Source organism: Phocoena sinus, chromosome 10 (genome assembly GCF_008692025.1).
Source record: "Phocoena sinus isolate mPhoSin1 chromosome 10, mPhoSin1.pri, whole genome shotgun sequence".
Classification (NCBI taxonomy): Eukaryota; Metazoa; Chordata; class Mammalia; order Artiodactyla; family Phocoenidae; genus Phocoena; species Phocoena sinus.
This window is the reverse complement of record NC_045772.1, coordinates 102138607-102347225: the sequence shown is the minus strand read 5'-3', so window position 1 is coordinate 102347225 and position 208619 is coordinate 102138607. Positions and strand designations below refer to the sequence as shown.

The following is a 208619-nucleotide window of genomic DNA, read 5'->3' as shown; positions in this document are numbered from 1 at the left end:
TTCAGTTTTAGGGTTTGCTTTTTCCCCCTTTTTTAATTTTTTGAATAAATACCACAAGGATAGCATATGGGCCAATGGAACAGAATAGAAAGTTCAGAATGGTCCACTGATTTTCAACAGAGACAATTCAATGAGGAAAGAGATAGTCTCTTCAGCAAATGGTGTAAAATATATAATGCTTTTACAAAACTTAATCACAAGCAGTTGGTGGGTTTTGGGTTTTTTTTTTTTTCTGACGGATCTTATGAGTGACACAGAGACCTAGACTGCAGCCTAATGTGATAATAAAATCTAAACTCTAGATTCCACTCATTCTCATTCATCAGTTATTGAATGCCTACTATGTATGTACCGGGCAGTATGCTGGATGCCGGCAAAAACCATGACGTCCCTGTTGTGAAGCTGACATTTTCGTTGGAAAACCAGATAAGAACATAGAAATGAAACGAAAAAAAACAAAGTAGTTTAAAATTGTGGCATGTCCTGAAGTAAACAAACAAGGGACAAGAGTAGACGATTAAGGTGACAGGGTGTTGATGCAAACCTCTCTCCAAGGAGGGGATATTTTGAGACCTAAAGACTGAAGAACAACCCAAGGGGCAAGTGCAGGAAAAGATCTCAGGCAAAAAGCTCGAGAACAAACCAGTAAAGCTTGGAGCTGGTGAGAAAGGGAGGAGTGATGAGGTCAGTGGGCAGGGCCAGCTCCTCCAGAGCACACAGGAGCCACCAGGGGTTACAAATTAGGGAGTGATTAGAGACCAGCTAGGTCTTAAATTACTTTCTGCTGTGCGGAAAACTGGTTGGAAAAGGCTAAAAAGTGCAAAGCACGTAAGTTAGACTTCCACTGCTTTCTGCCACCATTTGTCTTTTCTTTTAAAAATTAATTCCTCAACACTCAAAGACATGATTTTCATCTACGTCCAGTTTCTGCACTCCCCAGCAGACAAACTGAAGCCTTATCTATTCTAGTGACTCAGTTTCCAAATAAACCACAGACTGGGGCCTTAGCTTGGGAGCAGGTAAATCAAGGAGCACGCAAACCTTCTCTTAAGTGACTAACCTGAAAGGAATTTAGGTCGGCAGTTTTGGTGAAGCCATAGTCAATAGGCTTATCTGGGAGTGGGATTTTTGGAATTTGTCTGAAAAGCTGTTTTAGTAAAACTTCTTCATAAGACCTAAGCTAGTATAGGAGGAAATTGGATTTGGAAAACTACTAACTAGTTAATCTTTGCATGGACTCATTATAACTTTTGCAGTTGTGCTTCACTCTGAAGCTTACCACGTTCTTACCAGACAGCACCTGGCCTGTTCCTCGGTGAGTCAGCAGAATACTGCAGAAAGTAAGAGCGCTGGCATGCGGGGAGGGAAGCAGCACAAAAGGCGATGTTAAGTGTGTCTGTAACACTCTTATTTTAAAAATGAAGTCCTAAGGCAGATGTGACAAATGTTCATTGTCAACTCTGGGTGGTGGTACATGGTACATAGACCTTTGAATTCTTTGTACTTTGCTGTATTTTTTAATGTCTGAAAATAATGATAAATCAAAAATCAGCACTGTTTTCCAAAGAAGCAAAAGCACATTGATCTGGATAGTATCACATCTCTTCCAGACATTGTTTTCATAAGTGATTAGACATGTATTAGATTGAGGCTCCCAGTCTTCAGCCTCAGATATTTGCAGAACATTGTAAAAATAAACAGGAGGAGGACTTCCCTGGCAGTCCAGTGGTTAAGAGTCCACGCTTCCACTGCAGGGGGCATGGGTCTGATCCCTGGTCGGGGAAATTCTGCATGCTGTACGGTGCAGGCAAAAATAAATAAATAAACGGGAGGAAGGATCGTAATCCAAACGAGTGAATACCACCTCATCCTGACCTAGCTTGCTAGAGGCATGCATATGCCTGTCTTCTGGGATGATGAAGAATGAAATTAGTGGAAAAACTAGTTAGATGAGAGACACAAGCCTACCATCTGGTTCAGGTGATTAGACTACCAATCAAATTGCGATCAAATGCATGGATTTCTGTCGCCCTGTTAGGTTTACTGTTTTGTGGCTGAACCCTTCCCTTATCCAACACCACCACTTTCCTCAAATACGTGTACCAACTTGTCATACGCTACAGCGTCCACTAGCACAGCTGGACAATAATTTGGCATTTGTATTAAGAGCCTTAAAAATGGGTGTGCCATTCCCATTAAAAGGACATGCAGTGCACTGAGGACACGATGTCACACATGTACTTCTGTAATGCAGCACCTGAATGTAATTATGAGGAAACGATCAGATGAAACCCAATTGAGGGACTTTCTACAACTGGCCATTTCAAATAACTAGTACTCTTTAGAAACGTCGGTATCGGGAAAGACAAAGTCTGAGGAACTATTCCGTATTGAAGGAGACTAAAAAGACAAAGTAATTAATACAATAGGTGACGTTGGATTGGATCCTGGATCAGAAAAAAAAATATTGCTACAAGGAATACTAATGGAACATATGGCAAAATTTGAATATGGACTTACTAAATTTCCTGAATTTGACTGATATACACCCTTAGTCTTATGAAACACACACTGAACTATTTATTGACTCATGCAATTTTATATATATATACACATATATGCATATATACATATGAAAGAAAGCAGATATAGCAAAATATTAATGGTGAATCTAGGTGATGGGAGTTTATCGCACTATTCTTACAACTTATATTTGAAATTTCTTCAAAATAAAAAGCTAGTAATAAAAATGTGTGTACCCTTTGGCCCATAATTCTATTATTAGGAATCTATCCTAAAAATAAGTTTTCAAAGTATTTTGTCTTTATAAAACGTGGGCTCGAATTTCTCCCTTAATTTTCTGAATAATTTTCTGTAAGTGGATCCTGGTAATGATGTTGAAAAATTCACATGCTCATTCAGACTTACAAATAAATTCTGTAGGTAGTCCACCCTAAAGAACGTGGAGCGTAACTCCTCACTCCTTAAGTGCGGGCTGCACATAGTACACCTTTCCAAAGAGTAAAGTATGGAAAGGGGAAGAAAAGAGTAACTTTACAGTGGAGAAACCTGACAAGCACTGCTTCAGCCAAGTGATCACGGTCAACAGCAACAGTCAAAAACCAGGCTGACAGCATGAACCCGTGATGTGATGTGATGAAAATGGCACTTTCTCTCTGTGCTCTTCCTCCCCAAAACCCACAACCCCTGACCAATTATGTGAAGAGCCCCAGAGGTGCATCTGTAATATACCTAACAGTATCCCTCAAACTGTCAAGGTCAACAAAGAGGGAAGTTTGAGCAACCGTCACCCCCAAGAAGAACTTACGAGACACGTCAACTAAATGAAAGGTGGTAACCGGGATGGGGTCCTGGAACAGGAAAAGGGCATCAGGGGTGTCACCGAGCAGGACCCTGTGAGGCCTTCCCAGAATAGACCCTCACCCATATCTTCCGCCTGCCCTTTGTCTGCAGAAAAACTTCAGTCAAGGAGTACATTTAATCAGACAAGTGGGAAAATGCAGAAAGGCAAACAGTCAAGCAAGACAAAATAATAATACGTTAGCCATTACAGTCAAGGACTTTTAGCTCTCCCTCAGGGCTATACAGTTAATGTTCTCAGCCGGGTCCTTCCAGCTGTTCTGCAGACACTGAAGCCCCCACCAGGTGGGAGAGGTTAGCTGCTCGCTGCCCACAGCACACAGGCCTCAGACCGGTTGGAACTAGAAGGTTGATGATGCTGATTCCCGATGACCTCACCAGCAACCAATCAGAAGAAGCTCCACGAGCTAATCATGCCCTGTTCCTGGAACACTGTAAGACTCCTCACCACCCCCTCCAGGTGGGACACACTGTTTTGAGGGCATTACCCTGCCGTGGCCCCCTGTGCCTGGCAAAGCAATAAAACTATTGTTTTCTACTTCACCCAAAACTCCGTCTCCAAGATATAATCCGGCACTGGTGTACAGAGGCCGAATTTCCGCAACAGAGGGAAACTAAGGAAACTGGTTAAACTGTGGGCTTTTGTCAACACATTAGCCTCGGTTAATGAAATATAACAAATGTACCCCAGAAAGGGAGGAGGCTAACAATATGGGAACCTGAGCTCAATTCTCCGTAAATGTAAAGCTGCTCTAAAAATAAAACCTGTTAATAAGTAAAATATTGACGCATTTGCTTCCATTAGGGCCAGGAAAGTAAGACAAATTCTGGTTGGCAAAAGTAAACTTTTTTAAAAAACGCAAGGGCTACAAATCTCAGTTAAAGTCAGGGGCACGACAACAGACGTCCCTCGCGCCTCGGAGCGGGCTGCTGGGGAAAAGACCGGGAGAGGTCACGAGACGTCACGAGTGAGCGACAGGAGGCGAGGCGGGGCGTGTGGAGGGGCGTGACTTCCGGGCCGCTCTCTCCCCACTGGCTGGGCTGCCCGGCGACCTGCGCAGGAACCGGAAGCTGCGCTCACAAAACAGAAGAGGTCGGAAGCGCGTCTGGCTTTCGTCTCCCGTTCGCCCGCTGCCGGCGTCGGTTCTGAGCTTCGGCCGGTCACCCGCTGCCTCCCGTCGCTTGCACCATGGCCCTCAGCGATGCCGACGTGCAGAAGCAGGTGAGCGCCGGGCTGGACCCCGAGAGGTGGGCGGATGCCGCCCCGGGCCTGGGGGAGCTCCGCGGCGGCCTCGTTGGCCAGATCTCCCCGTCCCCGGGACCCCGCCTCGGGACTGTGCGGTTCGAGGCCGCGTCGGGCTTGGCGGGCGAGCGGCCGGCCTGGGGTCGCGGCGTTGCTCGGCGCTTTGGAGTTCGCGGGCGGCGGGCGTTGACCGCCCAGGCCCGGACTTCGAGGAAGGGCACTCAGGCCGCAGTTTAGAGAACTTGTCTCTTTCTGGCAGAAGTTCTCGGAAAACCCTGACTAACGCTCACTCAGTGCCTTGTGAGCCTTCTTAGATGAGCAGTACGGTGTTTTTTCCTTGGATGTTTCCAGTTCCTTTAAAACGATTCTGCACTTTATTCGTTAGGTGATATGCTCTCGGAAGCGTGGTGGTTCTTCCTTTTAGGGGATCTTAGGCTGATCACGGAGGGTAACAAAAATAGCGTCTGTGCGGCACTGTAGGAAATCTTACCGTATGCTTACAGAACAGCGCGGGTTTTGAACATTAATCAGCGCTGCGTCTGAGTTTTACTGTAGGAAAAAGGACGCAGTGCGCTCCACGTAGTCCAGCTCTCGTCCTCCTCTTCTCCTTCGTTTTCCGCCTTGTTGTGATGTATTGAAAACTAGGGCTTCCCCAGTTAGAATACACGGCAAAGGTAAAGCAGTGAAACTAGGCCAGAACCACGTTTTCTTTCTGTAAAATAGTAAGAACGAGGAAATGTATCGTCTGTACTCCACACTACGCGCGGTCCCCATCAGGGCGGTGCCTGTTTTCCCCGTATTCCCGGCAGTGACCAGGCCTGAGTATCGAGCACCGAGTAGACGTCTAGAAATCTGGGTTTCCTTCAACTTCCTGCTCTTTTGGAGTTAGTAAAATCTTAATATAGTTATTTCCTGCTTTTCATCACAGTTGATTTCTGGAAACTACATTGCAAAGCCGAATGGTGAAACTGTCTTTAGTCCTCATGCAATTTGGGTCAAGTCAAATCTTGTTACTCTCTTTGCTGTCAAGATGTCTGCTTCAGTAAAGCAAAGTGCTGATTTCTGTAAACATCACTGCTTTTAGAGCTGGGAGAATCTGCAGACTTTCATGGATTCTGAGACGAGGGGGAAACATAGATGTTTTTCAGGCACCATTAGGTGTGGGTCAGTGAAACCCTAGGATGCTCTGTGAGATTGCACTGGAGCTGCCAACACTGCTAAGCCAAACAGTGTCCTGTAGGAGATATATTGTGTACATACATCAAAAATGGAGTGCTGCTTCTTGTTGGTTTTTCCGTCACAAGTAGGTAATGTATTTAAAAAGAGCCCCCTAGAATCTACTAAATCTTCTTAAGGATGAACTTGAGTGCTGGAAATAAAATACTAATACTTAAATGTAAAAAGAAAAAGAAATCCTGGGCTTCCTGATTTCTTCCCCACTGTATTAAAGTATTTGTGTATGTGGCTTTTTTTGTCTGAGGAGTATGGTTATTTATTTCATCAAACTTTCAAAAGAATCTTGACTCCAGAAGTGTAGAACCCAGTAGCTTTAGCAGGAAGAAGAAAAGTATATTTTAAGGGCAGATTTTTCTGCCTTAAGGGTGGAGTTAAATGTCCTGAAGGGGTTGACTTTTCTCTCATTGGAACTCCTAAAGGCAGAGTGTGTTCTTGTTGACTGTAAACGGGTTTCTGTGACCTGGGCTCCAATGAGCGTGTTTTGCTCTAGGCTGTGCTGATCTCGTCAGATCTGGTTGCAGAGGGTCCGGCCCGAGAGATAGAGGCAGGTAATGCAGGTTTGAATGAGGGTTCCCCTCTAGAGGCCAGTGTCTTGTAGCGTTTGTAAGCACCTGAGTTGATTACTGTCTTTAAACTCCTTTTAAAGTTCCAGACAGTGCAGTGTGAGTTTGATCTGAGCTTGTGACGACTCCATTCCACAGCACAAACAGAAACACACACACAGGCACAGATGTGTGGAGGTTGATCCATTTAGCAAGTTCACTGTGGTTTTTCTTAACAGTGTAGATTTGGGTTAGGCACCCCAATTTTTCAAGGCTTGAGATTTTATAAGTATTGTATTACCTATAAAACGGGCTCTGATTGTCGTCATTATTTTGGCTCCTCACTGGTAGAGAGCTCCTAAGAATTTTGACAAAAAATAAGTCTTCCCTTCTAAAACCGTGCTGTGTATTTTCCTCAAGACTTTGATGCCATGAGGTTGTATTCTTTTTTTTTCTTTTAAAGCACCTGCTCTGTATTTTCCCTTTTTTAAAAAAAATATATTTATGTTTTGGCTGCGTTGGGTCTTCATTGCTGCACGTGGGCTTTTTTCTAGTTGCGGTGAGCGGAGGCTACTCTTCGTTGCAGTGCGTGGGCTTCTCATTGCAGCGGCTTCTCGTTGCAGAGCACGGGCTCTAGGCACACAGGCTTCAGTGGTGTGGCTCGCGGGCTCCAGAGCACAGGCTCAGTGGTTGTGGTGCACAGGCTTAGTTGCTCCGCGGCACGTGGGATCATGGGCTCGAAGCCATGTCCCCTGCGTCGGCAGGCAAGCAGATTCTTAACCACTGCGCCACCAGGGAAGTCCCTAGGTTGTATTCTTAACTCACTTTTTTTAATTGTGTAAAACACATTACGTGAAGTTTCCCTTTTTGACCATTTTTTGGAGTATAGTTGCCCTACAACGTTGTGTTAGTTTCTGCTGCACAACGAAGTGGATCAGCTACACGTATGCCCGGATCCCCTCCCTCTTGGACCTCCCTGCCACCCACCCCCATCTAGGTCACCACAGAGCACCAAGCTGAGCTCCCTGCGCTGTATAGCAGGTCCCCACTAGCTATGTCTTACACGTGGTGGTGTATGTATGTCAAACCTAATCTCCCAATTCATCCCACCCCCCCTTCCCTCGCTGTGTTCACATGTCCATTCTCTACATCTCCGTTTCTATTCCCGCCCTGCAAATGGGTTCATCTGTACTGTCTTTCTAGATTCCACACATACGCGTTAATACGCGATATTTGTTTTTCTCTTTCTGACTTACTTCACTCTGTATGACAGACTCTAGGTCCATCCATGTCTCTACAGAGGACCCAATCTTGTTCCTTTTTATTCCATTGTATTTTTATCCATTCATCTGTCGATGGACATTTAGGTTGTTTCCACATCCTGGCTATTGTAAACAGTGCTGCAATAAACATTGGGGTACATGTGTCTTTTTGAATTATGGTTTTCTCAGGGCCTTTTTAACCATTTTTAAGTGAATGATTTAGTAGTGTTAAGTATATTCACATTCTTGTGAAACAAATCTTAACTCACTTTTGTACGGACTCTAAAAAGTAGTTGGGGTACCTCAGAAGGCTTGAAACTCCCAACAGATTCTCACTCACTCACAAATGTTTATTGAGCACCTACTGTGGGGGAAGTAAACCCTTAACCCCGTGTCCTGGGTTTACGGTGGTGTTTACCTTTATGTGGGACAATTAATACGTGAAATGAGTTAATAACCTAGAGGCTCTACATTAAATTTTTTTAAGCTGCTTTTTTTCCTTTTTAATTCACTATTCCTTTCAGGTAGAGCCCCTATGAAGTGAAACTACCAGTGAGTTTGATTAGCTCTGTTGCTTGTATATTCATTTGGGTATATTTTACATCTGCCACTAGAGACAGTACTCTGTTTATGAGTATAAATTAGATCAGTCACCCCAAGCCCCATTCAGAAGACTTTGGGGACTTCATTCTCCAATTGTAGCCAGAGATCTAAAACCCTTTAGCAAGTTCCTAGCCTTATAGTTTAGTTGAGGAGAGGCACAGGCAAGCAGGCAATTAGGACTATGTGTTTAGGCGGAGAAGTGCAGAGTGTCCTGGGTGCAGATAAGTGAGAGGTTCAGGAGATTTTCCAAAGGAGGTGACAGTTAAGCGAGCTGAGGCTCGAGAAGATAGCTGGGCTGGGGGTGGGGGAGTGTTCCAAGTGGAAGGAACAGCATGTTTGAAATCTCCAAAGTGGAAAGAATGGCGAGCTCAAGGAACTGAAAACCTGAAATGAGAGTAGCATGGGGACCTCCCTGGTGGCACAATGGTTAAGAATCCGCCTGCCAGTGCAGGGGACACGGGTTTGAGCCCTGGTCCGGGAAGATCCCACATGCCGCAGAGCAACTAAGCCCGTGCGCCACAACTACTGAGCCTGCGCTCTGGAGCCTGTGAGCCACAACTACTGAGCCCGCATGCCACAACTACTGAGCCCGCATGCCACAACTACTGAAGCCTGCACGCCTAGAGCCCGTGCTCCACAGCAAGAGGAGCCACCGCAATGAGAAGCCCGTACACCGCAACGAAGAGTAGCCCCTGCTCGCCACAACTAGAGAAAGCCTGCACACAGCAACGAAGACCCAACGCAGCCAAAAATAAAATTAATTAACTTTAAAAAATGTAGGATGACAGGAACTAGGAGTCTGAGGAGTGGCCAGTGGTGGAGGTTACATTTCATGTGATGCTGGAGAGATGAGCAGTGACCACATGGCAGACCTTCTAAAATCTCTGCACTTTATCCTAAGGGGGGGTGTGGTACGTGATGAGAGGGACGTTTGTAAAGGATCTTCCTGGTTGCCAGGTAGAGCTGGTTAGCAAGGGAACAAGACTGAGGGCCCGGAGAAGATATGGACACTGTTGCAGTAATTCTGCCAGGAGATGATGATAGCAAAGATGAGACTGTGCCTGTGAAGGTGGAGAGAGATGGACAGATTAAACAGGTGTTAGAAGAGAGAGCTCGTAGGACATGGTGATTGGACCTGGGGCCTGAGATACGGGAGGGGACTACTTGGTGTTGGTGCTGGTCATCAAGGCAGAGGTCAAGGGGGACGTGGGAGCAGAGCCGTCAGTGTTCTTTACGGAGCATGTGGGATTTCAGTTGCCGTGGGTAGGGTCTCCTGAAGGAGCTGTCTGGGAGGCGGAGGAAGAAGTGTATGGCCTCAGAGGAGGCTGAGGAGGAGAGCAAGGAAGTGGCGGGAGTAAAGGGAAGCACATGCTCAAGAAGGGTGGTGGTCAGTGTACCTGGAGACGCTGCAGATGCAGTAAGATAAGCGCGAGGAGATGGCCGTCATCTTACAAGTGATTTCACTGGGTTGCGGGGAGGGGAGTCAGGCTGGAGTGCCTTGAGAGTAGGAGGCTGTCTGGTACACTCCAGTAGAAATGGAGAAGGGGGAAGGACGGTCTGGCTGAAGGAGGCCGAAGTAGAGGAGGACGTGTATTCAGTCCTTCCTCCCCATAGCCTCCAAGTTCCTTGAGAGTAGGATAATGGCCTATTTACCTGTGTTGTTAAATATTGCATCGGGTCCATTTGCTGGAGTAAATTCCAGATTGTAAGTTACCTGAGAACAGAAAGGCATTCCATAAATGACTGTTGGAAGAATCAGAAAACGTAGATATTTTTTCTTGTCATATTCTAAAGGAACCTTTTCCTTCTCCTTATAGATTAAGCACATGATGGCTTTTATTGAACAAGAAGCCAATGAGAAAGCAGAAGAAATAGATGCAAAGGTGAGATTCCACTTCCTAGGTGTAAGAAGTTATCAAAGTTTCGTGCTGTCTTGCTTTGCTAATTAGTACTTGGTAAAATTGATTAACAGAGCGTTCATTGCATAGGACCAGTAAGAATTTCTTTAACGTTAAAAGTAAATTTTCCTTTCTAAACATTCTTTAATTTTTTGGCCTGCGCCACGTGGCACGCGGGATCTTAGTTCCCTGGCCAGGGATCGAGCCTGTCCCCCTGCAGTGGAAGCATGGAATCCTAACCACTGGACCGCCAGTGAAGTCCCAAAATTCTGATTGTCGATAAGTGTCCTGAAATTTTATGGTAGGGAGTAGAAAAGTAAGGGATGGATTAATTTTCTCATGGAATCCAAACTCAGACATTGAGCAACCGCGGCTAATTGATAGCTGGTCAGGGGAGGATGTAGTATTTTCTCATTGTTATGTTGCTTTTTTATTTGTGCTTGCTGCAAAAAAGGTAAATACACAGTTTGGCGTATGTAAGGCATAAAATGAAAGCCCCTGTCCATCACGAAGGCGGCAGTCAGCATCTAGAAATTTTACAGATATTTCGAGTTGCAGTGTTTCTGTACAGTATATAAAATTGTTCTTTTCTCTAGGTATAATCATGGTAGGTCAGAATATATCACCTAATACTGTATTTTCACTGTCCTTTTACTTTATTCTACAGTGGTTACATTTGTTACTTAACGGTAAAGCCTTAAAATTGTGTGTGCCTGGTATCCTAGGGCCAAAACTAAACTTTTGAACTGTTTGAGTAATTTATCATCTAAGAAAGAAAAGACTTATTTTGCCTGTCACTGAAGTGAAACAGTTGAGAGGGTATTGTTTTATATATTTTTTATTGAAGTATAGTTGGTTAACAATATTACATTAATTTCAGGTGTACAGCATAGTGAGTCAGTATTTTTATAGATTATACTCTATTTAAAGTTATTACAGAATAATGGCTGTATCTCTCTGCTGTACAGTATGTCCTTGTTGCTTGTTTAACATTGTTTTGATGGCCTTAGGAGCACTGCAGTTTCTCGTATGACTAGTTTCCTTATTTCTCTCTGGGACAAATACAGAACTTCTATTTCAGTTGGTAAATGCATTTCTATTTAAACTAGTCTTATCTCATGTGATAGGTATAGAAACAAGCTGTTAGGCATTTATTTTAGAATTTGAAAGTTCCAGTGTCTGTGCCAAGCATTCAACATCTGAATCAGTAACTTTAGCTAGCTTCCAAAGTCATAATTTCTTACTGCCTGAAAATCACAGACGGCTGATATACTAAGATACCCTTTGTAAAAAGTGACCGCTCAATAATTAACACTAATAAAACTAATAACTCAAATTTATGTAGTTTATAATTTTAAAAGGACTGTTAGATTTTGACCTACAAAGGAAAGAATACTATTTTTATTTTCTTATTTTATAAGGGAGGACACTTAGATTACTTGACCAAATTTTTTAGACAGTAACTCATATCTTCTGACTCCAAATTCTGTGTCCTTTTCATTAGCCCTCTATTCAACAGATGGATCAAATTTAAAATACATAATTTTTTTCATACACAGAATCTTCTGATTCTGTTCATTGAAACTTTGTTGGTGGATACTAGACATAGAATAAGGTGAATATAAGCAACCACCCTGGTCATCAGCTGCTTAAAATAAAACTGTCAAAATCTGTATAATGAAGTAATAATAATAAATTCCTTGGTAGGCAGAAGAAGAGTTCAACATTGAGAAAGGTCGTCTTGTGCAGACCCAAAGACTGAAGATTATGGAATACTACGAGAAGAAAGAAAAGCAGATTGAGCAGCAGAAGAAAATGTGAGCTTTGAAAATCACCGGGACGAGCGGGTAAAGCAGGTGCTTTGGAGCCAGGCAGTTACGGGTTCCGGTCTGAAACGGACCATTCACTGATTAACTAACCTTGGTCAAGTTACTTAACTTCTCTTTCCTCATTTGGGAAAACGGAAGGCTCACAGGATTATTGAAAGATATAGTTGAAATAACTGATAAGAAAGTCTTGCCACTTCATAAGCATTCAATAAATATTTCCTTATCTTTGAAAAGAAGTGGATAAAAACCGCTACATGTATTTCAGGGAGTTCTCTTTGGGATCTGTACGAAGAGAAGTGTTTGCACATATGTAGGAGGTTGTACCTTTCTTTCTCTACGTTGGTTGTTTTTTATGCTGTAATGATACTACTTTTCTGTGCCTTTTGCAGTCAGATGTCTAATTTGATGAATCAGGCGAGGCTCAAAGTCCTCAGAGCGAGAGATGACCTTATCACAGTGAGTAATTAGCCCCTTTAGCTATAGAATTATAAAATGTTTATTCATGTGTCTGTTATAGAGAATTCACTAGTTAATGTTAGATTAAGGAGCTGATGAATGATTTTGAGAGAGAAAACATTTGGTCGGCAGATCATTACACTAGGTATTGTAATAAATACAGAAATGAATAAGATGTGTGTCCAGTCTTCAAGGACCTGCTGCTCTAACAGAGCATGTAGCTCCTGGGTATATAGCACGTGATGGGGGGACCATACAGTATCTGAGGGCGATGGGGACTAATAAGGCCAGAAAGGTAGGATGGAGTTACTGTGGGGCCATGAGTGCACGTGAAGAGCTTTGCTTGCTTTCAGTAGAAAGCTGTTGAAGGTTTCATTTTATTTTATGAGGCCTGTCATAAATAGGGTTCATGATATGAGGACGTAGACTAAATTTAACAGAGAAGAGGTTAGACAGAAAACCATGTGGGGAGTATTGTCACCCAAAGGAGAGGGCAGAAACATACGTTCGATCCCTGGTCGGGGAACTGAGATCCTACAAGCTGTGTGGTGCGGCCAAAAAAAAAAATTGAGAAACCAAGCGGAGGCCTCTGTTTCCACTGTTACTCATTGTTATTGTGGAGGCCCTAGATTTCTTACAAAACGGAGAGACAAGTTATATAAATATTGGGAAGGAAGAAACAGTTATTTTTTTGAAGATACGACTGTATATTTAAAAAAATACAACATCTGAAAATAACTAAGAACTAGTAATTAGTTCAAAAAGGTGACTGGCTACCAAGAGAATATACAGAAATTGATAGTTTTACTGCATGCCAACAGTAAGCAATTAGGAGTAAATGTTGGTGAACAGGAACTATATGGAAAAGCTATGAAACTGAAAATATAATACTTGACTAAGCAGAAGACATACCATCTTCTTAGATGACTAGAGAAACAAACTAATATTGTAAGATATTGGTTCTTGTCAGGTGAGCCTGGCATGGTGGCAGCAAGGACTGAGTTGGGTGTCAGTGGTGACATGTTTTATAGGAGAAAGCCCCGGACGTTGGCTACCGACTCCTCCACCTCCTCTTCTTTTTTTAAAAAAAATTAATTTCTTTTTGGCTGTGTTGGGACTTCGTTGCTACGCGCGGGCTTTCTCTAGTTGTGGCGAGCGGGGACTTCTCTTGTTGTGGAGCACTGGCTCTAGGCGCGTGGGCTTCAGCAGTTGTGGCGCGCGGGCTCAGTAGTTGTGGCTCGTGGGCTCTAGAGCGCAGGCTCAGTTGTTGTGGTGCACGGGCCCAGCCGCTCCACGGCATGTGGGATCTTCCTGGACCAGGGCTCGAACCCGTCCCCTGCATCGACAGGTGGATTCTCAAGCACTGCGCCACCAGGGAAGCCCCTCACCTCCTCTTCTAAGGCTGACGCCAAACCCTGAGTTTCAGGCCTGGCTGCCTAGGAGGGTGGTGGCTCCATTAACATGATACGAAGTCAGGAGGGCGGGCTCTTTTGAGAATAACCACCAGATCACGTTGGACATTCTTTGAGGGGACAGGAAGCCTTCAGATGGAAGTGTCTTCCAGGAGGTTGAGTGTGAGGACACACAGGTGACTCACTAACATAACTCCCATAACACTTAATAGAGCCCAGAGTAGCCAGAGTTGATCTGCTTCTAAAATTGTCGCAACTAAATGTCTCTGCTTTCGATACTAACTTGATCTTTTAGTTTTCACTCTCATATTTTCATTTCATAACTAGCTGGGTTCCTTTGGCAGTCAGCCGTTTGGACTGCAGGGTTTGCCTGTACTGGTCCTGCACTGGTGCTCAGTGCTGTAGGAGTCTGCTGTCTAACTGGGACTAGACCAGAGACTGTATCTATACGGCAGCCTTTTGAGTGTGACTGTAAAGAATGTCATTACCTTGGAGACGGGACGGAGAGAGCAGCCTGAAACAAAAACAGAGGCCTGGAATTGACAACACGGGCAGGAAGTGGAATTGTCCAGGAGAGCGGGGAGTGTAGGAACTGAGGCTGGAGAGAGACACTAGGGTTCAGTTGGAAGAGCCTTGAACGCCTGCTGAAGAGTGTGGGACAAATCCTTTGACCAGCTCTCTTAACTCTAATAGGCACAGAGATCACCTGGAGGGCCTTGTTAAAACTCAGACTCCTGGCCCCATTGCCAGAGATTTTCTGTATTCTCATCAGGAATAAACAGCCCAGAGTAATCTTGTTGCAGGAGGTCTGAGAACCACACTGAGAAATACTGCTTTAGCCTTAGATTTGTTTTGGAGAAAGAGAACTGGTGACTTGGGGAGGGGAAATGAGGTTATGGCTTAACTTTGACTTGCAGGTCAAGACCACATGGCAGCAGAGGACATGAAGCGACGGCATCCACAGATGCTGAAAGGTGTGGTCTGTGGGACTCGGTGACTGCAGGTTGTGCGGCGTCCAGAAAGACCTAAGCTTTCTCACCAGGTCGCTAGGCACTTGGATAGGTGATGAGGGTTCGAAATACAGGGGGAGGAGCAGGTGGGGAATGGTGATGAATCTTGGCATTTGAATCACCTTTGGAGTCCAGGCGAACTTAGGAGAGGCTGGGGCTTCCACTCAGAGAGCACACAGGTCCCATGTGGAGCTGCGTGGCATGGGTGAGATCGCAAGCTTGTGGATGTAGAACTACAGGGCCAGGGGAGCAAACCGAGAAGCCTTCAGCTTACGGCAGGAAAAAGAGACTGCTAAGGAACATGGGGGGAAGCAGTCGTGTTAGAGAAGTTGTGAAGGAGAAGCCAAAGGGACAGAAGACTTGAAGAACAAAATGGTAATCGAATACAGCGTCTCATGCTATGGCGAGTCCAAGGGGGAAGAGCGCAGTGGTCTTTGGAGTTGGGGATCGAGGTTTCACTTCTGACTCATACTAGAGCAGCGTCGTTGGGCTGGTAGAGACAAAGCCTGGCGGTGAAAGCTGGACAGGCGAGCACGCGGTGAGGGGCTGAAGGCAGCGGGCGTGTGAACTGTCGGGGTTTCTTGTTTTTCTTTTATTTTTTCTCATTTTGTTGTTGGTAGATGGCAATGCCAGTTATTCTGTAGCGTGCAACTCGGTTTCAGAGCACAGCCTGAGCTTTCGTTTTGCTAATGTATAATGAGAATTTTGTTAAAATAAACATTTCTATAATTTCAGTTGTTCTAAAGCGCTTCTTTCCTTAGTCCTTTGCAGCCTAACATCTTGCCATCAGGTGATTTGCTGTTTAGTGAACCCCAGTAATGAAGCGGCACGGAGGGTGAGGAAACCGGCTGTGAGATGATGGGGGACAGGGCTACATGTGCATGTTTCTGTGGATTTGGCTCTTTTAAAACGTTTAATTCTCCAGCTTTATCTGTAGTATAAGAAACTATGAAAGGAAGGGGATTTGTCAAGCAGTTGGCTAGAAAAGGATGTTGACAGAAGATAGAAGGAAGGAGGAAATACAGAACCAGGATGAAAATGAAAAGCAAACAGGCAAGCTATTCTGCTACCAGAAGTGCACGGTTGCCTATAGTCCTTTAGTTACTTTTCTCTGCTGTCTACCCTTTTCCCCTGCCTGCCCTGAGGCTCTCCAGGTGTAAGAGCCCATGCTTTGGAATCCCTGTGAGGTGTGTTTCTATTTCACCACTATCTGCTGTTTGGTGGGCGAATTTTTTTTTTCCTAGTATTTCTTCATTTATTTATTTGGCTGCATTGGATCTTTTTTTTTTTTTTTTTTTTGCGGTACGCGGGTCTCTCACTGCTGTGGCCTCTCCCGCTGCGGAGCACAGGCTCCGGATGCGCAGGCTCAGCGGCCATGGCTCACAGGCCCAGCCGCTCCGCAGCATGTGGGATCCTCCCGGACCGGGGAGCACATGGGCTCTCTAGTTGCAGCGTGTGGGCGCTCCAGTTGTGGTGCATGCGCTCTAGAGAGCGTGGGCTTAGTTGCCCTGCGGCATGTGGGATCTCATTTCCCAGACCAGGGATCGAACCGTGTCCCCTGCATTGGAAGGCTGATTCTTTATCACTGGACCACCAGGGAAGTTCCGGTGGGTGAATTTTTTAACCCTTTTGAACCTTCCTTTTGTAAAATGGAGAAAGCATATACGTGAAGCTTCTTTAGAATTAAGTTGGTCCACATAGGAAAAGTGACGGTGCGGTGCCTCACACAGGACAGGCCTGGGGTAAGTAACAGCTCTTTACCATCACTTCCTAAACCTCACACTGTGTAAGGTGGTGGTGTTGTCGTTGAAGGGAGATAAAGAACAGACCGACCTTTAGAAATTCCGATTTGCTGGTCGTGAAGTAGAGGTTTCTGGTGCTGCGGTTTAAGAGACGAAACAGAAATGTCTCTGCGGGAGGCGCCCTGACTCTTCACACCGGGCAGGAGCAAGGAGACATGATTTTGATGTTGTCGTCATAATCGGGTTTTAGTTTCTTGCTTTCCAGGAGCAGAATCTAATATTTTCCGGATCCTAGAGGCAGTTAGGTTCAGGTGGACAGATAATGAAAATGCCCTTCTAGACTCTCAAAATACTGATCTGTAGGCTGACACGTGAACGGCAGTAACCTACACCCCTCCCCATGGGGAGTCAGACTACAGCCAGAAAGCTGAGTTTCGAATCAAAGAGTGTCACTGGGGTATTACTTAAGTTACCTTCCTGACCTGTGGGGCATGTCTCTTAGGTGGACAGGAGTGATTTAGACAAGAGACAATGCAGTTTATGTCGATTAGGTTCCAGCTCTCTTGGCTGGAGTTCAGTTTATTCCAAGTTCCTACTCCCTTGATTGGAGTTCTGGGTGGTGTTGAGAGTCCTCATTTGTCCATTTCCAGATTTCTCAGCGGGTTATTTTCACAAGTGGCTGGCATCACTCGTTACAGCTTCACTTGATGCGCACTCTTTAGAGTAAACCTGTCTCCGTACTGTTCGTGTCCACCCCTACCGGCATGACCAGTGTGGACAGTCAATTCCCGCACAAAGAGGACTGTGCTTGAGGGGTCTCTTGGTGAGGAGGGGCTGAGGTTTCTTTCAGCCAGATGTCTTATATCATAAATGCTTCAAATCTTTGTGCCGTAGTGTTCTAGATTCTAAAGGCTTCAACTGCTCGGGAGTGGTTCCGGGCTGGGTGCGGGTCCAAGGGAGACTCTCAGAACCAAATACAGGGCCACCTCCTTCTCTCCACCCTCACTCCTCAAATTCTGATTGGTTTCTGAGCGAGCATGTGTGTTCTCCCTCTTTAAATCCCCCAAATCATTCCAGAGATCATATTCAATAAGGGAGACATGTATGTGGAAGATTTACTAGGACGAACTGTTCTCAGCGGCATTGGGTGGCCAGCAGTGGGATTGAGAGGCGCTCTCTCTGCCATTTAAACGACCTCGGTCCTCTTTTACCAGTAAGCCTGTGCGTGCTTACCACGTACGAGCAGATGCCAGCGCGCTCTTCTCAACCACGTGAGATTTGTCTCCGGAGTCCCTTTCAATGTCTGCTTTCGTTATAGAAGCCAGCGTTTACTATAGACCATTGGAAAATACAAACTAACATAAAGAAAATGGAAATCATTGATAGTCCAGCCTCCCGCAGGTAAACACTGATGACACTTTGTTCTCTGTGCAGAGGCTGCTTTTTCTAATAAAAAATGGAAGCATCTTGCCCAGCTGCCTCAGTAGCTTGCTCTCCACGGCTGTGTCACGTGGCTCTTTCTGTGTTGGTCAGTCGTGATCGGTAACCTGGGCGCTTCTGCCTGAGCGCGAGTCCCCTGGGAGCCGCGGTAGCGCTCTCGCTCACATCTGTGTCCTTCGGGCAGCATCTGCCTTTATCGTACCCCTCAGAGAGCGCGTGTGGAGAGAAAACACGGCCGTAAAGTGAGAAGTGATTGGACACGGGCTGGGCCAGCCCCACGTGGGTTCCAAGCTGACTACCCAGGTGTGTAGATAACTTTTTCTTTTTGCACTCTTTGTAGGACCTACTAAATGAAGCCAAACAGAGGCTCAGCAAAGTGGTAAAAGATACGACCAGGTACCAAGTGCTGCTGGATGGACTGGTCCTCCAGGTAAGTTTGTAGGTCGGATGCACCACTGAGAGCCACGTCCCTGCAGAGTCGACAAATGGGATAGAAGCCAGCTGTTTCTCCTGTGTTCTCATTTTAGCTCTTCTCCTTGTCTGGTCGGGAGATGCGTGGGAGGACGGTGGTGTCTGGCTGGTGGGGGAGACTGATGTTGTCTCACTTGTCCTTTGTAACCTCCAGCTGTAAACTTTCCCGATTTAACTTTACCACTAAAATGCTTGCTTTAGATATTGAGGTTCAGATCACAGGCTGTATACATTTTAATTGTTTGCTGTTCAGCTGTTAAGTACAATACTTGTCCTCAACCTAGTTGATGTAAGACTCCCGTATGAATTTCGTTCCCATCACCAGAGCATTGGGTATATTTATCTGGTTTGTGATATGAAGATCTTGCCATGTTCTCATACTATGTAGGCCATCTTTGGGGGAACTTAATTAAACAAGAGGACTGCTTTCCCAAACTAGATGAAAGAATTATGAAGACATTTTATTTACTGCTGTTTTATTTTATAGTTTGCAGTTTTTACTAATTGTATCTGATTGTGCGTTAACAGGGTTTGTACCAGTTGTTGGAGCCCCGAATGATCGTTCGTTGCAGGAAACAGGATTTCCCTCTGGTGAAGGTAGAGCTTGAAGAAATCCTTTTTTTTTTTTTTTTTTGAGGTACGCGGGCCTCTCACTGTGTGGCCTCTCGCGTTGCGGAGCACAGGCTCCGGACGCGCAGGCTCAGCGGCCATGGCTCACGGGCCCAGCCGCTCCGTGGCATGTGGGATCTTCCCGGACCGGGGCACGAACCCGTGTCCCCTGCATCGGCAGGCGGACTCTCAACCACTGCGCCACCAGGGAAGCCCCCTTTTTCTTTTTAAAGATCAAAATGTTAGGGATGAAATGCACGCTGTAATAAATGACAGCTCAACTATGGAGACTAGAAGAGTCTTAACATGTTATAGATACTAACTTAAGTGTACCTGAGCCTCTTACTTATTTTCTTAAACAAATCAAGTTGCCATCTGAGTTAGTACCCTCCTCCCTTTCTGGAGAAAACAGTACCTACTAGATTGGAGCAGAGGATAGGCAATACCATCTAAATAAAAGAGAGAGAGGCGGGGGGAGGGGCAGGTGGAGACGGTGTTTAATGGAGACAGTTTCAGCTTGAGAAGGTGGAACGTTCTGGAGAGGGATGGTGGGGACAGTTGCACAACAATGAACGTACTTAAAGCCACAGGACTGTACACTTAAAACTGATCACGATGGTGAATTTCACGTGCATTTTACCGCAGTTTTAAAAATCAGTGAGCTGGGAGAAGTGGAGGTGTAGGACAGATGGAAGAGGGTTCCTCACGCTGCACTGCACTGAATGTGGCGTGGAAGTCCCATCTTCGGACAGCACTGTAGGCTCCAGGAGACACGTGAGAATGTTTTCTTGAAGGAACTTTAGTCTTTTTCTGACACGATTACTAGTTGAACAGATTGACACATACACTGGGGCTCAGACAGTATCTGTGCTTGTGTGACGGGCTTATTTCACTTGGCAGTAATGTCTTCAGGGTTCATTCACGTTGTAGTGTGTGTCAGGATTTCTTTCTTTAAGGCTGAATCCTATCTATAGACCACATTTTATTTGTTCATTTATGTGTTAATAGACACCTGGGTCGTCTCTACCTTTTGAGTATTGTGAGCAGTGCTGCTGTGAACACGGGTGTACAAGTATCTGTTGGGTCTGTGCTTGTACTTCACTTGGATAAGTATCCAGAGGTAGACTTGCTGGATCCTGAGGTGATTCTGTGTTTGATTTTCGAGGGACTACGATACCATCTGCCACAGCGGCTGTACCGTTTTACATTCCCACCAGCAACATGTCTGTTCTTTTACTTGAAAAATACGTAGGAATATCTTTGTTTGTACAGACTGTTGGTTTTATGGATACCTGCTCCACAGTTTCTGATAAAACCTCTCTTTTTTGTGTTTTTCCAGGCTGCGGTGCAAAAAGCAATGCCCGTGTACAAAATCGCCACCAAAAGAGACGCTGATGTCCACATTGATCAGGAGGCCTTCCTGCCTGAGGAAATGTAAGGAGCATTTCTGCTTTTAACGCCTGAGCTGCTCTGGGCGCCCCGGGCAGTACAGCGGTGTGGCCATCCACGCGTGCCTCGTGCTGGCGCCTGTTGGTCTCCCCCTTGTTAACCAGCTTCTTACGGCTCAGCTTGCCTAGAAGCAGCATGGATTCTGTACCCAGAACTGGAACGTGGGTCCACGTGTGTCCTAGGTAGTGAGAAAGGTGATCACTCCCTCTGACAAGGAAGTAGCCATGTCTGGCTGGCAGATCCCTTGGTGTGGAACGCCAGCAACCATGGTGCTTCTGCTGAGTGCCGGGAGACTTGGCGTGGTCAGGAGGGGTGGTAGGAGCTCCTGGCCGGGGAGAGCCCGGGGCATTTTCCCTGTGCGCCTGCCCGCTGGTCCACCCCATGGGCCAGCATTGCGGAGGCCTTGGGACACATGAATTTCAGATTGCAAGACCTAGTTCTGAGTCCCGATTGGCCTGTTGCTCGCTGCAGGACCTCGAGCCCACATCCCATCATCTGTCAAAGGGATCAGTCTTGCTTGCTTCATAAACTGAGGATCAGAGGTAGATAGGGTATGTGTGTGACGGTGCTTCCAAGCTGAGGGCCTGTGGGAGCCTGAGCATTATTGAGCGTTACTGTCAGAGCGAGGTCTGCTTCTCCACTCTGCCAGGTGTTGGCCAGGTAGGGTTGGACTAGTTACTTAGTCTTCCTCATCTCTGACCTGGGATAACAGCACCCGCCTCACTGAGCTCTTGGGAGCTGAAGTGGGCTCATGTCTGTGCAGCACTGACATCAGAGCTCAGGATCCACAGTGACTCTGCTGGCGGGTAGTCCGCGTGTGGAGACCATGCAGGACTCGGCAGTTCCAGTCAGGACCACTGTGCCTGGTGCTTTGAGTTCGGGTGCTTAGAGAAGCAATCCCGTACATGCCCTACGTGTTTGAATGGAAGCAGGAGCGCTCACACCCGAGGGGGAGTTACGCAGGGACACCAGCCGTTTGCTGACAGGTGACTGGAGCCCAGTTCAGGCTCTGGAGCCACTTGAATTAGGTGGTTCTGTTTTCAGAGCCTTTGAGATTCAGAATTGCAGGTGAAGGACTCTGCAGATTTAAACTGGAGTTTTATTCAGTAAATTGGTCCTTTTATCCACCTCTTAAGCCTGTTTCCTGGTTTATAGGTCCCTGGGGAATAGGAGACACGGAAGGGCCTGGACTTGGCGTTCAGGAGTGCCTGGTGCACAGCAGACACCCCCCTTCCCCTGCTACCCGCGTGGGGACAGGGGCTGTTCAGAGAAACAAAGAGGAAATGGGGGAGGAGGATGGAGTAAGAAAATAATATTCACGTCAGAGCCCTTTGAAATTTTCTAGAGAAAATTTGCAAAATTTTTCCCAGCCTTTGCCTCAGAGCCTGCTTATTTCAAGAAATATTTTGTAAAAAATTGAATTGTAATGTAGCAAAAGAATTTCATACCTGAGGCTCCTTGTAGTAGGATGTGACCTATCGGCCTTGCACCACTGAGGACTGGGTTTGGCACCTGCTGGGATGGAGTCTTTTATCTGAGACACAGGCACTGAGGAGGATTGCCTGTCAGCACCCCTGGTCCCTGCAGCACTGGCCTTTAAGAAGCATTCAGATGAGGACTGTATGTATTGATTTGCAAACTGGGACGCAGTCTTCCCCCTTTTCGTCCAGTTGGGGAGGGCTGGTTGTTAGAGTAACGTAAAATCAGATTGGCACATAGTCACTTGGTAATGAGTTATTATCAGCCTCTTTACCTTGAAGCTTCAGAAGCTTCTGAATTAGTTTCAAACTTATTGCATATGTTTATTGCTGCTAAGAGTGTTGAGACCATCCACACACCAAGACAGCTATTCTCCAAGGGAAGAAGGTAATTGTACAACGTGTGTCTGTTTCCCTCAAATCTATGAACGTTGTTTCCGGTGTTCTTTGTAGAGCTGGCGGGGTTGAGATCTACAACGGGGATCGCAAAATCAAGGTCTCCAATACCCTCGAAAGCCGGCTGGACCTCATAGCCCAGCAGGTGAGTGTGGGGACACGTCTCATCAGTTAGTTGGCCTGTCGTTACCTTGAGGAGGTGCTGCGGAGAACATGTCAATTGGCCATATTTGGACTTGGTTGATTCTTTCTATGTTTTTTGACATTTTCTTAAAAGGAGTGGGGATTCGGGCATTTAGTGCCATTTGCTGGGAGGATATGTTTACATGAGGGTGGCCTTGGGGTCACAACGAGGGCTTTGTGTGTCTAGGATTTTTTTTTTTTTTTTGCGGTACGCGGGCCTCACTGCCGTGGCCTCTCCCATTGCAGAGCACAGGCTCTGGACACGCGGGCTCAGCGGCCATGGCGCATGGGCCCAGCCGCTCCGCGGCACGTGGGATCTTCCCAGACCGGGGCACGAACCCGCGTCCCCTGCATCGGCAGGCAGGCTCTCCACCACTGTGCCACCAAGGAAGCCCTGTGTCTAGGATTTTAATGTACCTATTTTACTGCATGTGGAGATGCTGACCCAAAGCCCCAGAACCCCAGACCGCAGCAGGAATGATGGAAAGTCAAGCAACTGCTCTTAAAGGAATTGCCACAGGGCGCCAGGCTCTTCAGGTGTTTCCGGGTTTGCAGGAAAGCAGCCAGAAAACTTGAGTTGTCCCGAGTGCAGGGCCTCTTCCAGGGGTGTGGTCTGCTGCCCCGACCTTCACCATCGTCTTCTGGTTACTTACACCTCAGAGCCATGCTACCCACCAGCCACGCGTGGCTAATTTAACTAAAGCTAGGTAAGGGGCGCAGTTCGCCGCCTCGGTTGCACTGGCCGCACATGGCTGGCGGCTGCGTCCTGAGGTTGAGTGCTTGGGCTTCTCCAGTTGCTGCGGCGCCCCTCAGCACAGACCTGCGCTGTCAGCTTTCCACCCGGCGTGCGCTCAGCACCCGTTGAAAGAACGAGTGTAGGTGCTCCAGAACGTCGACTCTTCTCCCCATACCGGAGTGGGACGGAAGCCTTAGACGGCCATGGTGCCCGTCATTTGTTCTCTTTCCCCTTAAGCAGTGGCCTTAAGCCCACGTTTGCGATCGCTGAGTCTCTTGGTCGGACTCGGGCGGTGCTTGGCCAATTACTGGGCTTCGTGACTTCGGGGCGGGGTTGAGGCGCGGGGGACGGCGCCGCCTCACGCAGGAGCTTCTTTCTTCACAGATGATGCCCGAAGTGCGGGGAGCCTTGTTTGGGGCAAATGCCAACAGGAAGTTTTTGGACTAAGCCTGAGGGAGGTGGCGTCCACCCACTGCGTGACGTGGACGTTTCTGACAGTTGAAGAGACAAGATGGCCTGCGTAGCTTCTTTGCTGTCCTCCTGTCCTGTCCTGCATCTGTCAGTGGAAGCCCTGCTGTAGCTAACACCCCGGCTGGTGGGGACCAACGGGCGAGAGTCTCACTTAGTGCGATCAGGAAACCTTCCTCTGGCGTGTCTCAAAGTAACACAACTTCCCGCTGTTCTGCAGCACAGAGGCGAGGGGTCAGGTGGTGGGTGCATGAGTGTCCCCAGGCCTCCTGCTCTCCTGGGGTCCAGCCTCGGGGGGGCGGAGTGGTGGGCTCTGGGGTCAGGTCTCCACTCTTTGGGCTTCAAGTGCATGTGGGGCCTCATTTCTTCCAGCAGCAGCAGCTTCACTGTTAACCTGTTTGGGCCTAGAAATGTCTGTAAATGTGATTTAAGATCGAAGCCGTGAATATGCTTTATTTATTAAAACATAACACGTACGTGGATGTCACTGATTTATTACACAAGGCGCTCCCTGCAGGTTGTGGTTTGGTTTGAGAGGGTGAAGTTCCCAGGCATCTGGAAAGAGGAAGCGTTTTCCAAACCCCTGGAGCATTTGCGGGCTGACAGCCGTCAGCAGTTGAAACCACGAACCCTCTGTGTCCCTCAGGCGCATCTGCTCCTTTCTACCAAAGCCTCACCTGGGGCGCCCTCCCAGCCCCTTAAGACTGTCCGCACACAGGTGTTCCCTTCCTCCCGGGCCCCAGAGCACCTGACAGTCATGTGGGCCCGGTCCCCGCAGAAGGGCCTAGACCAGTCTCCCAGGCCCGACCCTGCAGCCCTGCCCGGTTCTGCCGTCCTGAGTTTGAACATCCTAGAAGAGCACAGAGGCCCCGTGGGGAGCCGTCCCTCTGGCCTTGGGTTCCTCTCCCTGTTCCCTGGGGCCCTTCTGTGTCCAGCTTGGGGAGAGGCCTCACCTGAGAAGGGCGGCTCCCAGCCCCCAGGAGAGCCCCACCAGGCCCTGGGTGCGGAGCAGCTCCCTGGCGATGAGGGCCGCGGCCGGGTGCCTGCGGGGGGAAAGGGGGCCCCGCGGGGCAGGGCTGGCAGCGGAACCCTGGCAGCGGGCTGTGGGGAGGGAAGGCAGCCCCTCGGGCCCTGCCCTTCCTAGAGCTGAGGGTTGTCCTAAGGTGAGGACATCAGTTCTTGGCTCCAGGGAGCTCTCTCGGGCCTGTATTATCTAGTAGGATATCCCTCCTGCTTAGGCTGCTTCCCAAGGCCACGGCCACTGCCTGCCCGGCTTGCTTTATAGGAAACTGCGGTAGGACCCCCTCCTCCGCCACTTCCTTATCCTCCTGTTAAAACTGTGTTTGATCTTTCTTCCATTCCTCAACCATCTCTAAGCTTATCTGCATAGTTTCACGCGACTTGTACTTTGGGACACAGGAATCCCCGTATATCTTCTGCGTGATTTGTAGACCAGCAGATTATCTTTGTTCAAAAACTGCCCTTCAGACTTAAGGGGTGCCTCCTTTCTGTAGAATTCCAAGACTAGGGGAACATGTCCCATTTCATGGAATGAGATTCTTCAGACGTCAACCCTTTTTAGTGGAGTAATTCAGAGCACGTGATCTGATGAGTCAAAGTTTTCCCCCTGAAACTTGGTTATTGATGCAAGCGTTTTGAATGTGGGTGAGTCTCATTAATGACCACAGCATTCGATGCACTGAAGTTGTGTGAATATTAGTTTTTTAGATTCTCAGTGTTGGAGACACTTGGCCTAGATTTTAAGCCCTAAAAGGAAACTACTTCTTTTGCCTCAATTTTGACTGGTATCCAGCAGAGCAACAATGCATACTAAGAAGGTACTTGCTGCCCCTTTTACCATATTTCATGGGGTAGAAATCTAGGCACAGGTCTCAAACGAGTAGCTTTAAGAAGGTGGTCAATCAGTAAACAGTATTTTGCACATTGTCTGCCTTAGATGTACATAATTTACCCATCCATCCGTATCCTGAGTTTTACTTCTTTTTGAGTGTTGGAGAAGTACTAAGACTTCTCGTCCAGGATGTAAAACGAAACGTGACAGAACCTTACCCTTTGCAGATCGAAACACAGCAGGGCTTCCAGTTGTCTGGACTTCACTCTTTCTGCAGTTGTTTGCCTCAGGCTGGCCTGATCCAGCCTGGAAACCTGGCTAAATTCCAGCTCAGCATGTGTGGCCAGCTGGTGGGAGGGGAGACGCACACCCAAGGCCTCACAGGTGCTGTGTCAGTCCCGTGGCCAACACGCCTCGCCCTGGGGAGACACCCTCCGTGCCCCCCGCTGGCCTCCTTTCATGGGACACACCCCTGTCTTCGATAGATGCTTTGATACCTGACCACTGTGTCTTTGAGAGGACCCGGATTTAGGAAAGGGCCAAACTCCTTTTCCAGAGAAAAGCAAAAGAATAGGAATGGCCCTCTTCTCCCTTACTGCCTTCCCGCGGAAGGCCAGCTTCCATAGCAACACTGAAGTGTGTGTGAGCAGGCCACTGACGTTGCTTAAAATCTTTAGGAAATCGGGCCTAAATGTTAAGGCAGCAGGACAGAGCTAACAGGGAAACATTCTCTCCCCCTCCCGAACTGAGTCTCATCCCTGCTGTTTGTCCTACAGCTGGAGGTGTTGAAATCCACAAAATAAAGACTTCTGCTGACCTGGAGCGCTGACTGGGTCACAGTCTGGCGGATGAGTGCGAACGTGGGGAAATCTGTTCTGACAGCCCCTTATCGATACTGCGCGAAGGTGGGAGAGGCCTCACCCAGGCGCCCAGCATGCTGCAGCAGAATCTTGAGCATTTCCAGGGGACAGGTGACCATTGCCTGGCACAGCCCAGCTCCACACCCGGCGAGCATCTCCAGCCTCAGATTCCGCTGCGCCCCGTGGGCCGGCGTCAGGCCAGCCCTGCTGCCCCACCCAGGCCCGTCTACCCTCCCTAGGTATTTAGTCCCCCTGGGCTGGCTGCCACTCACCCCACTGGGTCAGTAGTCAAGCTCAGTCTCCTTAATGACAAGAGACTAAATTTAAAACAGGCTGCCAGGGAGGCTGAGACCAGGACCATGAAACAACCCACTGCAGGACTGCTTCCTTCCTGATCCCCCAACAACTGTCACTGGGGCAACGGGAAGCACAGAGAGAACTACAAAGTGTCTGCAGTTGATTTGTTTCAATTCATCAGCATAAAAACAGACAAAGAAAGATGGACCAGAACCCAGAGCCCAGAAATGAACTCCTGCATAGACGGTCACCTAATGGTTGCCAGGAAAGCCAGGGATACTCGATGGAGAAGTGGCAGCCTCTTCAAGGAACGGTGCTGGGAAAACCGGATATTCACATGGAAAAGAACGGAACTAGACCTCTATCTTATACCACTCACAAAACTATCAAAGTGGATTAAGGACTTACATGTGAGACCTGAGATCATAAAACTCCCAACAGCGGGAGAAGTTCCTTGACATCGGTCACCTAAAGCACAAGCAAGAAAAGCAAAAATAAACTAAAAAGCGCAAGAGGGAAGACATATGGGAACATATGCATATGTATAGCTGATTCACTTTGTTATAAAGCAGAAACTAACACACCATTGTAAAGCAATTATACCCCAATAAAGATGTTTAAAAAAATAAAAAATAAAAAAAAAGTAAACTAAAAAGCTCCTTCACAGCAAAGGAAACCATCAACAAAATGAAAAGGTAGCCTACTGAATGGGGGGGGACATAATTGCAGAAATATACCTGATAAGGGGCTAATATCCAAAACATACAAAGAACTCATACAACTCAATAGCAAAAAAAATCCCAAATAATCCAATTTAAAAATGGGCAAAGGACCTGAATGGATATTTTCTGAAGAAGATATTCAAATGGCCAACAGATACGTGAAAAAATGCTCAGTGTAATTAATCACCAGGGAAATGCAAATCAAAACCTCTAAGCTATATCACCTCACACCAATTAGACTGGCCATCACCAAAGACAACAAATACCAAAAGTTGGTGAGGACATGGAGAAGAGGGAGCCCTCATGCACTGCTGGTGGGAGTTTAAGTTGGGTATTTTCCCAAAGAAAACAAAAACAGTAATTCAAAAAGACTTACGCGCCCCTGCGTTCACAGCAGCATTTTTTACAGTAGCCAAGACGTGGCAACAACCAAAGTGTCCATGGATGTACGAATGAATGAAGCAGACGTGGTGTGTGTCTGTTTATTTATTACATACAATGGAATACTACTCAGCCATTTAAAAAAAGGAAGGAATTCTTGTCACGTGCGACAACTTGGATGGACCCTGAGGGCATTACACTAAGTGAGGTAAATCACACAGAAAGAGACAAATACTATATGATCTCACTCATGCGTGGAATCTATAAAAATGCAAACTCATGGAATAAGAGTTTGGATTTGCGGTTCCCAGAGGCAGAAGATGGGGACTGAGTGAACTGGGTGAAACGGTGCAGAGCTGCAGTTACAAGGTCATTGCGTCCCGGGGACATGATGCACAGCATGGTGACTGGAGTTAACGACACGGCTGTGTATGTGAGGGTTTGCTAAGAGAGCAGATCCCAGGAGTTCTCATCACAAGAAACACATCTTTGTAAAAAACAAAAGGGGACTTCCCTGGCGGTCCAGTGGTTAAGACTCTGCGCTGCCAATGCAGGGGGCCCAGGTTTGAGCCCTGCTCAGGGAACTAGAGCCCACATGCAAGCTACAACTAAGGAGCCGGCGTGCCACAACTAAGACCCAGCGCAAATAAATAAATATTTTAGAAAATAAAAGAACTCTTAAAAAAACCATTTTTGTTAAGTCCGTGAGCGGATGGGTGTTAACTACATCCTTTTGCAGTATGTGGATGTCAGGTCGCCAGGCTGAACACCTTAAAGGTACCCAGCGCTGAACATCAGTTGCCCTCAATAAAGCTGAAAAAAGAATTCGTCTGCAAAGCCACCGCAATGAGAAGCCCGTGCACCGCGACGAAGAGCAGCCCCTGCTCACCGCAACTAGAGAAAGCCCATGTGCAACAACAAAGACCCAGCGCAGCCAAAAGTAAATAATTTATTTAAAAAAAAATTCGTCTGCTGGTTGATGACGGAACATATAGATCCTATACGGCCTGTCTTTCCAGGTTAGAAATCACTTTCCATCTGCCAAACCACACCAGCGCTCAGCCACCTACGCACATTTACACACCTGCTGACAGGTGAGCCAACGCGTGGTTGCCACCCGCTCCCGTCGCCTTCCAGAAAAGAGCGCGATGCACCCGTCCTCCGGGAGCTGCTGCCGGAAGTCACTGGCTGCCACCTTGATGGCCTTCTCTGGGGTGACCGCAGTCAGGTTCACCGCAGCTCCTGGAAGGAAACCACGAGGGTGGGGCGTCTACAGCCATAGGGACCCAGCCAGTGAGCTTCCGGGATGAGTGAGGCCCCTGGGAGTCGGGGGGCTCCTCTGCCTATTTCCCAGAAACGCCCTTTCTTTTCTGCCGCCCCGCTAGGACTGCGTGTGCCCAACGGCTCCTTCGTGCACTTCCCACACGTCACCTGCGTCTTGTTCGTGCCACCCACCCCCCGACAAGTGACCAGTTCCCCAAATTCAGCCTGATCGCGAGGTCCTGCGGGGCAGGGCTGGCAGCCGTGTGTGTCCCAGGGCTTTGCCTTTACGCTCGGGGCCACTGGCGCACCAGCCCCTCTCAATCCAGCCTCGTGTCCATCTTGCAAGGCTCGACAGCCACGGTGTGCGGCCCTGGCTGGGGACACTGCGGGGGCGGGACCAGCAGGGGCTGGTGCCGGGGAGGAGCCCCTCCCTCTGCAGCTGTCCCGGCTCTGGGGCGGGGGGAGCAGAGAAGATGAGGCTCACTGGCCTCCACCGCCACACACAGTGGTACCGGGACGGGGCCCCCGCGCCTCACCACATGCAAATGTGTTCCCGCTCCCCTCGCAGAAGCAAGGTCAAGCCCCCCAAGTTTGTGCCAACCCGGGTCCTGAGGAGCCCGCTTTGGTTCGCGCCCAGGAAGCCCTCCCGCCGAGCTGTCTTCCCCGGTAGCCCACTGCTGTGGACGCGGAGGCCAGCAAGGTCAGGGTGAGCAGGCAGCCGCCCCGCCCTGCGCAGGCCTGCTGGGCCACGCACCCCTGGCCCCCAACATACATTCCTTTGTAGATTTCCTGTCCACGCTGGTTCTGTAGCCGAGCCTCGGCCAAGTCGATGGGAAACACACGGGTCACCCCCAGGAGCCCTGGCACGCCTCCGTTGATGAGCGTTGCTGTGACACTAGGCCCGGGGTCGGGGGTGGGCATAGTGGGGGAGGCTGGCCGTACAGCCAGGATGGGATCAGGGGACCGAGGGCAGGACGGAGTCGGGAACAGGCATGAGAGGCTCCTCGGCCCCTGCCCCACAGGTGTTCAGAGGCCCCTCTCCTCAGCCCGACCAACCCTGCAGGGCGAAAGCACCTCCCCCAGCCCCACGGGGAGCCAGGAGGCCGGGCGGGGGCTTCTGGGAGGGAGGCCAGCTCCGCACCCAGGGGGTTCAGCTCCTTCAGGGCTGCCTCCGGGCTCTCTGGCCGGTCCCCACCCTGGAACCACGTGTAGAAGTTTCAAATGATTTTTCAAGCAGTTTTATTTCCAGCTTAAGGTCAGGACTGAGTGTGAATCCTGGCCGTGCTGTTTGCTTCAAGCAGTCACCTGCCTCTGATCTCTCACCCCCAGTCCCCCAGGTGAGGCTGGCCTCACTCCAGGGTTTGTGAGGATAAAGAGGTTATGTGTTTGGTAAATGAGAGCCACAATCAACAATAAGAACACACGCTTCTGATAAAGGAAGAGAACCAGGGTTAGAGCTTGAGATGATCTGATTGTGGCCAAAAGGAAAGGAAGTCACACTATATACATGGTGAGGTCCCTCGTCCTTGAGTTTGGGGCCTGAAAGTGGAAAACGGCTCCTCAGAACCTAGCACAGAGTCCCTCTGTCTCGGGCAGAGGGAGATCCTTGGAGGTAGATGACCTGAGAGAGGATAACAGGACGTTTTCCTCAGGAGCGGACCTTGATACACAAGCCAGAAACTGAGGCAACAGACAGACTGTGACTTAAGTTTTGCAGCCTGAGAAGATGCAGGGCCAACAATTACCAGTTCCGTGGCGTCCAGGGCACCGGGGGACAGATGCTCTCCCTTGGGACCGGGAAGGGAAGCCGTTCACCTCAAATCCTGGTCGGGGATCGTCGGGAAGCTCCCAGGGCCGCGGCTCCAGTGCAGGGGGAGGTCGGTCGCCTGGGAACCCGTGCCAGCTGCCCACGTGCTCGGTCCGCTCTCTTCCTGGACCTCTTGGGCCTTGGGATCAAAAGGTCAGAAGAAAGGGGGTGAGGATGCTGGCGCTGGGAGGGGAGTCCCGGTGTCTGGAAGGCCCGTCCTCGTTCCCGGGCAGCCGACACGGCTCAAGCGTCTCCAGCGATTTTGTTTTGGGGAAGAAAAGAGATCGGCATCTCTCTTGGTGTATATTGTCCCTTTCGGGAAAAATGGACTGAGTGCCAGGCGCTGGGTGCCCCAGGTCCGGGCGAGAACGCTGGTTATCAGCAGCCACACGTGAAGGAGGAGACAGGCGGTAGCCAAAGCAAATCCTGGGGGACAGCCAGTGACCTGCCTCTGCCCAGAAAGACGCAGCAGGGAAGGCGGAGACTCCGGGACGGGGGAAAAGGCGACCTGAGGCCCCAGAGGGCGTGAGGGCGAGGGCTGCGGGTGTCCGGGAAGAGCATCCGGTGGGGCAGGCGCCGTCCCTGCGAGCAGGGACACCGAGTCACGGAGGTGGCGGGGCCGAGGCCTGACCTCCTGAGGCCTCTTGCCTTTGGCTTTTCTTCTGAAAGAGTCCACTGAAGAGTGCTGAGTCTCAAGGTGACGGGACCACCAGCCGCTGCGTGGAGAGCAGATGGCGAAGGTCAGAGGTGAGGGCGGACAGAGAGGATCCAGGCCGCACGGGAAGGTGGGCGGGGTGCGTGGGTCGGAGCTGGGACAGGGAGGTTGCAGGCACCGGGTCTGAGCGCTGGCAACATGGGAAACTGGGTCTGTGGGAGGAACAGGGCTGGAGGAGACTGGTGGGGGGGATGCTCGATCCCTGCCCTCAGGATCCCTCAGTAAACGGGGTTATTAGCACTGGTTTGCAGTGCTCCGGCCCAAGAGCCTTAATCATCCCCGACATCAACAAAGGGACCGAGCACCTGCCAACCGCAGACCCGGGCCTGGAGTTGGGGAGAGGAGGTGGCCGGCGCCAGGACTGGAGACTTAGGAGCCCTAAGGCCAGGAGATTAGTGTCCTGGCTGTCCTTCCAGACACTTGCTAGGCTGTGGAGAGGACGTGTTTAATTCCAGCTGCAGGAAACAACGGGCCGCACGGAAAACCCTTTCTGTCGGAATCCAGACATTCAAATAATTGAGAATCTTGCAGCCGTATCCCCTGCTGTTTGTGGAACTAAATTACTCGTTTATAAATTGTGGTTCACTGCCCACTGGAACAGAGGTACCTAGAAGAAGCCAGAAAACCCAAGGGCACCCGGATCCCAGGGCCAGTGGAGCCACAGGTGCCCCTCCACCAGACGACGGGCCCATGTCCCCAGCCACATGCAAGGCGCTATGGCCTGGCATCGCCCTCGAGCCGTGAAGGCAAGGTTTGTGGGTGGTGAGTGGATTGTCAACAGTCAGCAGAAAGAAAACCGGCAGCCAGGGCTGCCCTGGAGTCACGTCCCACAGATGCTCAGCCCAGGGCGACCGAGGCCCGAGTGCCTGCCGCTCTGCCAGAGCTTGTTGGGTGCCTGCCGTGTGCACAGGGGACTCAGCTGAGAACAAAAGCAGCCCCCCCCCCCGGCCCCAGGCAAGGGCAATTCTTCCAGAAAGCAGGCCTGAGGCACCCAGGGGCTCAGTGTGCACTGCAGGGACAAGGCCGCCGGGGTGCGGGCGCCTCCCTCACGAGAACCTTTCACCCCTTTGACTTGCAAGTCCCCCCAGCCTCCTGGGACCTGTGTCGCTGGATCCCAGTGCCCTAGGACACCCCTCCCTCCGCACACCGCCTGTCTGAGCTGCCCAGCTCCCCCGTCAGCATCCTCCCCGCCTTCTGGTCATTCCCTGCCACTCAACACCCAACTCCCAAGCCCCCGGTGGCCTCTCCCTCCCGTCCCCAAAGCCAAGCAGTCTATGCCTTCACGCTTCCTCCGGAAAAACAGGGCCACGCACATGCTGGGCGGGGACTCAAACAGAAACTGGGTCAGTGTTGAGAAACCTTTATGGCACCTTAAGTAATTTCATGTTTTAGAATCTAACAATAAAGATGTGCGCTTTTGTTTTTTTAATTCTATTTTTCTAGTAATCCATTTTTGCTGTATCTCACAAAATTACTGGTCCACAGTAGGCTGGGGGGAAACAAGCCGCTCTTCATGGGTAGAAATGCTGCCCAGAGGCAGCTCCCGGCCTCCGCCCGGCACCCAACCTGCTGCTCACAGGACCCTGCCCCTGCCTGGGGTCCGCCTTACGGCACCCCCGCACCGTGCCACCCCTGAGCCCCCCACTCTGTCCCCCCGATGGGACGGAGGTCCTTTGGGCCTCTGCTCCCCGCATCGGCCCTTTCAGCCGCTCCAACCTTGGCCTCTGTGGGCCCACCTGACGCCCAGGTACAGGCCCAGCCCAGGGCTCCAGCCACAGTCCGCGGCTGGCATCCCATCCAGATGCTCGGTCTTGGGGAGTGCCCCGAGCCCCATGCTGTGCCCCCTCCCACGGCCCCTGGCTCCCCAAGCATGCGAGGCCCTGACCACCTGCTGGAGGCCCCCAGGGCGCTGCACTTCCACGTGCTACGGTGCCCGTGCAGCAAGGGAGACGAGGCCGTGCCACCGCCTCCTGCCCGCCAGAAGCAGCTCCTCTCCTCCTCACTCTAAGCTCGACATGGACAGTCACCCACCTTCAGTCAGAGCTTCTGCCTCTCTACGCCCTCGACAGAGGCCAGATCCCCGCCCGCTGTGGGACGACTGCTTTGCGAGACCCCCACTTGCCTACAGCAGCCCCTTCACCCCGAGCCATCTCCTCTCCTGTTTCTCCAACAGGCGGGCTTGAACGAAGCCCCAGAGGCTATTACTCGGGGGCGGGGGGGGGGGGGGGGGGGGCGGGCAGCCCCACCTCCCCAGAGGCCTGGAGTTCAGGGAGGAGGACGAACAGCACCGGCCTGCAGGCCTGTTCCGGTGCTCTCTCCGCACAGATACCTTCTGTCCATTTAGGGGGACAGGGCACTGCAGGCTGGTTTGCAAGGTCCCTGCACTTTCATGAACATCACAGCTGAGCTGGGAACCCAGTGCTGCCCTAAGGATTCTTCCAACTCAGGGGCTGGAAAGCTTTAGAGAGGAATGTGATGGTCTTAAAGACCAGCTTCCCAAGCGGTCAGGCTGTGGCTCCGGACGCAGGGGACTTGTTGCTCAAGTCAGCACCCCCCGCTTTAGCCAAGTGATCTCACTCAGTGCGTTCCGTCTCCACGTCACAGCCCTGCTGAGGACCACGCAGGGCAGCGCGGCAGAGTAGGCTTTGCAGTCAGGCTGCTTACGAGCTGCATGATCTCATTTACCACTCACTAGCTGTGTGACCTTAAGCAAGTTACTTAACTTCTCTGTGCCTGTTTCCTCAACTATGAGACATACTCCGACGTAGAGAACCTGGCACAGCACCTGGCACATACGAGGCGTCCACTTAATGATACTGTCCCTCCCCTTCCTGGTGGCAGTGGATGCTGACACAGGGTGTGAAGTTGGGTCCAGAGGGCACAGGCCAAGGACATTACGATAATCCAGGAAGAGGCAGGAGAACCTGCAGTGGGAGGGAAGGGATGCGAATGCTTTCTGTGAAGCGGCAGCATGGCCAGATGCCATGTGTGAACCCCCAACCAGCAGGAGGGGCATCAGGAGGGCTGCGGCGGTGAGGACACGGGGCAGAGAGAAAAGCCTGGCTGTTGGCATGAACTTAAAGCATCGCCACAGAAGAGACACCATCGCACACGAGCTAGGGTGCTACAGACAGAGCTGGAGCTGCTGGCTGGGCCTGGCGCCCTGTGGGTGGGAACGTGAAGTGGTGCCGCATCCGTGGGAAACAGGATGGCGGCCCCACACGAAGTTAAAACCTGAGTTACCTTATGACCCAGCAATTTCACCCCTGGGTGTGCACCCAGATTTGAAAGCAGCATCTCGGACACGTAACTGTACACCACGTTCACTGCAGCCAGAAAGGGGAGCAACCCAAACACCCATCGACGGGTGGCGCCTAAACACAATGTCGTCCATCCACACAGTGCAGTGTCTGTCGCTCGGCCTCAAAAGGACAGAGCTTCTCACACCTGCTATGACACAGACGCACTGTGAGGGCACTGCGCTCGGTGAAATAAGCCAGTCACAGAAGGGCAGATACTGCATGAGCCCACTTATCCGAGGAAACTGGATCAGTCAAAATCACAGACACGGAGTGGTAAAGTGGTTCCCAAGGGCGGGGGGTTAGTGTTCAATGGGGACAGAGCTTCAGTGTGGGATAAACTTCTGGGGCTGGATGGCGCAGAGGCGGCATGATGCTGCGAGCATGCCCAGTGCGGCCACAGCACACACTTAGCAACGGTGAAAATGGAAGATTTGGGTGTATTTTACAGTAAGAAGCAAAACACAGAGGTGAGTAGAGAAGGTCTTAAATTACATTTAAACATGAATGGGGGGCACTGGGGAGCGGAGGAAGGTGTCCACATTAACGTGAATTACGGTAAAATGGTTAAGAAAGGGTTTTATAAACAATATACAAGGTGTAGGAAATAAAGTCTGGAAATAAAATTGCAAATTGTTTACTAACTGAAGAATTTAAAACACTGGCAAATGAAAAATTACCAAACAGCAGCAGGACACATGGGTGTCAAAGTCCAACAGGAATTTGGAAAGGGGATCAGCGTCTCAGAATTGATGGAAGCACCAGTCGGCTGCAGTGACAACTGAGGTTACAGGTAAAAAAGTCTGGTCATCTGGAGGAGGCGTCCAGAGGAGAAGGGGTGGGAGTGGGGTGAGATGGGGCAGTGGGACAGGCCTGGGCCGTTCCGGGAGGGGCTGGTGCACTGCCAGGGGCCACGGAGGAGCGGAAGGCTGTGAAGTGGGTGTGGCCAAGGCAGCAGCTCAGTCCCCACCTCCAGGAAGGGAAGGAGGAGCCAGATGCCAGGAGAAAAATGCCAGGTGAAGAGCTGGGATGAGTTGGGATGAAGGTAAAGACAGGAGACTGGGGCAACGTTTATGGGGAGGGGACCCAGGGGAGGAGATGGGTGCGGCCAGAGGACTTGCGGGGGGTGGGGGGGGTGGAGCGAGGACAGTCCGGCCCCATGGACCTCGGGACGCTGCAACCCAGGGCCCAGGGTCTGATCTTAATGAGCCCTCACGGGATGCCTGTGCGCACCGAAGCTGCAAGTTGTGGGGAGTGGTTTGCAATGCTGACGGTACAAAGGTCACCAAGAGAGCTCTGAAAAACCCCGATGCCAAGGCTGCGCCCCAGACCAGGGAAAAACTCTGTGGGGAGGGCCCAGGCATCTGCTTTTTTTAAAGTCCAGGTTTTTAAACCCCTAATGGGTGGCCTAGATCGGCAACCACTGGTCTAGGGCATTGCGAAGCCGAACATAAGGTCACTAAAATTTGCTGGATCAATCACAACAGCAGCGGCGGGAGACGCCACGGGGAGTAAACGGATGGACGGCAGAAAGGACTGGACAGCAGGTCTGCTGGGTTTAGACCCCAAAGCACCCACCAGTCCAAGGGTGGGACTCGAAGCAGAGACAGGAGAACGGGGGGGGGGGGGGGGGGGGGGGGGGGGGCGGGTGTCAGGAGGGCGGGGCCGGGGATGCAGGGGCGGCAAAGGGCTCATCAGCCCTGAAGCCACGCGTACTCTGCACCCTGCCTCAGGCCCACAGGCGCTGGCTGAGGCCCAGCTCGCTGTGATTTCTCAAGTCTGGGACAGGAAGCCGGAAGCTGCACTTCTAACGAAGCCCCAGGCAGTGCTGTAGCCCAGAGCCACACTGGAGCCCCCTGCCTGGGCCAAGGGACACACAGGACTCCTCCCAAGACCAGCTCCACCCCTGCGCCTTGGGGATCACTTCCAGAGGCTGTTTTCTGTACTGTGTCACCTTCACTGCAGTTCAGCCTGGCTGGGAGCAGAGCCGGGGTGAAAGGGGAGAGAGGGACTCAAGCCAGAACAGGGCTCAGAGGAGACAGAACGGAACAGGCCTGAGAGGGCCTGAGGCCCTGCCCCTCAGGGTCTGGCCCTGCGCCGGCGTCTCTCCCGACCCACCATGGCAGCTCAGCACTGCGTTCTGCTCATATGTTGCTCTCGTCCAGCCTTTCTGCCCTGCTTTTCTCCCTTTACTGTGAAGTCTGCAGACAAAGCCGTATTTTTCCTTCTGTCCTGTAAGTACGCGAGCGTCAGGCGCACAGAAGGGATTTAATAAATACTTACTGAGAAGGTGACTGCGAGTTAGCCTGTTTTCATCTTAGTTCCTGGGGCTGGGCCACGTCCTTGCCTTCCTCCTGCCGACTCAATTCCTCCCCAAAGCAAAAGCTGTGGACACGCTCCAAGGAACCAACTTCAAGGCTCTAAAAAATAACACCCAGCCTTAACTGGCCAGAACAGCTCCGCCATCCTGCCACTTGCTGTCCGGAATGAGGTTCAGACCCAAGCAGCTGGGAGCGGGCAGTGCTTTTCCAAGTCGGAAGACATCTCAAAGGCACCTGAACTGGTACCCACGTCAGGGATGCAGAGGGAGTGGGGCTTCAGAACACAGCCAAATCGGGAGACTTTCCAGCTGCCTCCTTGGCTAGTATATCACCGTCCATCTTTCACTCAAGATTTTTGCTAGAATTGCCTAAGGAAACTAAAGGAGTGAACCCTGGTAGCAGAAAGGGAACAAGAACAGGAGCACATATGTTCCCCTTTTAAAAACCCAAAGGGAAACCATGAGGCCAGGAGACGGCTCTCCAGGATGCAGTTGAGGGGGAGGGGACAGGGTGGGCTGCGGCAGCCTGGACACTCAGCCCGGACACGGCCCAGAGGCATTTCTCCCAAAGTCCTCTCCACAAAGTTTCAGGGTGAAGGTCGCCTCCAAGGGCCCGACCCTGGGTTAATCTCACCCTGGAGGTGCCACTTGTTTATACAATTAAGACGTCTTCCCTCCCAATGACAGGAATAGGTTTAGAGACAAAAGCCATTACTGTCTAACAAGACCTCTGGATGTTTCCAAATGTCAAAATGGAAAGTTCTGGGCTTCCCTGGTGGCGCAGTGGTTGAGAGTCCGCCTGCCAGTGCAGGGGACGCGGGTTCGTGCCCCGGTCCGGGAGGATCCCACATGCCGCGGAGCAGCTGGGCCCCGTGAGCCGTGGCCGCTGAGCCTGCGCGTCCAGAGCCTGTGCTCCGCAGCGGGAGAGGCTGCAGCGGTGAGAGGCCCGCGTACCACCAAAAAAAAGGAAAGTTCTGTCAGTATTTTGAGACTAACCCGCATTTATCACTCATGGCTGGCTTCCTTCCTTTTCCCTAAATCTTCCCCACCAGCTTTCTTTTCACACTCCCATCTATCTAAAGTAAGCACGGGTATGGTACCCATGGGGCTTAACAAGTGTAAATGTCAAACAATGATTCTGTAAACAGGGATAGATTAACACCATCTGATGGATCAGGTTTTGAAACAGAGTTGACCAGTGGAAGACACTTTGTTTTGGTCCCAAGGAGATAAATCTGGGAAACACCCTAAAGGCATTCAGCTAAGAGCTAAGTTCCTACTAAAAAGTCAATCTCTGGCTAAAACTGTCTGAGCATTCTGGCCTTCATTTGGTGAGGAATTCATGTCATAGTAGGAGGGGTTCCAGTTGGGAATCCAAAAGTTAGAAATCAAACTTTACACACACGTATTCATACGAGCACACACAGGTCCACACATCAGGATGCAAAGGGGGCCAAGGCCAGGGTCCTGGCCACCTGCCCCCGGGCCCGCCCAGGCTGAGGGGACTGAGAGTCAAGCAAGACAAACACTCCGACTGGCATCACATCAAATTCGAGGTTTACTAACAACTTCCACTTTAAAGTTCATTTTTGGGGGGTTTCAAAAAACACATGGAAATGCAACTACTCAACTAGAAAATGTGATTGACATAGTGTTTTATAGGAAAAGTGTTTTGTATGGGGGACTGACTGCACTGTGAACACAGTTCTTAAAAAGGACAAGGGCTGAAGTCTCAAAAATATATACCAATATATCAATGGGGATAATGTTACAACAAACAACTGAAGGTCATGAAGGTCACGGCCCAGAAAGTGATAAACCAGAGGGGGAACAGATCTGGAAACTGGGACTATCTGTGGTAGCATTTCTACTGAAAGGTATTACTTACAAGGATAAAACAGGCCAGGAATGTTTGTGACCTAAGACTCCAGCTAACTGATAATAGGCGGCTCCTCTTCATCTCTCCTCCCCCTCCCCCAACAACAAACACCCTCCCAGGAACTGGGAAGGAAAACTAAATTGGGAGGGAGGAGAGCACCGCCTAGTGTCCAAGCCTCCAGCCCGGCGCAGGCGCACACTTCACTTACGGGCCGGGTGGTCTGGGTTTGGGTGAGGCGCTGTTTGTGCAAGTGCCTGGGCTGGTGAGGGTGGCCCCGGGCTGGGCCCAGAAGGTGGGGCCCACAGGCCTGGTGGGAAAGAGTGCGTGATCCCCAGACGCCGCCTGGACCCACCAGCCAGCTTCGTCACTGCTCAGCTTCTCTGCAGAGCCCCGTCCCCGGCGCGGGGCCCACCCCGTCCCCACGTCCCCACCCCGTCCCCGCCCCGTGCGTGGCCCGCGGGGACCATGTGGGCTGAGATGCGGCTGCCTTTTTAGGTGACGGCCCTGGGGCCTAATTCAAACCTGTCCTGATGGGAGTTTGCCCCGATGATGAAAGTGACACAGGACACACACAACTCACACATATCACCTTGCTATTTTAAGAATGTACTTTATACAAAATAACCAGTTCATATGGAAATAAATCTACAGACCTCCAAGGATCAAAAAGCTTTTGAAAAAGTTCTTTTAAAAAATTATCCAACACACAGTATAGAACTAACTATTGAGGTAAGTGTGGCTCTCAGTGAAACAGGGAATCAGCAGACCAGACAAAATATACACAATATAAAAATAAATAGCATTCCCCTTTCCAGTACTGGCCAGGAAAGCCCACGGGCTTCTGCAGCAGGGGAGCCGGGCAAGAGCGCCAGCTGGGGAGAGGGGCAGCGTTCAGTAACTCACTCCCGAACCCACCTAACCTTTTCAAAACCACAGGTCAGCTAGCCGGTTTGAGGCGTTTCTACATCAGCCCCCAGGGCAGAACGAAGGAGAGACCAGTAGGCAGGCAGCCCGCAGACGGACTGCTCGGCAAGGGCCTGCAAAGCAGTGGGGATGAAGAGCGGCCAGCCTCAAGCGAGAGGATGCAGGGCAGGGGAGGCCCGTGTCCCAGCAGAGTCCAGTCACGGGCTCAGCCCCTGGCTGGGGACCCCGCACCCCAGCAGCCGCGGCCCGACGCCCCAACTCCCACACGACCCGATTTCTGAGGTGGGCATCCCAGTCCTTCCGCTGGACTCTGAACACCCTGGATGCCGCCGTTCTGTGACGGTCCCTGCCTCGGGGCGACTGGGTTAGGGTTTCACGGGAAATTTCAAACCAGGACTTGAGAGCAGTGTGTAGCTGTAGATAGGAACTTCCTTTAAAAAGTGAGAAAAAAGCTCAGCCCAGGTGACGCTGGCTGTCCTGGACAGCACGCAGCCCACTCCCGGACCCGGCAGGAACTAAGACAAGTGATGACCCAGCAGATAACCCGCACGACAGAGACCTGTACGCCCAGTCACGAGAACGCTGCCAGGCTCTGTGGGCCAGGCTGGCTGAGGGCCGAAGGCTTTCAAGCAACATGTAAGTTTTCCTGTTCAGAGGCACCCGGGGCCCCAGGTAGGGCGTCCTGCTGACAACAGGCCAGTGTGTCCCCCACCCCTACTCCCCTGCAAGGGAGAGGGTGCAGCAGCTTTAGTTTCACTTTTAAAAGGTGGGATGAGAAAAGTGTTACGAACAGGATCCTGTGTGTCTGTCCTTACTTAGTCTTCTTATGTTTTTACTGTAATAAATTTTAGCCAAGAGCTAATTTTAAATGGACAGACTGAGGGGAAAAAACCCCAGGCCAGACACCTTCCAAAAGGCTCTACTTTTCTCTCTGGATCTTTTATTTCCCTGGGTCCTGGGAAGACAGTTTCTAACCAAGGTCAGCGGTGGACACGAAGTCCTCCTGGCCCCTGACAGGCGGCAGTAGCCCCAGGGGAAGGTCCCTCTGGGACCTCCTCCCAAGCCACGTTCCAGCTGGGAGGAGCGCAAGGGCCCGGCCGGGGACGGCCCTACCGGCCAAGGGACGCAGCCGGCTCACCACAGTAACCACGTGGGGTTCCACTCCCTCCGCACCTCCTCAGTGTCCACTCACCCAGAAGGGAGGCTCCTGTCCTGTCCACAGCTCCTGGGGCAGCGGGTGATGGGGGAGGGGCTGCGGCGGGGGGGGGGGGGGGGGGGGGGAGCAGAGCGACCCGAGGCTCCGAGGCCCCCAGGCGGAAGGAGAGGGCGGAATCGCTGTGGTCCCTCCTGGCCCTGCCCTGGGCTGGTTCGGCTCAAGGCAGGGGTGCCCACAGCCTCGCATCCAAAGCAGCTTCAAGGCCGGCGGGGAGAAGGCTCTGGGCCCAGACCAGCTACACAAAGCTGCGGTCTCCCCTCCCAGCTGGCGCACAGACACGCGGGGAAGCACAGTGTCCTGGGCACGGTCCTTCACAGCTCGGGGGCCAACCTGGACCTGCCCGCAACCCTACCCCATCCTTCCCAAGGGACGACGCTGACCTCCCCACCCCGAACCACATCACGCCCGTGACAGGGTTCTAACAAGAACCAGGATCCAATGAGAACACAGCCCCCAAACTCACTCCATCTAAAAGCACGCCACATTTTAGTCTGGTAAGGAAAAATTCGTGTTTCTGTGCAGCGTGTCTGGGAGGCGTCCACGTTCCCAGCGCTCAACCTGCCCAAGCCTCGTGTGCCCCGCAGGTCAGCATCCACGCGTTTGGAGCTGGTGCCTGGGTTCCACGTGGACAACAGGGATGTTTCCAACTTGTTTCTTTTCCTGCTGAAAGCGCAGGTTTATTCCAGCTTCATCAAGGACGCCAGGACTGGAGGCAAGGTTTTCCCGGCCTCTCACACAGCTGAATTTATAAGAAACAAGTGCAAATCAACCAACCAATGTTTTATGGAAGCTTTTCTACTAACCCAAAGGCATGCTTGAAAAATACACTATTCTTTACAGAAACCTGTTAACTTGAGGGCATCTTCCTTAGTTGTTTTTTTTTTCTTTTTTCCTTTGTGGGATATTCAAAAGTTTAAAACATATGAGTCCTAACTTTGGTGGCATCTCAGCTAAAATCAAAGAATGCTAAACAGGGAGAATCCAGTGTCGTTGGCTTCTAAAACTGTAATAAAGTAACTTAATACTGTAAAACTGTTTTCTATCACAGACAAACAAGTGATTTCAAGAACTTGCTCTTGATAGCTATTTTAAATCACCATGACTTATTTTACTATGATTCACATAAAATGAATAAAAACTATATATACTGAAATATTCCTAAATTCAAGCTGTAAATCTATAGAATACATTTTCCTATTAAAAACTGTGCAGCTTCTTTATTGATACTAAACATATACAAACCTGAGTAGTCACTGCCACAAACTGGGATTCGTGCCAGGAAGCTTGTGGCGTCTTCTAGACCACAGTCCCGGCAGGCCTGCGATGGGGACAGGTCACCTCACCTTCTAACGAGCAAATGCTCCTGATACTGGTTCACAACTACCTGGCGGGGCAGCTGGCCAACCAGGAGGGGCGCCACTGTGCTGATCAGGACCTGGGCGCCAAGCCAGGGCGCTGCCCCTCAGGCTGCCAGGAAGAGCCCGTCAGAGGAAACACGGCAGCCTTGCCTGCCCTCTCCTCCAGCTCCCAAATGTGAGTGGGTCAGGGCTGTAAACAGAGGAGGGTCAGCAGGGCTGCAGGCCCACCAGCCAGACTCCATCCCCACCACCCGCCCTGCAGGCTTTATGTACAATACATTCACCACCAACGACAGAAATCATCTTAAAGGCAACATGAAAACTCTGTAAACTGGACCCAGCTCCAAACACATCCAACACGAGTAGTCCCTTCCCCAAACGTATACCTGAGTGCAGCTGCCATGACAGCCCACCAGCACCGCCCCCCCAGGTCAGGATGATCTTCCCTGAACAAGAGTCTTAGGGTCTGGAAAAGCCACCAGAGTCCAGCCCATCTGGTCTCCACTCTCGCCCAGGACCTCGCGAGCAGGTGCGTCGGTGAGGAGGGGCGTCCAGGCTCTGGGACGCACGAAGTGATGCCAATGACGGGAGAGGTGGGTGGGGCTGCGCCCCCCTCCTCCCCATTCTCCACCCTCGTCAAATGCAGCTTTCTGTTTCCCTGGGGCTTGTTTCCTCCTTGGACTTGTTTCCTCCTTGGACTAGCTCTGAGGGAAGCAAAATAAAGACAATTTAAACAAAATTAACATGTGTTAACTGTTAAAAACAATTAAGCTCGAGCACTCCTCTCCATCTGGGGAAACAGCCTGATCTGGCTTGTCAGCCAGTTCTGCTGGAGTGAGGGCTCTGAATCCTGGACCGCCCGACTCACAGCTCAGCCCTGTAGCGGCCAAGGACTCCTGCCTCCAGGGAGGCCGGGTCGGGGCAGGGGAGAGCGAGCCGGCACGGGCAGCTCAAGGCATGGCGCCCAGCACCGTGGACCAGCCTCTCCCAGATGAAGTAGGTGGGGAGGGTAAAACAGACAAGGGATTGTATCCAAGAAATGCTGGCAGCCAGTCTGGGAAAAGGGAGTTTAAATAATCCCCAAACAGCTGGTGCCGTAAGAACAGGAATAATGGACTCGCCAGTACGGGAGGGAAGCTGCTTCCGAGGCCCCGTCAGCTGGAGTGCTTGGGCCGGGCCCTCCCCGGCTGCCCACAGGACACAAAGCCCTTTCTGGGGACAGTCCCTGCATCGATAGCAACAAACTCAAGTCCTTACTTCCTGCCACCTGGAAGAATGAGAAGACCTCTGATATTTCAGCATTCTGACCTGATCGAGAGGAAGTGTTGGGGGCTTATGTGGTGGCAGCCCCTCCTGTGGCGCTGCTGGTGCCGGCGTCTTTGGGAACGAGGGCCGGGACTGGGCCGGGTGCATCTGCAGTCTAGAGACGTAAGTAAGGAACGGTTAAGAATGAGCGAAGACAGACTCAGTGCAAAGGAAAAAACCCTGCATTGTGAAAAGTCTCACACAGACCCTGCCTTGACTACCCAGGAGATCAACACTGCACACTGACACAGGTGCTTCCAAGTGTGGTGGGTGAGAGATGCCTGACACCACCTGTGCAGGACTCCTGACAAAGGTGTGCAATGTGACTCTGAACGTGAGCAAACAACGAGAAGAATCCAGGGTCTGGGGCACTCTGACAGCAGAAGTGGCCTCCGGACTTTGAAAAACAAAGAAAGCAAAGCCAACGTTGTAAATTAAGAGACTACACAGGCACAGCAACCGAACGTAGATCCATGAACCTCGAATGAATCCTGAATGGGGAAAAAAATCAAAAAGAAGCAGAGCTACAAGGACACTCTGCGGACAACTGAAGAAATCCAATAAGGCCTCCATCAGACCGGCTGACGCTACTTCCTTTGCTGGGGTAATGGCCTGGGGCTGTGCTCCAGGAGGACAGAGACAAAGATAAGACAAGAAACATAACAGGTATTCAGAGAGGCATAAAGCAAACGCAGAAAGGTCTTCTGAGGCTGGCCCTGGGAGGGACACTCGGGTTCTTAAGGTGGATGGTGCTGGTTTTATGGTGAGGCTTTTTCAAGACATTTGACTTGAAAACTTCCTAGATGACAGATTACCCGGGTGGGTCTATCAGAATTCTCATGGGGACAGTAATGTAACTTGCCCTAGTTCTGGATAAACCTAGTTTTTTCATTCAGTGTTAAAGGAAGAAATGAGAGGCAAGGAGTAAGCCTGGGACACCACCTGTGACCGCCCACCCCAGGTCTGAGACCCCTTCACCCAGGTGAGAGCCTCTGCCTACAGCTCCCAAACGCTGGCCATCAGGTGTCCAAAATCTAACTGAACGGTCACTTAAATGCCAATTCACTTTCACGAGGGAAAAAACCACCACAGACAAAACTGGACTCCAAAGCTAGCACCTTCCCAGTAAGTCCCCAGCACCCACAACCCACACGCTCTTCCCGCGCCCACACCACGCACACCACCTTCATTACCAAGGCCGTTTTTCTTTGTTAAAACTACCATCTACTTTTTTTCCCGAGAAAACAGCCCTCTGTGCAGCCTTACCCGGACGGTCTGTACATCTCCTGGAAAGGCACCCTCACCCCACTTCCAGGGCCCATCTGTTCCATCATCACAGCCTGGAAGTGGCCCAGGCCCTCTTCTGGATAGCGGTAGAGGGGGCACTCGGGGGACAGGCCATTGGGCTGGGCCACCACTGGGCGGTGAGGTGGGTGAGCAGCCGTGGGGGAGGAGTAAGCCCTGGGCTGGAAATGCCCGGCCGGCCGCTGCGGCGGGTAAGGAGGCCCCGCGTGCAGCATCACCCCGTGCGGGGGGCAAGCAGACGAACCGAAGCCCACCCCCGAGCTCAGCGGTGCGGGGGGCGTTCCGTAGAGATACTCGCTGGCTGACAGTGAACTCTGCCGCTTGGTAGCTGCATTGTGGTTGTCCAGATCTAAAAATTCTTTGGGACTCTCTGGCCTCTCCAGAGACTCATCCTGCTTCTCCTCCGGGCCGGGATTCTGCCCATCAGCTGTCTTGGCGACCACGGCGTCCACCCGCGCGGGGGAACTTAAGGCAGTGCTCAGTGCCTCGCAGCCCTGCAGCCCGGCCCCAACGCTCTTATCGAGGAAGAGGGGCCTGGCAGGGGCAGGCTGAGCCGGCGGGGGCCCGCTCGGGCTTCCCGGGGCAGGGAGGTGTCTCTGCCAGTCTGATAAGCCCTGTGGACACGAGTAATAAGGAGTCCGCGGGTAGTGATGGTAGGAAGGCTGAGGTGGCGGCTGGTAGGGGTACCTCATTCCCTGGTGGGGGCGGTACCGGGGGAAGACTCCAGAATGAGGGTCGTGGGATGGAAACGCCCGAGGGGGAAAAGGCTGAGGGTGCGGGGCTGAGGGCTTGCCCCCCATCACGGGGCCCACGGCCTGCAGGCCTGGGCTGACATGGTACCGTGCGGTGGAGCTGGGGTACTCCAGGCCAGGCGCGTACAGGGGGGCGCACGTGGGCTCGGCGGGTGGCATGGCCTCTGGTGGCGCTCTGCCCTTGCCCTCGGACCCGCACGGGGAGGCTTCCACCCTCAGTCCGTTTTCAGGCAGTGCCCCCGGGTCAGCTAGGGCGCACCCCTGGGCGGCCGGGCCTGCGAAGCCGCTCCCCGAGAGCCAGGCGCCCCTGCCCGCGCTCACTGGGCAGCTGTCTCCAGGCTCCGAGGACTCGTGCCTGAGCTCTGGGCCATCCGAATCCCTTCCCTGGGGCGAGCTCCGCCTGGCACAGTCGGCCTGCAGTGGGGGCGTGGGGTGAGGTAGCTGCTTGAGGAACGCCCCCTCCAAAGCACCAACACTGGCTGGTTTCTCCTCGAGCCCGGGCAAGGGATCTGCTGCAAGAAAAACGGAGACAAAGTTGCACCTTCGGGAGCTGAAGCCTCAGCACACGGTGGGCAGTGAGACAATGTGGGCGTGGGGCCCCGGGGGCTGAAGCCTCAGCACACGGTGGGCAGTGAGACAATGTGGGCGTGGGGCCCCGGGGGCTGAAGCCTCAGCATATACGATGGGCAGTGAGACAATGTGGGCGTGGGGCCCCGGGGGCTGAAGCCTCAGCACACGGTGGGCAGTGAGACAATGTGGGCGTGGGGCCCCGGGGGCTGAAGCCTCAGCATATACGATGGGCAGTGAGACAATGTGGGCGTGGGGCCCCGGGGGCTGAAGCCTCAGCATATACGATGGGCAGTGAGACAATGTGGGCGTGGGGCCCCGGGGGCTGAAGCCTCAGCACACGGTGGGCAGTGAGACAATGTGGGCGTGGAGCCCCGGGGGCTGAAGCCTCAGCACACGGTGGGCAGTGAGACAATGCGGGCGTGGGGCCCCGGGGGCTGAAGCCTCAGCACACGGTGGGCAGTGAGACAATGTGGGCGTGGGGCCCCGGGGCGACACCGATTCCCCCAGCCCAGACCAGGGCTAAGGCTCTGCAGCTCCGGCAACATCTGCCAGAGGCCTCGCAATCCCTTCCGCACTAGCAAGGGGGTGCAGTCCGTGAGCCCGACTCCAAGGACATGTGAAACACGGAAGGAGGGTGCACTGGCGCTGGAACTGCAGGCCTGGTTGGGAGGCTGTGGCCTGACAGTGAGAAAGAGGGACCCGGCATGAGGACACCAGGAATGCCGGAACCCGACCTCTGCCGTCAGGACACCTGCCCCAAGGGAGTAGGGACTAGGTTCTGTTCCCCACCACACACTCGGCCATTCACACAAAACGGGGCTCAATCAGTATTTGCTGAATGGATGAAAATACACGTCTTGTCTGGACATCTTGAGAACAGGACGCCGACAGTGTTAACACTCAAAAGGCATCTTCAGCATGTTACAGAAATTTAATAAACAACCAAACTAAATTACTAGACTCAAATGCTTAATTACAAACTCAGAATTCTTTTCCTTGCTATTGTGTTTAGCCATAAACACGTCTTATTATTATGATCTCTGAGGTAGGGCAGAGTTGTTGCCCAGAAGTGGTCACAATACGATTCTGGTGAGACCTTAAGGACAAGATCAAGAATTCATGACTTAAGATCAACTAGGATCACAGGCTCCTGATAAACTAATGCTGGCTTTAAAGATCAAAGGTACAAGCTATACAACGATAATGAAAATGTGCACTTTTCATCATTCAGTCAACATAAAACATGGCAACACCTCACACCACACACAAAAATAAACAATAAACAAGTAGGACCTAATGAAACTTACAAACTTTTGTACAGCAAAGGAAACCATAAACAAAACGGAAAGACAACCTATGGATTGGGAGAAAATATTTGCAAATTATGCGACCAACAAGGGCTCAATTTCCAAATATACAAACAGCTCATACAACTCAACATAAAAATAAACCAATCAAAAAATGGGTACAAGACATAAATAGACATTTCTCCAAAGAAGACATACAGATGGTCAAGAGGCACCTGAAAAGATGCTCAACATCACTAGTTATTAGAGAAATGCAAATCCAAACTACAAAGAGGTATCACCTCACACTGGTCCGAATGGCCATCATTGAAGAGGTCTACCAATAATAAATGTTGGACAGGATGTGGGGAAAAGAGAACCCTCCTACACTGATGGTGGGAATGTGAATTGATGCAGCCACTATGGAGAACGGTATGAAGGTTCCTTAAAAAACTGAAAATAAAGTTAACGTATGATCCTGCAATCCCACTCCTGGGCATATATCTGGAGACAACCATAATTCGAAAAGACACATGCACTCCAATGTTCGCTGCAGCACTATTTACAATAGCCAAGACACAGAAGCAACCTAAATGTCCATCAACAGAGGAATGACTAAAGAAGATGTGGTGCATGTTCACAATGGAATACTACTCAGCCGTAAAAAAGAATGAAATAATGCCATTTGCAGCAACATGGATGGACCTAGAGATTGTCACACTAAGTGAAGTCAGAGAAAGACAAATACCATATGATATCACTTATATGTGGAACCTATAATAGGACACAAATAACCTTATCTATGAAACAGAGCCACAGACATAGAGAACAGGTATGGCTGCCAAGCGCGAGGGGAAGTGGGGGATAGGTGGATTGGGAGTTTGGGATTAGCAGATGCAAATTATTACATACAGATGACCAACAAGGTCCTACTGTACAGCACAGAGAACCATATTCTATATCCTGTGATAAACCATCATGGGAAAGAATGTATTTATTTGTGTAACTGAATCACTGCTGTATAGCAGAAATTAATACAACATTGTAAATCAACTACACTTCATTATGATAATAAACTGCAAACAAAACAAACAAAAATCCATGGCAACTAACAGACAGACTGCTCCAAGGTTTGGTCCTGGGACTTTTCCTCCAAAACTGTGAATTCCAGACATGTCTGAAATCATTACTGGAAAATTTTGCTAAAGCTGGTATTCACGGAACGGGGCTTTCCTCCAAAGAAACACTAAACGGAAGTTTGAGTTCTAGGTCCACCCCCAACTTTACAAGGAATTGTCACCATATTTTGCACAAGTCCAGGTGTCCCCCACTCTCTCACATGCAACACAGGCTAGATGTCTATCCCAGAAACAAGCATTAAGCACACAGAGCAGTCCTGTCACCTTTCTCCTGCAGTTTTACGTTTACTCGCTTAAATGGCATTTCTGAGAAACCCCTTCAAGACTGGCTGCTCTCACTAACTACTCTTCATTCCCAGCAGCACAGACACGCACCCGAGGAGAGCAGAATGGAGAGGACTGGACGTGAAGTAAAACACTGGAAATGTATTTCCCATGGGTAACTTTCAGGACAGCAATTTTTAAGTGGGGCTGGATAATGCAGGGGTTGAGGACACAAACGCTGTACCCGGTGCGTCTGGTTCAAACCCCAGGACCCACCCAACCACCCCTGTCCCCAGAACTAGATGAAGGCAAATAACCATCTTTGTGCCTTGGAATTTCTATCTATAAAAACGACGATGATAATAAAAGCTCCCTCAAAGGCTTGCTCTGAGCATTCACAGGGTCAGTATGGGTAAAAGTCTCAAAAAGAGCCTGGTACAGTAAGCAGTGCCCCTGTGCAGCGATGGTCACTACAGAAATCCTTCTGACCAAGCCTCGCTCAACCCAGCGTAACTTAGGACAAAGAGGCTGGAGGCCAGTCTACATCTTGTACAACAGTCTGTGTTAAAAGGTGAGCCATCTTGAGTTGAGTGTCCTGTGCGGAGCTTCGGCGCACGTCCTGAGCTGAAGTGTCGGCTCAGCCATTTCACGAGGAACTCTGGTCTGAAGGGCCAGTGGCAAGGCCTCTGCATGGGGCCCGCTATGAGCAAGCGAATCAGACTCATAAGCACAAAGGGAGAAAGGTGATGGGCCAGGCGTGAAGTGAGACGGCCAGATTCACGTCCTTTCCAGAGGAAATGGGATCCTCTCTAGCAACAGGAGGTGTGGAGAGAGAGGACCTTCAAGATGGCAGGGGAGTAAGACACGGAGCTCACCTTCCTCTCCACAAATATATCAAAAAATACATCTACATGTGGAACAACTTGTGCAAAATAACTACTGAATGCTGGCAGAAGACGTCAGACTTCCCAAAAGCCATGTGGCCAACAGGGTCTTCGTGCTCTGGCCAGCTGTCAGGACTGAGCCTCTGAGGTGGGAGAGCCAGGTTCCGGACACTGGACCACCAGACCTCCAGGCCCCAAGTAGTATCCACCGGCGAGAGCTCTCCCAGAGATCTCCATCTCAACACTAAGACCCAGCTCCACTCAACTAACAGATAGCTCCAGTGCTGGACACACTATGCCAAACAACTAGCAAGACAGGAACACAACCCCACCCATTAGCAGAGAGGTTGCCTAAAATCATAATAAGGTCACAGACACCCCAAAACACACCACCGGATGCAGTCCTGCCCACCAGAAAACAAGATCCACCCTCAACCACCAGAACACAGGCACCAGTCCCCTCCACGAGGAAGCCTACACAACCCACCGAACCAACCCACTGGGAGCAGACACCAAAAACAACAGGAACTACGAACCTTCAGCCTGTGAAAAGGAGACCCAAAACACAGTAAGTTAAGCAAAATGAGAAGACAGAGAAACACACAGCAGATGAAGAAGCAAGGTAAAAACCCACCAGACCAAACAAATGAAGAGGAAATAGGCAGTCTACCTGAAAAAGAATTCAGAGTAATGATAGTAAAGATGATCCCAAATCTTGGAACTAGAATGGAGAAAATACAAGAAACGTTTAACAAGGACCTAGAAGAACTAAAGAGCAAACAAATGATGAACAACACAATAAATGAAATTAAAAATTCTCTAGAAGGAATCAATAGCAGAATAACTGAGGCAGAAGAATGCATAAGTGACCTGGAAGATAAAATAGTGGAAATAACTACCGAAGAGCAGAATAAAGAAAAAAGAATGAAACGAATTGAGGACAGTCTCAGAGACCTCTGGGACAACATTAAACGCAAAACTTCCCTAATATGGGAAAGGAAATAGTCAATCAAGTCCAGGAAGCGCAGAGTCCCATACAGGATAAATCCACGGAGAAACACGCCAAGACACATATTAATCAAACTATCAAAAGTTAAATACAAAGAAAAATACTGAAAGCAGTAAGGGAAAATCAACAAATAACATACAAGGGAATCCTCATAAGGTTAACAGCTGATCTTTCAGCAGAAAGTCTGAAAGCCAGAAGGGAGTGGAAAGGCACATTTAAAGGGATGAAAGGGAAAAACCTACAACCAAGATTACTATACCCAGCAAGGATCTCATTCAGATTCGATGGAGAAATTAAAACCTTTGGAGACAAGTAAAAGCTAAGAGAATTCAGCACCACCAAACCAGCTTTATAACAAATGCTAAAGGAACTTCTCTAGGCAAGAAACATAAGAGAAGGAAAAGACCTACAATAACAAACCCAAAACAATTTAAAAAAATGGTAATAGGAACATACACATTAATAATTACCTTAAATGTAAATGGATTAAATGTTCCAACCAAAAGACACAGACTGGCTGAATGGATACAAAAACAAGACCCGTGTATAAGCCGTCTACAAGAGACCCACTTCAGACCTAGAGACACATACAGACTGAAAGTGAGGGGATGGAAAAAGATATTCCATGCAGATGGAAATCAAAAGAAAGCTGGAGTAGCAATTCTATCAGACAAAAGAGACTTTAAAACAAAGACTATTAGAAGAGACAAAGAAGGACACTACATGATGATCAAGGGATCGATCCAAGAAGAAGATATGACAATTGTAAATATTTATGCACCCAACATAGGAGCACCTCAATACATAAGGCAAATGCTAACAGCCATAAAAGGGGAAACTGACAGTAACACAATCATAGTAGGGGACTTTAACACCCCACTTTCACCAATGGACAGATCATCCAAAATGAAAATAAATAAGGAAACACAAGCTTTAAATGACACATTAAACAAGATGAACTTAATTGCTATTTATAGGACACTCCATCCAAAAACAACAGAATACACTTTCTTCTCAAGTGCTCATGGAACATTCTCCAGGATAGATCGTATCTTCGGACACAAATCAAGCCTCAGTAAGTTTAAGAAAACTGAAATCGTATCAAGCATCTTTTCCGACCACAACGCTATGAGACTAGATATCAATTACAGGAAAAAGCCTGTAAAATATACAAACACAAACAAACGGAGGCTAAACAATATGCTACTAGATAACCAAGAGATCAATGAAGAAATCAAAGAGAAAATCAAAAGATACCCAGAAACAGGGCTTCCCTGGTGGCGCAGTGGTCGAGAGTCCGCCTGCCGATGCAGGGGACGCGGGTTTGTGTCCCGGTCCGGGAGGATCCCGCATGCCGCGGAGCGGCTGGGCCCGTGAGCCATGGCCGCTGAGCCTGCGCGTCCGGAGCCTGTGCTCCGCGACGGGAGAGGCCACAACAGTGAGAGGCCCGCGTACCGCAAAAAGAAAAAAAAAAAAAACACAAACAAATGACAATGAAAACACGACGACCCAAAACCTATGGGATGCAGCAAAAGCAGTTCTAAGAGGGAAGTTTATAGCAATACAATCCTACCTCAAGAAACAAGTAAAATCTCAAATAAACAACCTAACCTTACACCTAAAGCAATTAGAGAAAAAAGAACAAAAAAATCCCCAAAGTTAGCAGAAGGAAAGAAATCATAAAAATCAGATCAGAAATAAATAAAAAAGAAATGAAGGAAACGATAGCAAAGATAAATACAACTAAAAGCTCATTTTTTGAGAAGATAAACAAAATTGATAAACCATTAGCCAGACTCATCAAGAAAAAAAGGGAGAAGACTCAAATTAGTAGAATTAGAAATGATAAAGGAGAAATAACAACTGTCACTGCAGAAATACAAAGGATCGTGAGAGATTACTGCAAGTAACTATATGCCAATAAATTGGACAACCTGGAAGAATGGACAAATTCTTAGAAAAGCACAACCTTCCGAGAATGAACCAGGAAGAAACAGAAAATATAAACAGACCAATCACAAGCACTGAAATTGAAACTGTGATTAAAAATCTTCCATCAAAGAAAAGCCCAGGACCAGATGGCTTCACAGGTGAATTCTATCAAACATTCAGAGAAGAGCTAACACCTATCCTTATCATACTCTTCCTAAATATAGCAGACGGAGGAACACTCCCAAACTCATTTTACGAGGCCACCATCACCGTGATACCAAAACCAGACACAGATGTCACAAAAAAAAGAAAACTACAGGCCAGAATCTCTGATGAACACAAATGCAAAAGTCCTCAACAAAATACCAGCAAACAGAATCCAACAGCACATTAAAAGGATCATACACTATGATCAAGTGGGGTTTATCCCAGGAATGCAAGGATTCTTCAGTATATGCAAATCAATCAGTGGGATACACCATATTAACAAATTGAAGGATAAAAACCATATGATCAGAAAAACATGCAGTAAATGCTTTTGACAAAATTCAACACCCATTTATGATAAAAACTCTCCAGAAAGTAGGCACAGAGGGAACTTACCTCAACATAATAAAGGCCATATATGACACACTCACAGCCATAATCGTTCTCAATGGTGAAAAACTGAAACCATTTCCTCTAAGATCAGGAACAAGACAAGGTTGTCCACTCTCACCATTACTGAACATAGTTTTGGAAGTTTTAGCCACAACAATCAGAGAAGAAGAAGAAATAAATGGAACCCAAATCGGAAAAGAAGTAAAACTGTCACTGTCTGCAGGTGACATGATACTACAGATAGAGATCCTACAGATGCCACCAGAAAACTACTAGAGCTAATCAATGAATTTGGTAAAGTAGCAGGATACAAAATTAATGCACAGAAATCTCTTGCACTCCTATACACTAATGATGAAATATCTGACAGAGAAATTAAGGAAACCCTTTCATTTATCACTGCAACAAAAAAGAATAAAATACCTAGGAATAAACCTACGTTAAGGAGACAAAAGACCTTATGACAAAAATTACGGATGACACAAACAGATGGAGAGATATACCATGTTCTTGGATTGGAAGAATCAATATTGTGAAAATGACTATACTACCCAAAGCAATCTACAGATTCAATGCAATCCCTAGCAAACTACCAATGGCATTATTCACAGAACTAGAACAAAAAATTGCACAATTTGTGTGGAAGCACAAAAGAGCCCGAACAGCCAAAGCAATCTTGTGAAAGAAAAACGGAGCTGGAGGAATCAGGCTCCTGGACTTCTGACTATACTACATAGCTACAGTAATCAAGACAGTATGGTACTGGCACAAAAACAGACATACAGGTCAATGGAAAAGGACAGAAAGCCCAGAGATAAACCCACGCACATCTGGTCACCTTATCTTTGATAAAGGAGGCAAGAATATACAATGCTTAAAAGACAGCCTCTTCAATAAGTGGTGCTGGGAAAACTGGACAGCTACATAAAGAATGAAATTAGAACACTCCCTAACACGGTACACAAAAATAAACTCAAAATAGATTAAAGACCTAAATGTAAGGCCAAACACTATAAAACTCTTAGAGGAAAACATAGGCAGAACACTCTATGACATAAATCAGAGCAAGATCCTTTTTGACCCACCTCCTAGAGAAACGAAAATAAAAACAAAAATATACAAATGGGACCTAATAAAACTTAAAAGCTTTTGCACAGCAAAGGAAACCATAAACAAGACGAAAAGACAACCCTCAGAATAGGAGAAACTATTTACAAATGAAGCAACGGACAAAGGATTAATCTCCAAAATGTACAAGCAGCTCATGCAGCTCAATATCAAAAAAACAAACAACCCAACCCAAAAATGGGCAGAAGACCTAAATAGACATTTCTCCAAAGAAGGTATACAGATTGCCAACAAACACATGAAAGGTGCTCAACATCACTAATCACTTGAGAAATACACATCAAAACTACAATGAGGTATCACCTCACACCGGTCAGAATGGCCATCATCAAAAAAATCTACAAACGATAAATGCTGGAGAGGTTGTGAAGAAAAGGGAACCCTCCTGCACTGTTGGTGAGAATGTAAACTGATACAGCCACTAGGGAGAAGAGTAGGGAGGTTTCTTAAAAAACTAAAAACAGAACTACCATATGACCCAGCAATCCCACTACCGGGCATATACCCTGAAAAAACCGTAATTCAAAAAGAGTCATGTACCATAATGTTCACTGCAGCACTGTTTACAGTAGCCAGGACATGGAAGCAACCTAAGCGTCCATCGACAGGTGAATGGATAAAGAAGGTGTGGCATATATATACAGTGGAATGTTACACAGCCATAGAAAGAAACGAAATTGAGTTATTTGTAGTAAAGTGGATGGACCTAGAGTCTGTCATACAGAGTGAAGTAAGTCAGAAAGAGAAAAACAAATACTGTGTGCTAACACATATAAATGGAATCTTAAAAAAAAAACAAAACGATCTGAAGAACGTAGGGGCAGGACAGGAACAAAGACATAGAGAATGGACTTGAGGACATGGGGAGGGGGATGGGGAAGCTGGGACGAAGTGAGAGAGTGGCATGGACATATACACACTACCAAATGTAAAACAGCTAGCTAGCGGGAAGCAGCGGCATAGCACAGGGACATCAGCTCCACCTAGAGGGGTGGGATAGGGAGGGTGGGAGGGAGATGCAAGAGGGAGAGGACATGGGGACATATGTATATGTATAGGTGATTCACTTTGTTATACAGCAGAAACTAACACACCATTGTAAAGCAATTATACTCCAATAAAGATGTTAAAAAAAAAAAAAAGGTGAGTCCTTAATTAACAGCTTAGAGAGCCAAAGGGCAGATGAAGGTGAGCCTGGGAATTACCTCGGCCGTTCTCAGGCTCCAGTGTTTCCCTGCTGTCTTGTGTCCGCCCAGGGTCCCCCGAGGCAGGCTTGGGGGCCGCCACGCCCACTGGGGGGAAAGGGCCAGGTGCAGGGGGCGGCACAGGTTGGCGGGGGCGGTAAGGCATGCCTGCCGGGCACCCCCGCGAGGAGAGCTGCTGCATGGCGAGCATCTCTGGGCTGTCCAGCATGGAGTCCCCGCCCTGCATTCCCCGCAGGGCTTGGGCCGGTGCTCCAAAGAGAGAACCTTGCGTTGGTGCCGGAGGGGGCTGGAACCGATGTCCACCAGGTTTACAGGGTGGTCGCATGTACCCCGAAGAAGGAACTCCGTGAGGTAGGAAGCCTGATTGTTCTGGCCACTGGTTTGGGGGGAGGGGGGGTGCTCTCATCACTCGGGAATCTATCATGTGACCCAGAGTACGAGGCTGGTGAGAGGGTCCTGGCCCCATGGGGGGCTTCTCCTCTGGCCCCAAGGGTCCTGGATTTGTAGCACCGTGATTCCCATTCCAGACTGCAGAGTGTACTCGACTCAGGTACTTGTAGGATCGGTACATGTGGCTGGGAGGGATTTCTGAACTCTCAGGAAAGGCTGGGGGTCGGGCCGGAGCCCCGCCGTGCCTGGGAGGGATAAAGCCTGGCTGGAAATGAGCTGGAGGATACACAGTCCCCTCCTGGCTGGGGCTGCTCAGGGGCCCAAGCAGCGGGGGCCCAGGACGCGATCCCATGTCAGCGAGGGGCGCTAGGCCCCCACACACCGGCTCCTCGTCGGGGGGGCCTCGGTGACGGTTAACTCCAGCTGGAGGCTGGCAACAAGAAAAGAGATGTGCTTACCACAAGGTCATGGCAAATTACAAGTCCAATTTAACCTGGGGAGAGACTGTATTTCTGAAACGCACCTTTGCACCTGTGCATGCTGAGCCGTTTGCTTACCTGCACTGCTAAAGGCTGGGGATGCTGTCCAGGCCCGCCGGGGTGTGGCTCTGGGGCTCCAGAGGAGACACGGATGGTGGCAGGATCCGACCCTCGGAGAGGACAAAACGTTCCCTGTCCTGCTGGCCTCTGGAGGGCACGGAGCAAAGGCAAGAAGAAGAAGAGAAGAGGCACACCCTTCGCATCCGGACGACGAACGTCCTACTGGAGGACAAGGCCGCCACCTGCTCCGTGCAAACACTCACCACACGAGGGCCCAGAGCAGGGGCTTCCCGTCCTTGTCTCTCCCCAGAGCCGCCGCCGCCAGTGTTCTCCCCAACTGCTCCCCTCGTGAAGGGTTCACTTACATACTGTATGTACCTCTGTGCCTTGAACTTAAGAGGGGTTAATAATGCCCGTGTTGAGAATGTGTGGTTCAAATGATTTCGGAAAAGAAGGATTTAAAATAAAGGAAGGGCAGACAGGGAGAAGAGAGCACCCATAAGCAGGAACACCATGTTGGGAGAGGATCTATTGAGAAGGCTTCACGCCCCGCCCCAGCCCTCAACCAGGGGAACCCACAACGGGACAAAGCTGCTCCTCACCAGCTGGCTCGCGAGGGGCACCTGGCTGGGTCCGCCGTAACGCAGGGGTCCAGGGAGGCTGCGGCTGTTCGGGGTGCCCACCTCGCCAGGGGGCTGCGCAGAGCCGCTGCTCTCACCGGCCGCGGAGGATGCAGCGCGGCGCCCAGGGGGCAGCGACTTCCCCCCGTTCTCCGCAGGCTGCTGCTTCCGGCCAGGCGCCTCCGAGTCCCGGGAGCGGGTGCACACGTGGCTGCGTGCAGCCCGACCACGCCTCTTCTCCCGCTTCTCCTCCTCTCTGACCCAGAATTCTTCGTCCGTGTCCCCATCCTCACCAGGAAAATGCTTCAGCATCGCACGGTGGAAGCACCTCTCCAGGTTGTCCGACATCTTGGTGTACTCTGCGGGGGACCGAGGCCTGAGCCCCACTGGGCAGGCCCCCAGACCTCCGCCCACAAACATGCAACGGGGCAGCCCCGGGCTTGACTGTGTGGCTGCCTGGGCTGCAGCGCTTCCTACGTTGTAGGGCTACGGACATGAGACCAGAACAAGAAACCAGGACACGGTTTTCTGGTCTCCAGCCTGTGTGGCTGGGACAGTGAGCCCAGTACCCCAAACCGGTAAAAATTGAATTCTTTAATGCCAAACCGCAGAAACATTAAGTACAATCACTGAATCCGTCTACTAAAAAAAAGAAGGCATCGTGAGCTCCAGTTTCAGCACCTGGCGCGACACGGGCTGTGCCATCAGAGGTCTGCTGTGTGATGCAAAGGCGGCTGACGGTGGGGGCCGAGGACAAATATACCCAGGCGAGCCTCGGGGAAGACGAGGACCCGGGCCGCCAGTCACCGCTGCCCCTCTGGCCGGATGGGGCGGGGCAGGGCCCGGCACGCCCACCCCACAGTGTTAACACACATTCTCCTGATGGTCCCCAAGGAAGGTCTGAATCTCTGGAAGGTGTGTTTCTAAAAGAGGGGGCGTGTCACTCTTGGTCCTACTGGTGTGCCAGTGTGAATCCACAGCCACCCCTCTTGTACTTACCGCTACTTTCCCCATTATATTTTCGACAGTTCCTGAACATAGTCTTCATGTCATTCACAAACTCCTCCTTGGAACAGTATAAACCTCCATTCAGTTTCTTCTCCATGCTTGAAATATCCATGGGGACCTACAACAGGACACACTAATTATCACAGGCTGGAGAACACAGCACCCTGCAGGTCCTGCGAGGCGGAGCGATCACAGCATTACGAGCTGCTCAAAAGCCTGGGTGCACCCAGCAACCCTGACCCTTGAGGGGCAGCAGGTGAACTTACACACAACAACACAGACCACTAAAGATGCACACACCACAGTCGCGTACAGCTGACAAGGCCACCTCTACCTTAATAATCTGGTAATAGTTAGGGGCATACGATTCATCCACTGGTTCCAAAAAGGGCCAGGAATCCTTGTGAGCCTTCACCACGTCCAGAACTGAGGGCCAAAGAGGAGAGCTGGGTTAACACACCGACGTGGGAACACGCTTAGGCAGAACACGGGAGCTGAGTGTGGGAACTGACCTTTGTACATGGCAGTGAAATCGTCGTCCAGCTCAAAGCTGTAAATCAGAAAAGAAGAGATTAGCGGTAGCTGAGACCACCTTCTCTCCTCGGAGCTCTTGCTCCAACCTCACACACAGCTCACTTGCGCCCAGGTTTGGAATAGTCCCAGTACACCTTTGTTAAGGAAAGTCTGTAACACTGAGAACGCCCCTGACAATGCGACGAGGATGAGGGCCAGCATACGTCAGCTAAACAGGACCACCACCTTTTCCATCTACAAAATGATGGTTTCGTGGAACTCATTTGTGATTCTGTAACGTTCGTGATTTAGTAGCACACTCTTTGCCAGGTTTTACTCTACTCTAGTAAGTACTTCTGTGATCTAAAGAATAATAACCCAGCAAGTCAGACAGCAGCAGAAGGAATTCACGAGCACTGGCCACGACCCTCACAGAGGGCTGTTCTAAGGACACGACGAGGCAGGCTTGGGGCCACTCAACACTCACGGGTCTCTCGTCTTCTTCTCTTCCCGCGGAGGGGAGGGAGGGTCCAAGTGGGACAACTCGGGCGGGAGCGCCTTGCCCTGAGCCAGCAGCCAGGCCCTCTCTTCCCTGAGCTTCCTTCTCTTGGCGCGATCTGCGTGAACACAAAGCACAGGTGCGTCAGGGGCTCCAGAGGGGCAGACATCTGTTCTGAGAGAAGGAAACAGATCACCAAACGCTGACTTCTGCTCCCTTTGAGTCCTCTCTGCTAATTTGGGTGGTGCTAGGGATGCAATGCTTTGTGGACCCACTTCCTCTTAGTCCTACCAAGTTCAGGTCGGGGGGTAAGGGAGGAAGGCGGCCCCGGATGGGGACAGGGAAGACCAAGAGAGAAGGAAAGCAGAATTACAGGGACAGAGAAAAGCAGAGCACTGACTGAGGGTCACCCTCTCTGAGAACCCCAAGGCCTTCCTAACTTTCCAGCAAGAAGACAACATCCCCTTTTTAGGACCAGACCTCAATCCAAACACACCCAAGACGGTACAAGCCCATCGCAGCTCTCGCACCAGCTATCCTTGCTCGGCGGCCACCCCACCTACGGCAGCTGGTGCACCCTCGCCAGTGCAGGAGAAGGGCTCCTGCGAGCGAGGGAAGAAGCCAGCTGGATGGGCCAGGAGCTGGAAGAGGGAGGGCGTTTTCTGGCTCCCAGCTGTGGCCACAAGAAACATACCTGACAGTGCACTGCTGGCCTGCCTGGCCCTCGTGCCAGGAGAGCGGAAGAGACGCAAGGAATGCAGAACACCATCAGAAGGCAAGACCCAACGACGGAGAGAGGCCCGGGAAGGTGCCCGGTGGGAGCACGACACAGCCCTAAACCTGCAGACAGCGTGCTCTCACCAAGCTCCCTCTGTTCCTACTTCATGCTCATTTATAAATAAACTTTTAAGTGTAAGAGAATCTGTATCTGCTTTAATTAATCAGAGGCACTTTGCTATAAACGACGTTCAAAACTGTTCTTTAACAAAGAGAATGATTTCAAGCTTAAAGAGAAGTATAACCAAATTAACGAATATCCACATACCAAGCTGTCAAAGTTTAACGTTAGGACTCTGATTCTTTGCATCGTAAGAACCACCCTTTCGAGAGAGGCGCCTTCCTGAGCACGGGTGAGCCCTCCAGGGTCCACGGCAGCAGGGGCCTGCCAGGTGCACTGTGGAGCCTTTAAAGGCTCACAGCTACTCCTTCACAAGTGATGCAAGCGAGCTACCTCACTCTCACATTGAGGGGTAAATTTTTAGCATTTTTTCTAACCTGATACATATGACGTGGAATTCTGATGTTCCTGTTTGCCTTTTCCTGATTGGAATGACACAACGTATTTTCATGTTTATTATCCTCTTCTGTGAATACCCTGCTTATATACTTTGCCTTTTTTTCCCTGTGGGTTGTTGGATTTCTAAATGATTTGGAGAAGTGCTTTTAAATAATGTGGATAAGAAGTCTTTATTAAAACTATCTTCTTCCATACCTGATTTGTCTTTTCACTTTGTTTAAGGTGTTTTAGTCATTTGTAAATTTTAAACAATTATGTCATCGAGTATATCAATCTCCTTCCCCTGTAGTTTGTGCTTTTGTTACTTAAATTCTTTCTGTCCTAGTATCTTAAAGACCCTCACCTATGTTTTCTTCAAAAAGCTTTTGGCCTTTAGTCCATCAGGCGGCAATGGTGCTGGCAGCGCCTGGTGAGGAACCAGGTCTGTTTCTGGCTGTTCACTGCCAGGTCTCACTACCCATCTCCAAGCCAGTAACACTCTCCCACATTCACGGCGGCTTTTATTCTGTTATCTGGTAGAATGAGTGTCCCGAACATATCAATTTTTAAAATTATCTTGGCTATACTTGGCCCTCTGCTCTTCTGTACGAATTTCAGGAACATAAAATGATTTATTTAATATTTAACATCAAATACTGAGTCAAGGTCAAACTTACCCACTTGTTCAATAATTTTAAGTTGGTTTGTTCAAATCAAATCCAAAAAGGTCCAGACAGTGCATTTGGTTGGTATGTCTCTTAAATTTAGTGGAATGTGTAACAGTGTCCTCTCCAATTTATCTGGTGGAGAAATTGGGTCACTTTGTCTTGGTAGAATTCCCCACGTTCCGGATTCAGCAAGTGGCGTCCTCATCACGGTGTTAATGTGCCCTGTGGTAGTTCTGCTGAGGGCCTCTGACCAGACAAACGGGTGTGTTTCTTGGCAATGTTATTACATAGGTGATGCTTGTACTTCCTTTTTCATCACCTCCGCAGACACAATATATGGTTACCTTTTCTTCTGTGGTGTTAAATTCCATTAATGTTTACCTGATCCTTCCATTATAAAGTTCCTATACTTAAAGATCAAACACAGTTCCACGACAGAAGTAAACTGTAGAGAAAATTATTTGTGTGATTGTTTTCTCAATAATTCCAAGGTATATACCTAGTACTACGTGTAAATATATATGGGACAGAAGTTAACTCAACACATGTAATTGGATGCTTTAGGGCTGAGCAAACACACACACACACACACACACACACACACACACACACACACAGTTTTATAGAAACACAGCCCTGCATGGCCTCCAGGGCCCTTTACAGAAAGTTAGCTGATCCCTACTTCAGGGCATTAGGACTCAGCGGTCTCCTGGAAGCTTGGTTGAGGAAAGCTTTGTCTAGATCCACCGTTTCGTTACTTGTTACTCTAATTCTAGTATTTCTGCTAAATTTATTGACCGAATTCTTCTTTTCTCATCAATTATTTTCATATTCAAAATAAAACATAAAGAGGAAACAAAATGCTTCATCTTTCGATTTTTACCAGTTACTGTTTAAAACTTTTATTCCATTCATTTAAACTAAACAGACAGATGAACATAACCCAGTTCTCTCACTTCCCCACCAACACCCTGCCTCCTGTGACCAACAATCTGTTGTCTAATGAGCTTTTTTCTTTAGAGATTCCACATATAAAAGGGCTCATCCTGTGCTTGTCTCGCTCTGACTTATTCCACTTGGCATAATGCCCTCTAGGCCCACTCCTGTTGTGGCAGATGGCAGGATTTCATGCTTTTTTTTTAATGGCTAAACATTACTCCATTGTGTGTGCACCAACTCTTCTTTATCCATCTAGTGATGCACTTAGGTGGCTTCCGTATCTTGACTATTATACATCTTGCTATGAACATGGGTGTACATTTATCTTTTATCATAATTAGTTTTGTTTTCTTCAGATAAATACCCAGAAATGGAACTCCTGGATCATATGGTAGTTCTATTTTTCGTTTTTTGATAAATCTCCATAGTGGCTGCATCAACTTACATTCCCACCAACAGTGTACGAGGTTTTGCTCTAATCCACATCCTCACCAACACTGGTTATCTCTTGTCTTTTTGATATTAGCCATTCTGACAGGTATGATGTGGTATCTCATTGTGGTTTTGACTTGACATTGAGCATCTTTTCTATGTCTTCTTGGGGAAAATGCCTATTCGGGTCCTCCTCTTTTTTTTTTAAATAAATTTGTTTATTTATTGGTTGCGTTGGGTCTTCGTTGCTGCACACGGGCTTTCTCTAGTTGCGGTGAGCAGGGGCTACTCTTCGTTGTAGTGCGCGAGCTTCTCACTGCCGTGGTTTCTCTTGCTGCAGAGCACAGGCTCTAGGCACATGGGCTTCAGTAGTTGTGGCACGTGGGCTCAGTGGTTGTGGCTCATGGGCTCTAGAACACAGGCTCAATAGTTGTGGTGCACGGGCTTACTTGCTCTGCAGTACGTGGGATCTTCCTGGACCAGGGATCAAACTCATGTCCCCTGCGTTGGCAGGTGGATTCGTAACCGCTGCGACACAAGGGAAGTCCCAAGGTCCTCCATTTTTTAATTGGATTGTTTGGGGTTTGGCGGTTTTCTTTGTTTTTTGGGGGGTTTTTGCTATTGACTTGTATAATTTCTTTACCTGCTTGGAGTATTAAGACTTTATTAGGTATATGATTTGCAAATATTTTCCCCCAATCAGTAGGTTGTCTTTTCATTTTGTGTATGGTTTCCTTTGCTGTGCAGAAGCTATTTCGTTTGCTGCAGGCCCACTTGTTTATTTCTGCTTTTGTGGCTTTTGCCTTTGTAGTAAGATCCAAAAAACCATCGCCAAGACAGATGTCAAGAAGCTTACGGCCTATGTTTTCTTCCAGGAGTTTTATGGTTTCAGGTGTTACATTCAAGTCTGTATGTCATTTTGAGTTAATTTTTGTGTATGGGGTGAAGCAGTGGTCCAGTTTTTTATTTTTATTTTTTGGCTGTACCAGGTCTTAGTTGAAGCCAGTGGGCTCCTTAGTTGTGGCACGTGAACTCTTAGTTGCAGCATGCATGTGGGATCTAGAGTTCCCTGACCCGGGAGGGATCAATCCTGTGTTCACTGTGTTGGAAGGCAGATTCTTGACCACTGCACCACCAGGGAAGCCCCAGTGGTCCAGTTTTTCCAAAACCATTTATTGAAGAGACTGTCATTTCTGCATTGTATATTCCTGGACTGGTCCTAGACTTTTGTTTGTAGGAAGGTTTTCTTGATGACTAATTCAATCTCCTTACTAGTAATTAATCTGTTATGGTTTTCTATTTCATCATGATTCAGTCTTGGTAAGTTGTATGTTTCTAGAAATTTATCCATTTCTACTACGTTGTCCAGTTTGTTGGCAATGTTAACTGTTCTCAGTAGTCTCTTACGATCCTTTGTATCTCTCTGGCACCAGCTGTAATATCTAGTGTTCACTTCTGATTTTATTTATTGGAGTCCTCTTTTTTCTTGTGAGTCTAGCTAAAGGTCTGTCAGTTTTGTTCATCTTTTCAAAGAATCACCTCTTGGTTTCACTGATCTTTTCTAATTCTTTTTAGTTTCCATTTCATTTATTTTTGCTATGATCTTTATTTCCTTCCTTCTAACTGTGGGCTTCTTATGTTCTTCTTTAGCTGGTTCCTTGAGCTGTAAAGTTGGTTTGTGTATTTGAGACTTTACTTTTTTCTTGAGGTAGGCATTTATCCAAACTTTCTTCTTAGAACTGCTTTTGCTGCATCCCATAATTTTTGGTATCTTACATTTTCATTTTTGTCTTAAGGTATTTTGATTCTCTTTTGGATATTCTTTTACCCATTGGTTGTTCAGGAGCACATTGTTTAATCTCCCCATGTTTGTGAATTTTCCAGTTTTCTTCGTGTTATTAATTTCTAGTTTCATACCAGTGTGAATGGAAATTATTATTTCGATCCTATTAAATTTATTAAGATTTTTTGGTGGCCTAACGTTTCATCTATCTTGGAAACGTTCCATGTGCACTTGAAAAGAATGTGGATTCTGTTGCTTCGAGATGGAATGTTCTGCAAGTATCTGTTAAGTCCATGTCTATCTGGTCTAACATATAATTTAAGGTTTGTGTTTCCTTATTGATTTTCTGTCTAGATAATCTGTCCATTGATGTCAGTGGGGTATTAAAGTCCCCCACTATTATTGTTTTGCTGTCCATCTCTCCCTACAAGTCTGTTAATGTTTGCTTTATATATTTACATACTCTTCTGCTGGGTGTATAAATACTGGCAAATGTTGTATCTTCTTGAAGACTGACCCCTTTTTCATTATATAAAGCCCCTCTCTATCTCTTACTACAGGCTTCATTTTGAAGTTTATTCTGTCTTATATATGGACAGCTACTCCAGATTTTCTTGTGGTTTCCATTTGCATGGGTATCTTTTTCCATCCCATCGCTTTAGTCTGTGTGTGTCCTTACATCTAAAGTGAGTTTCTTGTAGGCAGAATATAGATGGATCTTGTTTTTTCTTTATCCATTCAGCCACTTTGTGTCTTTTGACAGGAGAATTCAGTCCATTTACATTTAAAGTAACTATCAGTAGGTATGTACTTATCGCCATTCTGCTAACTGCTTTCTGGCTGTGTTTGTAGTTTGTTTCTTTCTTCTCTTGCTCCCTTCCTTTGTGGTTTGATAACTATTTTTAGTGATATGCTTATATTCATTTCTCTTTATCGTGTATTTACTGTAGGTTTTTGCGTTGTGGTTACCATGAGGCTTACACATAATAACTTACATCTACAACAGTCTATTTTAAGTTGTAACAACTTAAATTCAACCCCATTCTAAGCTCATCATTTTTACTCCCCACTCCCACGTTTTATACTTTTGATGTCATGTTTCACATCTTTTATATTGTTTATCCTTTAATTATTATAATCATAGTTATTGTTACTACTTTTGTCTTTTAACCTTCATACTAGCTTTATAGGCAATTAATCCACCACCTTTATTATGTATTTACTTTTCCAGTGAGATTTATCCTTTCATGTGTCCCTGTTACTAATAAGTGCCCTTTCTTTTTAATTTAACAGAGTTCCTTCAACATTTCTTACAAGTGGTGATGAACTCCTACACTTTTGCTTAAATGCAAAGCTCTTAATGTCTCTAATCTGAATGATGTCTTTACCAGGGAGAGAATTCTTGGTTGTAAGTTTTTCCTTCAGAACTTTGACTGTATCATGCCTGCAAAGTTTTGCTGAAAAATCTGCTCACGTTCTTATGGGGAGAGGGTGGGGTTTCCTTTGTATGTGACAAGTTGTTTTTCTCTCCTTGTCTTTAACTTTGGACAACTGAGCTATAACGTGCCTTGGTGTGGGTCTCTTTGAGTTCTTGGATGTCTGTTTCCTTCCCAAAGGTCAGGAAGTTTTCAACCATCGAGTCTCCGCCATTTTGGTTATTGTATCTCAGTCATTTTGGTTATTGTATTCTTCAGCTGAGACTTCTCTTTGGCACTTTTAAATATTTTCCTTCTCTGTTGAAGTTCTCATGTGTTCATGCATTCTTTTCCCCAGTTTGGTGAGCATCTTTATGACCATTACTTTAGCTCTTTATCAAGTAAATTAGTTCTGTCTCATTAAGGCTTTTTTCTGAGGTTGTAATCTGTTCTTTCATTTGGAACATATTCCTCTGTTTCTTTTTTTTTGCAGTACGCGGGCCTCTCACTGCTGTGGCCTCTCCCGTTGCGGAGCACAGGCTCCGGATGCGCAGGCTCAGCGGCCATGGCTCACTGGCCCAGCCGCTCCGCGGCATGTGGGATCTTCCCGGACTGGGGCACGAACCCGCGTCCCCTGCATCGGCAGGCGGACTCTCAACCACTGCGCCACCAGGGAAGCCCCCTCTGTTTCTTCATTTTGCTGGACTCTGTTGACTTCTGTGCAGAAAAGGAAACAACCACCTCTCCCAGTCTTGAAGGCCTCATGTGGGAGATGAGCCTTTTTGTTCAGCCCTTCCCAGCTCTTGGTCGTCTCCCAAATCGCTGTGCTTGTCCAGGCAGCCTGATGTATTTTAGTGGCTCCCAGCAGTTGAGGGTGTGCCGAGACCTCTCAGTGTCCCAAAGGGGAGGGTCTCAGAACCCAGATTCAGACTGACTGGACACTTTCCTCTAAAGTTCACAAACATACAGGGCTGGGGGCAACTGCAAGCCTGAGTCCCACTGGCCACCAGAGTCAGGGACCTGCAGTGACCCCTGAGTGGCAGGCACAGACAAGTGTATAAACTCTCTTTTGGGGGCCCACCTTGGGGAAAGTGGGAGACGGCAGGCACTCAGCCTCCAACCTATGAGAGCAGCTCTGCACGCCCAACCTAAGCCTGTCCCTCAGGCTGAAGCTCCAGGACAAGCAGGGTGGCCTCCATCACGTGACAGCATGGAGTGTGCCAGCCTGTCCCAAACTGGCCCTCCGCTCACCACAGTCCTGTGGGACCCAGGAATACAAGCCCCTCTGGCCACCAGAGCCAGGCATTCAAGGTGTGAACCATGGGTGTCAGATGCATGTAAAGCCTCCCTCCAAGAAACTTGGGCTCTGGAGGGCCCGCCCTCTGACATCTCTGGAAAGGATTCGGGGGCCCCTAGATGCAGGCTTAATTACAAACCTACCCCTCAGGCCGCAGCCATGGTGATCAGCTAATAAGTCTCCACCAGAAAGACTGAGCTCCTGGTCTATAGTCTTTTGCTGTGCCCTGGGGGTGAAGAACCTGCTGTATGAAATAAATAAAATTTTAAAAAAAAGAACAAAAAGGGAATGCTTCTGATGTTTCCCTATTAAGTAGAATGTTTGCTTACATTTAAGAAAATAGATATTGGTTTAAGGAAGTTCCCAGAGGAAACCAGAAAAGAAGGAACACAGGAACCACCAGAAGCTGGAAGAAGCACAGGAGAGTATGACCCCAGAGCCTCACCAACACCCAGATTTCAGACTTCCAGCCTCTAGAGCTGTGAGACACTTACTTTCTGCTGTTTTAAACCACCTAGTTGTGGTAATTTGTTATGGAAGCCCTAGGCAACTAACACAAAATCCAATCCCATTTCCTCCTGAACCCTACTGCTGCTCCTGAGAAGTCTGCTATCTCTGTTATAGAACATTCTCTTTTCCCAACTGGAAATGGGCCATGTGTTCCATGATTCGGTCCCATGGGTCTGTATTCTATCCAGTTTCTATCTCATCTCTCAACCACTCATATCTAATATTTCCTCTGCCCCATCACTTGATCCTTCCATTTTACAACAGCGGACAGACACACCCTGCAGCTCCGGACTGTGACCCGTGAGTCAATTATCAAGCAGTTTCCCCACTCTCTGCCGGCTTTATATTCCGCCACAGGGAGCACTAGGGGGGACGGGAGACGGCGGGAAGTGGTGGGGGTGGATTTCTCCCCCCTGGGTGCTCTTCAGAAGCCCACCAGCTTGTCCCTCCTTAGGAAGACGTCCATCACTGGGAAGGCACAGCTGGCAGTTCCAGAGCCGGGCTGGTGCCTGCCCTGAGACTAAGGTCCAGCTTGCGAGACCCTCCTCACCTGCAGGTCTGATGACCCCAACCCTTCTCTTTATTCCCCCTGCCTCACACCCTTTCAGCTTTTGTATTCCTCTAACTTGCATTAAAACAAAGACCCACGTGAAACTCTCCACTGAAGCATCTCTGTGACCGCACACTGAACGATGGACCAGAGGCAACTTCTCCCGCCACGTCAACCCCTTTATCTCCGTGATGCGTTCTGCACAAGCCCCACGCAGCTCTTCCAGTGTGGTTCTCTCCTCAGGTCTAACTAAGCTTTAGAGCCCAGTTATCAAGTTATTATTCCAATTACCATATTTACATTTCTAGAAGTTCCTTCACTATTTGTTTCCTTTGAATCTGCCTGTACCTTCCTCAAGGTTATTTCCTCCTGATGTTTCCAATTTCTTCTTTTTTATACCTGATAATGCTAAATATTTTTCTCTTTTGTCTGCTGCACCTACTAACCGCTGCTCACAGTGGTGCCTCCTCATGTCTATTCCTCTTCAGCACGGGTTTATCCATGGTCCTCCTTCCTGGGGCAGAGATTCCCTAGACGGACCACTCCCCACCCACAATTTGATCTGACAGTCTGTTTCACTAACTTACTGCTGTTTTTAATCCCCCTAAAAGCAGCTTCTGATAATTTTCCTTACTTGGTTAAGATTTCAAAATGTTCTTAAAAAGGGTATTTACACAATATCAGACAAAGTATTATACTGAATAGCAAATAGAATCTCCACGTAATTGAGGCAAGAAGAATTTTTAGGTTTCGCATCAACCACACTGAGAACAAGGAAGTCTCAATGTCCCCTTCCATATGGGCTCATTTCACTCAGCATGAGTATCTGTCAGACTCCAGTCTTGTAACATCCTTTTTATACAAAGACAATCCTAATAAATCGCAGTATATTTATTTGGCCTTTTCCTTTTCTTTTTGCTTTTTAAAAATTTTAGTGAGAAATATAAAAATGTACCTTTTTAGCCACTTTAAGTGTAAGATTCAGCAGCACTGGGTACATTCACAGTGTTGTACAACCCTTACCGTTATCAACCTCCAAAACAAAACAAAACGAAACCAAACGCGCAGATAAAGAGAACACAAAGAAGGGGGGCCGGGGTGGGCAAAATGGGTGACGGTGTCAAGAGGTGCAAACTACCAGTGACAAAACAAGTCAGTCCTGGGGATGTGATGTACACTGTGGTGACCACAGTCCGTAACACTGTACTGTGTATGTGAAAGCTGCTCTCATTACAAGAAACCAAATTCTTAACTTATTGTGGTAACCATTTTGCAATGTACATAAATGTCGAATTGTGTTTACTCCTGAAAATAAGGGAATGGTGTACGCCAATCGTACTTCAACTTAGAAAAAAGTCAAATGACAATGGTACCTAATAAGAACTCCATTGAAAATTACAGAACTCTGTTGAAAAATATTTAGAAATAAAAGCATAGTTACTATTTTGAGGAATTTAAATCTAGCACTGGAAATAAATTATGCAAAATCTCAACGTATGATATACCACCAAATGTGGCACAGGCTACATTAGTAGATTAAACGCACTAAGCGTTCTAGAATGAAGAAATGATCAAGGTCAGAATAGGGTTAGCCTATTAAGAATCAGAAGGCAGGGCTTCCCTGGTGGCGCAGTGGCTAAGAATCCACCTGCTAATGCAGGGGACACGGGTTCGAGCCCTGGTCCAGGAAGATCCCACATGCTGCAGAGCAACTAAGCCCGTGCACCACAACTACTGAGCCTGCGCTCTAGAGCCCACGAGCCACAACTACTGAGCCCACGTGCCACAATTACTGAAGCCCACGCACCTAGACCCCGTGTTCTTCAACAAGAGAAGCCACCAAAATGAGAAGCCCAGGCATCGCAACAAAGAGTAGCCCCGTTCACCTCAACTAGAGAAAGCCCACGCGCAACAACGAAGACACAACATAGCCAAAAATAAATTAATTAATTAAAAAAAAAAAGAAATCAGAAGGCAATACCCTAGGAATGAGAGGGGAAATCACATGATAAGGCCAGAATCCTTTAAATTTTACAGCCAAAATGTGTTTAAAGTTTGCATGTTAACACTGCATTAAAAAGCCAAATCTGGGACTTTCCCAGTGGTCCAGTGGTTAGGACTTGGCGCTTCCACTGCAAGGGCCCAGGTTTTATCCCAGGTCAGCGAACTAAGATCCTACAAGCCATGCAGTGTGGCTGGGGGAAAGAAAAACAAAAAAAGCCAAATCCATGTTATGCTACTATTTTATTTAAACTTTAAAAAAGTTCAATAGGACTTCCCTGGTGGTGCAGTGGTTAAGAACCCGCTTGCCAATGCAGGGGACACAGGTGCAAGCCCTGGACCAGGAAGATCCCACATGCCTTGGAGCAACTAAGCCTGTGTGCCACAACTTCTGAGCCCACATGCCACAACTACTGAAGCCCACGCACCCAGAGACTGTGCTCCACAAGAGAAGCCACCGCAATGAGAAGCCCGTGCACCGCAACGAAGAGTAGCCCCCGCTTGCCACAACTAGAGAAAGCCCGCGCGCAGCAACGAAGACCCAATGTAGCCAAACATATATAAATAAATAAATTTTAAAAATAAATAAAAAGTTCAATACATTTACTTAAAATACTGGTCTGTATTTAACAAAGCCAAAATGCTCTGCTATCCAGTGATTTATCAAGTTCAGCTTATAAACACCACTGCATCTAACATGTGTGTTTTAAGTACAAAGGTTAGAAACCCCGCACACCCGCGCACACCGGGCAGAGGGAGGCTTTTCTTAAGCACGTCTCCGCTGTGTGTAAGCTTACTTCTGCGAGTCACCTTTTTTCAATTGCACACGGGGCCGCGGCGGAGCCGAGAGTGAAGGCGGGGATGGAAGGACCCCAGGACGGCAAGGGCGAAGGCACTGCCGGGCCGGCCCCGAGCCAGCCAGATGGCAGGGCTCCCGGGACACGCCCCCCCTCCCGCCCCCCGTCAGACAGCCCTGCTGCCGGAGCCCTGGGCAGAGCCCTCCTACCTTCCACGGCCTTGACCCTTTCCTCCAGCTCCCGTTTCCTCTCCTCCTTCAGCAGCTGCTCCTGCTCCTTCTTCTGCACTGCCAGGAGGATCTGGCGCTCCTCCTCCTCCGCCCTGCGCTTCTGTTTCTCTATCCTGCCGAGCACAGGGGTCTCCTGCGAGGGGCCAAGAAGTTCAGTCAACACACAGTAAAGCAAGACCACGCCTCTGAATAAAGATTCCACGTTCTCTATTCAGCACACAGTGCCAGACAGCTGGGTGACTTTCACCCCAGCTACAAGTTCATCTTCTCATCTGTACAATCAATGAACGGACGCAGACACACACTCACATTAAGACACACGGTGGGGATCAGAACAGGTGAAGCTTGGCCCCGATGACGGATCTAATTTGTAGTCTTTGGGAGATAATCTGGAGAGCAGACCGGAGCAGAGAGGCGACATCACTCTTAGATTTAATCTTTGATAAAAGTGGTATCTTAAAAAGCACCTTCGGGCTTCCCTGGTGGCACAGGGGTTTAGAGTCCGCCTGCCGATGCAGGGGACACGGGTTCGTGCCCCGGTCCGGGAGGATCCCACATGCCGCGGAGCGGCTGGGCCCGTGAGCCATGGCCGCTGAGCCTGCGCGTCCGGAGCCTGTGCTCCACACGGGAGAGGCCACCACAGTGAGAAGCCCATGTACCGGAAAAAAAAAAAAAAAAAAAAAGGCACCTTCATCTATATAACTAAGAGAAGGATGAGCTAGCACAATTTCAATAATGTGCACGCCTTCGAAGCTCCCAACTTTTGCACTTTTCTTTACTAATCAAACAGTAAATAAAATGGAGGGTTCGGTGGGAAGGGCCACCGTTTTGCCTTAAGATACAGAAAAGAGATGAAGGTGACGGCACAGAAATGCACTGCTTCCCTCAGACTGGAGAGCTTTCCCCTTGTTTTTCAACCCAAACAGCATTAATACATAATGATTTCAGGTGGTTAGTGCGAATGCGATTGCCTAAGAAATTTAAGGAAAGAAGAGGAAAACAGGACCATTACCATCATAATTTCTGAAAGTTTTACTCTGGGTATTTCCAACACAGCTAGTTCTGAGCCATTCTGTAGCCCAGAACACGCAAACTAGGACTGAAATCGTTATTTTCAATTTCTTCCCTTGACTTCTGTGCTGATGTGTAAGGTAGAAGTTTTTCTTTTTTAAATTGTTATTGAAGAGGTAATAAGTGTTGCCTGCAACAGAGAACACCTGTAAGTTGCACAGACACAGAAAAATGAATCAGGTGTCTACGAAGGGAAAATGCCAGTTCCCCTTACAGAAAAGATAATGCTGATTATCCCACGTTAGGTAAAACTAAATCAGGAATATGACTTTTTCTTAACAGATCTTTTCAGTAGGAAGAAGACCCACTAAGAATCTTCTAAGCTAGATATCTGTATTCTGTGGAAATTACACAAGTGGTCTTAACGTTGGGGGAAAAAAAAATGACAGCTGACTGCCCTCTATACAAAGTCATAATTAAACACTGAAACCACTCTCGTTGAAATTTTCTACTATTTTTTTTATGGTCCTTAAAACTTGTTTCGATTGTCATTTGACTCATAATTAGGAAAGCAGTCTTCCCTAGATAGTAGACCTTTTGAAAGTCAAAGGTTTTACTGTTCAAATTCTGAGCCTGACTTTAAAATTTAACGGTGGCTACTTGACAAGGTAAAAATATGAACTAAGAGAAGAGAGATGAAAATGAAAAAAATGTTAACCATTATTACTGCACACATGACACTGTACTCGGCCACCCAAATAGAATTAAACAAAGTTCCCTAAAATCTCTCTCCTATAACCAGAGTGGGCAGTGCACACGAGCTAGATGTCCTTTGTGACACTGGGCTGCCGCTGGCGTCGCACACAGACAAGCCTCCTGAGGCTGGGGAGGCACCTTCCGTCGCTCTGCCCCCAGCTCCACAGGTCCCTAATTATTCCAACTTTTGGGCAACATCTTTACCTAGTTGAGAAGTTACAGTGGAGCTACTGTTAACAAAGCAAAGCAAACCAGAAGAACGCGCTTTTCCTCTTTTCAGCTGTACAGTGACTCCAAGCAGACGCCCCTAAGATGTCAACTGATAGGGTGGCAGAAAGGCAGGGCATAGGGGAACACAAGCCTCGCCAAGCGAATTATTTCATTCAAAGAAAAGGGCACTGCTTTCTACGCGTCAGACCCAATGAAAAAGCAGAAAAAAACAAGCACATATAATAACCACTAGCTATTTACTGCATACAATGATGACAGCAATGTGTGTCCTGCCCCTGCCTAACAAAGGACAACATGAGAAATGCTCTCCCTTCAGCGAGGACAGAGACATACCAGAGAGGATCTGCACCTTAGTAAGGACTGAGGACACGCAGCCCCAGGGCTGCTCACCAGAGTCACCTGGTCAACACACAAGAGAGGCACTCACGCGTGAAGACAATGGAAGGAGGGGAAAAGGGAAAAGTAGGTAACTACGCACATCCTAAGAATATCTACACAATTTTTTCAACAAATACACGATGTACTATTCTTAATATGGGAAGATGTCTTACAAAGCAGTTAACAGTAGCCCCCACCAAGAAAATGAAACATGAATACAAAATTCACAGAAGTAGGTAAAACACGTCCATGATCATGAGGAAAAGCAAAACAGCCTTTTCACTTACAAAACTGTACAAGATGAAACACGTAACACGTCTGCTAAGACATGGCAACATGGACTCCCTTAGTGAGCTGGGGACACAGATCTTCTGGAGGACAAGATGGACACACGTATCAGGAACCCTGAACAGAGTAATTGCACTGCTGTGACTTTATCTTAAAAGTGAGACAGCGAGGCAAAATATCTCTGAGTACATTAAAGTCAACATTATTTAAAACAGTGAAAAACTGTAAATATCCTAAATGTTTACAAATAGGTAAAACTACATAATCATGATGCAATCATTAAAAATTGTTTTTTCTGAGGAATATTTAATGAAATATGAAAAGGCACCTTGATGTTAAATGAAAAACACATGTCACAAGACAACAGTCAGTGTGATCCCAGGTTTGTAATAAACGCCTAGAGAAAGGGCCTGAAGCAAACACGTGAAACTGTAACTGTTACCACGTCTCCTGCACTTTTTACGAGAGTTTTCTGTAAGAGCGTGTAAATTCTTTCGGACACAGAACAGCCCCTTCCCAAATAAGCTGGGGAAGTCACCTAGTATTACCTGCTCTAAGACGACCCAATTTTTATTAACTTCTTACCCCCACTACCATGTGATCCCTATTAAAAGTCTAAAATTCAAAGGTTAAAGTACCAAAAGGTTACTATCACGTACAGATTTTATGGTGAGGTATTAAAATTGATTTTAAATAGCTTAAGATATTTCGATAACAATGCAGCAGGAATTTTTTTAATTAATTCTTTTATCGGAGTATAGTTGGTTTACAATGTTGTATTAGTTTCTACCGTACAGCAAAGTGAATCAGCCATACACATGTCCACTCTCTTCTAGACTCCGTTCCCATATAGATCATTACAGAGCACCAAAACAGAGTTCCCTGTGCTATACAGTAGGTTCTTATTAGTTATCTTTTATACATTGAAGCAGGAATTTTAAAACTTAGAAAACCATAAATGCCAAGGGCTGCTGCTAAATCAGAGATTCTGCATCATTCAGAAATACATGTAAAGATACTGGAGTGAAATTCACAGGAAATGAACAACTTTAAGGTGCATAACCTTAAAGGGGCATTCAGTATATTCACAGCGTGTGCGACCACCATCTGTGTTAAGTCACAGAACATTTCACCACCTGAAAGAAAGCTCCGCACCCAATAAGCAGTCACTCTGCATCCCCCACTCCCCAGGCCCTGGAGACCACCAAGCTATTCTTTCTATGGATTTACTTATTTTGGACATTTCACATAAATGGGATCATACAATTTGTTGTCTAGTTAGTTCTTTTTTAAATGCATTAATATTTATACCAAGCACATAAGATGTAATAATTGAATAACTTGAATTTACGGCATCTTAAAAAAGCAAACTGTTATAACAAGTGAACAAACAATCCTGTGAAAAAATGGGCAGAGGATCTGAACACTTTTCCAAGGAGGACATACAGATGGCCAACAGACACATGAAAAGATGCTCAACATCATTAATCATCAGAGAAATGCAAATTAAAACCTCACACCTGGTAGAATGGCCATGATGGCCATCATCAAAATGACAGGAGATGGTAAGTGTTGGTGAGGGTGTGGAGAAAAGGGAACACTTGTGCACAGTTGGTGGGAATGTAAATTGGTGCGGCCACTATGGAAAAGAGTATGGAGCTTCCTCAAGAAATAAAAAACAGAATTATCATATGACCCAATAATTCCACTCCTGCGTATCTTTCCAAAGAAAGTAAAAGCACTAATTTGAAAATGTATACGGACTTCTTTGTTCATTGCAGCATTATTCACAACAGCCAAGACAGGGACACAACCTAAGTGTCCATGGATGAAGAAGAGGTGGTGTATATACAGTGGAATATTACTCAGTCACAAAAAGAAGGAAATGCTGCCATTTGTGACGACATGGATGACTTGAGGGCATTCTGTTAAGTGAAGTAAGTCAGAGACAGACAAATACGGTATGACCTCACCTGTATGTGGAATCTAAAAAAACTGAACCCACACCAAAAGGGTTAAAGACCCAAAATAAGACCAGACACTATCAAACTCTTACAGGAAAACATAGGAAAAACACTCTTTGACATAAACCACAGCAAGATCTTTTTCGACCCACCTCCTAGAGTAATGGAAATAAAAACAAAAATAAACAAATGGGACTTAAACTTAAAAGCTTTTGCACAGCAAAGTAAACCACAAACAAGACAGAAAGACAACCCTCAGAATGGGAGAAAATATTTGCAAATGAAACAACGGACAAAGGATTAATCTCCAAAATATACAAACAGCTCATGGAGCTCAATATCAAAAAAACAAACAATCCAATTAAAAAATGTGTGGAAGATCTGAATAGACATTTCTCCAAGGAAGACAGATGGCCAAAAGGCACATGAAAAGATGCACAACATCACTAATTATTAGAGAAACGTAAATCAAAACTACAGTGAGGTATCTCCTCACTCTGGGTCAGAACTGCCATTATCAAAATATCTAGAAACAGTAAATGCTGGAAAAGGTGTGGTGAAAAGGGAACCCTCCTGCACTGTTGGTGGGAATGTAAGTTGATAACAACCACTATGGAAAACAGTATGGAGGTTCCTTAAAAAACTAAAAATAGAACTACCATATAACCCAGCAATCCCACTACTGGACATACACCCTGAGAAAACCATAATTCAAAAACAGTCATAGGGCTTCCCTGGTGGCGCAGTGGTTGAGAGTCCGCCTGCCGATGCAGGGGACACAGGTTCGTGCCCCGGTCCGGGAAGATCCCACGTGCCACGGAGCGGCTGGGCCCGTGAGCCATGGCCGCTGAGCCTGCGCGTCCGGAGCCTGTGCTCCACAACGGGAGAGGCCACAACAGTGAGAGGCCCTCGTACCACAAAACAAAAACAAACAAAAACAAACAAACAAAAAAACCAGTCATGTACCACAATGTTCATTACAGCTCTATTTACAACAGCCAGGACATGGAAGCAACCTAAATGTCCATCGACAGGTGAATGGATAAAGAAGATGGGGCACAAATATACAATGGAATATTACTCAGCCATAAAAAGAAACAAAATCAAGTTATTTGTAGTGAGGTGAATGGACCTAGAGTCTGTCCTACAGAGTGAAGTAAGTCAGAAAGAGAAAAACAAATACTGTATGCTAACACATATATATGGAATCTAAAAAAAAAAAAAAAAATGGTACTGATGAACCTAGTTGCAGGGCAGGAATAAAGAGGTAGACATAGAGAATGGACATGAGGACATGGGGTGGGAGGGGGAAGCTGGGGCAAAGTAAGAGTAGCATCGACATAGATGCACTACCAAATGTAAAACGGTTAGCTAGTAGGAAGCAGCAGCACAGCACAGGGAGATCAGCTCGGTGCTTTGCAATGACCTAGAGAGGTGGGTTAAGGAGGGTGGGAGGGAGGCTCCAGAGGGAGGGGATATGGGGACATATGTATGCATGTGGCTGATTCGCTTTGGTGTACAACAGAAACTAACACAGTGTTGTGAAGCAATTATACTCCAATAAAGATCTATTTAAAAAAACGAAGGTGGTCAAAAGGTACAAACTTCCAGTTATAAACAGGTGACCGTAGTTAATAATACTGTACTGTGTATGCAAAAGCTAGTAAGAGAGTAGATTTTAAAGGTTCTCATCATAAGAACAAATCTGTAACTGTGTGAGGTGATACATGCTAACTAGACCTACTGGTGATCATTTTGCAGTGTGTACAAATATCAGATCATTATGTTGTACACCTAAAACTAATGTTATAAGTCAATTACATCTTAAAAAAAAAAAAAAAAAGTCTGTGATTTGGAGAACTTGACAACAACAAAACTCAAAGCCCCCAGAGTGCCTAGGAGCAAGAAGGAAGGTCCAGAATCTGTGCTGCAACGTCCTGACCGCCCCCACCCGCAGTGGCCCTTCTCCGGGGTTTCAATCCCTGCCTGGTCCCCAAATGCTTTCTCCAGACTGCCCCCACCCTGGGTTGCCTGCTGGCATAAAAACACCTCTGCTTAGTGAGATACCTCTTTGCCTCACAATTTCTCATGCCCCTTTCTCCTGCATCATAACGTGTTATAATTTCAGCAGTTCCCATCTGATGTGAATTCTGAACAATTATCATTTTATACAAATTGCATCACACACATTTGGGAAAAAATATGTACGTGGTGCACCAAGAGTCTGTTTTAAATTTCCGTGCTACTTTTCAGCAGTGGATGGGACTTATGACCTGAAGACACCTGTGGCAGTTCAATAGTTTAAACTCCAGTAGTTTAAAGAACAAGTACATACAGTCGAGTCAACAAAAACCAAACAAAAAACTAGCAGTTAAAAAAAAAAATCTTACACTGTTTTGCACTGCAACTTTTTTTCTTTAGAAGGGGTCAGCTGCAGACGGGGCAGGGCTGTGTTTAATGCTGTGCAGAGAAGAGGCCTGTGGGACCAGGACAGGGTTTCAATGAGAGGCTAATTAGAAACAGCACTTTGAAATCCTCTCAACAATTACAAATACAATCTGGCTGAAGCTGAGCCCAGGACTCCCCGTCCATGCCCCCCACCCATCCCCAGCACACATGGGACCCGAGCTCCCTGGCAATGGCATGTCCAGAGTCTCCTGACAAAAACAGTCCAGGAGGTCAGGGAGACAGTGTCCCTTCACTGGTATTTCCCCAGGAGTCATAATTAAAAGACTTTCTGAGGCACTAAGATTGGACTCCTGGGTGACCAGAAACCCTGCCTGTAAGCCATTAAAGACCTGAAGATTTTCTGCTGTTTAAACAAAAGCACAAAACTCATGCTACACTGAAGGCTTTCTCCAGGATGTTCAGCACTGTAACTGACACCACAAATCTCTTCAATACCACGGTTACTCATGTCTAAGACCAAAGAGCAGCATAAACAAACAAACAGTGCTGCAAATAACCTAAAACTTTAGTGTTTGAAGCCAGGCTTTTGCTGGCAGCAGTGAAGAACCTGCCTATCTGTATTCAGATTACTCTGCAACCAGATGTAAACTAGGGCATTTAGGACTCAGCCCAGGGCAGTGATCAGAAAATGGGAAGACTTTCAAGGAGGTGGTTAACTAACTGTCCAGATACAAAGGCAGCGAGAGCCCGTCAAGGGGAACAAGGCAGAAAACCAGTTGAGAACTACAGCTGGACAGCCTGACTGAGGCCACCTCCAACCAGGGCCTCGAGGGAAGGAGAGATTGGGGAGACCTGCAAATCAGGCACAACAGGACTGCCTCAGTTTACCTCCTGGTACAGACATACTTATGAGCTGAAGAAAAAAGACACAGAGGATAAGTCCAAATATACTGGAAATACAGATTTATAAATGAGCTTCTCCCCTCTCGCGGATCAAGGTAGAATGCACTCGGTTAATGGCCAAGTCCCTGAACACACAATCTTGCAGTCACATCAACGGCCGCGAGGCCGCAGAGGGTCCACACTGTCACAAGCCAGCCAGACACGGCCTCCAGGGGAAACGTGCTCTGACCACTAACTGCTTGAACAGCCAATGGGATGGATGCTAAAAGGAGACAAGGCATTAAAAAGTGGAGCGAGTCTGGGAACTGGGCAGCAGGGGAGGCGGGGAGTGCCCCCTCAGTCCTGCCCGCGCCCCCCTCCCCCATCCAACCACTGTCATCAAACATCCCCGCCCCCTGCAGTCCAGGTCCCTCGGGCCTCATTCCGCCCCCATCTGCCCACTTTTACATTTCAGTAAATACAAACAGCAGTTTCGTCCCTTCCTACAACTGTAATGCTGAACAATGTCACAGACGTTCCCAAACAGAGGTGGCTCCCGGGGACTGCTCCCCCCGAAGCATCTCTTCACCAAACACTGTCTCAACTCTTACCCTGCCCCTCCCAGTTCGCGTCCCCCTCCAGGACATGCGAGCGCCCCTACTGCACAGGGAGCTCCGGAAGCCCATGGACGTCCTGCTCCAACTAAGGAAACGGGGCCTGAAATGCCGAGAGCTCTCCTCACTGTTGCTTCCTCTGCACTTTGTCACTATTCCTTTGTTTTCTTTCATGGCCAGACTTCTCAAGAGGTCAAACACCACTCTGACCAATAACTCCTCTTTTACTCACTTGCAACACGACCTTCATTCCTATCATCCTCTAGTGAAACGCTCCCCCCAGAGGCCATCCTCCCCTCTAGGCCCACGCTTCCAGAGCAGGGACCCTACAGCTACTTGCTCACCTTGCAGTTGCTCCTGATGGGGTCTGACCCCAGGTGTGTCTTCTTGAAACAAAGACCGAACGACATAGCCTCCGACCACTGCCTCCCATGGACAAACAAGCAGGGGACGGCCAGGGGACTCCAAAGTCTGACTGTTCCAGCCCAACCGCCACTCTGAGTCACAACATATCTTACACGCCAGCCACGACCCAGCACACACGCTCTCCGACTGCACTGCACACGACCCTGCCTCTGTACTTCTGCTTGCCTTGACCCTCCGCCCGCACTGCCACCGTCAAAACCTCAGCCACCCTGCAGGGCTCAGACGACACAGTTCTGCTGCTCCAACTCTCAGCCCCAGTTCCTTCCATCTTTGCCTATTGTGTTCCTATTACATGTGTGTCTGTTACGGAACGCATCATTCTCCTCGGTATTACAGTAAATAACGATGTGAGTATCATCCCCGGAGATTAGGGGAGCCCAATAGTCAACTTACGTCTTAGTTTTACAACTCCTTCTCTTTCTAGAAATGCATCTTATATAAAAGAATACTCCATAAAGGCTTGAGGTTTTAAAAATGAAATCAAGGTAAATAAAGAACTTGGGATAGAAGGAGTACACGAAATAAAACGGGACAATCTTTTCTGAACAATCTTTTTCTGTAAACCCTTCTCTCTGCTCCCTCTCACACACTCACCTATTGCTCAGTGGACTTGACGGACAGGTGGTCAGACCTCCGCCCAGGCTGCAATCCTGTTCGTGTCCTCTGTGGACGCTTCCCCTACAGTTACAAGTGAGGAAGAGCGAGGACAAGATGGGTGAGGGTATCCTCAGCTGCTGCTGTTGCTGCCACTGCCACCAGTCGAGAGGGGCCTGGAAGGGCCAGGTGAGGCTCTACCTAAACAAGGGCCTGTGGCACCCCAGGCCAGTCAGCAAAAATGACAACTCAGCTCTACAAGGCCCCAAGCAGCCTATTCACTTAAAAACGTTCAAAAAGCTCAGAGACACCGGAAAAGCCAGTTTCATCACCTCGGGCTGCCGGGAGCGGCTCTCAAGGTGGATTCCGAGCAGCAGGAGGGCAGCTCTCCTCTAGAGGCGGTTCTGTGGCCCGTGAGGCTGGAACAGGTAGGAGGACGAGAGACAACAGGCTCAGCCGTGAGGGATCCCAGAGCTTCCTGAGGGTGTGAGACCCCCAGATGATGTCAGAGGCTTGGCAGCGGCCGTTACACGGAACTTCAAAGGCCAACGTCAGTTTTGGAATTTCTGTGGACTGAGCCCCAAAGCCTCACCGTCATAACCTCGTATTGAGAAACGGTAAAGCAAGGGCTGTACAGGTGAGGCGAGTACGCTCTGTGGCGTCACATCAGCATCACGTACGTGTGGTCTGGCACCACTTAACTGAAACACTTGAGACCTGTGGCATCAACGAGGTAAAGCAACGAAGGATGGAAAAAGCTCCGTGGCACTAAGGCCACTAAGTGGAGGTTTATGCAACCCAAACGAACCACAGAACGGCAGGAGATCTGCTGAGATGGGGGATCTAGAAAGCTTTTCCATTATGAGAATGACCAGCTTCAGTAGAGATAAAATCCCAACCGTCAAAGGGGAGCATGACCCCCTTTACCCCAAAAGCTACTGCAGCAGCTCCTCAAATATGCCTATGAGCGACTCCTTCGGACGTTCAGGCCCAGGGGAAGAGCCCTCGGGCCACGAGCTCTCTCGGGGGACCAACAGCAAAGGGGCCAGGGGGCCACCTCCACCTCTGCCGAGTGAGGCAGGTGCTGGGGCCAGACAGCGCTGCGGTTTCCCTGTCCTCACAACCATCTTCTATGTGACTTATCAACTTATCTGTTAAAGACCTGATATGTATGACACACCTGACTATCACTGTCTGTAACCTTAGCTAAAATGCTTTCACTAGTCTACACCCCCTTGACTTTAATCTTGCCATAAAAGTTTAACTTTCATGTGGTCAAAGCGGCCTTACCTTCTGGTTCTTTCATTATTTCAAAGTTTACAGGACTATCATACCTCCATGAGTTATCCCATCAGCTTTGCCTCTCTGTAGATTTGCAATTATTTTGGTAAGAAACGTGGATTTAGTTTTCTATCAAAATTCCTCGCCAGTTACAAGCCGCCATAAACAATGGAGGGACCAAGTGTCAATCCATCGCTAAGTACTAGGCCAGGTACTGGACAATGGTCCTTCCCACAGAAACTGGGAAGTTATAGTACTTCATATTTTACTAATAAGAAAATCGAAATTCAGAGCTATCAGGAAGCTCATCCAAACGGGCAGCTAGAAGAGGGCGGCGCCACACCTACGGGGGTTCCTAGAGGAAAGCTCACGACACGCAGCCCCCCAGACCCTGTGGCTCTGCGCTTGTCATACTGCACTGTAGCCTGTAACGGTGTCTATTCTGTTTTACTGGATGTGATTTCCATTTCACACTCAAATCATAGGTCCGTTTATTACTAGAACAGACCCCTTTCGGCCAGTATAACTTGGATGGGTACTGGTAGGTACACACAGTCACTGTCAAAGGAAGAATCTACACAGTGTGTGTGTTTTAACTTAATGTATAAAAATGTACTGCCATTCACTAGTCATATGATGCAGGCCCACTGAGGGGGTTCCTGGAGATTCCCTCCTACCCTCTTATACCTTTATCTGCCCTTCCAGTTTTCTTTTTATAATCGCAAGTGAGATGATAATGATACTTGCAATCCAAATACCGAAACCATAAGATTGTAATGAATTTTTTTCCTTTCATTTTTTACTATTTTATCCTAATTTGACAGTGAACCTTTCAGAAGCAACTCATCTTTGCTTTTAATAAAAACTTTTTATAGAAAATTTTATGCCCTTATTTTGTTTCATAATATTTAATTATGTGAATTCAGTAACGAGAACAACGGACGCACACAGGTCTGTGAAAACATCAGCAGGATGCCCAGCTCGCAGGTTGTCATTTCCCGTGGGTGGCCTCTTGAATGAAGACCCCCCGAGGGTGCTACTGATGTCTGGCCTCTGTGCCAGGACAAGGCAGTGCTAAAATGAGTCACCCCACTGCCCCCACCCGCAATATCTACGTTCACCGGGTATGCTCGAGGAGACCTCTGTTACGCTGGGACTTGGCTAAGGCGACGACAAACCTCAGTTTATCTTGGTGACGACTGACATCTAAACTTTCCTTCAAGAAACACAGAGGTCTGGCATCCTTACTCGAGATGTGAAGATACACGTCCTCACAGCTTTGTACCTTCTTCTCTCTCATCAATTCTGCACAGGCACAGTCAGATTCACAGCAGCACCTGTTTTGCTGCGGCGGCCAGTAACTGTTAACCTTTAGCAGTCATAGGAACGAATCACAGAGCAACAGAGCTACCTCCAGCCATCCTGCCAGGCTGGGACGAGAGCAGCGCGCGGTCCAGGTGATGCCCACGCAGGACGTCGGGAGCCAGCACTGCTGTGAGTGCTAAGCAACAGACTTCGTTAAGTGCAATTCTATTCCCCCAGACGAAACGCTCTAAAATTCTGCCTCTTACTCTTTTCTTACGTCACACACACAAGACTTCCAAGACAGTATTCCCGTACCACACATGCCACTTAACCCCGACGGGTTATGAGTTATTATTCTTTTGATGAGGAAACGGTCTTTACTTGTTAGTGCACTTTTAAAGCCTTGACATTTATATTACTGAATGAAGAGCGTATTTAAATTCATCAGGAATGGGGCACTAAGATAACTATATCTCAATGGACACAGTAACCAAGCCACTTCTTTCTTTATTTTTGAACTGTTCGGAAATTATCTTTCCGTAAAGGTTTAGAAAATTTTACCTGTGAATAAATCTAAATGATTCTGGAGCTTTTGATGGGATGCTTTTGTGAAAACTCTTCTTCCCTAATTACTGGTCTGCTAAGGTTTCTGGCTGCATAATTTAGATTCTGGGTTTTTTTGGGGCAGGGATCAACACCCCATTTCACTAATGCTTGCAAATTTACAGCACTGTATAGCTTTCAAAATATCAAATCTATTATTTCTTTTTTCAGCTTCTAATTTCATGGTTCTTGAAATTTGTATTTAAGGTTTACCTTATTTTAATTTTTCGTTCTCTTGCAAAGAATCAACTCCTGAAATTTTCTGTATCAAAACCATCCATTTTATGCCTGTAAAAGTTTTTTCCCTTAGTTACACTATTCAAAAGTCTGAGGCTGAATATTGCAGTTAAAAAGACAGAATTATAAAACAAAGTTTAAGCAGATTAGATAAATGCCTTACAGATGATTTAAGGTGCTGTCATTAATCATATCAATAAAGTCATATACAAGGTTATGTAAAGTTATAAAACCAGCTCTATTTAATAGCTACTTTAAGAAAACTAGATTACGTATTTCAAGTCCTGGAAAAATGGTCACAGTGCACTGTGGAGGACAAGATCCAAGTGTAATTATAGTCAACGGGATTAAGGACGTCGACGGGGAGACGCTCACCCATGAAAATGAAATTCCGTGACTTTCTACAGTTCACCCCAAAGCACCAGCCTGCTCAATGGTTACAAGTATCACTGAGTCACGACAGATCAAGTAGCATTATCTGTCACGTGGCCCCACCGCGGTGCTGCCGCGAGGGTTTACAAACACTTTCTCTTCAAACGTCAGGGGCAGTGCTCACATTCTTCTGTCTTCTATTACAAAGTATTAAGAATCAGAAGCAACAGATTTATGGAAACTGGGTGGCTGCCAGGCACCCACCACAGAACGGGTGTTCCAGGAGGTCACCTGTGGGGTTACAATGATGGGGAAGACATGGCTCCCGATCCAGAGTTGCTTACACAACTCCCAATGAAATGAAGCCGGGAAGCACACCGGGGGGCGGTGGGGTACACCCTCGCTTGGGAGAGGCAGGGGAGAGCTCACAGACACCAGGTCCTCAAGTGGGGTTTCTGAGAGCCTTGGAACAGGCGGGGGCAGGCAGGGGGCAGGACGAAGCCAGGGTTCGGTGCCCTGCAGTCAGAGGGGGCAGCCAGCACTAGAGCCACAAAGAAAAGCACCTTTAGAGCCTGCTGTTAGAAGTAGACAGACCAGAAGATCATCTTTTTTAAAAAGGAAAGAGAAAAAAAAAAAGAGGCAGGAGTCTATGTACAGGGAGAGGTACACACAGGGTGCTCTGCAGAGACACATCTGGGGCTCAGGGGGTGGTTCCCAGGGGATGCTGGGGAGGAGGAGAGCTGGCTCCCAAGGGTGAAGAGCGGTGAGGACGGGGTAGAGGCATGAGGATTAAATCACATGGCCCATACTGAAGGAGAGTGGGGGCACGAGGTCCCATTTTAATGTCCCAGGTGAAGAAAGATGAAGGCTGGACCAGCTGCAGGAGAGCGTGGAGTGGAGGGTGCTCAAACCTCTAATGAAGGAACCCTTTACCAGAGCAGCTTGACGCCACACACGGAGGACAGGGACCCTGTCTGCACACCTTCTGGGCAATCATGCTGCAGATCTCGGGCAGGAAGTCCTCGCTGAGGAGCTTGTAGAGCTGCCGCTCTCGCAGGGAGGTCCTCTCCCGGAAACTCTCGGTGACCTGTCTCCACTCCTCTTCTGTCTGGCACAGGAGCCACCAGGAGCCTTGGCCTGGCCCCTGGGACCCTAGAAGAGAAAGGGGTGGCTCAGTAAACAGATCCCATGAGACCTGTTTCTTTCTATCTTCAGTTTCAGTTGGACCCTGGGTTATGATCAAAGCCAGGTAATCAGAAAAATGGGGGGCCCATTACCTTTTAAGGTTGATGCTGTGTACTTCTGATTTTCCTGTTACTATCATTGTTTACAACTAAGAGATAAGAATACGTAAAGGCAATACAAATATAACTATCGTAACCTTCATGATAGATTCTAATATACTAGAAATGCTTTCATGTGTTTACTTTTCTGCAAAAATGGTTTTGATTGAGCTTTTGCAGTCTCGCTTGTTGCACTGAGATACACTAAACTGCTATTTCTCCCCAAATTTATACAATTTGGATCCCAGAACCGAAGTCTAGGGAGGAACCCAGTACACTTCCTTATGTAGTAAAGCATTTTACTGGGCTGGCCAAAAAGTTCATTCAGTTTTAAGTAAAAATAAGACAGATTTTTCATTTTCACCAAGAACTTTATTGAACGTATCACTAACCGAACAAACTTTTTGGCCAATCCAATACATTAAAAGAAAGCTCTCGGAGAAGCTGCTCATTCATTCCAACGTTGGGTGTCTATTCTGCTGGGCCTGGGTAAGGGGGCCCAAGTGAAAAGACCTGGTCCTGCTCTCAAGCTATCCGTCAGGGGGAGAGATGGGCACAGGGAGACGATGTGTGAAGGGTGAGGAGGCTAATCAGAGGCTACTGTAATAGTCGTAACGCTCTGCACTCGACTCTGGAAAAGGACACAAGTCAATCATGTTCATGCAATCCCTTCTGACCCCGACAAAACCCATTACCATTTCTTGTCTGCGGCTCAGATGCTAAGGAGTTTTCTTCCTGCTTTTCACTGAAACACAGGAAAAAGAGGCACCAATTAAAACAAAGACATGGGGCTTTGCTGGTGGCGCAGCGGTTGAGAGTCCGCCTGCCGATACAGGGGACACGGGTTCGTGCCCAGGTCCGGGAAGATCCCACATGCCGCGGAGCAGCTGGGCCCATGAGCCATGGCCGCTGAGCCTCCACGTCCAGAGCCTGTGCTCTGCAATGGGACAGGCCACGACAGTGAGAGGCCCGCGTACCACAAAAAAAACGAAAAAACAAAAAACAAAGACATGTCCAAAATTGCTGTGCTCCCCTGTAAGGTAGACCCATGACTTACTACCAAGAGTGTGTGCTGGCGCAGAGAGGAAGGACAGATACACGGGGACACAGGAAAGGAGAAGTTCAGTGTCCACAGGTAAATGCCAAGAAAAGGGCTTCCTCCCAGACTGCACTGAGGGTGGCACTGCAGGCGAGGCGTACTGAATTGGCCCTCACAGCAGGCTGGGGTGAAGAACACAGGTTCTGAGGCCGGGCCACCTCTATTCAAGGCTTGCCACCACCTACCCTGTGACCTCAGAAAAGTCACTGAACTTCCCTGTAAAATGGGGCTATTAATAATGCCCACCTCACAGGGATGCTGGAATTAAATTATAAAATACAAATGTGCTCATCAGCCCGACAGTGTTAAGTCTCCCTGAATCATGAATGACATTCTCTGGATCTTCTGGTCTCTTTTCAACCACCTAACCCAGCACTGCCCCGAACAGCCTCCCGGGAGAAGGAAAACGTCCTGTACTGTCGCTGTCCAACGAGGCAGCCACGGGCCACGAGTGCCTGGCTCAGCTGAAGTGTGTCAGGTGTGACTGAGGAACCAAACTTTAACTTTTATTTATTATTTTTAAAAAATAATTTGTTTTAGGGGCTGCCCTTTCTCTTTACTTCTTCTCCCCCTTCTATACATATCTTATTGTCTACATTTGTTTTTCATCATTCTTTAAAAAATGGAGGTATAGTTTTAGATGTACAACACAATGATTCACAATTTTTAAAGATTGTACTCCACTTATAGTTATTATAAAATATTGGCTATATTCCCTGTGTTGTAGAGTATATCCCTATAGTTTATTTTACCTAGTAGTTTGTACCTCTTAATCCCCTATCTTGCCCCTCCCCTGTCCCTCTCCCCGCTGGTCACCACTAGTTTGTTCTGTTTCTATGAGTCTGTTTCTGTTTTATTATATCCACTAGTTTCACTTTTTAGATTTCACAAAATTTTATTTAATTTAAAAATACTTAAATACTGTATTGGATACAGAACTCTAAAGAATAAAATCACCAGCAGAGGGTAGCATAAGCACACATATGCTTCTTAAAATGACTACAGCCCCACCACTAAGGCACTTTAATTGTTGGGACTCACAGGGAAACTGAGAGAGTACAGAACAGATTTCTGAATGTATCAGGAGGTATAGATTGCTAACAAAATCCAGAAACAGACGTCTTGTGTATAAAACATGATTATAAGAACATTTCTCACAAATACTGGTGGGAGGAAACCTGCAATCTGTAGTTAAAATTTCTGGAAAGTGTAACACTGACTGTTGTAACAAAAAAATCAAATTCTGATTGATTTATTCATAATCTGATTCCTAAAAATATCTCTTAGTAGTTAATAAGCAGCACAGTGAAATCTGGTTCACTTCAGGCATTTAGGTTACTTAAGTAGTTCTAAAACGCCGAAGGAAGAAGCAGCTTCTCCTGTGTTATTAGAATTTTTAAGACTATGACCTAACTTCCGTAAGTGAATAATGACAGATCTGATCCTCAAGTAAAAGGAAAAAGTATTTCTACACAGAACAGGTCAGATTCTGAAAACTCTTATATTGAGATTCACATGGTGGGAATTCCTAAAAGGCAATGACATATTAAAATAAAATTTCCTGGGACTGCCCTGGTGGTCCACTGGTTAAGACTCTGCACTTCCACTGCACGGGATGCGAGTTCGATCTCTGGTTGGGGAATTAAGATCCCACATGCCGTGCAGTGTGGCCAAAAGATAGTAATAATACAATTTCCCAATCGTAAGAGAATCTTTTTCTTTGCTAAAATTAAATATAAAATAAACACTATAAAAATGTTTAAAGTCTTACCTTTTCTTTATTGTAAGAAATTGTATTCTACACAGAACAAAGCACGTTTACTACTAAAATCTCCTTCTCTCCACACTCCTGTGAAGAAACGTGTGGTGTAGGGATGGGATTTTCAGGGCACTTCCTGCAGGCGGGCTCAGTTCTCGGTGCCGTCCACTGTCACAGTCCCCACTGTCCAGTGAAAGCGAGGGGCCAGGCAGGAGGCCCCCGAGGACTGTGACGCAGGGCCCATGTCCCCCCCGAGGCACAGAAAGCAGGATGGAGGCGAGTCCCTCCAGCGTAAGGGTTTGCGTTAGGGACCTACACAGACTAACAAGATTTACTCACCTCACTAGAGTTTCCTCCTGCAGTTTTTTCCGTTTTGGGGGTCTTCCTCTTCTTTTCCCTGTTTTCCCAGGAACACTTGAGACAGTTTTTTGTCCTTCAGTTTCCCTAAGAAATAGTACATTAAATAGAAATGTTCTGTCATAGGACTGATGCGTTACACATGATTTATAAGCTAGTGATTATGGGGCTTCCCTGGTGGCGCAGTGGTTGAGAGTCCGCCTGCCGACGCGGGGGACACGGGTTCATGCCCCGGTCCGGGAAAATCCCACGTGCCGCGGAGCGGCTGGGCCCGTGAGCCATGGCCGCTGAGCCTGCGCGTCCGGAGCCTGTGCCCCGCAACGGGAGAGGCCACAACGCTGAGAGGCCCGCGTACCGCAAAACAAAACAAAACAAAACAAAAAACTGGCTTTAAGCTAGTGATTAGCTTTTCTGGCCATGAGGTTATAAAAAGGAACAAAGGCAGCAGTTACAGGGAAAGAGCAGGGTGACCTCCCATTTTCCATTGTTAAAACGTGGAACCAAGGAAAACAACATCTCCCACATGAACATCTGAGTGAGGCCTCAGGCTTCGCTAACAGCAAAGGGCCCAGCAACCGGCACGTCTGGGGAAGATGCAGCATCACTCTGGGATGCTGGGGACAAGCCCTCTTCCTCACTGAGGACATCAGCTCTAGTAGGAGAAGGGATTCTCCAGAACCCACTCTGCTGGAGGGAAAGGCCCCGGGGAGCACTTGTGCTGCTGAGAACCTGGCGGGCAGAACGGCCTCTGGGGTGGAGCCGCTGAGAGCTGGGCTAGAGATTAATTCCTTTTCACTTTTGTGTGAAATAACTCTTTGCCATCTCTTTGTAGACATGCTGCTAATTCCTTCATGAGAAAAAATAACTTGTGCTGCGGAATTCCGATGTATTTGATTTTAACGACGCTCTTCTAACAGTGGCTATGGCAGCCCTGACCTTTAGGAAGGTACCTGCTCAGAGAGAGCTCTCCGTTGGATTTTCCTTGCACTGGGTCCTCCTTGTACATTCGCGTCCCATAGAAATACCAGTAGAGGGCCCCGGAGTTGTCCTCACCCAGCGGTTCCACACGGAGACTGTCTGCATCCAGGCCCTGGGCAGGACAAGGAGAGAGGTTTGGGCTCACAACGAACAAAACTAAAGAGACAAGTGAAATGAGGATTCTGAATTTATCCTCACATATCCCTCACATTAAAATGCTCAAGCATCTTAGGTAATTCTCAGTCAGGGTACCCGCCACACGGGACGGGGAGAAGGTGCCTGCCTTAAGAGCAGGATACGGAAGGACTTCACACGAATCCCACTGCCACCATCGCCCCTACCTCGCCAAAAAAAGAGCAACCCAAAGGGATTTTGATGAACGTGTGACATACTTGGTTTAGACATGTATTCTGTGTGTACCAACAAGAGGAAAGACAATTCCAACAGGATAGTCTGGTGCTGTGGCAGCCTCGTCCCCCATGATGCTCTGTCGCCGCTGGCCAGTCCGGCCCGGGGCTCCCCACTCCCCCAGCCTGACCTGCACTGCCAACCCTCGGGGGGTGGAGGCCGAGACCTCAGCGAAGACTGTGCTGGGCTGCTCTGCGGTTTTCACCATGGTGCCCATCTGAGCCCACGAGCACCGTCGACGCAGTTCATCGTTTCTGACCGACCTCTCGGTGAGGGCAAAGTAGAAGACCGCCCGTGCCCTCCCTCTGAGACAGGATAAGAGGGAGGGGGGAGGCGTCCACAGCCCCACCCAGCACACATCTACAATGTGCACACGGTGTGCGGTGAGGATGGGTTAAAGTCCTTGGGAGGTTTCATAAATATTTCAATTATTCTAAGTCAAATTTCAGACCTCAGGAAATAAAACTCAGTGACTAATGTAACTGCAATTCTGACTGATGACAGAGCAAACAGGAACCTACGATTGTTCCCATGTCAGCGGGGACTCGGTACACAGAACGAAGAACAAACCAAAGTAGAAGTTAAACCAAAATAAAATAACATGCAGTCATCTGAGCGTGTGGCTTGGATCCCCCTGGCAACAGTGGTAACAGCTGCATCCACAAGATTCCCAAGACCAGCACAGCATCCCAACGCTGGCTGCTCTAACTTCTGCTCCAGGGACAGGGTACCTGTCAGCTACGCACCTTGAGGAGATCGAAGACATCGTCTGCGTCCAGCCGGTAGTCACAGAGGCGGTGGAGGATTTCCACACGGGTGCGAAGGGGCAGGTCCTGGAAGCTGGCTTCCCTCAGGGGGTTAGGCTTCCCTTCTTCCAGCTCCCAGCGGTAGCTGATGATGTCCTCCAGGTAGCTGTGGAAGGTCTGAGGCCTAACCAGGCGGCCCCAGACACAAAGACACATGAGTACCACATAGAGAGGGTGGTGTGGAGGGCGGGGGGGTGGGGGTGGTGCTGGAGGTGGTGGGTGGCTGGACAGCTGACAAATCTTCAACAGCAGCAGGAGTGGAAAGTGCCAGGAAGGGCCCAAGGATCCCTTGAGGAAGCCCTATGTTATTACACCATCTCCTGGGACCTGACACCGTCAAGTCCCAAAGATCATCAATATTTAAGAAGGTTGCGGGACCTTCCCTGGTGGCACAGTGGTTAAGAAATCGCCTGCCAATACAGGGGCCACGGGTTTGAGCCCTGGTCCCGGAAGATCCCACGTGCCGCAGAGCAACCAAGCCTGTGCGCCACAACTACTGAGCCTGCGCTCTAGAGCCCGTGAGCCACAACTACTGAAGCCTGCGTGCCTAGAGCCTGTGCTCCGCAACAAGAGAAGCCACCGCAATGAGAAGCCCGCGCACCGCAACAAAGAGTAGACCCTGCTCGCCACAACAAAGAGTAGACCCTGCTCGCCACAACTAGAGAAAGCCCGCACACAGCAACAAAGACCCAACGCAGCCAAAAATTAATTAATTAATTTTTAAAAAAGATTAGGTCCACAACTTAGATGGCAAACAGCAAAGAACGGCAATGTCTGCCTGGCCTAATCCATTTATAGTTCAGGTTAAGATGCAAAGGTTTGAAAAAACCTTCTCCAGAACACAGGAGGCTACTCCAGGGAATTCCCTGGCGGTCCAGTGGTTATGACTCCATGCTTTCACTGCCAAGGGCCCAGGATCAATCCCTGGTCGGGGAACTAAGATCCCACAAGCCGCGCTGCGTGGCCAGATAGACTAATTAATTAATTAATTTTAAAAGAGGCTACTCCAACGTGTAACTATACTTTCATGTGCTGTTACACGTAAACTTGTGGGTGTGTTACGAAACACTAAATTTGAGGGCTTTTTCTATAGAAAACATTTAAGACAACTTAAATTTTTGATTAGTACCTAAATGTGCCTTGTATATAACAAGTGCTGTTTAATTGTTAGTTATTTCATATCTCAACTACTAAAGAATCTGGATATAATTTCACCTAATGTTTGATTTAAAAATATTTTTCTCAGGCTTCCCTGGTGGTGCAGTGGTTGAGAGCTCGCCTGCCGATGCAGGGGACACGGGTTCGTGCCCCGGTCTGGGAAGATCCCACATGCCGCGGAGTGGCTGGGCCAGTGAGCCATGGCCGCTGAGCCTGCGCGTCCAGAGCCTGTGCTCCGCAGCAGGAGAGGACACAGCGGTGAGAGGGCCGTGTACAGCAAAAAATATATATATGTATTTTTCTCACTAAACAAAGAGCTGTAAAGGAATTATGTGTCAATATAATCTTTACAAGAGGCACTTATAATCTATGTAGTTATATTTGCAGAAAAAGTCAGAAGAAATACTCATAGAGAAAAAACAAAGGGCCTTAGGCAAATAAGAAATTAAACATTTTGCTTTTTCAAAGAGAGAAGAAACTTTATTTCCTTCCTGTTGATACCTCAAATGCGGACACTGTGAATGTGGTTACCTTATCAAAATGCAGCATTACACCTGGAAACACAGGGCTCTCAGCACCATATCCTGAGCCCTGCTTGCAGGCACCTGCGGGAGCCTTGGGACCAGCCTGGCCTCCGCCCGCAAAGCCCGTGCTACCCCTTCAGGTGGAGGAGCCGACAAAGAGCAGCTCTAGCTGACGGTGAAAAGCAGGTCGTGTGGCAAAGGAGAATATGAACATAAAACGGGGTGCTTTTTCGTTTCAAGGAGTGTGAAGAAGACAACCTGCCTTTGGTAATAAACCCCTTTATCCGCCACATGCTTTCTAGGATTTCTACTGCACACCAAGTACCCTAAACAACCAGGTGTGTTCTTCCTGCAGTAAAATGAAACGTGGACTCCATGACATGAGATCATGACATGAGATCATTCCACGAGGACGCGGCAGGAGGCGAGGAAGCCCAATCAGCCGCGATCTGCCTGAAAGCCCCTCCATGTCCCAATAGCTGCATGTCTGAGATTCCTTTCCAACAGCCCTATTAACCTACTCAGTCCCAATTACATCACTTCTGCTAAAAGTTTCTTAAGTCATCTCCATACCACCTTACCAAGAGATACTAACGGACTTACAATTCAAGATCACTCCTTTGCCTTGTATATAGATAAGCCTCATAAAAATCTGTATCTCTTTCTTTTAAGGGTCAGATATTCGAGGGAAAAATTTTTTGAAGGCAGCGTGGTCAAGGGTATTTGAAACGAAAAGGCTCAGTAAGCCAACAATTAGGGTTAATACTTTGTACTTCGCGGTTCTTCATCTTCTCTAGGACACAAAACTCTTTCAGAATCTGGTAAGACCATGCACTCCCGCCCTCAGAAAAATGAGTGCCGTGATCCTGTGCGCTGCTCAGAGGAGGAGTGCGTGGCAACAGCTGCTACAAACTGATCCTACGTTGTAAATCTCTCAGCTCAGCTCAGGGCACTTCTTCCTGAGTTGTCACTAATCCTTTCAACAGGATGTGGGAACAAAAAAGATGGAACCAACTGGAGGTTCTGAGCACAACCAGGTCAGAGCTCCTTGTCTGAGAAAAGTTCCAAATGCTAATTATCCCTTTATTTCTTAAAATAGTTTGTACAAGAGAGAGAAAAAAAGACAGAACTATCTTTCCACAGTCGCAGAGTGAGCATCTCTTAGGACCCCAGCAGAGAACTGCTTATTTTCCTTCAGACAGAACAGACTTGCACTGTGAGACCCACATTCCCAGGGACAGCGCGGCCCGAGCGGAGCTGGCAGGACCCTGCACCACGGAGGAAACAAGCTGCCTGAGAAGATCACAAGGGAGAAGGCAGGCTCTGTGTCAGTTCTGAGACGTGAAAGTGTATGTGCAGCCCACACACAGGGAGCAAGGAAGACCTGGCACCGCGGGTGCCATGTGGAGACTAAATGGAAAAATTTTATCTTCCCGTTTGCTATGGCTACTGGGGCAGCTAATGAAACACCCGTGTTCACAGTTAGGCCACGTTTAACACAAGCACTGGGGGACTTCCCTGGAGGTCCAGTGGTTAAGACTCCGCACTTCCAGTGCAGTGGGGGAGGGGTCAATCCCTGGTCGGGGCACTAAGACCCTGCCTGCCACACAGTGTGGGCAAAAAGCTTAAAAAAAAAAAACACACACACACACACACAAACACACGAATACTGGACTGAGATAAAGATTTTGGTTCCAAGTGAAGCAACAAATAAAAGGCTCCACAAGAAAATTTGACAAAGTGCTTATTCTTAAAGATCATAAAAAGATTCAGCCCAAAACAACTAAAATAATGTCTCTTCTATAGGACTATATAGTGCCTGCCATATCCTGAAATCAATGTGATAGCCAGGATAAGTAAAAAATCACGACAATTTCAAATTAAAGGAAAATATGATTAAGATACAAAACATATCTTTTAACTGGGAAATATGTATATAATATAGATTTTATTTGTGTATATGAATGTTTATGTTAAGTAACAAAGAAAAGTATTAAAAGTCATCTGGGGGATTTCCCTGGTGGCACAGTGGTTAAGAATCTGCCTGCCAATTCAGGGGACACGGGTTCAATCCCTAGTCCGGGAAGAAGATCCCACATGCCGCAGAGCAACTAAGCCCGGGTACCGCAACTACTGAGCCTGCATGCTCTAGGGCCTGCATGCCACAACTGCTGAGCCCACGTGCTGCAACTACTGAAACCCACGTGCCTAGAGCCTGTGCTCCACAACAAGAGAAACCACTGCAATGAGAAGCCTGCTCGCCGCAACTAGAGAAAGCCTGCGTGCAGCAACGAAGACCCAACACAGCCAAAAATAAATAAATTTATTTTAAAAAAAAAAAGTCACCTGGAAATCAACATGTATTAATCTTTAAATAACCCAAAAGAAAGCACTGAAGGACAAAGAGAGGAAAAAAGAAGGAAACACATGAAAAGACGCTCATTCGTCATTTGGGAAATGCAAATCAAACCCCAATAGGGTACCAGGTCACACCCACCAGGATGGCTAAAATTAAAAAGATAAGAACAAGTGCTGACCACCTGTTAACAAGGACGCAGAGTGGGAACCATCATATACTGCTAGTTGGAATGTAAAATGGTGCAGCAACTTTGCAAAAGTTTGGCAAGCTGCTCAAAACTTAAACACAGAATTACCATATGACCCACCCATTCCACTCTTAGGTGTGTACCCAAGAGAACGAAAACATACATCCAAACAGAAATGAGCAGACAAATGTCCATACACAGCAGCAGAATTCTTAACAGCCAAAAAGCTGAAACAGCACCAACGTCCATGAACTAACAGATAAATAAAACATGTATCTGTACAACGGAGTATTTGGGGGCCATAAAATGAATGAGTATGTGATTCACGGTACAACACGGATAATTCTGAAAACATGCGAAGTGAAAGTAGCTGGATACCTATATGTATGCATTCCACCTATAAGAGGTACCTAGAATAGTAAAAACAGACAGGAAGCACATTAGTTAGTGGGACTGGTGACTGGAGGAAGCAAGGAGTGACAGTTGATGGGTGTGAGGGGTCTTTGGCGGTGATAAAATGTTCTGGAATTCAACACTGGTGATGACTACACAACCTTGTGAATATACTAAACACCAATGAATTGGACACTTAAAAACCCCCAGAACAGTGGAAAACCAACCATACCAGTAACTGCACTAAATGTAAATGGACTGAACAGCCCAGTCGAGCACTGCCTAGAAGTAAACTTACAGCTTTAAAATGCCTGTATTGAAAAGAAAAAAGGCTCATAACAAGTATTATAACTTGAGAAGAAAGAAATAGAAGAGTAGGCTAAAGCCAAAGTAAATAGAAGAAAATAATAAATCAAAAACAGAAAAAAAAATTTTTTAAAGAAAACAGGCAAACAGTAGGTAAAGTTAAAAGCTGGTTCCTTGGGCTTCCCTGGTGGCACAGTGGTTGAGAGTCCGCCTGCAGATGCAGGGGACGCGGGTTCGTGCCCCAGTCCAGGAGGATCCCACATGCCGCGGAGCGGCTGGTCCCGTGAGCCATGGCCGCTGGGCCTGTGCGTCCGGGTCCTGTGCTCCCCGACGCGAGAGGCCACAGCAGCGAGAGGCCCGCATACTGCAAAAAAAAAAAAAAAAAAGCTGGTTCCTTAGTAAGCATTTGAAAAGTTGGTAAACCTGTAGAAAGAATAGAGGGAGAGAGAGAGAACAAATTCCAACATCAGGAATGAAAGTGGAGAAACCACTGTAGATCCTACAGATAGTAAGAGAATATTATGAATAGTACTATGGAAATAAATGTAAAATCTTAAATAAAATAGACAAACTCCTTGAAAAATGCCTAAATTACTTACCAAAATTGACTTAAGAAACAGAACACTCAGGAGAAAAGGGAACCCTCCTACACTGTTGGTGGGAATGTAAACTGGTGCAGCCACCATGGAGAACACTTTGGAGGTTCCGCAAAAAACTAAAAACAGAGCTACCATATGATCCAGCAATCCCACTCCTGGGTATATATCCAGACAAAACTGTAATTTGAAAAGATAAATGCACCCCTGTGTTTACAGCAGCACTACTGACAACAGCCAGGACATAGAAGCAACCTTCATCCATTGACAGATGAATGAATGGATAAAAAAGACATGGTACATATATACAATGGAATATTACTCAACCATAAAAAGAGGGTGAAATAATGCCATCTGCAGCAACATGGATGGACCAAGAGATTATCATATCAAGCAAAGTCAGAAAGAGAGACAAATACCGTATGATATCACTTATATGTGGAATCTAAAATATGACACAAATGAACCTATTTACAAAGCAGAAACAGAATCACAGATATAGAGGTCAGACTAGTGGTTGCTATGGGCAGGGGGAGAGGGATGGACTGGGAATTTGGGGTTGATAGATGGAAACTATTACATTTAGAATGGATAAACAACAAGGTCTTACTGTATAGCACAGGGAACTATATTCAATATCCTGTGATAAACTGTCATGGAAAGGAATATGAAAAAGAATGTATATATGTAAAACTGAATCACTTTGCTATACAGCAGAAATTAACACAACACTATACTTCAATAAAATTTTTTAAAAAAGAAACAGAACACCCAAATAGCCTTAATCTATTAAAGAAATCAAATCAATAATACTCAATCAAAAACTTGCACACAAAGAAAACTACAAACCCAAAGGCTTTCAGTGGTGAACTGTTTGGAAGAAGTTACACAAACTCGGACTTCCCTGGTGGTGCAGTGGTTAAGAACCCGCCAGCCAATGCAGGGGAAATGGGTTCAATCCCTGGTCAGGAAAGATCCCACATGCCGCAGAGCAACTTAAGCCCGTGCGCCACAACGACTGAGCCTGTGCTCTAGAGCCCGTGAGCCACAACTACTGAGCCCACGCACCACAACTACTGAAGCCCGCGCACCTAGAGCCCATGCTCCGCAACAACAGAAGCCACCGCAACGAGAAGACTGCGTACTGCAACGAAGAGCAGCCCCCGCTCGCCGCAACTAGCGAAAGCCCACGCACAGCAACGAAGACCCAACGCAGCCAAAAATAAATGTAAATAAAATAAATAAATTTTTTTAAAAAAGAAAAGAAATTACACAAACTCTTTCAGAAACGAGAGAAGGGAACACTTCTCAACCCTTGTGCCAAAACCTGACAAAGCTTCATAAGAAAATAAAATTACAGACCGATATTCTTCATAAACATACATGGAGAAATCCTCAACAAAACAGCAGCAAACTGAATTCAGCAACAGACAAAAGGGACAGCACTTCATCACACTTGATGTCGGGAAAGATATGGAGCAACCGGACTGTTCATGTGTTGCTGGTAGGAGAATAAAGGTCACCGCTGCTTAGAAAACAAGTCAGTGTCAACTGTGCTCTCACGCACGACCCAGCGATTCCTGAGAGAAACGAAAAGACATCCACGAAAACATCCGTGCGAGTGTTTACAGCTGCTGTACTCTCAACAGCCCCAAACCGGAGGCAACATACAAGTCCACCAACTAGCAGACAAAAAAACTGTCATATATTTTTGCACTGGAATCCAATGCAGACCCCCTCCCCTAAAAGGAACGAAGAACTGATACAAATAGCAGTGTCAGTATCACACAGACCCTGTGCTTCCTCAAAGAAGCTGGACACACAGAACCCACACTGCATGATCCCAGCCACACACACACGAAATTCTAGAATAAGGCAAAACAATCTGCATCAATAAAAATCAGGTCACTGCGTGGGATGCAGTGGGGTTTTGGGGGTGTGGGGAGGTTAGATTTAGTGCAAAGGGCACTAAATGAGGAGACGGAAATGTATTATCTTGAGCAGCATGGCGACCGAGTTTGTGTAATTAGAAATAGGAACCTATTTAATTTTCTAAAAACAGGGGCAAACTATGGCTCATGGGCCAAGGCTGGCCTGAATGTCTATCTTTAGCCTGTAAGCTAAGAATGTGGAAATCATTCTTCTTTAACGGTTGGAAGAAAAAAGAAATCGAAAGAATACTATTTTCTGACAAGAGAAAATGATATAAAATTCAAATTCCAGATTATGAAAATCTAAAAAAACACAGCCACAATCAGTCACGAAGCACTGCTCTGGCCACTTTTGCACTGAGATGGCAGAGGGGAGTAGTTTAGACCATGTCACCCACACAAAGCCTAAAATGGTTATTCTCTGGCCCTTCGTAGAAGTCTGCTGACCCCAGTTCTGAGACGTGCAAACCGCAACATTTAAGACATTGGCAGTAGCCTGGGTCAATATCCACTTCCTACTCCACACACGTAGATGCTTCTGGTATTTACTAAAAGCTCAAGACTGTTCTAAGGCTGTCATGAGTGAACTCATTTAATTTCACAATAAATTTAGTAATAGGTATGGTTATCATTCCCATTTTACAGATGAGGCGAGTAACGCACAAAGAGATTAAGGAACTTTGTTAGCTCCACATAACAGGTAAGCCTTAGAACCAAGAAAGGCAAGCATTCATCTGTCCAAAATCCTCTTTCTTTACGGTGGGATGAAAATAAAACTTCAGAGAATACCGAGCACAAATTCACTCTAAATGTACGTGGGTACCACTGGAGGGACAGAATAGCAATCACTTTAGGCAATTTCTTTCAATGAAAAGTAAAATTCACTGTGATGTTTTCTTGTCTGAGTGATCACTGCGTAGGTGTATTCAGTTTGTACAAATTCACTGAGCTGTATGATTAAGCAATGTGCCCTTTTCTGTGTGTATTATATCGACAAAAACAAGTTTTTAAAGGGCTGAAGCCTGAGCCTCACTTCAGACCAATTAGTTCAACTTGGATCAATCACACCCCAAACTTACTTGCCCATTCAGAAATTTTTTTTATTTCATGTATACTTAGCTGTTTTTAACACAATTTACAGATTATGTTTTCAGCAATGCTCTGACACCTCACAGGTATGATATGAAAAAGGGTGAAACCATCACTTGCCTCCCCGGCCCAGCACAGAACAGCAGGACCAACACTGCCACCCGCTGTCCCCAGGAAAGGGGGACGAGCTCGGAGGGCACCAGGATACCCCCACCAAAGGGGGTTGACGGGCCCCCCACTAATTCTGCTTCTGTCCATCTGAGACTCACAGTTTCCTTCAAAAGCAAAAAAGTCACAGAAGCAGCTGCCTGTAAAAGGAAGGGGAAAAAATCTCTTCTCTCCTCCCGGTTACAACAGCATCTGAAATTTTATGACATGTATTTAACTAGGGTCATTTTTTTGTTTTTTTAAAATAAATTAACCTCTCGTTTCAAAAGAAATCATTTAGGAGTAACTGACACAGTGTGTCATAAGGAAGAAACTAGTGTTAAGAGGCCTGCCATCAGCGCTGGGGAGGGCGGGCAGCTCTGCACCGCACCCAGAAGCAGAAGGGCTGGGGGAAGACACAGAAGACAGGGTGACACGGTTGTCTGCGGGTGTCTGACGAGCCAGCACAGCTTGATGAGACAGACACATTCTGAAATATTAAATGCTATTTGCACCTCTAGCTACACACGTGTGAAAAAGCAAACTGTCCAGAACAGCCCACCCGGCACCCCATCTTAAGGACGCGTTGGGTTTCTGCTCTATACTACTTTAGGCGATGCTTTAAAACTTTTCTTTTTATTTATTTTTTTATTTTTGGTCGCGGCGGGTCTTCGTTGCTGCGCGCGGGCTTTCTCTAGTTGCAGCGAGCGGGGGCTACTCTTTGTTGTGGTGCGCGGGCTCCTCATTGCGGTGGCTTCTCTTGTTGCGGAGCTCGGGCTCTAGGCGCGCGGGCTTCAGTAGTTGTGGCACGTGGGCTCAGTAGTTGTGGCTCGCGGGCTCTAGAGCACAAACTCAATAATTGTGGCACGCGGGCTTAGGTGCTCCACGGCATGGGGGATCTTGCACGATCAGGGATTGAACCTGTGTCCCCTGCATTGGCAGGCGGATTCTTAACCACTGCACCACCAGGGAAGCCCAGAATTTACTTTTTTATACTGCTAAAATCATTAATTTTATGTAAAGACGACAGAAAACAAAGAGTCAGAGTTAGAGATTCAAACTTCAGATTCTATGAGGGATGAAGATCTGGGCTCCTGATCTCTCAATTCTTTGTAGGGATTATTCATCTTCTAACCGGCTACCTAAGTCTCTGGATGTTTCCTTCCCTGTAAAACAGGACCCGGTTAGCCTTTGAGGGGATCTCCCTCTACCTCTTCTTCATAGCCTCACAAGAAGACTGAGGAAATGAAATGTGCCAAAGTGAAAGTAGATGAGTGATGGGAGAAGCCTGCATCTAAGCTAACAATATCCTGTAGAACACCCGTTATCTTCAAACTAATTGTTTTTTTATAGGAGATATTATCAATGTAAGTACATTTATCGTGGTGGCTAATGGTAAATATGGGAGAAAATTAAACTAGGAACAAGTTAGTTATAGCCATTTACTGAAACAAAAGGGAAAATCAAAACCTCTTGTTGATAATTCCTTTATATAGGACCACATGTGACTATCCAAAAATCAACTGGTTCTTGTCCAAAAGCCTAGCAAAAAAGAGAACTTATGATACGTTGTTAATAACTAAGTACACGTGATTAGATGCAAGCATAAGCCTCACCACCAATATGCAGTTTTCCTCTGGAGAATACAGTCACTATTGACAAACAAAAGCATGTGCAACAGGCCCCCTGGTGTTCACAGCCTTGCATGCTGGGCTCTCCCAAGTGGGGCACAGCCCATCTGGGGCTCGCTCCTGGTCACAAAACTGGGCAGGCGAGGGTACTCCCGCGAGCATGCCAGGTCAAGAGAGGAGACACAGCGGGGCCGAGAGGGCCGCACGGGAACAAAGACCTGGGTCCTACAGCTGCCAGGGAGACTCTGCCAGCAGCCTGAAGGACCCTGTGTCTCTCCCCAGCTAGGCCTCCAGACACGCCGAGCGGGGCCCCTGACAAGCCACGTGCAGACCCACAAAACCGACCGATACCAAATGCAGTTTCAGCTCTTCGGCCTGTGAACTGCGCTAAGCAGCCACAGGAAACAAACATACGGCCCTCCCGAGGGCGGGCCTGGGGTGGCCACGGTCCCAGCAGCACGGCCGGGACATCAGATTCCTGACCCACAGAAACTGATGTTTAAAGCTGCTAAGTTTTAGGGTAATTTGTTACATAGCAGTAGATGACGAATACAGCAAGAAACAGGCAAAAGCACAAACACGAAAAGGAAGGGGGATGATAACCTAGAACAACAAGAGAATCAACTTTAAAAAAATCAAGGTCAATAAACTAGGCAGATTCAAGATACAAACACAGGAATATGTTAGGAATAAATCATATTCTACACTTGGAAGTACTTGTACGGTGTGTATCACTCAACTCTTAGCAGCAACACAAGTTAAAGTAACCCAGGAACGGATCTGACCTACATGAACAAAGCTACAACTTTTTACTGAGCAACATCAGGACTTTTTTTAAAAATAAATTTATTTATTTATTTTTGGCTTTGTTGGGTCTTCGTTGCAGTGCGCGGGCTTCTCATCACAGTGGCTTCTCTTGTTGTGGAGCACGGGCTCTAGGCCTGCGGGCTTCAGTAGTTGTGGTGCAAGGGCTTAGTTGCTCCGCGGCATGTGGGATCTTCCCGGACCGGGGCACGAACCCGTGTCCCTTGCATCGGCAGGCGGACACTGTGCCACCAGGGAAGCCCGGCAAGCGGATTCTTAACCACTGTGCCACCAGGGGAGTCCCACAACATAAGGACTTTAATCAAAATAAGGAGATTCCTTATGGAATATGACAAGATTATATCACTTTCTGTAAGAACTAACAAGCAGGATTAGTTAAGAGGAATGGTATCAGAGCCAAGAGACTGGCAGGTACAGCCAGGAAGAGCCGAGCGGATTCTCACGTGTCAAAAACCTGGTAAAATGTCAAATAGACACCACATGCCAACAGGGAAGGGAAGCTCTACTCCATACATGGTATGAGCCAACTCCTAGCTATTCAGACCTTCAACCGCAGCCTGGCCCCCATCCCCACCATCACACAGAAGGCAGGCGTGCGACACCTGCCCCGCAAATTTTAAATGGGCGTTTCTTGTGCTTGATCATCAACTAACACACCCATGGAAGACACGGCGTAAGTATGTAACAGGAAATTCAAGTCCACAAACCACGAATGTGCGCGGTTAAGGCTGGAGAGACAGCCTGTCAGGCAGGAGACTCCAGGTCATCACGTTCACCCCCTAACAGGCCTTCATGATGGGCTCGCCTCTGCCCTCAGGCCTGATCTACTCACTCGCCCCTTCCTGGTGCCCCGCCCTCCCTGCCCTCAGGATCACACCCCTGAACTCGCTGCTCAGCCTACAAGGCCTACTAGGCTCCTACTCCTGGTGTGCTGTGGCCACAGGACTCCTCGAATGGCTGTGCTTGCCGGAGACAACAGGGAAAGAAGGTGAGCAGGTGGGCCAAGCAAGCCCCACAGATGCAGAGTGACAACCAGCCTCTGTGTCGAGAGCCACCAGGCAGGCTGGGGCCCTGTTTTCCCTCCAGCTGATCAGTGTCTTAGATGCTTTCTAAAAGCTACAAACTGGGTTTCAACATGAAGTCTCATTTTAGATGTTGGCGACGAACCAAAATTTAACACTCAGGGGCTAATAAGACTTTGGACTTTGCAGCTCAAATGAATCACATCTCTAAACCACATGGGACCTTCTGCTCTGCAACCCCTAGCCTCTGCTCCAGGGTGTCGAACCCCAGACACCCACCTTCCTGCCTGCAACTTGGGGGGGGGGGGGGTCCGTCCTTCCTCCACTCACCCTCTTAATGGGCTCTGTAATATAAGGGCACTGGCTCAGGAAGCACCCCATGACAGCTCGGTCCACGGCCCCTTCTCACACAGGCCACGTGCTCTGTGGATGTCACAGCGCTTGCCATGACAACTGCACACACTCTGCAGTGGGGCCCAGGACCGAGGGTCCCGAGGGCATCTGCCCTCCAGCACCCTGGCCAGAGCGAGGTGAGGCAAACAGACCCCCCAGACACTGATGGTCATGGGTGAAATGGAGCAGCCCCTGGGGTGAGCGGCCTGGAAATTATTGTTGAATCGTAAGCGGGCATTTCTTTCTACGGAGTGACTGTACCTGCAGAAATTTAAGAGTATGATTCACTAAGGTGTGCAAACTTTTATGTCCAAGGCTATGTAATATAACGTGTTTATAACAGTTAAAAGCTGGGCACAAATGTTCATCTATTAAATCGGAGTATTTGACAATCCCATTTAAAGAAAAAAGTGGTTATAAGAAAAATTATCGTTGTGAGGAAAAAAATGAAAGATGTGAAATTATATACACAGTATGACTACAACTGCTTAAAAACCACACAGACTCCCAAGTTACATCTCAAAAAGAAAATGGGAGAAAATATACTAAACCCTTTGTCATGGTGTTTAAGTGGTAAGATGGTAGATTTCTTTCTACTCTTTGTTTAGCACAACAGCCTGGACGCCCTGGGGACAGTCAGTACACTCGCGGAGAATGCAGGAGATGACGACTACAGCATGAAACAGGCAGAAGTACAAACACAGAAAGGAAGAGGGATGATCACTCACACGCGCGCACACACACACACACACACACACACACGAACGCCGAGCTCCACGCTCGATGCAGGAGCAGCTAGTCAACCCCTCATTCACCTTGTTACCACACGTCTACCCCCAGCCCTAACAGGCACCCAGGAGTGGATCTACTAGAAGAGAAATATTTCAGACACCATCTTTGTTTTTAAACCGTGGCACCCCAGCCTCCTGCCTGCACGGGGAGCCCCGTCCTGTCTCAGCTTCCCGGTAGCTGGCCTCACAGTCCAACTGTGTGGAAACGTAGTAGCAAGAGAACGTCTATCAACTCTATCAAAACAAGGGATGAGGCCTTATCGGGAAGATCCTTTATTTGCTGACAGAGATGAAATCTTGCTCCAAATTTCTGCACATCTCAATGTACCAGACAGCTGTGTACTTGGCAGCTATGGTGTGCCGGGGCCCAGAAGCTCCACGCTAGAAATGATGCTAGAGACACGTTCGGTAGATTACTCCTTTCTGCCCGTGGACACTGCCGAGTAAGCATCGTTGACGTCTCCCCGCCCCGCACTGCCGTCATGGCTAAGTCAGGGTCTCCCAAAGAGCCGCACAGCTGCAGAAGCTCTTCGTCGGAGGTTTGAGCCTTGAAACAAGCGACGCGAGCCTGAGGAGGCATTCTGAGTGGCGGGGAGTGCGCACAGACTATGTGGCGACAAGAGATCTAAGCACCAGGCATTCCAGAGGCTTCAGGGTTGTCACATACGCCACTGTGGAGGATGTGGGTGCGGCCATGAAGGCAAGGCCACACGAGGTGGATGGGAGAGTTGTGGAACCCAAGAGGGCCGTCTCAAGAGAAGATTCTCAAAGACCTGGTGCCCACTTAAGTGTGAAAAAGATTTTTGTCGGTGGCATTAAAGAAGACACTGAAGAACATCATCTAAGAGATTATTTTGAACAGTATGGGAAAACTGAAGTGATTAAAATCATGACTGATCGAGGCAGTGGCAAGAAGAGAGGCTTTGCTTTCGTAACCTTTGATGACCATGACTCTGTAGACAAGACTGTCATTCAGAAATACCGCACTGTGAATGGCCACAACTGTGAAATAAGGAAAGCCCTATCTGAGCAAGAGATGGCTAGTGCCTCATCCAGCCAAAGAGGCCGAAGTGGTTCTGGAAACTTTGGTGGTGGTCGTGGAGGGGGGTTTTGGTGGGAGTGACAGCTGTGGTCACGGAGGAGACTACAGTGGCCGAGGTGGCTTTGGTGGCAGCCGCGGTGGCGGGGGATATGGTGGCAGTGGGGATGGCTATGATGGGTTTGGTAACGATGGAAGCAATTCTGGAGGTGGTGGAAGCTACAATGATTTTGGCAGTTACAACAATCAATCTTCAAATTTTGGACCCATGAAAGGAGGAAACTTTGGAGGCAGAAGTTCTGGCCCCTAGGGTGGTGGAGGCCAATAGTTTGCCAAACCCCGAAACCAAGGTGGCTGTGGTGGTTCCAGCAGCAGCAGTAGCTATGGCAGTGGCAGAAGGTTCTGATTACTGCCAGGAAACAAAGCTTAGCAGGAGACGAGAGCCAGAGAAGTGACAGGGAACCTACAGGTTACAACAGATCTGTGAACTCAGCCAAGCACAGTGGTGGCAGGGCCTAGCTGCTACAAAGAAGACATGTTTTACACAATACTCATGTGTATGGGCAAAAAAACTCGAGGACTGTTATTTGTGACCAACTGTATAACAGGTTATTTTAGTTTCTGCTCTGTAGAACGTGTAAAGCATTCCAGCGAAGGGTTTTAATGTAGATTTCTTTTTTTGCACCCATGCTGTTGATTGCTAAATGTAATAGTCTGATCGTGACGCTGAATAAATGTGTCTTTAAAAAAAGAGAAATGATGCCACTGTTCACATGAACAGAAGATCCACACCCCAGGGGCCGGAGTACGGCAAAAACCTAGTGCTCATTTGTTAGGCATCATTTTACCAATACTGAAAACAAAGATCAGAAAGAAAGCCCTACATTGAGAGAACACATTCCACACTTGAATATGGTAGCTGGTGGACCCAACAGTAAGGGATATAGATTTCTGAGAGTGAAATAAAGTCAAGAATTACAATAAAATGAAAACTCAGCTGCAGAAGGAGCCAAACATGGGACCTGGGAACCGTGTGTAAATACTGTTACGTCTTGGCTGGTGATCTGCTCTGGTTTATTCCAGGAGACACGAAACATCACTAGGACTGGTTAATTCCTTCCCTCCGCCAGAAACGGTAAGATTGGGGTTACTCACGTGATATCCCTTCGCTGATAGCAGCCCTGAAGTAGGCACGCGATCAGGTCACTGATAAACTCCACGTCATCTCTATGAAGAGCTGCTTCTAACTCCTGAGGAGGAGAAGGGAGAGGGATTGAGAGCTCAGACACGGATGCAGATTTCCTAACAGCCAGCAGCTCGTCCCTTCCAGGTCGCCACCACACCACCACTGCCGTCACCGTCACGGGCCAACTGCCCTCCTTTTTGGTTTTCCAAGAGTTTACTCCCCCACTGCTCCTTACCAAGCTCCATTCCTTTCACCTGCACACACAGACACCTCTTTTTACAAGTCAATGCAGCACAGTCACAAAAGAGCTTAACTTATATTAATATACTGTTTTGCTTTCTATTATTTTGCAAGAGTGTAAAGGAGCAAATATGTAATTACTCAGAAAGTATTCGTTTATTGGAGAGTTTCAACAGGCAAGCCAACTGCAACAGCTTTCCAGAGCCACGCTACCTTGAGAAGCGGCACTAGGAAGTGAGCAAACTGTGGTCCCCACAGGCCCGGGGAGGAGGCTGCCAGCGCCAAGGCCGAGCTGACATCACCTGAAGGGAAGTGAGGCGATGCCGTGCTAAGGGGCTAATCCCAGGGGAGGTGCACGTGCTGTCCTTGGGGTTTAGGTAGAGATGCCAAAGATTTAGCTTGACTTTGCACATACCCTGAACAAAGGTTCGTTGAGGAGCTACAGGGACAAAAGGTGACAGCGTGGAATTTTGGGAGATTCTATTCCCTTCTCAAGTTCCCACAGTGAACCAGTGTTTCCTGAGATGATGGAACATGCCCCAATCACCAGCTCCCGGGATGCAGAGAGGGGCCACGTCTGGTCCACCAGGATGCCGTCCACCCACTATGCAAGCCATTTCCCAAGGGTCCACTACGCTTGTGGTGTGGCCGGCTCATAACCAAAATTGCGAGGGTCTTATGAGTGGTTTGGAAAGCATGAGGTGTGCCAAATATGCAGCTTCTGTCCTGCCCACACCAAGTACCGGGCAGTGTACACAAGAGGTGGGGATCCACTTCTGCTGTAAAAATGGTAACGGTCTTTTTAAAGCTATTTTAATTGTTCCGTTTATTATTCTATGTTTAAAAGTTTCTAAGTTTGTAAACACGCACTCCGAAAACTTCACATGACAGAAAACTGCTAAACACACCAACTGATAGAAGCGAACAAAATACAAACTACCCTGAGAAGGAAGGGGCATAGACGTCTTGAAAGCCCAGGTGAGCGAAACTCAGAATTCAAAGACAAGGCCCAGCGTGAAAACCTTGCGTCTGCCCTACATACAAATTCGGTAACGATGAGCATGTCTATTACAGTGGCTCTTATTCTTCTATTAGCTTACTAATTCCTTTGGGCAGAGCTCTTTTCTACATTCTACCGACCAAACATAACAAGGATTTGAACTATATTTGGTCAGAATTCATTCATTCAACAAACATTTCCGGGGCACCCAGCACTTCCTGAGCCCTGGGGAGCTGGAGTCAGCAGGGGGAGTAGACGGGACACAGCACCTCTGGGCCCGGCCTGCCGTGGAGAGGGTGGGACCCGCCCAGCTGCTGCGGCAGAGGGTGGAGATAAGGCCACTGCGGCTGGAGCAACAGCTCAGAGGAGACTCTGAGGGACTTAGCTGAACAAGACAGACAGCGGGAGGGGAGACACGCACATTCAGAGCCCAACAGGAGCACAGGAGGGACAGAGCAAGGGAAAATTCAGGCTCCTACTGAAGCCCAGTCACAGTGGGCAAGACCCCAAAGGAAACCGCAGTAAGAGAAGAGGCTGGACCCTTGAAGCACAAAGTCCCAGGCCACCTCGTTCAATAGATTAGCCAGAATTACTGACACTAGAACCGGAAGGAAAACATCCACAAACCAATGATGGGACTGTGTCATGAACCAAGAATTAAGATTAATACAACCTGTGAATCTGAGGTTTAAAAAGGAAAGAAAACAGTTGCACTGTACTTTCTGCTGGCCTCAGAACCCAGGCTTCACTGGTGACTCAACCAGTTTTCTTTTTTAATATTTATTTGTTTATTTGGTTGTGCCGGGTCTTAATTGCGGCATGCATGTGGGATCTAGTTCCCTAACCAGGAATCGAACCCAGGCCCCCTGCATTGGCGCGCAGAGTCCCTTCCACTGCGCCACCAGGGAAGTCCCCAACCGTTGTTTTCTTAACATTATCAGCAGAAAGTGAAGATTAACGCCTCTATCTACATTTGAAAAATTATTAAATGATCTGTTCTGTCCAACTCTGGCAGAGAGTCTAAATGGCACTGGTGAAAACCTATCCCCAGTGAACCTGGGCTTGCCTTTCTGGCACAACCATAATCTAGGTAGCCACTGGGAAGGCGGTTACACATGAGGCTGTGCACCAGGGATGCTGAATCAGCTCTTCCAAGGGGAACTGGACAGGCTTGAAATGTCTCTCAAATGAGTACTGAGAGGAGCTCTGATATTATGAATGCAATCCCACCCCCTGCCTCCCATTTCACCCATGGGATACGGTGACTCACAAACAGTAACTCACAAAATATACAATTGCTTTTCATATTTATTTCTATGATATTATGCTTCATAAATCAGAAGCTACCTAGAAAACAAACCAAAATAGATGCAGGCCCCTGGTAACTTGTGAGGTGCACTTTTCCCTCTAGCTCGGCAGGGCTTCACCCACACAAGTGGTGGACAGTCCGAGGAAGAAGGCACTGCCTCTGGACAGCCCGCTGTCCTCCCCTGCAGCTGCCACACGGTGACCAGGGCACCGGGCGCAGCCTCGGCACTCATGGCCCTCGGCCTAATGTTACAGAGAGACAGCAGAGGAGAAACAGGAGAGCAATTTCAAACCCGCTGAACAAAAAAAAGTGCCGGCTTATCGGTTAAAGTGTTCTCACTTCAGTGGACAGAGTTTCAGATTTGCAAGGTGAAAACGTTTTGGAGCTGATTCAGAACAATGTGAATATACTTAACACTCCTGAATTGTGCACTTAAAACGATGCTAAGTTTTGTGTCTTTTACCACAATTTATTATAGGAAGAAAAAACTTTATCACATTAAAAGTTTCCCTGTGCAGGGGTTGTTGTGATGATTTAAATGAGGCAATGCTTATAAAAGCCAGACCAGCCTGGCACACAGCAAATGCTCTACAGCATGTGAGCACGGCAATTATCTCATCTTCCTTAAGTGGTGGTGTGTAGAAAAAAGCAGACTGAAGAGATAGAAAGCAGTCTTTTCAAAATTCAGGTTTCTGAACAACAGAAATTCAAACTCTTAATACACGGCCTGTGTGCATGAGCCAATAAAACCATCTCCAGATCCAGTTATTCAAAGCCTTACCACATACGCCTTCAGCCGGGAGCCTGAGGCTTAGGCTAAGGCAACGAGAAATAAACACCCTTCAAGCGCCCCACCCCCACTTTCCTCCTCCCCTTTTGTATTTCCTTTTCACTGTGGGCACTGAGCTGTGAGGACAGAAATCTGAACTTTGCCAAGATGCTCTGGGGCGGGGGCGAGGGGGGGGTGGTGGTGATCAGCAAATCAGCCGAGAAGGGACACGAGAAGGGCTCCTGGGCTCCCGCTCTTCAGAGGGGCCGGAGGGAGAACAGGGCTCGCCCTCTGTGCAGCTGGCGGCACAGCTCATTAGGGACGGGCCTGTTCAGCACCGGCACACGGCCCTGCCCTCGGGACCCGGCGGTGGCTGCTGGGAAAAGAACCCCAGGGTGAGCCAGGGAGGGAAAGGGGGCCCTTAGCCTATGTCGTGGAAACTCTTCGCCACAAACAGGGAGAACGTCCAGAAGAGACAGCCAAGTGCAGCACAGGGAACACAACTAACTCCTTCGACGCACGGCCACCACTTAGCACCTGTTCTCAAATGTCACTGCAGGGACTTTCTACTGTTTGATCTGCTCCTGAGCGCCGTAGAAGTCTTCTTTAATCTTTTGCGAAAGAAGGTGGTAAAGAGAGAACAACTTTCTTTCCTTCAACTTCCAAGGAAGGATGAAGATCACAGAGCTGCACCCTCCGGGCACAAAGATCCTGCTGAGTGTGCCAAAGGAGGGAAAAAGGGCTAAGGAAAACAGCCATATGTGCTGTATTTGATTTCAGAAGGTTACAAATCTTTCTCACCTGCACAGGAATCAACTGCAAGGCAGCAGGGGTCACAGTCAAAGGCGGGGGCTTCTGCGTGGGCCCCAGAACTGCACTCACACAAAGGAGATGCACAGCAGGCCCTCCGAGGACCATCCCAGCTGCTCTCCATGAGAGACCGCCTGGAGAGCGGGCTCAGCCTCCAGAAGGCCTCCCTGACTCTGGCAGCTGATGCTTTCTAACTTGATATAAATTAATTTAATCCCAAAGGCTGCCCGGGCCAATTCAAACCGTGCGGTATACATCAGCCCAAGCGGGTTACCGCTGAGGATCCCCGAAGTGCTACCCCAACGTCCTCCCCGTGGCCGGCAGCTCTGCACCGCGGCTTCCCTGCAGACACACCTTCCTCTCGGCAGTCCACAACATGGCTGTCACTGGCTGTGATGCTGGGGAACAACAGAAAGGAAACCACAGAGCTCCCCTCAGATAGGACTGCTACCCTAGAATATTAGATTACTGCAAAATACTAATCAAAGCAATAAATGTGTAAACCTACAAGAAATTGATTTTCTAAAAAGGTATACATTACCAAAACTGACTCCAGAAATTTTTAAAAAGGCTCAGAACTTTCATGGATCTTCCCCCACAAGAAAGCCCCCACGATACACAAATAATTCCTGAGCACTGAAGAGATGGAAGCTTCACAACACGTCCACAAAGCTGGTGCTGGATGAGCAGGGCCCTGCGGCCCCTACAAGCCTCAGACCCAGGTCGGCGTATGGACGTCATCGCAGAGACTGTGCCCCTCGGGTCCCACGGCGCATGGACGTGGCACAGCTTCCTAGAAAGCCGGGTTTACTCTGATTGTTTTGTTTTCATCGTTGTTGCTTGTTGTTTCGAAAGATTTTTTTAACTGAAACAGGAGACTTCATCAGACAATTTATGCCAAAGCTACTTCAGACGGTAGAGCTCTAGACCCCTGAGGTTAAGCAACCCTACTCCCTGCTCACCACTGGATTGGCTGGAAATTATTTTATGTGGAGCCAGTGAAATGTGGGTAGAGAAGCAACAGTCAAGTCTGGAGGGTTAATTTGGGCGCGGTTTGCAGGACACAAGGTAAGAGAGACCCAGGGTGAGAAGGTCCCAAGCCCAGCCCAGGGAAGACGTCAAGGGGCCAAAACCAGGAGGACATCAGTGAAATGGAAAGGATGGGGTGAAACGGGAGCGTTTCAGGAGCAGAGTCAATGAGATTTTGCAACTAACTGTAGGTAGAGGGCAAAGGACAGGAAATTTTAGGTAACAAGTTTTAATCCTGCGTCTCCCACCCCCCAACAAGATTATGGGATCACTAAGTGCTAAACAAAAAAGCTGAAAGGAGGCCAGGTGGGAGGGACAGAGATGACAAAGTTTAAACTGGGAAACATGCTGGTTGTTGGTATGTGACCACAGCCTGGTCTCCTGAGAGCAGCACAGAAAACTGCAGGCATGACTTGGGTGTGTGGGGCCCTCCTGACTGGTCCAATCAGCTCACCCCTCCGTGGTCACGTGACAGTGTGTGTGTGTGTGGGGGGGGGGTGTCCACAAGTGAACTGTGTCCCTGCATCTGAAGACACGCTCCACACCAGGCTCTCTGTCTAGTGCTGAGGGTGCCAACAGGTCTGGAGACGCCCCCTCCGGGAGCCTCACATCTGGGAGGGGCAGGCAAAACGAGCAGTAGTCCCCATTCCCAGCTGTGGCTACAGACAGCAGTGACTAAGAAAGAGCACTTCACGAGCACCTGTGCCAAAAGCCCTCGGGCCTCCGCAGAGGAAGGGCCGGAAAGAGCAGAGAGAAAACCAAAGACAGGAGCCCCTGGGAGCAACCAGGCTAAAGGATGAATGTGTGACTGAAGGTTTGCAGAAATGCCTGCCATCGAACAACGAGGAAATCTGGATGTCGTTATAACTGAAAAAATAGTTCTGAATTCTCACTGGGAAAAGATAAAGAATGTTCTAACCAATCTGCATGCTATCTAAAGATGTCCCCAGGTAAAGAACTGGGCTGTGTTGACCCAGCCCCAACCCTGGTGGGGCAGGACCTTTCATCAGGCAGGGGAGAAATCACCCCCTCTTCTGATTCTCAGCTCCCTGACCAGTACGTGGGCCTGGGTATTAGGAAGGTGGTGTGTGTTGAATGGCAGGTACCAATCCAATTACGAACAACAAGGTCCTACTGTAGAGCACAGGGAACTAAATTCAATATCCTATGATAAACCATAACGGAAAAGAATGTGTATATATACATATAAGTGAGTCACTTTGCTGTACAGCAGTAATTAACACAACACTGTAGTTCAACTATACTTCAATTAAAAATAAATTTAAATAAATAAACAAAACACCATCGCGAGACCCTGGGCCCACTGACATTGTTAGGGTTCTGAATCTACAAAGCTGAGCACCAAATCGATCACCTGAAAGGACTCACAACAAAGCCAGCTACATACAGCCCCACCAGGGCCTTTAGGAAAGGAACACCTGAGAAGCCGTGCAGCAAGCAGGTACGACTCCTGCTGGGCTGAGGCAAAGACTCCTCAGCAAAATTCTCTCACAACAGAGTTATATAGAACGTCAATACTGACCGAGTTCCTTCTATTACAGGACACTCACTCAACTGTTTTATTTTGGGGTAAGAAATTAAGGAAGAGACAATAGCTTGAGACAACCTCAGTCAATGCCAGTTCTGGATGCCTCCAAAGGCCACTGACTGAATCATTTTACAAGGAGGCAAAAAAAAAAAAAAACTTGACGATTCCATAATGGTTCCGCAGGTGTGATAACAATTACAAGTGTTGAAAGTCACCTTAAACAGAAACATACAAAGTGCTTATGTTCTAATGACCATGACTATATACCCATAGAGCAACTAAAAGCCGAACTATCTTACTATTGAGTGAATAGGGACTTGGGACAAATTTTTCAGAAATCAGCATTAAAAGCAGATTCAAAAAGAAAGAAGTGAGGTTGAAGTATTCTAGAAAGCTGTTCTTGAGATCTCCAAAAGTGGTTCTAGTGATGATGAAGAAATTATTTCTGGAAATAAGGATGGGGAGAAAAAGCAATTACTTCTAAACTTAAAATTCAAATGTTTATGTAAAATCCCCAAAGTCAAATCTCCGAACAGAAATTTGACTATTTCATCTCTATAATTAAAGTTTAAATACACTATGATAAATCAATAGTCCCAAAGTTTTATTGAATCATCTCATTGGGAAGATGGGGTATCGCCTAAATTTAAGCATGTGTGGGAAGTTTTCACGTTAATACCACTATAAAAGGAACTGAGTCAGAATTCATAACTCCCGCTCTTTCCACTTTACCAAAAAGGAAGAGACCATTAAAGTTTGGAAAGGAGAGGGACTTGCCTGGTGGTGCAGTGGTTAAGAATTCACCTGCCAATGCAGGGGACATGGATTCGAGCCCTGGTCCAGGAAGATCCCACATGCCGCAGAACAGCTAAGCCCGTGCGCCACAACTACTGAGCCCACGCACCGCAACTACTGCAGCCCGCGCACTCTAGGGCCCGTGAGCCACAACCACTGAGCCTGCATGCTTCAACTAACTGAAGCCCGTGTGCCTAGAGCCCACACTCCGCAACAAGAGAAGCCACCTCAATGAGAAGCCCGCGCACCACAACAAACAGTAGCCCCTGCTCTCTGCAACTAGAGAAAGCCCGCGCGCAGCAACAAAGACCCAATGCAGCCAAAACTAAATTTTTAACAATTAAAAAAAAAAGTCACAGCTACAATTAAAAAAAAAAAAAAAAAAGTTTGGAAACGGGAAAAGGTATGGAGAATAATACCGGACAATGACCTCATTTCTTCTAAAACGTAGCCTAACTGGGTTCACACATCCCTTATTCAACTTTCAAACAGATCAGAATCACTGCCCACCCCCCACCCTACTCCCATCCCACCACAGCCAGTTACTAACAAACATCGTCAGGTTCACTGGGCCTCACTCGAGATGCAGCTTTTTTGTCTCCAGGTCTCTCCTTTGTCTTTCCTCCCGTGTCCCCTCAGCCTCCATATAAAAACTGGACTTTTTTTGATCAAGGTGATTAGTAAAACAAGCCAATATTTTCCAGTCAAGTTTTACCAATGTCTGTAGTAGGAAATGTAAACTTCACAGCAGGAAGAAGTTAAAAGGTTTTAACAAGAAAAAAAATTAGGACTTCCCTGATGGTGCAGTGGTTAAGAATCCACCCGCCAATGCAGGGGACACAGGTTTGAGCCCTGATCCAGGGAGATTCCACATGCCATGGTGCAACTAAGCCCGTGCACCACAACTACTGAGCCCGCGCTCTAGAGCCCCCGAGCCACAACTACAGAGCCCACGTGCCACAAGTACTGAAGCCCGCGGGCCTAGAGCCCATGCTCCATAACAAGAGAAGCCACCACAGTGAGAAGCCCGCGCACTGCAACGAAGAGTAGTCCCCACGTGCCGCGACTACAGAAAAGCCCACGCATAGCAATGAAGACCCAACACAGCCAAAAATAAATAAATTTATTTATTTATTTATTTTTTAAAAAGAATTAGGTAGGAGACTTTGGGTTTGATTAACGATTTTAATGCAAACAACTTGGAGGATGGAGAAGTAATACAGGTATACAAGGTAAAAAAGACGACTACGGGCATGAAAAGCACAAAACCAAGGCACACTAATCCATATGCTTGGCGATTACTGCTGCTCTCTGGTGACATGCGTGTGTGCGAGCGCCTGGGAGCACCAGGGCAGGCCAGGACACCAAACACAACAGAAAACAAACAAACAAATGTTGGAGAGCACTGCTTCATACATCCAATGAGACTTTTATTCCTCAAAAGCGTAATGAGCATTAGACAAACGGTGACAGCTGACAAAATTAACTGACATGGGGCTGTGGTGAAGAGGCACCCAGAGCAGGCTCTCCTCTTCAGGAACACAGAGCAGATCTGCCGGCCAGGTCGCTTCTCCCACAGTGTACCAATCGGGAGTGAAAATAAAGGATGTGGACACCTTTAAAACTCTCTTACTAGTCAAGAAATTTCATCAGCTGTCCTTAAGCAACAAGATTAATTACCGATAGAGAAGGAACCAAGATGGCAGAGCAGAAGGACGTGCGCTCACTCCCTCTTGCGAGAGCACCAGAATCACAACTAGCTGCTGGACACTCATCGACAGGAAGACACTGGAACTCACCAAAAAAGATACCCCACATCCAAAGACAAAGGAGAAGCCACAATGAGACGGCAGGAGGGGCGCAATCACAGTAAAATCAAATCCCATAACTGCTGGGTGGGTGACTCACAGACTGGAGAACACTTATACCACAGAAGTCCACCCACTGGAGTGAAGGTTCTGAGCCCCACGTCAGGCTTCCCAACCTGGGGGTCCGGCAACGGGAGGAGGAAGTCCTAGAGAATCAGACTTTGAAGCATAGTGGGAATTGACTGCAGGACTTCAACAGGATTGGGGGAAACAGAGACTCCACTTCTTGGAGGGCACACACAAAGTAGTGTGCGCATCGGGACCCAGGGGAAAGAGCAGTGAACCCAGGGGAGACTGAACCAGACCTACTTGCTAGTGTTGGAGGGTCTCCTGCAGAGGCGGGGATGGGGGCTGTGTCTCACCTTGAGGACAAGGACACTGGCAGCAGAAGTTCTGGGAAGTAATCCTTGGCGTGAGCCCTCCCAGAGTCTGTCATTAGCCCCACCAAAGAGCCCGGGTAGGCTCCAGTGTTGGGTTGCCTCAGGCAAAACAACCAACAGGGAGGGAACCCAGTCCCACCCATCAGCAGACAAGCGGGTTAGAGTTTTACTGAGCTCTGCCCACCAGAGCAACAGTCAGCTCTACCCACCACCAGTCCCTCCCATCAAGCCTCTTAGACAGCCTCATCCACCAGAGGGCAGACAGCAGAAGCAAGAAGAACTACAATCCTGCAGCCTGTGGAACAAAAACCACATTCACAGAAAGACAGACAAAATGAAAGGCAGAGGGGCTATGTACCAGATGAAGGAACGAGAGAAAACCCCAGAAAAACAACTAAATGAAGTGGAGATAGGCAACATTCCAGAAAAAGAATTCAGAATAATGAGAGTAAAGATGATCCAGGACCTCGGAAAAAGAATGGAGGCAAAGATTGAGAAGATGCAAGAAATGTTTAACAAAGGCCTAGAAGGATTAAAGAACAAACAAACAGAGATGAACAATACAATAACTGAAATGAAAACTACACTAGAAGGAATCAATAGCAGAATAACTGAGGCAGAAGAACGGATAAGTGACCTGGAAGACAGAATGGTGGAATTCACTGCTGCAGTATAGACTAAAGAAAAAAGAATGAAAAGAAATGAAGACAGCCTAAGAGACCTCTGGGGCAACATTAAACGCAACAACATTCGCATTATAGGGGTCCCAGAAGGAGAAGAGAGAGAGGAAGGACCTGAGAAAATAGCTGAAGAGATTATAGTCAAAAATTTCCCTAACATGGGAAAGGAAATAACCACCCAAGTCCAGGAAGTGCAGCGAGTCCCATACAGGATAAACCCAAGGAGAAACATGCCGACACACAGTAATCAAATTGGCAAAAATTAAAGACAAAGAAAAATTATTGAAAGCAGCAAGGGAAAAACGACAAATGACATACAACGGAGCTCCCATAAGGTTAACAGCTGATTTCTCAGCAGAAATTCTTCAAGCCAAAAGGGAGTGGCATGATATACTTAAAGTGATGAAAGGGAAGAACCTACAACCAAGATTACTCTACCCAGCAAGGATCTCATTCAGATTCGATGGAGAAATCAAAAGCTTTAACAGACAAGCAAAAGCTAAGAGAACTCAGCACCACCAAACCAGCTCTACAACAAATGCTAAAGGAACTTCTCTAAGTGGGAAACACAAGAGAAGAAAAGGACCTACAAAAGCAAACCCAAAACAATTAAGAAAACGGTCATAGAAACACATATCGATAATTACCTTAAACATGAATGGATTAAATGCTCCGAACAAAGACACAGGCTTGCTGAATGGATACAAAAACAAGACCCACATATATGCTGTCTACAAGAGACCCACTTCAGACCTAGGGACACATACAGACTGAAAGTGAGAGGATGGAAAAAGATATTCCATGCAAATGGAAATCAAAAGAAAGCTAGAGTAGCTATACTCATATCAGATAAAATAGACTTTAAAATAAAGAATGTTACAAGAGACAAGGAAGGACACTATATAATGATCAAGGGATCAATCCATGAAGAAGATATAACAGTTATAAATATATATGCACCCAACATAGGACCACCTCAATACATAAGGCAACTGCTAACAGCTATAAAAGAGGAAATCGACAGTAACACAATAATAGTGGGGGACTTTAACAACTCACTTACACCAATGGACAGATCATCCAAAATGAAAATAAATAAGGAAACACAAGCTTTAAAAGACACAATAGACCAGATACATTTAATTGATATTTATAGGACATTTCATCCAAAAACAGCAGATTACACTTTTTTCTCAGGTGTGCACAGCACTTTCTCCAGGATAGATCACGTCTTGGGTCACAAATCAAGCCCCAGTAAATTTACGAAAATTGAAATCATATCAAGCATCTTTTCTGACCACAACGCTATCAGCTCAGAAATTAATTACAGGGAAAAAAACGTAAAAAACACAAACACATGGACGCTAAACGTTACTAAATAACCAAGAGATACCTGAAGAATTCAAAGAGGAAATCAAAAAATACCTAGAGACAAATGACAATGAAAACACGACGATCCAAAACCTATGGGATGCAGCAAAAGCAGTTCTAAGAGGGAACTTTATAGCTATACAAGCCTACCTCAAGAAACAAGAAAAATCTCAAGTAAACAATCTAACCTTACACCTAAAGGAACTAGAGAAAGAAGAACAAACAAAACCCAAACTTAGCAGAAGGAAAGAAATCATAAAGATCAGAGGAGAAATAAATGAAATAGAAACAAAACAATAGCAAAGATCAATAAAACTAAAAGCTGGTTCTTTGAGAAGATAAACAAAACTGATAAACCATTAGCCAGACTCATCAAGAAAAAGAGGGAGAGGACTCAAATCAATAAAATTAGAAATGAAAAAGGAGAAGTTACAACAGACACCGCAGAAATACAAAGCATCCTAAGAGACTACTACAAGCAACTCTATGCCAATAAAATGGACAGCCTGGAAGAAATGGACAAATTCTTAGAAAGCTATAACCTTCCAAGACTGAACCAGGAAGAAACAGAAAATATGAACAGACCAATCACAAGTAATGAAATTGAAACTGTGATTAAAAATCTTCCAACAGGGGCTTCCCTGGTGGCGCAGTGCTTGAGATTCCGCCTGCCGATGCAGGGGACACAGGTTCGTGCCCCGGTCCGGGAAGATCCCACATGCCGCAGAGCGGCTGGGCATGTGAGCCATGGCCACTGAGCCTGCGCATCCGGAGCCTCTGCTCCGCAACGGGAGAGGCCACAGCGGTGAGAGGCCCGCGTACGGAGGGGGAAAAAAAAAAAAATCTTCCAACAAACAGAAGTCCAGGACCAGATGGCTTCACAGGTGAATTCTGTCAAACATTTAGAGAACAGCTAACACCCATCCTTCTCAAACTCTTGCAAAAAATTGCAGAGGAAGGAACACTCCCAAACTCATTTTTTGAGGCCACCATCACCCTGATACCAAAACCAGACAAACATACTACGAAAAAAGAAAATTACAGACCAATATCACTGATGAATATAGATGCAAAAATCCTCAACAAAATACTAGCAAACAGAAACCAACAACACATTAAAAGGATCATACACCACGGTCAAGTGGGATTTATCCCAGGGATGCAAGGATTCTTCAATATACGCAAATCAATCAATGTGATACACCATATTAACAAACTGAAGAATAAAAACCATATGATCATCTCAATAGATGCAGAAAAATCTTTTGACAAAATTCAACACCCATTTATGATAAAAACTCTCCAGAAAATGGGCATAGACGGAACCTACCTCAACATAATAAAGGCCATATATGACAAACCCACAGCAAACATCATTCTCAATAGTGAAAAACTGAAAGCATTTCCTCTAAGATCAGGAACAAGACAAGGATGTCCACTCTCACCACTATTATTCAACATAGATTTGGAAGTCCTAGCCATGGCAATCAGAGAAGAAAATGAAATAAAAGGAATACCAATTGGAAAAGAAGTAGTAAAACTGTCACTGTTTGCATATGACATGATACTATACATAGAGAATCCTAAAGATGTCACCAGAAAACTACTAGAGCTAATCAATGAATTTGGTAAAGTTGCAGGATACAAAATTAATGCACAGAAATCTCCTGCATTCCTATACACTAATGATGAAAAACCTGAAACAGAAATTATGGAAACACTCCCACTTACCACTGCAACAAAAAGAATAAAATACCTAGGAATAAACCTACCTAGGGAGACAAAAGACCTGTGTGCAGAAAACTATAAGACACTGATGAAAGAAATTAAAGATGATACCAACAGATGGAGAGATATAGCATGTTCTTGGATTGGAAGAATCAATATTGTGAAAATGAGTATTCTACCCAAAGCAATCTACAGATTCAATGCAATCCCTACCAAATTACCAATGGCATTTTTTATGGAACTAAAACAAATCATCTTAAAATTTGTACGGAGACACAAAAGACCCTGAATAGCTAAAGCAGTCTTGAGGGAAAAAAACGGAGCTGGAGGAATGAGACTCCTTGACTTCAGACTATACTACAAAGCTACAGTAATCAAGACAATATGGTACGGGCACAAAAACAGAAACACAGATCAATGGAACAGGATAGAAAGCTCCGAGATAAACCCACACACCCATGGTCAACTAATCTATGACAAAGGAGGCAAATATGTACAATGGAGAAAAGACAGGCTCTTCAGTAAGTGGTGCTGGGAACACTGGACAGCTACATGTAAAAGAATGAAATTGGAACACTCCCTAACACCATACACAAAAATAAGCTCAAAATGGATTCGAGACCTAAATGTAAGACCGGACACTATAAAACTCTTAGAGGGAAACATAGGAAGAACACTCTTTGACATAAATCATAGCAAGATCTTTTTTGATCCACCTCCTAGAGTAATGGAAATAAAAACAAAAATAAACAAATGGGACCTAATGAAACTTCAAAGCTTTTGCACAGCAAAGGAAACTACAAACAAGATGAAAAGACAACCCTCAGAATGGGAGAAAATATTTGCAAACGAATCAACGGACAAAGGACTTATCTCCAAAATATATAAACAGCTCATGCAACTCAATATTAAAGAAACAAACAACCCAATCCAAAAATGGGCAGAAGACCTAAATAGACATTTCTCCAAAGAAGACATAGAGATGGCCAAGGAGCACATGAAAAGCTGCTCAACATCACTAATTATTAGAGAAATGCAAATCAAAACTACAATGAGGTATCACCTCACACCAGTTAGAATGGGCATCATCAGAAAATCTACAGACTAGAAATGCTGCAGAGGGTGTGGAGAAAAGGGAACCCTCCTGCACTGTTGGTGGGAATGTAAATTGATACAGCCACTATGGAGAACCGTATGGAGGTTCCTTAAAAAAATAAAAATAGAATTACCATATGATCCACCAATCCCACTACTGGGCATTTACCCAGAGAAAACCATAATTCAAAAAGACACATGCACCCCAATGTTCATTGCAGCACTATTTACAATAGCCAGGTCATGGAAGCAACCTAAATGCCCATCGACAGACGAATGGATAAAGAAGATGTGGTACATATATACAATGGAATATTACTCAGCCATAAAAAGGAACGGAATTGAGTCATTTGTTGAGACGTGGATGGATCTAGAGACTGTCATACAGAGTGAAGTCAGAAAGAGAAAAACAAATATCGTATATTAATATATGCATGTATGTGGAACCTAGAAAAATGGTACAGATGAACCAGTTTGCAGGGCAGAAGTTGAGATACAGATGTAGAGAAGAAACGTACGGACACCAAGGGGGGAAAACCGCGGTAGGGTGGGGATGGTGGTGTGCTGAATTGGGCCATTGGGATTGACATGTATACACTGATGTGTATAAAATTGATGACTAATAAGAATCTGCAGTATAAAAAAACAAACGAACAAAAAACAATACTAAAAAAAAAGATTAATTACCTGCCTCGAACTGAAATGAATCAGCAGCTCATGTGCGGTGAAACTGCACTGAAGTGACTGAACCTCAGGGGTAGTTAAAAACAATCTGGCCAACATCAGTGATGCAAATGCACTCTCACTCTGACCAGTCTACTGCATCCAAGTCACATCGAAGGCCTGGGCTGAAAACAGCATGTAAATTAGCCCATTCTTTCCTCCACCCAGACACCCTTCCTCCTCCAGGCCGATTCCCTTCCCTTCCCATCTCTGCCAGCTTCCCCCCCCCCCCACCGTCCTCTGCAGACCACACCCACCATCCTGCTGAGCCCCTCCAGCCATACGTACTCTGTTCCTTTCCTCAGAATCCCAGCAGACAGAGCAAACCCAGCACAAGGAGCCCGAACTCCCGATCCAACGGCCTCGGACCTGCTTCCCCTTTGGCCGCCAGTCTCCAAATGGCAGCTTTGTTCCACTGCTCCAGCAGAAAGCCTTTCAGTCACCCTTGACCCTTCGCTCATTTCATAACTAACCCAGCAACCTGCCCTGCTGACTCTCCCTTCCAAGTGGATTCAGAAACCACCCTGTGTCCTCAATGCCTTCTCCTCTGTCCACTGTCTCAGCATCGACTTCCTCAGGGCCTTCCAACTGGACCCCTGTCCGTGCACATCAACGGGCTCAAGTCCCGCTGACACTCAGCCCTCTGACCCCAGCCCGCAACAACCAGCCTCCTGCCCTCTTCTCGGGGACCCGCAGCGCTCCTGCCAGGGGCCCCCTTCCTGCATCTGCATGGCTTCCCCATCATTCCCCAATCCACCTACTGTACTTTATTTTTCTAATTAACTGATCACCTATTTATTATATGTTTATTTTCTTTCTTCCACTATTATGCAAATCCCTTGAGAAGCTTCCTGGGTTTTGCTTGTGGCTGTTTCCCTGAAATGCCCAGTGAGTATTTAGTAAATGTTTTTTGAAAGTTAGCCAGCATCCATAAGCCAAGATCCTAAACTTAACACAGTAAGACTGTATCACACACAGTAAGCCCTAAATTCTAGCTATTATAAGGGATAATAATTTAAAATATGAATATTGAACAGCATATTATGAATATAAAGCATCTGAAACATTTTATGACCACTCGGCAGTTTGGTCTGAAGTCATTTAACAATTACCTACATCTGTGAAAACTTCTCTCTCCAAAAATTTAATCTGGAAGGATTCACTAATACAGCAGGCACAGGGGTTGGTCTGAGGTCAAATTAAGCTCACAGGCTGTAGAGGAGCCCTTCTGGGGTCAGCGCAGTGTTGGGTGTCCTGGTGTCCTGGGCGGAGGCACCCTCCCAGCCCCCACGGCTGCGGCACTTCTCTCCGCACTTCCGAGCCCATCTCCCACTTCTAACACAGACCATCTCCTCCGCTGCCCTGTGAGAGGTGCTCAAACTCAATTATTGTCACATTGCTTGTTCAGAAGCCTCCCAAAACTCCCGCAACTCACCAAACTGAGACACGCTCCAACCCGAGTATGCCATTCAAAGACCTCAAATGACCTTTTCAATATTCTCTCCATTAAAGAGACATCTTGTGGAGAACTAACCAGCTGTATTTTTCAAAAATAACAGGTATTTCCCAATCTTTACTCCTGTTTGTTTCTTCTGTTAGAATAAAGGTCCCGCCTTCACGCCCACCCATCCCATCGCAGGGGCCCAAGGCCTCAGGGGGAAGGTGGATTTCCTGTGGTGCTCAGAGGTGGCCTTCGAGCTCAGCCCCAAGGACTTCTGCTAATTGCTTTCACCTGGACGATGACAGTCACAAGAGCCCTAAGCCCATAGTGCAAGTGTGGAGGGGGTGGACAACAGGTGCTGTGCTGTGTTTCTTTTTCTGCCTGTGGCGCCATCAACTATGAATGCTTGAAAAGGAAAAGGGGCTTGAAAAGTAACATCTCAACTGACAGATTATTTAAAAGAGGATCAAGGAAATACTTGTTTTGCTGGACAACTTACTGACATCGGTGGGAGTCAATAACTAATGTCAGTAAGTTGTCCAACAAAACTAGTTGCACTGAAGGAAAAGAATAAACTCTGAACCACCGGAGGAGGAGAGACACGTTCCTCCTGTAGGATTAACTAAGACTTCTGCATAAACGCAAACTTCTGCTTCTGCTGACAAATACCAAGGGCCACCAGCACGGCAGCTCGGTTACATGACAGCGGGAAGACCTTTTTTCCTTGATGTTGGGAACGAGGGGAGCACCCACAACCAGAAGGAGGGCAGCTTTCCCCAAACAGCTCTCCAGGACACCACAAAGGGCCAAGGAAAATGAAACCAAACCTGTCAACCACTGCCTGCTGGTTTGAGTGGAGATGGAAGGCTGCTAACACCGGAAGAGACCCAGAGGGGTGATGTCCTGGGCAGGAAAAGACAGTATTTGGTGCAAACGTGAGAGAATTTTCTCCTCCAAAAAGAAACATGTGATATGAAATACAGGATATAGCTCAACTATCAGGACACAGACTGAGACCCTCAGAGCAGCCGACAAATGACAGAGACACTCTGTCACATCCAAGACTGTCTCTCTCCAGACATGTCAACTGCAAGCTTCACACTTCAATGAGAGGGGCAAGAAAACTGAGCCCCTAAATCAGGACCCCTCTCAAGGTCCAAAATGAGACTCCAAGTTACAAGTGTAAACAGACAGATGTCATAGGTGACGGGATACCGAGGACACCGTATCGCCTTCTTGGCTGGAGGAAGAGGGTCACAGTCCCTGTAGTAAACGAGTGCTGACCTAGGTAACTTTGGAAATGAGCAGAATCTGCGAGGTTACAAGAAGCACTGCACTCAGCTGGTAAAGCTGTTTCCCACGGGGACGTGTCATAACAAGCCTGACACTGCTGGACCCGGCACTGGAACTGGACAGTCACCTGGTGGATGGCAGATGTGGGAGCCGGCTTCTCTCTCTCTGCTGCAGCTGCACGGGGAGCTCACAGAGAAGTGAGGACGGGCCACGAAGCAAGTGGCCTGGGAGACCTCAGTATGAACTCACGATTAGCCTTACACAGCGACGGTTAATACATAAATATTTATACACCTTAGTACACACACATACGTCTCCTTGCGCTATCAGCTGAGAGAGCCCAGAAGCAAAAATAACCCAAGAGCAAAGTGCACACCTAGCACCCAAATCTCAGTTTTCAATACCGTTCTCCAATAAAAGAAACCTGAGCTCCTTGGAGAAATGGCAGATTCTAGGATAGGGGTTGGAAATGTAGTAAATGGAGGACCTTTTAGTGTCTGAAAGTAAGGAAGCACTCAAAAACAAAACAAAACAAAGCCACCCCACAGGGCTTCCCTGGTGGCGCAGTGGTTAAGAACCCACCTGCCAATGCAGGGGACATGGGCTCGAGCCCTGGTCCGGGAAGATCCCACATGCCGCAGAGTAACTAAGCCCGTGTGCCACAACTACTGAGCCCGTGCTCTAGAGCCAGCAAGCCACAACTACTGAAGCCCACGCACCTAGAGCCTGTGCTCCGCAACAAGAGAAGCCGCCGCAATAAGAAGCCCGCGCACCGCAACCAAGAGTAGCCGCGCTCACTGCAACTAGAGAAAGTCCGTGTACAGCAACGAAGACCCAACACGGCCAAAAATAAATAAATTTTTTTAAAAAGCCACCCCATAGCCAAATGATATAGTTCCCAATGGCCAAAGCTGGAACAACTTGAGTAACAAAATAAATAAACTATTGGATAAAATAGCCTGGATTGGATAAAATAAAAAAGCATAAAAATGCATAAAAGAATAAAACAATAAATATTTATAAATATAAATAAATAAAAAGAATAAATGAATCCAATAAAAAACTGTGCTGTGAGGGCATCATCTGTGGCTCAGCGGAGGATCACTCTTCAGTGCAGAGAGGTCTGGACTGAACAGAGCTCAGCAGAGGAGGGGTGGGGCCGCAGCCCGCAAGGTGCGGGGTCGGGCGGCACTCAGACCACAGGCCTTCTATGCGCCTGTGCTACATGGAGGCCATAAAGGGGTCCTAGTAGTGGAGGCTTTTTTGTGTGGGGGAAATTTGTCTCCCGTTTGTTTAGGCTACTTGTGCCAGAGAAACACCTGCAGGGCACACGCTTAGTGGCCCTTTGTACAGACACCTTGGGAAGGCACGGGCTCTGCTCAAGGAGCTGAGAGGCTGGGACGCTCCTTGCCGAGGAGGTGCCTGAAGCTGCATATTTGGAAAACCCATATGAAAAGCCAGGTCTCCCGCACTGAACTTTCAGAAAGGGTGGAGGTGGCTTCCCTGGCTGCGCAGTGGTTGGGAGTCTGCCTGCCGATGCGGGGGACGCGGGTTCGTGCCCCGGTCCGGGAGGATCCTGCGTGCCGCGGAGCGGCTGGGCCCGTGAGCCGTGGCCGCTGAGCCTGCGCGTGCGGAGCCTGTGCTCCGCAGCGGGAGAGGCTACAGCGGTGAGAGGCCCGCGTACCGCAAAAACAAAAAAACAAAACAAAAACAAAAAAGGTGCAGGGTGCACAATGGTGTCAGTCATGAAGAAGTTTAAGAATTTGAAGAGCTGCAACCAAGAGGCAGCGCCACTGCGTATCTGCCGTCATGTCCGGTTCTGTGCGGGCCCTGCAGGTACGAGAAGGAAGAGCTGGATTTAACCAGGACTGGCTGGAGGTGTCAGAGGAAGGGCAGCAGTGGTGGTGGCCAGCCCTGGCATTCCTCCCAGAGAACCCCTGCCTCCTCATCCTTCAGCCCCATGCCATCTCCCCTCCTCCAAGGCAAGCATCTGTGGCTTGCTTCTGACCCCACAAGACAGCAAGGGTCGCGGGATGACGCCAAGGTGATGCTCAGTGTCGGTGCATCCCAAGATGTCTTGGAGGAAGCAAGCGGCCACGTGGAGGGCTCCCGTGGCAAAGAATTGAGGGGTGGCTTCCCATCCACACGGCAGGCGATCGTGGCAGCAGATCCCCCCACTTCTGGAGTTGAACCTTCCGAGGCCACCGCAGTCCCCACCAGGCCTGGCCGCGGCTCAGCGGTGCGCAGCTCCTGCCCAGGGGAATTGAGGTAAGGAGCACGTGCGGCTTTAAGATGCAAAGTTCACACCCAATGCACGCTGTTACACATCAGGCTTATGCAAGAGAGGAACTATAACCGACCATGAAAATGAAAGTGGGTCAGGAAGATGCGCATGTAGGGACCGAGAAAGCTGAAGAATTCGTGTGTGCACATCCGGGGAAGGAAGGTTGCCGGAGCTCAGGTGCCGGGAGTAAAAGCTGGCGATGCTCAGAGTGCTGGGCTTCACGTTAAAGTCATGCAGGTCTTGCAGCTGTTGGTAAACGACAGGTCTAGGCTTTTTCTCACTGCGTCGCACTTACAAGATACTAACACAAACTTGTACAGCCTTCTCAGGAACTAACAGACCTGTCTTTCCCTGCTCAGCTGTGGGATCAATTTCTCAGTTCAACTGTTCGTCATGACACCCCACACGCTAAGCCCTGGCCTGCAGTACGGACATGTCGCTAAGCGGCTTATCACAAATCGTTCTGGACCAGTCATCTTGCTACTCAAACCACATCACCAGAAAACTCAGTGGCTTAAAATAACAACAAACGTGTTTTCTCTCAAGACTCTGAATCAGGAACTTGGGAGCTGTCCGGCCTCGGGGCTTTCGTGAGCTGTCACCAGATGCTGGCTAGGGGTTCCATCATCTAAGGACAGGGGGTCATGTACACAGTGAGCACACAGATGCTGGTGTCAGCCAGTCAGTCCCTCCTACAGGGGTCTCTACAGGGCTGCCGGAGCGTCCTTGCACTGTGTGACACGCGCGACCCAAGAGACCAAGGCTGAGGCTGTTCTGTCCCAGCCTCAGAAGGCACACACCATCCCTCCCGCTGGGTTCCACAGGCCACGTGGGTCAGCCTGACTCTGAGTAGGAGGGGACAAGGACCACTGAGACGTCTGGGAGGCTGGCTATTTCATACTCTTCTAAGTTGCAGTTACTGACGGCCACTAATACTAAGCTTGTCTCTGAAATCCAGCAACAACATCCAAATTTCTATCTCCCTGGTCAAATAACAGCTTCGCTCTATTCAGATGGCTTTCTTTAAAAAAAAAAAAAACAAAAAAAAAAAACGACTGGGGGGAGGGGGGTGATTTTTAAATGTCACTTATAATTGACAGTTTCAACAGTCCTCTCCCAGTAATTGATAGAGGTAGCCTCCTCCCAGCAAATAACTAAAAAAAAACTACACAGGATTGCTTGTTGACCAGATGGGTCAGCATTCTTATTCCTCAAACTAAAAAGAAACTATGAATATTGCTGAAATTCTTACTTACCTAGCAGTAAGAAGATAGAACAAAAGCTGACCTTTCCTTACAGTATAAATTTAAGTATAAAACTTTCTATTTTTTCAATTAAGAAGCACTTCACCGCACACCACAACAGAAGATCCCGCATGCTGCAACGAAGATCCTGTGTGCCACAACTAAGACCCGATGCAGACAGATAAATAAACAAACAAACACGAAGCCCTTCACATATTGGTGCAAAATATTTTTAAAAAACTATAGTGTTTCACAACTGACAGCAACATTAGCTAACTCACACTAAGCTCTCACTACGTGGCAGGCACCGCGCTGCACTCTTTACATCCATTATCCCAGCTGACCCATTTGACAAATAAGGTGAAAGAAAAAGGAAGAGCCCTCCTGAGGCAACCTAACGGGCTGACGTCCGGCACAAACTCCAGACCGGAATTAGCCTGAGTTCGAGAACTCCGGGTAGGACTCTTGGAGGAGGAGCTCAGCTTGTACAATTCTGAGGTGCAGAAAATTTCATCACAGACCAAAAGTGTTATCGAAATTTAGATTCATATCAAGAAAATGTCTCTAAAATCAAACTATCATTCTTATGTCAGTCATCTCCATATCCTTTACACAGGAAGGAGAATGTAGGGTTGATGCATCCATTTTGCACACAATAATAAACTACTCTAAATGACAATGTTGGAAAGATAGCATTGGCCAAATTTTACGGAACAGTCTCATAAATGGTACAAACTCTATTAAAGGTAAGTTAGTAAAATTTATTAAATTTTCAAATGCACACCACTTCTATAAGTATGCTCACACATATTTTTATAACTGGCATGGAAAGACCTAAATATGAACCAGTAGCATTGTATGGAGGTGGAGGCAAGAAGATTTCTACATTTATTCAGTCAACAGACATTTGTGTTCTACTCTATTTCATAAACAGGGAATTGACATGATGTATGGAAAGACTTCTCTGCTTTCATAACCCTTACTGCTAGTGGGGAACACAGATAATCACAATTTTAAGTTTTTAAAACATTTACAAGACATGATGAGTCATCTCTTTTCTTCTATCTCACTCCTCCCCAACCTCAACCCCAAGTGATCTCTCATCCTTTCTCGTGGCTTTAAGAAGTCCCTATACTCTGAAGGCTCCTAGAATTATCTTTCCAGCCTAGAACTCCACACTCTTTATTCAACTTCCTATACAGTAACCAATGTATAATAAACATCTCAAACTTAGCATTTCCAAAACCTGAATACAGACAACACCCATCCCACAAGTGTTCCTCCCCAAGCCCTCCCCACCTCAGTAAAGGTTACTTTACCTCCATTCCTTCAGATGCTCAGGACAAAATCTTTAGTCTCACCCTCAACCCCTCTCTCACACCCCACATCCAACCCAATCACGAAACCTGCCATGTCTACCATTAACACCTAACCAATTCTTGCTACCTACCCTCACCACCCAGTTTCCTTCCCCTCTCGCTCTTACGCCTGAGATCTTTAAAAAAGACCCCTTATGCCAAGACTGCCATCACAATCAAAATTCAAACTCAGGTCGTGGCTTAGAAGGCCTAGATGCCCTGCCTTCCCACAGTCTCAGGCCTCCCTCCTACTCTTCCCCCGTGACTCCCCCCACCCGCTGGGCTCACACTAGTCCCCTACACGCCAAGGCTACACTCGGCCTCAGAGCCCTGGTGCTCGTGCTCTCAAACCAAAATCCTCCATCATTTCCAGACATTTGCACCACCAACTCTCCTTCTTCCGGAGCTACTCAAAGACAGGCTCCAAGCGCCACGCTGTTACACTCTTGAAGGGAAGGCACTTCCTTCACTGCTGTATTCCTAATACAGTGTTTACTGGAAATAATCTGGGTAGCAGGAGGATAACTGGAACAGGAAGTCTAGCTGAGACAACGTTTAACCTGAGACCTAAAGGGTGTGAAACAGCCAGCCATACAGAAGGCACAAGCTAGAGGTTTCCAGGCAAATAAAACCACAGCTGAAAAGCCCTGAGGAGCTGCAGGGGCTTCTGCAAGGGCTTCTACAAGGCAGGAGTGAAGCAGCACCTAACTGCAATGCAGGATGAAGTGTGCCTTTGTGCCTCGTAAACTGAGACAAGAAGAATCTATCTTCTTTGACAATGAACAGGAAGCTCTTAAGCGGGGGAAAATGACAGGGTCTGAATGTGTTTATTACTCTAGCTGCTGGTGGTATGTGGATTAGAGATGGGTTAGAAAGGAACTCCAGACGTGAGATGATGGTGGTTGGACTAGAGCAGTAGCAGGACAAGGGACGAACAGAAGGGGAGAGTTTCGAGATCCATGCCCAGAGTCGAACCAACAGAACTGCTGGTAGGTAGAAAGTGTAGAGGGCAAAGGAGAAACAGGAGACTAAGACGACTCTGAGGATTTGGGTGTAGGCAAAACTTCAGTAAAAAATGACCTTTTTCATAGTGGATAAAATTCAATTAGAGGTTGGGGAAATCAAACTAACGCAGTAACTCACTAGGGAGAGGGAAATGTATACACACAGGGGATAGTTAGATATGCACAAAGTGTTTTTGGAAAGATACATATGACCAGAAGTTAATGAGGAGATCTTTTCATTGCACAGGCTTTTGTACTGTTTCTTTTTTTTTTTAATTTCTTTATTTATTTTCGGCTGTGTTGGGTCTCTGTTGCTGAGCGTGGGCTTTCTCTGGTTGCGGCGACTGGGGGCTACACTTCATTGCGGTGCGCGGGCTTCCCATTGCCGTGGCTTCTCTTGTCATGGAGCACGGGCTTCAGCAGTCGTTGCTCGCAGGCTCTAGAGCATGGGCTCAGTAGTTGTGGCGCACGGGCTTAGCTGCTCCGTGGCATGTGGGATCTTCCCGGACCCGGGCTTGAACCTGTGTCTCCTGCATTGGCAGGCGGATTCTTAACCACTGTGCCACCAGAGAAGTCCTGTACTGTTTCAATGCTAAGAAATTAAGCTAATGTATCACTTTTTTCCATTAAAAACTAATATTTTCAGATTTAGAGGTGTAACTGACCAAAAATGTAAGATATTTAAAGTATGCAATGTGATCATTAGATACACAGACATTGTGAAAGAATTCCTGCCATTGACTCATTAACACACCTGTCACGCCACCTATTTACGTACCCTCTTATGGGGGGGGGGGGAACATTTAAGTTCTACTCTCTAGAAAATCTCAATGATACAATACAGTGATATCAACTATAGTCACCATCCCCAGATCTTACTCATCTTACAATTGAAAGTTTAAACCTTTTACCAACCTCTCCCCATTTCCCCTACCTTCAGCAACCACTTTTCCACTTTCAGTTTCTAGGAGTTCTACTTTATCATTATTGTTTTTTAAGATATCGTATATAAGTGAGATCATACAACATTTGTCCTTCTGTGTCTGGCTTATTTCACTCAGCATAATGCCCTCTGTGTTCATCCATGTTGCTGCAAACGGCAAGACTTCCTTCTTTTTCAAGGCTGGATGATATTCGACTGAATGTATATACGGACCACATCTTCTTGATCCATTCATCCAACAACTGACACTTAGGTTGTTTCCATACCTTAGCTATTATGAATAATGCTGCAATAAACATAGGAGGACAAATGTCTCTTCAAGATAATGATTTCGTTTCCTCTGGATCATATGGTAGAGTTCTATGTTTAATTTCTTGTGGAAACTCCAAACTCTTTTCCATAGTGTATCAGTTTATATTCCCACCAACAGTGCACAAGGTTCTCTCTTCTCCACATCCTCACCAACACTTATCATTTGTCTTTTTGGTAACAGCCATTCTGACAGGTGTGAGATGACACCTAATTGTGGTCCCTGATGATTAGTGATGTTGAATACCTTCATGTACCACGAAAATGGTCATTTGTATGTCTTTGGAATACTATTTATTCAGATCCTTTGCCCATTTTTTAATTGGGTTGTTTGGGGTTTTGCTATTGAGTTACACAAGTTCCTTATGTATTTTGGTTACCAACCCCATATTGGATATGTGGTGTGCAAATATTTTCTCACATTCCATAGGTTGCCTTTTCATTTTGTTGATGGGTTTCCTTTGCTGAGCAGAGGATTTTTAGTTTGATGTAGTCCCACTTGTTTATTTTTGCTTTTGTTGCCTCTGCTCTTGGTGTCAAGTCCAAAAGAGCATTTGCAAGACTGATGTCAAGAAGCACACCCCCTTGTTTTCTTCTAGGAGTTTTACAGTTTCAAGAAACATATTCCTTGTTCCCTTCTAGGAGTTTTACAGTCTATAGTCAAGTCTTTAATCTATTTTAATTTGATTTTTGTGTATGGTGTAAGATAGTGGTCCAGTTTCATTCTTTTGTATGTGGCTGTACTGGTATGCCAATACCATTTACTGAAGAGGCTGTTCTTTTACCATTGTATATTCTTGGCTCCTTTATCATAAATTAAGTGAGCATATATGTGTGGGTTTATTTCTGGGCTCTCTATTCTGTTCCACTGTTCTAGGTGTCTGTTTTTATGTCAATACCATACTATTTTAATTCCTGCAGCTTTGTAAGATAGTTTGAAATCAGGAAGTGTGATGCCTCCAGCTTTCTTCTTCTTTCTCAAGACTGCTTTGGCAATCTTTCATAGATGTTCTGTGGTTCCATAAAAGTTTTAGAATTGTTTATTCTATTTCTGTGAAAAATACCATTGGAATTCTGATAGGGATTGCATTGAACCTACATAGTACTTTTGATAGTATGAACATTTTACCAATATTTATTCTTCAATTCATGAGCACAGAGTATCTTTTATTTGTTTCTTCAATTTCTTTCAACAATGTCTTATAGTTTTCAGTGCACAGATCTTTCACCTCCTTGGTTAAATCTATGGCTAAGTACTGTATTCTTTTTTTTTTTTTTTTTTTTTTTTTTTTTTTTTTTGCGGTACGCGGGCCTCTCACTGTTGTGGCCTCTCCCGTCGCGGAGCACAGGCTCCGGACGCGCAGGCTCAGCGGCCACGGCTCACGGGCCCAGCCGCTCCGCGGCACGTGGGATCTTCCCGGACCGGGGCACGAACCCGCGTCCCCTGCAACGGCAGGCGGACTCTCAACCACTGCGCCACCAGGGAAGCCCCTGTATTCTTTTTGATGCTACTGTTAAATGAAACTGTTTTCTTAACTTTTTCTTTCTAATCAGTTTGTTGTCAGTGTGTAGAAATACAACTGATTTTTTAAAAATTTATTTAGTTTATTTATTTTATTTTTGGCTGCGTTGGGTCTCCATTGCTGTGTGCAGGCTTTCTCTCATTGTGGCAAGTGGGGGCTACTCTTCGTTGCGGCGCACAAGTTTCTCACTGCAGTGTCTTCTCTTGTTGCAGAGCACAGGCTCTAGGTGCGCAGGCTTCAGTAGTTGCGGTGCACAGGCTCAGCAGTTGTGGTGCACGGGCTTAGGTGCTCTGCAGCTTGTGGGATCTTCCCAGACCAGGGCTCACACCTGAGTCCCCTGCGTTGGTAGACGGATTCTTAACCTCTGTGCCACCAGGGAAGCCCAAAATACAACTGATTTTTGTATACTGATTTTGTATCCTGGAACTGTACTGAATTTGTTCATTAGTTCTCCAACAGTTTTTTTTGGTGGAGTCTTTAGGGTTTTGTATATATAATAACATGTCATCTGCGTATAGAGACGATTTTACTTCTTTTCCAATTTGGATGCCTTTATTTCTCTTTCTTGTCTAAGTGCTCTGGCTAGGACTTTCAGTATTGTTGAATAAAATAAAATAATTGATTTTTTAAATTGTTTCCAAGAGTTTGTCTTTTATTGATATTTATTTTCTGTTGATTCAATTAGGCATGTAGCCTGTAATTTTGAAGCAATTCTGCATTTTACGTGGCCGAGTTTTACAAAAACCATTAATACAACGTAGGAAAAAACAATACTCAATTAATCTCCTATGTATTAACTTGATTACTAGAATTAAATTGGATAGTTTCATTCTTTTTTTTTAACATCTTTATTGGAATATAATTGCTTTATGAATGGTGTATTAGTTTCTGCTTTATAACAAAGTGAATCAGCTATACATAAACATATATCCCCATATCTCCTCCCTCTTGAGTCCCCCTCCCACCCTCCCTATCCCACCCCTCTAGGTGGTCACAAAGCACCGAGCTGATGTCCCTGAGCTGATGTCCCTGTGCTATGCGGCTGCTTCCCACTAGCTATTTATTTTACATTTGGTAGTGTATATGCCATTCTCTCACTTCGTCCCAGCTTACCCTTCCCCCTCCCCATATACTCAAGTCCATTCTCTACGTCTGCGTCTTTATTACTGTCCTGCCCCTAGGTTCTTCAGAACCCTTTTTTTTTAAGATTCCATATATATGTGTTAGTACACAGTATTTGTTTTTCTCTTTCTGACTTACTTCACTCCGTATGACAGACTCTAGGTCCATCCACCTCACTATAAAATTGATTTTTAAATAAAAAATTTACACCATTCTTTTCCTACAAAGAATCTAAATTACGTGCATATACATTTAAGACTGGGCTTCTCTGGCGGTGCAGTGGTTGAGAATCTGCCTGCCAATGCAGGGGACACGGGTTCGAGCCCTGGTCTGGGAAGATCCCACATGCCACAGAGCAACTAGGCCCATGAGCCACAACTACTGAGCCTGCGCGTCTGGAACCTGTGCTCCGCAACAAGAGAGGCCGCGACAGTGAGAGCCCGCGCACCGCGATGAAGAGGGGCCCCCGCTCACCGCAACTAGAAAAAGCCCTCGCACAGAAACGAAGACCCAACACACCCAAAAATAAATAAATAAATAAAATTTTTTAAATGCCAAAAAAACCTTAAGACTACTCAAATTGATGTAAGAAAACAACAACAGGAAATTCAGACCACTAAGAGAGCGAGTTCAAAGAATCCTGTTTCCTACTGGTCTTATTCCTTAAATGCAGAATGATGTTTGTCACACAAGTCCAGGTATGTGAGGGTACCACCAGTTTATTCATGTTCATTTACCTTGTTTGATGTTTAAGATGCAGTGTTGGCTGAGACACGATCCTTGTTTTCAAAGAACGTTGTCTACTGGAATGCAGCTATGTACGTAAGTAACTGAAATGTGGTACCACTGACAGCAGTGTGGGTCTAGACTGGGGTAACAGCCACTGCAGGCAGGGTACTTATCAGACCACTGTAATTGTCCAGGCAAGAGACGCTTAAGTACTGAAAAAGGAACAGATGAAAAAATGTTAAGAAGAACTGATCACTAGTTAAATGTATGGAACTATGACAAATGGGAGAACTAGGGAAAACTACGAAAATTCTTTCTTAACTAGAGATGGTGGTGCCAGTTACCAAAACAGAGGAGACAGGTGGAACAGTAGGTTAGTGGTTAGGGAAAATGGGTTCACTGTTAAACATGTTCAGTCTGCCATGCCTGAGGAACAAACAGGTGAGGGCATCTTTAAGGAGCACAGGGCCCAGGAGACAGAGTTTCTACAGTATTCAGGCCACGGTCTTTTGCTACTATTTAGAGATTTTACCACTCTGGGCAGAAAAGAGAATGCTAACATTTAAATGGTAGGTGAAAGAAGAGGTACCTGAAACTGAGGACTGAGAGTGGTGTTAGGAGAGGGGCATCTGGGAAGCCAGGACAGAAGGAAGCAAAGTGCTAGAGTTCAAAATGAACAGCAACTGATTGAGCATTAGGGGTCAACAGCCCTAGAAAGGACAGCTGACTCATGCAGGAGAAAGGAAGACAGCAGTGGGTGGGGCAGAGAATCAAAGTAGACCTATTTAGTCCCCAAAGTATAAACACACACACTGTTAACAATGTGAGCTGTCTCTTAGCAAAAACCTACTGTGTACAAGGCAGTGTTTTAGAGCTTTATATACTCTATTTCATTTCATCCTCAGTAATACTATGAGGTAGGTAGTAATCTAATTAACCATATGTTACAGATGCAAAAATGGAGATTCATCAGGGAAAAACCAAAGGTCACACATCTAGTAAAGGGAGGAACCAACTATCTATCGTGTAACAACCAAGTTACCTTCCCTCATACTACTTTCTTCAATGCATCATACACAGGAAATTACGTTACTACACTTACAAAACTCTAACTTAACAATGTAAGAATTGTAAAGGGACAAAGCTGGACATTACACTGACTTGCTATATAAATAATCTAACTTGATTTTTCATACTAGCACACACAGAAGTTTAATTACAGCAGTCTCCCCTTAACTGCAGTTTCGTTTTCCATGGTTTTACTGACCTGCGGTCAATTAACATCTGAAAATATTAAATGGAAAATTCCAGAAATAAGTAATTCTTCAGTTTTAAACTGTGCACCACTCTGAGTTGCATGATGAAATCTCACTCTGCCCCGCTCTGTCCCGATCAGGATGTGAATCATCCCTTTGTCCAGTATATCCCTGCCCATTAGTCACTCAGTAGCCTCACGTATCAGATGGACTGTGGTTATCACAATGCTTGTGTTCAGGCAACCTTTATATCACTTAATACTGTCCTCAAAGTGCAAAGGGAGTGATGCCAGCAATTTGGATTTGCTAAAGCGAAGCCATAAAGTGCTTCTTTTAATTGAAAAGGTGAAAGTTCTCACTAAGGAAAGAAAAACAATCGTATGCCAAGGTTGCAAAGATGTACAGTAAGAAGAAATCTTCTATCAGTGAAACTGGGATGAAGGAAAAAGAAATTCATGCTGATTTTGCTGTCGTGCCTCAAACTGCAAGTTACAGCCACAGTGAACGATAACTGCGCAGTTACGATGGAAAAGGCATTGAAGTTGACAGTTTGAGGGATAGAGACTCAGTCACATAACTTTTATTACAGTATATTGTTGTAACTGTTCTGTTTTTTTATTGTTGTTGTTAATCTCTTATTGTGCCTAATTTAAATTTTACTTAAATTAAATTTTATCAAATGATACAAACGATCTTATTTACGAAACAGAAACAGACTTACAGAGGGAATGAAATTACGGTTACCAGGGATGAAGGATGGGGGGAAGGATAGATTGGGATTGACATGTACACACTGCAATATTTAAAACAGATAACCAACAAGGACCTACTGCACAGCACAGGGAACTCTGCTCTATACTCTGTAATGACCTAAATGGGAAAAGAATTTGAAAAAGAACGGATACATGTATAGGTTTAACTGAATCACTCTGCTGTACACCTGAAACTAACATGACATTGTTAATCAACTATACCCCAATATAAAATAAAAAACTTTATCACAGGTATGTATGTCTAGGAAAAAATGTGTGTGTGTGTGTGTAGGGTTTGGGACTACCTACAATTTCAGGCATCCACTGGGGGTCTTGGAACGTGTTCCCCCACACTGGGGAGAGGGGAGAGTTACTGTATTTGCCAACAGTAGTCATTCTAACACGCTTTTTAGAATCACAGAAATACACTACATATCTCACTTTCTTGTCTTTTGACCTGATTACATAAGGCAAATGCATAAATCATTATGGCTGATTTGATGTGAAAAACAAGGTTCAATCAAAATACAGATATTTTGCACAGCCTACTCATCTCTTAGTCTTTGAATGTATATTTGTATTTTCCCTGGGGAAAATAAGGATAGTGTAAATTCATTCCCTAAAATTAAAACACTAAAAATTTAAAGTTACCCAGAAAGTTCTCAAAGTATTCAGACAGAGCTTTCTCTGATGATGGATCTGTTCCTGTTCTCTAGTTGCACTGCCCAATACAGCAGCCACTAGCCACATAATACATAGTTACTAAACACTGGAATGTGCCTACCAGGACTCTGGCACTAATGTAAAATTTTTATATATGACATTTAAGACATAACTTACTACTAGGTATACAAATAGTCTAACAGACCCAAGTTTTTTTTAATTGAAGCATAGTTGATTTACAATGTTTATTTCTGCTGTACAGCAACACGATTCAGTTATACATATATACATTCATTTTTTAATATTCTTTGCTTTATGCTTTAATCACAGGACATTGATTACAGTTCCCTGTGCAAATCCAAATTGTTAATACGTAGAATTCAAAAGCATTTAAGAACATTAAACTAGGAAGAGAAAAACAAAATTTAACCTATTTGAGAAATTAAAGATCAAATCACTTTTTCAACAAGAAATCACGATACATTCTTTTTCATCTTAAGTAAGAATGCTTGGCGGTTTTTTGTTGAATATTCTTTTTAAGGAGCTATTGGTACTGTCTGCACCATCTTCCTAGGAAAGTACTGCTTCTATCTGACATAATTAACACAATAAATTCAAGTGCTCTCTTACTCCAAGTTTTTACCAACCCTTTGATTTTATGTAAAAGGAAAACATCTCTTTTTGGTTAAACTCTTTCAGTTCTAGGCAGGGTTTAGAGGACACTTTTACTATTTCTCATTTTATATAACTTCTGCTATGGGAAACCTTATGATAGTGAGAGTGGTAGTTCAGAGCTATTTTGAGCTTCTCACCAGCCTGACAGCCCGAAAGACTTGCTTATTCATGTATCACCTGGCACTTAAGATGCCAGCTGAGGATACTACCTGTATCAGCCAGCGACAACTTCACTGTCTGCAAGCAGCTATGGAAGCAGACTGTGAAAAGAGACCACCGCCAGGGCCTGGAGGAGAGAGAGATGAGAAAGGAGAGACCTCGGATCCATGGGGTGCCCCGTGGGTCCTGTATGAGTCCCCACAAAGTGTGGGTATGTGTACTTACATGTGCAAGTACCTAGGAGAGCACCCTGAATCCTAGAGGGTTTAACCAACCTCTGAGGAGATCTAAGGAAAAGCAGATGAACTAACTAAACAACTTGTTTGTAGTCAGTGCATTCTACTTCTTTAAGGTATGGCTGCATCATTTTTTTTTTTTTTTTTTTTTTTTTTTGTGGTACGCGGGCCTCTCACTGTTGCAGCCTCTCCCATTGCAGAGCACAGGCTCCAGATGCGCAGGCCCAGCGGCCATGGCTCATGGGCCCAGCCGCTCCGGGGCATGTGGGATCTTCCCAGACCGGGGCACGAACCCGTGTCCCCTGCATTGGCAGGCGGACTCTCAACCACTGCACCCAGGGAAGCCCCATGGCTGCATCATTTTTGTTATCCTTTGCCCCACATTTCAAAATGTTTTCCTAGCCTGAATCTTTGTGCCTCTATCAACTTTCATACCTGAGCTCCTGAACCCAGCCTGTCGGCCCAGGCAGGGCCTGCTACTTAAGGATTACACACCCCAATGCCTCCAGGGTTGGCAGGACGCAGGCTAAACCAGAAAGGAGACTGGGAGGAGAGGGGAGCCAACAGAGTCTCTAAGGAGAACAGAGGGGCACAGAACTGCCGGGGAGGCTCTGCTGCCAGCAGGCCTTCACGGCTCCCTTCTGAGACTTTACCCTGTTTAGCAGAGAAATGGAGCTGCTGAAGAGTCTCTTCCCTATGACAGTTTTTCTCTTCTTCTGAGCCAAAATTAGAAATGAGTTAACACCTGGGATTGAACATGACCTTCTTCCTCCCTGCTGGGGCCTCTCCACCATCCACCTGGGCTCTCAGGGAGTCTGTATAGGATTCTTATTGCTTAAAGGGACTCTGCCTTTTCTTCCTTTCTAAATCTTCCAAGATTAATTTCAAAGATAATAAAACCATTTCAAATACGATTACAATTACTAACAAGTTACAGCGAAGAAGAATTTTAATAAGGAAATCACCCCGTGGAATACTACCAAGTGGCAAAATTAAACACGTAAAACTAACCTAAAATCATGCCAGTCTAACTTAACCATACAACTTTCTAGCCGCTTTGTTGTTCTTATGTATTGCAAGCATAAGGATCTGTAGAATGCTTGGGTAAGAGATTTGGTTTAAGAAAACAAGCTCAAGAAGAGAAGCTGAGAGATGCAGACAAAGGAATATGTACCACTAAGCAAGACTGGGCAACAATTAAATTAAGACCAATTAAAGAATGGAAAAAAAGGTTCTTTAAAGTGAGAAAAGGGTTTTCCCGCCAAGTTAAAAAAAAAAAAAAAAAAAAAAAAAAAGGCTTCCCTGGTGGCGTGGTGGTTGAGAGTCTGCCTGCTGATGCAGGGGACATGGGTTCGTGCCCTGGTCAGGGAAGATCTCACATGCCGCAGAGCGGCTCGGCCGGTGAGCCATGGCCACTGAGCCTGCGCGTCCAGAGCCTGTGCTCCGCAACAGTGAGAGGCCTGCGTACCGCAAAAGCAAAAAAAAAAAAAAAAAAAAAAAAAAGGACTTTGCTGGTGGCACAGTGGTTAAGAATCCGCCTGCCAATGCAGGGGACACATGTTTGATCCCTGGTCCGGGAAGATCCTACATGCCGTGGAGCAACTAAGTCCATGCGCCACAACTACTGAGCCTGCACTCTAGAGCCCATGAGCCACAACTACTGAGTCTGTGTGCCTAGAGCCCGTGCTCCGCAACAAGACAGGCCACCACAATGATAAGCCCAAGCACTGCAACGAGGAGTAGCACCCGCTCGCCGCAGCTAGAGAAAGCCCGTGCACAGCAACGAAGACCCAACGCAGCCAAATATAAATAAATAAGTAAGTTATTTTTAAAAAGAAAGAAAGTTGGGTTCTAGCACCAGCACTGCAGTGATTAACAAGTTCTATGACTTTGTCAAGTCACTTTTGCCTCTCTGGGTTACAGTCTGAGACCACATCATCAAACTCATCACTCTTTTTAGACTGTTCTTAAGAAAACATAAAGACGTTAATTTAAGCAATGTCTTAGAGAAATATATCTCCACATAAGGTCTACGGACCTGCACCATCTCACATGGGCGGTAATTAAAAATGCAAATTGGGCTTCCCTGGTGGCGCAGTGGTTGAGAGTCCGCCTGCCGATGCAGGGGACACGGGTTCGTGCCCCGGTCTGGGAAGATCCCACATGCCGCGGAGCGGCTGGGCCCGTGAGCCACGGCCGATGAGCCTGCGTGTCCGGAGCCTGTGCTCCGCAACGGGAGAGGCCACAACAGTGAGAGGCCCGCATACCACAGAAAACAAACAAACAAACAAACAAAAAAAACCCATACTGCAGCACAAAAGTCATTTCATAAACTAGAATAAAACTAGGTGTCTCATGTAATAAGATGATCATCTAAGCACGCCCCTGCCTTCCACCATGTTCCGGGTTCTTCTGCCAGCAAGGAAGGTCTAACTCATCCAACAGCACCCCAGACCCCAGCAACAGCCGGTACTGCTGCCTCAACACGCACCATCTCCCTGTGTTATTAGACCTGACAATCCTCTGAATAACTACAGAATTAGAAACATAATCATCCAGAGATACACGGCACTAACTTCTTGGACATTAGTTTACTAAATAAATGTGCCAGACAACTCAGGCTGAGCCTCCGATGACTGTACACATGTAATGTTGAGCACCTCTGTTTTTCCACAGCTTATCCAAGATGCAAACACAGCAGACAGGGGCCAAGGAAGACTAGCTAGAAGTGCATAAAAATGTACCTGGCTAAATCTAGTCCTGGGAATTAAGGTTTAAGGAATAATAGAAGCTATAGCCAGTCTTGGCTTCTCAGTCCCAGACTTGGCAGGGGCGGTGGGGGGGATGAGGGGGTGGGAGAAATTCATTCCTAATAAATCTTTTGAGGAACAACTGCAATAAAAATTCTTCCTTACCACTCTTTGCTATGTACATTCCCTTCCATCTGTCCCCAAGGAAGGCCACATTCTGTAGTGGATCAGGCACCACATCAGTAATCAACAGAGGCCTGAGGAGTCAACAAGCAGATGGAGTGGTGAACAGTGGGAAACACAGGATGGACCTGGATTCAACTCAAATGTCGGTTCCATCAGTTACTAGATGTGTGACCTAGAGAGTCTTTATTTCTCTGAGGCATCTTCAGTCTTTTCCTTGAAGTTTTGTGTCATAAAAATGGGGAGAAAAAAAGTTCAATTTCTCAGTCAACAGGACAAATAGGACAAGTAATCAGAGATGTACATAAAGGCAAGCGTATCTGAGGACATCAAGTTCAGGTGCCAAGAAGTCCTTTGACAAATCACTAGAGTTTCAAAGCAGGAATGATGGTGTTTGTTTTTCATTTTTAAGAAACGTTGTAAATGATTATATGTACACACACATACACATATATATATATACAAACACAGTTTATATAAATTCAAAAAGCAATCATACTATTCATTCTGGGTGTTTCATAAATGCAATCCTCCCTTCTTTATCCTCTACAACAGTAACATTTCATGTTCACAAATATATATCCTTCCTTGTTTCTCTCAATGCACATAAAATCATATACATGATTCATGCAAATATGAATGCAGATATACACAAAAACATATGAGGGTTGGCTTTTTCTTAATTGATTATTGTTACCCATACTTCTCTGCACACTGCTTTTCTCATTATCTTGTACAAATCCCTCCAAGTCCAAGGGTATAGCTCCAATTCATTCTTTTAAAGTCTACCTAGTATTTCATGATATAAGGTAATATATTGTATTCATCCACTCTACTACTGATGGACTTTCATTTTGTTTTCCATTTTTTGCTGCTTAGAACCATGTCACAATGAACTTTCTTGTCCGTATGGCCTTGCAGTTGTTTTCCATTACGGGCTAAAATCCCAGCAGTGCTAAAAGACTGAAAGCGTTTGCTCTAAGATCAGACAAAGGCAAGGATGCCCACTTTAACCATTTCTATTTAACACATTCTGGACATTCTAACTAGAGTAATTAGACAAGAAAAAGAAACAAACAGCATCCAAATTGGAAAGTAGCAAAATTATCTGTTTACAGATATGATCTCATATGTAGAAAACTCTAAAGATAACATTAAAAAACGGTTAGAACAAGTGAATTCAGAAAAGTAACATGATACAAACACACAAAACTTAGCTGCATTTCTATATACGTGAATAAATTTTTTAATTACAAAAATAATTCCATTTACATGAGCATCAAAAAGTAAAATACTTAAGAGTTAACCAAGAAGGTGAGAGATGTGTACAATAGAAACTATAAAACATTGTGAAAGAAATTAAAGACGACATAAATAAATGGAAACACATCCCATGTTCACTAATTAAGACAATATTGTTAAGATGTAAATACTACCATAGATTCAATGTAATCCCTATCAAAACCCCAAAGATGTCTTTTGTAGAAATAGAAAAATCCATCATAAAATTCATACAGACTCTCAAGGGGCCACAGCCAAAACAATCATGAAGAGGAACAAAACTGGAGGACCCAGGCTTCCACATTACAAAACTTACTACACAGCTACAGTAATCAAAACAGTGTGGTACTGGCAAAAAAAAAGACATATAGGCCAACGGAATAGAGAGCCCAGAAAAAAATATTTGCATATACGGTCAAATGATCTCTGACAAGGATGCCAAGGCCATTCAATGGGGAAAGGACAGTCTTTTCAACAACTGGTGGTGGGAAAACTGGATATCCACATTGAAAAATATGAAGTTAGACCTTCACCTAACACCATATACAAAAATTAACTCAAAAGAGATCAAAAACCTAAATGTAAGACCTAAATCTATAAAACTCTTGGAAGAGAACATAGAGCAAAATCTTCATGACATTGGATTTGACAGCGATTTCTTGGATATCACAGGCAGCAAAAGAAAGACTTCTTGAAAATTTTGCACATCAAAAGATATCAACAGAGTAAAAATGCCATTCATAAAACGGGAGAAAACATTTGTAAATCATATATCTGCTAAAGGATTAATATCCAGACTATATGGAGAATTCCTAAAACTCAACAACTAAAAACCAACAACTAAAAGATGGGCAAGGAACTTGAACAGACATTTCTCCGAAGAAGATACACATATGGCCAATAAGCATATGACATTAATCAGGGAAGTGCAAATCAAAACTACAATGGGATATCACCTCACATCCATTAGGATGGCTACTATTGGAAGAAAAAAAAAGTAAGTGTTGGCAAGGATGGAGAGAAATTGGAACCCTTCGTACACTACTAATGAGAATATAAAATGGAATGGCCACCACAGAAAACAGTGTGGTGGGTCCTCAAAAAATTAAAAATAGAATTACCATGCGATTCAGCACTTCCACATCTGGGTCTATACCCCAAAGAATTGAAAGCATGGTCTCAAAAAGATATTTGAACACCCCCGTTAACAACAGCCTTGTTCACAATAGCCAAAACGTAGAAGCAAGTCACATCTCCATTGATGAATGGACCAATATTAAAAATGTGGGGACTTCGCTGGTGGCACAGTGGTTAAGAATCCACCTGCCAATGCAGGGGACATGGGTTCGAGCCCTGGTCCAGGAAAATCCCACATGCCGCGAAGCAACTAAGTCCACACGCCACAACTAATGAGCCCACATGCCACAACTACTGAAGCCTGTGCACTCTAGGGCCCTCAGGCGGCAACTACTGAGCCCGCGTGCCACAACTACTGAAGCCCGCGTGCCACAACTACTGAAGCCCACGCACCTAGAGCCCGTGTTCCGCAACAACAGAAGCCACCACGATGAGAAGCCCACGCACCGCAACAAAGAGTAGCCCCCGCTCGTCACAACTAGAGAAAGCCCATGTGCAGCAACAAAGACCCAACGCAGTACCTCCACCAAAAAAAAAAAAAAAAAAAAAAAAAAATGTGGTTTAGGGACTTCCCTGGCGTTCCAGCAGTTAAGATTCTGTGCTTCCACTGCAGAGGGCATGGGTTCCACCCCTGGTGGGGGAACTAAGATCCTACATGCCGTAAAGCATAGGCAAAAAAAAAAAAAAAAAAAAAAAAAAAAAAAAAAAAAAAAGTGGTCTATACATACAGTGGAATAATTCAGCCTTAAAGGAGGAGGAAATTATGACACAGTCTACAACATGGATGAACCTTGAGGACATTATGCTCAGTGAAATAAGCCAGTCACAAAAGGCTTCCACTTATGTGAGAGGTACTTAGAGCAGTAAAAATCAGAGAGACAGAAAGTAGAATGGTGGTTGCCAGGGGCCTGGGGAGGGGGAATGGGGACTTACTGTTTAACAGGTATAGAGTTTCAATTTTATAAGGTGAAAAGAGCTCTGGAGATGGATGGTGGTGACAGCTGCACATTATGAATGTATTTAATACCAATGAGCTGTACACTTCAAAAACGGTTAGAATGGTACATTTTTATGTTATGTGTGTTTTACCACAATTTTAAAAATTGGAAAAACATAAAAATAAATAAAACCACAATGAATTATCACTACTTCCCCAACTCCCAAATCCAAGGAGTAACATCTCTGGGACAAAGAGTGAGTGAGTGAGTGTGTGTGTGGTTTTAATTTTAGTAAGATGTCAGATTATTTCTCAAAAAGGCAGAATCCCATTTTCCAACAGCAATATTTAAGAGTACCCTTTTCTCTTCCAATAACAGATATTGCCGACCTTCTAATTTCTGCCAGTCAGAAGGACATCTTTTCAGATATTTGTTGGCCATTTAAATCTGTTATTCTGTGACTTACTTCTTATTATTCTTTGCACATTGTTCCAATGGGATATTGACTCTTTTGTCATCTCTTTTGCCAATATTTTACTTTTAAATTTCTTGTTTGTCCGTTGACTTAACGGTATCTTTTGTTATACATTTTTTAAAAACTTTTATGGTCTAATGTTTGTCTTTTACACCTTAGAACAGGGGTCAGCAAACTATGGTCTGCCGCTTGTTACTATAAATAAAGTTTTATTCAAACATAGCCTCACCCAAATATTACATAGCTAGGTCACGTAATTGCAACAGACAGTGTCTGGACCTTTACAGAAAAAAAGTCACCAATGCTTGCTGTGGAATGTCAAGAAAATGGGGTGCCTGGTACATCTTCCCTGTCCGCCTCCAGGATTTAAGCTCCAAGAGAATTTTTATTTGTTTTATTCACATAAACATACTGTATAAAACAGTATCTGGCAAACAGTACATATTAAACTTTCAGAATTAATGCAAGGTCCCCTTGCTCTCACACTCTTAATTAGAAATGTAGCCAAGTATTAGTGATATTTGAATAGGACTGTTATAAAAGAAAAATCCTTTTTATTAGCAATGTATGATTTTAGTAAGTTTTACTGTGAAAATCAATGAGAACCAACCCATTACAGTTTTATAGCTGAAAAGTAGCCCAATAATAAGGACATCCCATATAGGAAAACATTTGGGGGTCACTTTGATGTTAAAAATCAATAAATTGTTTTAGAGACTCTTTATATACAGGCACCAACTCACAGCACTCAAGACAATTTACTGCTTATAAATTATTTTTCAGTTAACAAGTGTGATCAAGATGTCTAAGCATTTTCAACCTAAAGGACCTGCTGAGAAGGGGGAACACTTTCCCCACTAAACTTGATGATCAGCAACACATGCAGCTTTAGGCTCTGGGCTCGGCTTGCCTACAATAAATGCGCGACAGCAGGGTCACATCAGAATTCAAACCCTATGTGACACGTGTCACCTGGTGTACTTTTTTTCCCACGTTACCTTGTTTCCAAGCATAACTTTACAATGCCTTGTGAGACTACTATGTGTTTCATTCAACTCGGTAAAACAAACAAACAAACAAAAAAACTGTTTTTAAGCCCCAAATATAATGTACAATCCTTTCAACCATTGTGTTTGAGTGAAAGTTTTCTTAGTAAAATATTGGGGGGGAAATGTTCCAGGATCAGAGAAAAAAATTCCCATAACCCTCGTAACATTACAGTCTCATTTCCCTTACCCCACAAAATTAAGACTGTCCTTTTAAACTATGAAATTACAGCAAACAACATCTATCTTTCAGTGTCACGGTCAATGAAGACAGGTTAACATGCACACTACGTCCCTGAGTCTAAGCACAGTTTTCCTTCTACTTCTTCAGTCACTCTGGAAAACATGCAAAACCCTTAGTAACACGCAATACCACTCTCCTTGTACTTTAAAGTTTGACAAACTTTAAAATCTTTTTTATCCTTATACTATCTAGATAAAAAGCTGATAATGAACAGTGTGACAGCAGGGAAAAGGACACCTGGAATACTTAAAACATATCTAAAAACACTGTATCTGGTAAAAGCAGGAACTCCCTTACTAAATCTATCCATAATGACATACCACTCAGAAAAAGGTGCGATCCTAAAAGAAGGAAGAACAGAAAATGGACAAGAAATAACAAAGAGAAAGAAAGAAGAAAAATCTATTTCCAGGTTCTCAATGACTGGGGTGGGGGGAAAGAACATAATGAAAGAAACCTCTCATGATGACATATGTATCCAGAAAATGTATGTGTGTGTGTACAGGGTGATTACAGTTCCAAGAAGCTGGAATTTAAAATAAAAGGTTGAAGCAGCAGCACACAGATGAAAGGCGGCCCCTTTAACATTTGCTCCTGGAGGCCAGCAACGCTCAGCAGTTGGCTGGAGACTAAGCTGGCCGATCCTGTGGAGCTCCAACAAAGGGACGAAACAAACTCGAGTCCCCAGGGCCCCCCTCCCGACAACGCGTGAAACAACTTGATAAATGATGGCTCTGTCAGGGGACCGGGAGATGGAGACGTCTGGGAGCAGAGGGGGACGTACCTCATTTAGAAGGCCAAGGGGGGAAGGGGGAAGGGGAGCCGGAAGAGAGGCAGAGTGGCAGAGAGAAGCAAGACCACCTTATCACACCAGAGAACCCGAAGCAGTTTGGGATGGCCAGGAACTGAAGTCCTCGGAGTACAGTAGCAAGAGACCGCTCAAGGGGCAAAGTTTTCATCTTCCGTGGCCCATTTTCCAGCCTGAAGGCCAAGCTTAAAAGCAGCACTGCTCTCAGGTTACTTCATTCATTTGGGGACGACCTGAAATACAGACTCCACCCCCACCCAGCCCGTGCCTAAAGGCTGCCGATCTGAATGGAAAACCAGAACACAGAGTCCAAAGCACAGCTCAATCCAAGGAAACATTAATTACCCTAAAACAAAACCAGGAGGAGCTCACATCTGGGGTCCAACACTAAAATCCTCCTCCTTCCCCTCCTCCAGAGTGTGGCACAACCATTTACACAATCTCCTCCTACCCGAAGACTGGTGTCGGTCCCACAGGACTGCCCTGTGTGGGGAAAACTCAGTCAACACTGAGAAGCAGGCATACAAGGGATCTCCATCTGAGAAAAGAGCTGTCGGAATTAGTAGTGGAACAAATATAGGTTTTTCAAAATCAGCTACCCAAAGAGTAATTAACTAATTCAAAAGGGACATTAATTATTCAAAAGGGACATAGTCTAAGCATCTGATGAAAGACCATCAAGCAAGTTGACTAAAATACAACTCAAAGGTAGGAACAAACAGGCAGCAAGTAAAGAATTCTTAATTGACTCGAGTCTTTTCAAGTCACTCCAATATGCTGTGATGAACCAGAAACAGGCAATGTGAAATTCTGCATATTGTTACTGAATATAAACTTTATCTAAAGTTTATCGAATTCAGCTTTGACTGTAATTAAGCATAATTAAAAGTAACAGCAAACTGTACTCCAAGAAAGTGAAATTAGGGGATTTCTCTTTGCTAATGCCCAGCCTCCTTAGGGGATTACTGATAATTCATATTCGATGGCCCCAAATCGAATTTATTACCATGTATTTCAGAACATCTGATATACTAAGTCACACGGTTAGAGACACTACATAGTCTAAGGGGCCAGGACAACCATGAGAACGTAACCATTTCGCTGGGTTACGCTGGAGGGCCCTGCTCCCGGTAGCTGCAACCTCAGTGAGCGCACCAGCCTGCACGCGGACACGGCCCACCCAGTCCAGGGTTAACACCAGGCCCGGATGCTCTTCAGGTTGCCCCACACGGAAGAGAACCAATTTTCACCCCCTTTGGGAAAACATCACCTCTTTTAGAATGCACTCAACAGTGTGTGAATGTTAACAACAACGATGAAATGATGGGGAGAATGTCAGTCTAATGCTTAACACTTAATTTTAACTTCTCTGACCAAATCAAGACGTGATTTGTGTTGATATGTGTTACCAAGTTTTAAATACCTTCATCAGTTCTCCGCATCAACTTTCCCCAAACCCTGGGCATTATACTAACAGCATTCCTATAAAGTCCATCAACTGTTATTGAAACAAACACATAAAAGTATTTCTAAAGACTTTAGCAATAGCAATACTAGGCCTTCACATACGTATTGACTTTAACCAGCAATAACACTCTATCAGTTCAAAGAATTAACCTTCCAGGACTTCCCTGGTGGCACAGTGGTTAAGAATCCACCTGCCAATGCAGGGGACACTGGTTCAAGCCCTGGCTCAGGAAGATCCCACATGCCGTGGAGCAACTAAACCCATGCACCACAACTATTGAGCCTGTGCTCAAGAGCCCACGAGCCACAACTACTGAAGCCTGCACGCCTAGAACCTATGCTCCGCAACAAGAGAAGCCACTGCAATGAGAAGCCTGTGCACGGCAACCAAGAGTAGCCCCCGCTCGCCGCAACCAGAGAAAGCCCGCGCACAGCAACGAAGACCCAACACAGCCAAAAATAAAAAACAAATAAATAAATTTATTAAAAAAAAAAAAATTAACCCTGCAGTTTTCCAATGATATATTACGCTTTCCACCCCAAAGTTAAGAGTAGCACAGAAGTACCAGGGAAAACACCAGGCAGAATGCACCACATTTACAGACCGCGCTAAAGCATCTCACGGTCATCCAAGCCGATATGTAAAAAGTCTATGAAAGCTATAATCAAAAAGACAGATAAAAGCAAGTGCTGGTGAGGGTATGGAGAGAATGGAACCCTCATACACTGCTGGTGGGAATGTAAAATGGTGCAGCCATTTTGGAAAAGTCTGGTAGTTCTTCAAGAGAAATGAACACCTACATCCAGGCAAAAACTTATATTATGAATGTTCATAGCAGCATTATTCATAACAGCCCAAAGTGAAAACAACTCAAATGTCCATCAACTGATGAATGAACAAAATGTGGTGTATCCATAAAACAGAACACTCCTTAGCAATAAAGGGATGAAGTACTAATACCTGCACAGAATGGATGAACCTGAAAAACATTGTAAGTAAAAGAAGCCAGTCACAAGAGGCCATATTTTGCATTATTCCATTTATCAGAAATGTCCAGAACTGGCAAATCCAGAGACAGAAAGTAGATCAGAAGTTTCCAGATGACGGGGTGGGAGACAGGAGTAGAGGGTAACTGCCAGAAAGTTTGAAATTTCTTTTAGGGGTAATGAAAAATGTTCTAAGATTGATTGTGGTCATGGTTGCACAGCTCTGTGGACATACTAAAACCGTGAATGGCATACTTTAAATGGGTGAACTGTGTGGTTTGTGAATATCTCAATGAACTGTTACTGGAAAGAAAAAAAGTCTTTGAAAAAATACCAGGAAGTGTAGTCTGGGTTTTTTGGTTGTGGTTGTGGTTGTTCTTCATTTTAAAGTAATGCTCCAATGATACCATTCAAAATGGAAGTATGGTTTTTTTAATGCTCATATTTTAATTTACTGAATTCAGGTTGAACAGTAGTGCATAAAAGCAAAGTACCGATGGCAGTTATTCAGAATCTATATACAAATCACTTCATGCTGTGGCTCAAGATGGAATGGACTACCTTAGAAATGAACAAATTCGAGCAAAGGCTAGGAGGTTTTGGAAGATGCTCTAGACCATTAATTCACTGAGAACAGGAAACATGTCTGTATAATAATCGCACGGTCAGGCACTGTGCTTGACGCTTAACATATATACTAAGTGCAATCCTTCCAACAACCCTACAAGGTGGGTATCATTGTCTTCATATGAAATAGCCAAAACCAAACATCCTCAAGACCAGAAGACAACAGTTCAACTCAGTAGTCAAAGCTTCCGTTTCCTGATCCATGAAAGAAGCACAGTGCTCTCTACATCAGAGTAGTTGTAAGAGCTCTATGAAATAAAGTGTATTAAGAGCCTGGCATTATTTGCAGCAACATGGATGGACCTAGAGATTATCATACTAAGTGAAGAAGTCAGAAAGAGAAAGACAAATACCATATGATATCACTTATATGTGGAATCTAAAATATGGCACAAATGAACTTATCTATGAAACAGAAACAGACTCACAGACGTAGAGAACAGACTTGTGGTTGCCAAGTGGGAGGGGAGGGGTGGAGGAGGGATGGGTTAGGAGTTTGGGATGAGCAGATACAAACTATTATACAAAGAATGGATAAACAACAAGGTCCTACTGTAGAGCACAGGGAACCACATGCAATGTCCTGTAATAATCCATAATGGAAAAAAATAGGAAAAATTATATATATGTATGTATGTATAATTGACATGTTAAACAGTCACTCACATTTCTGTTGCTTTTACCCCAGCTTCAGCAAAAACAGATAACAACCTTCAGAAAGCCAGTAAACGTATATAAATGATGAGGGTTATGATCAATATTCAAAGACCATCAATACTGTCATGTTCACCAGGGTTCTCTAAGTAACAAACTAGGAAACACAGCATCCACAGAAGTTACTGTGTTGGCTGAACAAACTAACCGTTAATCTGGCATACATTTAATGATGCATGTTACCATAATTCTGCTAAATAATAATTAATTATAAATGGTGGCAGTGATCGTCTGTAACTATTATGACTTACAGAGGCAGAGTAATTGTCTTCAGGGTCGTCTTTTAAAAACCAGCAGAGACGCTGCAGCCACAACCCACAGGGACAATAAAGCTTGCTCTCGTCCTCCTCGCTGCACACAGCGCAACTGGAGCTTAAGGCGTAACTCCTATTTCCCCAGCATTAAAATCTGCTGGGCAGCCCAGCCTAGAGAGGGAGCTGGCAGGAGAGGAAAGGAAATCAATCACAGCCTGAGAGACAGGAGCACTGGGTGTGTGCTGGGGGCCGGGAGGGGAGAGGGTTAGAAATAACTGAGCGTAATGAACTGATGCAGGATAGATGGGCTCACAGAACCTCTTGGAGAACTCGGGGCAAAAGAAGAGTGACAGATGGAATGATGGCCAAAGGACCCATGGGGAGAGGGTCATGGACAGGGTGCAGAAAGGTAGGACCACACCAGCAGAATCCGTGTTCAGAAATCCATGCTCACGTTCACCATTTTGCTGAACAAATGTTAACACAGATCATGTGCATTTATCATACAGCACCCTACTGGGAAGTCTGACCCGTTTCACAGGCCTGAACTATGAAAAATACAGTGCAGATAAAATGGCAAACAATGTAGCAGTGGCCCAGTAGCTAGTGGTCTGACACGAAGTGAAGAGCTAGAAACGATCCTTTAAAAAGCTAGTTCCTTTAAAAAGCTAGTACAAGAGCCCCACCCCCGAACCTAAGTGTGGAACTACTAAAGTTAGGGCAGAGGCATACACTGCTCAGGAGAGATGAAATTAATCACCGTGCTGCAGTGCAGAGCAGGTGTAAGGATGCACAGTTACTGGGACCAGATAAAAGTATGTCCCATACACTGTATTAGGCTGGGGAGGATATGAAGGAATACACATGATTCTATTTACTTTCCAAGACAGGCAAATCTCATCTCTAGTGATAGAGCTCACCCCAGCGACTGCATGGGACCGGGTGTGCGCGTGTTTCTGGCGGGGAGACATCACTTGAAGGGGGATGAGGAACTTTTAGGGGAATGAAATCATCGGTATTTTGTTTGGGGTGGTGGTTACACGAGTGTATATAGTTGCTGAAACTCAACTGTACACTTCAAAATAAAGTTGATGAATTTTTTTTTAAAGATTGGGAAGTTAAATACATTCTATCTAGATTTCTTCTCAAATAAATTTAGGCCATAAATTCGTAAATAGTGGTAAACTCTGCAATATATAGTAATCTTGGCTACCCAGAAGCTCTGCTTCCAAGGAAATTCCAGGAAGCCACAATTTTACCTTTCACCCTAAGCACATATTGTAGCAAAACACTTTGCTACAAACATCTTAACGCTTTTTTCCTCACTTTTTACAAAATTTGACCAGCGAATTTATCAATGATACTTTCACTAACTACAACTTATTAAGCGGGTATAAAAAATTTTCCTTCCCTAGAACTCAAAGTAATTATTGCTTCTCGAAAAAGCAAGTACAGTACAGAAAATCTCCCATTTTATAAAGTGAAACTGAATTACCAAGAGGTGACCCTCGAAGAAAACATAATGGTAGCCAAAGGCTGCTGCTGGCCAATATTTAAATTTACCCTCTACTGAACTTCACACAACAGAAACTTGTTGAATTTATGTAAGAAAGTCCATCAGAAATTAAGTCTCAGGGCTACCCTGGTGGCGCAGCAGTTAAGAATCCGCCTGCCAATGCAAGGGACACGGGTTCGAGCCCTGGGCCGGGAAGATCCCACATGCCACGGAGCAACTAAGCCCCTGTGTCACAACTACTGAGCCTGTGTGTCACAACTACTGAACCCACGTGCCACAATTACTGAAGCTCACACACCTAGAGCCCGTGCTCCGCAACAAGAGAAGCCGCCGCGATGAGAAGCCCATGCACCCCAACGAAGAGTAGCCTTCACTCACCGCAACTAGAGAAAGCCTGCGTGCAGCAACTAAGACCCAACACAGCCAGCCAGCCATCAATAAATAAATTAATTAATTTAAAAAAAAAAGAAATTAAGTCTCTTCCTCAAGAATCAGCATGGGCAAAACACTCACCAAACTGCTAGCTGTGTGATGAAGCAATTTTAAATTCTTAAAAGAAGTTCCTCTGTTGTGAAAGAACACATCGGAACACTTCAATGTGACATTATATGGAGAGACTTTAAAAAAGACTAGTCCTCTCAGGAATTCATCATATGGAAATAATCATAAATGTGCACATTTGATATCCATTGGTACTTTATTACTTTTTTTAAAAAAGGCAAAGCACTGCAACAATCTAATGGTCCAAACTGGAAAAGTAACTAGGTCCATTCACAGCATGACTGAGATCTGAATCCAGGCAGTTTAGAGCCCAAGCCCTTAACTAACACCCTCTTTTGCCTCACCCACTCTACCATTCAGAGCATTAATGAGGGGAAGGAACTGATCAATATTTGACAGCCAAGGAAACCAACACAAAAATCAGTAAGGAACAATAAAGTTCTAGAAAAATAAAACAATTAAAAGAGTATATATTCCATCTTCCTCACAAAATTAAGGAATTCTAAATTCAGTATTAGTAATCATTTTGAAGCACTTTAATAAAGATAAAAATCACTACTCCTTTCTTTGTGTCTCTAACTTACTTTGGACTCTACACATACCTTACTTGCCTAAGTCCAAACATTTCACATGAAATTCATCACTATTAAGGGGACCGAGTTCAAAGGTATTTCAGTAAACAGGGCACTCGACTCCCTCAGCACTAACTGCTGGCTTCATAATTTCACCATCTCAACCTCCCCAACGCAGAATGCGAAAGACCTGGAAATATTAAAAAGAATCCTAAAAAGTTTCTTCCCAGAAATCATCAGTATACTGGGCCTCAGGAAGCAGTGATGAGGCCTCAAATCTCCAGTGAATGAAATTTAAACGGAAGAAGAAAGTGTGTGCTCAGTTGGATGCTACAGATAGATAGATAGATGGATGGATGGATGGATGATTGATGGATAGATTAAAAGCTTCAAATTATTTGCAGTATACAGATAAAATGATACTGCTAAAGTCCACATTCTGACTCCAAATTCTGACTCACTTGTAAACACAACCATCATCTCAGGAAGATGTGCTACCAGGCGTCTTTCCTCTCCACCAATAAGGCAAGCCAAAAGCAAAAGGCAGAATAACTGCTAATCCACTGTGGCCTGGACTCAGATTTTCTGACTGCGGGAGGCTAGCCGACACCTTCTCGTCTTCTGCTCTGTGTGGTGGACATTTCAATGGTAGAAGGTATGGTAACTTCAATGAACTATAATACAACATATGCAGGTACAATTTTATTGAAAACATAGTTGATTAAATAATCTTACATTAAGAAATACCCATAAATATAAATAGAATTCTTCAGTACTGAAGAAATGGCTTGTAAAAGAAGATTTGTTGAGTGGATTAGTGTAGAAGCTGTGCTACATATTAAAGGGCTGTGGACCCTGAAGGGAGAACAATCTAACAAATCAGAATAAAGTGCAAGTTTCTTTTCCTATTTAAAGTAAATAAACGTTACCCTTATGTATAAAAACTAATACCATACACAACAAGGTCCTATGTATAGCACAGAGAACTATATTAAATATCCTATGATAAATCACAATGGAAAAGAATATTTAAAAAGGAATATATACATATGTATAACTGAATCACCCTACTGTACAGGAGAAACACAACACTGTAAATCAACTATACTTCAATAAAAAAATTTAAATAAAAAAAATTTATACCAGTCGATGTAGATAAACTATGTTGAAATCCTGAATGGTCACATTTCTGTTTTTACCTTATTCAATTCACTTTATTAGTGCTGTTTTCTGGTGGTATATCACTAAGGTTACCCCACCCCACTATCACTACACATCTGCTTCTGGCTTGAGGCCATCATAAATTATATATGAAATAAAAAGTCAAAAGAGGGCTTCCCTGGTGGCGCAGTGGTTGAGAGTCTGTCTGCCGATGCAGGGGACACGGGTTCGTGTCCCGGTCCGGGAGGATCCCACGTGCCGCGGAGCGGCTGGGCCCGTGAGCCATGGCTGCTGAGGCTACGCGTCCGGAGCTTGTGCTCCACAACGGGAGAGGCCACAACAGTGAGAGGCCCGCGTACCGCGAAAGAAAAAAAAAAAAAGTCAAAAGACTTTGAGATAATCACAACTGAATATAGCATTTGACTTCCAAACTGCATTACATAAAATGGCAACTGGTAAAATATACTCTCCCATTCACCTAGGATGTATCACAGTTTGTTAATGTCACTAGCAAGCCAAACAGTTCTAATAAATGCACTCTACCTATCCACAACAAAACATATTACAATAAAAATCTCTCTGTACACCTAGTGGTTAGGACACAGATGCTATACACCATCAGGATTTTCTGGAATACATGCTGGATTTTCAGATTTTTACTATACTTTGATGTATTATATTATAGGTCACATTGTTTCCAAGAGTTCAGATGTATTTGGACACTAAATTATCTCCTTTCAACTGCAGCCCCAGAGAGCTCACACATGGTACTAAAAGGTAATGCTACTGTACACTAGCACCTGTGAGAAGACGAGATGACCTTTCTCTTCTATTATAATGTACAAACACTTCACTTTCCCTTCTCTCTAGTTTATAGCAAAGGGGGTAATTTCAGACACTGTACAGTACCTTAGTTTTGTACCCTGTATCCTTTTATAGGGAATTATTTCTATAGGTGAATTAAAATTTTATCTTGAGTGCCTTGAGTTTTACAACACCATGAAATAACTGGAGAACCTAGGATTTAGTGGAATTGGACACTGTAAAGTACTAACCTGGAATCACCCAGAAAATGTTGTCCATCTATGGTTATCTCTCTAGAGGAACAATATAAAATATGAAGGCAACTATGGGCCATGTCATACTGCCTGTGCTCCAATGAATTATACCCAAAGTGCCAGTCATGTCCCAATTTACATCTGAATTACTCTATTAGTTATAAAATTCTTTATTTGAAATCTATAGCAGGAAATCAGTTCACCTAATAAGCAGCAGCATAATGAATGAAAACACTGGACCAAAAAAGCAGGGAAGAATGCTGCACCTTCTAAGAAGGCAAGAAAAGTGATACTGAAGTCAGTGACTTGGACTAAAAGCCAAGTGCCTGTCAACAGGTACAGTTCAATAGCAAGAAGAAAATCATCTCATCTACTGATTCATTTATTCAAACACTTAGGTGCCCACTGCTAGGCCTGAAAGGCACCAATACAAAGAGCTTCTAAGTGAACTGAGTCACCAGCTTACACTTTTCCACCATCTAAATAAGAGACAATTTAATAAAAAGTATTTTAACATCGTGTGTAGGCAACTCTCACTTTTAAAACCACACTTCCGGAACTAATCACTGGTTACAAACAGACTCCTTAAACACGTAAGCATGCTTCCAACAGGAAAGATCACCAAGAAGGGCCAAGGTGAATGATGGACAGACTCCGGCCCCTACTAGCTGTGATTCACTCAACTCCTCACCCCAACAAGTTTTCCCCCATCCTAGAGGGTGAGAGAAAAGATTACATCTGCTCAAATTAATCATTTATGTGTATCCTTTGCCAACTAAGGTAATTCATAATCAACAACAAAGTACTTGCAATACAATTCAAAACTTGGTCATCATGAGAACCTCTGTCTTCTAGAGACCTAGAGTGATTTTAGACTCCGTCCTCCAAATGCATGTGAAACTTGGACTAGTTTTAAACTGCACATCTAGGGCTTCCCTGGTGGCACAGTGGTTAAGAATCTGCCTGCCAATGCAGGGGACATGGGTTCGAGCCCTGATCTGGGAAGATCCCACATGCCGCGGAGCAACTAAGCCCGTGAGCCACAACTACTGAGCCTGCACTCCGCAACGGGAGAGGCCGCGACAGTGAGAGGCCAGCGCACCGCGATGAAGAGTGGCCCCCATTCGCCGCAACTGGAGAAAGCCCTCGCACAGAAACGAAGACCCAGCAATCCATCAATCAATCAATGAAAACTGCACATCTAGCTTACAGAACATCTGGAGAGGAGGGCAGGTCCAAAAGGCCAAATGGAAAACCGGACCTAAGGTCCTGCAACAGAGACGGTCCTCTGAGACCAACCATTCCACTTTCCTGCTGCTCAGACACGCAGATCCGGACAGTGCTGGGGGAGGAGTGAGCCAAACCACAGTCGGACTAATGAGTGTGACCACATGGGGCAACCACCGCCAAGACAGACCAGTTGCATTAAGGATCCGCTTACAAACAGTTAAAAGCACAGTCTAAGCACAAACAGACACTATGGCCTCCAAGTGCGACTCTAGGTCTTGAAGGGTAAGTGCCTGGAAAAGAGAAACCTTGCAAAGGAAGAAGTCAGACCCTGCAGGCACACAACTCATTCCTGTGCTTCTCCACACTCCAGCTTCCAAGGTCAGAACTATAAGCTTCCTTTCACTGTTCTCCCCACAAGAATAATTTTCTGATTCTGACCCCTTTATACGAGGGTCCACAATCATCACAGATCCCCCTCATCTAAAACTAGCCTCACAGCTACCTACAGGCTCTGCAGAAGGTGCCCCCAACAAGGTCAACGGAAGGTCTGTGCACCCCACGCAAGGCAGTGGGGCTGAGGTCAGACCCTCGCCACCTCGGAGCAGCTTTACAGTGGGGTGTTGGGCGTTTCCCAAAGAAAACTGTGGCAACGGGCAATCAGAAGTCTGACTGCAGCCTATCAGCCAAAAGAGAACACCCCCCTCGAGGGACAGAGCGCAGGTGCACAAACAGACCACGAGAAAGGAGGCGGCTCTGGATGGCTCCGGCCCCACCCATCCCCACAGAGACACAATACCCCACTAATGGAGACTTAAGTCACTTGTAAGCTTCTCCAATTACTTCAAAGAGCTTTGAGGGATACAGAGGGACTTCCAGACACAATCTTCCAAACCTCAGAAGTCCTCATTTGCCTTCAGCAGAGCCTCTGGAAAAAAAGGTCCTCCCACTTTTAGCTGACCCCACGGCAGCATCTTCCATCAGTTACCTCTGCTGAAGACAGCAGGGATTTGAAACAGTCCTCATACCCCTCCCCCAATGTGAAAATTAGCAAGTGATACACAATTTCGGACTGGGAGCCAAAGGCTTCTTCAGCCCTAAGAATGGGAGCTAAGCCAAAACCCAGGCCTGCTTTAGGCACACACAGAAGTAGCTGCAGGGTACAGGGGCAGGACAGGGAATTAAAATGCAAAGAAAAGCCAGAAACAGAAAATGAAGTGTAGCTCTAAGAAAATAACAGCATGACTTTATTAACTGGCTTTGGTCGCACCATTAAGACTCAATGGTGACAATTCCTACTGCCTTACTTTGGGGAACCAGACTGAATACACAGAAATTACCCTTCCCCAATCGTTTCTAGTTATAATAAATAAGAACACCAAAACTGCAGCCACAGCTATGGATCATCACTCATTCAACATGCAGGAGAAATGAGGCACGCTTCTAGAATATCGGCCATGACAATCAAAAACATCACTTTAAAAAAGTCGGTACAGGGCTTCCCTGGTGGCGCAGTGGTTGAGAGTCCGCCTGCCGATGCAGGGGACGTGGGTTCGTGCCCCGGTCCGGGAGGATCCCACACGCCGCGGAGCAGCTGGGTCCGTGACACATGGCCGCTGAGCCTGTGTGTCCGGAGCCTGTGCTCCGCAACGGGAGAGGCCACAACAGTGAGAGGCCCACGTACCACAAAAAAAAAAAAAAAAAAAAAAAAAAAAGTCGGTACATAACCACAAGTAGAGAAATTCCACTATCCTAAGGAAAGAGTCATGTACACACATATACAAAGATGCTATCTTAGCACTGTCAGTGTATGTAAGATTGGGGAAAACCCAGATGTCCAACAACAGAGGAAGTGAGTAAATAAATGATAGCATAGTCACGTCTGATTGTAACAACAGTACAGATCTGCATATTAACATGGAAAATGTTCATTATATATTACTTTTAAAAAGAAATAAAACTATATCATATAATCTTATAATGACACCGCATATTTTATTTTTTTACTTTGAATTTTAAAATAAGTTTATTTCTTATTTATTTTTGGCTGCATTGGGTCTCTGTTGCTGCACGCAGGCTTTCTCTGGTTGTGGCGAGCGGGGGCTACTCTTCGCTGTGGTGCGCGGGCTTCTCATTGCGGTGGCTTCTCTTGTTGCAGAGCACGAGCTCTAGGCACATGGGCTTCAGTAGTTGCGGCGCGCGGGCTCTAGAGTGCAGGTTCAGTCGTTGTGGCGCACGGGGCTTTGTTGCTCCGTGGCATGTGAGATCCTCCCGGACCAGGGATTGAACCCGTGACCCCTGCACTGGCAGGCAGATTCTTAACCACTGCGCCACCAGGGAAGTCCCAGACATATACTTTAAAAATATGTGGTGGGGGGAGCGGGGGTGGGGAAAAAAAAAAAAAAAAAAAAAATGTGGTGGTGTCAGGGGTTGGGGGGGGGGGGACTTCGTGCGCCACAATGACTGAGCCTGCATTCCAGGACCGTGAGCCACAACTACTGAAGCCCATGCACCACAACTACTGAAGCCCATGCACCACAACTACTGAAGCCCACGCGCCTAGAGCCCGTGCTCAGCAACAAGAGAAGCCACCGCAATGAGAAGCCCGTGTAGCGCAACGAAGAGTAGCCTCTGCTCGCCACAACTAGAGAACGCCTGCGCACAGCAATGAAGACCCAACGCAGCCATAAATAAAATTTATTAAAAAAAAATTTTAAAATATATGTCTGCATGTATATAAATAGACCTACACAGGCTCAAAATAACTAATTATAAATAATCATTTTATTTTCTTTTTTTGCCTATCTCAATCTTCTAAAGTTTTTACAATCAACTTTGTGAGAAAAGGTACTGTTAATTTTGACATTTACTTAAGTTTTCTTTTGATAAAAAATTAAAATTGGAACCAAGGTAACCAATGTTCTGGATTTTACTAGGTAAGTGGAAAGAGATGTCATAGATTAGGAACTACCTAGTCCAAGTCTTCAGTTCTATGTATCCCGTCTCTGTATTGAACATTTCCAAATCTACCTAACCTGACAATTACTTTCAGCAAAACCCAGCTTTTACATCCCACGTCCATTACATCACATTCTTGTACTCAGGGGAGGCCCAGATGGTCTTTCACACTGGACTGGAAGCAGGAAGCGATGGACTCACGCCAACAGCGAAGCCTCCATCTGCAGCCTTCTGTTAACCCTCCCGGTCTCATCTGCCCTATTCCCAATTCTTGTACGTACCCATTGCACAAGTAAGCAAGATGTGCCCTCTGGTGTCTCTTCCCATAAGGCAGGGAGAAATGTAATACTAAATTAAATTAATTCTCAAATAAAGCAATGCCCTTACATTATTCTCCTAGTCCAAAAACATGACTCTGTGCTTGGTGTTAAAAGCTATGTTGGGTGGGGTGGGTGGGGGGTCGTGAGGCTCAAGAGGGAGGCGATATATGTATACATATAGCTGATTCACTTTGTTGTACAGCAGAAACTAACACAACGTTGTAAAGTAAATACACTCCAATAAAAATAAATTGATTAAAGCTATGGAAGGTACTCAGAGTACAATACAGGGCCCCTGACTACAAGGAAATTAAGAGTCCAACTAATAAAACAGAACTCATAAATATGAAACAATGAGAAAATGATTCAGTATTGTTAACTGCTAGCCTTAGGTCTCGTTTCCAATCACAAAGGAACCCACTACCTTACCATATGACTCTGGGCAAAGTCCTCATCTGTAAAACTGGGAGTTAAACCTTGATGATCTTACCTTCCACAGTTCTAGAAACAACCAATCAGGAAAAGGCAAGATAAATGTGGGCTTCTAGAATGTGTTACAAATTACCTATAAGCAGACAACAACTGAGATTAAAAACCAAGTGAATCTGGCAAGAGGAAAAAATCTCCAATCTTATTATACAAGCAGAGTGATCTGAAAGCAAATGGAAGCACAGTATACTCTCCTCCTTTCCATTAAAGAAGTCCTGCAAGAGGGTTACTAGAGTGGTGACTGCGTGTGCAGCAGCTCTATATCAGGCACAGTTAAGAAGACAAATATGGGGGCTTCCCTGGTGGCACAGTGGTTGAGAATCTGCCTGCCAATGCAGGGGATACGGGTTTGAGCCCTGGTCTGGGAAGATCCCACATGCTGCGGAGCAATTAGGCCTGTGAGCCACAACTACTGAGCCTGCGCGTCTGGAGCTTGTGCTCCGCAACAAGAGGCCACGACAGTGAGAGGCCCACGCACCGCGATGAAGAGTGGCCCTCGCTCGCCACAACTAAAGAAAGCCCACGCGCAGAAACAGAGACCCAACACAGCCATAAATAAATAAATAAAATTTTTAAAGAAAGGAGACAAATATGCATTAAACACAGTCCCTGATGTGCAGAAGTTTATTTCATTTCATTCATTCATTCAATAAATATTTACTGAGCACCTACTACGTACACAGACACAAGGACATGTTCCAGGCACTGGGGGCTCAAGAGTCAACAGGATAGACGAAGATGCCTGCTCTAAGAAATTTCTGGGGAGTAAACAGAAAAGGTAACTGCAGAAAAAGAAAACTGAAAAGAGTAGTATGACAGAGACTGACAGGAAGAGAGGCATGGCTACTTTAAACTGGGTGACCATGAGCAACGGTATGCGTAATAGGAATTCGTTGTATTATTCTCTACAATAGTTTAAATTTTTAAAACAAGCCACAGATAAACAGAATAATCAGCAAAGTTTCACCAAGATGACATTTGAGCTGAGATTTGAAAATTAATACAAGGCATGTTCCCCTCCCTATGCCTTCTAGATAGAGGCAACAGCTGGTGCAGAGGCCTTAAGGAGCTGGGAGCCTTTATGAGAAAAAAAGGCTCTTGTGGCCACAACAAGAGCTAGGGAGAGGATGGCACAGGCCAGGCCGTGAGAGCAGAAAGACTGTGGGGACCCTCCTATACAATGGTAAGGAATTCAGAAATTACTCTAAATGCAAGAAGTAGCCATTGGAGGGTTTTAAGCAGGAATGAGAATATAGGAATATACTTTGTTTGGGTTTGTCACTTTTTTTTTAGTTACAAAGCAATACAAGTTAGGTGCTAAATTAGGTGACCCCAAATCCATTTATGTTTAGTAATGGGATGAATTTACTTCCCTAAACACTTCAGTCTCTAATTCTGAGCACATCAATGCAAGGATATTTAGTTCAGCACCTGGGAAGGTGGCTCAGAAGCATCCTGGGTAAGAAAGAAATCAGTGTAGAATTTAAATTCTGTTACAGACATCCAACAAAAATTCTGAGCAAAAAGATTGTGGGCTAGAATTTCAGATTTTGAAGATCTCGTGTAACGCAGAAAAATATTCTGGGTACTGGGCCGGCAGCAACATAAATAAAGGGGAAACGGGGGCTTAGGTCAGGTGAACGCTTTGCCTCCATCACTGACAGTAAGAAAAGAATGGGGACCCCAGATGTCACGTCCACTCTCCTGACTTCTTGTCCAGTGTTCTTTCCAAAGCACCACATAAAGAGAATTTAGAATCCACAGAGACGTAAAAATTAAATTAAAAAAAATAAAATCTACAGAGACAGAAGACAACTAGTGGTTGCCAGAGTTGGGGCAGGGGATGGAGTGTCCTCTGAAGCGTGTGGGGTCTCCTCCTGGGGTGACGGAAATGTCCTGGAACTACACACAGATGGCAGTTGCACAACATACTGAATTTACTAAATGTCACTGAATTGTACACTTTAAAATGGTTAATGGTTAACTTTACGTTAATGTGAATTTTACCTCGATTTTTAGAAATGAAGTTGAAAAGAATGAAACATAATAGCAGCTAATGATGAGACTATGTAAGTCACTGGAAGCAGTTTTCGAGATCCAGGTTCTAATCAAAACTCAAGATCAGAGCAGCAGCGCCGGGTCCAGAGTGGAGGTGCTCCTAGCGGTGTTGTTTCTCGACCAGCGGCAGTTCTCACTACAGCGCCAGGACGAGTCCGGTTCGTGTTCGTCCGCGGAGATCTCTCTCATCTCGCTCGGCTGCGGGAAATCGGGCTGAAGCGACTGAGTCCGCGATGGAGAGAGAAAAGGAACAATTCCGTAAACTCTTTATTGGTGGCTTGAGCTTTGAAACTACAGAAGAAAGTTTGAGGAACTACTACGAGCAATGGGGAAAACTTACAGATTGTGTGGTAATGAGGGATCCTGCAAGCAAAAGATCAAGAGGATTTGGTTTTGTAACTTTTTCATCCATGGCTGAGGTTGATGCTGCCATGGCTGCAAGACCTCATTCAATTGATGGGAGAGTGGTTGAGCCAAAACGTGCTGTTGCAAGAGAGGAATCTGGAAAGCCAGGGGCTCATGTAACTGTGAAGAAGCTGTTTGTAGGTGGAATTAAAGAAGATACTGAGGAACATCATCTTAGAGATTACTTTGAGGAATATGGAAAAATTGATACCATTGAGATAATTACCGATAGGCAGTCTGGAAAGAAAAGAGGCTTTGGGTTTGTTACTTTTGATGACCATGATCCTGTGGATAAGATTGTGTTGCAGAAATACCATACTATCAATGGTCATAATGCAGAAGTAAGGAAGGCTTTATCTAGACAAGAAATGCAGGAAGTCCAAAGTTCTAGAAGTGGAAGAGGAGGCAACTTTGGTTTTGGAGATTCTCGCGGTGGTGGTGGAAATTTTGGACCAGGACCAGGAAGTAACTTCAGAGGAGGATCTGATGGATATGGAAGTGGTCGTGGATTTGGGGATGGCTATAATGGGTATGGAGGAGGACCTGGAGGTGGCAATTTTGGAGGTAGCCCTGGTTATGGAGGAGGAAGAGGAGGATATGGTGGTGGAGGACCTGGATATGGCAACCAGGGTGGGGGCTACGGAGGTGGTTATGACAACTATGGAGGAGGAAATTATGGAAGTGGAAATTATAATGATTTTGGAAATTATAACCAGCAACCTTCTAACTACGGTCCAATGAAGAGTGGAAACTTTGGTGGTAGCAGAAACATGGGAGGACCATATGGTGGAGGAAACTATGGTCCAGGAGGCAGTGGAGGAAGTGGGGGATATGGAGGGAGAAGCCGATATTGAGCTTCTTCCTATTTACCATGGGCTTCACTGTATAAATAGGAGAGGATGAGAGCCCAGAGGTAACAGAACAGCTTCAGGTTATCGAAATAACAATGTTAAGGAAACTCTTATCTCAGTCATGCATAAATATGCAGTGATATGGCAGAAGACACCAGAGCAGATGCAGAGAGCCATTTTGTGAATGGATTGGATTATTTAATAACATTACCTTACTGTGGAGGAAGGATTGTAAAAAAAAAAAAAAATGCCTTTGAGACAGTTTCTTAGCTTTTTAATTGTTGTTTCTTTCTAGTGGTCTTTGTAAGAGTGTAGAAGCATTCCTTCTTTGATAATGTTAAATTTGTAAGTTTCAGGTGACATGTGAAACCTTTTTTAAGATTTTTCTCAAAGTTTTGAAAAGCTATTAGCCAGGATCATGGTGTAATAAGACATAACGTTTTTCCTTTAAAAAAAATTTAAGTGCGTGTGTAGAGTTAAGAAGCTGTTGTACATTTATGATTTAATAAAATAATTCTAAAGGAAAAAAAAAAAAACAAAAACTCAAGATCAACTGAATGCAGACCTTTGGTAAGCTCAGCAGTATTGACATTTTGAGCCAGAGGACTGTTCTGTTCTGGGGATTGTAGGATACTTGGCAATTTTACTGGCTTCTACCCACTGGATACTAGTAGCCCCCATGTCCCAACTTGTGGCAAGCAAAAATGTCTCAAGACACTACCAAAGGCCTCAGAGGGGCACATCACCCCCTGTTGAGAATGGCTATTAGACAACCACTGACTTTTCTGCATCTTAATGTCCTCAACCACCAAACGTACATCACCTTATCCAAGAACTCTTCCAATTCTGAGATTCTAGTCCATATTTTGTTCACCCCCTGTGATTTATAATCCAGTGCAGCCTTCTCTTTCACTAACCTGACTCTGTGTCTCACAGGCTGATGCAAGGATATGATGAAATAACCAAGGAAATGCTTTTACAGTGAAATCTCCTCGAAGAGTAAAACTGGCTATGTAAAAGAAATGCTGGTATAGAAGCTCTTCCATTAAGACTCCAAAAATCAGTTAATAAAGGAATATTCAAGTTGTCAGAGGACTAGTTTCTGAATCTGTATTATTTTTTGTTTTATCTTTATTTTTATTTAATATGGTCTTCTCGGGCTTCCCTGGTGGCACAGTGGTTGCAAGTCCCCCTGCCGATGCGGGGGACACGGGTTCATGCCCCGGTCCGGGAGGATCCCACATGCCGCGGAGTGGCTGGGCCCGTGAGCCGTGGCCGCTGAGCCTGCGCGTCCAGAGCCTCTGCTCCGCAACGGGAGAGGCCACAACGGTGAGAGGCCCGTGTACCATTAAAAAAAAAAAAAAAAACTAAAAACTAAGGTCTTCTCTTGAAATTGACTGAAACATCTTTACCTCAGAGTTTTCAAGGATTTTAGGCTCTTCTATACTCATTAAAGAATACCCCAGGCATACTGGGCAATAAAGGGTTAATTTAATTCGTTCTGTGTGCTCAAAGAATTACAAGCAATTTCATTTAATTATTCAGTAGCCAATCAGGTCGTCTCTGTGGCTGCTTCGTGCACTGATGAAATAACGTCCTCCAGGTCAGAGCTGTCAATCCAGTCAGGAGACTGCTCCTCAGCAAGTAGAAAGAGACGGCAGGATTTCCAAGGATTCTCACTATGAATTTGGGGAAAGAGAAATGAATCCATTTCTTATTTCACCCTTTTTGTGTTAAAAGATACAAAATTCCTTAACTGACATTCACAGAACACTCCAGACAACAATAACAGACTATGTATTCTTTTCAAGTACACACGGAATAGTTGGCAAGAGAGACCACATTCTGGGCCACAAAACAAGTCTCAATAAATTTTAAAGGATGCAAGTCATAAAAAGTAACTCGTCTGACCACAATGGAATTAACTTAAAAATCAATAACAGATTTGGAAGTTTTAGCCACAGCAATCAGAGAAGAAAATAACAGGAATCCAAATCAGAAAAGAAGTAAAACTGACACTGTTTACAGATGACATGATACTATACACAGAGAATCCTAAAGATGCTAGCAGAAAACTACTAGAGCTAATCAACAAATCTGGTACAGTAGCAGGACACAAAAATAATGCACAGAAATCTCTTGCATTCCTATAATGATGAAAAATCTGAAAGAGAAATTAAGGAAACACTCCCACTTACCACTGGAACAAAAAGAATAAAATACCTAGGAATAAACCTACCTAAGGATCCAAAAGACCTGTATGCAGAAAACTATAAGACACTGATGAAAGAAATTAAAGATGATACAAACAGATGGAGAGATATACCATGTCCATGGATTGGAAGAATCAACACTATATCAAATGACTATACTACATAAAGCAGTCTACATATTCAATGCAATCCCTATCAAACTACCAATGGCATTTTTCACAGAATGAGAACAAAAAATTACACAATTTGTATGGAAACACAAAAGAGCCTGAATAGCCAAAGCAATCTTGAGAAAGAAAAACAGAGCTGGAGGAATCAGGCTCCCAGACTTCAGAGTACAGTACAAAGCTACAGTAATCAAGACAGTATGGTACTGGCACAAAAACAGAAATACAGATCAATGGAAAAGGACAGAAAGCCCAGAGATAAACCCACCCACATATGGTCACCTTATCTTTGATAAAGGAGGCAAGAGTATACAATGGAGAAAAGACAGCCTCTTCAGTAAGTGGCGCTGGGAAAACTGGACAGCTACATGTAAAAGAATGAAATTAGAACACTTCCTAACACCATACACAAAAATAAACTCAAAATGGATTAAAGGAAAAAAAAAAATAAAGAAAAAAAAAAAAAAATGGATTAAAGACCTAAATATAAGGCCAGACACTATAAAACTCTTAGAGGAAAACATAGGCAGAACACTCTGACATAAATCAGAGCAAGATCCTTTTTGACCCACCTCCTAGAGAAATGGAAATAAAAACAAAAATAAATAAATGGGACCTAATGAAACATGAAAGCTTTTGCACAGCAAAGGAAACCATAAGCAAGACAAAAAGACAACCCTCTGAATAGGAGAAAATATTTGCAAACGAAGCAACAAAGAATTAATATACAAGCAGCTCATGCAGCTCGATATCAAAAAACCAAACAATCCAATCCAAAAATGGGCAGAAGACCTAAAGAGACATTTCTCCAAAGATATACAGATTGCCAACAAACACATAAAAGGATGCTCAACATCACTGATCATTCAAGAAATGCAAATCAAAACGACAATGAGGTATCACCTCACACCAGTCAGAATGGCCATCACCAAAAAATCGACAAACAGGGCTTCACTGGTGGCGCAGTGGTCGAGAGTGCGCCTGCCGATGCAGGCGACACAGGTTCGTGCCCCGGTCCGGGAGGATCCCACATGCCACGGAGCGGCTGGGCCCGTGAGCCATGGCCACTGAGCCTGTGCTCCGCAACAGTGAGAGGCCCGCGTGCCCCCAAAAAAAAAAAAAAAAAAAAAAAAAAAAAAAATACAAACAATAAATGCTGGAGAGGGTGTGGAGAAAAGGGAACCCTCTTGCACTGTTGGTGGGAATGTAAACTGATAAAGCCACTAGGGAGAAGAGTATGGAGATTCCTTAAAAAACTAAAAACAGAACTATCATATGACCCAGCAATCCTACTACTGGGCACACACATGGAAAAAACTGCAATTCAAAAAGAGTCATGAACCACAATGTTCACTGCAGCACTATTTACAATAGCCAGGACATGGAAGCAACCTAAGTGTCCATCGACAGATGAATGGATAAAGATGTGGCACATATATACAATGGAATATTACTCAGCCATAAAAAGAAACAAAACTGAGTTATTTGTAGTGAGGTGGATGTCATACAGAGTGAAGTAAGTCACAAAGAGAAAAACAAATACCATATGCTAACACAAATATACGGAATCTAAAAAAAAAAAATGGTTCTCATGAACCTAGGGGCAGGACAGGAATAAAGACGCAGATTAGAGAATGGACTTGAGGACACGGGGAGGGGGAAGGGTAAGCTGGGACAAAGTGAGAGAGTGGCACTGACATATATACACTACCAAATGTAAAACAGATAGCTAGTGGGAAGCAGCTGCACAGCACAGGGAGATCAGCTAGGTGCTTTGTGACCACCTAGAGGGGTGGGATAGGGAGGGTGGGAGGGAGACGCAAGAGGGAGGGGATATGGGAATATATGTATGCATATAGCTGATTCACTTTGTTATACAGCAGAAACTAACCAATGTTGTAAAGCAATTATACTCCAATAAAGATGTTTTTAAAAAATCAATAATAGAAAGCTCTCTGAAAAATTCCCAGTATCTGAAACTAAATTAACATACTTCTAAATAACCCATAGGTTTAGGAAGAAATCAAAAGGAAAAGGGTGAAAGTCTGAATGCTTTCCCTCAGATGAAGAACAAGACAAGGATGTCTGCTCTGGCTGCTTCTACCTGATGTTTTATGGGAAGTTCTAGACAGAGCAATATCGCAAGAAATATAAGAGGTACCCAGATGGGAAAGAAGCAAAACTGTCTTATTTGCTGATAACATTATCATCTATGTTGAAAATCCAATGGAACCTATGAAAAAATGCTAAAAGAAGTGAGTTTAGGACAATTAGATATAAGCTCAATATAAAAAACTCAAGGGCATTTCTGTAAACTAGCAAAGAACAACTGGAATTTTTTAAAATGTACAACAGAATAAAAAAAGTATAAAATGCTTCAGGAGAAATCTAACAAAAGGTAGGACCTCAACTGAAAAATATAAAATTTTCCTCTGAGAAACTAAAGAAAATCTGAACAGAGAGAATACTAAATACTATTAAAAGGTGAATTTTCCACAAAATGATCTATATAGTCAACACAATCCCAATCAAAATCTCAGTGATTCTAAAATTCATATGGAGGGACTTCCCTGGTGGTCCAGTGGTTAAGAATCCACCTTCCAATACAGGGAACGCGGGTTTGATCCCTGGTTGATCCCACATGCCACAAGACAACTAAGCCCACGCACCGCAGCTACTGAGCCCACGCGCTCTGGAGCCTGAGAGCCACAACTAGAGAGAAGCCCGAGTGCCACAACAAAAGACATGACACAGACAAATAAATAAATGAAAAAAATTTTTTAATTCATATGGAAATGCAAACGACATAAAATAACAAAAAATGAACAAAAGAGTGAACATTACTAACATTATTTAATTTTAAGACTTATTACAAAACTACAGCAATCAAGATAGTGTGGTAACAGCCTAAAAACAAATTCAATAATGAAATAGAATAAACAGTCCAGAAGTGAGCCCACACATATACAGGCAACTGATTCTTGACAGAAGGACAAAGGCAATTCAGTGAATAATGGACAGCCTTTTCAATAAGTGGTGCTGTAACATACTCAAAACAATAACAAATTTGATTAATGCCTCACACCATACACAAAAACCAATTCAAAATGGATCATAGGCCTAAATATAAAATCTAAAACAATAAAACTTCTTAAAGAAATCGTAAGAGAGGCTTCCCTGGTGGTCCAGTGGTTAAGATTCCATGCTTCCACTGCAGGGGGTGTGGGTTCACTCCCTGGTCAGGGAAGTTCTGGAACGCCATACGGCCAAAAAAAAAAAAAAAAAAAGAAAACATAAGAGAAAACCTTTGTGACCCTGGGCAAGGAAAAAATGTCTTAGATGTGATGATAAAAGCACAACCACAAAAGAATAAATTGATAAATCAGAATTCATCAAAATTCTAAACTTCAGAAAAGACAACCCACAGACTGAGAGAAAATATATGTAATATAATATTTTCTGATAAAGGACTTGTATCCAGAATACATACACTTAACAGACAAACTAATTTTTAAAATGAGCTAAAGTTCCTAAAAAAAAAAAAAAAAAAAAAAGAGCTAAAGTTCCTAATGGAAATTTCATCAAAGATATGTGAATCACTAATAAACACATGAAAAGGTACTGATCATCATTAGCATTACGGAGATACAAATCAAAACCAAAGAGGTACCACTCCACACCCACTAGAATGTCATAATGTACAGACAATAATGAATACTAACAATGATGGGAGAAACTGGAACTGGGGCAGTCACTTTGGTAAGTAAATTTGACAGTTTATTAAAAAGTTAAACACAACTCCAATCCCACTCCTGGATATCCACCCAAAAGAAAAGAAAACACATGTCCACACAAACACCCATGAGCAAATACACAAAGCTATTATTCATACCAGCCAAACAGTGGAAACAATCCAAATGTCTACCATCTCATGAAAGGATCAACAAAAAGGAGGAGTACATCCATGCAATGGAATACTATTCGGTCAGAAAGTATTCAAGGGACTTCCCTGGTGGTCCAGTGGTTAAGACTCGGCGCTTCCACTGCAGGGAGCTCAGGTTCAATTCCTGGTCAGGGAACTAAGATCCCGCATGCCGTGCAGCCAAAAATTAAAGTATGCAAAACAGAAAAAATGAGGACATATCTAAAAGACACAGGCTAACGTGAAAGAACTCCCAAAGGCCAAAGCTAGAACAATTTGAGCAACAAAACTCACAGAATAAGATGAGTATCCAGAGTCTCCAACTGACAGTAACAGACTGAGGAGACAGGATAACTAAGTGTAATGGGGCATGCAGCATTGAAACCTGAAACAAAGACACACGGGGGAAACTGCAGAATCCGAATAACGTCCGAGTTTAGTTGGCAGTACTGTATCAAAGTTAACATCTTAGTTTTGACAAGTGTGCCATGGTTGTGTAAGATTAAATATTAGGAAAGCTGGGTAAAGGGTATTCAAGCAGGAGTCAGCAAACTAACGCCCGCGGGCCAAATCCAACCTGCCATCTGCTTTTATAAAGTTTTACTGGGGAAGTTCCCTGGTGGTCCAGTGGTTAGGACTCAGCGCTTTCACTGCCAGGGCCCGAGTTCAATCCCTGGTCCAATCCCTGGTGGTAGACCTAAGATCCCGCAAGCTGCATGGTACGCCCCCCAGAAAAAGGTTTCATTAGAACACAACCACACCCATTCATTTACTCATAATCCATCTATGGCCACTTCTGCCTTACAATGGCAGAACTGAGCAGTTCCAAGAAAGACCACCTGTCCACAAAGCCTAAAATATTTACTATCTGGCCCTTTACAGGAAAAGTTTGCTGACCCTGATACACATGAACTCTCTGTACTGTCACAATAACTTTTGTGTAAATCTAAAATTATTCTAGGGACTTCCCGAGTGGTGCAGTGGGTACAGGTTCGATCCCTGGCGCGGGAAGATCTCACATGCCTTGGAACTAAGCCCGCATGCCTAGAGCCCATGCTCCGCAACAAGAGAAGCCACCACAATGAGAAGCCCGTGCACCGCAACGAAGAGTAGACCCTGCTCACCGCAACTAGAAAGCCCGCGTGCAGCAACAAAGACCCGACGCAGCCAAAAGTAAAATAAATAAATTCTTTAAAAATAAATAAAAACTTTTTTTTCAGTTAAGTGTTCACCCACCATGTTATCCAGCCATTCTACTTCTAGGTATTCACCCAAAAGAAATGAAAATTTATGTCTAAGGAATGGTACGCAAATGTTCGTTAACAGGTGAAGTGGATAAACAAATCACAGTAAACCCACAAAGGGGGAAGGTATTCGGCAATAAAAGGACATGAACTACTTCATATGCCACAACGTGGATGAATCTCAAGCTAATTATGCTGAGTTGACTAAGCACATCGCCCCCTCTCCCAAAGAGTACATACTGTGTGATGGCATTTCTACCAAATTCTGGGAAAATGCAAACTAATGAGGTGACAGAAAGCAGATCTGGTGCTACCTGGGAAAGGAGGGTGGGGAGGGAGAGGAGGAGGTAAGGATCACACAAAGGGGCACAGGAAACTCCTGAGGGCCATGGACACCTGGTGATGACATACAAGTGTATACATACATGCAAACTCATCAAGCTCTACACATACGCAGTTTATTGTGTGCCAACTATACATCAAGAGCTGTTTTTCAAACTGAATTAAATCAATAACATATTCTTCTGGTCTTCCAATAACAAGCAGTGCTATGAAGAAACAGACTAATCCACCATCAAAACTTCTTCAGCTGCCAATTTCCACCATCTACCCCTTCCCTTCCCCCAGAATAGTTTTTCTGTGGAGGAGAGGAGGGTTCTGAATCATAGCCACACTTGTTCTATAAGTCTATCCTGCAAGGACAAGGCTCTCCTGGGGTCCTGCCAACCACCTCTACAAAGACAGATGAGATTACAATTACCCAGATATGCAGCCAGCTACTTAGAGAACAACCAACCTCCATCCCCCTTCAGAACAACCTCTCCCGTCTCTAGCCTTCCCCGGCTTGCTGGCTCGCCTTACACTCCTAAACCTGGGAGAAAAGCAGATGGCAGCCAGCACAGGAGTCAGAATGCAGCCCCTCTTTAAAACAAGGATTTCAAAATGAAGTGACCTGCAAGAAGTAGGACATTCCAAAGGGCCTCCTAGGGGATGGGAAAGAAGAAGCGTCGGGAGGTGGTGGTCTCTGGCTACCTTAACCTCATTCAGCACCATTCAGTTACTTTCCACCTCACCATCCACAGAGAACACCCGCTTCCACCTACTCCAGCACATCTCTGTGGCTGCCTGTCACTGAGCTCTCCACTTCCCACATACCTTCCTCTGCTTTTTATAATACAAACCTCTTTTCCTCAGTCACTCAACCTGAGTTTGGCATAAAAATCGAGGGTAATCCTAAAGATGACACTGCAACTACATTCAAGGGGAAAAGATCTAGATTTTTAAACTTCAAAGAAGTTAATGTATTTTTAGGAAAAATGTGTAAATCAAACACAAATAAAACAGCATCTGGCACTTCCCTGGTGGCACAGTGGTGAAGAATCCACCTGCCAATACAGGGGACACGGGTCGAGCCCTGGTCCGGGAACACCCCACGTGCCGCAGAGCAGCTAAGCCCGTGTGCCACAACTACTGAGCCTACGCTCTAGAGCCTGCAGACCGCAACTACTGAGCCCACACTCCGCAACTACTGAAGCCCGCACGCTCTAGGGCCCACGTGCTGCAACTACCAAAGCCCACATGCCTAGAGCCCGTGCTCCCCAACAAAGAGTAGCCCCCGCTCAACGCAACTAGGGAAAGTCCACACGCAGCAACAAAGACCCAATCAGCCAAAAATAAATAAAATTAAAAAAAAAAACTTGCTCGCCTACATTTAGAAATAAATGAAATGTTATATGATACCTAAGCACACTAAAATGTGTTTATTCTAGACATCATCCCTGTAGGTACAAAGAAGTAGTAGACACTGTCAGTGCCCTCAGAAAGTTTAAAGGAAAATGAGGAAGCTCAGACGTATGTGGAACCCAAATCTGACTTATAGATTTTTTTAAAAAAATAATACTGTTTTAGAACTTAATATAAAATATATCCAAATATAATGTTAACTTGAGAATTACAATAAGCCGAATAACGAAACAGTAATTATCACATGAGCGTCAGCATGCCAGCATTAAATTTAAAGACATGCTTCAAGGACGTGTCTCTTGAATCTGAAGATTTCTGGACAAAATTCAGAAAGGATGAAATTATACTAAAATATATTTACTTTAGTAAAATCCACCATTTCCATTCATGGTATACTCATTCCTCAGTGTACTTCTGCTGACCCTCCTACCCAGATCACCACTTACCTCTCGCACCATCCAAACCCTAAGCCTTCTGCAGAAGTAGAAGGCCCGGAACACAGAACCATAAATTGTTAGAGCTGAAAGACAACTTGCCTCACCTAAAGATGAAAAAACTGAGGTCCAGAGAATGAAAGCGACCTGCCAAGGTCCCAGAGCTAAAACTTGGAGCGAGGGACAGGGCCCAACCTGGTGGTCCACCACCGCCTGAGCCTTCTACTATACCACCTAACAAGGCCTCCTCGTTTTCTACCCCTGCTGAGTTAGACCAGCTCACATCTCTGAGCCCAAAGCTTCTCATGCTTTAAGGGGCACAGGAACCACCTGGCAACTTTATCTAAATTCAGAGTCTGACACAGTAAACAGAGGGTGAGGCCTCAGATTCTGCAAGTCTAACAAGCTTCCGAGCGATGCTGATGCTGCCAGTCTGAGCATCACAGATGGAAGAGAAAGACCTCACAGCATCTGATTCGATCCCATCCAATTTAGGCTTATTACTTACTGTACAATTTATGACTCCCAAATCTACAGTAAATCTCCCTAAGCCTCAGTCTTCTCATAAAAATATTGTTTTGTAAGGACCAGATGATATAATTCATATATTAATTTGTAATTCTTGGCACTTACTGAATTTTTGGTGAATAATAATAGCTAATCTGAGTACAACTTTTTAAGTTGGCACTATTCAGGTATTTGACTTGTTTTAAGGCACTTAATTCCCACATGAATTCAATGAGTAGGTACTATTATTCCCATTTTTAAAGATGAGAAAACCGGGTGTGAGAGCAGTCCATGTCAATGTACAATGTCACACAGGTATGGAGCAGGGCAACAGGAAACAAACCCAGGCTGGTTCCACAACCTGTTTCTTAACCACCTCACTCTCCATAAACGTTAACTGTTATTTTCCTCCTGATCTCCGAATCCATTTGCAATTTCTACCACACATCTCTACGTTAAGGTTGCATGTAAGCCCAACCTCAGCTTGCCCCACACTTACTACCTTCACCCCAGACCCAACCCTCGTCTCAATTAAGAGTAACGACATGCAGGCAGTCCCCAAACCAGAATTCTAGAACTCACAGAAGACAAGAGATTCTTCCCGTCAGACCCTGCACCCCCCTCCTCATAGCACAGTTCTGACATGCCCCACATTATCCTGATGTAAAATTCACAGATAATAAAGCCTTCCTACATCCATCATTTTTAGCAATGTGACTGTTCTGAACCAAGAGAAGGTTATACTGTTCTGTTTGGAACATTGCTGAGAGTTTTTCACCATTTCAGAACATCCTATATCATATCTTACTTATCACTGGTCATATATAACATAATTGATATATTACCTCAACTGTAATCAAGAGGAGACACAAAATGAAATATGTCATAAAATACATTTCAAAATGTAAATGCTTAAGCATGGACTCACTACAAGACACAACAGTCAGTCAATTGTTAAAACAGAACCCAAAGGTAAGAACAGAGACCGACACACGGCTGTAGTGTAAGCAATTCTACTATGACCGATGATGAGTAAGGTGTGATATAGGATGTCCCGAAATGGTGAAAAACTCTCAGCAGTGTTCCAAACAAAACACTATAAGCTTCTCTTGGTTCAGAACAGTCGCATTCCGGGACTTCCCTGGTGGTCCAGTGGGTAAGACTCTGCACTCCCAATGCAGGGGGGCCCGGGTTCATCCCTGGTCAGGGAACTAGATCCTGCATGCCGCAGCTAAGAGTCCATATGCCGCAACTAAAAAAAAGGATACCGCATGCCGCAATGAAGATCCAGTGCAGCCAAAATAAATAAATACTTTAAAAAAAAAGAACAGTCGCATTCCTAAAACTTTTGATGTATGTTAAAACACTGAAAAAATTATCTTGTGTTTACATATAAAACGGAAGTTTGGATTTAGATTCCAATTTTTTTCTTCACCTACGTGAAAGCTCTTAAGCTGGGGTAAGTTAAGTCCTCATTGTGGGGATGTCCTGAGCCCTGTATGACATCTAGGACGCCGCCCCCATCCACGAAACACCAGTACTGCCTTCAGATCTCTGGGACCAAAAATGCCTCCACATAGTCCCGGAACACTCCCTGGGGATGACGTGGCACCGTGCGTGGGACTAGGACCGCTGTGCTAGATATTCAGCCACTATCCAAGCGTCTCCAACCCTCATATGCAGCCTCATTCGATCTAGAGTTCAGGTCCCGTCAGCTCTCACCTAGGCCACTGCCACAACCTGGTAATGTGTCTTTCTGGTTCCAATCTGCTCATTCTATATTGAGAACAACTTTTTACTCTCCATTCAATCAACAAATATTTACTGCACACAGATTATATGCCAGACCTGCTCTAAACACTAATCACATCATTCTCCCCTGCTCAAACTATAATAGTTCATCACCTACGGCAATTTTCAAACAGTGCTCCATTTTTATCTGTTTTATATATTGAGTTCCTGCATAAGATTTCCTTTTAACAAAGTGATTCACTGCTTTAAAAGTTTGAAAACCCCAACCTTCAGGATAAAACCAAATAATCTTCCTATCTAACCATCGCCTCAGCACTAACCTCAGCCTCACCTCCTGCACCCCCACCCACCGTGCAAAGATGGTCCTACAATACCCATATTCCCTCCCCTCTCTGGCACACTCTCTTCCGTGCTTCCACACAGGCTGTCACCCCTGCCAAATGACCCTCTCTGTATACCTACCCACCTGCTGACTCTGCAGCTAGCCTTCCAGGCTCTGGGGAAGCTGTGAAACCTTCCCAATTCCCCTCGACAGGCTCAACTATTAGCTTTTTTTTTTTTAAGCTACTAGCTTCTGCTGTATTGTGCACACTTCCATTTTAACAAACATCTTATTGTACTACAACAGTCTGTTTGAACATCTATCTCTATAATACCTCCAACTAGCTCTTCAATTTTGTGGGCAGTGACTACATCTTTTGCCTCACTTTCTGGTACCTGTCAGTGTACAGAGCTATCCTCTCAAGGGTAACTTGATTGAGTGATGTTAGCAGGTTTCTCTTCTTCTCAATCAAAAAGATAAATTTCCTTACCCAAGTGATCAAAATAAGTATCACTAACAGTAAACAACTTGAAACTATGCAGCTTCTGATGTGAAACAGTATGTACCCCACAACACATATGAAGTAGTCTTAACAAGAATGTTTACCTTGAATCTAATCTTGAGTTAACAGAAAAATCTAAAACACGGAATATTCTATAAAACAACTGACCGAGACTCTTCAATGGGTACGAAAAGCAAAAAGTCAAGGGACTACTCTAGATGAAAAGGAATTAAATCATATCCAGGTGCAAAGCATGAAACCTTAACCAAAACCAAACCAACGATGAAGGATATTTTTGTGATGGGGGCAGGGTGAGGGTCTGAATATTAGATTAGATAATGTTATGAGATATTAAGTAATATTATGAAACAGTTTTTAATTTTCCTTAGAAGTATTAATAGTATTGTGGTTGTACAGGAGAACATTCTTATTTTTATACTATTCTTAGGCAATGTATGCTGAAGTATTTAAGAGTGAAAGATCATGATGTATGCATGACAAAAAAGTGAATATTTGTGTTTATATATAGTGTGTATACACACATACAGAGAGAGAGAGGGAAAGAGAAAAGAGAAACAAATGTGGAAAATGATAACTGTTGAATCTAAATGAACACTATTTGGGTGTTAATTGTACCATTCTTTCAAATTTTCTGTAGGTTTGAAATCTTTCAAAATAAAAACTAAATTAAAAAATAAATTCACATAATCAAGAGATTTGTCTACACAACATCAAAATAATGGACTTACTGATTCCTCTTCTCCACTGAACAGACTTTTTGATGTAATTCAAGAACATTCTAATCTAAGCTTCAGATGAAGTGTTTAATCTATACACTGAAAACACCACAGTCAGGGACTTCCCTGGTAGTCCAGTGGCTAAGACTCCTTGCTCCCAATGCAGGGGGCCTGGGTTTGATCCCTGGTCAGGGAACTAGATCCTGCACGCCACAATGAAGACCCAACACAGCCAAATAAATAATATTAAAAAAACAAAAACAAAAAAACACCACAGCCACACGATGAAGTACAGGCTCCAAACCTCAAACTCTCCGAGGCTGCAAGACCTCTGCTTCTAGTTCCTGCTTCTCTTTCATGTCCTGGTTCTGTGTAACTGCTCACGCGGACAGTCAGTCAGAAGAACTAGTCATCTCACTCAACGCGGCCATTAACTAGCCAAGTAACCTTGGGCGAGCTACTTAGTCCACATTTTCGGGTGTGCATCACTCACTTGAGGGACGACCACCAAATTACCTTCTGGCTCTGAGGTCTTGAACCCAGTCTTACTTTCTTAACTGACATTTTCATAATCACAGATTCATTTGCAGTTCTAAGAAATAATACAGAGAAACTTGTGAACTTTGCTCACTTTCCTCCAGCGCTAACATTCTCCACAACTATAGCATTACCACCAGGGTATGGTAGTGATTTCAATACCATCCACTGATCTTTTCCCAATTTCTCCAGTTTTACTTGTACTAATCTGCATATGAGTGCGCATTCACAACTTTTTATCCCATTAATCATTAAGTACTGGAGGAAGCGACTGTAAAATAAGCAAACTGATTGTTTCTGCTTTGTAAATTATCTTGTACCAACTATTTCAATAAACTACTCTTTATTTTCATCATCAAATTCCTTCCTTCAGAGGAAAAGCTAACACACACAATGCCAATGCTTCTGCAGCACCACTGCAGCCAACTTTTGAGGAAAATCCCCTTTCAACAACCTAGAAGGAAGATTTGTCTTTTCCAACACAGAATGATTCTCTATGCTCCAGAATTAAGCTGGAAAAAGAAATCAGAACTTTACTTCTAAGGATTAGTCCTCTAGACTGTCCCAGACAAAACAGTTCCATGCAAATAGAGAAATACCACTTACTTCTTAGAAATTAAATGAAGAGCAATAAAAATACTTCTCATACACTATCAACAAAACATGTGAAAAGCAACTATAAAACCTCTAGAAGAAAACACAGAAGAAATTCTTGGTGATCTTAGGTTAGGCTATGATTTCTTAAATATGATGCCAAAAGCACGATCCAAAAAAGAAAAACTGGATAAATTTGGACTTCTCAAATTTAAAATGTTCTGCCATTCAAGAGACACTTTTGGGGGAATTCCCTGGTGGCCTAGCGGTTAGGATTCCGGGCCTTCACAGCTGTGGCCCACGTTTAATCCCTGGTCAGGGAACTGAGATCCCGCAAGCCACAAGGTGCGGCCAAAAAAAAAAAGAGAGAGCGAGACACACTGTTAAAAAAGACAAGCCCTGAATAGGAGAAAATATTTTCCCAGTGTGTATCTTATAAAGAACTTCTATTGCAAATAAATGAAGAACTCTCAAAACTCAATATTAAGAAAACAACCCAAGTTTTCAAATGGGCAACAGATTTTAAAAGATACTTCTCCAAAGTATTAGGGATGGCAAATAAGCACATGGAAAAACTCTCAGTACAATTAGTCATGAGATAAATGTAAATTCAAAACACAATGAGATAGCAGTGCACACCTATTAGAACAGCTTTCAAAACAACACTGACAGTAACAAACACTGGATGCAGAGGAACTGAGAGGCTCACACACTGCTGGGGGAAACACCAGAAACTGCCAAACTGCTCTCCAAAGTGAACCGCGTATTTACCAGGACTCAACAACCCTACTCCTAGGTATTCAGGCTAATAGCTGTGTGTGAATGCTTAGGCAACTTTATGTGTGATCACTTGAACCAGAAACAGCTCAAACGTTCTTCTACTGGTGAATGGATAAACAAACTGGTTTGCCCCAACACTGGAATATTATTTGGCAATAAAAGGAACGAACCGCTGACACATGCCACAACAGGGACTAGCCTCAAATGTACTCTGCCAAGTAAAAGACACCAAACTCAAAGGGCTACATACTGTACAATTCCACTTATACGACAGCGTAAATGACTGCATTTCCTAGAGGAAATGGTCAATTACCAAGTGGCATAAGGAAAATTTCTTGCGGGATGACGCTGTTCTATACATTGATTGGGGTAGTGGTTATACAACTGTAAAAAGCCACAGACATGTACACCAAACATGAGGGTGTTCATATATATAAATTATACATCAATTAAAATAATTTAAAAGGAAATTTGTTTGGAAAACAATTTGGCAGGTTCTTATAAAGTTAAATATACACTTACATACAACCCAGCAATTCACAGCTACATATTTACTCAAGAGAACTGAGAACAAATAACCACACAAACACCCGTGATATATGTATATGTGAATATACTCAGCACTTATATTCAGTTGCCAAACCTGGAAACAACCCAAATGTCCATCAATAGGAGAACAACAGGAAATTGGATACCCTGCAGTACAGCCATACTATGGAATACTATTTAGCAGTGAAAAGATTAACCACTGAGACACACAACTATATGGATGCATCTTAAAATCATGCTGACTGAAAGAAGCCAGATACAAAGGAACACAGACTGTAAGATTATTTATGTGAAATTCTAGAAATGGCCAACTAATCTACAGTCACAGAAAGCAGACCAGTGACTGAGACCAAAGTGGGAGTCAACTGCCACAGGACACAAAGAAAATTTGGCGGGGACACAAATGTTCCGTACCTTTTTTTTTTTTTTTTTTTTAAATTTATTTTTGGCCGCGCTGCACAGCTTGCGGGATCTTATTCCCTGACCAGGGATGGAACCTGAACGCACACCCTCGGCAGTGAAAGCACAGAGTCCTAACCACTGGACCACCAGGGAACTCCCCCAAAATGTTTGTGGTTTTTTTTTTTAATAGATTTATTTATTTTTGGCTGCATTGGGTCTTCGTTGCTGCGCGCGGGCTTTCTCTAGTTGCTGCGAGCTGGAGCTACTCTTTGTTGCGGTGTACGGGCTTCTCATTGTGTTGACTTCTCTTGCTACGGAGCACAGGCTCTAGGTGCGCAGGCTTCAGTAGTTGTGGCTCGAGGGCTTTAGAGCGCAGGCTCAGTATTTGTGACGTACAGCCTTAGTTGCTCCGCGGCATGTGGGATCTTCCCGGACCAGGGCTCGAACCTGTGTCCCCTGCATTGGCAGGAGGATTCTTAACCACTGCGCCACCAGGGAAGCACCTCCCCCCACAAAATGTTCTATATCTTGATTGGAGTAGTGGTTGTTACAAGGGTGCATGCGTTGGTCAAAACTCAAACTACACATTTAAAAAAGGTGCAACTTTACTGTATTTAAATTAGAATTAATAAAATTGATTTAAAAACACAATGTTAATGAACAATCTGAAAATGAAAACAATTCCACTCACAAATACCATCAAAAAGAAAATATTTCAGAATATATTTAACAAAAGCACAAAAACTTACACTCAGAAAATTGTAAAACATTGTTCAAAGAAATTAAAAATGGGAAAACACCCCATGTTCATGGATTAGAAGACTTATTGTTAAAATGGCAATACCCCCTACACTGATCAACAGATTCAACCAAATCCTTATCAAAATCCCAGCTGCTATCTTCGCAGAAATTGACAAGCCGATTCTAAAGGGACCTGGTGTAGCCAAAACAATCCTGAAAAAGAACAGAGGACCCACACTCCTGAATTTCAACACTCACTACAAACCATCATTAATCAAGACAGTGTTAGTACTCGCACAAGGACAGACGTATAGATCAGCGAAACAGAATTCAGGGTCTAGAAATAAACCCATATATATATCCATGGTCAACTGATGTTTGACAAGGGTGCCAAGACACTTTGATGGGGAAAGAACAGTCTTTTCAACAAATGGTGCTGGGGCAGCTGGATAGCCACCTGAGAAAGAATGAAGTTGAACCCTTACCTCACGTCATAAGTAAAAATTAATGCAAAGTGGATCAAAGACCAAAATACTATAAAACTATGCTACATGTTATAAAACTCTCAGAAGAAAACATGGGGTATAATCTTCATGACCTTGGATTTAGCAAAGGATGCTTACATATGACACCAAAAGCATGAGCAACAAAAGAAAAAAATAGATCAATTTAAAGCTTTTGTTCTTCAGGGAATTCCCTGGCAGCCCAGTGGTTAGGACCGGAGCTTTCACTGCCGGGGCCTGGGTTCAACCCCTGGTTGGGGAACTAAGGTCCTGCAAGCCACGCGGCGCGGCCAAAAAGAAAAATTGAAAAAATTTTTGGGGAAAAAAAAAACAACTTCGTTCTTCAAAGGACACCATTAAGAAAGTAAAGATGACCCACAGAATGGGAGAAAATATTTGCAGATCATATATCTGATAAGGGACTTATGTCTAGGATATATAAAGAACTCTGATAACTCCACAATAAGCAGACAGCCCAATTTTAAGATGGGCAAAGAATCTGAATACATATTTCTCCAAGAAAGATACATAAATGGCCAATAAGCAAATGAAAAGACTCTCAACACCATTAGTCATCAGGGAAATGCACATCAAGACCACATCAAGATACTACTTCACACTAACCAGATGGCTAGACTCAAGGAGTCAGATAACAAGAATGTGGAGAAACTGGAACCCTCATATACTGCTGGTAGAAACAGAAAATGGTACAGCCTCTTTGGTAAACAGGCAGTTTCTCAAATGATTAAACACAGTTACCATATGACCCAGCAACTCCACTCCTGGGTATATACCCAAGAGAACTGAAAACGTGTCCACACACAAAAAAGTACACCAATGTTCACAGCAGCACTGTTCATAAAGCCAAAGGTGGAAACAACCTAAATATCCATCAACAAGTAAATACAGCACCACATATCCATGCAATGGGATGTTATCATTCAGCTATGAAAAGGAATGAAGCACTGATCTACAACATGGATGAGCCTTGAAAAAATGATGCTGAGTGAAAAAAGCCAGTCACAGAAGACCCTATACTGTATGATCCCTTTCATTATGAAAACTCAGAACAGGGTATCTATAGAAACAGAAAGTAGATTAGTGGTTGCTCGTGGCTGGGGAGGGAGATGGGAAATAGAGGTGGTAACAGCAAAGGGTATGGGTTCTTTCTGAGGTACTGAAAATGTTCTAAAATTGACTGTGGTGATGGCTGTACCCATCTATGAATACACTAAAACCAAAATTATACTCTAAGTGGGTGAATTGTATGGAATATGAATTGTCTCTATAAAGCTATTAAAAACCTGTACTCAGCAATCACTTTAATCCCCGTAAGCATGTGACTGATTTTCTTTTTACAATTTTATTGCCTTTTGACTTCAAAATAAGTAAATGAGCAATCTCACTAACATACCTTTATTATTTAATTCCTTTCTTCCAAGTGATTCTGTTAAAACATTATCATAATTCAAAATCTAAAATGAGAACTTCCTAGTGGTCCAGTGGTTAAGACTCCACGTTTCCACTGCAGGTGGCACAGGTTGAGCCCTGGTAGGAGAAGATCCCACATGTCTGGCAAAAAAAAAAAAAAACTAAAAGGAGAAAAAAGGGCTTCCCTGGTGGCGCAGTGGTTGAGAGTCCGCCTGCCGATGCAGGGGACACGGGTTCGTGCCCCGGTCCGGGAGGATCCCACGTGCCGCGGAGCGGCTGGGCCCGTGAGCCATGGCCGCTGAGCCTGCGCGTCCGGAGCCTGTGCTCCGCAACGGGAGAGGCCACAACAGTGAGAGGCCCGCGTACCGCGAAAAAAAAAAAAAAAAAGTAAGGAGGAAAAAAAACTTAATGATAATAGTTACCAGGTGTAGAAATCTGTGTGTGCCAGGCCCTCCTATGCCTCAGCTCATTTGAATCTCAGCATAACCCTATGGAATAAGCCAGTAACTTGCCAACGAAGAAGCTGAGGCTCAGAGAGGCAGCTTGCCCACACCTTAAGCACAGCCTGGACTGGAGCCAGTATTATTCCAATGAACTCTCTTTTTTCCTTATTATTTCACCTAATATACTTGCAGCTTGAAATTTAAATCATTTTACCAATTTTTCCTTATTACTAGGATAAATGGGTTGGCTTCAACCTGCTTAAAAACTATCCGCCTGGGACTTCCCTGGTTGTGCAGTGGTTAAGAATCTGCCTGCCAATGCAGGGGACACAGGTTCGAACCCTGGTCCGGGAAGATCCCACATGCCACGGAGCAACTAAGCCTGTGCGCCCCAACTACTGAGCCTGCACCCTAGAGCTGGTGAGGCACAACTACTGAGGCTGCGTGCCACAACTACTGAAGTCCACGCGCCTAGAGCCCACGCTCGGCAACAAGAGAAGCCACTGTAATAAGAAGCCCGTGCACTGCAACAAAGAGTAGTCCCCACTCACCCCAACTAGAGGAAGCCCGCGTGCAGCAACCAAGACCCAACGCAGTCAAAAATGAATGAATGAAAAATTAAAAAAAAAAAACTAACCCCCTAACAACCAAACAAATGTGTGATCTGGGATAGAGGTGAGGGACAACATCTCTAAAAGTCACTGTGGGGACAAGTGAGGATGCCTGGATACGGATGTTATTACAAAATTATTGTTAATTTTCTTAAATGTGAACACGCTGATGTGGTCATGTGGGAGAGTGTCCCTATTTTTATGAAGCACATGTCAAAGTATTTTGGGGGGGGAGGGAAGTAACATCACATTGCCAACTTACTGTCTAATGGTTCAACAAAAAAGGGACTTCCCTGGTGGTGCAGTGGTTGAGAGTCCGCCTGCCAATGCAGGGGACACGGGTTCGAGCCCTGGTCCGGGAAGATCCCACGTGCTGTGGAGCAACTAAGCCCGTGCGCCACAACCATTGAGCCTGTGCTCTAGAGCCCGCATGCCACAACTACTGAAGCCCGCAAGCCTAGAACCTGTGCTCTGCAACAAGAGAAGCCACCGCAATGAGCAGCCCACGCACCGCAACGAAGAGTAGCCCCAGCTCGCCACAACTAGAGAAAGCCCGCGCGCAGCAACGAAGCCCCAACACAGCCAAAAATAAATTAATTAAAAATAAGTAAATAAATCAAAATTTTAAAGAAAAGAAAACATAAAGCTAATGTGGTAAAATGTTACCAACCGGTGAATCTAAAGTAAAGGTATGCAGGGCTCACCTCTATTTGTCTTCAAACTTCACTGTATGTTTGAAACTTCTCAAAGTATAAAGAAAAAATAAGATCTGAAGCTTTAAAATATTATTTCACTTTGTGAAAATTACTATGTCAAATGCTTATTCACTTAGATGAAATTTCTAAGAAAAAAAATTTATAAAATTATACTCTTATCAGACACCAGAAACAGTTTTGAATCAAACACTTAAAATCTGTGAATGAAAACTATGAATGCCAACTTATAAATGTAAAGAGAATGATGTAATTTGAAAATAACTATTTGGCAACTATGATGTACTGATTGACTCAGGCAAAGAAGCATGCAAGGATTAAAATGGGTGAAATTTTGATGAGAAACAGGATGTTTACATAGCCTCTCCCCACCAGGTATGTACTAATTATAAGAGAAAAACAGTAACTTCACAGAGGAGAGAGCTGGCAGACACCACCTCAAACCAAGCAATGAAAGTTAATAATAACCATCACCATGGGACCAAGTGACATCACGTGACTCCTGATATGATGCCCTAAGGACACACCACTTCTTTAGCACACCTGCCAAAACACAGAACCTGAATCTCATCATGAGAGTGCATACAACAAACCCAAATTGAGGGACAGTCTCAACTCCAAAAGGTCAAAGTTATGAAAGACAAAAACTGAAAAACCACTCTAGGCTAACGGAGCTGAAAGAGACCCAATAGTTAAATGCAACACATGATCCTAGATTGAAAACCCTAGCCAGCAAAATAATTTCTAAAATAATACTGTATTTAAAATCATAAAAATATATAAATTATACATTAATATTTTGGGGTCAGTTGACAATATGATATACTATTATCTAGAAATTTTATTCAGTATTAATTCCCTGATTTTGATAATTGTACTATGGTTATGTAAGAAAATGTCTGTGTTTTTAAGGCATAAAAACACAGAAGTGTTTAGGAGTAAGGGGTATCATGTCTGCAACTTACTGTCAGGGAACAGACCGGTGGTTCCCAGAAGCAGGGGTGGGTGTAATGGGTAAAGGGGGTAAACAGGCACAAACCTCCATTTATAAAATAAGTAAGTCGTGGGGATGTAATGTACAGCATGGTGACCATGGTTAACAACACTGTACTGTACAAGCAACAGTTGCTGAGAGATCTTAAAAAGTTCTCATCACAAGAAAAGAAATTTGTAGCTATGCAGTGTGGGATGTTAACTAGACTTGCTGTGGTGATCAGTTCTTAACATACGCAAATATGGAATCATTATACTGTTCACCTGGAACTAATGTTGTATGTCAATTTTAAAAAGGATAGGTGGATGCACGAGAAACACCAAGCAGTGCCTGGAGTGCCCACAGTGGGCACCAAATTCATGTTAGCTTTTGTCATGAAATGCAAGATAAAAATTGACTATGAAGAAAATTCAAAACTTAAGACTTCAAATATGAACAAATATGAACAAAAACACTAATTCTATCTTGGGAAGAAAACAATCTTTCTGTTCATGGCTGTTATGATAGTAAACAACTAAAAATAACCTCAATGCTCCACTGAGGACTGGTTAAATAAATCAGAGCATGAACGCTCCACAGCTATTAAAGTCATAACGTATGCTATGAAAGGGCATCCTGTGTCATGTAATATTGTTAACTGAATAAAACAGGATTCAGAAGTCTAAGTAAAAGTATGAGCCTACGTTTATAAAATATTTAATACACACACACGGAGAAAAGGGAGGGGGCAAGGAGTACAGAGTCCCTCAGATGCTTGGGGGTTCCTGCAGGATGGACACCAATGTGCTGGGGCTGGAGCCTTCCTATTAATTCCCCTAATGCTGGGGTCTCTCTCCAGTTTCTGCTCCTTCACATGCAAGAATTTGGTTTGCATCGAGGCTTCTCTTTTTTTTTTTTTTTTTTTTTTGCAGTACGCGGGCCTCTCTCTCACCGTTGTGGCCCCTCCCGTTGCGGAGCACAGGCTCCGGACGCGCAGGCTCAGCGGCCATGGCTCATGGGCCCAGCCGCTCCGCGGCATGTGGGATCTTCCGGGACCGGGATCTTCCGGGACCGGGGCACGAACCCGTGTCCCCTGCGTCGGCAGGCGGACTCTCCACCACTGCGCCCCAGGGAAGCGCTCACTGTGACCTTTTAACTGTTTTTCCACACTAACTTGATAACCCTCGTATCTCCTAGGTTACAATCCCAAGAATGGGAATTTCATTGATCCAGTTCATCTTTTCTTGCAAGATGTGTCAGATTACCAGCCAGGATATAGACTTACTTCAGCCGGGAGGAGGGAAAAGGGGCAAAGTGCAGGTAGAGCAGCCAGATAACCTCCAAAAATTTTTGTAGAGCTAGGTGGCAGATAAGACAAACAAATAAACAGAAGAACTACTCCTTTCTGTTGAGCTGTCACTTCCCCAGGTGTGGGGAACTGTGATTAGAATGAAGCATCACATTGATACCTGACTATCTTATTTGTACATAAACTCCCATTATGGAAGAATGAGTCCCATTAAGTAGTAGTCATACAAATCATTAAATACTTAACAGAGAAAAACTAAAAACTGAAGAATTCCAAACCATCAATAGGTAAGCACAAGTAAATCTAAAATTCTAATGATAAAAGGGGTACATTTCTGGGCCCAGATTTTCAGTTTCATTTTCCTATATAGGAAGCTAAAATAAGGAGCAACTGGCAATCCTAGTGGGGTCACTACCACCCCACTCCCAACAATCAGAAGGGGACAGAAGAGTGAAGAGGACTGCTAGTATAAGACAGGGAGGAGAATTTGGAAACAAGCTGACTCTTCTTTAAAAAGCAGGGGATAGGCTTTCCATGCTGATAGCGCTCTCGCAAACATGGTGAACGTTCCTAAAACCCGCCGGACTTTCTGTAAGAAGTGTGGCAAGCACCAACCCCACGAAGTGACACAGTACAAGAAGGGCAAGGATTCTCTGTATGCCCAGGGAAAGCGGCGTTACGACAGGAAGCAGAGTGGCTATGGTGGGCAGACTAAGCCGATTTTCCGGAAGAAGGCTAAAACTACAAAGCAGATTGTGCTGAGGCTTGAATGCGTTGAGCCGAACTGCAGATCTAAGAGAACGCTGGCTATTAAGAGACGCAAGCATTTTGAGCTGGAGGAGCTAAGAAGAGAAAGGGCCAAGTGATCCAGTTCTGAGCTTCATATTTTGTTTTGTTATGAAGGCAATAAACATTTGAGATTATCTTAAAAAAAAAAAAAAAAAAGCAGGGGATACGCTGTCCTACAATTGACCTCTTCAGTACAGCACTAAAACATTAACCTAGGAGGAACTGGGGTTTCTTTTTATAATATTACATATTACTCGTGAAAAAGTTTTTCTAAAAAGTTCATTCTTGGGCTTCCCGGGTGGCTCAGTGGTTAAGAATCCGCCTGCCAATGCAGGAGACACGGGTTCAAGTCCTGGTCTAGGAAGATCACACATGCCCCGGACCAACTAAGCCCGTGTGGCACAACTACTGAGCCTGCACTCTTGAGCCCATGAGCCACAACTACTGAGCCCGTGTGCCACAACTACTGAAGCCCACGCGCCTAGAGCCCATGCTCCGCAACAACAGAAGCCACCGCAATGAGAAGCCTGCACACCACAACGATGAGTAGCCCCAGCTCACCACAACCAGAGAAAAGCCCGCGTGCGGCAATGAAGACCCAACGCAGCCAAAATAAAAATATATTTTTTTAAAAAAGTTCATTCTTTTCCACCATTCTCTTAAGCCTCCTAGAGAGCTCTTTTCGTCTCTCATTCCAGGACAATGTAGTTTTAGCCTTTCCCTCTTCCTTTTCCCAACAGCCTTCTCTGAAGTCATCTCCAGGCTCTTCAAATCACCAACTCAACATACAATTGATTTTCAATTGTAATTTTCCTGTACCTCCCTGCATCACTCAGCAATGCAGACCTTGGAGCTATGCAAACCATCCTCTAACCACTCACAGACCACTGCCTGAGCGCCTAAGGACACTGTCACTGAGCAGCATACCTGCCAGGATCTTCCAGACCACGTGTTATAGGACAGTCCACAGAGTTTTTTAAGTCACTGTGAGTACAGCATTCCATTACTTGCAGCCAAAAACATCCTTACCAGATACCACCCTCTATGCACCCAACACTGTCAGTTACCTAGTCGCACTATTCAAAGCCAGTGACGAAGGTCCTTTCCTGTTACTGCTACCTGCAGCATTTCACAACCACTCCACTCCTAGAGTTAAGCCCAGTTACCAATACCAGACTTAATCTAAAACATTTAGTACCCAGGACATTCTTAGTCTAAAACTTTGTTGTCATTCTTGCCCAAAACTTCACTGCCTGAATAAAAAAGATTAACACAGGGGCTTCCCTGGTGGCGCAGTGGTTGAGAGTCCGCCTGCCGACGCGGGGGACACGGGTTCGTGCCCCGGTCCAGGAAGATCCCACATGCCGCGGAGCGGCTGGGCCCGTGAGCCATGGCCGCTGAGCCTGTGCGTCCGGAGCCTGTGCTCCGCAACAGGAGTGGCCACAACAGTGAGAGGCCCGCATACCGGAAAAAAAAGATTAACACTAGTGGGCCTGGCATTCCAGGCTTGCTGCAGCGTCCCACCTCCTGTCTGTCAACCTCATTTTTCACTAGCCCTCCAAATGAGAGAACTCTGATTGCAATGCACTTACTCACTGTGACCACCCCCCCAGCCCTGCCTTCCACAAGAAGCACGTCACTCATGAGCCCTGTGGCCTCTAAGCTCCTGCAGCCATCGCTGCCACCCAGTCATTCACCCTTTCCTCCCTCACAACATACTCTAATTCCCCAGGGCAGCAGAAGAGCCACCTGGTCCCATACCTCTGCAATTATTCTGGGGCTGTTAATGTTAATAAAGATGACAATAACAGACAGAAGGGAGACTGGGATTCTAGATTCCCCTTTTGTTTGTAATTCCACTATCACTTTGAAAGCTTGCATAGTACAGAAATCCAAGTAGAGTTATAGATAATGAAGAGGGCTCCATCACCAAAAGTGATGAAACCCTAGTAGTATAAGGACACAGGCATCCTCGACATTGTTTCTGAGAGACACGTTTTCCATTATGTTGTTAAAGCAGGCATCCAGCCTCCCTTACCGGATGTTGGGGACCGGGAGGGGAACGTTCTAACAACGTGTGGGATACTAACCCAAATCATACCAGCCTAAGAGTGAAAAAAATTAAATCCCTTAATTATGGCACAAGTGAAATTTCTCTAAGTCACCTTCCCCCTATATAACAGTGTCCCCTAAGCAAAGAACTCCAGGACACCGATTATAAAAATTGTCTCCCACACCTAAAAGACTCTGCAAACACAACCTTCAGAGAAACAGAAGAAACACAATGGGAATGGGGGTGAGAAAAGATCTGCTGAAGAAGTAGGTCTGCTAATTTAACACATTTTCTGTCAAGCAAATCACCGTCCTCAGTGCACTGCTGCTGAAACAATGACGACTCAGGGGGGGTGTTCATGAAAAGCAACTGGCCCGGAGAAAACACTCTCCGCTCCAGCTGACGAATCACGCCACTCTCAGCTGTAAGAACTTACTCCATTCTCGGCAATTATTAACGGGAGTTGATTTGAAGGTTCAGCATTAAAAACATGAAGACTTTAGAGTAACCGTGGCTCCATCGCTGCCTCTGTTTTCACTTAACTTGGGGGGTCATGGGGGGCAAAGAAGGAGGCACAGTCTGTGGTGACACCACTCACACGTTCAGTCCAGGGGCCACACTCATGCAGCCAAGCCACCCGCGGAAAGCCGTAGCGGCTCGGCCGGGGGCCAAACCTCAAGTGACCATGACAGTGTGAGACGTACCAGAACACGACCATGTGCCTGGACCAGCCAAATGCCCATCTTCCAGCCCATGCGAGATCAGGACACGGAACTTTCCATACATTTCTACATAAGCCGCACCCCGCTTCCCACGGGAGTGTGGATAAGCTGCGTCACGGAGTCACTACCGGGCAAGGTGGCGTAGGGGCCAGACCCCACACCGCCGGCCGCCGGGACTCCTGGGCGCCCGCGAGCCCGCAGCGTGTCCTGCACACGGCTCGGGCCGCCACCACGCAACCTTCGCTCCCAACCCCACGACGCGCGCGGCGCCGCATGAGCGGAGACCCCACGGGAAGGCGAGCGCCCGCGGAACAGCTACACACCTCTTACAGCCTGAGGGGCTGCGTCCCGGCAGGCGGCCGCGCATGCGCGCACGCTAGCCCCCCCCCCCCCCCCCCCCCCCGCTGCCGTCTCCGGTCCTGGGAGGCCCGAGGGAGGTCCCCGCTTCGTCCCTCAGGAGTCGCAGCGCCCTCTCCGCAACAACCCCCCCAACCAATCCTCTTCCCCTAAACGACTCCAAGAAAAGAATTAACAAAGCATCCGTTTCCCAGATTTCTGACGTGCAGCTGCTGATGACGGCACACCAAGCACAGCTAACTCCCTCAACCCCACACATAAAAACATCACAGGTGGGCTTCCCTGGTGGCGCAGTGGTTGAGAGTCCGCCTGCCGATGCAGGGGACGCGGGTTCGTGCCCCGGACCGGGAAGATCCCACATGCCGCGGAGCGGCTGGGCCCGTGGGCCATGGCCGCTGGGCCTGCGCGTCCGGAGCCTGTGCCCCGCAACGGGAGAGGCCACAACAGTGAGAGGCCCGCATACCGCAAAAAAAAAAAAAAAAAAAAAATCACAGGTTCGCACCCAGGACGAGGACTCCCTGTAGGGAGGGGCCCCCGCCCGCCTCAGGGCCCGGGGTTCTTCGTGTGACCGCGGAGGGCGTACTCTGGGAGGCACCACGCCCTTGGCTGCACGCGGCCCCACCACTCACGCGGCTGTAGTCCGGCCCCGAATGTCACAGCGCGAGGTTGGGAGAATCCCGAGCTTGGTACCACCATCCAGCTACTCCTGTCTCGATCTAAGAACTACGGTAAAAAACCTTCCCGAGTTTTCCGGTATAAACTAGTATTTGTTAGAGGCTCCGGTAGAGAAGACATGATGAAAGGATCCAAGAAAGAGTCCAATGAAACAGGAAAATACAGGGAAGCGGAGAACAGGTATCTGCAAAGTTTCACCGGCAAATGAGAGGCAAGCCCCAGGCCAGAACCTTCAACCGGTCTCCACTCAAAGTTATAAGTGTGAATGCTGTTCAATTTAAGTGAACAAACAGAAGCGAACTGAAAAGAACAGAATTCAAGACCTTCATCCTCCTTTATGAGTTCCTCATAATCTCAAAATACAAAATCTTAGTTTGAGGACCTCGAAGACAGTGAAAACATCAATTAAGCTACCCTCAAAGTAATGTATATGCAGACAAGATCTCCACAGAAAAACAAATTCATGTAATCCACAAACACATCAAGTATGGATTTGCAGCTTCAGTTTGGTACAAAATTAATTTGTAAGACACGGACCCCAACACAGCTCATAGCTTTGGTCCTAACCAGGGAGGTCGGTGACTTTCTGGATCAGATACCTGTGCCCTGCATGCTGAGAAACATCCGAAGGGAATCGTAGGCACGCTGGACAGAGGAAAAACCTAGGAATCACCTAGTCCACAATTGCCTTTTTATAGATTGGGGCATCTGAAACCAAGTGAGCTGCCTAAGATCACAGCTCCAGTTAATGACAGAGGTGGGCCCACAGTCCAGGTTTTTGGCTCTCTCTGCTTGATCCCTTTTGAAAGTATCTTCAATCCCATCAACTAGATCTAAGCCCATCTAGTCAGAAGCTGTGCCCTCTGTCCCCGGGGCTCTGTCCACACCCACTTTTCACCTGACCCGCCCTGCGCACTGGCGGGTTTCCCAGCACTCTGCCAGAGCCCCTCATGCTTACCCCCAGCCCAACACACCACGAGAATCCAGCACTCGGCTTCTCCTGATCGAAGGGCAGATAGGCGGTGGTACCAAATGCTGCCATGCTGCCAGGTCGTATTTTAGGCTTCCCCTCTGTGTTCCAGAAAATTAAGCAAGACCAAACTGAACTTCCGTGGTAGAGCAAGCCAGGTGCTAACATGGGCTGTCCTTCAGAGATGAGAGGTTATTACCCTTTCTACAACTGGAGAAGCTCCCAGTTTGAAGCTTTGAAGCTTCACATGCAGCCAAGTGAAGATGAAGAAGAGGACTTCCTCTTCAAGACACTGGTCTAAGCAGAAAAGGAGCTAGTGTTCACTTTGGGTTGAGTGACACTCTGATGGAGCAGTCCCCTTTTTAGGGTTTCAAGATCTGCCCCTCTGGAATTCCCATCCTGTTCTTGGCCTTCCTTCCTCAGAGAAGGGGCACACCCTGAGTCTTAGAAAACATTTATCATCTGGTATTTTCCATTCAATAGGTTACTCTGACAAACTACTAATTTTTCTTTTTTTGGCAGCGCCGCGCGGCATGCGGGATCTTAGTTCCCTGACCAGGGATCGAACCTGCACCCCCTGCAGTGGAAGCGCAGAGTCTTAACCACTGGACCGCCAAGAAGGTCCCACAAACTACTAGTTTTAAAATAATCTTAAATCCCCTATTTCCTTCAGTCCTGCTCAAATGCCATCTTCTCAATGAGGCCACCCACACCTAATCACCCTATTTTAAATTCCAACAACCTACCCCCTCAACTTGGCTCTCTCTATGCCAATTTGTTTATTATTATCTGTCTCCTTCCACTAAAGAGGGCAGGTATTTTTTTTGTTATGCTCACACCTGTACCTCCAGCACCTAATAAACTGCATCTAGCACATAATGGATGCTCAATAATTATTTGCTGAAAGAAACAAAAGAAATCATGAACTTGTCCCTCTGTATTCAGCAGAAGTTTTTGTTTTTCTTTTAATTATTTTATTTATTTATTTACTTTTGGCTGCATTGGGTCTTCCTTGCTGTGCGTGGGCTTTCTCTAGTTGCAGAGAGCTGGGGCTCCTCTTCATTGCGGTGTGCGGGTTTCTCATTGTGGTGGCTTATCTTGTTGCAGAGCACGGGCTCTAGGCACACGGGCTTCAGTAATTGTGGCTTGGGGGCTCTAGAGCACAGGCTCAGTAGCTGTGACACACGGGCTTTGTTGCTCCGCAGCATGTGGGATCTTCCCGGACCAGGGCTCGAACCTGCATCCCCTGCATCCCCTGCACCGGCAGGCAGATTCTTAACCACTGCGCCAGCAGGGAAGTCCCAGCAGAAGTTTTAAAAAGGATCTTCTGAACCCCACGTTATTAAGAACCGAAGAACTGTACATTTGCACTGTGGAATCTTGGCCATTACTTCTATGTCTAGCCCTTCATTTTATAGATGGTGAAAATTAAAGTAGAAGCAGTGCGATGTAGCAGCAGTAGCAAAGAATTTGGTATCAAAGAACCTGAGATCCAGGTGAGTCTGTGCAAGAAACTTAGCCTCTCTAACCTTCCAATTTCCTCATCTGCAAAATTAAGATAATTCCTACCTCCCAGTGATGGTTAAGGATGGCTATGAATAAAATAACATTTGGAAAATGTACAAACTATACAAGTGTCCTTTTTCATTAGGCTGTTTGACCTGCCGAAGGTCACAGACATAGTTAGGGTCAAAGCTAGTAATAAGAATTCAAGTTTCCTAACTCCTGGTCCAGGGCATCTTGTGTTGTGAAACTAGCCTTCTGGTTCCCCTACTCAAGGCCAACTTAAACCTTTCATCTAGTTTAAGGCCTTTTCACCTTCGTATGGTTGGAATCTCTTTCAAAATTTGATGGAAGTGACAAAGTACAGATACGTACACCAACACAAAGTCTCCTATAACCCATCCTTGGGCCCCAGGCTCAGAGACCACTGATAGGCCTGATGTACTAATAAGTTACTCTCAGCAAGTTCTATCACTTATTTTCGTGTTTAATAATTCACGCCTAGAGCTCTTGATTCAAGAGGCTGGATCCAAGGAAACACCAACAGGAGCCCGAATTAAAGACACTGCCCCCAGATCACCATGCTGATGAGGTGAGGGACTTAACCCACATACAACCACAACCAGGAAGGCAAAGGATTCTGTACGCAAAGCAGGAAGCTCAAGAAAAAAAAGTAGACAGGACCATCACATTATTTTCATCATGCCGCTACTATATGAACCAGGTAATTCTACATGACCATTTTCAAAGAACCACCTGGAAGCCCCATGGTTGGTTTCTTCTCTAGAGAAAATATGCCCAAAATGTTTACGATGGGATTCCCCCCTGCAACCCACCCTATACCCACCATGATAAACTCCAGACCAGATTACTGAAGATCGTCTATCGTCCCTTACCTTACTCTGGTTAAGTAAGACAAGCTACTTACTCACTGTAAAGATCACTTGGCTAGCAGGAAAAAAAATAGTACTAAATCTTTTTTTTTTCCCTAATAAATTTACTTATTTATTTATTTTTGGCTGTGTTGGGTCTTCGTTGCTGCACGCGGGCTTTCTCTAGTTGTGGTGAGCGGGGGCTACTCTTCGTTGCAGTGCGCAGGCTTCTCATTGCAGTGGCTTCTCTAGTTGTGGAGCACGGGCTCTAGGCATGTGGGCTTCAGTAGCTGCAGCACGCGGGCTCAGTAGTTGTGGCTCATGGGCTCTAGAGCGCAGGCTCAGCAGTGGTGGCGTCCTGGATTAGTTACTCCACAGCATGTGGGATCTTCCCAGCCCAGGGCTCGAACCTGTGTCCCCTACACTGGCAGGCGGATTCTTAACCACTACACCACCAGGGAAGTCCCAGTACTAAATCTTTCGGGAGATCAATTCACCATTCTTCACTCTCCAATCAGGACAAAACATAACCAGTCTAACCTACTAGAATGTTAAACAATTACAGAACACTTGATATAAATGAAGTGGTTCTGAATTTGATAATTTTCTGAGGCAAAGAAGGTGTGCCATGAGCTTCTTTGGTAATCCATCCAGTTAAGCAGCTAGTTATAGATATTTCATAATACCAACTACTGAATTCAGTATCATTAATCTACTGTTGTCCAGCTACACCTCAATCTCCTCCTCTGAAAAATTAAACCACCACTTAATCCAGGGCACAAAAACACGTGTGAGCATGTTTGGGAATTTCTAAATATATTAACAGCTAACAGCTTTTATCCCTGAGTTGTGGGATACAATGTTAACAGTTAATAGCTTTTATCTCTGAGTGGTGGGATTATGGGTGATTTAAGTCTCTTACCTATATTTTATATAATGATTTTCAAGTCTTATATAATGATTATGCATTGTTTTTAAAATCAGAAATTTTGAACTTAAAGCGTATCTACACATTCGCAGATTTCTGGTCTAATGATTACAGGACCCATATTTGGGGGGCAGCAACATACAAGTCCCTAAACATATCCCAAAAAACAAGAATCTGGTATATTGACTTCTAAAGAAATCCTGTACATTCAAGGCTAATTAACAGAGTAAAAAGGTTTTCTTACATGCAAAAATAAAAATATCCATGCTTTGGGGACCAGTTCTCTAAGTGGGAGGTCTTGACCTCTTGCAGAATTGCAGCATGAATGCTCCCAGACCTTCAGCTATCTAAGATATTGCCTTGCTTTAGATAAATAGAAGCCAAGTCCTTGAAGATTCTGCTTCCTAAATTTTCTATAAATCCATGGGTTTAGCTTGGTGGTCAAGGGTAAAATTAGTTCTTTCCCACAGCTGAAAACTGGTTTCCTAAAAAAGCTGATACCCAACTTCTACCACTTGGTATTATTCATCATTTCTATCCTTTAAAGTTGCAGTAAATTAAGATCTTATGGGGCCCCTGCAGCTGTCCAACCGAGCAGGAGTATTGCTTCTTGTTTGTTTGTTTTTAAGGCTCTTCCAGTGCATCATAAACTCTACCCAAGGGATTGTTTGTCAAACTTTCAGGACAATAAACTATTAGATTAAAAAAAAAATCACTTAAGCAAAATAAAAATAATTTACTTATTTAATTATACTTAGAGAATCAAAATTGACCATGTTCTCAGTGAATTCTGCACTCACGGAGTCAAACTTGCTAGAAGCCTAAAAATTACTTTAAAATTTTTAATTTCTGACAATTACTGAAAACTTTAAGTTATTAAACTTTGCATTCATCAAAACACATGTGAAAAGGATTACAACAAGAACTGCAGAGGTAAAAGTCACTATCCTTAGGTATCCATCTAGGGAACAACATCTCCAAATTATAAACAGATACGGATAATTACCAAAATACGTACACGTTGGATTCCAAATATTCAATCGTGTTTTATATACTTCAAATAGCACACATTTTAACTACAACCACCAAAAAAGTGTCACTTCCAAGAAATACTGGGCTCCGAAGAGAAAACACTCATCTCAAGTGGCCCTGATTATTCACCTGTAACAACGATTTTTCATTTCTGTTATACACACAGATTGGACCTCTCAGATCAGGTTACATTGCCTTTAGGAATTCAAGCTGCTAATACTTAGAAACCACAGGTTCATTACTTAGAACATAAAACGTTATTTATAGATTACTCGACTTCTGTAACAACTTCGGGCAAGATTACTTCCTTCCTATTTTTCCGTCAGTAAAATCGGAATACATGCATTTTTGCAAGATCAAATTTTTCCACAGTATTTTTAGACGGGGTTCTTAAACTCTAAACCCGTAATTCGGCAGCACCTCAGTCCTATTACGTTTCAGGGAGAAAATGGGGCAGGGGCAAGTTTAGCGGCACCACCACGGCATTGTCACCACAACACCTCCCACCGCAGCCACCATTTTGAGCAGCAGAATTAAAGTGCTGAGGATTTTCACCAACTAAAAGGAAACACGGGGTCCTCGGGACGGTTGGGGCACAAGTCCTGACGCTCGGCATTCCCTAATCTGTCGTTTCTCCTCCTCAGGCGGCGGGAGCCATCGTCCCGCTCACGTTTTTAGAAAAAGCCGTGCTCGTCCGAGTCACGTCCCAACTTTGAAAACGGCGTGCGGCGCCGAGCCCCCCGCACCCGGAGGCCGCCGCATTGTTGCCGCCCGCCCGCGCGCACCCTCCGCCGCCGGGCGCGCCTCCCTCGGGCGGCGGACCCACGGCCCCGCTCGCCCGCCCGGCCGCGCCGGTGCCGCACCTTTGTCCGGGGCCGCGGCACCGGCCGGCCGCGCGCGCTCGACCCCAGGCGGCCGGGGGAGGGGTCGGGGCGCCGGCCAGGGGCGCCGGCCCGCTGCCCGGCCCCACAAAGCCCGCCGTCCGCTCCCCCGGCCGCCCGGCCCGGCGCTGCGCTCGCAGGGACGCCGCCGGGAGTAACGGCCCAACTTTCCCCGCCGCCCGGTCCCCTCAGCCCGGACCCCGACCCCCGCCCTCCCGGGCCGCCCTGGGGCGCTCTCCGCCCTCAGACCCCCACTCAGCCCCTCAGACTCAGCCCCTCAGAGGTCCCCGCGCGCCTCCGCCCCCCAGAACCCCACCCGGGTTCCGACCCCCGACCCCGGCCCGGCCCGCGCACCTCAATCTCGAAGTCCGGCAGGCTGAACGCCGTGCGGAAGAGCGAGCAGAAGTGCGCGATGGCCGGCACTTCCCACCACGAGCGCAGCTCGCCCAGCCCGGCCGCGCCGCCCTCCTCGGGGCGCATCTCCGGCAGCGCCGCCGCCTCCGCGCCCGCCGCCCGCCAGCTCCCGGCGCCGCTCCGGCCGAGCTACCGAGGCGGCTGCCCCGGGCCCATCGCGCCGCGGCCCGGCCGCCCAGCCCGCACAATGTCGCCGCGGCCCGCGGGGAACAGATGGGCCGGGGGCGGGCGGGGGCGGGGCTTCGGCACAACAACAACCCCGCCCCCGCCCCCGCCCGCCGCCCGCGGGCCGCGCACGGGCGGGGGAGGGGCGCCCGAGGGCCGGGAGGAGGGGCCGCGGGCGAGCACCGCCCCCCGCCCCCACCGGGCCCCGCCCCCACGTGGCTGGGGGTCGCGCCCCTCTGAGGAGGGCTGGCTAGAGGCGCCTCGTGGGGCTGCGCGCACGTGGGGCTGGGGCTGCGGTTGAGGGGGAAGGGGGAAGGGCAAAGGGGAAAGGGGAAGGGGGGAGGGCGAGGGGGCGGACCCCGCACGCGGGCAGAGCCCACGGGCCGCCTGCCCCCCGCCCCCGCCCGGCCGGCTGAGACCGCGCCTGAAGGCGCACGTGCGACGCCCGGGGGCGCGCGGGGCGCTGCGGGCGCGTCTTGCCGGCCCGGGGGGCACCGGGCGCCCGCGCTCCAGTCCCGGCCCCGGCTCTGCCGCTCGGGGATCCGGGCGGGGACCTTCAGGCGCGGAACCCGCCCGGTGGCCGCACTCAACTGGGGCGTTGTGGAGTGCGCCTCCGGATAATTCTCTCCCTCACTTTATTCCCGTCATTTTGGTAACCTGTTTTTATAAGGCGGCATTAAAAAAAAAAACTTAAAATGTGTATTTAACTGTATCTTTCATGAAAGAAAATACTTCATCCAACACTGGCTCACTCCGCCTCCCCCCCGCCCCCTGCCCCAAGCTTACGCAGTTCTGCTCTTCTATTACCTGGAACTATTGGCTGGTTTAAAATTCACCCTCAGATTCTACCGTGTGTTTTAATCTTTGACCAAAATGAGCCCATATCTAAACGCCCCCAGAAGCAGGGGCTGCATTTTTGTGTGTTGAACGCGCGGCTCCTCGGCAGATGCCCTGTTGACAGCTGAGGTGTGGGAAGGGTGACACCCTTGAATTAGACGTTTTCGGGACTTTCTTCCCCTGTACGTCTTCATTTCCCCACGGGTCAGCCTGACTTGCACACCTTTCCCTCTCTTTTGTGTAAGCTTCCTGCTTCCCTTCACGTTTGTTTCTAATCCATTACCTCCTGCCTCTGCTTCCCCCCCTTTTCCCGGATCTCCTTCCGGCTCCTCCCTCTGCCCTTCATCCTTGTCCTCCTTCCCTGCCTCTCTGTGGTCCGGCCGCCAACCTGGTAGTCGCAGCGCCTAGGCTGCCACATAGCAGGAAGCAGAAAGGTGACAAGACTGGGTTACTCTCCCCACACCACGGCCCCGTCCTGGAATCCAGCCAGACTCTCCTGGAGCCGGGGAGCCCTGGTGGTGGCCGAGGCCCCCTCCTCAGCACCCTCGCCCCCAGGCTGCCTTCTTCATCTGAGGGTCGCCTCGGCGTCCACATGGGCCTCTTTCTTTCTCTCCTTCTCTAGCTCTGGTCCTCTGTGCTCTCACCGGGCCAGAGCCGGTCCTGGCCCTCCAGCCCAGAGGTCTTCTGTGTCTCCTCGGGGTTCCCCGCGCTGGGGCTCCAGCTAGAGCCTCGCGTTTGCACCCACCCCTCCCTCCTGCTCTGTTGGAACCGATACCCTGAGCCCTTGAACGTTTGCCCCACCTTTCCCCCGCGCGGCTTCCGCCTAACCTCCTGGGACATGGATCCCTAACCCTGTGCCTCCCCAGACACCGGCCTCCTCCCTTCTCCCGCGGACTCCGAGGGCTTCCTCCCACGCCTTTTCCAGCCCCGCCTACTCCTCACCCTCCAAACACCAGTTGTATCCTATCCTGTTCCCAGAAGACACACGCAGCTCATACTTTCTTTCCCTTTCTCTCTCTCTCTCTCTCTCTCTCTCTCTCTCTCTCTCTCTCTCTCTCTCTCTCTCTCTCTCTCTCTCCTCTTTTCTGTGAGCCAGCGCTGTTGATCTCAGATGACATTGGAAGAATCTCAGATGACCTTGGAAGTGCCAAAAGAAATTCTCTTCCAGATTCCCCGCCACCTTCAGTTCCATATCATCTTCCAATTAAATGTTTCCCTATAAAAACACACACAATACTTAGTCTGGCTAACTTGTTTTGCTTTTTAATTAATGTGACAAAAAATATTCGTGTTTCTCTTTGCAAAATATGCAGTAATTTCAGCTATTATGGGATTTTTATAGGTTCCTGGAGGATGGTCTAGGAAACTAACGACCGTTTTCTAACACCATTTCTTTGGGAAATACACATTCTGTAAGATCAGCTAAAAACAATTATTTGAACCTTGGAAGGGGTGTGACAAAAGTGTGGTTTCTTCCATAAGCCCCGCTAACCAGGACTAGAATTCACATCTAACTGTTCATCCAGGTGGATTACGCTGCTTCTCTCTCCTACTCAAGTTGCCCTTCCTACCCCTTTGCCTGACCACGCTGACGTCAGTGCTCCTCGTTTCAGCCCAGGAACCCAGCTGGAGCTGGAGTGACACAGAACCATTATTCTCTCACTTTAGTTGTCCGCACGCCTGAAGTCCAGGCGCCTCACAAAGTCTTAGCACACCCTCACACACAGCCTCCTGTCTCAGTAGAGAGCTGCCTTCCATCGTGTACCTATTCCCACAGAGGGCTGTAAGTCAGGGTGATGTTAACATTTTAGAAATTGTGGGAAGTGAGTTATATTAGTTGGCTGTCTCTTCGAAAAGGCTTAATCTCTCACGTTTGTATTTCACCTGCGAGGAGGGGCTGAACTGATGGTCCCTGAGCCCTATAACTTTCACCTTTAAAGGAGAGCCAGATTAACGTTCTAAAATTTCAATTCAATCATGTCACTCACCTGCTCAAAACTCTATGACCCTCCCTTGAGCGTGAAAGTCCATTCAAGTCTTACTAAAGCCACAATTTGGCTCCCACCTGCCTCCGCAGCCTCACCTGCGATCCCCACCCCCCCCTCATCCAACCAGTGACTCCTTCCCTCCTGCCAAACTGGTTCACTCGCCTGCCGGGATCTTCCTCCTCCTCCCTTCTGATCCCGCCCTTTCAATTGCCTGCAAAGACAACTCAACCTCTCCAATCGTGACCCACTCAAAACTCACCTCCTTCGTATGGCTTCCCTGAAACACCCTAGCTTGGGGGTATCTCTCCAGGTACTCTGACTCAAGAAACTACAGTTTGTACGATTCACTTACCAGCCACCTCCTTGGGTCATCTTTCTGTTACTTAATTGAAGTGCCACTTAAATCTTTTACTGTAGCTGGGGGTGTCTTCTCAACCGGATTAGACTTGGGGGTGCACGAGTGGACTCCTCCCTAATACACAGCAATTAGATGATGGATTTGATTATCTAATGATGACATAAAACCATAAGAAATTCAGAACTCCTTTAAATGCCTGGTGTCGACTTGCTTACCTTCCTTCATTCCTTCCTCTGCCCTTCAGCTTTCTCCCTCCTGGACCTAATTCAGGCAGTCTCAAAGGTCATGCCTTTCTCCGTGCGGTCGTATTGTCAGGCGATTGACTTCAAGACCCCCTCGGATAACAAAAGTCACCAAAGTCCCTTTTATAAAATGATGTAGTGGGGTCAGCCCCGTATCCGTGGTTCCGCGTTCGCGGATTCAACCAAGTGCAGACGAAGAATCCATCCTCAGCTTAGCTTCTCTCCTGAGCTCCAGGGTCATTTCCCCCACATGCCAACTGGATGTTTCCCATCACCTTAAACTCAACATGTTAAAAGGAAGGAGAAAAAAAAAAAAAAAAAGGAAGGAGGAAAACGAGCTCCGAATTTTTCTCCTCAAGTCACACACCCTTTATTTATTTGGCTGCGTGGGGTCTTAGTTGTGTCATGTGGAATCTAGTTCCTTGCCCAGGGATCAAATGCCGGGCCCCCTACGTTGGGAGAGCGGAACCTTAACCGCTGGACCACCAGGGAAGTCCCCCCACTTCTTTTTGACACCCCCAGTCTCCACCCCAACCAGGGTCCTTTCATCTCCCTATTTGAGAGGCCTCCTAACGGTTCGCTTTCCTCTGGTTTCTCCCCAACCTCCTCTGTCTCGCCAGCATAGCTGGATTTATCTTCTTAGAACTGTACGCCAGTTCCGAGAAGGTAAATTTAATGTTTTCTTAAACCCAGTATACCCACAATATTATAATTTCAACACGTATTATCAGTATTAAAAATATCCATGAAAGGGACTTCCCTGGTGGTCCAGTGGTTAAGACTCTGTCTGCCCTGCCAATGCAGCGGGTGCAGGTTCGATCCCTGGTTGGTGAGGTAAGATCCCCGCATGCCTCTCAGCATGGCCAAAAGACTTTAAAAAGTCTTTTTTAAAGTGAAAGAGTGAAGGAAAAATTGGGACTTCCCTGGTAGTCCCAATGGACCACCCAATGGAGCTTCCCTGGCTCCACACTCCCAATGCAGGGGGCCTGGGTTCAATCCCTGGTCAGAGAACTAGATCCCACATGCCACAACTAAGACCCGGCGCAGCCAAATAAATAAATAAATCTTTTTAAAAAAATATCAGTGATGGGCTTCCCTGGTGGCGCAGTGGTTGAGAGTCCGCCTGCCGATGCAGGGGACACGGGTTCGTGTCCGGGAAGATCCCACGTGCCGCGGAGCGGCTGGGCCCGTGAGCCGTGCCCACTGAGCCTGCGCGTCTGGAGCCTGTGCTCCGCAACGGGAGAGGCCACAGCAGTGAGAGGCCCGCATACCGCAAAAAAAAAAAAAAAAAATCAGTGAGATACTCTACGTGCATTTTTCTTCATACCAGATTTTTTGGAATCTGGTGTGTATTTTACATTTAAATGCGCATCTCAGTTAGGACCAGCCGTCGTCTCTCGGTGCTGCATCGGGCACTTGTGGCTTGTGGATGCTGTGTTGGGCAGACAGGTCTGCGGTTACCCACGTGCCCAGGGCTCACCCTGACCACTCTGAACCTCTGGATCACCGGCCTCGGCGGGTCCACACCCTCCCTCTGCCTGCACCTCTAGGCAGGTCTCCCTGAACACTCTGGCCTACAGCAGCATTTCCCAACCTACGTCTTTCATGTATGCTTGATTTCACCGAAAAAAAAATCCCAGCTGTTCCCTAGGGAACAGCCCATGGACTGTCCTCCTTAGAGCAGGCTACAAATAATTGGTCGTAAATAAGTGTTTGTGAAATAAACATATGTGTGTGTTACCAATATGTTCACAGGAAACACTAGTTACTCTCTGAACATATTTTTTTACGATGTAGAATTTTTAAAATTGAATATAGTTGATGTACAATATTATATAAGTCACAGGTGTAAAACATAATGGTTCACAATTTTCTTAATAATTGTAATGTGTAATCTTTTTTTAATATTTATTTATTATTTGTATATTTATTTGGCCACACCGGGTCTTAGTTGCAGCATGAGGGATCTAGTTCCCCAACCAGGGATCGAAGCCAGGCCCCCTGCATTGGGAACAAGGAGTCTCACCCACTGGACCACCAGGGAAGTCCCCTGGTTCACAATTTTTAACAGTTATACTCCATTTATAGTTATTATAAAGTATTGGCTATATTCCCTCTGCTGTACAATATATCCTTGTAGCTTATTTATAACATATGTTGTTAACCATAAAGAAGGTCGGTAGTGGAAGATTATAATTTTTAAAGTGTCAGCATGGTTGCTATTACTGTGTTATCTAGTTAACCACCTAATTTTATGATTACTTTCAAGCGTTTCAGTTAAACTTGACTTTCTATTTCCACTTCATTTCTCTGCGTTATAGTGATTTCTATACAATTTTTTGAGATTGTTTTCCCCAGTCCTGATTTTTCCCTTTCATTGTGTTAGGCTTTTGGTTTCTGGCAACTATCATAATATTATCAAGTTCATTTCACATGACACCAAGCTAAGTACTCTACAAATGAAATCACACAGGTAAATGTTCATCATTTTCAGCTGAAGGCCAGCAACGCTGCCCTGGTATAGAGGGCAGCTCGGCAGTGAGTGAACAAAAGGTGAGTTACAAAGAGATTAGATAAAATGTCACTTTCCCTGCCACTGGTGCTTATCTTAGGTCTCCTTCATCTACCAGCAGGCATCCAGCTTCTGCCCCGACTCTCCTTCCCAGCTGCCCTGGAGCCTGTGGTTCCCACATTCTGTTCCCTACACCTTCCCAGGGAAGCTTGTCACTTTTGAATATTCTGCAAGCAAGTTTCAGAAGTGAGGACTCAAAAGGAGGGGCTGGCCACTGGATGGGGAAGAAGGTGCCAGAGGCAACAGGAGAGAGTTGACTGGGAGAGGACATGGCAGAGAGTGTAATTTAAAAAAAAAAAAAAAAAGTTTAAATTAAAAAAAAAAATCTCTACAGGGATTCACAGCACATAGAGAATGGGTCAGAAATTCTTTGGCTGACCATGCTGTGCTCTGTGTAAATGTCCCTCCATTTCCAGAGGCTCCTCCAGTTAATTTCTCTTCCTAAAAGCCAGACTGAAGTGGAAACCATGCTCAAAGCAACGTGGGTCCCCTCTTTACCTGTGCACACCTTTCCCCAAGCTCCTTAGCATGGGCCCTGTTCCCGGGACTGTGGTGCCTGCACAGCAGCTGCCGGGCTGCCTGAGACCAGGGCCGCGTGAGCCACTCTCTTTATTTTTGACCTTAAGGCTGGTAATCTGTTACCGCCAGGAAACCGCAGCGTCAGGCTGGAGGCTCCGTGCAGCCCAGCCCTGAGGAGAGGAGAGGCTGCCATCTCGAGAGGATAGCTTCTGTCTGCTCGGGCTGCATCCTAGCAAACGCCATTCTAACACCACATGCAGCCGTTAAGGAGATTATTGCAAATGTTAGCTAACCTGGTTCTCAACAGGGGAGACTGAAAGGGGGTGGGGGGGAGTCCTTTCTACCGTGGGCCCGTCTTTGATTTAGGACTCAGAACCTCACCCAACTTTACTGCCCGCTGAAACTCTTCTTCAGCTGTCTTCTAGGAGCAGTGTCTAAGAATCTTGTTGCCTCCGGGCCGCTCAGTCCGTGTTTATGCTGTTCTGTTCTGAAATTCCTTTCCGAATTCCTGGCATGTCCATCTCTGGCCTATCTTATTGTGGCATCTCCCCTTGTTCTTGACACCAGGTCAAATAGCTTTGTAGCATCTCAATTCTCCCAGCCATTCAGAAGCTGGTGAATCTTAATGAGTTCTTCCCTTAATCTCTTTTCAAAGGGACTACAATCCTTAATTTCTTTAAATTTCCTTTTTAATTATTTTAGCTCCTTGTGTCATTCCTTTGGCCTCAAACCTTCCCTACTCAGTTTAAAGGTCACATTATTTTGGTTGACAAAGTGCCCAGGGTTGTGTACATCTGGCCTCAAACTCCTTAGCCGGCCCCGGTGTTGTCCCTCCAATTTGATCCATTTGACACAGAAACATGTGTTTAGGTAGAAAACTCAGTCTCTGGCCTCAAGGAGTTTCTAATGCAATTGATAAGATTATCTGTGTGGTATGGCACCTAAGTGCGCTGTATAATATGAAAGTCATAAAGGGGTCTAAGAAGTCATTCAGTTCGTCTGCTCCTTTTGGAGAGGAGTTCAGAGTGGAATGTATTTAGCGCGAGCTGGAGCATTTGGGGAGCTGCATGAGGAAGGTGTATCTTGAAGTGGTGAGAAACACAGCTGGCTGTCTTCATTCACAGCTTAAATCTATTTCTTTCTTTTCTTAAAAAAATCAATTTATTTATTTATTTTTGGTTGTGTTGGGTCTTTGTTGCTGTGTGCGGGCTTTCTCTAGCTGTGGAAAGCGGGGGCTACTCTTCGTTGTGGTACGCGGGCTTCTCATTGCGGTGGCTTCTCTCGTTGTGGAGCACAGGCTCTAGGTGTGCAGGCTTCAGAGTTGCGGCACGTGGGCTCAGTAGTTGTGGCTCACGGGTTCTAGAGCACAGGCTCAGTAGTTGTGGCACACGGGCTTAGTTGCTCTGCGGCATGTGGGATCTTTCTGGACCAGGGCTCGAACCCGTGTCCCCTGCATTGGCAGGCGGATTCTTAACCACTGCACCACCAGGGAAGCTCTCATTTCATTATTTTTAAACCTGTTCAACCCAAAAGTGATGCACTTCCTTAAAAACATGAACTTTCCGATTTATCTGGACAAGTTCCAAGTGAGTTATTTTCTCTGTTGATTTATATTCTGTGCCCACATGTTTGAGATGGAGGTGGGGAGGACTGTAAGACAGATAGATAGATAGATAGGTAGATAGATAGATAGATAGATATCTGATATATGTGTATTACATTAGAACAAATATCATCTTCTTGAACATGGGGAGCTCTGTCTTCCCCTGGTCTCTCATTGGGCACCAGGCATCTACTTAGTGCTTCATTGGTTTGATTGTTGAATATCACTTCATGCTGCAAAGTTGGGCACAGAAAATTGAACAAGCTGAGGGGTGTCCTATAATAGCAGTGAAATCTCCCTCTAACAGGGTATGCATGAGCCCATTCATTTATTTATTTGGTTGCGCCGGGTCTTAGTTGCGGCCGGCGGACTCCTTAGTTGAGGCTCACTGACTCCTTAGTTGCAGAACGTGGGCTCCTTCGTGTAGCACGTGGGCTCCTTAGTT

General features: G+C 46.1%; 4 protein-coding genes and 1 pseudogene across 11 annotated transcripts; 4 read left to right on the top strand and 1 right to left on the bottom strand.

Moving 5' to 3' along the window:
• Positions 1 to 4441: 4441 nt before the first annotated feature.
• Positions 4442 to 27334, top strand: ATP6V1E1 (ATPase H+ transporting V1 subunit E1). 6 transcript variants are annotated; one of them, XR_004351759.1, is made up of 11 exons: positions 4443 to 4603; positions 10085 to 10150; positions 11873 to 11982; positions 12384 to 12450; positions 14780 to 14836; positions 15634 to 18015; positions 18395 to 18484; positions 19054 to 19122; positions 20474 to 20568; positions 22515 to 22602; positions 23761 to 24320. XR_004351759.1 is itself a non-coding variant. In XM_032645516.1 (9 exons), exons 1-9 carry the CDS (start codon positions 4571 to 4573, stop codon positions 26497 to 26499), a joined length of 645 nt encoding a protein of 214 aa, XP_032501407.1. In that variant the 5' UTR covers positions 4457 to 4570; the 3' UTR covers positions 26500 to 27334. The 6 variants fall into 6 exon arrangements, 3 of the variants coding, with proteins under 3 accessions (XP_032501408.1, XP_032501407.1, XP_032501406.1); XR_004351758.1 differs by having other exon boundaries at positions 4442 to 4603; positions 14780 to 18015; XR_004351757.1 differs by having other exon boundaries at positions 4442 to 4603; positions 14780 to 18484.
• Positions 27335 to 39841: 12507 nt separating this feature from the next.
• LOC116760700 (cat eye syndrome critical region protein 2) lies at positions 39842 to 200060 on the bottom strand. 2 transcript variants are annotated; one of them, XM_032645993.1, is made up of 18 exons: positions 199831 to 200060; positions 107171 to 107265; positions 91565 to 91748; positions 90383 to 90522; positions 89415 to 89519; positions 86913 to 86962; positions 85917 to 86086; positions 71563 to 71716; positions 59674 to 59803; positions 59186 to 59223; positions 59008 to 59099; positions 58665 to 58791; positions 57648 to 58024; positions 57064 to 57192; positions 56117 to 56936; positions 45309 to 46611; positions 44046 to 44157; positions 39842 to 43441 (listed from the first exon to the last, which is right to left on the bottom strand). In XM_032645993.1, exons 1-18 carry the CDS (start codon positions 199954 to 199956, stop codon positions 43436 to 43438), a joined length of 4158 nt encoding a protein of 1385 aa, XP_032501884.1. In that variant the 5' UTR covers positions 199957 to 200060; the 3' UTR covers positions 39842 to 43435. The 2 variants fall into 2 exon arrangements, with proteins under 2 accessions (XP_032501884.1, XP_032501885.1); XM_032645994.1 differs by having other exon boundaries at positions 45309 to 46608.
• Positions 105459 to 106471, top strand: LOC116760702 (annotated as a pseudogene).
• On the top strand, positions 164383 to 166101 carry LOC116760701 (heterogeneous nuclear ribonucleoproteins A2/B1). Of its 2 annotated transcripts, XM_032645996.1 has the most exons (2): positions 164383 to 165263; positions 165384 to 166101. In XM_032645996.1, exons 1-2 carry the CDS (start codon positions 164543 to 164545, stop codon positions 165566 to 165568), a joined length of 906 nt encoding a protein of 301 aa, XP_032501887.1. In that variant the 5' UTR covers positions 164383 to 164542; the 3' UTR covers positions 165569 to 166101. The 2 variants fall into 2 exon arrangements, with proteins under 2 accessions (XP_032501887.1, XP_032501886.1); XM_032645995.1 differs by having other exon boundaries at positions 164383 to 166101.
• Positions 189234 to 189616, top strand: LOC116760703 (60S ribosomal protein L36a-like). Its single transcript, XM_032645997.1, has one exon. It carries the CDS (start codon positions 189252 to 189254, stop codon positions 189558 to 189560), a length of 309 nt encoding a protein of 102 aa, XP_032501888.1. The 5' UTR covers positions 189234 to 189251; the 3' UTR covers positions 189561 to 189616.
• Positions 200061 to 208619: the final 8559 nt, after the last annotated feature.

Bases quoted from the DNA above. Each gene is read 5' to 3' on its own strand.
- ATP6V1E1 (XM_032645515.1), top strand. From the start codon at position 4,571: ATGGCCCTCAGCGATGCCGACGTGCAGAAGCAG. The intron at 12,451-18,394 runs GTGAGTAATTAG...CACTCTTTGTAG, and splicing joins CGAGAGATGACCTTATCACA to GACCTACTAAATGAAGCCAA. The intron at 19,123-20,473 runs GTAGAGCTTGAA...GTGTTTTTCCAG, and splicing joins AGGATTTCCCTCTGGTGAAG to GCTGCGGTGCAAAAAGCAAT.
- LOC116760701 (XM_032645995.1), top strand. From the start codon at position 164,543: ATGGAGAGAGAAAAGGAACAATTCCGTAAACTCTTTATTGGTGGCTTG.
- LOC116760703 (XM_032645997.1), top strand. From the start codon at position 189,252: ATGGTGAACGTTCCTAAAACCCGCCGGACTTTCTGTAAGAAGTGTGGC.
- LOC116760700 (XM_032645993.1), bottom strand. From the start codon at position 199,956: ATGCGCCCCGAGGAGGGCGGCGCGGCCGGGCTGGGCGAGCTGCGCTCG. The intron at 107,266-199,830 runs GTGCGCGGGCCG...TCTCCTCCTCAG, and splicing joins TGCCGGACTTCGAGATTGAG to GAGTTAGAAGCAGCTCTTCA. The intron at 59,804-71,562 runs GTAGGAGGGCTC...GTGTTCACGCAG, and splicing joins AAGGGTCAAGGCCGTGGAAG to ATCGCGCCAAGAGAAGGAAG.